Below are 243,793 nucleotides of genomic sequence, written 5' to 3' on the forward strand. Positions count from 1 at the left end.
TTTTTATTTTTTTTTTTTTTTAAAAGGATACATTTTACCACATAAAAAGGTGAGGGGATTCCTACTTGCCACAATATAAAAAAACAAACTTTTTTTTTTACAAAATCTCCTTTATTAAGCCCTGCTTTTCTCCTATTCACTGTTACCATAGCAGTCTTAAAGGAGAAGGAAAGGCTAGTAAAGAGTTAATCTCAAGCTGCAGGCATACCTTCAGTTGTATCAATGGTGCCCTTAAGTCTCCCAATATTTCACCTGTTCAGATGATCACAAGCCAAACAGGAAGAAAAAACGCTGAGCTGTGTAAAGAAAGTTCCCATAATGCCTCACTCCTGCACAGACACCCAGACCAAGTGAACATGCTCAGTCAGTAAGACTATGGGGCATATTTACTAATCCACGAACGTCCGAAAAGCGTCCGAATGCGTTTTTTTCATAATGATCGGTATTTTGAGATTTTTTCGGAAATTGTTGCGACTTTTCCGTAGCCGTTACGACTTTTTCGCGAATTGTCGCAACTTTTTCGTAGCATTACGACTTGCGCGAATTGTCACAACTTTTTCGTAGCCATCGCGCCAAGTTCGAAAGTTTCGGATTCATTCAAGCTTCGGTATCGTGACTTTCCTTGGGCCAGGTTGGAGTGCCATTGAGTCCTATGGGAGGCTTCCAAAATCATGCAAAGTCTGAAAGTTTTGCCCGCCGTTTACGAGAGCTTAATACGAAAAAGTCGCGACAATATACAAGCAAATCGTAACGGCTACGAAAAAGTCCCGACAATTCGCACAAGTCGTAACGTCTACGGAAAAGTCGCAAGAATTTACGATAAAGTCGTAATGGCGACGAAAAAATCGCAAAAAATGCGGAAAAAGTCGCAAAATGTTGGTTTCCAATCCAAATTTTTCCCATTCGGATTCGTGGATTAGTAAATCAGCCCCTATGAGTCAGCTTCCTGCTGATTGGCTCAGATCCACATTCCTAAGGGGGGGAGCAGGAGAGAGCAGAAAGCTGTGTGTCTGTGGCACAGGAATTACAGACTCTAGAAATCTTTTTTTCAGAGAAGTCAGTGCAGCGTTTCTGTGAGTGCTTATGGCTGTATTTACATAGACCTTTCTGATAAAGCTTACTTAGTTTTTACCTTTCTTTCTCCTTTAAAGAGCTTAGTTTAGCTTTTGCTAGGCTGCTTTTCTAAATACTTGGGTGTTTTCCATCACCACTGCAGAGCGGCTCCTGAATAAAAGAACTGATTTAGCACATTTGCTGTTCCTTGCAATCAAAGTATTTCAATTATTTACTCTCAAACTTTTTTATTATTGATATATTTTACTGAACATGTGATATTTGTCTTTGCAAGTGAAACAATCAGTTTCATCATTTTCTATGTTTTTCCATCTTAATTGTTGCTTTACAATGCTTCATGTAGTATTTACATGCTCTAAAAAGTGTCAGAAGTGTTGGTTTGAAATGCTATCCCCTTCATTCCTATCACCTTCCTTACATCTGAGTTTAGCCACATAGGGTTGCACTCAACACTTTTACATTTCCTTCAGGAAAACAGCAATGATTTAATATAAGACAACCATTCTGTTGTTTTTTATCTGAAAACCTCATGTCCCAAAACAGTAATGATATTAGGGGCTAATGTTTGCTATTTCTGAGTCTTTGTTGCAAAAACCAAACATAGCTTCAGCAACAAACATTAAAGGCAAATAATATTATGGTCACTATTACCAAGGTCTTCTAATACCAGCATATCTGCTCTGTTTTGGATTGTTTAAGATCACTAGATAGTCTATACCTATACGATGCCTAGTTTAGTGCTGTTTTATGATATGCATGACATTCTGCTAGGTTACTGACAGAATCCCAGCCAAAAACTACTAGAATTGCTCATTTTTGCTATAAAGAAGAGATACAACCATATAGAAAATATATTGCACAATCATTGCTGGAGTGTAATTTTTCCATTTTAATTCAGCTGTGCCTGGAAGTTTGGGGTCTCTAATACTGAGCATTTCAAAAAGCATCCTTGGATACTGACAAATTCTGTATTGTTCATTCGCCCATTGGTCAGAGAATTTTTCATTTTTTCAAGATACACACAGAATGTGTTGCCTTGGAATCTAGCAGAATGCATTCAATAGGCCTGACGCACAGAAGGCCCAGAGCGTGCTGGTATTGTAGCCAATAGTCCACGTGGGTAGAGCGGAAATTGCCATTTCATGAATTTTTAGATGGCTTGTGAATTTTTCGGTCAAGCAAAACAGGCTTATCTCAGAATATTTATATCATGCCTTATTGTTAACAACAGATTAAATAAAATAACAATACATCACAATTCCTTTGTAACTGCTTCACAGTTTTGCTTTGCTGTTAAAATGATACCATGCTGTAAATACACTCTGTCAATTACATACCATCCCAATAACGGTTTATACCATTTATATTGCGGCAACCACTGACCTTCTCCTTGCCCAAAGCCCAAGCTCCCAGTCAATGGGGCAGTAAGTCATAGCAACCAATCAACAAAAGGTGCGAGTTTGCCCAGCGTTTATAAATGTAACCCATTATCTGTTTTATGGTTTGCCCCTAACATAAGGGGATAATGTTATCTGTTTCATAACTGAAACATCATTGCCTACTTTTTGTACCAGCTTAGGTGTATACAGTCCCATTAACCCTATATATACATATATATTAGGAAAAAAGTGAAGCACCTTAATTTCATACCAATTGCCTTGTTACACACAGGTTACAGAGTTCCATTTTAGTATTAACCAGAACTAGAAACTGCATCAGACACTTTATGGGCTTGGTAAGAAACAGTGATAGAATTATTTGTGCTTAGCTGTGCAAAGCTTAGACTTGGGTATTGAACTGGTGCCTTGAGAGCAAGCTTAAGATCAGAGTCTATTCTTTTTTTCCCCCCATAGCATTTGATTATCAACAGTCTTTGGGAATCCAGCAGTCCGTATACACATGAAATACCTCATCAAGAGGAACAATAGTCAGAACTGCTAATATGATTGGTATCTGAGGACTCCCACAAATGTTCTATGTCCCTAAGGTTATCAAAATAAATTCCAAGCGCCCTCTGTCAAACTAAAGAAACTTTCCAGAAAATTCTCTTTTAAAGCCACAGCGTTTAGTAACCAATACTATTGTCAGTTTAGCCCAAGTAGTTTTGTATCTCATTCAGTTCCTGAAGAAGAAAGCAACAGACCTAATGGTTTTACTGACAGCAAACCTTAATCCTAGGAGATTATGCCAAAAACATTTCACACGCTGTAACCTGCTGATTGAACAACCTGCTGACTCCTGTCTTTATTTCTAGCCATAGACAAAGATTGTATGTTCTCAACAATAGGGAGATTTGTTATGTTTTCAAGGCACTTGAGATGGAAAGTTTGTCACTGCCGACAATGAATTTTATAGCATTTGTGTCTTTAGCACATTTCCAAGAGAAGCTGACATGCTAGTTTAGGGAAAAAAATAAATCCTACATTTCCATGGTCTTTTTCTTGAAAGCAACTACCTAAATTATATGGATTGTGCTGCCAACAGGTAAAAATATCTGTCCAAGCACCAATTATATACACAATCCATCTGCATTGAAAGTTGAAATCAGCAGTATACTTGGATACTGTTGGATTTCATCTTGTTCAGCTTGGAAATTACCTCCGGTCAGAAATAATTAAACTGGCAACATAATACTTATCAATGTGAAGGAAGATCATTTGTCAGGTTAAACTGGCTCATCATGCCGCTCTTCTAGTCAATAGATTATTTCGAATATGTTCATTTGTCAGCTTATAGCGTCATGTTCGTATTTTACTAGTACGATTAGCCACTAGCCGTTCTAGTAGCCAAGGCTTAATATCTTTGTTCTACCCTGTAAACTGATCCTGATGGTAGCATGATGGGACATAGATGTACTCCCCTAATTATATTACTGCACTAGCCGCAGGGCTTTACAAAGTCACCTAACATCTAGTTTTCTAGTGAGAGACCATTAGTTGGAGCCAGGCACTAGCATTTTGAATGCATGCTGTTTTATATTATAGCCATCTGTGTTGGAATGAAATTCAACTCCAACTTTTACAAAACATTTAACAAGTTGACCTGTATGAAGAAAAACAATAGGAGTCGCCAGTGGAAAAGGTTCCTCCTGAAGGCAAATTTGTGCGACTTCAGAAAACTGAAGCAATGCAAAGGCCTTTCTAACAGACTCCTTTTGTTGCCAGCAGAAAGGCATTTCGCAGAGGTTAGTTGCCTGCGATACACTCTCTGTGAAATATCAACCTAAGGGATGAATCGTTCTTAATGGAGAGAGGGAGAGAAGTTTGGACAAACAATTGTATTATAGTGTAAAAATCAAAAAAACCTTCAGGGTATGGCACGAGTCTGCTCAGTTTTCTTCCCTCTCCCTTCTACTTCTCCCCTTCCCATCAACTCTCACTCCCACTCCTAACTGTGCTATGTATACTGAGCTATCAGCAGCCAGAGCTGCAGCATGAAAGCTACTGGGGCCAAACTAAAATGGCAGCTGATATCTTAAACAAACAGAGGGAGCTTCTATTGCTGTTTACTCAGGTACGGTAAATCTTTCTGCAGAATAAATATAGTGTTCTAGCTTGTACTATTGTGACTAATCTATTGGCTGTAAAATGCCAAAATGCCTTTACTTCTCCTTTAATAACAGAATCGATTCTGTGCTACGGTTCTTTAAAGGGCATTGGACATATTGCCTTTGTAGGTCTCAACACTTTTTGGGTTATAAAGGACTCTAGGGTGTATAAGTAAACTTAGGTACACTCCTTTTTTGTAGGATATGTTGTTATTGCCATGTTCAGAAAATATTGAGTGACAAAATATTGGGTTTACGCAAGGTGTATCTCCTGTTTTAAAGGGGAGCGTATATCTTGGTAGCTTAATGTGCGGAATGTTTTAATGGCCTAAATGTTTTAAAATGAGTGAGCGCAGAGGATTTCTTGTTATTGTCTATATGAATGTGGTCACAGCCTCACTGCACCCCCGCATAATGGTTTAAAATGTAGTGGTTGAGCACAACTTTCCCTTTTTTGCTATAGTTTATACAGGAGCAGTGGCCAGCTCCATGTGGCAGCTCCCACTCTTCCCAGTTACAGTCAGGTGATCCCAGTGGAGCCAATAAAAGGGCACCATTTGGGGGTTTTAACCTTGAACGCAAGAAAGTTGCAGGTGAAACTTAGTCCCTTTGTTAAATGTATATTGAAGCAGTAGAATTCTTAATCAGATAAAAGTAAGTGTAGGACTGGCCAGACAAGGGATAATTGAGGTGGTTGGCCAGCTTGAAGTATATTGCAATATATGGACAAACAATCCCTGTTTTGCTTAAAGGGAAGGGCATTTCTTAGTAGCTTAATGCACAGAATGTCTTAATGCCCTATATATACTGATAATGGGTGAGTGCAGAGGATCTCTTGTTGTCTATATAATGCTGGAATGTCTCATTAACCTCAGAAAAACACCAAGTTTTTATCTACATGTTAACTTTTGACTTCATTAAGCACCATCTGCGTTTTGTGGATAATTGGACTGAAGTGCCACAGATTATAGATAGTACTGTGCATTCTGCAGCCTTTCCAGGCAAGAAGTGTAGAAGTGGCTTTTAAAGCTACTACTTCATTCTCTGCTCATTAGCCTTAAGGCAAAGACATCCTGTACCCCTCTGTGTCACTCAAGCACTGGATCCTACACTGATAATGGCCTCTTTCTGCATCACTTTTGCCCCTTTCACTGGATCTGCAGCCTGTGTACTCCAGGTTAGTGTCACACAAATACACAAACACACACTTTTTACATATATACACACATCTACATTTACACATATACACATACATTTGGGGGGGGGGGTCACACTTTCACAGGGCTTACATACAATGCACAGTTTACAAGATGTACACACATGCATACACACAATTTTGTGACTTTTTTTGTACCGAATTGTGTGGGTTTTTTTATTTGCTAATTGCACTATACCTTTTGTATCTTATTTCAGTGGCTGTATTCTATTTTTGGTGATTTTGTTCTATCTTTAGCCATTTGACTGCATTTTCAGTCCTGAAAGGTGGTCTTTGGCTGTTTTTGTCCATAAAACTTATTTGGCCAAGCAAAACTATTTATGCAAGTGTTGAGAGGATTTTCAGAAATGACATTTAAACTGCTATGTTTCTGGGGTCCATTTAAAAAACACAAAAAACTGCACATACATATTTCATGGCTGCCTGTGTAAATTTTGTGGTCTCTACATGCCACATACTTAGATAATCCTATGCACAATGGCCATACAATTGTTTGGTGGATCCCTGGCGGTCATATTTAGGGTGTTTACCATTGGCACCTAATGACATGAGGGAGAAAAGATGCTGGAAAGTGAATGCTTCAAGGTGATCTTCAGATTTTCATTAAATTCGCTAACTTTAGGAGAGCTTTGAGACTCAGTACTTTACAGTAGAAAGACAAGGTTTCTCCCTAATGTCTAATTTCCAAACATATATAGTTTTCTGGGGTAAACATATATTTTGTGGCTTTATCCCCTTAAAATCCAGTAAATGTGTTGGTTTTTCAATAGCTGAAATGACCCCCAGGACAATATGTATGCACTAACTTCATTTTTGGGGCCCCTTCGTGCCACATACTTATGTAAACTCTACAATGGGATCTAAAGTATGCTGATTTCTGCTGTAGTGCTGAAAATTCGATCTCCCTAAAACTAAACATATTTGGTACTGGCACATTCAAATGACATGATGCTTTCCAAATCAGTTGGATCTTAGAGAAATAGGGGAAAAGGTTTTATTTATGCACTAAGTCCAGAAGGGAAAATACACAATGTCCCTACAGTAAAGTGAGAGAGCTCAAAATGTTCAATAAACCTCCGTGCAACTGAAATGTAAAATTCTGCTGGCACTTAAAGGGTTAAAATTTAGTGGTGCGCACAACTTTCCCTTTTGTGCTATAGAATATTATATGTTGCTGTCTAGCAGCAGTGGTAGGTTCTCTCATTTCCAAAGAATGTTAGTTCTCCATGGCAAGCTCAAAATCACAGGTAGTAATAAAAATGCTGCCAAACTGTGGAACATGCATTGGAGTCTATGGCTGTTTTTTTCTCCAGTTTTTCTCGTATCAAATGCAGGCAATTTTTCCAATGTTATTTTTTATTTGTGAATCTGCACTAGAATTTTACCGTGTTTTGTTCATAATAACAAACATTTTCGGCACTTGTAAATACGCACATTTTTTCACAAAGTATCAGGTGAAAATATTCACTCAGCCCTAACCACAAGTTCTGGAGCTAGGGAGCTTGAAAATTTACCATGTAATGTAATTTATACTTAAGGTGGCCACACACGTGGCGATTGTAGATCTTTCGTGCGACCATCAGTCGCACTAATCCGCCACTAACCGTTCAGGACTGAAACAGCAGATAAGGAGGTAGAAGCAATAGGATTTCTACCTCCTTCTGCTGATTCAGCCCTGACGGCAGATTTTGCTCAAGCGCCTTCTATGGCGCCCGATCAAAATCTTTAAACCTGGCCGATCAGTGAGTCGTCCGATATCAGCAGCCTCCTGCGATATCAGTCGTCTCGCCGACATGCCATACACGCACCGAATATCGTACGAAATGAGGACCTGGTACGATATTATCGGTGCGTGTATGGCCAGCTTTAGGGGCAGATCTTGTAAGATTAGAGTTTACTAAAGAAAAACTCACCCACGTCCTGTTCATTCCAATGGGATTTTTAAAAGTGTTTTATCAAATTGTGAACTCTAACTTTCGCCCATTCATAAATACGCTTCTAAAAATCCTGTAGGAATGAAAAGAAAATGGTGATTTTTTTTGTGACGTGCTCTAATCTCACATTTTAATAAATCTGCCCCTTAGTCAACATTTTCACTCTTTTTTTAACGATAATAGTCCATGTCTATGAGGTGTTAATCGAAATTCATAGTGTAACATAACATGTGCTACAGCATTGGCAAGGAAATTGGGGTGAGTGTTCTTTGGCCTGTGTGCAACATCTTCCCAGCTGTTAGTAATACATTTCTCAAGATAAAATCGTCATCACACACAAGCATTGGATATAGTAGACTATCTTGTTTCACTAGATGTACTGTTTGTATAAAGAACTCACTAGGGCTCATTTATCAACACTTGGCAAATGTGCATCTGGGCAGTTACCCATGACAACCAGGTAGCTGGAAAAAAAAATCTAATCACTGATTGGTTGCATTGGTTAGTGCAAATGTTGCTAAACAGGCACCACTAACTACATTTTAGAAACAGTTACATACACAGGGTTTTATGTTCATTTTTCTGGACTAGATCCTGTAGGCTTTGAAAGACTTTAGGGATGGAATTAGTAGCTAATTTTCTGGAGCTCATTATAACAGAGAGATAAGCTGCAGTGGCCTCTTTTCAAAACAAAAAGAAATTGTCATTTGTCACAAGCAAAGAATGCTTCATGACTTCTACAAATATCAATAACTGTTCATGCCCAAGGTTGAATATTGATGTATGTCATACAAATGTGTATCTGGGGCTGTTTCTATTGTTCACCTAAATGCCCCTCAAAGAAATATTGATTTTCCTGCTCCTGACCAGCCTGAACTGGCCATGTGGAACAAAATGTCACAGTATCTGAACTTTCTATTTCTGGTTCAGAGTAATAGGTGAGAGGGTTTTTATTAAATATTATTTGTATGCATGAAGAACATATAAGATAATCTGAATGATAACAGATTGCCTTTATAACATTGCGTGTTGTTGAACCTTAAAAGTTTTTCTTTGTTTTTTTTTAAACTGCAGTGCATCAGCTCAAAGATGTTTCCCTTGGTGTTAAATGAGTCGTGACAAAATGGGCACAACTAAAGCTTGCATCTTATACGTTACTTGTACCCTCTATATTGGAATATAAAGATATTAGAGTAATAACCCAAACCAAAGTATATGGTCATAGAAATTCATGGTGCCTTCTATTATCTTTATATTTTACAGTAGTGGTACATTATTCTAGGTGGTACTCATAGAATAAAATTGTTCAACAAAACAAAAATATTGCAATGCACCAGAATGACAGAAGACAAAAAGGAAAATGTTATTAAAATGTCAATGAGTAGAGCACACCATGAAACCATGTTTTGAATCATTTAGACCTCATGGCATTAGCAGGTGGACAGGAAGTAACTATGCTCTCTTTTAAGAGCTGTGGCTGTGTCCTTGCCAAAAAAAAACCCAAAGTAAATGTAGGGACCCATAGGGTTAAGCTCCCTATGGCTTTATCCCCTACCTCTTCACACCTCTACTGTTATTGGGTAATAGCCCCTGTACTTAAGTTACAGTTCTAGCACTATTCCTTATAGGTTTAGTCAGGTTGGCCACTCCCCCTGCAGACTGATATAGTGTCTAGCAAGGAGGAGTGGCTTCCTCTTTTGGCTGCATGCTGTTTCCCAAGCAGAGCTCCATCTGAGCCTGGGAGCAGACTGTAGGCCCCAGAAGCCATTTGTACCCTAGAGGATATTCTACCTCTAGTGAAAGCCAGGGATAGGGCCCCATGAATGAGGATAAGTAAGCACAGCAGAATATTTAAGAGCACCCTCTAGGAGAGTGAGTATAGTCAGATCTATCTAGCACAAGCAGCTGTAGCTCCAAGATAGGAGACATTAAGGGTTCAGCTTCCCCAGGCTCTGTATGCCTTGCTGTAGGGACCACAGTTAAGACATAGGATTTAGGCTAGTATTAACTCCTGAACCACCGTTGGCTGTAGGGATCCGTTCCAGTAAAGGGCATCCATCTTGGGATTCCTGGCTACTACTCCTACCTATCTCCACTGTGTGCTGCACTGTCTATAGGTCACAACTGCTTCTAACCACTGTGACATGCTATATCAACTGCTTGTGAGTATATGATTACCCTGATCTCACCATCTGTGTCTTGGACAATAAATCTGTATTATAGTTCACCATAAGAATCCTCTGGCGTCCATTTATACCATCCGCACCACACCTCAGCAAGTTGTAGTTTAACTACACCCTCCGCTCCATAGTACTTCTCCCACTTAGCGGAGGCCCATACCTAAGAATTAAGGGTCGGATGTAACACATGCTCTACACACGCTACTAGCCTGGATTTGCCTAATTTAAGTCAAAATAGTGTTACATAAATAATTTACTTCTTTTAACTTATTGCATTTTCACCTGATCATTCAGACAGCAGAGGCCACAGGCCCCAATGTGGCCCTGTCTAAACCACCTGTTATGGGCGGCTAGGCTGTGCCCTTCGACTGTGCGCTACACCATGTAGCAGGTTTTTTTGTTATCCAGCACAAGGTGCAGAACACATCCATTCCCTGGGGAAGAAGTACATAAGCACTAGAAGTAATAAGCACACTGTTATACCCCTTAGAGCTCCCGCACTTCTGCCCAGGCAGATAGTAAATGCCCCCAGTGTTTTTTATTACATAACCCTATTAGTGCAAGACATAAAAAGATCCAGTAACTGGGATACCACTAGTAATTCTACACCTTGAACATCCCCAGATGCAAACATAATCTTCCTGATGATCAGTTTTAACTTATCAGGTCTCTACAACTCCCTTTATATATGAATTTCCTTTGGCCAGAAAACTTGCCTTTTTTTTTTTATCTCCTCTTAAATTTTTCTTACTTTAAAATACTCTTTTGCAAAGACATGAGATCTAAATATCATGGTTAACTGTCAGGCAATAGTAAACTGTAAAACTGTGCATTTTTTTTCAGCTTTAATGGCTGCCCCCATGGCTACGAAGCAGATTATTTATATAAACTATAGTAGCGTTTCTGTAGCAAACACACCAGTTTTACCAGCATAGAGCAACAGTGCATTATATTTTAGTACTTTTAAACACTTTAATTTTTTGGTGTTACTGTTACGTTTAAGATTCAGGTCCTAGTTCCCCCAAGAGACTTGTTTATATTATTAGTTACAATTATATCTAAGCGCAGGCACTGAGTATTCTGGCCTCTATGCCAAAAGCCTACTTATCTAATTAAGTTTGAGAAACTTTGTATCTTATTTGGTGTTCAGTGCAGGAGATCAAAAGGAAACAAAGGACTTTTCAATAAGAATCCAGGACTACGGGCTGAGCTGCCCCTTCTCCGGACATTTGGGAGGTAAAATTAAATCTAATATGTAATTATAAAACAATGTAATGTTTTATTATTACATATTTAAAAGGAGATATGATAAAATTTGGAACCTTCTAGATAACAGGTTTCCGGATAATGGATCCCATACCTGTATTTTTTATATTTTACACAGTGATCCAACTTTTTTTGTAAACTGACTTGTAGATATTGGTACAGTGCTTATTCAATAATACGGTATTCAATATAGGAGATAAATACCACAATAAGGGTAAAAAAAAATATCTCAACGTACAGTTGCAAGAAAAAGTATGTGAACCCTTTGGAATTATATGGATTTCTGCACAAATTGGTCATAAAATGTGATCTGATCTTCATCTAAGTCACAACAATAGACAATCACAGTCTGCTTAAACTGATACCAAACAAATAATTAAATGTTTCCATGTTTTTATTGAACACACCATGTAAACATTCACAGTGCAGGTGGAAAAAGTATGTGAACCCTTGGATTTGAACCTCCTTGGCAGCAGCAATAACTTCAACCAAACGTTTCCTGTAGTTGCAGATGCGCACAACGGTCAGGATCAATTCTTGACCATTCCTCTTTACAGAACTGTTTCAGTTCAGCAATATTCTTGGGATGTCTGGTGTAAATCGCTTTCTTGAGGTCATGCCACAGCATCTCAATCGGGTTGAGGTCAGGACTCTGACTGGGCCATTTCAAAAGGTGTATTTTCTTCTGTTTAAACCATTCTGTTGTTGATTTACTTCTAAGCTTTGGGTTGCAACACCCATCTTCTGCTAAGCTTCAGCTGGTGGACAGATGGCCTTAAGTTCTCCTGCAAAATGTCTTGATAAACTTGGGAATTCATTTTTCCTTCAATGATACTAATCCGTCCAGGCCCTGACGCAGCAAAGCAGCCCCAAACCATGATGCGCCCACCACCATACTTCACAGTTGGGATGAGGTTTTGATGTTGGTGTGCTGTGCCTCTTTTTCTCCACACATAGGGGCACATTTACTAAGACACGAATCTGAACCGAATTGGAAAAATTCTGATTTGAAAACGAACATTTTGCGACTTTTTCGTATTTTTTGCGATTTTTTCGGCGTCTTTACGACTTTTTCGTTACCAATACGATTTGCGCAAAAAAACGCGAGTTTTTCGTAGCCATTCCGAAAGTTGCGCAAAATCTGCCGATTTTTTCGTAGCGTTAAAACTTGCGTGAAAAGTTGCGCCTTTTTCGTAGCGTTAAAACTTAAAAGGTGCGACGTTTCGCGCAAGTTTTAACGCTACGAAAAAAGCACAATTTTGCGCAAGTTTTAACGCTACGAAAAATCGCCAGATTTTGCGCAACTTTCGGAATGGCTACGAAAAACTTGCGTTTTTTCGCACAAATCGTATTAGTAACGAAAAAGTCGCGACATTTTTCCGAAGAAATCGCAAAATACCGATCATTACGAAAAAAACGCAATCGGACGCATTCGGCCCGTTCGTGGGTTAGTAAATGTGCCCCATAGTTTTGTGTGTTTCTTCCAAACAACTCAACTTTGGTTTCATCTGTCCACAGAATATTTTGCCAGTACTGTTGTGGAACATCCAGGTGCTCTTTTGCAAACTTTAAACGTGCAGCAATGTTTTTTTTGGACAGCAGTGGCTTCCTCTGTTGTATCCTCCCATGAAATTCATTCTTGTTTAGTGTTTTACATATCGTAGATTCGCTATCAGGGATGTTAGCAGATGCCAGACACTTTTGTAAGTCTTTAGCTGACACTCTAGGATTCATCTTCGCCTCATTGAGCATTCTGTGCTGTGCTCTTGCAGTCATCTTTACAGGACGGCCGCTTCTAGGGAGAGTAGCAGCAGTGCTGAACTTTCTCCATTTATAGACAATTTGTCTTATCGTGGACTGATGAACAGCAAGGCTTTTGGAGATACTTTTATAACCTTTTCCAGCTTTATGCAAGTCAACAATTCTTAATCGTAGGTCTTCTGAGAGCTCTTTTGTGCGAGGCATCATTCACATCAGGCAATGCTTCTTGGGAAAAGCAAACCCAAAACTGGTGTGTGTTTTTTATAGGGCAGGGCAGCTGTAACCAACACCTCCAATCTCATCTCATTCATTAGACTCCAGTTGGCCGACACCTCACTCCAATTAGCTCTTGGAGATTTCATTAGTCTAGGGGTTCACATACTTTTTCCACCTGCACTGTGAATGTTTACATGGTGTGTTCAATAATAACATGGAAACATTTAATTATTTGTGTGGTATTAGTTTAAGCAGACTGTGATTGTCTATTGTTGTGACTTAGATGAAGATCACATCACATTTTATGACCATTTGTGCAGAAATCCATATAATTACAAAGGGTTCACATACTTTTCCTTGCAACTGTAACTATAAATGGATAGTCCAAAAAGCTGTTCATGTGTATGTGCTATGGAATTTGATATGACTCAGTTCCATTAGTAATATCCTACCAATATATTAAATACATAAATATGAGAGAAAGAAAAAGAAGGAAAATGTGTTTCTTATTAATAGGTCATATGGTGTACTGTGATCAAAGCTTGCTAATGGTCATGGCAACCAATCAGCAGGCAGTTGGCTAATTGGTCAGCTCTTGTTAAAAAAAAAAATATCTGATTGGTTGTATTCTTAATGGACCAGGGCTAACATTGAGACTTTTGTTACATTACCCTGATAGGGTAGATCTAAATATTAAGAATATTAAATGTTTTGTATCCATGCACTTAAAACATTTAAAATGTGGCATCTCAAATAATGATTAGCTATAAACTGCAGCATACTTAACCAATACAAGCAGTAGCAGAGCCTCAAAGAACACTGTTGTTTTCCAAAACCCTTTCAATCAAATTTCATATATATTTGGCCTTAAATACATTGGAATTCTCCCAAAAGACATGTATTAATAGTTCTAGTTTCACATTTGTGAAAAATAAATGTATTTTCTGCTTTTAATAAACAGTGAAAAAATATCATATATGAATTCTTATATGTGTATATATTCTGGTTATAACTAAGAAGTTGCAAATAAATATTGCTTGTTATATTTCACTATTACAAGAGGTGCCGACAAGCTGTGGCACAAAATAACCAGCAGGTAAGATTAAAGATACGCTCCTTTCTTTTATACTGAGCTTAAATGTAATCATTTTGGAAAAAACGCCACTGAAGTTAAAGTGTTCATATATAAGATAAAAATTTGATTCTCAGAGTTAACCTTGGGGACTCATTTAACTTTATTTAGCACTGAGTTGCCCTGATAAGCCGTAAAGCACAGTAAACACAATGCTTACAAAGTGCTCAAACAATAGCTTCTGTGAGGGATTGCAAACCTCCTACACTCTGTCCTTCATCTTGTTTCTATTGCCTTTGAATTTTCTTATCAGCAGGTTAGCAGGTTTTCACGCATTTCACATATGTACAGCCATTGGGGATACCAAGGAGCTTTCATTTGAGAAAGACTAAGATTTCTGTGTTCAAAAAGTCAAACATATAACAAAAAAGAAACTGCAAGGGACAACACATTCACATGTGCACCTCAGGTTTACCTGTGATAATATGCATCTGCACTGGTAATTCACTTGTAAATGTCATTTACATTTTCCTTGCATTTCTGGCACAGAAATGCTTATGGTGCTAGGAACTGTGCTGTTGTACAATGCGTTTAGACACAAGCTGTGTAGGCAAATCACACAAAGGGAGCCCTGGAAGTAACACTACCTTTTGCACCTTATTGAGCAATACAGATGGAGCATGATTTGACACTGGTATTCCTGAAGCACATTGGCAGTGATGAGCAAAACTAGCATTTGTTGTATTGTTGAAAAATTCATGAAACTGCTGCTTTCACAAAATGCATTGGTGTCAATGGGAAGTTAAGGTGTTTGTTCACTCTGCAGTCGCATATACATTGCCTCTTGTTGGATAGGCTCCTTCCCAGCAGGCTACAGCTGTTCTTTATAGAAAAGAAAAAGCTCCATGTTGCCAATTTCTTCCAAATATGGACAGCTCTCTAGATAGACAGGAAGAGCTCCAATCCTATAGTGGTTAGTACGTGTCTAAGATAATCTGTTTTTGACTGGATAACTGGGTGGGTCATATTTACCAAGGGTTAGACTTCTAATTTGGGTGTGGTCTAATTTTAGCTTTTTTCTTTTAACCAAGGGGTTTATTTCTACCAATAAACTTTAAAAAGTATTTAGGTGCAGCCCTAGAGGGACATTTCTTTTTATTTTCCTGATAAATATGTGTATCGAAGGCGGGAAAAACCTATTTAGCTATTTTTTCAATATGCTAATACATAGTAACACACAAACTGAATTACAGAAGATCAAAATTCTGGCCCTAGAGTCAGTTGATAGTAAGGCTGATGTCAGACGTGGCGTATTCTTGGCAAGCGTTTTTCAGCTTGCCGAGAATACACCACGTCTGACAAAATAACCACCATATATAGGGATGCCTGATTTCTCTGGCCCACAAACGTGCAATGTCCGAAATTCTGTGTCTTAATGGGGATTATATACTCAAGACCCCTCTGAGCTGGCAGGGGTAACTGTAATTCCAGCAGTTGTTAAACAATACATAGCAGCACCTAACCCCATGTTTATCTAGTTGGAAATTGTATGAGGCTCCCGTAGCTGGAGTGCACATGATGACCATTCCAACTATGTAAATAGACACTAACCCATAGCACGTGGCTGATTCCAATGTGAGCTGAGTTGGGGGGGTGGGGGGGGCTACTGAAAAAGATCTAACTTTTCATTTGCTTTTACCAGTCATATTTTTCTGTGCACCACATAGATCATTTTCTCAAACTCTTACAGAACCGAAATGATAAAACTCTGACATCTAATAAAATGGAATTTTTTTTTCCTTCCCCAGAAGAGATTTTAAAATATCAGACAAACAACTTCGTTTACAAATGTGTGTCTAATTAGTTGCAGAATTAGTGAAGCTGAGTTTCTCTCCCCTCCATCCTTCTACTATAGATGGGATAAAGCCCCGAGGGAGAGTGGCAGAACAAGCAGAATCGCATTTCCAATTATATTGCTGAATTGCTAATTTAGTTATTGTGCCTAGTCTAATTGTGATGGGTATTGGGTGTGCAATTCAATTTGTTTTTAAATATTTGTGGTGAGATTGATCTGTTATTCAGCTGACCTGTTTTGTGGCTCTGATCGGGAGAATAACACACAACACAAACAGCTACAAAGCTGTAGTTTGTTCTCTCATCCCTCTTTGGACTGTACATGCAACAAAAGGCTTAAATTAAAAGCGTCCACTTTGATCTTTAGCTTTTTGAAAGCTTTAAAGCTTAATTTGTCCTTTCTACACATTAGAACAAGAGCATTGCATAAAATGAAACTAGTTGGTGCATTCTGAGTGGTTTTTCCCCTCCCACTTCTGCTTTGTGTATTAATTCTGAGTGTTTCCTGTTTGGAACCAACATCTAGTCAGATGTGCCATTTATACCCCCCTTATTTATGCTCTTTTACTTTTGTTTTCAGGCACTTCAATGGCAATTACTAATTAAATAAGTACTGATAATTAGGCTTCTGGGTTTTCAGAGCATTTCTTACACTTCACTAAAATGGATCAGTAAATGGGGTTTGAAGCTATTGGAACTGGCTAAATCCATTACTTCCTGGGTAAAACAACCCTGTGCAATTCTGGAGAGTAAAGGCCAAAATTACAGCACAATGCCTCCAGCAAATGCTTTATATATTAACAGAATAGAAAAGTCACATCAGTGACGGATAAAAAATCCTTTATATTTTGGTGGTGGTGGTGGTGGTGGTGGGGGGGGGGTTAATTCTATGTAATTTCTGAATATATATTAATATAACATATTAATTGGTTCTCAATTATCATTTATAAATGTAATTGCCACTAAAAGCAGTATCTGCCTGAATCTGCACTGCTGGTTCTGGCTCCTGGAACTGATGTCTGACATTGTTTTAAGGGCTCCTTTACAAAAATGGGAGCAATTGTTGTTCATTAAAGCTACTTCTGCCTAAATATGTTAGATGCATGTATTTGCACCATAGCACTTGCCCAGTCTGTGTGCCTATTGACACAGGTAAAATAGCTGTTTGTGCTTATTTGAAATTTGTGCCTATGACTAAAATTTTTTTGAATACGAAACACGTCAGGACTTCTTTGTTTTAAGATCGCTACAAAAAGTTTTAGTGGACTAAGGGGGCCAAATCATGAAATCCGATCATTTCTGATGATCGCAAATGTCATGAAAATTCTTTTTGTTTGAATACGAAAATTTTGTACTTACGATCCGAAAGTTCTGAAATTTTTGTATTGAAATGATCATTTGCGAATGGCTATCTGATAGTCGTGAAATTTTCGTATCCGAATGATCGTAAACAACACGAAAACCTTTCTGACTTTGATCCTTCAGTGCATGATTTTGGAAGCCTCCCACAGGACTCAATGGAACTCTGCAGCTCCAACCTGGCCCAAGGAAAGTCACAATACCGAAGCTTGAATGAATCCAAAACTTTCGTACTCGTTGCGACAAATACGATGCGCAAATTGTCGCAAAGTACGAAAAAGTTGCTGAAATTAGCAAAAAATACGCACAGTTCTAAAACTTAGAAAAAATACGATTTTTTTTGTATTCGGACTCAATCGTACATTGATAAATGGGTCCCTAAGGAATGCGTGCTATTTCTCCTTCTACTGACACAGGTAAACCTTGGAGCTACCACCACACCAAAGGTAGCTATAACTCCACGACTGACACTGCAGGCTGCGTTAATAAGTGCAATATATTTGCATCTAAAGAATCCCTTTTTAAATTTTGAGTCCCAGAATTTCGAGCACAATTGCATCGGGTTTGTCAAAATGCACAAGTAGTATTGTGTGTTGTACGTAATGTAGTAGATTCCATTGTGCTGAGCATATGTGCTTGTAATTATGCTGGAATGTGTGGAAAATACTGAATTATGGGTAAGCATGGCCCATTGTGAAATCAAAGATAGAAAATGGTTTCCTAGTCATGATGGACCCTTCTCAAATGAGTCAAATATGTCCCCTTCTGGCACCTTCCCCACTGAGCATTCTGTATGTCTTGCTGCTTTTCCATTTCCTTGGCAGTTGAATATATGTTTTCCAGTATCCTTAAATAAAGCTCACGTATCACATACTGTGTTTAAGACATTTTGGGAAGTCAGGAAAGACAAACCTATGATATTCCAAATCTTGGTGTTGGATATCTATGTAATCACTAGATAAAGTCTCTCTCTAGTTATCCTCTTGTTAAAAATTGTATTATACAGACAAATTAGCTATTATTTTGAATGCTCTGGACCTGATATTTAGGTGGTAGGGACCATTCTGTAATTTGGAAGTCCATACTTTTATCATTTAAACGGAAATGGACCCAATAGGATTATTTGCCACCGATATGGATCCATGAGGTTTAGTTACCATCAAAGACAAGGTATTATTTTATTATTGATAAAGGAAATCATTATTTATTTATTTTTTTTTTTTTTTTAATCATTTTTTGGAAGATGGCCTTCCTGTAATTCAGAGCTTTCTAGATAATGGGTTTCCCGATTATAGATGCCATATCTGTATTGTATGTGTGGTATGGAAGACAAAGGTCACTGGCAAAAAATGGGCAGCCCCTTGCTGTGGGAGGCAGGCAATATTATTCTGGCAGTATTTATTTCAGCAAATTCACAACTTAACTTCACACAATAGACAACAACATTTTTGTTGATATATGGGTTGATTTATTGTTTCTTGAGGGTCAGGACTGGGTATACCAATGTAAAAAATGTAGATGTGTTCCTTATCACAATAACATTTGTTTTTTCTTTCCACGTTTGTTTTTTTATTGTTTTCGTTTCATGTTTGTTTTTTCCCACAATCATGTAATTAAAAAAAATAAAAAGCTTGCCAGATTTTAAATAGTGAATACACCCATATTTTTTTACATCTATATACCCACTCCTGACCCTTGAGTAATAATAAATCTGTTTTTTTTACATTTACATTACAATAAACTAATAAAATTATGTATGTAAAACAATATGGTGGTGCTTAAAAATATTAACTAAACAAACAGTAGTTCTGGCAAAAGTAAGAGAAAACTAAAAAAAACAAAACTATACCTCCAGAATGAATAACCAACAGTTATTATATTAAATTACCTATTAAAGAAACTCACCAAACTGCAACATACACTGTATACTATACCAGTAAGTATTGTCCTTGAGCCACCATTTTGTGATGGGCTGTGTGCTCACACCTGACAGGAAATATTGCAGCTCTAACTGTAACAGGAAGAAGTGTGGGAGTGAAAGACAGAACTTTGTTCATTCATTGGCTGATGTGACCTAACATGTATGTGTGCCCTTTGTTCATTTGTGTGCAGGGTGACTCGTATGATCCCAGGGGATGGCCCCTAATACTTAAAATGGCAATTTCTACTAAGGGTTACCCACTGTATATTTTTATGAAAAATGGGTTATTTAGAGGAAGCGGGGTTTTACATATGAGCTGTTTTGGGGGTATAGTTTATCTTTTAGGTATAGCCAATGCAGAAAAGCTGCATCATTTAATATAATGTATACAAATAAATGAGGACACAGGAAGCAGTATTGGTACAACAATAGTCTATGACAATCTAAAAGTCTCTCTTCTGTCTTTTTCTGGAATGATCCATATTCACGGGCTGATAATTAGTAACAAGTAATGATGGAGTCAGCCATTATTAATGTAGTCACAGTGAATTCCTGGGATCGCGCATTACAAATGGTCTATTATTGAATTACATATTTTGCTAATTAGCAAGAGTAATGATACATTTAACTAAACCTAGTAATAGGTTTGAACAATTTTTCCAACACAACACCATTCCGCCTCCCTACCCGATATTTAGATTTGCAATTGTTTTCATTTAACTAAACCAAGTAATAGGTTTGAACTATTTTTCCGACACAATACCATTTTGCCCGCCCCTTGATATTTAGACATGTAATTGTTTTTTTGTTTTTTTATTTCCAGACCAGGTGAATTTATGTACTGAGTGCCTGACTTTCACTAAAAAGACACCACAAAAAGACACACAGATCTAAATGATATTTAATCCTGTTTTGCTAGTTATGCAGTTTTCCTGTTTTGCAAATTATTTCTAAGCATACAGATTTTATTAACTGCTATAAAATCACATTTGTTCTGCACTGCTGCTCAAATTTTCCATACAGCATAATTAGTGCAAAAATATCAGTCCCTCAATGGAAGAAAGTTGCCCCCATTTGTAATAAAAGGCACAAAGTTTAGTCATGTGCAGTATCCCAATATCCCACAGTAACCTACCAGTAAAAGCTACCTGCTGATTGGTTACTATAGGTGATAAGAAATGTAGCAAACATTGGACCTTATATTACATAACCCTCCTAAAGTCTTGCGGGAAAGGAAAGCCCAAATCTCCAGCTACTCCAAACTCTAGCCTTCCCTACCCCTTCCTATTTACTATATATTATATTTTTTTTGTTAAAAAAATCCATACTTGAGCTTCAAGAAAATCCTTTGCGTTGTATAGCATGCTGCCGCCATATTGATCCCAGGTTTTCCTTCATGTCAGTTCTGCGCATGCATGCTGAGCTCTACCTTTAATGTGAACATTATGTTTGCATCAGAATTTTAGAAGGACATTTATGTGCACTGGGTTTTGGTCTGGGAGCATTTCCTTAGCTGGATGTCACATCAGTATAGTCTTTAAAAACAACTAGATTGCAACTAAGCTGAAAAGTTGTATATTATGGTGATTGGTAACTGGCTGTAGATTATTATTTGCACACAGATGTTGCTGAGGGTTTCCTTGTCCTTTAAAGGAAGTTCTATAACTGTTTCTAAAGATGGGTACGCTGGAGAGCTCAGTTAGCTAAAGGGGACTTGTCATCCAGACATAAGAAGCTGTATAACAAAATCCAATTTTTAATTAAATATGAAACCCAAATAGCTTTTCCTTTAAACATTCCATACCAGCTATCAACGTATTTAAAGATCTCTGCTGTCAGTCATATACTGCCTTTCCCACCTCTATGTCATTGGAATAGCAATGATTCACGCTGCACCTTCCTTCCCTCTGTCTATAATCTCACATACACTGAGCTTTGCCGCATGTGTATCAGGTCCTTCGTGGCACGTCATTTCCATTAAGCACATTGCCTCCACAAAATGGCACCTACTTGCTTGCAATGATCATGGAACCCACAAGAATAAAGGCAACCAGGTTTGAATCATTTGTTTAGTACAAGTAAAGATTATTTTGCTTCATTAAGGAGACAGAAGAAGCTTTGGAATTATTTCACAAGGTGACTGGCCCCCTATAAAATACACTTTTCTGGAAATGCATTTTTTAGAAGTTATTGAAGCTAAAAATGATGAATAAATTGATGAACGATTGAAAGTTGGTTAAAAGACTAACACCATAAAATTACTGCTAGATGAAGCATCCAACCAGCTTTTGCATACAACAGAAATAGAACAGCACCTACAGTGTTTTAACTTTTTAAATGGTAGCCCATTTTGAGGGGGTGAGGGGATACTGTTTTGCTGGGCCTGGCCACATCGTGAAAGTTATGCAAAACATAAGCAATTTACATTATGACCGTAAAAGCTGCCTAGAAATGTATGTAACTTGCCCAGAAACTTACAGAACGTTCATATCAAGCTTAAGACAATACAGAGAAGCTTGACAGGGGCAAACTCCACTGCCCACCAATGAATTAAACATGTTAAGGTAAATTGCACTATATTATCACATTATTCAACTATTTTATAAACTATTTACTGTATATTATAGAGTTTATGCCAGCTTTTTGACTATAATACATTCTAAACTCTTAGAACTTAAAATACATGTAACCCCCCAAAAAAAATTTCATAAGTGAACAGCCTCTTTGAAATCTTTAAATACTTGCCACTCCTGTTGTTCAAAGGTTAATAGTAAGGTTGCAGTGTTACCTTAATCACTTGGGGTTCCTTCTTCTTCTCTAACCCACTTGGCCCCCACCCTTAGGAACTGACTTTGGCTCTTGGCTTACTGAGCATGCTCAGTTCTTATCAACTCAGGTTACTACCTCCCCCCTTCAGTCTGGCAGCCAATGAAGTGATGGCACTGCTGGTTTCAATATAATATCTGCTCTAGCTGTGCACACTGCTGGAAAAACTTTTTTTTTTCCTAACCTCCTCTCCTGAGCCCAGTTTAATTGTTACAGGACACAATACAAGCAGTTTTTATCAAAGTAAGTTCTGCTTGTGTAAGATTGCATTCTTTATTGTGTGAAATTTACAGTACACGTATGAGAAAAAATGGCAGCCGGGTGAACGGTTGGGAAAATATGCAATAGAAATGGTGCGGTTTGGGTGAGTGAAATGTACCCAACCTATATACATGGTTCTGGTGAACAGAGGGGATATATGCAATAGAAATGGTGTGGTTTGGGTGGGTGAAATGTACCCAACCTATTTGCATGGTAGTAAAATGTAGGGTTTACAAGTCCATTAAGGCTCTTATGGAGAGACAGGGTAACATCCTTAAGCTTGACCTTCTTTCTGGCCAAGGTGCTGCTTGTCTGAAAGCATTTCTCCAGCTCTAATTATAGATTTCTTTACAGTGATGATCAAATCACAGTCAATACATCGCTTACACTATTTGTGCCTCAGTAACTTTGTCTCTGTTTAATATGCGGAGTTCTATGTACAAAATGTAAATTCCCCCCCCCCCCCCCCCCCTACTTCTCTGTTACCTCCATGATTATCTCTCTTCTTAATGTCTCCTTACCTCCATTACATTTACAAAATGGTAGCTCAGTGGTTAGCACATTACTGGGAGAAAAAAACCTTCACATTCCATTTAAAAATGCCTTTTAAAATATCAGTGATAAATGCTGGTAGGTGAATATGTGCATGAAGTAATACATCTCTCTTCCCTCTCCAGGCTATTAGATGAATTTTTATTTCCCTGTTGCTGGGGTTACCAATGCTTGTGAGTGGCAGCAAGGCACAAAACCACCGGTGAGAGAGGCATTCACCTGAGCAAATGAAAATAAATTGTGTTTAATACTCCGTGGAGAGATGGATTTGATATATTTCAAACATGTGAAGTGTCCTTTAATTTAGTGCTGACATGGCAGAGACAAGAAACAACACATGGAAAAATTCATGTATGTATGTATTTGTCATTTCATATGTACTTATTAAATGAAATTTCAGGAACATTAAATAAGTATTATTATAATGAAATGCTGTAATTTCTTCTATTTTCTGAAAAAAAACCCATTAAATTACATGGCAACGTTACACAGTTAAGAACAAAGAATAATATTATGAGAACAGCAGGAAAGATTAAAAACACAGCATTGTTTTCAGCAGCACATTTTGATTACTGATATTGAGGTACATTTACTACAAGTAACATTGGCAATATTAACAGTTGGTTTGGTCAGTGTTCTTCTCCCCAGCCCGGATTAACAGGCAAATCACATATTAGCAGAGGCAAGTTGTCTTTTGGCCCACGTTTTTTGCAGATTCAGCTGCAATTTTATTGTCTGCCTTTTGTCTCTATCTGATTTGAGAAGCAGCTTACAGATGCAGAGGTAGTTTTAAAAATGCACTAGTACCTAGTACACTGTTACATCAAAGTGCAATTTTTATATTGCTTTTCTAGTATTTTCCAGCCAAATCTGTATTAGAATCATAAAACAGTGTAAAAAAGGCTGCTATGACTTAGTTAAATCTACCCCATTATCTATAACCACTGCCATATTGTGATGCCTGTGTTTTCTCCAGTGACCCAGGGCATTAACAGTCAATAATTAATAACATAGACTTAAGACGAAAGTAAACCATAAGACATGATGCAAAGGTATAGATCAACCTAGACTATCTTCTAGTAGACCTAGGTTTCATATCTATAGTGGGCAAGATATGGTAAGGTTTTTGACATATTATTTTCAGTAACATATTTTAGAGAATCACATAATTCCTTTTTCAATCTATAGAAGAAACACTTCAAAGCTACATCTCTGGTTTTGTGGATGGGGGAAACCTGTAACAGAATCAATAAAAACCTCCTTACAAGGTAACTTGAGGTTACTTTTTTCTCCATAGAAAAATGTACTCATAGTATGTTGCACAAATCCTTGATGGAGAAGAATCTATAAGTACCTGTAAATTGAAGCTTAGCGACCAGTGTAAGTCACTGGCAATAATAGCAAAATATTTTTTCTGCAGTAAAGGATCGAATTCTAGGGCGGAAATGATTCTGCGTTTGCCTACAAAGTTATAGTAAGATCTTACTTTAAAAATGCTGTGAAATGTGGGGTTCCAGATTACAGAAAGTATATTGCAAAACTACAGAATGGCTCAACTGGGGTGAAGATTTCGGCTATGAAGGCATTCAGTCTAGGCCGGGTTTATTTATAATGAAGAACTGAATCCTAAATGGCATAAAAATCCATTAGAAATGTCATTAATAAAGGGTATGAAGATTCATTAATGTATCAGCAATTGAGATTTGCAACAATTCGTTAAGTCTCCCGCAGACTTGCACTGTGCTAAATGTAATAAAATGCTCATTTATGTGAAACATTTAATAGGTAGGATGTTATGATTCAATTCTGACCCACAGGAAAGGAAAAATATATTTTGACAACCCGGCCCATTTGTAAAGGTGTCGATTGATTAAAGACTTTTTCTACCAGAAACATTATCTGGACAATCAGAAAGGTTAAATAACTGATTGGAAAACCCTTAGATAAATTGATTTCGACCAAGGGGTAGATCTGCCAACTTTTACCACTCTGGGGCTTCAAGATGGCTTTTTTTTTTTATTTTCTTATCTTTTTTCCCTCCATAACTTAATATGGGGGAAATGTAACATGCAGTATCCTCCCTAACAAGCTAGCCAAAGATTTATGATTCCACTAAAAGTCCCCCTCTGTTCTACCTGCATTTGCAGCTTCTATTATATTATAAGGTATTCTATTATGTTCTATTATAAGGTAAAATAAAAAAAACGTGTTTCAAACTGCGCAATCTCTGAATAACATTGCTTCCTATGTAGCTGAAAAAAGACAATTTCAAAAGATCCCCATCTTGGAGTATCAGTTTTGATGTACAGCTATACTACAATTCCATAGCTGAAAGACACCCCCACTAACCTGCCAATGTGTGATCCTCAAGAGTAAGTGCAAGTAGAACAGTTTTATTCAAAATGGCTTCCTTACGTCTATATTTGTAAACCTAGCTCACCAGCTAAAAAGGTGACTGTGTACCTTTTGAACAAAGTGAAAGAACTGTGTAATACTGCAGAAATGTTTTTCTTAAAAAAAAAAGTTGGAAGTCTATTAAAAAATATTAACAAAGATGATATAGAGAATTACATTTAACCAAGCTCTCAATCATTCTCAAGGCTATCAGGCATGCAAAGTGTCTTGCCGAGTTTGAGTCAACATATAAAGTGCTACATAACTACTACAGTACAGTTTTATCATTTACGAATCATGGAAATGCAGATGTTTTCCTTGTGCGTTAACATGATACTGGCGTTTTTGCTAAAGAGACACCAAGGCTGAGCCCCTCCAGAAAGAGCCTTTAGGAGGAAGTTGGGGAATCCATAGTTGATAAAATGCGTACAATTTCAGCTCTTTGGGTGGGCGAAATATGTTGAGTCATATGCACAATGGAATCCATAGCGACTTCAGGGTTTTCTTGCACCAAGCTGTAAAGATTATGACAAAAATGGGGTTATTAAGCATCAACCTAACATTAAAAAGTACTGGAGGATATTGGCAACCCTGTTCAACCCACCAAGTGTTGAATAAAACCATTTTATATGCCAAAAAAAGCCATTTTATATGCCATGGATATCCTGAAAATTATATCCTTATAAACGGTGCTTAGTGATGTAATATCTGTCACATGACTCACTGAAACCTGTGTATTATAATAAATAATGCACACCCTGTTGTGAAATATGAGGATATTATAAGAAACCTCAAAGTTCCTTCATCTTTATAAAAGCACTCAGCCTTCAGCCTTGTGTCTTTATATGGTCATAATACTCCTCGGTCACTTTAATATCCTTATTTTTCAATAGGGGTACATTATTCCTTATATATAGAGATGGATCAATGTTTATATTGTCAGTTGGCTCATGCAGCACATATTTCACAAAGAAATAGGGTGTGGCATTAATTAGAGGTGTATATTATACATCATTTCAACAAAGCAGCATTGTTCTAATGTTGCCACCATTACATTAGTCAAGAAGGCTCCGTACATAATAATTCAATAGATCAGTGTCATCAGCTTTAGATGTACATTTCTTTAACTGCAGGCTTTATGTTATGCAATTGTAGTGGTATCCACTAATATTAATGTGTAATATAGTATAAAATCTATGGGGGAAAAAAATATATAAAATCAAAGAATAACCTTTGTATCTGCAGTAACTAAGTTTGACATATATTCTCTGAAACAGCAGGTAAAGCAAAAATGTTATGCGTACATCATTGCCAAATATAAAATACAAAACTGTCACTGCCAGTGCTTTTGCTTCTTTCCCCTGCAGCCAAAACAGTGTGTGTGATGACATCCTCAATTGCAACCTAATAACTGTGCAGTATCTCTGTGTAGCTTGGGGGTATTGAAAGTTGATCGCAGACAGCAGCAACATATTTCAGCTGCCCCACACAATGTCCTTCAGGCTGGGCGGATGGAGCGCTCACAGCAACTGTGCTTTGTGAAGGACAAACTATTGTCATATTATACGCTGCTTCCACTGCTTATTGTTCATGCACATTTGATGCAGACCTGCGGCTTAAGACCCTCTGAAACAGCTGAAGTCAATCAATATTTAATGTTTATGCTTTTTGTTCTTGGGTGTCACTAATACCTGAGCTTATCCAAGGTAAATTGCTAGGATTTAACCCTAGGAATAAATAAATTCATATAAAAATGTATTCGGAATCATGAGTCTGTAATCAGTACCATCTCTAAACTGTGTGGGTACAGTGGTCTAAAAAATCAGACACACAAAAAATATTAAACATGTATTTTTATGACTTTGGACCGAAATCTGCATAAAACTAGTAAACATTTATGGGGCACTTTTCCTAGAAATGATGCAGAAGTAATAGTTGGCCTAAATAATAATTTTCTATCACTAACATGGGATTTCAAGCCAAAGATCCTGGTTCAATTCCCAGTGGATACTGCCTGTGACCTTGTATAAGTAACTAGACTGATAATTAAACTGCACACATAACAAAATATTTTTTAAAGGTCATGTCAACCCCAAAAATAAGTTCCTGTCTAAAAAAAGAAGACATAATTGTAACTTTCCAATATCAATTTATTAACATTTTTCAATGCTTTAAAAGTTATTTGTAAATGTAATTGCTATAGAAAGCAGCATTTGCTGAACTCCTGGTTGTTACTTTTTAAAAAATGTTGCAAATGTCAGGCAGACAAACACTACTTTTAATAGCAGATATACATACAAATAACCATCACAAATTTGTAATGAATGTATACTGCAAAGTTGCTTAGAATCGTGTTTTCTTTTATTAAGCAAAAAATTATATTCTGGGTTGACTTGTTAGAATAACTAAACCCTGAGCTTACTGCACCAGCCTAACGTTTCAGCATCTCAATAGCAGTAATGATCCAGGCCTTTCAAGTTGGGCACAGGAGCTCCCCATCTTGGATTCTGTCAGTGTCAGTGACACTCACATGCTCAGTAGGCTCTGAGCAGCTGTTGAGAAGCTAAGCTTAGGGGTTGTTGCAAAATCATCAAGCAGAAATGATGTTCCCCTGTCACATAATCTGATTCTACAGGGCTGATTATTAACTTCTGATGATAATTGCACTGGTTTCTGAGCTGCCATGTAATGAGAATCTGAACTGATTACTAATCAGCCTTGTATAATGACAATTATATTGCATTTATACAGTATATGGTGAGTTAGTTCTGGTAAGTAACAGCAACACAGAGCATGTGCAGTGAATCAGCATAAAAGAAGATGGGGAGCTACTGGGGGCACAAATCTGCCCTGCTAAAGGGCTGTGCTTGCCTTGGGCTGGTACAGGAGCCCAAAACATAATGTGCAACATTTCTGCCATACTGTAGCATTTATTTAAATATTATACATATGTCAACATCATAAGTCTGATAGAAATGGTAATAAAGCTCCTTCAAATGTAATCATGTGGGGCTTGCAGTCTATCTAGCAGTCTAGCAGTCAGTCAATCTATCCAGTGTCTAAAGCATGTGCATGGTAAAAGGAATATATGTTAATATGGCTCAAGCTTGATTTATGCAACCGTTATGCAACCACTGCTACTCAAAACAATGAGCATTTCACAGCGACTGCAATGTTAAAGGACCTCTATACCCTATATTACTGCAGAACTGATCTTATTGCAGAGGAGATTTAGGAGCCTTTAGAAGGTGATAAGAGGTTGTGGCCAGAAAACCAGACTGTGGCTGAATAGGTAAATGTGAAACTGCAAGCCAAACCTGTAATAAATTCACAGAGGCTTGGAGCAAGAAGGAACATACATAAATACATTCAGCTTTTGATATATTTATATCTATATAATAAGGGTGCAGTGTGCAGTGTGCATCTGAAACCCTGGTCTGCTAGCACATGTAGAAATATGCAGAAATATAGGATCTCTGTATTTTTGAAAACAATAGTAGTTCATCATAAAATTGCCCTGTATGTAACAAAAATGATGCACAAATCTTTTGATTTGCCAGCTGCTATGATTTAACAGAAAGGCTTATATGGATTAAAGAATTAAACAAAATGGTATGTTCCCTAACATGACGAGATTGACATTATCCCAACTATGCACCCTTGTCGTTATCCATTATGGTGAAAGCTATCTATCAAATATTGCGCCAGTCCCAAGTATTTCCTCGGGTTGTGCAGTGTTTGTGATAACAGCTGTACGCATAATATTACCTGCGGATTTGTTTAAGGATATAATCTCTGGAGATGTACTTGATGTTTTCATCGACCACAGAACGAGTACCTTCCTCTTCTGCCATCTGCTTCTCCAGCCACTCAACCACATCCTTATTATTGTCCCACAGGTAGGCCTGGAACACAAGGAATATTTCTTTATAGATATACTAAGGATTAATACTGAATGTCTGACAGCTCGGAAATTGTTTCTAGGCTCTGTGGTTTAGCTTCCCCCTATCTGTGCAGACATAATTGATATCCCTTCTGTATGCCAATACTGAATAAACTCTCTCTAATCAAGTCAACTACTTACTGTTGGAAGGGATCTTTTTATGAAAATAACCAAAAAATCCCCATGTATACATGAGCTATCAAACGCCCAATTCGTCAGATAGATACAAATTATAGTATGTGAAAATATGAGCAGGTACATTTTTTTTTTAATTTTCTATTTTTTTCTCACCACTTTTTACATTGACATTTTACTAAATTACATAATTCTGATACAACATTAAAGTATGTTGTTTTTATACTACGATTTCTATATTTTTTAGATATCTAGCTGAATATATGTAGCTTATACAGTATGTGGCTCATCAAACACCATGATAACAAAGGCTAAAATAATGAGAACTTTCTTTGCTATTTACATTTGTATCAGTTCATCCAGCACCTGGCAAAAAATGCCCTTTTTTTCGTTCTGTAGTCTATTCCATTTGAATGCTATTTATTATTTTCTGTATAAGTACTAAAACTATTCTAATAGACTTGTGCCCTACAGCCAGAGCCAGATTTAAAGACATGGCGGCCCCTAGGCTGCTCACAACCCACGTACACACCTCCCTGCTTGTAACCCTGCCCCCTCACACAACCTGCTTTTACTGATCGCGGGCACTTGGGACTGGGTGGGAGATTCAAACAACTGTCAAAATCTCCTGACCAGCCCCCAGTTTAGATGCAGCCAGCGGCCGGCATGCCCCCAGATCTTTGCCGCCCTAGGCCTGGGCCTTTGTGGCCTGCCCACAAATCCGGGCCTGCCTATAGCAGTGTGAAATGCTGCCCCTTGGCTACACAGCATTTTATTTATATAAACTGTAGTAGTGCATTTTTTGCCAGTGCAGGTTGACGCTATATTCAAAAAATATATATATTTTGGTTTTACTGGTTCTGGGAAGTAGTATGGTGCCATGAACAGCTGCAGTGTGCAAATAAAAGCTTCTACGTTTAAAACAAGGTATGTACTATCTGACCAGTGGCCTTATCTTGTCCATTATAGGTTTAGTTGCATATAAATGACATACAGTATCAATCATCTAAATAAGCTCTTATGAGCAGAGCCCCCAAATGCTACTTTTATTCTGTAACGCTTGTTTATTATAAAATATTGTATAGTTCTGTGTACCTTGCTGGCGCGATATAAAAAACTGATGACAATTAATTCATTTACTATATCCTGTAAGTTCCCAACACATAAGTTAGCCATAACACGCTTCCATGCATCTATCTATCTGTAAAGGGAGTTCCAGAACTTCACATGGGGCTGACGCCTTTCCCCATTAGTCACGTCACGGGGTGGGGTGGCCAAAGTAAAGGGGGTAAACAGATTATGTAAAGGGGAGGTACTATGATCAGGAAGTGGTACAGTTAAATGCTACATGCTGATGGGTTCGAGTGGTAGAGTTTTGTCTAGTTTATTAAGAATTCTGGAACCTGCACTTCTGAACCATATAAAGCAAGCAAAACAGGACAAGTTAGATACTCCACACAAAAGTGAATGAAAGTGAGATCTTATAATGACAATATGTCTATTTGTGTAAACATTTTTGATATTACTGAGCTACATAGAATTAATGATAAATCAAAATAATAATTTATTTGAAATGAAGGCTTTTTCTTTTCATTTTTTTTACTTTGATCATTTAAGCCTTTTTTTTATACTTTAGATGGATCAAACCCATTAGTTGAGCAAAATACACTTTATTTACACTATACATAAATTACTTAAATGATGTTCCCTTGAGTCTTGGAATTCACAATCACAGCAAGCTGGAAGGATTTTATTGCCATTTTATGAACACATTTTTCAAGTTTTGTATCAGTCCAAAATCTTGTTTATGTGCCAGAATAAGGGACCTAATACCCATGCTACACAATTATAGACCATGAGGAGGGAGGGGTAATGATAAGAGTGCAGTGACATCTTGGAAGTGCTGAATGGAAAGAGAAAGTGATTTACTGGATGTTTTCATTTTAAAAAAAGAATTTGGGTTTCATGTTTAATTTGCAAAAGAATTTGAATATACACATTTTTATGTGTGGGTTACAGGACCCCTTTTAAGGAGCATAGGTCTTTTGGTAAAAAAAAGGGATATATAGAAAAAAAGATGAGTATCCAGCATGGAACTCCTCCACTGCACCCCCCCTCCACTGAGGCATACAGTATAAGTAAAAAAAGATGTGATGAATTAAGTCACAGATATAGTGATCTATACCAGCCAATCATTGGGTAGTGTTCATTGGTTACCTTTCTGAAAGCAAATATCTTATTGCCTTCTGTGGGTGAATAGAGCTTTCACTAAACCTTGTATCAGTTTTGTTTTAAAGGCAAGATTAATCAACAGCAACACAAAGAGAAAAGAGATCAATTAGAAGAATGGTTAGAAAATGTCTGTTTTGACAAAGGTAAAATTAGTCTTCATGTGTATGCTTCTATGGGCTTTACCAATGACCATCTTCTACATATTGTTCATACGAATAAAATGACATTCTTGCCTTCATGACAAAATGGCACACTAGATAGCTTCCCTCATCAATATCAGTCTGAGCTCAAAATGAAAGTCAATATCATGTATGTTATTATTTGATTTATCAACCCTTTTTTTAAGTCCCAGCCCCCACACATGATTACTCCCACTGTAATACCAGGATGGAGATCCATACCCCAACCCCAAACAGTATTACTTCCACTGTCATGGAAATCCATCCCCAGCCCCGCAAGGGTTACTCCTACTGTAATACCAGGCAGGAGATCTCTGCGCCAGACTCACAAAGGATTACTCCCACTGTAATACCAGGCAGGAGATCTCTGCCCCAGACTCACAAAGGATTACTCCCACTGTAATACCAGGCAGGAGATCTCTGACCCAGACTCACAAAGGATTACTCCCACTGTAATACCAGGCAGGAGATCTCTGACCCAGACTCACAAAGGATTACTCCCACTGTAATACCAGGCAGGAGTTCTCTGCCCCAGACTCACAAAGGATTACTCCCACTGTAATACCAGGCAGGAGATCTCTGCCCCAGACTCACAAAGAATAACTCCTACTGTAATACCAGGCAGGAGATCTCTGCCCCAGCCCTGCAAGGGTTACTCCCACTGTAATACCAGGCAGGAGATCTCTGCCCCAGAATCACAAAGGATTACTCCCACTGTAATACCAGGATGGAGGTCTCTGCCCCAGACTCACAAAGGATTACTCCCACTGTAATACCAGGCAGGAGATCTCTGCCCCAGACTCACAAAGGATTACTCCCACTGTAATACCAGGCAGGAGATCTCTGCCCCAGACTCACAAAGGATTACTCCCACTGTAATACCAGGCAGGAGATCTCTGCCCCAGACTCACAAAGGATTACTCCCACTGTAATACCAGGCAGGAGATCTCTGCCCCAGACTCACAAAGGATTACTCCCACTGTAATACCAGGATGGAGGTCTCTGCCCCAGACTCACAAAGGATTACTCCCACTGTAATACCAGGCAGGAGATCTCTGCCCCAGACTCACAAAGGATTACTCCCACTGTAATACCAGGCAGGAGATCTCTGCCCCAGACTCACAAAGGATTACTCCCACTGTAATACCAGGATGGAGGTCTCTGCCCCAGCCCCACGAAGGACTACTCCCACTGTAATATCGGGATGGAGATCCCTTCCCTAGCCCCACAAAGGATTACTCCCACTGTAATATAAGGATGGAAATTCCTGCCCCAGCCCCAGCCCCACAAAGGATTACTCCCACTTTAATACCAGAATAGGGATCCAAAAAATAAGTACATTTCTATTTTTGGGGGTTGGATGCCCTAAGGCCCTTATGACGTTTATCATATTATGGCAGTGGGAACTAAATTCCTCTGCTCCACCCGTTACTTCTTCCTTCCACCGCCCCAAAACTAACACCTGCCAGTTCTGGATTAAACAGAAACCCCTTAGAAAATTTTAAAATGTAAAATGTCTAACCTACAGGAAGAAAAACATTCTTTTTTCCCACAACTATTTCACCCATGTAGGGTATGGGTTAACAATACCTACACTATGCAAACAGTAGACTGCTTTAAAGTCTTTAAAGTTATTCTACAAATAGGAGTTGTATAAAGCAAAATTATAATATAGCAAACTACACAATTACAACTGCACTTTTGCCATTCCTGATAGCGGATTCTGAGCTTTTATCTTGCCGGATGGATGAATGCATTATGAGTTAAGAGTGTTTAAAACCTAATAGTTCCTCTCACTCCTCATTTTCTTTACAAATCATTTAGAAATCAGTTTGTGTTTGTCTCCCACAAAGCCAGGTTACACCATTAGTGTTCATTCATATTTATGTAATTTGGTCTGGGTAATTAAACACAAAGCTTGTCATTTAACTGCACTATCCTTCTCTGTTATAGCTTAAAAACAGATCCAAGCAACACTGACTTTATTGCATATAACAATAGCTGGGCGCATACAAGCAAATACCTTAGTAAATTTGGTACTGCAGCAAAATATAGGTAATGAAAAACAAGTGCATGTGTGGTTATAGACACATAAGAACACACAAATGCATTTAAAAAAATCTTATTAAATATGAAGCTATAAATCGGGGAATATTACTTTTGTTTGGTGAGTAGAGAACCTACAAACCATTTTTTGTAACAGGGAAAAATATGCATTTAGTCATGATTTGCTGATGTTTTCCTGAAATGGTTAAAAGCAATTAATATTGTAGAAGCATGTATATATTAAGTATAAAAAGAAAATATTGGTTGTACTATCCAAGATAGAGTCTATAGTAAAGTTAACTTGGAGTGCGTATTCCTAAAAGCCGTGGCTTCCAGCTATAGGCATATTAAGTGCAAAATACAAAAAAAGGAATTCAAAGGGATTCAGAAGTTGCAAAAAACTGCCTCCATGAAGGTTTATTGGAGTAATCAGTGAGAAGGATACAGGCGATTCGGGAACCCCTCGTTCCCTTTTTCGATGTAGCATGCTACACTGAACTAGCGGTTCCCGAAATGTCTGTATCCTTCTCACTGATTACGCCAATAAACCTTCATGGAGGCAGTTTTTTGCACCTACTGAATCGTGAGTGACTTCCTTTTTTGTATTTTGCACATTATATATTAAGTATATATACATCCACATGTCACTGCTCCCTATATATTGAAGCACATTGATCCTTCCAGACAGAGGAGTTACTCACAGCTAAACTTTGAATAATTTCTTTTATATTTGCCAGTAATTTTAGCATGCAGAAACTTGGTATTGTACTGTATATCTGAACCTAGATTACAGGTCAGTATAGTTATTTTCTATAGTAGCTTGTAGCTTTTGCCTCTTTACCATTATCTCCTATTTGTGTATTTTGGAGCATATCTAAGGCCTCTTATTTTAGTTTTTGCTTGAAAATGCAGCACGCTATTATTGTATTAATATTATATTATTATTCTATATTTATGTAATAGTTGACATTTTTCACAAAGATTTTACATCATTTACATCAGTCCCTGCCCCTTAATTTAAGGTCTCTATTAGATTCACACACACTAAAACCATTTATATCAGGAGCTCCGCCTGTTATATTTTTTGGAGTGTGGGAGGAAACAAGAGTACCCAGAGGAAACCAACACAAACACATATATAACATGCAAAATTCTTCCAGCTTGTGCCCTAGCTGGAATTGAACCTATGAACCTCAGCGCTGTAAGAAAGCAGTGCTAATCATTGCACTAAGTTGCTCAGTAGAGATGGTCATGCATGGCTATATGCCTTCTCTGCGCAATATCTGACTGAGGCTTGGAACAATGTTCAAATCACAGGCATGGACAACCACCATGACCCAATAGTCTTGCCATTTTCTGCCCTGATAAATCTATATATGACTGAGCTCAAATCAGAAAGTAATTGTGGAGGGTCATCAGTTTGGAACCCTATAAAAATCAACAGGCTATCCCCCTTGGCCAGGCAGTAATGGAAGAGTTAGCAGTGTGGTAACAAAGAAAAAAAGATAATTTATTTCCCTTTCATCAAGCCAATAGCACTTGTTCAGTCAAATCTAATCCCTGATTATTTACTAGGGGATACTGCGCTGATGCCAACTTGTACCTACGTTACTCAATGATCCCGAATATGTGTAAAAATTAAATAAAGATCTAAGGCAGAATGCAATAATACACTTATTGAAAGCATTGCAAATGCTGTTATTCATGATTTAACTGCATTACTACTGTAATTAACCTTTATCGTTAGTGGCATATTTCTATATTTGTATTACTTGATTTCAGGTTTGTAAACATAATTTAAATCTATCTTACATATCAGAAGGAACAATAGTGGCGAACTGAAACACTGCATTGATTAGCTGATATGATTTGTACAGGCTTTCGTGAAAGGAGGTATCAATTATGAGCAGGAATTTTGTTATACTGCATGTACCAACAGAATGGAATGGAAACAAATCTATGGGAAAGAATTAGCAAGTGAAAATGCAATATTTTAAGGTTAACCGCTTTCTACTCCTCTAAATGTGCTTTTCAGTTTAAAGGGTATTCTCTGTATACATGTCATAATGAGAGCGCTGGTGCGCTGCTGCACACTCTGATTTCTGCCTGTCAATAATAGTCATGGATCCCCTGCTGATACCCAGGAACCAAATGGTGCTGTTCCCAGCAATGAAGCTGCCACTCAATAAAATGACAATTAAATATACAGTAACCAGGGACTCGGCAAGGGACAGAGCCTCATTTGCTTTCATAACAGCATTTAAATAATTACTATTATTAATTTAGGGGCTCTTGTGCAGTTTTGTGGAATACATTACTGGCAAAAACAGTTTTACTAAACGCTATAAAAGATACAGTGAGACAATGCTGAGTTCATTAAAGGCCCTAATTAAATATTGTAGAAATTAGAAAAAATTATTAAAATTTCTCCAAACTCAAAACATTTAGTTTTAAAACTCATATATAATCTAAATTTTCATACCTACTGATTATTTTGCTTAGGTAATGAAGTAAAATGATGGCATCTAAAGAAAAAGAGCACTGCAACCCCCAATCTAAGAGAGAAAAAGAACTAGTGGCATTAACTATGGCCACACGGAAAGGAATCAATGTTCTCATATTATTTTTTAATCCAGTGTTTTTATTTTTCTATAGTAAAAGACAAGCACTTTACATTCAATGTACAAAAAGTAAAGTTTCCAGGTTTGCTAAGCTCCCCAAATATCTGCTAGTTGGCAACAGTTGATCTTAGGCTGATGCCAGACGTGGCGTAGGGCTGATATTTTGGGCAAGCGGAAAAACGCTTGGCGAAAATACAGCCCTACTCCTGAGATACACTCGGGTGCAGGCACATGTAGCCGATGTACGCAAGACTTTGCATTCTCTCGCGTTTTCATGCGTATATCGGCTACATTTGCCTGCACCCCAGCATATCTCATTCATTCGGGTGCAGGCACAAGTAGCAGGCGTAGGGTGGCATCGGCCTTAGACATAACAGCAGGACTGCAATGAGCAGCAATATGTAGAGATGAGGTTCTATATCACATTTCAGGAGATTTTAATCCCAGCTGTACCATCAGCCTTTAAACACCCACAGACCCCTTTTGATTGGACAATATTATGGCTTTATCTATACAGCTCCAACATATTTTGTAGTACTTTACAGAGATTATACTTCAAAATTGACCCACTATGGTCAATTTTAAAAGGAGGAAATGAATCTGCCAGTACAGGTATGGGACCTGTTATCCAGAATGCTCGGGACCTGGGGTTTTCCGGATAAGGGGTCCTTCCGTAATTCGGATCTCCTACCTTAAGTCTGCTAATAAAATTATTTAAACAGTAATAAAACCCAACAGGATTGTTTTGCCTCCAATAAGGATTAATTATATCTTAGTTGGGATCAAGTACAAGGAACTGTTTAATTATTACAGAGAAAAAGGTAATCATTTTTAAAGATGTGAATTATTTGATTAAAATAGAATCTATGGGAGATGGTCTCTCCGTAATTCGGAACTTTCTGGATAATGGGTCTCCAGATAAGGGGTCCGATACCTGTATGTTGTTGGTGTATGAGGAAAATTTCCAGAAAAAAACCCACACAGAGCACAGAAATTCCTTGTAGATAATGCCCTGTCTGGAATCAAACCTAGGTCCCTAGTGCTCCAAGGCAGCAGTGCTACCCATTGCACCTCAATGCTGCCCATTCTTTCTGAAAGAGGCAGGACACTAGAATCTCCTTTTATCATTTGGTTAATTTGCATGGTGGCCACATACACAAACCACCTGAATCAAAGAGCAAGACATCGCCTAAAGCCACTAGTATATTTGTACTTGTACCAACAAACTCCTAGGGGCCTGTTGCATTTGGGAGGTAATACAAAACACAATAAAATAAAATAAAAAAAAGATAGATATTTGCTGTCTAACTACAAACCAGTAAACTCCACCAATGCAACAGGGTACAAGACCTGGAGGAACCACTGCACATCGTTTTATATACCCCACTTTCCAACCACACTTGTCTATTTAAAATACACTTACCTTCACAAAACAACCATGGCAATTTGGAAGTTACTCAGTGTTTAAAAACCAACCTAATTACGCCTTTTAAAAAAAAGTAATAGTTGAGAGTGAGGAAGAAAGACAATTTTAGTAAGACATGGTATATGGAGAAGGAAACATCAGGCAGGTACAAAGAGGAGTATCACTGGAGGTAATTTCTCTACCCAAACATCAGTGTTTGGTTCTAATTTGCAAAATATGTGTGACTTCTGAGTTTTCCTTCACTATATTTTATTCTCAGCACTTGCAAGAATGGATAAGCAAGATAGTCTCAAATTCTCAGGGAAGCCGAAGCGAACAGCACAGAAGCATTATAACTGATGATGCGGCAGAAACCTTTTAGGAAAGCTCAGCTATCTCTCCCTAAGTGTATTCATTTTATTAATGCCAGAGGAAACCAATGTTTATACCAACTAGCAAATCCTCCTCAACTAGGAAAATATTTGTGCCTAGATTTGCATGCAGTGTCTAGCCATTCATACAGTACAATTCCGTAGTGAGCTGTTATGATTAACTACATCATAAAGCTATTGCAATGCAGAAAAGTGTAGTCTGGGGAGCTTTGCATACATTATCTCGCTTTGCCAATATGTGATAGAAACCAGGGACACTAGTTTAGAGAAGAATGGATAGAGTGATTCTGCAACACAGATGGCAAGAAACACTGAATGCCTATCTTTAAGGTCCGTAATTTTGTCATCATTTTTGAGTACAGTGAAAGACTATATTTAAAAATGTATAAAAGCAAGCTTTTTATTTTGTGCAACTTATTTTTTATTATGTAGTTTTAAAATCTAAAATAAATGTTAAGTTGCAAAGGATAGGTTGCATATAATTAAACAGAACAAATAAAGTTGTCCCTGGACATGAGAGGTTGGAAGCTACGGAACCTTGCTATAAGAGGTTTTCTCCCATTGGGAACACTCACTGCAATACAAAATGCAGCAGAGTAACAATGGCCTCACCTGCATTTATCTCCATGTATTTATTTATTACAGTATCAAATCATAGAAACAATGGTTTGATTAAAACAAAATGACAGAGACTAATGTAATTGAAATTAAGCATTAGGCCTCCAGCTAGTTTTAGGGATGCAGGATCACCTGCAATAAAGCCAAAAGTTTTCTCCAAAAACATGGGCTTTCTTACCACTTGAGTATGTTTGGTGAAGCTACAAAAACCAATAGAGGATACTTCTTTTATGCTGATATGAATTCCATCATTTTATCTTTAAGTGGCTTGCTTGGAAAGCACAAAAAGCAGCAATTTGGGGCATAACTGCCCTGTGCATAACAAATCTCCATAACCATTTCTTTGAAACGCTTTTTAAGCACTAGGTCCATTCACTGTTCAGTAAAGGCAGTCATGTAATTTAAAGGTACTTTTCATTACCATTTACTCTTACTGCACTAGTAGTGTGAAAACAAACCCCAATAATCACTAATAAAGGTCTATAAGGATCGAAGAACCCAGTATACCAGAAAAGTAAAGCCTCTATTCACTAAACAGTATCAACTGGCTAGGTGTATAAATACTTGTACTGTATTCACTAAGCCAACAGATACAATAGACTTCTACATTTCAGCAAGGATTTATATAGTCTTCCCTTTATTTGAGTGGGTTTGCTCTGGGTGTCTCGATTTCTTTCAACACATGGAGATTAACTGGCTCCTAATGAAACTGACCCTAGTGTGTGAATAATTTTAAGCTCTACTGGGGCAGGAACTGATGTGAGCAATAATCACTCACTGATAAACACCGTTTAATATGTTGGAGCTTTATAAAGAAAGAATAACAACCAATATGGAACCAAGGTTTGTAAAAACAGTTGCCCTTTTATGTCTTGGCTCTGCTTCTGATAGTCTGATTAAAGCTGATCACTCATTGGTTAATATAGATTACAGCCAAAAGCCCCATTGGCCCAGTGTTAGTAAATTAGTATTAGTGAGATACAGAAGATTGTACAGGAATTTAGAAAGCTTAATGTGGCAAAAATATTACTGCTGATCAAAAAGAAAGATAGATAATAGTATCTATTTTTCTTTTTGATTAGCAGTAATATTTTTTCACTGAATTTATACTACTTGTCAGTACGAGTAGGAACTTTTTAGTTTTAGAAGCAGTGGTTCAACTGATCTCACATACAAAACCACAGATATGCATGAAATCTAAGTTAAAAATGACCTGCTCTAGATTATTGTCTCACTGATGACACTGATGTCTGTAAATCCAACAATTATAATTGTTCTAGACCAGTGATCCCCAACCAGTGGCTCATAAGCAACAAATTGCTCACCAACTCCTTGGATGTTGATCTCAGTGGCCTTAAAAGAGGTGCTTATTTTTAAATTCCTGGCTTGGAAGCAAGTTTTGGTTGCATAAAAACAAAGTGTCTTGCCAAACAGTGTGTCCTTTAGGCTGCCAGTCAACAAAGGGGCTACCAAAAAAACAATCGTAGCCCTTTTTTGGCATACTCCAGGAACTGTTTGCATGCTAGTGTTGCTCAGAACAGCACCATTTGTATTTCTTATTTTAAATGCCTTTATTGCATATATCTTGGGGCAATCCAGCCAGCTGGATATATGCAATAAAGACATTTTAAAATAAGAAATACAAACAGCATTGTTCTAAAGTATTTTTTGTCTGGATATGCCGATGGGAAATGGTCATTGGAAGAACCTGCACTGATCTAAAATAAATCCACGGTATTGTGCTGACTAATACCTGCAAATGCTAGTGTTGCTCCCCAACTCTTTTTACATTTAAATGTGGCTCATGGGTCCAAAAGGTTTGGGATCCCTGTCTAGACAGAATGTTGAATTGGGCAGTGATTATAGAATGGTTTTATTTCTGTGATTCACTCTTTACTGTGACCTATTATGTTCGGTTTCAAGGGGTTTGTATTATGACTTTGTATACTATTTGAGTCAAACATTTACAGGAGTGGTTATTTGCAACTGCATTATCTTGGGTTTAATCCAAGGCAATAGCTTAGTGTTCATAGAAGAACTAGCGGGTGAGAGCACTCCTGTCCTACAGAATAACACAAAATGAATATATGTTAAGAATGTTGATTTATTTAAAACCCATTTCTTATATTTTTCTTTTCCGTTATTTACAAGCTTAATAAATATGTATTAGTTACAGTCTCGTCATGGAAACTGACATGTGACTCTGATAAGTAATGCATATTATATTATGAAAACTAGAAAAGCATTTTGCCTTATCAGCCCAGTGACAGACCAGTCATCCACTAATATATAAACAAGGTGTATTAAAAAAAAATCTCATGTAAGTGTTTAAAATGAACTAATCACAAAAAGGAGAAATATTCAAGCAAAACTACTCTTGCTTTAAAATCCTGAACAAAGTAAGATTTATCCAGGAATCCCAATGCTTTTAGTTTGGGTGAATATTTAATACTGTTATTAATCATTTTTAATCCGTTTGCTTTTAATTAAGAAACAGCATGATGCTTTCCTATCAACATATGCCAGGGAGCAGATTAATTGTAGCTTAAGATAACTTGCCCTGATTGGTGTAATGTATTAGCTAACAAGACACAAGCTCCTAAACACATGCAGGCAGTACTAAAAAGGAAAAAAAAAAATCTCACTCTCACTCGCATACCCTGCTATTTCCCACTATTTCCACCTAATGCAGAATATTTTGAGCCTGTATTTTAAGACTGAGTTTCAGATTGTCTGGTAAAAACAAACTGAAGCTGAACAGGTGTGAAAAGGATTAAAACAAATATTTGTTGCATAAAAGAGGCAAAAACATTTCTTTTATAAGGGTGCCAACATATTTGGAATAGTGGCTATATTGCTTAAAGGGACATCATTGTATAAACAGACTTGCATAGGCAGGTGGGCCAAGCCTGAAGGAAAGTTGGATGACATTTACAATAAATGCTATTTGGTATCGAAGATTGTCCTTGAATGAAGGACACTTGAGAAGGAAGTTGGAGTGCATAATAATTTTCTGTCCTAGATATTCCTGGAATTATGGCAGAATGGTTGCTATTACAATGTTCTCAGAAATGCTGTCCTATATGTACTATTATCCAGAATGCCCAGGACCCGTGTTTTTCTGGTTAAAGTTACTAAAAACATTTAAGCATCTAAACTCTTGAATTATTTATAGAAAAAGCAGCCAGAAAATTAAGAATTGTTTGTTAAAGTAGGATTCTATGGGAACTGTCATGGAAGATTTCTGGATGATTGGTTTCTACATAATTGATCACATACCTTTCCTTTCATGCTAGTGGTCCCTTGACCCAATACTGGGTTACAAAAGGGAACTTGAAAACCTAAAAATTCTAAAAGTCTAAAAATTGCTGACCTAAGGTCACATGGAAAGATAGCTAGATTAGTAGACAGCATTAGTAGGTTGTTAGAAACAGGTATCATTATTGCTATGCGGCATAACAGATTCCTTAACAATGAATGCTCTTTTGGACCATATAAAAAAAGCTACTAGTCTTCACATGTGTGATGACGTAAAGGAAAACTATATCCAAAAAACAATGTAGGTCTCTAAAAAATATATTGCATAAACAATCTCATATGTAAAACCTAGTTTCATCTAAATAAACCATTTTCATAAAAATATACATTTTTAGTAGTACAGGTATGGGACCTGTTATCCAGAATGCTCAGGACTTGGGGTTTTCCAGATAATGGATCTTTCCGTAATTTGGATCTCCATAACTTAAATCTGCTAAAAATCATTTAAATATTGAATATACCCAATAGGCTTATTTTGCCTCCAATAAGGATAAATCATATCTTAGTTGGGATCAAGTACCAGGTACTGTTTTATCAACACAGAAAAAAAGGAAATAATTTTTTTAAAATTAGAATTATTTGCTTATAATGGAGTCTACAGGAGATGGCCCTTCCGTAATACGGAACTTTTTGGATAATGGGTTTCCAGATAAGGCATCCCATACCTGTATGTCCTATTGGGTACTCCTAAAAGAAAACTAATTTTAGGAATTAAAAAATGGCTAGGCCACATCAGCCAATAAATGGAAAGTTCTGCCTTTTGCTTCCACACTTTTTCCTGTTACAGTTAGAGCTGCATTATTTCTGTCTATGTGATCTCTGAGGGAGCACACAGCCCATCTCTAAATGGTGGCTCAAGGGAAAGGATGTAAAAGGGCAATATTTACCGATATATATATATTACAGTTTGGGGAGATTCTTTAACAGGTCACTTAAGATAATACAAACTATCTGTTGGTTTAGTATTCATTCTTGGGCTATAGTTTACCTTTACATTTAGGTACAGAAACAGCAGATAACAAAATAACTTATAGCTGCCAATTTTATTAGAAACATAAGTTTTTAGTTAATTTCACGTTAGACTTGTCAATTTTGTTTCTTTATTATGATTTTTTGGGGGGTAGGGGGGAAGCAGCAGCAAACAAAGTGTGTAGAATTGTTGCTTATTAATTTATCCTGAACACAACTGCCTCAAGCATGGCCCACCTGAACAATTGTTGCCTAAACTCTTGCTCATCCAGGCTTTAGGTTAACAATTATACAGGTGTATCAAACTGGAGATTACTGCTAACCAACAGACAGCAATTCCATATCATTTGTGTTAGCTGGTTTTTTAACAGAGGATAACGAATGTTTTGGCATGACATTAGCATAAGAAGCATATTTGTTAAAGGTCACATTTTTCTGTTCCCTGTTGAAACTGTTTTTTCCTAGGGACTGAATTTTCAAAATATTTTATTAAATCTTTTTATTTTGTCAAAAAATATGTGTTGAAAAGAAGAAAAAATATTTTGTAGTTAAAAAATGCATTTTTGTTTGTATACTCTATACTCTAATTCATGTTAAGTGAATTAAATAAAACAAGGTAGGCTTTCAGATCTGGTGGACCTTTAGCAATACAAGCTCCTACATTATGTATGATATGCACATAGCACTGAAAAAGCTGTAGGCAAGAAAGACTTGAAAGCAAAGGAACATAATACTGATCAGTTATGGATATACAAAAGCATAAGTGTTTTGCATGGCTTCTGAGTAAAGCAATGCTTCCACATCTTAGTGCAAACTGTATTGTATAAGTCCAACATTCTACCATTTTCTAATCATTTGCATTAGCGTGTCTAAATGATGCCTCTTTGCAGCAAACATTGACAGTTCTGCACACAAGTAAAAAGATGGCCCTGTTGTTTATAATTTATGCTATTATCACTATAGAATAAATGCAAATCATATTTATGTATATATGAATATAATTTCCCATTACTGCAAAACAGATCAGTATACAGAGCTTGTCCACTGTTGGGACGCACAGAATTGGTAAAAAAAATTATCTGCATATAGAAAGGGAATCCAGGATTCCCGAGGTACCATCATGACTTTGGTGGGTAGATAATTGATAATTGTTGATGGGTGATTGTGTGGACAAGATATATCATTCTGTCAACCAAACAGTGATTGTCCACTTATCTCTGTTACAATTCCTTGCTGACACAGCAAATGGCAATTTTAGGACTATGGCTCTAGATAAAAACTAGCCTAAAAAATACATTAAATACAATAGATTACTACTCATAATCCTTCCATACTCAACCCAATAGTCCACAGATAAAGAACATAAGCATCTTTATGGACAGTAGAGTTTCCAAACCCAAATCCATCCAAACCCATAACTACAACTAAAAACAAATTCTAATTTATGTTCTGAAGGCTATTTTAATACATCATTCATGTCAACATGAAAAGGAGGCACATTAGAGCCTGGGGTCTCAGTATTTGTAAAGAAAACATATCAACATAAAATACTGCACATTCATTGGAAATAAAGTTTACCCTTCAGTCATTAAATATATGTCAAGGAAGCCTGCAAACAGCAGAGGGTAAACAATGATGTTATTTGAATATACATCTGTGAGAATGTGTACCAGTGCACTTCTGCAGCAATTTCCCTTTTCAATTGTACATAGTCATGCTGTGGGAAACATGCAGGGAATTATATTATGCTGATTTTAAAATAGTTAATCAGTTAAGACCTGGCAAGCAGGGAGTGTTAAGGAAAGCTATAGACTGTGTTTAATATTAAGACGCAGGCTTTCTTTGCTACTTTCTTTAAGCTAATGGTACACACAACACTTTCTCTACTGAGAACATGCCAAGACCTCCCCAAACTGCCTGTGATTGCTGATAATGGCATTCACCACTGTACACATGGAAAGAATTCAGCCATAAAATCCACACAAATATTTTTGAGCTAAAATCTGCCCTGTGTATGCATTTATAGGGAATAGAGAGCAGTATAGGCATCAAGAATGTATCATGTGACATAAGACATGCTTCTAGATGAGCAACATTCTTTATCATGCAATAAAATGTTTAGCTTCCTGGTCCATGTACTAAAAGCATTAAAGTGTACTATACCTATTATCATCCTATTATATGTAGCGTATTCACCAGGCTAGCATAAAATACACAAAAGAAATGTCCCTTGGGCAGAAAAATAAATATGCTTCCTGTTTATCTAGTGTGGGTTGTGAGTTGCTTGCCAACTCAGGATGCTGCTTGCAGGGAAATAAACAGCATTTAAAGGGCACAGACATCTGACAGACTCTATACACTGGTACTGTCTATTTAGTTAGCTCCAAATACTGCATTCTATCACAGTACCATTGTAAAAATGAGGCGTTTTTAGTTCAAAAGATACAACGGTCCTTACCTTTACAGTTCCTTCTACTTCCACGAACCATCGCCTAAGCATAGCTTGTATCTGACCGTCTGTAAGTTCAGGATTTGCACTGTGAATCTTCTTTTTTGCTACATTTTCCAAAAGCAGCCTCCTTAGTCTCCAGTAGAAAAATGTGCGTGACGTCTTCCACTCAATAACATCCTGAATAAAGAAAAAGACTGATGAAACAAAACATGTCATAAATGACCCCTTTCTGTTTTCTAGTTTCAATAGAATGTGCCTACTATCCTCAGGCAATGTTTCTAAGAACTACCTTTCCAAATGCTCATTTTCTAGTGACGAACAAACGTCAATAAATAGAAAAAAACGTACTCTTATAACTTAAAGAGGTAGTTTACCTTTATAATTAACTTTTAGTATGATGTAGACAAAGGGAATAGAGGTACTTAATCTGCTGCTATTAGAATAATAAAAGAAAACTTCGAATTGGTTGTTGTGGCAACCTTTATGTTTCTGTCTAATCTAGACTAGCCTGTATTTCATGGGATTGCCCAGATAGTTGGGTCTTCTCTAACATGGAAAGGGAAATAATGTTGCAGGACATTGCTAGATAAATGAGGACATGGTCAGGGCTGGCATGTAAAACTTACTGTAATAACTCCCTTTTCCTGCATTCTGCCTGGGGTGTCATGCAAGTCTGCAAACTGCACAGCCACTTGGTGGTAGATAGGTAGCAGAAACTCCTCCCGCTCCTTCAGCTTGGTCTCAAGTTCTTTACAGTCAGCAGCACCTAATTCTGGTGTGCCTGAAATAAGTAATATGGAACATACTTCATCTCTCCATTAGACACATAATTAAACACACAAAATTAGTTAGCAATAAAAACTTGTACACATGCGATTTCATTCTTTTCTCATTTTTTATAAATGCATTTTTCAAAATAGATTTTTGTCCCTTTAATGAGGACTTACAAAAAAGAAATGTTGGAGGCCAAAACCTGAGCACTACAGTACGTAAGTATAATATATAATGATCTGAAAAAAGGGCTAAAGATGTCACTTTAAACAATACACATTTCAAATAATATGGCCTGAAAACCATTCAACTCGATCATTGGGTTTGAAGATATTAACAAATATGTCAATGCCGGTTTTCTGCTTAATTTAAAAACAGCGCTTATAAAGATTTCTGACTTCTGCACTCTATTGCCGTTAAGTGTGGATGGAGAAGAGGAGATCAGAAGTGATTATCCACTCATTGATTGTTTGTCAGGAGTACTTGGCCCTCCCTGCTCTATTGGAAGTAGAAAGCTCAAGATCAATCGTTAATCTCTGTGCAATTAAGCACCTAAGAAAGGCTTTTTTTTCCCTGTTTGTTGATTCTGACAAGATCTTTCAGGAAAGCAAAATCATTCTTTATCAGCTGACAGAACTCACATTTTTTTCAAAAACTAAAAGTTGATTATGTTGGGTATCTTTGACAAGGGTATATACACATACATACTCAACAGCTTTTAGCAGCAACTACTACTATTAAAGGTAAAGTGGCTATTTTAATTTACTCTCATCAGAGCAAGACTCATGATTTTTTACATTTATGTAAAAGCAGCAAGACTTCCAAAGTAAAGTCATAATGAGGAATCTATAGAGAAATAAGTCACTTATCTTGCTGGCGTGCTTCAAAAATATCCTGTCAACCTCCACACTGCATGTATAAGAAGACAATGAGTGTGGCTTACAGGGATATTTATCCAACATGTTAAAGGAAGAGCATATAGACACAAACTCCTTAAGTGCATGGCACTATAACTAGAACAATTCTGTGCTCAAATTTGCCCCCACACTGAAGCTATTGAGTGCGAATGAGCCCTACAGTCAAACATGACTGCCATAATACATTTGTAATACTATTAATTTATGCCATATGTACATAACTTTCAAATTCTGTAACCCTTATTTGTAAAATTATCTTAAGACCCCTGTTTGTTATAAATGATAGTAAAGCACTTGCATAACTTTCTGGCGATATGTAAATATATGATGATGATAATGATGGTGATGAAGTCAGAAACCCCTGAAGCCTGCGCATGCGAGACAAATAAGAATCTATTAATCTGTGGGAAGGAAAAATGCTGTATATCTGATATATGATTTAGAGAAACAAGAATTCGCCTTCATTTTAAAATCTATTTTAAAGCTTGTCACCATTTAATACCATTTCAGCTAGTGTCTGTAAAAACCTGTCTGTGTAGTGTGAAAAAATGTAGGTAGGTGAGGGTTCATTACAAAAATGGCCTAGGGTGGCACAGAATGTAAATTCAGACCTGATAGTGTCTACAGATGTACCAGCTTTCATGTGTCACCTTATAAACATATTTATGAATTTAAATGAGCATCTAGGCCCATACTCATTTCTCTGTTGCAAGCAGAAATATATCAAATAATGAAATGTTGTCAGCAAAATGTAATTTCTTGATTGCATTATTATTACATCTAAGTGTAAATTTTCCTTTATGTGTCAAGTAATTTGTACCTCTAGCGATCCAGGAAAAAAAGGGGATCTTCCCAAGGTCACAAAGAAATTGTGCTCGTTTTGACTCCTGCCTAACAAACTCTTAGCAGAAAAGTCTATGAAATGTGTTCATCACAATAATATATTATGATTTTCGCTCAATGTCGGCAGCTTAATTTTATATATATACCAGAGGGGAGGATTCACTTCTAGGCTAATAGGAAAAAAAGCAAATGTAATAAATCTAGAGAAGGGCCCATCCTGCACCATGCTCTTATCTCAAATATCAATTTATGTTCTCTCCAAAGCTAAAAATAATGGCTGTGGAGGAACAGGAAAAAAATAGAATTGTCTTAGTCCTATTGATTTGTGCGCCGTTAAAAAGGGAACATGGTGGTACGCCAGTGACAGCCCGGATCTGCACTCTTCTACAAGCCTGCCAGAGATGCAGTAATATTCTCTGTGCCCTTCTCTGATTACAACTTGCAAGCATGTCAGGGTTCAGGCAGGGTTTAATAAAGTTTCTGCCGTTGGAAATGGCCCAATGCCGGCATGAATCATATGTTCTCATAACATTTAGTAGTAAACGGCTTTTTCTTAAATATGGCTAGCTTAACAGTTTAGACAAAATGACTGAGGCATTTTATCACAGGTCTCCTTCGCAATTGCATAAAAATGAACAGTTGCTGAACATACTGCCTTAGATTAAACACTGCAGCTAGACTGTACAAGAATACCGAATTAACACTTTCAGCCACTTGTGTGCCTGCAAGTTTAACTTTCACTGGGGTAAAAACACCCTTGCTTGGTTTTCCCCCTACAGTATATTAAACTACATACATGTTGGTAAGATAGAGCGGTGCAGGGTGGGCTGCTTGAAGTATCTGCAATTATATATAGTTACTGAACCACTGGTTTGTGGTTTGAATGCATACTGTTAAGCAGAACAAATAACCAATAAAATTCCTGAAACTAATCTTTAAAGTTGTTTAATAGATATGCTTCACAAATGCTCAATTGATTGTTATTATAGTTATAAAGAGATTTAAATATATGGAGATGTAGTAATTTAAGTGCAAAGTTAAAACTTCATATTTTAAGATACAGAGCTATTAAACGTGTTTCTTTTCACACTCATGCACCAGGTTTTACTCTATTTTTATTCATCTCAAATTGCACATAAGGTAGTGGTGGACCCCCATGCCTACTCTTCTGCTGTAGAGGTCCACTAGTGTGGGGATGGCCAAGCTCATGCTTTTCTATTGGCAACCCCTGTTAGTTGTCAGTAGTTACCTAGCAAATAACCAAGCACCAATCCCAAGGCTGAAGGAAGTTGCAAGACTTGGGAGCCACCAGGAGTAGACAGAAACTGGAAAGTCAGCACGAATAAGCCACAAAGGAGCTTATGGTCTTCAGAATATCAGAGCATATAAACGCTACAGCATTATTTCACAGACAGGAAGCAATGGCATTTGTCTAGTGTGTTAGTAAGGAGCAGGGCCCTTATCAGTTAAGGGGTGTCTAATATTCCTTTTAAAGGGAAACATGCTTAACTAGGGATGCACAAAATCCAGGATTTGGTTTGGGATTCGGCCAAGATTCTGTGTCCTTAAAATCTCTTTAACCCTTCCACAACCTTATCTGCACATGCAAATTAGGATTTGGCTCAGTATCCAACCAAATCTTTTATGAAGGATTCAGGGGTTCAGCCGAATCCTAAACTAGTGGATTCAGTGTATCCCTATGTTTATCATTAATCCATTATCTAAAGCTTTAATATTAAATTATTATTATAAACTTAATTTATATAGTCAACAAAGTCATTTACAGAAATTTTAAATCATTTACATCTGTACATTTTTACTCTCCCTGCCTTGCTGCAAGTTCAGGTCCCAAAGAAATCCATCACGTGTTATAATGTGTCTAGTGCAGTAAAAGGTGCACTCAAAGCAAGTAAAAAAGTACTTTTGATCTTTCAAATATATATATTACCCTTTTAATAATACTACAGTTGAATGCATTGTGTTTCCTTTTCTAATCCACGCCTTGATTCTTATATGTGGATTGTATGAGTTTTCAAGTATAACACCAGCAGGTTTAAAAACTGTGTGTGTAGCATGCAGCTTGATAGGGAGATTGAATTGCAAGTTCTGCTAGGGCAGAGAGATGTAACTGACTGAACATATTTTGAAAGTGCTGCGATATGCCTAATCTTAACATGTCCACAAGCATTGACCTAACTTTCTTCTTTCTACATGTAAAGCCTTTTTAGAAGAAGATATTTTTTTCTCAAAGGAGAAACTGTATAAATGTATGCTCTATACTTATTTATTTTAGACCAGGGATCTTTGAACTGTAGGGCTGGTCTCAATTGAGGGCCTGGATCAGTAGCTGGGGCTGCCCAGTTTAAGGGCCAGTTACAATGGTATTTGGGGGAAATTTGTATTCCTGGAAGCCCAGCCTGAGTGACAATTAAGGGAAAAATATGGGATGTACATTTATTCGCTTTCCAAGTTATCCTTGGAACTACTGAACTTAAGATTTCTGGCCTCAAAGGGAGTTTGAAATGCAATATCTGTATAAGCAGCAGTATGCCCTTGATTTCATTATACATAAAGGGATTCCTGCCTGTGTTCTTGATGCTCAAACAAGTCTCTTTCTGTAAGAGAGTGGCTGGAGCAAAGTGTAATATATAGGTTTGTGTGCCTGCATTCATCTCCAATGCATATTTTTGGTAAGGACAGCACTCTTTTGTATTAGACAAAATGTCTTTACTTCTCATGCCCAAAATTGCGGTCCATATATATACATATATATATATATATATATATATATATATATATATATATATATATATATATATATATATATATATATATATATATATATATATATATATATATACACACACACACACACACACAGACATATACACACATACTAACACATACTTATTAAAGCTTATATTTTATTTCTGCAATTTAAGTTTTTTTTGTGCTAAAAATAATACAGTTGAATAATGGTTGAAATTTTTTTGATATTTATTAAGTGAAAAAACTTTAGTCAATTTGAGTTTTTCACATTTTTTTCAAATATAAATTTTTTACTTTCTAGTGTTATTTACAGTGAGGTAAAAGAAAGACAGAAGCACAGTTCTATATAAACCCAGGATAATGTTTGGGTGCATTAGTTAACATTCTATTTCTGTAATCTGTCTGTCTTAAATAAATGTTTATTAGATACGGGGGGGTATTTATGAACATAAGTTTTGCAGCTGAGAGGACAGTAGACAAACATGAAGACAAACAAAACACAGGTAAACAAAAAGCAAAAAATACAAAAGGTGAACAGAATGTGATTGAACAAAAGAAATAAAGGATTCATTTTCCTTTTCTTTGCTGAATATTGCCACTTATACCCGGAACCTATGAATAATTATTAACAGTGATTTTAAATTTAGTACAGGTATCGGACCCCTTATCCGGAAACCCATTATCCAGAAAGCTCCGAATTACGGAAAGCCTGTCTCCCATAGACTCCATTTTAATCAAATAATTCAGAATTTTAAAACTGATTTCCTTTTTCGATGTAGAAATAAAACAGAACCTTGTAATTGATTCCAACTAAGATATAATTAATCCTTATTGGATGCAAAACAGTCCTATTGGGTTTAATTAATGTTTTATTGATTTTTTATTAGACTTAAGGTATTGAGATCCAAATTACGGAAAGACCCCTTATCCGGAATACCCTTGGTCCCGAGCATTCTGGATAATGGGTCCTATACCTGTATAATAAAATATTTGCTAGTTGGGATTCTCTTGTCTCTTTTAATAAAATTGAGCCCGGCATATTCATATTTTGTGGGAATATTTCTTAAAAAAAACCTAGGATGAATGTCTGGCTCCAGAACATGTCTGTTTTCCAGAAACATATGGAAAATGTAGTAGTGGTGCCACATCTGTAGCAGACAAGCCAAGATAAAACTGAAAGGCTGATTGCAGGTTATCTGACACATACTGAGTTTGCATTTTGAGCCAGAATAAAAATGACAGGCAAAACACCCCATATCAATACATGTCTTTTTTATAAGTTTACTTTAAGCATCTACATATAAAAATAAAGTAATCTTCTTTTGATTTTACCACATTATTCTACCAAAAAACAAGCCTAAAGTAAAAATATGTGAAAAAATGACCAAGGTTTACATCCCTCCAACTGTTGCTAAATACAGGCCCATGCTAATAATTAATCCTAAATGTTCTATAATGTTCAGCTTTCTTTTTTATACATTCTGGGCAGCAAGGTAATAAGTATATTAAACAAAGCTTTGTCACAAAGCTAACAACTTTTTTTTTTTTTTTTTATAAAAAAGAAAAAAAAAGCCCCAAAAATTGTGTTCTGTGATGCACATAATAGATGTTGATTAAAGATTCTGCTGCTGTATTTTGGCTGTAAGCAATAACTACAACTATCTCTGATTTCAAATGCCTTATGAAACCAGAAAAATGTATATCATTTGTCTAAATACAACCATTTCATTGCATTAAATATGAGATTTTTTTTTTTTTTACACTTGTAAATTTTAAGAAGGATCTTGACTGAAAATTATTATAAAAATATGAAAAAAATATCAAAATATAAAAGCTGCTCTATACTCTCCTTGGCTAAGTGCATGATAGACTCTTAGAGGGTTAAAAGAAGCAGTGAACCCCCCGGTTAATGAGCAGAAATTCAGCAGGCAGCGGAAGATAAATGGAGCTCTCCCTTTTTCTGCTGAAGTCAGCATGAACCTCGGCCCCGCGGCTTGTTTGTGGCAAATGGAGTGCGCGAAATATAAAAGGGCAGTGATCCAGAAGATGACCAACTTTGACAAATTTTAAATTGGCCAGAAAGAAACACCAGAAAAAAAAATATGCAAGTCTCTGTTTTGTGCGATCTCCCTTCCCGATACCTGCACTAACAGTGTCTCCACAGAACATAAGTGGAATAGATGAAGTGGTTAACAGTGCTGAACGGTCTAGGGGCCATGTTTATCAAAAACATAGCTCACATACACCCAGCTGCCCGGATGCAGGTTCTCCCATTGTTATCTTATTTCTTTTTCAGAGTTAAAACATATGAAACTAAAGAAGGCAGGGTAATGTGCTTGGGAACAAGGAAAATATATAAAATAAGTCACAAACATGTAAGGAAAAGAAAAGTTAAAGAAAGGTAGGAATTCTGAAACTGGAAAAAAGAATGACAAATAGTTGGAATGGAAAATAGTGAAATGCCGATTAGGCTATTTTTGAAAAACTGTGATTAACAAGTGTCAGGGGAGGAACAATTACCGTTAGGCCCCATAGCAAAACATTAACATGGAAGCAAAAAACCCACCTAATTTCTCTGCCAAGTGAATGTAGACTGGGTCAACACGACGCATAGTCTTAATCAAATCCTTTCTCCTAAATTTGATTTCTACTGTTCCTTCTGGCTCCAAGACACCTCCCCTGCAAGATCAAGCAATCATTGCTCAAAGTCATGTATCTTTAGCAGTTACAATTTTCAGAATTGTACTTTAAATATAGTATTATTGAAAGTGGATTTCAGTGACCATAAATTTCAGGGCATGTTTTTTTTTTTTTTTTTTTAAGATACAAAGATATTACAACAATAATTAAAGGTTACACTGCACCCTGTAAAATGTACTATTTCACATCCTTTAATGGGTACTGTAGTTTTTCACCCCAAATGGAGTTCCTCTGATAATAATAATAGTGCAAGGCATGACTATCATAAATAGGTGTTGATGGCAGTATGAACTGAAATGCATTTTAAAAACACAGAGCAAATAGATATTTGGAAATGCTGTACCTGCTTTCCTTGTCAGCATACATTTCCATGTGCCTTGGGTTTATTGTGGGATCAATTACTACCCATGAGCCTCCTCTGAGTTCAGCCTGAGGTGGAATGTATACCAACACTGGCTGGCGGTATTCACGCAAACCATCCACAATGTAGGCCCCAAACTTCAGCACTTGGTCATACATATCTGTAAATAAATGAAAGGGACTTCGTGTTTCATTATTAAATACATATTTTGACAGCACATATAATACAGTTACTGAAAAATAACTCCTAGCAAAGGTATTTGTCAGTTTTGATGTACCTTATAATTTAGGTTTACTGTAAGAAAATATGTAGTAACCCTAAACCTGGGAAAATCCATGATGTTGGAGATGTTGTCAATAGTTCCTCTATTTTTCTAATAATACATTTCTGCTGCAGAGGAAAGGTTACAGCTGTCAAAAAACTTTTAGTTCAGATTAATAAAGGGTCATTGTCCGAGTCATTCCTACTCTTGACTGTGAGATGAATCAGAAAGAGACCTATTTCTCCTGTCCATCAATTTAGAAGCACACAGCTATAATAGCACATGTTGTAGCATTGATAAATAATGAGCTCCAATACAGACTACTGACTGCACTTATTCCAATGCAGCCAAGCAATGGACATCTGAACTAACTTTTGCTACAATTTAATAGGTATGTAGTAGCAGTATGAGACCTGTTATAGAGAATACTTGGGACCAGGTGTTTTCCAGATAAGAGATCTTTCTGTAATTTGGCTCACCATACTTTAAATCTGCAAAAAAATCATTTAAACATTAAATAAACCAAATAGGATGGTTTTGCCTCCAACATGGATAAATTATATCTTTGTTGGGATCAAGTACAAGGTACTGTTTCATTACAGAGCTTGCTGGATAACAGGTTTCAGCATAATGGGTCCCATACCTGTATATTAATCTTACTGGTGTATTGTTTTAGCTATCCTTTTAATTTGGATAACATTCTTTTAAATATCATCATCTTTTTGTGCATTTTTAGCCAATGATTAAGTGTCTTAAGCACAAAATACATAAATATATAAACTTTTTTCTATATTTAATTGGCCAATGTGTATTCCTTGGGTGCCAATCATCTTTTTTGTTTTCTAACCTATGAATGTAAATTGTAACTCTTCAGAGAGGTGACACCCAGAACTCACAGAGGCTGAATGCTGCAGGGTTACTTTTTTTCAGGTGTCACTTCTCTAAAGAGTTATAATGTGCCATTGTGATTGGATTAGTGGAAGAGTTTATATGCTGAGGACTTCCCATACCAGTCAGTTGAACTGAAGAAACTGAAGAAAATGCTTTAGATTTACTTATACTAGATAATACAGAACTTGTATTTTAAAGCAATCATAAGTAATTTAAAGGAGACATATCCTATAAAAGTATTAATGTACCAGTAAATTATACTCCTCTAGATATAGAAGGATTGTGCTTAAAAAAGTTGTGTTTCCGACTGATTTATTGGAAATTCCACCAAAACCCCACTAGTCCCACCCATCTGTTCCACTTCCTGCTGGCTGAATTCTCTGGATGTGCAGGGGGGTTGGTGGCTCTCAGTACACTGCACTGTAGGATAGGAACCAATCAGCAGCTAGGCTGGCCTGATAGGGAACTGAAGCCTGTCTTTGCTTGTGTGAGTGGAAGGCTGTGATTGGCTTCCCCCCTCCTACTGTGCTTCTGCGTGGGACTGTTAGGACTCACCCACCCTTCATTTCAAACACAGGGAACTGAGAGGATCTATAGGGAGCTCCAATAAGGGGGCCATTTTTACAGATAGGATTAATTTTTAGCACAAAGTGAAACCAACACCATATATTGTTCATAATTGCCTACAACATTAGGGGTTTTCCCCATTTATCCAATATGTCACCTTTAATAAATAAAAAAATATACATATATGACCACTTATTCTGTACAGTACCTAGGTTTCTCTTACCAAGCAGTCACCAGTCTGATGTTACATAAGGCATTTTGACTACCACTGTACTTAGACAGAAAATATTTTCCTTTCAATGTGTTACAGCTTTTCATTCATCAAGAGCCTTGGTAGACCGCCTTTCAGAAACACCTAAGCTTTCAAGCAGTTGTTCTTAGGCAATGCAATTCCCATATGGCTCCATACAGGATGGCTTACTACTAGTTAGATGCACATTTCAGACACACCTTGTTCTATTCGGATGTGCAACACACAGCTAAAGTAATCACTAATTGGTCATAGCATGTTTTGAGAGGTCTGGTTATGGCATGATATAACAATTCTATTCCTTTAAAATCATTTATAAAATCCAGATGCTGCAAAGCTAGTACTAAGTCCAGATGTGCACACTGCATGGCTGCAGAGAGAAAGATCTGCCTCAGATCTGATTAGTAGTCAGTTCTGTAGTGCAGGAGTTTTTAAATGTTTACTTCTAAATAGATGAACAGCAGGAATAATCTCTAGTATGATCGAACAGATGAATTGGTCAAGCATTGTTGGGCTTATTCAACAGATGTAACCTTTGTTTCTGCTAATTCTTTTTGAAAGAATCCTGTAGCTTTGCTTATATACAACAGCCCCAAGCACATAGAAAGAATGCAGTTCCTCAGGCATCATGAATTTAGCAAAAAAGAAAAGAAAGATGGGGAGCTCAAGGGGCAATTTCAGAGTCATAGATCGTTCCTGTCAGATAGCTGTACCTCTTGGCTGCTACTGTATGTTCTGTGCTAATAAAATAGAATTTGTAGCCTAAGTCTTTGTAAGTCCTCTTTTAAGATTGGACTTATGTACAGTTGATAATATGCCATGTTTAACAAGTTCAGTCATTTTAAAACATCCAGAGCAAGGGAAATAGATGAGCCCCCCACTCATCTATTGCCAAAGCAGTAGTCCTCCAGCTGTTTAATCACAACTTATAACTGAATCTGTTAAATTTAGTTCAAAAACTGCTAAACATCAATATATAAAACATATATAACAATATACCTGTATGTTTTGTTGGCATAGCATATGATGGCACACTTTCCATAATTCATATCTATTGCGTTTCCCTTACCTGGCTTAGAATACATACTATATTGCACTACCATTTTTCTGGCTGTTGTTTCCCTATCAATTTTCGACAAGGAAGTGATATGTTAAAGTAGGATATGAACGCTGCCCAGAAAATGAATTGCCTCCTCAAGCTGCTAAATAAAAATCTCACACAGTCTCATGTGATGATATAGATACAAAATAACAAAACATCTAAAAGAAGCTGCATGTCAGTATTAAAGTTTCTTGAATTTGTTATAAGACATGCTATGGCATAGAGCACAAAGCAATAAATAAATAAATAACAGAAAATAATATATTCAGTTCTTGTGGCTGCGATGATGCGTGCCCCAATAAATCTTATTTTTAACGATGGCTTTCTCTTTGATACCCATAAATGAACAAAATGTCACAAACCAAGCAAGAAGAGTGCTGAAAACCCAAGTACTTGATATATGGTATCAGCCTTTAAATGAATCCTTTAACAGTTAGACAAGGACCACTTCAAAATGTACGGGTAGACAGCATGTTGAAGGTATACACAAATTCTAAATATTTAATTGGTTAAAATGTACTTGTACACTATATCAGTTCCCATAATCATACTTGTGAAAAGTTTTATGGAACAGTGATATACAAACGGTTAAAATGTTGTTTTAGCATGCATACTTTTGTATGTTTATTCTCTGTTGCGAATTTCTTTATTTTTGAGCAGCTTACAACTGACACTGGCCAGGATCTTGTTATTATTTTGTGTTGTCAAAATTCCAAGTTGTGTAATGTAATGTTCACAAAGTTTATAAAGCAGAGCATAACTTTGCATCCAAGATACAAGTGGTTTTTGCCATGTACATTTATTTTGGAATTCTGGGAAAAATACTTCATAGTGGGGAGAAACACAGGCATAAGTTTCCAAAAAATGGCAATATATATCTCCTAAATAGGCTAAACAGCAAGATAAAAGCAACAGAAATAAACGAAAAAGGGTTACACTGCAATAACAATTGCTGCTGCTAAAAGGATGACGATTACTGAACACGGTGGCGCTTAACTGCATATTTACGATGTGCCAAGGATTGTCCTGTTCTCATTTTAAAGAGGGCAAAGGTTAAATGTCACATGATGCAGGTCTGACTTCATTGGTCACTGCATGTCCGGTAAAGGTAAGAATGAAGGCACAACACCCACATCCATAATTCTTATTGGAATGCTTCTTTCAGTAACTATTACACTCACCTTAGATTTCCTTATAACTTTCTTAATAAATGTTCATAATGAATTTCAATTCTTCTACTAATTTTTGTCTTTTGTTCAAAGGCAATGTGTTTCTTTGTGTTGTATCTGCAATGTGCTCACAGGTATCATGTCTTAAATGTACTGAATCCAGAGAATCAGCGGCATTTAATGCTTGTGATACAATGACTCCAGGCAACTGTCATTGCAGGTGAAAGATGATCAGTTCATATATATATTTCAGGTGGTGCTGCAGGTTGCAAAGGCATAAGTATTGCCATGAAAAAGTTTTGAATCTGTGCACACAAAGGCATCACATGCTTACCTATACCTGGGCTTCTGTGTGCTAGCTGCAATCATGTAGCCATATGGCTTGGCAGGCATGGGGTTTAGGTAGGCAAAATATATCTTTAGTTAGGTTTTCAGCTTTCTACTTCTGTTCAACTGTGTCTCCACGTGCAAACCCCTATAAGGATTATTTGCCTTTTGATTTTTCTGCATGGCAATGAAATGCAAACAAAATAGATGACTGATCAATGCACATACCCTAGTCCCCTGTTACATTAGTAATATAGTATATGTGCAAGTGCATTTACAAAAAAAGTTGTCAAGTCACCATATATCTTTGAGGTAACAAGTTACCTCTGATCATATTTTTCATAAGCTGGTACCTTTCTGCTTGGTTGCATTTTTTGAGATGTATCCCATGATCGAACACTAGTTGCCCAGGCTGATCCTCCTGCTGTAGATTTTATAGGGGAGAGATCTCAAAGACCAATACCCATTTTTAAAGGCATAAGAGCACCATTAAACAGAGATATGCGAACCACATAATGACAATGCTTTGCCACATACCGGGCAGAAGAAAACCTAAGCACCTTTACATCAGTGGCACACTATTTAAGCCAGGGTATTTTGTTGCCCTGTCAATTAATAGCTACATACACTAGGAAGTGCTCCCCATTCATGTATAAGACTACAAGCTGTGTACACAGAAGGTTGTTGCTTAGAAATGCTTACTTAGGGAAACAGGGAGCAATTCTGAGTATTTTGTTGCTGTCCCACTTGACTAGATGATAAAATACCCAGAATCGCTATGGGTGCCAGTTCCCTAAAGAATTGATGTCTTACTGTTTCTATACAGTGGGGACTATAATACATGTTCGTGGGCCAGATTATAGTAAAGTGACAATGTCATCTAAAAAGGTAAATAGAAGTCTGGTGGCCATAAAAATGTGTTGGTGGGCCACATCTAGTTTTGTGCCTCCTGTTTGACAGTCTTGTCCTAAAGGATTAAATAATTGTGCGTCAGTGATAACAATATTTAACCTCCTTCAAAAAGAGTGCTGTGTACAGTTTTTTTGTTGGAGGGGCGGGGGGATCTTCTATTCTAGTAGTTCCTGCCTAGAATTTAACATGGTTTCTAGTGTACTTATCTTAGCTTCCAGGGCAAAACACAAAGATACATAATAAACACCTTTTGATTGGAGTTTGGGATTATGAGGAGTGGAAGAGTATAGCAAAAAGGCCACAGATTTTGTAATCTTAGATAGAAATTATGGTTGAAGGTAGTTTGGAAATAAAATACTTTTAGCAGACCTGTGGGCATGAAGTGAAAAAACTGAATTATACATACCTTACATGTACCTTACATGTACTACTATTTGATGTAACAAATATAAGTATATTTGTATGTATATCTTTACTGATATAGCACTATTTATGTAGCACTGTGCAGAATATATATTTGCAGCTCTTATTTATGTGTGTGCATGCATGCCTTAGAGCTGTAGTGCAATCACTATAATGCGTACATGCAGTGGAAAAAATGTCGGTTCCAAGACCTTCTTTGTGTCAGATAATGATATTTATTTTGTCATTTCACCTAAGAGCATTGCAAGGTATTACCACCAGCCTTAGGAAAAGATGAAGTAAAAAGTCCGATAATAATATTCATATGTTTATTTATTTTATACATATAAATATATACTGCATTCATATGAGCATACAATGACTTTAACTATAACTTCACTGCACTGGAATGTAAATGGTGTGTATGCATGCAATACAAACAAAATTGTGTTAAAAAGGTGCTACCTTTATGTCCCAAGAAGGGAAAGAGAGGAGGGTAAATAAAACTTCTGTTTCAGGTTCCTGTTATTAGGTTCAGGTTCCTATAATCACAAGGATTTCCAGGGTTTAGGTCTAGAGGATTTTTCTGTAACATATGGGTTAATTTCCCATGGATTTGCATTCTCTTAGCCTATTCATGCTGAGTCTGGGGCCCCACTGCTAATTTCTAGTAAATTTCACGCTTGATGTCTTACTGTTGTGGGTCATTGGCGCCTCGTCTAAATAAAATGCTTCCAAATGGTTCTTTCATCTAAATATTCACTTGCTTTTTATAATTTAATTTTACATTATGCGGAATAGCCTTCCGGCCACAGACAACTCATTGGAGAAACTCGCTGAACACAATCTTGATATGTTTTTTTTCCCTTCCAGAATTAGACCTCCCAGCCCGTGTAGTAAAGAGGTTTTTTTTCCCCTCCACTAATGTCAATTTTCAGCATAGCCAGAGCTGTCTCTAATCTTTTCCTACTCATTACACACAATTTTGGAATCATTTTACCCACAGTGCAATTGGCTCCTAGTGGTGTAATTGTTTATTTTGCCTTCCTGCATAATCCCTGTCCAGTATTGAAACCAAAACTGCTAAGCAACACCCAAAGGGCTTCCAAGACTGACAACCAACACTTAAACCATGCTATCATGCTTCTATACACAAGATAATGGATAACAAAATCCTGTCCTGCATGACAAACAAAATGCTTTTGTTCTGATATTTCCACTTAACGTTCTTCAAAAATATACATATATATTTTCACAGTGTTTTCACAGTGTGTTTGTGCCTCATGCAAGCAAGTACAAGCAATGACTGTAATATGAGGCTACAATGAATAAAATCTATTTCATGGCATTTCAAAGCTTGTTAAGTAACACATATACATCTTAAAGCATTCATCTTGCTTACTGCAAAAAGCCTGTCATGCTGGATATAAGAAGGACTATTGTGATTATAATGGAAAGTACACTACATTACATTCTTAATATTAAACCATGCTAAATATGGCTTGGGAGAGGAGATTAAGAGAAGTTCATGTACTTTGAGATTTTCTACCCATGGAAATATATATATAATGCCCTGTATAGCTGACCACACAAGGGTTGCATTGTGCAGAATATGTATGTATACTACATGAATATGCAACACTGCGCAATGTTACAACAAAATGATAGTACAGAAGATGGGGAACAACTATAGCAATAAATAAATACACAAAAACAGGTATGTGGTGCCTTATGCAGAAATCCATTATCCATAAAATTCCAAATTACTGGAAGCCCATCGCCCGAAGAGTTCATTTTAAGCAAAAAATTTTGATTTTTAATTTTTTTTTTTTAATATATTTATGTTTATTATTTGTAATAATAAAACAGTAACTTATGCTTGATCCTAACTAAGCAGACTTAAGGTATGGTAATCCAAACTACAGGAATTTCCTTTATCTAGAAAACCCCATGTCCAAAGCATGTAATAGATCCTATACTTGTATACATTTACACAGATTTAGGTGCAATGTGTTACTGGGGTAGTGTACCGCTTTGTTCAACATGATTTCAACAGTGGGGGCTGTGGGGAATATACTTTTTGCATACCGTTAGGTTAGGCAGCCCCCGGAGATTGTACCCTTCCTACTCCTTAGCAATTGCTTTTACGTATACTCTAAACAGAAATTCTTTATTTTTGTATTAATTGATTAACAATTACCTTTCATTCCACCAGAAAACCCTCTCCAGTTTGCAAACACCATAAGGGGAAGACCTTCCCTGTTGAAATCCTTGATGGCTTGAGCAGTTTTAAAGGCAGAATCTGGGAACCAAACTTGGCCAGCTTGCTGGATTATCTGTACAAAAGAATGAAGTTACTCATTTAGAATAAAACAGTTATGTAGCCTTTTATACAAAAATGTAATAACTAGTTTTCTAATAAAACAAATAAGTAGGAAATCTGTATTCAGATTGTACAAAGAAATCAGGTAACACATATCCATGTGAAATATCTATTCAGTTCCCACTTTGTTGTACACAATTTCTGAAATTCAAAAACTGTCCTGTCTTTATTCCCCTTCATAAGTGAGCACTACCAAAGATAAGATAAAAGTTATTTATTACTTATGCTTCTCGAGGTACACTGCCCTGTGACACTAACAGCTTTTCCTTCAAAATCCTACGTTAGCTAAAATAGAGCATCATGCAAGATGATCTATTCAGCTATCAGTAGCCAATTAATCTTCCTGTGTTTTTGGAGTGTAGGAGGAAACAGGACAACATGGAGGAAACCCATGCAAGCACATTGGGGAACATATCAACTTCTTGTTGATAATGCACTGGCTGGGATGGAACCTAGGACTCCAGCTGTATAAGGCAGCAAGGCTAACCACCATGCTGACCAAAATCAGAGGTAAAACAACAGGAACACACAGCACTGGCTGCCAAAGAGCCCAGACTGTGAAGTGCATGAATTAATGTGCAATTATAATATATACTCTTTATGCTGCTGACTGAGACTTCACATTACCAGAGACAGTACTAAAAGTGCCATAGCCAGCTTAAGACTGAAATTCACCCACAACTTCTGTATCAAGTAACCTTTATGTAGGATGAACCACCACCACCTTTAAAGTGAATTTCTGTGAACTAGGATGAAAGCATTTTAAAACCAATAAAGGAGTTTACTCTATTGTTAACAGTTAAGAGACATAAGGGGTCACTTATTATACAGAAGGCGCAAGGGCAAGAGCAGGGGTCCCCAACCTTCCTTATTTGTGAGCCACAGTCAAATGTAAAAAGACTCGGAGAGCAACACAAGCACCATAAAAGATCAGGGAGGTGCCAAAGAAGGGCTAAGATTGGCTATTAGGCAGTCACTATGCACACTATCAGCTTAAAGGAGGCTTTATTTGGTAGTAAATCTTGTTTTAATTCAACCAAAACTTGCCCCCAAGTCAGAAATTCAAAAATAATTACCTGGTTTGGGGGCAATGAGAGCAACATCCAAGGGCTTGCCCAGCAACATGTTGCTTCTGAGCCACTGGTTGGGGATCACTGGGCAAGAGTGTGCTCACCCCTTAGTGCACACTTACAAAGCACTTATGCCCACAGGGCTGCTGCTTTCTACACTGGATCAATATCCGGCACTTGGTGCAGAAGGCACAGCTCAGCCCTGGATGGACGTGTCAGAGAACCATTAGAATGCAACAGAAAAAAAATATCCACTGTAAGGCTTTTAAGGAACATTAACAATCATTAAAATTATAAATGGCTTTGGAAATATGCTTCATCTCTACGAAAATCTGATTCTTTAACAATTCCACTGCAACACAGAAATCTTTTGCCATTTTCATTTCCCCAGAAACAATAAATATTATATTCAACTGAATAGGTGATAAGAAAATTTCACTTCCAAGCCTCAAAATGGCAGCCTCTTTTCTTGAGGCTTTACCTAAACCTGACCTGTTGAGAAAGTGCAGAGTGTATAGGAACTTAAAGAAATCTATTTTGATCAATGAAATGTCTGCAAGCTCTAAGATCAATACAAATAAACCAAGCTGCTAGCCCAATAATTTCACTCGATTTACAGTTTAAACATGAATTAGTTAGCAATCCTATCTATAAATCAAGAAAATCAATAAATACAGCACAGTTCCCAAACACTACTACTGATAGCTTGCCAAGTGCTACCTACATTAAGATCGGCAGTTCCAAATGATTTTCCCATATGCATGATGCACTTATACCACATGGGCTATTTGGGCTTTTAGAACCATCCAAAGTATATGTAAAATAAAAGGCAAAAATTGTCCCTTCTGTGCGGTAACATCAAGGGAAAACCTATTTAGCTGAAATATTAAAAACTGTTATTGATTTTGAACACACAAGCACACAGACTATTTTGTACGTCACTGCAAAATGAAATGTAGCCCATAAATTACTTTTTCAAGGTCACAGTATTATGTTCATATCAACGAACCTTGGCTTCTGAGTCCAGGTTTGCAGGATCAGCAGGTACACTTAACTCTACAGTTCTTGTTTCCACGGCAACCACTCCTACAGGTATGCCTCCTAACCTGCATGCATGGAAAGATCAAAACACATTACATCCCATTTATGCTTACGTGTATTATCTCATCCCTGTAAAGATTTTTAAAAAAAAATGTAAAATGAATTTCTAATATATATATTATAACAGCCCTTAAAAAAGAACCTTGCAGGCTCCTTCCCTTGTATTCTGTGCCTGCAGTAATCTTCTCTCACATATCTCTTTATTTTGGTTCCTTTTTTTTTGTATTGCAGTGAGACATTTTTTGTCTTCCCTCTTATTTCATGGCATCTTATTCAGTCGAAGAAACCTGCCTGGTGTGATTGCTCCGCTGAGGAGAGGATGCGAGCCAGGAATAAAGAGGAAATAAAAAGTGCCTTCATATTTTCTTTTACACAGACTATACATTTAGGTGAGATGATACTCGCCTAGTGATGTATGCATCCAGTGTAAAACACCAGTGACTCATGAGCGGCTGAGGCCGTAGAGTGAAATAATTCCCTCATGCACACTCTCAGGGTAATAGCCTATTTATTCTTTGTCTAGAGTTAGTTACATTTTTATTGGACTTTTTTTTCTATTTAAATGTTTGTAATGAATTTACAAGAAATGAAAGGTGTGAGAGATGGATGGCCCTACAGGCTCCATCCATACGCAGTTTCAATTTGAGCTTTTCAGAACAGACGCCTCTGAGCTCGCTCACCTGCCTTTCCACTGCCACAGTGAAAAAAACAGAGAGTTAGAGAAAAAGAAATTGAAGAGTCAAAAAACGATAATAAAAAGAGCTGGATGTGTAGACAGGGAAGGAGCATTTTCAGATTCGGAAAACTTGAACTTGTGTTCTTACAGTTAGCATAGAATGTTCCAAAAAGTAAATTAGATACTGCTTTGAAAAAAAAAGAAGTTTTAAAGAAAAAGAGTGCGCTAAATCTAATCCTTTATTGCTGGTACCCTAAAGCTTGCATACCTAGCACGTGGATGCCCTGATAAGTTCGAGGCCATCTGAGGAGCATGGCTAGAGGCAAATGAACCATACTAATTGTGTCTCAGACACTAGAATGGAACCCTTAGTCAGTGACGTAACTGCTTTAATGTAATGCTGATAACCTTGACACTTCAACCCCCCCCCCTGCTCCCCCCTTTACCTTCTTTCCTCTCTATAGTCTTCCTCTAGGTTTCTACCCTTTTTTGTCCTTGTTGTGTTTTTTCTGATATGTTATTAAATGCAAAATAAAAACAAACAAAACATATTATTTTATTAATGTAAATTCATTAATACCTTGGGCCATCATGCTTCCTGTTTGTTTCTTTGCTTACCCAACTGGAAATCCTTTTTCCACACAATGCAGTGATGCTAACCCTTGGTGACTGTCCTTTTCATGTTAACTCACCTGGCTCAGGTACTTCTTGAAAAATGAATCTCTATCAAAGGCAGTGACATTGTGGAGGTTTTATTAGTCAAAGGGGTGTTGGAAGATTACCAACCAATGGAGGGGTTTCACTGGATAAAGGAAACTTTGTAGGCCAAAAACAAATGTTAGAATCACAAATCAATAGGTGATACCTCCCAAGTGTCTGTTTTTGTAAGGCACTTTAACAGACCTTAACATGGGTTGGACCAAGAACATGACTGAGCCACAGAACATGGATTGGGTAAATTAAGGACATTGTGCAATAAGGCACCGTAAAGACAAAACATACAACAGTCTTTTTAAAAGCAACAGGCAAGAAGCACTAATTACAGAGCATTAGTGAACAATAAATTCCTTTAGAAACTGAATTGAGTTAGTGGCCCATGATGACAGATATATAATACAACAATATAATGAAGGTCTAGGACATGTAAAAAATGCATTTGCAGCAGCTCTTTAAACAGGGCAATTAGAAGTTCTACCCAGGAACAGATCTATAATGTAGAAGAACGTCTGGCTAAGAAAGAGAGCATTCAACTGCAAACATTATTTTGAATGCTATTTAAGTGCTAATTTTTAAAAATACCATAGAAAATTATTCAAATACCAAACAAATTTGAAATTAGCACACAACAAAGATGTTAATTGTCACACTTGCTTCAAACACACAGCTTAAAACCTATGCACTGAGAGGCCTGCAAGCTAATGATGGATGGCTTATTATCAGAGGATTACAGTTATTTATGGAATGGGAAAAATGACTCAAAACAACTTCTGTTTTCCATTATACTTCATATAAATTTTATCAGTCTCTGCACATGAAGATGCTACATCTTGTTTTATGGCAAATCCCCGGACAAGATGCCAGAGTACAATAAAAGACAATTTACAGCCAAGAGCACATATATTCCAAACATACAGTGCACACAAAAGATGAGTTTTGGAGGCACTTACAGAAACCATCCCCCGAAGAATACATTTATGTCTATTATTATTTCTTTTCTCTTTTAGGAATGTCACTGACTTTGAAAGAGACTCATTTTTCAAGAAGTTTGCAGTACCTTTGAGCCAGGTGAGTTAACATGAAAAGGACAGTAACCAAGGGTTAGCATCACTGCATCGTGTGGAAAAAGGATATCCAGATGGATAAGCAAAGAAACAAATAGGAATTGTGATGGCACAAGGTATTAATGAAATTACATTTATATTTATTTTGCATTCAATATTTACATATCAGAAAAAACACAACAAGGACAAAAAAAAAAGGGTAGAAACCAAGAGGAAGATGGTAGAGAGGAAAGAAGGTAAAGGGGGAAGTGTCAAGGTTATCAGCATTACATTAAAGCAGTTACATCACTGACTAAGGGTTCCATACTAGTGTCTGAAACACAATTAGTATGGTTCATTTGCTTCTAGCCATGCTCCCCAGATGGCCTTACTTATCAGGGCATCCATGTGCTAGGTATGCAAGTTTCTGTTCGGGTAAAGAGTAATTTATAAGCTTTTTCCAAAAGTTCAGTGCAGGTGGCCCTGTAGCCTTCCAATGTAGCAATATCGCTTTCTTGGCATAGTAAAATAATTGTAAATAGCACAGTTTTGCTGGAGATCTCAGCATCAAGGTGTCTGTGATGCCCAAGAGGCATAGTCTGGGTGACAGTATATTGGGAAATGCAAGGGCGATTCAGCATTGTTGAGAAACCACCCACTTTGTGACACTTGGGACACTGTTCAGAAGCCCCAGGGTATATCCTAGCCAATCTTTGTGGAGTGAGATATACTCTGTTAAGGAATTTGATCTGTACTTATCTGTCTCTGCTTGAGATAGTTAATTGGGGTACTAGGGCTACAGCATCTTTCCACATTTCTTCCTCCAGTTCTGGAATATCTTCACACCACTGCTGTCTGATTTTGCTCAACTACATTGCATTAATATAATATACATGTATGTTAAAACCTTTGATAGCTCTGGTCAATGAAGGTATAACTCCAAAGTGGTTTCAGTAACCTCTATTGGCCTATGACGAAATTGTGACTGGAAAGAGTGTCTTAACTGGAGGTATTGGAACAGCATATTTGCTGAGAGCCAAAACTCGGCTTGGAGTGTATTAAAGGAACAGTAACACCAAAAAATTAAAGTGTTTTAAAGTAATTAAAATATAATGTACAGTTGCCATGCACTGGTAAAACTGGTAAGTTTGCAACAGAAACACTACTATAGTTTATATAAATGAGCTGCTGTGTCAACACGGGGGCAGCCATTGAAGCTGGGAAAAAGGAGAAAAGCCACAGGCACATAGCAGATAACAGATAAGCTTTGTAGAATATAATGGGGTTTTATCTGTTATCTGCTAAGTAACCTGTAACCCTGTAAATGGCTGCCCCCATGGCTACACAGAAGCTTTATTTATATAAACTATAGTAGTCTTTCTAAGGAAAACACACCAGTTGTACCAGTACAGGGCAGCATTACATTATATAGTAATTACTTTTATACACTTTAATTTTTTGGTGTTACTGTCCCTTTAAATTGTTTACATTCTCCACCAGCTGTAATATGTACTAACGTTTTATCCCGGCTGCTGCCCATCTGGCAATCTTGGGCACCGAATAAAAATGTGGGAACTGTTTTTTTGCCCCACAATGGGGCCCATTTAGACCAGACAGATTGTCTATTTTGGGATATTTTGAGCGCTGTCTGAAAAGACTCTACTACTGTTCTCATGGGGGGTGTTGTTCTGTAGTTTGGGGAAATACCCCTATAAGGTAATTCAGATATGGACTCTAGTGAACCTGAAATGGTGGCTTCTAGAATAAGCACTTTGTTGTCTAGCCTTGGGACTAGCCACCAGTGCACGTACACCAATTGGGTGGCGAGGAAGTATATCTGGAAGTTTGGTAAGGCCAATCCGCCACCTGATAGAGGGTCTTGCAGTGTTTGCAGGGCCATTCTGGGTCGCTCACCTCAAAACTCCTTATAACTGTATCTAGAGCCTTAAAAACGGTTCTAGGGGGTGCAAAGGGCGCATTATGAAACACGTAGAGAAATTTTGGCAAAAAGACCATTTTCAGAAGATTAACTTTCCCAGGGACTGATAGGGGGAGATTCGGCCAGACTGAGGTTCTTTCCCATAGCTGAGTGAGAACAGGTAAAATGTTTAATTGTTCATACCTTTTTATATCATTATGGATCTTTATTCCTAAGTATGTTAATTAAAAAACAACACTTAATTATGCAATAGTGCAGGGGCTTTTTGGTGGGAGGCCATCTATTGGAAAAATTAATGACTTTTCATAGTTGACTTTAAGTCCAGAATATTTTCCAAATTCTGTTAATAGTTGGATTAGGTTTTACAGTCTGCTAGGTATAAAAGCATGTCATCAGCATACAATGACACTTTCTCTATAAAGTCTCCTAATTGAAGCCCCACAATTTCTCGTTTCTCACAAATCTGGGTCACTAAGGGTTCAATTCCTAGGGCAAAGAGCATTGGTGATAGTGGGCAGCCCTGTCTGGTCCCTCGCTTAAGATGTATGACTTGCGGAAGCATGCCAGCCACTAGGACCTTGGCATGAGGTCGTGTGTAGAGGGCCTTAACCCATCCCATGAATCCAAAGCCGTAACAGGTAAGGACTTCCCAGAAGTAGGGCCAGTATACAGTGTCAAACGCTTTCTCTGTATCTAGAGCTACAGCTATTCTGGTCCCTGAATTTTGGTGTTGTACACACAGATTATTGTATAGTTGCCTACTGTTTATATCAGTTGCTCTGGTTGGCATGAATCCAGTCTGATCTGGGTGTATCAGATCTCATATCACTCCCTCCCTAGTCTCAGTGCTAGGATTATGGCAAAGATCTTAACATCACAATTAAGCAGTGATATAGGTCTGTACGATTCACACTTATATGGAGGTTTGCCTTCTTTTGGGATCAGAGTAATGTATGCCCCATAACAAGAGTCTGGAAGGTGTGTGTCCGATGTCATGCTATTGTATATAGAACATAGTATAGGTGCAATGAATTCTAAGTGTTGTTTATATCATTCAGGCGGGAGCCCATCAGGACCAGGGTTTTTTCCTCCTGACAGACTATTTACTGCATCCATAACCTCCTCTAATGAGATATCTCTATATAACTCTAAGGCTTAAAAAATATGTTTCATTTCTCTATAATATGAATAGCTGAATTAAAAAATACAAAAGGAAATTATTTCTGCAATCAGGGATGATGATATTTTCAATAATTAAGTTACTTAACTTTTATTTTTAAGTTGCTGAAAGGATGATTCGCAGAATTCTGAGTGTGGCCACTAGAATAATTTGTTTATTCCCCATTGTGAAATGAATAAAACTTCTATGTTATATGATGACTGTTACCAAAAGCCTTCTCAGTTCAGCCAACAGCGGTCTAGTAATAACTTTCTAGCTAATGATGTTCCCATCGGAGGGGAGCAACACCTAAGCAAAGATACAAATGACTAGGCTTGTGCAAATGCTACTACATTTAATTTGTTATGTCTTATTTCAGAATACTGATAATTGTGAATACTGACTGCAAGGTGAGTTGATTAGTCTACAGATACTGACTTAAATACAGTCTGTGGAAACTGTACCCCTAACTGTAATTTAAGTTGATATTTTCAGATACTTACTGTGATACATGTAAGAACAGTTTTAGAACCCCTGATCTACACAATTGAAGGTAAAATGGGCTGCTTAGACCACTGGGTTGATCTATATACTGGACATATGGTACTCTTAAAACTAATATGCAATTGGTCATTTTTTATGGTATTTTAGTTATTTAGCTTTTTGGTTAGCAGCTGTGTAGTTGGTATTTTAGCATGCAGTGGTTTAAATGAGAGAAGGGTATATGAATAGTAGAGGGCCTGCATAGAAAGATAAGTAATAAAAAGTAACAATAACAATAAGATTGTAGCCTTACAGAGCAATAGTTTTTGGCTGCTGGGGTCAGTGACCCCCATTTGAAAGCTGAAAAGAGACAGGGAGAGAAAGAAACTATAAAAAATAAACAATGAAAACCAATTGTAAAGTTTCTACGAATAGGGTATCCTATAACATACTAAAAGGTAACTTAAAGGTGAAGTTCAGTGTGACTGGTATGCACAGTATATTGGAAAATAAAGTCAGGATTTAGAAACCAGATGAAGTCTTCCATACCTCGTTTGTGAATATATATATATATATATATATATATATATATATAATATACACATATTAAATATAATAAAGATATGACACAAGCAAGTCTCCATAAGGTAAAAATAATAGTACATATTATATATATGTTAGCAATGTTAGAATTATTATAAGGGCTTATAATAATTTGTTCTGTTGCTGCAGGCACTACATTTGCCTTTTAACAATACCTTATTTTAGCACTGTCCCCAAAGTAAGGAATACGCACTGTGCAAACAGGCTCACCATTATAGCTTCTTGTTTATTTTAGCTAAATTACTAAACATTCAAATACTGCAGATAAGGGTGATGTCAAAGTCCTTAAAGAAATGTCAAACTTGTTATGCCCACAAATGGGCACCCATCTTTATTAATAAACATTAAATATCTTTTTTACTTACCTAGCCCTTCCAACAACTACAGTTTGTGCCCATGGCTGCATGATCTCCATGAAAGAACCATAGTCAAAGAAGCCACTCAGCCACTGCCCTTTCTGAGCTGCAAGAGAGAAAAACTAAATGTATTAATTTTCTGTTGACTGTTACATGTTGATTTATTTAAATATAGGACAAAAACAACTCATATACATTAATTTAAATACCCCACAACTCTTTGAGACGCAAATCTAGAAATAGTACTATATCTACACTTTGTATCTATGGCTTTTTTCAAGGATGGTCTAGATTTGTTGGAGATTCCTGCAGTAAATAATGGGAATAGATTAAACACTGAGCAAACATGGGAAACTATGGCTTGGGAATATTTTTACCAGTCTATGGCGTAAAAACTGTCCATAACTAATTGTGGTGAATTGTGACATTGTAGTTATGCCAATCTAAACACAAAAAAATTCACAACTGGGTCTTAGCAGAGAATAATGGATACTATTTATCAAATAAGTATTGTGTCCAAGGGAACAAAACTTTACAGACTGTAGGCATGATATTCCATAAAGTACAGTATTTATCAAGCAACTAATTGTCCCTTTATCTGCTTATCAGAACAAATTGTTCAAGTGTTAATAGGAGCAGATTGTAAGATTGCTTGACCCCTTTCTTTCCCAACACTGTGACTGGTGGGGAAGATGGAATAAAAACAAAAATATTCAACTTTTACCATTGTAATGTAACCACGACCTTACATTCTGCACTTTGGTGAACAGATAACATGTACATAAATTGTATTTATCTAATTGAACTGTCAGATAGGTGAAGTTTTTTTACCTTCATATATAAGTTCATATGTTATGTCATCATCATCACAATGGTTTGTCAGTTTCACCTGTATATTAGATATTCATAAGGAAGCTTGCGTGTATATAAATAACAGACCCTAAATCAACATCAAAATGTGGGAACAACCCCTAAATCAATGCTGCAATTCTGACAAAAAAAAAATCTGTTCCTTTACAAAAAACATATTTTATAGGTGGGAACACAGGCTACTCCTGGCAGCTAGAGGTATAAAGTATTAATTTCCCTAATCTGACATCATCACATCAATGTATTTGTGTAAATTGGGCACTGATGTGGCATAAATCTGCTTTAGGTATTTGCCAGTAAAATCTGTTAGTCTGTTCTTCTGGTGAACACGTCTATGGTGTATATATACTGCAGCAAACAATTTGATCCACAGGACTAACATATCTTAACACAGCTTATTCTGTAAAGAGCACAAATCAGAATATCCCTGCAATTATAAACAGTGTATTTTTAAAGCCATACAAAATGAATGCAATCAGAAAGACTGAACGGAAACGACTGTTAGTATGCACAATAACAAGAAGTAGAATAGGTGAAACATTTTTGAGTATTTCTGTTCTTTGTTGTTCTTTGTTATATGTATTCTAAAGAGGATGTACATGAGAACAATCATGAACTATGAATTGCAGAGTTTTTTCCTTTGTATCAAAAAGGCCTGATAAAGGCCTCACACTTCTCTTTTAAGTAACTAAATATTTATTGGTCTGAAAAATGGCTTGGAAAGATATTGTCAGACATTATAAGTAATATATAATTGTAAGTTGTAAGGCATAACAATAGTAGCAAGATCATTTTTTTCATTTGTTTAGTATCAGCCATGGGTTAATTCAGTTACAAGACTAATAGGTAAGAAACATGAAGTTGAGCAGGGGTCTGCAGCTGGTGGCTTCCCTGTGTGTCTAGCTGACCATGCAGTAATTCTTTCTTGAAGATGCAGCATCCCGTTGTGCAGGAGATATTGACTGAATATACTGCTTTATATTACTGACTGAAGGTATATATGGTGCAATAGCTAGAACCATAGTTTATATTCTGACTCATATAAGTACTGTATTCATTACCAGACAACAGCAGAGACCCAGCTGTGTATAACACTACAGTTTACTATGTGCTAACTATATGCAGTCAACGTGATCAACCTGCTAAGATCCCTGTAGCTACAGGCCTGTCCACCATCATAAAAGCCTCTGGTCTCTAGGGTAAAGTACAGTTGGACATTTGAGACCAAGAAGGTGGATCTATTCATTTGTAGCTTCTGTGCACCTCTGAAGACTGTCTTGCTGATAAATCCCTTGTGCTTAGTACAGACATCAGAATGAACAATGATGCCATCTAGGTTACTGTGTGGGGAAATTCTCACAGAACATCTGCAATGACATGTCTTTCAGCTACAAGTTGGAAGCAGCATCGCATAAGTAGCAAAGGATCAATAATTTTCCCAAATGTGGGACTGCAATTATCTCATTTAATGTAACCCTCTTTACTGGTCCAGCTATAAATAAGACTAGCCATTGACAAAGGAGAATAAACATGAATACCTCTGTACACTTGCACCCTTTAATTTCAATGTCTTTTACAACTGTGAGATACCGATTTAATGAACAAGGGCTTTATTAAAAAGTGTCATAAGTGACGTGTATAAGCACTCTCTCATGTAGATTATTAAAATAACCAGTTTTATCTATACAAGTGAAAGTATTTTTCTTTACATATGTTTTTACCTTTTGATATTGTTTATGATACATTTGAAGAAAACAAAGCTTACCTATATTATAATGAAATCAACTGCATACTGTGTAGGTAAAGAAACAGCCCTAATTACTTAAGCTTAGATGTTGTATTCCTAAAGGCACATTTCATTCAGCCAGCTAAAGTCACTGCCTACACCAAGGGTAATGGCTATTTTACAGCTCTACAGCTACATGTCTATAACTGCTGCAGAAATACAAAGCAAGCCAAAGCACTAAAGGAAACTTAAGCAAAGAACAGATTCATTTGAACCCCAACCTCTGAAATCATATGCCCAAAACCAATTAAAAGAGAGTCTCCGAGTGCGGTAACCTTTCCTGACTTAAAGTGGCAGGCAAGAGTGTTTTATCGTGGAAAAAAAAACTTGTAATTACTGTGTTCTACATTCCAGGCGTCTTGGCCCCAGTGTAAAGTACGAGCATCCATTCCAAACCTATCTTTGTATCATGTGTCTCAGCTGATGGCTTAGATTCTGGCCTAGCGTCTCGCGTCACATTGAAGAATCTCACAGCACTATCTTCTCTAATAAATGGCTTTAACTTTTCACCTAGGAGATATCTGCTCTAACTTATCACTGAGAATCATCTGCTTTTCTTAACGCCTCCACTAAATTAAAATTTGAAAGCCACTTGATTTGGAGCCTGGCTGGGGCTAGCACTTCAGACAGGAGGATGAATGGTCGCATAGGGAATGTAAAAATATTATCCAAATGCAGAAAATGGAGCTAACCACAAATCTCATTTCAGTTTTCTCATTCTGCTCTTTCTGGGTTTCAAGGCAATTTTTAGGTGGGGTTGTCATTTAGCTTTAGCAAGTGGTAAAGTGCAAATCAACTTATAGGCAGAAAAAAATTCATTTTTTTTTACTAATAGATATAAAAGTATGAAAAATTTTATGTAAGCTGGGCACAATATGCACATAAATACATAGTCAAAGCATACATTTGTGTAAAGAGAACAAAAGTATATGAAGTTAATTACAAGTTAGACTGTAAGAAGCTTACATAAGCTAAAACATACAGTACTGTAAAGTAATACCAAGAAACAAAAATGTTTTGCATGCTTGTAATAACAGGTGTAGTTTCAGATATCATAGTAACAATACAGACAACCAAGATGGCAGCATGTTTGTAGGCACAACAGAAGTGTTTAAAGGAAAAATATTCCCATGAACAATGTAGGTCTTTATAAAAAATATGTCTTATAAAACAGCTCATATGTAAAACTCTGCTTCATAAATAAACCATTATCATAAAAATATATTGTGCCATTATTTATTTCTAAATAGAAATTGTCATTTTAAATACAAAGTTCCACCCACTGGGATCAAACGATTCGCAATGCACACAAACAAACCAAGGGCACACATATATGTTAGGTCACCTCAGCCAATGAATGAATAAAGCTCTGTCTTTTGCTCCCACACTTCTTCCTGTTACAGTCAGAGGTGCATGATTTCCTGTCAGGTGATCTCTGAGGGAGCACACAGACCATTAAAAAATGGCGGCTCAAGGTAAAAAGATATAAAAGTGCTATATTTACCGATATATATTTTTTAGTTTGGTAAAATTATTTAATATGCCACTTAATATGATATAAACTCTCTGTTGGTTAAGTATTCATTATGGGGGTATAGTTTTCCTTTAAAAACTTACTGAAAGAATGTGGCCTTATTTTATTGCAGTATTTGCATCTAATTTAACATCTTCATCTAAAAACACAGTGATGGATTAAACACATTATGCCTTCTGGTCCCTGCCAAACCTCAGCAAGACAGTCTGCTATAAATACCATTATTAACGGAATTTCAGAATTCTAGGGAAATAATGCACATATGATATTGCCTGTTTAGAAAAATGCTAAAATGTTCCTCTCAACAAATGCCCATGAAATATGAGGTATAGCATTATTTTCAACAGAACATACCATGTATAAACCTGTAAACCAAAATATTCCAAAAAGCAGCAATACTATTCATTCGATTGTGTTACAGGTATAGTATCATATTAAATAAAAACATATTTCATTCATTCCTGATCCTCTGTTCTCAAATAAGATGGCTGTTATGCTAAAGCTAAAATTATTTGTGGCTATGTATGCCATCAAGTTCACAGAATTGTTGTACAGGTCCCAAAATCTATATAACAGTGCTATACAGTAAAAATGTATCTACTTATATCTTTAATACTGAAATTATCGCAAAGGGAAGAGATGTTTTAAATGTGATTTTTTGCGATATGGTAAAAAATGGATTACAATGTCCCTCTAAAGTTCTTGTTGCTTGTTATTGTTATTCTAGGCAAATATACAAATACATTTACACAAGCATTCAACATTTAAATACAGGTCTGGCCAAAAAGCAATAAGGTAGGCTGCTGTGGGGGTGAATAACAAAAACAGCATTATTTCTGCAGGAAGAAATGCACATGGAAAAACTTAATAATGCAACATATATAGTTGTTTAAAAAATATTGTTTCAAATGCTTTACTTTACCATGTTTTCATCTATTTTCTAAGCAACTTCCCAATATAGTTAAGTAAACAATGTAAATGGTTTGGTTTCTTTTTTTGTAGATATAATTGCAATTGTTGTATTTGTTTGTCATTTCTGTACTAGTTCTGAATCTTGAAACAATGTAACATATCATTCCGCTCCAGCCAAGACTCAGTTTCTCATAATGTCTCAGATCTCTATATTTGTTAACCTGCTTGTTCCTGCTACCTTATATTAAGAGTCAGAACCAGAAATTCAGTGAAAAGGAAGAGACAGATACTGCTTTCATTAGGGATTAGGATTGCAAATCACCTTTAAAACCACTGCTCATATGTAATAAACACAGAATGTAAAATTGCTCAATATGAGAATATTATCCTTCATTATGCAAAATTCGATTTTCAGGTTTACAACCTCTTTAAAGAAATCAAACCTCTAATAACTGATTAAAGAATACATACTGGGGTGGGGGCGTCCTGCCAGCATCCATCGTGGATCATAAGGAGCTTTGGTGTGAGTGAATTCTATAAGTCTTTCAATAGAATCCTTTGGTGTCAGAATAGGAACAGGACTGGCTACACACTGTAAAAAAAAAACAACAACAAAAAGGCAGACATTCATGAGCAGAATTTCTTAGTTTTCAGTATTCTAATGTTCATCTTTAAAGTGGACCTGTCACCCAGACATAAAAGTACTTTTCAAATTAAACAAGAAGCCCAAATTCATTTCTATATTAACACATCCAAACTCATTATAAAGGCATTTAAAAATCCCAGCTGTCAATCATATATTGCTTGCCCTGCCTCTATGCCTAAGGCATAGAGGCGGAGCAGAAAAGTATTTTAACTTTCAATTCAGCTCTCACGTTCCCCTTCCCTCCTAACCATCTAATTTTGTAGCCAGTGCATGGGCATGGGCATGGGCATCTGGTCCCCCATTCTGGCACACAAGATTTTGGGGTGATACAAAGTTTGCTTTAATAACAGTGTCCACAAAATGGCACCTGCCTATTTGCTGTGAGTGTGTAATTCCAGGATTGAAGAAAACAAGGTTTATATTACTTATATAGTGTGAGTGAAGTTTATTTTGCTTAACAAACACAATAGAAAAGAATTTTGAATTATTTCTTTGGATGACAGGTCCCCTTTAAGAGAGTATGCAATGGTGTGTTCATGATGAAGAAAGACCTTGGTAAATTCAGTTCATTATTGTGCATCATGGACAAATATAACTAAGCTTTCTTATCAAGGAGTTCAGTAAACTAAATTTATAGCCCTTTATAAAACAATACCTAAACATTCAATTTATTGCCGTGCTATCTGAATTGTGTATGATGAAAACCAAAAATTCAGTGTGAACTTGGTTGTGATTTATGTGCCAAACTGGACAGCTAAAGTTAAATAATTCAGAAGCTACAAATAAGGATGACCAGGAACTCCACAGTTTAATATCATTTAATCATGGGGGTAAATTAATTCTGCCCCTCAAATTTTTGGCATGCCATATAGTAGACCCACTACTACATTTACAGTTTACATACTTACCTTGGGCATATAAGAAAGCCACTGCAAAATTGTGTACACCCCTTCAAAATCATCATACACAGTGCTATGTGTTACTCCATTGTTGTGCATTATCTGGATGCCACCCAGCTGGTTGTTTGATGTGTATACCTCTCGGCCAAGGACCTTTCAAAACAAAGAAATAGATATTCTGTTGCTTACAAATAAGTATGAATGAGTAATAAGATGAATGAGTCTGCACACAAGTGAATACAATTAACCCACTTTTGCATATTTCTAATAAAATATCAACCAATGAGTCTAACTGAAATCTATTTTTATAAATGATACAATTTAATATTTCTTTAAATATATAAAATATTAAACTACATTTGGGTTAATAAGCAAGTACTGCTTTTAAAAAGTAAAGAAAGAAATTTGAACCACAAACTCCCTTATTATACTCTCTATATATTTATATATTGTTCAGTCATTTCCTGATAACTAGATTGTCAGTGGCACAGCTGTGCAGCTATTGCTATTACAGAGAGGAACTGGACAGTATGGATCAACAACTGTCACTTAATTTCCAGTGGTGAAAGTTTGTTTCATAGTTTGTGAAAGTTTGTTGCATATTTATTCTCTTCACTCCCCTGTATAATGTAATAAGTAATCACTCTCAAAGATCAATTTTATTTTGCAGGAAGATACATAACTAACTTATTAGTTTAGGAAGTAGGTCGTGTTTTGTTGTAAGGTCTGTGATTTATGCACATTTATACACACTGAACCATACCAACCAACCTGAATGTTCCATTAACTGAGTAAAGCAGTAGTTGAGGTTGAAAAAAGCAGTTCATCAGGTTCAACCGTTTTGTCCAAATGAAACCTGTCCAACTACTAGGCAATTGTTCAGGGACTTACCTTACCTAAATCCTGAGAAGAATGTGTAGCAGTGTATTTATAACAGTTACACAATTCATGCTCTTATTTCTACAGATTTCTGTTTTGTGCTCTTTCGCTGGGTTCAGCTAAATACACATTTTTACAACAATAAAAAGTTAGTGTTGATTTAAATACTGTATAAATGTCTCCCTTTTTAACTGTAATATCACTGATCTTCCCTTTGTTGCTGCTGCTACATGCCTTAAAAAAACAACTGTAATATTCCCTATAAACTCTTACATTTCCTAGCACACAAGAAAGTATTATTTTGATCAGCAGCATATATTACTAATATAGGCTACTTGCTTCACACCTTGTTAACAGCAATAGGTATAGAGTACTGCTGTTTAAGAAGGACATCAAAAGCAGTATGGTTTTATAGACATGCCCTAGATGTGCTAGTCAGTGCATATTTTGATACTGGTGCCATCTGAACCAAATTATACCAATACAGATGCTTGCATGGCTACAAATGGGACCAAAGGAACATAACCTTATTGTTGGGTCTACTGAAACCATGTTCCTCACCAGATCTGAAAGTGCAATGGCACATATTTATTTTGTTTATTGAGCTCTTTGTAAGAAAATAAGCTCAAATACGATCAGGGCTTCAGATTTACTAAAAATACAACTGAAATGTTTAGGGGAGCAAACGTCACAATGCATTCATATTTTAAGTTTGTGGACAGTGTTAGATTAGGTATAGAAACCTTTTTTGTTTTTCATTTCTTATTCACAGAGATGGCCAAATTTGGGTCCTCTCCCTACTCCCTTTGTGGTTGGAGTGTGATAACAAAACTGGCAGTGGGATGTAGGTTGAAATGTAAAAACTGGGTGGTTAAATGTAATAAAATATTACAAATATGAATCATAGATCTGTGATATGTCAGTCCTCTTTTAGTATGGGGCTTTAATTTAATATATCCAAACCGAGAACTGAAATCACTAAAAAAATTTTTTGCAATAACATACATGAAAATCTGAGAGCACAATAAATACTTAAGAGTCTTTGTTATTATACAGAACATTCCGACCTGGGCTATGTGCCTTTCACAGTTAATATGCATCACACAAAAAGGTAATAATGTTATAAACAAGCAATGGTCCTTGAAATACAGGACTGTAGCGTGGATTCGGCAAAGCATCTGATGTAAAAGACCCGAGTATGCGCATTTATTACTCTGCATCATCTGCACGGTATCCTGCAGCAGGCCCACTCCAGCAGTAAAAGGGTTTATATGCAAGCAACAGCTCTGCTCTTTTCTCATTCTCCTGCTGTCTCTTCCCATTTGCCCTCTTGCTGACTGATACACTGATCTCTCGGTCACTCTGCTTTCTGCTCCACTGAGTCCATATTACTAATAACACCTCCGCCACGGCCAGTTTACCTCATGAAAGCAGGAGCACATCATTACAAAATAAACTCATAACTTTGACACTCTAGCAAATACACGCCGTTTGTTATTTTTATGGCTCCAGTTTTCTCCAAGAGGCAGAGAGGGCATTACCTACCACTTCCATTTATATTTCCAAAAGGAAAGAAAAAAACAAAAACAATACTCTATATAACAAACAAGCAGTCTGTACTGGGAAAGGGTTTATTAGAGAGGGGATGTCTGAATGCTTTAAAACATGCCTAGTGCCATTAGCCACATTAACCTCTTTAATAATATAAATAGCATTTAGCATTTAGAAAAAAAAATGTATAACTTGCATCTCTGAATTTACATGTAATTTAAATAAAATGTGTGGGTGACAACTTATTTACCATAATCGGAATTAGTCTATAAAGGTAAAAGCTTGAGACAATATTTATTGCATATTTTTGGAGAATGCCCTACATGACACATGTAAGGGTTTTTTTTTTTTAAGTAGAGGTGAATATCAGCAAATTCGGTATGTAATGAAATAGGAAATAGACTATTTACAGAGCACAAATCACACAAATTACACTCAGCTGCAGGATTACACACAGGAAATGCCATATAAACGTGCATATTAGTATATTACAGAGACATCAACCTAGCACTTCTAGGAAGCATTATGGCCATACCTCATTTTGTTCTGACCCTGCCATTGATATGCCCCAGCAATGTGCCAATCACTCCCAGAGTTTAATGCAATCTTTACAATTTTGGGTGGGTTCAGCGCCTTTTAAGTTGCAGGGTTAACTTTAATTAAAGTGCAAATTACAGGAACCAAGGAACCAGGCTGTTACTGTGGGAGACTGGAGGTGACCCTCATTAGATTTTAAAGATTCACATTTTATTAGTATTGGCTTAGAGAAGAAAGTATAACTATTTTCCTATTTTTTGGTTTTATAAAAGTGGCCACAACCTTCCTTGACACTTCCGTGTGGAACTGACATATTTATCAAATCAATTCCCGCTGTGATCATTGTATCAGTTCATCAGAATGTGTTCTGTGCTACTGAGTGTTAGAGATCAGTTGCATTGCTCTCTTACACCCCACCCCACTGAGCCCCAGGAAATGTATGAGCATTAATGGAATGCCAGTTAACTGGGACATAAAGATTCAGCATAAATAAACTGCTCCAAACTTTATACACGAACACCATTTATGAACAAATATACAAAACAAACATAAAAACATAGCATTAATAAAAGTATTGTCATACTAGCAAAGATGTACAACTAGTATGAAAGTATGAACTACATCAGAGATGTAACAGGTGATAAAGGAGCTGCAAGTTTACCTTTGATGCCCTGCTCCATGGGTAAAAATAATTAGATATTTCCCCACAAAAATATAATTACTATAAAGAAGCCAAAGCACAAGACTACATGCAAGGATTGAAAGAAATGTGTGGACAGGGAAAATTATTTATGACTGGCAGTTTTATTGCTGTGTGAGAGACAGCCTTGTCTTTACAGTACAGGTTAAATGTACCTATAAAAAACCTTCTAACCAGAGCAGCTATAGAGTGGAAGCATATCTGATGCTATAACTATGTATTACTAAGTAGAATTGTGTTGATTTGCATATCTAGAAATAAGTAAGCACTAGTAAATATACTGCAGAAGAACAAATTGAAGCCATTGGCAGATTTCAGAGTACGCAAAAGAGAAAATGTCATTATTTCTTAGGTAAAATGGCATGTGTTTATTTTGAAACCAATGCCATGCCCATTAAAATCAGAACATAATCTCGGACAAGACAAGACCACAGCAAGGACGGGCAATAAAACAAGGCATTGCCTACAGGCAGTCAATAACCTGCAATCACAGTTCTCATTTGGTGTCGCAGCAGCAGATGGTGAGTCACAGGATGAACATCCTTGATAAAGCAGAACCCTGAACCCAGATGAGCTTTGTAATCGTGAAATGAACAGGTCTAGAGATGCATGGGGCACTAGCAGAGCACCACAGACAAGGCAGTGCAATGTTTTACCCTTTGGCTCTTCACCTTATATGTAAGCAAGGCAGAATATGCATCAGAAACTCCTGGCAACCACAATTTTAAGTCACATGCAGAACTCTTTTTGTACTTGCTTGCAAACTAAAATGCTAAAGCTTTGCACACTGCTCCATATAAAATAAATTAGCCCTTGACACAAAAATATGCTTCTATAGGGATACATAGAAACAGGACAGTTTTACGGGTTTGACTATAAAGTATGTATAGTAGGACTACAGCAAATGTTAGAAGGCAATTTTGAGAAAAAAATATGACTTTTACATCCCAGTAGCCACTCATCCAATTCATCCTATGGTTAGGTAAAGCGCTCTCCTTTTAGAAATGTTTTGGTACATTGTTCATATGTAGTGCATGGGACACTAAAGCTCATTTACAAACCCAGGAACATAGGTGTTGAAATGGTCCCTAACCCATGTATGTAATAAAAGGCACAAAATTTGTCCAGGTGCAGTAACCCATAGCAACCCATAAGATTTTAAACAGGTGACCTGTAAATGCTACTTGTTGATTGGTTGCTAGGTGATTAGACCAGTAGGAAATGTTGCACATTATATTATCTTTCCCTGAGTTTATTGGTTCTGTTGTTTTTGAAAACTATATGCTGCTAGTTGTTAGGTGTTCATTTAAAAAAAAAAAAAAAAATATTGATTTTTTACAGAAAAGTTGGTTATAAAGGAAAAATACAAGTGAAAAGATATATATTGGCTAAGAGAAAGCAGAGAAGGAAGCAGTATGCTTAAATCAGCCTTTCTGAATATATCTTGGGATAGTTGCATTTTTAAATCGCCTTAATTCGACAATATGCATATATGCCAGCGCATGTAGCAATTTTTATCAGTTTTATCATCCTTCTATTTATGCTTGTAATATTACCGTTTTGGAAGGCCGTGAAGATAAAAATATATATAATTTGAATTCCAAACCAAGTGCAGCAGAGAATAGGAATGCAAAGGTACCTCCATACAAACGTGACACTGCTTATCTCTTCCCTGACAGTTTTAAGTTAACACGGCTGACAGACAATGGACACAGTTTAATAAACCGCTGGCTTTTTTACCTTAAATCTTTCTTTTTTTTTTTTTTTTATAGAGATCAAGATAAATCTGCTCTTTCTTTTCTCAGAGCTCTGCACATATCTGGGTAGAGTGGCAGAGCATTGTAAGAGATTCGACAAATGAAATGGCTATGTAATACTAAAGGAGTGCCGTGTAGATTTGTCAGTGAATTCATAAGAGACGCATCATGGTCCTATGGTGCATTTACAGCATATTGATTTACGTCAGCTCACTTCTATTTTTCACATGTATTAAATGCAGATGTGACCACAAAAATGTATTTGCGGTATTTTAGAACAATGTTAAATAACTGGATAGAGCTATAGAGCAAATTATGCAAAGCAACCTGACAAGTATTACAGGAATTTAAAATTCAAAAAAGCCCCAGTTTCATGTATCTTTATCAGTAAAAGATTTCTTAATAGCAGAAATCCCAATGTTAGGTGCTAGCTACAGAGATGTCCGCCTACCTAAAGGTCAGAACTTTTATAAAGGTTATTGATCTGAATGGAAGCCCTGAGGGCCAACATCATACACTGTACACAGTGATGTGTCTCAGTAAATGTACCAAGTGCAGTGCATTGGTGTGTCTCAGGCTTGCCAGATCTGTTAGGTGTACCATTTTTGATATTATTTTATTTAATATGTATCATAGCAACAAATGAAAATGGCTTTATTGAACAGTATCTACAAAGGACTGGTTTTAGGACTTAATTATGGATTTTCAGGACTACTTAAATCTTTAACTTAACTTTTAGTATGATGTAGACAGTGATATTCTGAGATAGTTTAAAATAGGTATTTTTTTATTTTTGGTGGTTTTGTGAAGTACAGGTATGGACATAAGTTTTAAAGTACAAGTATGTTATGCAGAATGCTTAGGACCTGGGGTTTCCCAGATAAGGGGTCTTTCTGTAATTTGGATCTCCAGACCTTAAGTCTACTAAAAAGCGCTGTTTTGCCTCCAATAAGGATTAATCATATCTAAGTTGGATAAAGTACAAGGCACTGTTTTATTATTACAGAGAAAACAGAAATATGTTGCAAAATTTGAATTACTTATTTAAAATAAAGTCTATGGGAGTTGACCCTTTTGTTATTAAGAAGCTTTCTGTATAACAGGTTTCCAGATAACTAATCCTATACCTGTATTAAACATTGTGTTTATCCGCTCCTTGGTTTAGAATTTTAGCAGCTAACTGGTTGCTAGGGTCCAACTTACCCTAGCAACTAACAGTGGTTTGAATGAGAGACTGGAAGATGAATAGAATAGAAAGCTAAGCAATAAAAAGCAACAATAACAATATAATTGTAGCTTCATGGAGCAACAGTTTTTTGCCTGCCGTGGTCTGTGACCCCCATTCGAAAGTGTAGGAGGAAGGTAATTATTTCAAAAACTATAACAAGACCACTTGAAAAGTGGCTAAAAACAACACATTCTTTAACATACTAAAAGTAACTTAAAGGTGAAATACCAATTTAAGGGTTACTGTGCAGATTAACAGGTCTAGCAATTATCAGACAAACACACACCACACAACTGTGGAATGACAGTGCTTGCCAATGCAAAATGTGTCGACAAATGAATTGCAATACTGCAAAAACATAATGCTAATTATGAAATGGAGAAAAAAAACTAAATAAAAATTTAAAGACGTCAAAACTATACACATGTAGAAAACTAGCACTACATTAGCAACAAGCAAAAGCAATCTGATGGGTATAAAAAGGAAGAGAGAGTCATTAAATGGGAAATTTATTTCTAACTTTATTTAAAATAAGGCTGCATTTTAGTTAGTAATATATGGGACATACTGTATTTCCCTATGTGCACTACATAAAAGGAGAACTACCACAGACCAAGTCCACTGAAAATTCTTAGATGTGTGTCATAGTCCAATATACCTAGGCCTTTTCAGTAGTCTTTTGCCACTTTGCAGAAAACCATTGAAAACATTTTAGACCTTCTGTTGAATGTAAAGAATGTTCAGTTGACGGTGTGGCGGCCTTTCAGTCTTTGTTCCTGAAAATAATGTCCCAGGTTACAAAATTGGATGCTACATTATTCCCTCAGCTGCCCCCACCCTTCTGTCTTGTAGTATTCTGGGATTAGTAGCCCTTTTTTAGATGAAAAACCTGGTCATCCTTTCAAGCCAATTCAGTTTTATCTTTCACAATACTTTGCAGCAATGCCTCTACAAAACAATTTGTGTTGAGGAAACAATGCATCTTTTGACAGAATGACTGAACCAGAGGTTGTAATTACTGTTTCCAAACATATGACTCTTTTTCAGACCAAAGTGCATTTTTTTTTTCATCCAGGAAAGATAACTCTATTACCTGAAAGATGTAAGCTCCTCGGGACAACAAATACAAGTCATGTAATAACATAATAATTTAGCGAATATGACTGTAAAATAAATTGGAATAAAAATGTATGGATATAAAATAGTCCTCAGTAAGGGCATCTGCAAGAGGACTAATCCCTTTATGTAGAAGCACTATTCTGAAGCTATCATAATAATTATTCAGTATACTGAAATAAATGTGTTATATTTAGGGATGGGCAGACTCAATAGGCCTATCTTGTTACAATAATGGACACTCATGATGAGTGAACCAAGAGGATTATAACCTTGGTGAAACAGGCACAAGCACGGGTGCTAAGCTGTATTTTAGCTTCCTAGTTTCATCAAGCCTCTTTGATTAGCATTCTCAAACACGCCGCAACCATATTTATGCTTCAAATAGTCCTGCAGGGCCACTACATGAAGATTCATATCCAGCATTAATAATTATAATGCCTCTTTGAATGACAGGGATAGCACCTGCTGTTTTAAGATGGCTGATTGCTCTCGCAGGGTTATGTTGGTTAAAGACCTGAAATAGAGGCATCTTCAGTGAGCCAAAGAATTATTGCCTTTTAAACCCTTTCATGGCAGAGAGAGGACTTGAACAGTGTGCAAAGCATTTGGTCACACAACACTCTAGAGCTGAAGAGCTCATGTACTATAAAGGCAAACATTAATGCAAATGTATTATTGTCTAACTGATGCATATGTAGACTATGAAAGAATACAAATAACAAAATTAACAAGTTTAAGACTTTTCTAAGAAAAAATAATGTACAAACACAATGCAATATACAAATATTTCCATTGTTTAAAATAATTCTTATGAAGGTTTTCTTAGTAGCAGTAGTACAAATCTTTAGAAAATTACATCATCACATTCTTAATTCTCAGGTTTTTCTTTTTACATCAGATTTCTTTGTTATATTTGTCATCTTGTGGATGCAAATGTAATGCATACCATTATTAGAATATCTGCAATATGTGCTCTAAGCAATCCACAAGCCATTCCCTTACTTCACTGAGTAGACATCTATTCTTGCCAGCATTCCACCACATGCTATAATTGCAAGTAAAGTTTCAAGATATACCAAACGACAAGACTTGAGCATAAGTGCGAATCACTTTACAGTGTATATGAAATCAGTCAATTTATGATCCTCTGGATCTGTAGCATCCCAGCAGAAAATCATCACTAGAATGTGACAGTGGATATTATGTTTCCCCTCAGTAATAGTAATAGTAAATCAGTCAATAAATTAATATTTAAGTTTTATCCTGTGGATGTGTAGATGTGTATATCAGTGTTGCAATATAGAAACTGCAAAACGGTAACTGCTTCTGTGTTATAAAATAAGATACTGTGTTAATAATAATTTGAAACATATGTGTATTTTAATACTGTAGAAATATTGGAACCAAAAAGCCTGACCTTTATTTGTAATTGACTGAACACAGGGAAACAACTTTAGAATGATCTCAGATGTATGTTTATATCATTTTGGTAGAAAGGCTATAGTTAAAGGTAAAAAGCACCTTGCCCAAATTACATATTGTTGCAGTACACTGGTTCAGTTATCAGCAGAAGACCTAGGGGCTGATTCATTAAAACACGAGTTCAAATCCCGAATGGGAAATATTCGGATTGGATACGATAATTTCTGAAGATCGCAAATATCACTAAAATGCTTACGAAAAAATCATATTAGTCACAATAATATGGTACTGGCAATCCGAAAGTCACTAAATTTTAGTACCGAACAATTGTAAACTGCGGCAGAACCTTTCCGAATTTTTCGTGCAAGTGTACAAAAAAAGTCGCGCAAGCATACAAGCACAAAAAATCGGCAAAAATACGCTCGGACCGTTTGAATGAATGCTCCGAGCACGATTGTCTTAATAAATCTTCCCCTTAATGTTAAAGTGTCAAACTTATGCATTGAGATGTGGAGCTTTATAGTTTTATAGTTTAAAAATTTAGCTTGGAATGGAGTGCTGAATGATGATCATTATTGCATAAATGAAGGAAATATACATCTGAGAATATAAGTATTGTGTATACTGAAATGCAGGTAATAAAGGCTAAAATGGGCAACTGATTTGATGCAAGATGTACACTAAATTGTACTGTACTCTATACTTCCATAATGGAAAGGGATAAGAAAGAAAGAAAGCAAATAAAAGTACAGGTGCTGAAGTGACATGTGGAAGAAATGTGAGACAACAAAACAACTTAGCAGGGCATGCAGTGGATACCTAAGATGATCAAGCATAAGGAATGCTAAGTTTTACACAAGTAGAATAAAATGGATAAGAAATAACTGGATGACAAAGAAAATTAAAAAAAAATTGGGATATGCTAACTCGGTTTCAACTTGAGCAAGTAACTTTAACTTCCCTATACCAGTAATCTTTCACAAGAAAAGTCTGAAACATTGAGTAAAAATGTTGAATACTGGATATAGAGGGTTAAAAGGGCAACAATGTATAGCAAAATGATACATAACAATCTGTTTAACCTAGGTTGAGCCTTTAAGAATAAGTTTATAGAACCAGATAGATAAGCTATGCAAAATCACAATAGGTTCCTTTGATGGGTATAGTGATACTGCAGCATGTTTGAATACAGCAGAGTAACAATAACTTTAGAATCACAAAATCTATTTATTCCTTTAATAAATTTGTTTTCAACTACAAAAAAGTGCTAACATATAAAAGACATTTAATATTTTTAAAGGAGTTCTAAATTTATCCAAAGGAAATAACTGAAGCACTATCCACATTAACATTTGAAACCCATGCACATGTAGCATGTACTCATGTACATGCAGTATAAAAACTGGATAACACATGCATGAGATTCTTCCAAGTGATCTTGTGTGAATACCCTGTGTTGGCTTATCTGTATTTTTAGTAGGTTCATTGCCGTATTATAGGGAATAACTGCTTCACTGAGTACCCTACATTGCTTCATAAACTGTCAAGTTCTGCACAATGTAATTTTTCTGTACATCCCAGGATTGTTTGTTCCTACCTTTTGTCCTGTCTACAGGATTGTCATGTACAGATCTCCCTCTCTGCACATAGTAATCAAAGGTCAACTTCTATTTTCTATGTCCTATTGCATTTTGTACTTCTCAAATGATGCACTGAAGCAAAAACACAACTTGCAATAAGAAAAGATGATCTTATGTGAAAGGGACACACAGTAAAACAATATTGTGCTTCTCATTCATCAGTAAAATTAAACTACTAAAGAAATCCTCCAAACTGCAATTAGACGTATGTATTTGAACCGCTTGAACCCTTTTAAGCCACCACATTTAAATAGCATTATATAATATACTAAGGGGCTGATTTACTTACCCACGAACGGGTCGAATGGAGTCCGATTGCGTTTTTTTCGTAATGATCGGTATTTTGCGATTTTTTCGTATGTTTTGCGATTTTTTCGGATTCTTTACGAATTTTTCGTTACCAATATGATTTTTGCGTAAAAACGCGAGTTTTCCTATCCATTACGAAAGTTGCGTAAAAAGTTGCGCATTTTTCGTAGCGTTAAAACTTACGCGAAAAATGCGCAACTTTTCGCGTAAGTTTTAACGCTACGAAAAATGCGCAACTTTTTACGCAACTTTCGTAATGGATACGAAAAACTCGCGTTTTTACGCAAAAATCGTATTGGTAACGAAAAATTCGTAAAGAATCCGAAAAAATCGCAAAACATACGAAAAAGTCGCAAAATGTTCGTTTTCAAGTCGGAACTTTTCCAATTCGGGTCGGATTCGTGGGTTAGTAAATCAGCCCCTAAAAGTATGGGACCAGTTATCTAGAATGCTCGGGACCTGGGGTTTTCCAGATAAGGGATCTTTCCATAATTTGGATCTCCATACCTTTAATCTACCAAAAAAAAAAAATTTGAACATTAAACAAACCCAATAGGATTGTTTTGCCACCAATGTGGATTTAGGCAGCTTAGTCTGGATCAAGAGAAAAAGATCATTTTTAAAAATGGAGTCTATGGGAAATGGCCCTTTCGTAATTAAAAACTTTCTGGATAATGTCTTTCCAGATAAAGGATGCCATACCCCTATTACAAGTTCATCTTTTGGTTTCTAAAAGAGCAACAAAAACAAACAGAAACCCAAGCAAATGTATTATTAAGGGGGTGTTCATTCAACTTATTCAAGTCTTTGCTAAGCTATTTGTTAGCTCTGGGGTTTTATGCAGTGCCCATGCCACGATGGGATAAGAACTCATCAATAGTACTACTGCATTTCCAGTGGAAATCCAGAAAGTTGAATTATACAACACGCTAAGATACTTTTGCCTGAGACCAGTCTAGAAACAGTAGTTGCTATCTTTTCGATGATAACCTGTGATAATAACATTGGAAAGCCAACATATTGCTCTGTAGAGGCTAAACAAGCAATCCTTGGGTTTTCTGCTTATGTTTAATTTCAGCTTACCACTTTCTAATGCTTGCATGATTTATCAAATGCTTTCGTAGAATTTCACATTTTATGTCTGTTTATTTAATCATCTCTTTAGCCAAGCTCAAGGTCATGACATTTCTTCAGCTATGAAATTGTAGCCGAAAATAATCCAAAACCAGAAAACAAGTTAGTGGAAAAGGTATACAAGCTGAGACTAGTAAACCTAGTCTGCTGCAAGTTCTGAAAGGGGACTTGAAATTGTTCTAGACCAGTGCTGTCCAACTGGCGGCCCTCAACCCCCCTCTGTGTGGCCCCCCACCTGTCTGGCTGCTTTGATGTCTTAACTTTGTGTTACCTTTAAATGGTATCAGTACTGAGATTAACTGGCCCCCTGCATGGTTCTCACCTCAGATTCAGGTTGTAATCCCCCTGTATTGTTTAAACATGTAATCCCCTGTACTGTTCGCACCTTTTAAATCCTGCATTGTTCACCCCCTGCAGTGTTCACCCCTCAGGCTCAGGCTATAATCACCCACATTGTTCACCTCTTCACACCTCAGACATTGTATGTGCTGCCTGGCCTATGCTGTCTGTGTATAGGCAGCATAGGGTAGGCAGAGTATGGCACATAGGCAGCATAGGGCAGGGAGGGTATGGCATCCACAGGCAGCATAGGACAGGCAGAGTATGGCACACACAGGCAGCATAGGGCAGGGTGAGTATGGCACACACAGGCAGCATAGGGCAGGCAGAGCATGGCACACACAGGCAGGGTAGGGCTGAGTATTGCACACACAGGCAGCATAGGGTAGGGAGAGTATGGCGCACACACAGGCAGCATATGTCAGGCAGAGCATGGCACACACAGGCAGAGTAGGGCTGAGTATTGCACACACAGGCAGCATAGGGCAGAGTATGGCACACACAGGCAGCATAGGGCAGGCAGAGTATGGCACACACAGGCAGCATAGGAAAGGCAGAGTGCTGTCTGTGTGTGCCATACTCTGCCTACCCTATGCTGCCTGTGGGAGGTGAACCTGGCAGGGGTTTGTTCTGGGAGTTTGATAGCAGTTGGAAATAGCCATTAAATGGTCCCTAAGGTGTGTAATTATATGCTGGGGGTTGCTGTGATATCCACAGGGGAGGAGGAGGAGGCATATGGATTTAAGGGTGTGTCTTAATATGACATAATATAATTCTTTAACATACAGTGGTGTGAAAAACTATTTGCCCCCTTCCTGATTTCTTATTCTTTTGCATGTTTGTCACACAAAATGTTTCTGCTCATCAAACACATTTAACTGTTAGTCAAAGATAACACAAGTAAACACAAAATGCAGTTTTTAAATGAGGGTTTTTATTATTTAGGGAGAAAAAAATCCAAACCTACATGGCCCTGTGTGAAAAAGTAATTGCCCCCTGAACCTAATAACTGGTTGGGCCACCCTTAGCAGCAATAACTGCAATCAAGCGTTTGCAATAACTTGCAACGAGTCTTTTACAGCGCTCTGGAGGAATTTTGGCCCACTCATCTTTGCAGAATTGTTGTAATTCAGCTTTATTTGAGGGTTTTCTAGCATGAACCGCCTTTTTAAGGTCATGCCACAACATCTCAATAGGATTCAGGTCAGGACTTTGACTAGGCCACTCCAAAGTCTTCATTTTGTTTTTCTTCAGCCATTCAGAGGTGGATTTGCTGGTGTGTTTTGGGTCATTGTCCTGCTGTAGCACCCAAGATCGCTTCAGCTTGAGTTGACGAACAGATGGCCGGACATTCTCCTTCAGGATTTTTTGGTAGACAGTAGAATTCATGGTTCCATCTATCACAGCAAGCCTTCCAGGTCCTGAAGCAGCAAAACAACCCCAGACCATCACACTACCACCACCATATTTTACTGTTGGTATGATGTTCTTTTTCTGAAATGCTGTGTTACTTTTACGTCAGATGTAACAGGACACGCACCTTCCAAAAAGTTCAACTTTTGTCTCGTCGGTCCACAAGGTATTTTCCCAAAAGTCTTGGCAATCATTGAGATGTTTTTTAGCAAAATTGAGACGAGCCTTAATGTTCTTTTTGCTCAAAAGTGGTTTGCGCCTTGGAAATCTGCCATGCAGGCCGTTTTTGCCCAGTCTCTTTCTTATGGTGGAGTCGTGAACACTGACCTTAATTGAGGCAAGTGAGGCCTGCAGTTCTTTAGGTTGTCCTGGGGTCTTTTGTGGCCTCTCGGATGAGTTGTCTCTGCGCTCTTGGGGTAATTTTGGTCGGCCGGCCACTCCTGGGAAGGTTCACCACTGTTCCATGTTTTTGCCATTTGTGGATAATGGCTCTCACTGTGGTTCGCTGGAGTCCCAAAGCTTTAGAAATGGCTTTCTAACCTTTACCAGACTGATAGATCTCAATTACTTTTGTTCTCATTTGTTCCTCAATTTCTTTGGATCTTGGCATGATGTCTAGCTTTTGAGGTGCTTTTGGTCTACTTCTCTGTGTCAGGTAGCTCCTATTTAAGTGATTTCTTGATTGAAACAGGTGTGGCAGTAATCAGGCCTGGGGGTGACTACAGAAATTAAACTCAGGTGTGATAAACCACAGTTAAGTTATTTTTTAACAAGGGGTGCAATCACTTTTTCACACAGGGCCATGTAGATTTGGAGTTTTTTTTCTCCCTTAATAACGTAAACCTTCATTTAAAAACTGCATTTTGTGTTCAATTATGTTATCTTTGACTAATAGTTAACGGTTTTTGATGAGCAGAAACATTTAAGTGTGACAAACATGCAAAAGAATAAGAAATCAGGAAGGGGGCAAATAGTTTTTCACACCACTGTATGAATGATGGTTGATATCCCTGCAGCGACCATTGTGATAAAATGGGTGTGGTTTGAAGCGGGTGTGGTTTAAAATGGGGGCGTGGCCAAAACTGGCTTCCATTAGCGGCCCTCCACCATGTATGCGAGAGAAATTCCGGCCCTCGGCCCTGCAGAAGTTGGACAGCACTGTTCTAGACCATTGGAGCTATCGACTTGCTCTGAGTCCTGAAACTCCCTGGCCAACGCTCCTTTACAGTGATGTAGGACTGCACAATAGTTGTCTCTACTTGGAGGTGTAATAGTAGAGGGTATCATGTTATGGTTGCATAACAACTACTCTTGTCCTGCTCCTGTCTGAACCTTGCATACTTGAACATTGTACGCAAACCATAGAAAATGCAAAAAATAACACTTGTGGGCTAACTAATTGAATAGTTCTCTTTTAGAATGATCCCTTTAAGGCAGGGATCCCCAACCAGTGGCTCGGGGGCAACATGTTTCTCACCACCCCCTTTGATGTTGCTCCCAGTGGCCTCAAATTAGGTGCCCATTTTTTAATTTCTGGTTTGGAGGCAAGTTTTGGAAGCCCAGAGACACAGTTTTTCTCCAAGCAGAGTCTCCTGCAGGCCACCAGTCCACATGGGGCTACCAAATAACCAATCACAGCCCTTATTTGGCATCCCCAAAGAACTTTTTCCATGTGTCTGTGGCTTACCAACACTTTTTACAAATAAGTGTGGCTCAAGAGTAATAAAAGGTTGGGAATCCCTGTTTTAGGGCACCATTGACACTGTGTTATTCTGCAAAGTCCTTTGTTCTAATTTCTAAAAAAAAATCCTTATCCCAATATCAAAAGACTGTGTAAAGAACCTTACAATGGTCACTTAAAATTCTGCATATTTCTGTGTAATTGTTGGAGTATTTGTTTCAACCCCTGTACTGTTGCCGAAGTTCTAACTTTTTGTAATCTGGACTTACCAGATATTGATCTTCTGTTTTGAACATTACACTTTTGCAGTAAAATTAAATAAGTTTCTGAAAAACTAATTAATTTATTTTTGTGCAATGGGTATATGCAATGGGTCTGTGCATGAACATATGTGTGCATGTGTGTGTATGTGTTTGAGTCTGTGTGTATGAATGTTTGTGTCCAAATTACCTTTGCAACCAAAAATAACCAAAGTTTTTTGGCTGTTGGGTTCACTGATCCTCATTTGAAAGCTGGAAAGATGAGCAAATGATTAAAAAAAAAAAAATAAAAAAAAAAAAATAAATTAAGACCAACCAAAAAGTTGCAAGGGACTGGCCAATCTATAATCTTATCCAGTATATACTAATAATATCTCAAAATGTAGACTAATTACAGATAAATGGTTAGAGAGAACTATAAGAAGGGTAACAAATAATGGTTGCGCTTAGCATTTCCCAACATAAACTAACTTACCGCTAAAGTAAATGTGTATTTTGTGGCCACAGTGGTCTTAGTGACTGCAAGTGTAGAAAGGAGGGACTGTACATTTTCTTTTTGCAAAGCGCACTTGGATGAAAACCTTGAATACACAAAGCATGCTACAATGATGTAGTAGAGAGTAAAGAACCAGAGTAGATGAGTATTTCAAGACCAGATGTTACACTGCAGCCACTCACAAGAGACACCAACAAATATGAAGATTTACTCTGCAGTTAAGACTATATAACTAATCAGGATAACTGAACAAAGGAATAAATATACCAGTTTAATGGTTATGTTTATTGTCACAACCATTTGCTGATTTGAACTAAAAGGTCAATGTGCAAAAATGGAAATCACTGAGATTGTGGAAACTAAGGTCAGCAAATGGCTTTTTAATTGATGTTGCTGACTCTTAACAGTAAAAGTTCACTGAAGTCTATTAGATCCTAATGGTAAATATCAGTAACACTTGCACAGGATAGAGTTGATAGTTTTGCATTATTAATCCTTCCCTTTCAAAAGTACAGGCCTTTAAGTTCAAACATTTCTTTAGGGATTCTCAGTCATTTACAATAACATCATGATGAAAGTTATTGCCTTGTATTACAATGGCCTTTCAGTTTAACAGACAGCTGGTTTTACATATTAGAACATTTAACAACCTAGATGCCAAATAATCTATAATCCCGCTTAATCTGACACAGAGGTGGGGAAAGGACAGAAGCATATTGCCAATTGTAAAATGTGGAAAATGGATGGTAAAGACTGACAAAGGCATTATGTGATATTTAACCCACTCATCTCTTAATAAAAGTCATGTTGTGGGGTGAGGGGAGCAAAGTATGTGCTATTTTTTTTCTTTGTTTGTTTTTAATCTGTCTCAACAAAAGTTTTCATTAGGCAGGCCATCTCCATATCATTTTTTTTTCCTGCCTGGGGCCCCATGCTATTTCTATGCAAATAACAACCTTGTGGTTTATATTTTATTATTTCTACAGGAGCTGCAGTGACATGACCTAAGATGTGTGTGCGGTGTATTGAGAGCAGGAGAGAGAGAGCAAAAGAGAGAGGGAGAAACAGAGCGAGTGCTCAGTGAGGTGTAAAAAAATATTGTCAGGAGTGAAAGAATAAAAAAAAATGTGCAGGGATAATGTGTTTATTTCAACCCCCCCTCCCCTTGTCCTCTCTCCACCCCCTCCTCCTTCCTTTCCATGCTAGGAAGCACCTTTTAAAATTCATTGGACGTCAGGCGATCATGCACAATCCATATGCTTTCACTTTATCATTTGCATTTTATGCCTCCTGGCTTTTGATGTGCTGATACGTTTGATGCAGCCAGTAGAGGTGCATTATTATTATTTCCGTTTTTAAGGGGGTCAGCAGGTTCACCACAAAAAAAAACAAACAAAAGGGGGAAGATGGGAGAACAAAATCTGGATGTGTTCCAGCCCCTACGTTTATTGAGGGGTAGTGCATTGTAAACCAGTATAGCTAAAGTAAAGATTAAGTCCAAATAACACAAGAATCAACAGAAAAGTATGAAAATACACATTTACTCTAGGCCATATACTTATGTATACTATACATATAAGCAGAACACAGAGATCTTGTGCTTTTCCCATTCCACTTCATAGCCTAAAGTGCACATTTTCTTTCCTTATGTAAACCAATATGTGATGTTGCCTAAGGTTTTTAGAGAAAAAACTATTCTAGTAACTAGGGAAATGATAATAGAGAGAATCCTTTGGCAAAAAATCACTGCTAATCACTGGAGTTCATATAGCCATAAGGTCATTGTACCTATGTAACAATTACCACACAATATAAAATCACATAAGTAATCCTGCAATGTACGCAAAAGAGACAAATGAACACACGGTTACTCTCAGAGGACAGTTAATTGCATCACGTAATAGCCAAGTGTGTAGAATTCAAAGAATATATACGAAGAACTGAAACCAGACAAAGCAAAACCGTTTTCATACTAATGAAACCTATAAATCCTTTCACAGGGCATAAAACTGGACTTGGACCTGAAATGCACGCAACTGAGTGGCGGCTTAATGACAGCATAAAAAATATTCTCATCTCTGATCAACTTGCATCATAGAAATGTACATTGCTGTGAATAAGTTGGGTGTCTCTCTCTCTCTCCCAGAACAGTAACAAATAGCAAATTCATTTTCCTGTGGTTAGGGTTTGCAGCCACAAAAATTACATTTAAAAAATAACCATTTATGTTGGGATAGCTAATGTTTTTTTTTCAAATACATACAGGTTTTACTTGGTGCCACTGCACCAATAAAATTAGTCGTAATTATGAATACCAAAAGTAAAGCAAGTTTACAGACTGAAACACAAAAGAAATATAATTCCTTTCTAAAAGGGCTTATAAACTAGATGGGATATTTCTACTACATGGTATCTCTTTTACAGGCTCAGCATTGAGTTTACAGGTCCTCATGCTATTATTATGGCTTTTGAGAGGTCATTTTTTGCATTTGTTACATACATTTTATTTGTTATTAATGTCTAGGTACCCCTGCTGATAGGTTTTGAAGGGTAGAATCTGAGATCCAATTCTGATACAGTGTACCAATTTAATAAAAAGGTTCAGAAGTGCCATCTCCTCCAGATTTTAATGTATTCACTTTCACTTCCAAGGATGTTTGCTTTCTGATTTTAAACAGTACAGTGAAAGCGCAGAGCTGGTTTGTTACCTTAAGCTACTAAACTAAACTATAATAGAAAGTCCAAGGCTTGCCTTAGAATTAAAAACATTGATTGACTAAGCCACATATGTCAAACACAAGGCCGGCGGTCCGAATTCGGTCCGCCTGGCTGCTTTATGTGGCCCTTGGTGAGTGTGTCTGACCATCCAGCGTGATCCACTTCCATCTCAATAAAAAATTCGGCCCAGAGCATAGCCTGTGTTAGATTTTGGCCACCTTATGTGATTGAGTTTGACACCCCTGGAAGTTAATATTCTACTTTCATACTTCTCGATAAACAAAGTTTCCTGCCTCCTTCCAGTCTAGCTGGGGCTTGCCAAATAAGATACAGCAGTCTAAAATTCCTTTCTACTTTTGTCACAATACAGCCACCATGTGATATGGAAAATTAAGGGAATATAGAGTATAATATACCCTCCTTCTGTAATTTTAAAGTTAACAAGGAGTTCTGTGACCACATAATATGCACTGTGCTTTTGGTAGACATATTATTTACATAACCTGTATTAGTGCACTGCTATGGGCATTAACGTGGGAAAGCACCTATAGTAATACAGATATGGGATCCTTTATCCAGAAACTGATTATCTAGAAATCTCCGAATTATGGGAAGGCCATGTCCAATAGAGTCCATTATGGGAAACAATTCATTATTTTTTTATTTTTTTTGGACGATTCCTTTTTTTCTCTGTAATAATAAAAGAGTACCATGTACTCGATGGCAGCTGAACTGCATGAATCCATATTTGTAGCAAAACGATCATATTGGGTTAAAGGACTTAAGGAATGGAGGTCCAAATTATGGAACAATCCCTTATGCAGAAAGCATATATTTGTACTGTGTGACTGCCCCTTTCATTTACAATGATTTAAGTTACAGTGTGATTAATTGTATTGTAGAGATTATAAAATAAAACATTACTGTATCCATTTACCTTTTATAATCTTCCCAAAAAACTACTAATAACCTGGGAGGAAAACTCTATAGCTGCAATGTATTATTTCTAAAACGGCAACAGAGGTGTAAAAGTGTAGCCATTAGTGTTCCTTTACACAGCATTGCTGTGCTCTGCACTTCCCATTGGATTAAAGATTGCGCCAATTGGTTGCCAGGGCTGGTTATATTTGGGTACAGGTATAGGATCCCTTGTCTGGAATGCACGGGACCTGGTCTATTCCGGATAAGGGTTTTTTCCGTAATTCAGAGCACTTTTACCAGTTTGTTTAAAAGTTGGGAAAAAAACACAGTATTTTGACAACAACAGCTTTTATTTGAATAATGTATAGCCCCTTCTGCAACACTCCTATTGCAAATGGCCAGGGGTTTGGGCATAGTGATTGCAGAGTAGTTTCAGAATATCCTAAATTTTTCAGTGCCACCAAAAACACATTGAGAAACTAAACATTTTGACATAAGAATAATTAAGTCATGGATGGTACTGCTGCCATTTCTGCACCAATATAAATGGGTATGTTTAACAACAGGGAAAAATATCTTTGTCAGGCTGAGGAATTGGGGCAACAATTAAACATGGTAAGTGGGGGTGTTTCAGTTTTCAGTGCATAACCAGGGTCCTTTGCACCTACATGCCTCCATCCCTGCAAGCCCTTAGCTTGATTGAAAAGGTACCGGTACTCAGCTATGTTGTGTAAGGCTGGGTCACACACTTAAATTATCAGGGGGGGAGAAGCAGAGACCAAAAGTCAGTCAACTAACAGTAAATTAAAAGCATCTTACAGGTGAGCGAGTGGGAGGCTGTAACCCTTGACCTGCAGCTCCAACGCACAGCTAGGAAGACAGCTTCTTGTGGCAGCGGGGAACCGGAAGTCAGCGCATACCACAAGAAACTGGGGGAGTTTAACATCGGTAAAAGTTCTCTGCTTGTTCGCATGTTAAAAGGTTACTGAACATGCGATGGCTTTACTCATTAAAGGATTAAATGTCCGGATTTTGGAGCGGATTGCCGGATCTTTTTTTTTTGAGAGACCAGATGCCGGATTTTGGAGCGGGCCCCCCAGAATGCCGGTTTTTGGAGCGTGCCGGATATTGGGACGCCGGATAAAGGGTCCAATACCTGTATTTCAAAATATTAAATTCAATCATATTTTCAACAATTCCAGCACTTCCAGCACAAGCCACAATCAACGCAGAAAAGCCCAATAACTAGCTTACTGATATTTACATATTCAGGTGGCTTCATTTACACTGCATCTACTGCATTCCCTTTCAGTTGCCTCAGTTATATTATTATTATATTAGCTGTTTATAAATTACTATTGTTAAGGTTGACATAAACAGCCAACCTTTTGTTTTTGCTGTTACTTATTGTAAAATAAAAGGCAAGTGCCATATTTTTAGCTTATGTGTACCTTGGCCTAAAATGGTCTACTTCACCTTCACTGCTTCTCTGAAAATCAATGGAGGCAAAATGTGCTGTGACAAAAATATTTCCAATTATAAGCTCAGGGAAGAAGCCTACTACTTAGCTGGCAATGCATAACATGGAATTCAGAAAAATCAAAACTTGTATATTCTTAAATTTGCAGTCAGTAAGTGCCTATTTTCTACTTTTATTGATATGCTACAGACAGGCAAATGGCATTTACACTTCAGAACTCTGGTATGCGTTGCGTTTTAGTTCTTTATTTCTGTCTCATCTTGGGTATTCAAATATGCACACTTTCAGAGGTGTTTTGTGCTGCTACAAGTGAACTGTTTTGCCATCAAAGAGATAATGTGAGCAATTTGAAAAACAACATAGGGCTTTTCATGCCTAACACATTAACCTAAAACAACCCAAACAGCTATAAAATATGAAGGAACACATTCTCAGATGTAAAAACACAATGATATCATTCTCCATTTTCTCACCACTCTTCACATAATTACAAACCTAGAAAGAAGCCAGCGCTTCAGGTTTTGTAGAACCAACAAGGGAACCATCTGAAAATTTTTTTAAACAATGATTATATGGAATACTTAAGCACTAGGACATCCCGAAACATTCTGTAAATCTATAAAGATTAGTGCAAAGTGCAGACTTTATTATAATTAGTTCCAGGAGCCTTATTTCTGCTGCCTGTTTATGACACTTGGTCTCAAGTTATTTTGCTGTGTTATCAGGTGCCCAATTCTATAAACAGTTTTCTTTAACCCCCTCTAAAGTTAACTTTCTCTGCGACCAGTTTTATGGCTCTGTGAAAGGTTACTTTGCTCAGATCAAATGTAATCACTGAGGACCTAGTTAAACTGTGACATTGCTACGTGACAGACTGGTACCAAAATTCAGTGCTAAATTGCATTGCTTTGCAATCTGTTATAATGAGATGTGAACATATTGCTCCCTAGTTAGGTACATTAATATGCTGCATTACAATGCTTCTATTCCAACACATTAACACATAAGTTTATATTCCAAAGCTCTAACACATAGGAATCAGGGGCTAAAACCACTGAGAAACTAGACTAAAAACAAGTATGTTGTATTACTAACAAAAGCTTAGTCTAAAACATTACATTCTTCCAAATGCTCATTAACAGTGTGTGGTTCTGAATATCCACAGAAAGAAGAGCTTTGAGACCCAAATACTTAAAGGAACAGTAACACCAAAAAATGAAAGTGTATAAAAATAATTAATATATTATGTACTATTACCCTGCACTGGTAAAAGTTGTGTGTTTGCTTCATAAACACTACTACAGTTTATTTAAATACCCTGCTGTGTGGCCATGGGTGCAGCCATTTAAATTGAAAAAAAGGAGAAAAGGCACAGGTTACTAAACAGATAACAGATAAGTAGCATAGATTCCCATTGTATTCTACACAGTTATCTGTTATCTTCTTATGTAACCTGTGCCTTTTCTCCTTTTTTCAATTTAAATGGCTGCCCCCGGGGCTACACAGCAGCTATTTCTATTAACTATAGTAGTCTTTCTGTAGCAAACACACAACTTTTACCAGTGCAGGGCAACAGTACATTATATTTTAATTATTTTAAAACATTTTTATTTTTTAGTGTTACTGTTCCTTTAACTACAGTTTTCATCACATGGGCTACCATTAAACAAAAAGACTGTAGCAATCTGAATAGCCAACCTTTACCAAACACTACACTAGAAAATGCAAATGCTACCTCATTACAACAAATATTTGACTATAACTCATTTCAAACTATAGGAAGGCTGCCTACAACCTAGGGTCATTTATCCAAGCTTGTCTCCAAGTTGTCCATAGAGATCTTGTTCTGTCTGAACGGATTAAAGAATCAGGAGCAGAATTAGATGCCAAAATTGTTCTAAAAGATTCTTAATGGCATACATGCTTTTCTGTCTGTCTGTGATTTTAAAGTGTAAAAAATGCTAAAAACTGACCAGCTCAAGACAATCACCCGTTTCCGGTAAGTAATAAAAACAGGAACAAATTACAGAATATTGTCGTAATTACCATTAACTGTTTTCTCTGGTGATATCAGGTGACACTCTAACACAAAGGACACAGTCAGTACTGAACAAAAATCCAAAGAGTGAAATCTAGTTTGAAGGTGCTATATTAACTTACTTTGTTAAGAGCCCCTGCTCCTGTCAGGATGATATGTGAATTTTCTACCTGGATTGTTCGTTGACCCAGTCGAACTAAATAGGCTCCAATGCCAATTGCACGACATGTGACCTGGACAAGACAAAAATAATAAAAGTGCTTATCTTAATTCTTTATTGCCAAACCCTTTTCAACATGGACAAATGTTACATGTACAATACAACCCAAAGGTATGCATTTTGTTTATCTTTTTCCAGCATACAGTCCACAGTATGTAGTGTGCCAATTGACAGCTGCAGACAAACAACACAAGGAGAAAAATATCAGCATTTTGCAATCTAAATGGATCCTATGAAATCATGATAGAAGGAGCAATTATGAATGAATAATATATAATCATACTGTGCTTTGAAGTAAGGCGCTGCTGGTTTGGATGTAATTGGTGTAATGGAGACATATTAGATATATTTAGTTTGGTTTACATTTAGCACTGCATCAATCCCATCATTTAAATTAAACTGGACATTTTTCCATTATGATGCATAGCAAAAAGAAAGCAGCGACATGTTTGCTCTGAAGACCTGCAAAGCATCGGTAATGGAAGACAGGATATAAATGCACGCAGCATTTTATTATTATTATTCAAATATGTATGGAAAGATTTTTTAAAGTAGCTGTGAATAACAGGTTTTACTTGTGATTAGCAAATCTCTCCCATTTTGCTTCGTGAAAAAAATTGCACAACGGCGGAAAATTTGCGATATGCAACATTTTTGTTGACAATTGTTTTTGGCGCTCGTGCCAACTGTTTTTGACGTGAGTCTTTTTTTTTTTTTTGTGAATCCATGCCTGCTGAAAAATTTCACTCATCACTAGTTTTTACTCCTCCCTGCAATATGTTTTATAATAGAATTAACACTTAAAAGTTAATATTAACACAGGCTTTCCAGGTTATTCTTGTGCAACCCTCCTTTTCAACCAGGATGAAGTGCCCTGCAGTTGTTTTAGTCTAACCCACATTTCCATAGTCTTAAAACTGGCTACAAGCACCTGCAACAGTGCTCCTATTTTGTTTATTATTCAATTAGAACAAAACCTATAGGGGGTGTAGCGTGAGAGTCTTTCATACCAGAGAAAAATTCCTGTATTTTCTTGATACAAGTACAGTACACAAAAGTCTAAGCATATGTAAGAATGTGCCTATGCTAAGCATAATTCTTCTACTGGGCAAAGAGGCCTTTTATAACTATGTGCCTATATGATTACAACACCCCCCCCCCCTTTTCATTAGTTTCCCTTTTGAAGATTTACCAGATTGATGGTGATGATTTCTTCATAGGCTAAAGAGGACTCCCCAGCAATCATGCCAGATCCTCTGAGGTTTTCCACTCCAAGGCCTTCTTCTTTGCCAATAATGTCTGTTATCTTATATCTGATAGAAAAAAATAAATGTTTTAAATACAATTTGATTTTGGAAATCCATGAAGTTTTTTGTTGATATTTTAGTGACATTATATTTCTGAGGCAAGTCTCTAGCACTAACATTTGGAAGAGGGCCTAGAAATATCCAACAAGTTTCAGTCACTGTAATCCAACATCGAGCATGACCACCTGGGTTTATAAATGAATCAGTGGAAACATTAAATGTTATATTAGTACTATTGTGATTTAAATTTTTACAGTCAACATGATAACAAATTACTTTTGTAAAGTTACATATGGTGGTTTTAAGGTAGAAAGGATTGAGCGGCACAGAGCGCCATTGAATATACAATGAGTGCATTTTGATGCAGGTACCTTTATTAAAAGTGATTTAATGCACAACTCACTGCAGGGAAAAGTGTGCTTGCAGATGTAAGTAAGCCCTTATATATTTAGTAACTCTTCAATGAGATGACCTAGTTGACAACAGTGTAAAATTCCCAGACATTGTAAACATTTAAGAAAATACACATTTCAGAAAGACAGCTCTGGAAATTAGAATACAACATTATTTTAAGGTAAAAGTGATTTCTTCATCCATATTCGAATTTGGCAGAACACTTATTAATGAGTCACGCAGCTAAATACAACTAAAGTCATGAAGGTGTAGCTATACTTCATAATAAAGAATTTACCCTTTTGATGTCATTGATCCTCTTACATTAAAATTGCACCTCTGGCATTACACTGGGTTAAAGTGTCTACAAATCATTGTTTTAATCTGTAGTTAATTTCTACTGACACCAATTTGAATATGTTTCAACAGCTACTCTTTCTGAGATAATAAAGAAATTTACAGAGAGGTGATGAGACATGAAAAAGAAGAGAGGAAAGGACTACAAACCCAGCACAAATTACTCTCATTTCATAAAGACCTTGCTTCCTGTGTCTTCAGAAAATCTAGGCCCTCAGGGATAAATATGATTGTATCAAAAAGGGGTTTATAGTCAACAAAGGCCATGAAAGTGGCTATATCAAATGGCTATACTTAAATAATAATATTGCTAATGGTATTATTTTTTTTTCTGTGTGTAATGAGTGCAAACCCCATGGTATACACAACAGAATGAACTGGCTACTTTTTAACTGCACCAGGGCCAGAGGAGATAAAAGTCTGGCAATAATGTTGATCTGCACAATTGGTTTTAATGAAATATTTTTATTTATGAATTTAATGGCTCCAGTTCCTGGTCCCCCTTTTGACTTTTTTTTTAGGAAAATCAAGTGTACATATACCAGGTGGCTACTGCAAAACACTGTGAGAGGATTTGTGTCTTGTTGTAAAGTAGCCACTTATATGAAGATCTGATGAGGTTATACACACATCCACAAATACATGTATGTATATAAAGGGAACTTGTCATTTAGAAAAGTCCCTCCCCTTAGCACTTGTTTAATAAGTATCTGGGGTCTTGCTGTACTCTGAACCTCACATAGATTAAATATCCATCATGACGCAAAGGGCTCTTTGCAACATGTTCCGCACAAGTATGGGGACAGGTAAGGGGTGGGTGGGGACATCTACGTGCCTCCCCAACCCATCTATCATAGCACTAATAAATGCAGGCATCACTGCATTAATGCCAAAAGAGCAGGTTCTTGCACTCAGACCTGCGCCTCTGGCTAGTTACCTGCTTTTACCGACTGTTTCTTTTTTAACTTTGCACCAAGCCCTGTTCAATTACCCCTTTTTAACCCATTGAGACCTTAAAGGAGAAATAAACCTTAAAAATGAGTATGGCTAGCAATGCCATTTTTTAGATATACTGAACTTATTGCACCAGCCTAAAGGCTATGCATCTCTTTAGTAGTAATTATCCAGGCCTTGAAGTATGACATTCTCATGCTCAGTGTGCTCTGATCAGCTGTTGAGAAGCTAAGTTTAGGGGTTGTTGCAAATTATCAAGCAGAAAATGAAATCTGCCTGTCATAGAAGCTAGTGCTACAGGGCTGATTATTAAATTTTGATGCAAACTGCACTGGTTTCAAAGCTGTCATTTCCTAGCCATCTGTATTATTTACTATTCAGCCTTTTATTGTGCCTTTTATATTGTGTACATACAGTATATTGTGCATATGTCCATAAGCTTAGTAACTGACAGCAGCACAGAGCATGTGCAGTGAAACAGCAGAAAAGAAGATGGGGAGCTTCTGGGGGCACAGATCTTCCCTGCTAAAGGGCTGCGGTTGCTTAGGCTGGTACAGAACCCCAAAACATAATGCACAACATTTCTGCCCTATTTATTTAGTTATGCTTTAGTTCTCCTTTAAGTTAATGAATGGGCAGCTGTATAGAACCAACAAATTTTAATTACAATTACATTATTACTTGTTTGTCCACTGCTGCCTTTCAACAATTACATAAAAAAAATATATATATATGTGCCATATGCATATACCATGCTTGTACCCAGATATGTTTATAATGTTACAAGGAAATCGCACTGAGATTTCAGCCTTGCATCTTCTTGCCTAAAATCTTGGAAAATGAAAGCTAAAGAATCCTAGTAGAAACATTACCCTACATTTAGTTGGAGTAATCAATTAGTCCGGACAGACCACTAATATGAAATAGCTCAAGCTCACGTATGTATAAAGTCATACAAGTATTATATAGTATCATAGGTTTGACTAGAACAGATATATATTTTCATTAATTTGCACAACTTTTTTGTACATTGCGCGACAAAATCATATTTGTCACAACAAGAACGAAAGTTACAGAATTTATTCAAGCTTCAGTATCGTGACTTTCTTTTGGCCAGGTTGGAGCTGCAGAGTGCCATTGAGTCATTTGGAAAGCTTCCCACATCATGCATTGAAGTGTCAAAGTCAGAAAGCAGTTTGCACCGTTTACGATTGCAAACGATCGTTTCAATACGAAAATTTCGGAACTTCCGGATCGTAAGTAAGAAATTTTTGTATTCGAACAAAAAGAATTTTCATGACATTTGCGATCATCAGAAATTATCGATTTCGTGATTCGGATTCATACATTAGTGAATCGGCCCCATAGTGTCAAATTTGTAACAGAAAAGTAACAGCAAAAAAGATACCAGATAAATTAGTGGCAATCCTGCTCCTTTCAAAGTTTATGACCTCATACACTAAACCATTATTTGGACTCTGAACCCTCAAGCACAATTGTTTCAATATATTAAACAACAGAGGCACAAGGAATACTTTTAAATCTCATCCCCTTTGCCTTTGTTTACACTTGGCTATGGCATTCAGAACTTTGTATAGAGACTAGTCTCTAGTGGAAAGGGAATATTAAGTTCTGACCTTTTTAGTTTAAAAAGGTTATTTACCTGGATTCACCTTCATCCTCCACATGTTCACAGTGTACAGAATTCAGAGCGCTCACCTTCTTGTAATCTTGGGGTGTCAAATATAAGTATTTAAAACCCTAAAAAAGGAACATACAGAAACTGAGAAAAGACACTGGAGGGGGAAAAAAGAAATCGGAAGAAAGGCTGACCTTTATTTAACATGACTTAAAACAGGATGTATTTTTGTACAAGTGGTACATCTCCCTCCACCAGCATCATATCCTACATGATCAAGTGGCACAGTCTGTCCCCAATCATCTTTTGCAGCACCATGCAGAACATCCAATACACCCGGTATCAAGCTACAGTCTATATCTTCCCGCCCTGCACTGAGTGTTATGGTCTCCATGGTATACTGTATTCCATGTGTCCTGTGGTGCAGTGTGTCTACTCCTCCTAGAGACGGGTGGCACAGTAACACAGTAAGTCAGGTTGCAACAGACACACGCCCACTGAGTTCAACCTTTTATGACTATATGAAACCTGCCTAGCTGCTAACTGATCCAGAGGAAAGTGAAAAACCCATCTAATGCCTCTCCGATTTGCCTCGGCGGGAAAAAAAACCCCTCCTAATTTACTCCAAGATGGCAATCACACCAGTCCCTGGATTAACTTTCTACTAAACCCTGTATTTTCTCAATTGCTGAAAAGCCATTCAACCCCTACTTGAAGAAATCTAATATATGTGCCAATATAACTGAATCAGTGTCATATCATACACTCAGAAGAGAGCAATGTATTGTGGGAGATATGGTTTTCTATTGCCAGAGGTGATGACTCGCTAGCAGAGGTTACTAAGTGTAACAATGATGTGACCCTATTCCAGTCCCTCCCACCCTGCTGAACATTCACACAGGCTCATCTGGAACATAGCCATGAATTGAATTAGGAAAAATAGCAATTTTCCATGAAATCATTCAGAATTTGTAATTGAAATATTGTGAAAAAAGTTGCTTAGACATCTTCTATTAGCAGGCTGATTTTTATATTCTTTGGTTGGAGACCCCATTAAATGCTGTTGGGAACAAAATCCTGCTGATATGGTTTTCAATTAGGATTCCTGACCATGTAGCTACATTTTTTTTTTTTTTTTTTTTTTTTACAAATTATACATTAAACATTGTTTTAGGCATAGGTACAATTGCTATTTATAATAACAGAATACTTTTAAATCCTCAAAAGAAAGACTTACTTTATAAGGGTCAGCGGGGTCTTCCCATGCGACATGAAACATATGGCGGATCTCTTCTGCTAGTCCTATTCTTGCACCACTGTTTGCCGCAACATATATTCTAGGAATCCCCTCCGATCGAGAGAGTTCTGATGCTCTTAAGTATAAAAGATCCTCTTGTGGACCAAATGAGCCAATCTTATAAGTGATGTCATTTCCAATAACTATGATGTCACGGCCATCTGGATACTCTGGACTCTTGAGGGTCATTTTCCAAGCCACCATACCAATCTATAAGAATTAGGAGTTCACATTCTTGTTAAAAAACCTTTGCTTACCTTGTACAATTTAAAAACCCTCCTTAAATTGCACGGGCACATAAATAAGCATTTTCTATGATATAAAGATTAAGCCATCTCTAAAATGCATTTTGCTCTTGTAATATATATTTTGAAAAAAACAGCTATATATACATGGTCATTCTCCTACATAAAAAATGATCATACCAGATGCATTCTATACTATGTTAAAACAGAAGAAAAATGTCTTCCTCAACATTTCTAAAAGAAATAAAAATTAAATACAGATCATCATAATAAAATTGAACATGCGCTTTGATGGAAATCCTATCACACACATTTTGGTTGCGGTACATCTAAAATCGAATCACATGTAATTAGAAACAGCAAATAAGAATTTGTGGTACAGGGTTTCAAGGCAATTCAACAACATAAATATAACAAAACAGATAATGCATATTCATTTAGGCAGAAATATTCCCTGCTTATTTGTGGCAAAGAAAGAACTTTCCAGGAATAGTTAAACAAACAATTAATTAAAAATGCCATTTCAAAATGGGGAATGTGCAGGTCGATCCCTGGATTCCATTTAATACAAAGGTATGATCACAACAGGAAAAAGAACCCCTTAATGTGCGGACAATAAAATTGCTTTAGAAAAATCTATACACAGTTGGGATTTTTTTTATATCACAATGAGGAAGGCATTCTAACATTCATTCCTGATGACTTTTAGGGTGGGCCACACAGGTTGGCACTTTTATACTAGAGGAAAGATTTGAAATAAACAGCCGGTGGATCAATAATAAGCTATAGCCTATGGCCTTGGAGTACTCTTCAGTGCAATTTATCTCTTTAAAGATCTGTTGTAACTCTGACCGTGGCACTGCAGAATGTAAATGCCTCACAACATAAGGGGCACATGACTATTATAAAACATCTTGACTTATTGCCCTTTACACCCTCAAGAGTCACATCTATGACAACTGGAACATGAGTATGATTGAAGTGAACACTTTTGAAAGTGCGGAGATGTCTTTTTTTGTACTCTAACTGGAATGAGTTGCTCAGGAGGGTTGGTTATCACTAAACCGAAGAAGGTTCATGCAGTCATTTTGGCACTGGAATTAGAAAACAACACAGGATTCAAAAGTTGAACACAAACCCACAGGAGCTCTCTAAAGCCTTTTTTTGGGGCGCAATTTAAGTTTGATTGAAGTTTTGAATTATAACCATTATCAATGGTTCATTTCTAAATGTGTTTCACATAATGAAATCAATTTGTGATAGAAAATCTATTGTTAATTTAAAAAGGCTTTCAATATAAATTTCATAACAGTATCATAAATAGAATGGTGGCATTAACAGGCTTAACAATCCCTAATGGCTTGCCCATATTTTTATCGGTTTTATTGCTCCTTGATTTGTTGGGGAGTCATACATTTTGTAAGGTTAAATAAAAGGGGCTCAATATTAAAGAGTCAGTTAAACACTGTATGTTTTTTTCTGTGGTATGCTAAATGTAATGCACACAGGATCTTTTTTTTTTTCATTTTTCACACACATACAGTATACCTTTATATAAGAAGGTTCTTAATTCTAAAAAACAAAAAAGCTGAAGACTTGGTGCTTCATGATGTTATCAGTTATAATTGGTGCTTGGTGATGTAATTTGTGTAACGACTCACTGAAACTTGTGTCTTATAGCAAATAATATAACCCCTGCTGTAAAATATGAATTAGAAATGTTTTATATGTTAACAGAACTCCTCAATGACTTATAATATCCTTATATTTTACAACAAGTGGTTCATTATTCGCTATATAACTATATAAAGCACAAACATGTTCTGCAGCAGTGCACAATAGTAGAGTGAGGTAAAGAGGCAAGATCAGGAGGCCCTTAACAGGTGCCAGTGGATTATACTGTATCATGAAGAAATGCTAGGCTAGTATAATTTTCTAAATGATTGTTTAAAGGAGAAGGAAATCATTTTGGCATTTTACTGCCAATAGATTAGCCACAATAGTGCAAGCTAGAATGTTTTATTTATTCTGCAGAATGCTTTACCATACCTGAGTAAACAGCCATAGAAGCTCCCTTCCTTTTGTTTAAGAGCTTCCTGCTGCAGCTTTAGCTGTTGGTAGTATAGATCACATATTCTGTTGAAAGGGGAAGTGCGTTCTTATGAATTCTTATGGGAGGGGGAAGCAGGAGAAGAGAGAGAGGAGAGAGCTCTTGCCCCGGGAATAAAGGATTTTTCTGAGAGAGGAAGTCAGATACCAAAGTACATGTATACACAAAAGACAAGAAATCCTGTCTTTCTTTTGATAGAGGACTCAGTGGAAGCTTTACCATGCCTGAGTAAACAGCCCTAGAAGCTCCCTATATTTGTTTAAGATAGCAGCTGCCATTTTAGCTTTGTCTCTGTAGCATCCTGCTGCTGACAGCATAGATCACACACTCTTATGGGAGGGGGAAGAAAGCTGAATAGATTCCAGCGCCAGGAATGAAGGATTTTTTTGAGAGAGGAAGTCTGATACCGAAGTACATGTGTACACACAAAAAAAACAAGACATCCTGTGTTTCTTTTGATAGAGGACTCAGTGCAGCTTTTCTGTGAGTGCTTATGGCTGTACATACATAGACCTCTAATAAAGTTTACGTAGTTTTTACCTTTCCTTCTCCTTTAAAAGCATAGGGTTTGGGAAATGTCTGTAGAAATATGGAAGGGAATTCCAGAGAAGGGGTGAAGCTCTAGTGAAGTCTTTAATGAAAGTAAAAGAAGAGGTAACGGGTGAGATGTTGAGGAGTAGATTATATGAAGAACTGAATGAGAAATTTGGTTAATAGTTGCAGAAAATTTGACAGATACAGGGTAGACCAGTGTTGCAAACTGCTTTGAAAATAAGGGTCAGCAGTTTAAAGTCACTGTATTAAATATATATTTTGTTTTCCCAAATAATTGATTAATTTTTACTCCACCCATGAAAATGAGAAACCAAGAGATGAAGACCTTAACAAGCATTAAAGTAAACATCCTTAATGTTCAGCTAAAATCTTTATTTAAAATTTGTGTTAACTACAGGGCTTCTTTTACACCATACATAATCACCACATACCTGATGTGCTTAGCCAAGGGTAAAGGACATATTATATCCATTACAAAAGTGGGGTAAGTGCAATTGCTAGGTTGACAGTGAATTTATAGGGGCAAGTTTCCAACCATTAATGGGTGTGCTAATCTGTCTGCGAACAAACATCCATATACCTACATAAACACATAAAACATAAATATATATGCATGTATTTTGAATGTGTGTCATGCCAGTCACAAGTGATCATTTGACTGATCTACTACAGTGTTGTAACTAATAAAAAAATTCATGTATTTTCTTTTAGTAAATAGCGCTTTAAAGATATTTTATAAAATACAATTCCTAGGTAGTTATTAAAAAGATAATTATTAGGCAGTGTGGTGTCTGCAACATCTTTATTTTAAATAGCACATTTCTTAGAAGGATACAGTGTGCAGCTGATACATAAAATTAAAGAAAAATTAATATGTTTTGGCCAAAAGGATTAAATATAGCCTGTGGCTTTTTGCCTCAAGAAAAAGAAGTCCCCTTTTTGATCCTATGAAATAAATTAAGAATATTGAGAAGAGAAATAATAATCATAAAAAGGGAGGTCTTCCAAAAGAAAAATTGTGACATCTAGTGAGAATTTAGAGAAAGGACATGCCACAGATATAAAAAAAAAAAACTATAAATACGGGGAAATATGCATTAACCTCTAATGCTGGCTACGGAAACCATCTGGTGTTAATAAAATATGTAAGCCAATATACAGTAGGTAAGATAAACAGACTATGTAGTATAATAAATACTTTGTTTCATTCAAGCAAAGAACTTGTGCAAATTGTCATGTTATTTCCAACAAGACACTATTATGTTGTATACAGTGTTACTGAATCTAGTGTTACTGTGCCTAAGGCAAACCAATGCACAATAATGATTTGCACTGGTAGTTCGTAGCATGCATCTTGGGATCAATTTAAACCAATTATGTAAGAAGCAAGAAGAAATTGGGACACTGATGACCACCTGCATGTGATTCAGTAGATCAAATCCAAACATTGCATGCTGCACCTGATGCGCCTTTTGTGCCTACTGCTTGTGCCTTGTTTTAGTAGATGGGCCCTTTTGTGCACACCATGCACACACCTTTATATCTATGCATTGATGTGGAAAAAATACTATAGATAAGTTGCTCTCATCAACTCCTACCATACTGTACAGTGTGAAAATATTTTATAACGCTTGCAAATTGCAAAGCAGCCCCACCTTTTCCAGTTAAGTTTTATGGGATCAATAGACAGATATTCTTCAGTTTTAATTCTATGTAGCTTACTTAACCCTATATGTATTTGAAAATGTGTCTATGCCCTGTTCTGATTTTCTGCGTCACCATTTGACCTTCAGGCGTAGCAGCATAACAATACTTGTCTTCAATATTACCAGCTAGTAGGACTTAAAACTTAAAACCTAATTGCCCAAACAAAGAACAAGTCAATGCTCATCTGGATTATATTAAAATGGAGTGGGTCATTGTCATTCCATTCTACAGGCATACTGAGGTCTTTGACATTTTGATAGTTCAGTCTGCCGCAAATAAAAACAAATAAGGTGAAAGATAAAGTAGGAGTTGTCTTTTATATGCAGATTCTAGGAATAGTTGAAAGTACTGAGTATGTCTAAACAAAAATCAAATGGCCATGTCTGTATAACCATATATTCCAAATTCACCCATTTAAGGCTGATGCCACACCAGGCGTAGGGCTGATTTTTTCGGCAAGCGGAAAGACGCTTGCCGAAAAAATCAGCCCTACGCCTGGTGTGGCATCAGCCTTAATAGTGACGCATGCCCTTCCAGTATCTTGCTAGCATATTTGAGTGCAGAATCTTTTTTTCACTTTTAAAACTTTTATTAAAGATTTCACAATATATACAGACATACAGTATATTGAAAAGATTGTATTACAACATGGTTTTGTAAAATAAACTGATGTTTGGTAACCAAATTTTGTGTCTTGCATCTCTTTATTGATAAAGTATTTACGGGTAGGCTGGGTTCTTTCCTTTTTAGATCCCAGACCTATCATGTTTCTTGTTACTTTTTAGTATGTAAAGTAGAAACTATTTTGTTTGGTAACATTTGTAACCATTAATTTCAATTATAGATTTGTATCAATAGAAATCTTCCCAGACGGTAGATGTGATTTTGTTTGTTTTGTTTGCTAAAAAAAAAAGCACCAACCATGGATCAGGAGTAAGTTCTGGCTCTGAAGTATCATTATTTATTCTAAAAAATATCTTCCCTTGATAGGGGAGCTTAACCACATATGTAGTTCATCTAAAGGTTTAAAAAAAACCTATTCATTATTTGTTTTATTTTTACAGACACTATAGACACATATCTTCTTCAACAAACATGGCACCCAAAGAGACTATACAGAGAAACAGTAACAGTACAATATAAACCATGCTAAATATAAAAGTAAATGTTACTGAAAGTAAGAGGGGGCAAAGCTTTCATATGCCACATACTTACAAAACATATTTACCAAATGCAGGGCACTTGTGCTGTGTTCTCAATGGTCACAGGTCTCTGAACTTTAGAGCGCAGAGAACTTCTTCTGTCCCATTAGTACAGCGCTGCTTGTTAGGAATAAGGGGGTGGGTGGGTATACAGGATGCTCAAGTTTGTTTTCTAAAGTAAGCGTATTGGCTTTTCAATTGTCTAATTGTTGCACAGTTCATTTACAGTAATGCTATTTTTACGTTTTTAAACAAACTACGGCATAAAAGTATACTGCTGCTTGATTGAAATCTAGATGAATTATATTTCTGGGAAAATAAAGTAGAAACATGCCATTAAATAAACAGTAGTATTTGCATCTTTCAAGGCTGGGTGGCATGTACTAATGGGCCAGCAACTGTCAATTGCCTCTGTTTGTGCCTCTTGTACTGACTTCAAGAGCTGCAATTGACAGAAATTGACAGAAAACTGGTTGCTCACAAATGGGCCATGAACGTGTGTGTCACATTGTCAAACACAAGCATGACCCAAATACATTCCTTACTTGTGTGTCATTCATGAAAGTGAAAGCCCTGCGCTTATCAGCTGCTTAACAGTTTGTATTCTAAGAAAATGTACAGCTTAACATTTGGTTATACAGTTGTCTAGTTTGGAATTTACTTTTTGCTAGGGTTTACTTATCCTATTAATTAGGCTACTTGAAAGTCAGAGAAGATAGATAGAAGAAGAATAAATAATACGATAAGCAATAGAAATGAAATAGAAATTAAAATAAAACTTAATAGTGACCTGCACCTTTGAAGTAATTTCATAAATAACCATTCCCTAGCTTTAATTCAGGCAAAATTACACACTACTGTATTTTTCTCTGTTTTGATGGTGTTTTCAGAATATGCCCAGTGCAAAAATGAAAGAAGAAAGAGTAAATGTAAAAGCATTAAACTAACATGCCACAGCAACATTTTTTAGTTATTTGTGACCTATTTCTACCAAAACATATGCCACACTATAGTAAAAAGATTAGTTTATTTACATCATTGTTTTAGTTATAAAAGCATGATTATAAAATACAATCTTAAATACTTTACTTGTGACTTGACACCAAACCAGCTTGCCAAGGTGACAAATTGCTTAGGCAGTGCATTGCGTTTTGGCTTGGCATGATAGCATGATTTGATGAATAGCTATATGTACAAAGCTTCTGAATGGATTCACAGATATGATACACTGGTTATTTAATTAATACCCCCTTTTTCTTACAATTTGTTATGTTATTATGTCTTATACTTGGTATAAATGTTTTAATTAAGAAAATGACCTTGCCCAAGTGTGTTCCATGACTACCAAGATCACAACTTGCAAACCCAAATGAGGTCACAAGCTACTGACTGAGCAGTACTGGTTTGGCCAGCTTGGGAAAATATTTATATGCAGAATTCCACAGTTAACATTTTTTTACTGGAACATTGCAGCAAGCTGTCATTTAAAAAAAAAAAAAATCAAACTGTAGTTTTGTTTAGTTCATTTTCAGCTATTCAATCCATAACCCTGCGAAAGTCAAATGCCAAATAGATTCTTATTGTATGAATTTCATTTCCATGTCTTACTCAAGGGTACTCTACATAATTACAAGTTTACTCATTTAAAAATATTTTAAACAATGTAAATTTCTGTAAGCCTCAAGAGAAGGCACAATCATAACAGTCAATAAAGCTAGCCTTAGGGGCTGATTTACTTACCCACGAACGGGTCGAATGGAGTCCGATTGCGTTTTTTTCGTAATGATCGGTACTTTGCGATTTTTTCGTATGTTTTGCGATTTTTTCGGATTCTTTACGAATTTTTCGGATCCAATACGATTTTTGCGTAAAAACGCGAGTTTTCCTATCCATTACGAAAGTTGCGTAAAAAGTTGCGCATTTTGCGTAGCGTTAAAACTTACGCGAAAAGTTGCGCATTTTTCGTAGCGTTAAGTTTTAACGCTACGAAAAATGCGCAACTTTTCGCGTAAGTTTTAACGCTACGAAAAATGCGCAACTTTTTACGCAACTTTCGTAATGGATACGAAAAACTCGCGTTTTTACGCAAAAATCGTATTGGTAACGAAAAATTCGTACAGAATCCGAAAAAATCGCAAAACATACGAAAAAGTCGCAAAATGTTCGTTTTCAAGTCGGAACTTTTCCAATTCGGGTTGGATTCGTGGGTTAGTAAATCAGCCCCTTAGACTTCAATGTTTACTTCCCAAAATTCAGTGTTTAAAGATGTCCCTTGATAAACTATTTTAGTAAGGTAAATTAAACACATGTAAACCTAATTTTGATTTTATTAAATAAATGTAAGAGCATTGACATCTTACAGGATTTGTTTCTCTAAATTTTAATGCTATTCAAAATATATTTATATGATATTTATATCATACACCAATGTCACCATGGGCAAGCTGTTTGCTTGATTGACAGTATTTCTTCTAAGTACTGAAGGGCTTTACCAATAACCTTCAATTTGTTATTTAGCAAACAGAGCTTGTTCTCTGAGCCTGTTACCAATCCTGTACTAATTTTTCAATTGTTTTCCCCAGGGAGACCAAACCAGTGTCGATATTTTTTGAACCAAAAGATGAGCAAAGTTATTGTCTTAAATCAGAGAAAGAAGATGTTTTAAAAAGTTACTATGCCTGTTTCTGTTTTTAAGGAGAAGGAACGTCATTTTGGCATTTTACTGGCAATAGAATTGCCACATAAGTGCAAGCTAGAAGGCTATATTTATTCTGCAAAATGCTTTACCACACCTGAGTAAACAGCCCTAGAAGCTCCCTACGTTTGCTTAAGATTGCAGCTGCCTTTAGCTTTGTCTCCTTAGCTTCCTGCAGCTGGTAGCATAGATCACACATTCTGATGGGATGGGGAGTAAATTCTTACGGGAGGGGGAAGCAGGAGAAGGAAGAGAGGAGAGAGCTACACAGACTGCAGTCCCAGAAATGAAGGATTTTTCTGAGAGAGGAAGTCTGATACTGAAGTACATGTGTACACAAAAAAAAGACTAGGCATCCTGTGTTTCTTTTGATCGAGGACTTGATCAAGTGCTTATAGCTGTATTTACATCGACCTTTCTGATAAAGCTTACTGAGTTTTTAACCTTTCCTTCTCCTTTAATCTGCTTTTATTACTTTGCCATCCAAGTAATGTTAAGCCTATATTTTTTTATATTCAGATTAATTTAAGAACAAAGTTAAACAAATTTACTTTGTAGAAAATTCCTCTAGCACAAATATTAGATACATTTTGTCCAGGTCGATAACACATAAGAAGGGTTGCTAAAGGCATTATTAGGCTTTCGGATCTATTGACTATAATTTTGCTTGAATTTTTCAAGTATTTTTCTTGAAATTCCTCTCTTAATTAAGAGCATTGGCACATGGGCTATTTGGAATGCCTTAAATTGCTACTAGACATACATTGACTCCCACTGAAAAGTAGTACATAAAATAGCCTGTACACCACACTACTAGAGTTTTTAAGGTGTTGTCAGCATTTTTTCATAAACAGACACTTTATACAGTACAAATATTTATTTTGCCTTCTGTACCTCTAAAGACTAGAAATATTTTTTTTACAATTCTCCTTCAAAATGTTGTGGATGTATTCCATGTAAAATCCATTTTACCCAGCTGACATGGATTTTTCCAAATCTGGCATAAAGCAGCCAGTCTTAAATTTCCTGACCAAAAACACAGGAAACAGCATCAAAAATACAAAAATGTAAACTATGTTCTGGTATTAGTGGTGCTATCCTACTCTCCAGTTATTCTATTAAGATAAATGTTTTACAATAAATACAAATTAACAGATTAAAACTGATGACGATTTTATGAGCACTTCTATAAGTAGAGTATATCTCTGGTATCTGCCATTTAAAAGTTGAAAGCACTGCTGAAAAACAAACTAAAAAGTTTAGTAGTGGATACCAATAAATAGTTGACAAAAGAATATATTTTAACATATAAAGAGACAGAAAACATTCTGCTGTGCCTCTAGATTAAAATGACTTTTTCCTAGAGGTGTTTGGAAATCATACCCCTGCTCATCTTAAACACAATAGTTTTCATACAGTAAGAAGAACTGTACTGAAACTATTAGTAAATGGAAGTTGACCAATTACCTGCGAGAGACTGATGACTAGAGGGGGTCATTATTTTATGTGCGGGGCAGGGTGTAATTGCATTTGTAAAATGTAGAGGCAGTCTTCCATATTGTTAGATGATTATACTGTACTGTATCTGATTTTTACCTAATCAGATACAGTTTACCTAATACTGTACTTTATTTGTATACAGAAAAAAGAGGTTTCAACATTTTTTAAATCCTGAAACAAAGACATTCATCAGAATTAGGAATATATACTGCTGTCTATGTGGCAATAAAAACATAAATACCTCATTTCCACCAGGAAGCCTATTCATATGTACTAACTGCCCTTGGTCATCCAGTACCAGTTCTGTATAAGTGAGAACATCTGAAGGCAAAGGGCTCTTGGGCAGAAATGCATGAGCTTCCATAGATTCCCATAGTTTAATAAGTGCCTGAGAAGAAAGAGGTCAGGTGTTACTGGCAGGTGATAAAGTATCACAGTGCTGCAGGCTGCCAATTCATGGGTGAGATGGAAGAGCCAACAAATACCAAAAATACACATAGCAATATTATGTACATCCTAACAAAGGTTCTTAGTGACATCATCAGTAATTATCATCAATGTTTTTAACTCATTAAAGATTGTCTATTACGAGCCTGCTTTTTACAAAGCATTTTAGACCTCTTACTGCACCAAAAATTCACCTAAATTTTGTTTCTTGACTGCCAAAACTTAGGTGGTATAAAATAATGTGTTATTTTTAGCTTAGTCTACTAAAATAAAATTATAACATTTATACACACCTTTATAAATTAGCCAATTATCTCTGTGATTATTTGTGCAACTGTAAGACATTAATTCATGTGTAAGGACTAGAACAGAAATATATTACACAGTTTTATAAATATGCTAAAATGAGTTCTAATATCCTTATTTTGTATCAGAAGGTATACTCTTCTTGCACCTCCGCAATAAACTTTTAAAGGGTTTTTCCCTTGTTTGTAGCCCTGAGTGCCATTTGCATTTTTTGTGGTTATACTCTTCTTTATACACACCCCTGTTAAGACACATTCATTACACCAGCATACAGTCATTCAGCAAAAGAACACTAAACAGTATAATTTGTATCCAGTAATACTTCTTAAAGCTTGCATTACCCTAACTACTTGTTATATAAACAAGAAGCAAGTAGAGTACATATTCTCCCAGGGAATATAAGAATCAGTCAGGTCAAATGGAATGTATATCAGAACAGGAATTTGTTTACACACACACTGGTTCTATATAAATAAAAGACTGTGATTAATTAGAAAGATGGAAATGTATTACCTGTCGAAACATTTCTGGAATATCATAAACATAGGTTGTTCCCAAAGACTGTGCCTGAAACCTTTTGGACTGCAATAGATCTTTTGTCACATAAGGAGTATTAATTAGCATGCCATGAAGTGGACCTTGTTTGTCACCATACGCTTGGAACATGATCTGTTGAAAAACAAATGTAAATATAAATTATCAGTAACTTCACTAAACAAATTCTAGTAATATAAGATAAAACCCCATATCACACACTATGTTGAGCACAGTTTAGATTGTGGCATAAGTCAATAACATCAAAATACAATTAGCATGTTATGAAATTACAAATTAAGTTGTAGTTGGTTTAGAGAATAAGCTTTACATTTTCTATGCCATTCTTCTGCACCTGACTGATGAAGGGCCAGACAAAATATTAACATATCCTCATTTATGCTTTAATTTAAAAGTGTACTTGAATGTCATTTGGCTTATATTTTGACCATTACTGCATGGCAGCCACACCTCCAATACTCACAATGACTCTTGACCTTTGCCATATAAGAAATTAACTTGAAAGATAGCTACAGGAGTCTGGGTCAATAATAACAAATTATCCATTTGGATGTCATTTTCCAGATATAGGAAAACTATAACAAACAGCCTTAGGCATTGTGATTGCAGGTTGATGACTCAACCGGATTTGTGTCTTGGAAATAGCTAAGTGGAGATTTGCTGCAGGAGGGAAAGATCCATATTCATGGTCATCAGAGACTCAAAAAGAATGTTTCTGATAATCAAAACCTAATTTGGGGTAAATAGGCTTCAGAAGGCATACTACTGATGGAAAGCATATCAGGCAAAGAAACTATTACAAGGCAGCCACTTGGTTTTAGAAATGAAAGCCTGAGGCATCAAGTACACTTTAATTAAAAACAAGTCATCACTAAGTGCTTACTTTCAAAACATATTTAAAGAAGCCTTAAAAAAGATCCCTGGCCTCTAAACTAAAAAATAATTCATTATATTTGTGTATGTTTTTCTCATCAGGATGTTTTTACTCTGACCTCAACAAGGAAGCAAAGAAAAAGGAAGTCTTATATCAGTTTAGCAAATCAATCATTTAGAAGCAAAGGACAGTAAATGTAGCAGTCATCAGCAATACAGAATTCATTTGTATTTTTATATAATATCAGAAGTGTTATGTTGCTTGAATGGAGTGGATTGTAAAGAGTGTTAAATAAAAAAATATAAATGTCCATGTCTCCTTACTGAAGGAGAAGGAATGTAAAGAACAGTACAGTGGCTAACCTTTTACCTAAGACCACTACACCTCTTCTTTAAAACTGTGGTGTCTTGGGTACATGAACAATCAGTATGGCTTTCTCCTAGTACTTTAATATACATTTGTGCATAATGTACACCTCCCTAGCCCAAGCCACCACAAGAAAGATGGTGCCACCTCTCTCCATAGGCCTGGGGGAAAAGATTTGCAACCTCCAGTATTTTTTACTTTGCTTATTCTTTAATTCTTTTACCGACTATCCTTATTATCCACTTATTATAGAGACTTAAAGTGACAGTGTACCATTTTTATATGTAGGCTTTAAATACATTTTAAAACATTCTGCTGCACTATTGACCAAAGCCGTCTGCAATACTGCCTGCTCAGGAATCATACACATCATGCAGGTTCAAACGTATTAAACATCCATACATTTTCTAACTGACAAATAAGTTTTGCTTGTAATAAAACACATAATCAGTTCTAGACTGTAGCAGTTTCTAAAGATTCCCATTTGCTTCTGTTTTTTCCATTTTATAAATGTAAACTCAGAATCCTTTAGCTCCACCACAATACATTTTTTATGTATCTCACACAAGACACTATAAAAATTTTGAACCCCATTATATTCCATTTTAATTACTACACATTACTAACAAGCTGGTATTTCTATTGTTGAACTGTATAAGCTCAAAGTTATTGTTATTATTACGTAATGCAGCATGTAGACTTCTCTTTCTTACTAGTGAAAATCCCGGCACTTACATACTTACATTATGAAGACTCCATATACATTATATCTAATCTCCTGGCTCCAAATAATATGTTCCTATCTATTTCTGCTACTATGTTAACAACCCTTATTGGCACTTACTGTATAGTTTTTTGTTTTTATTTGTTTTTTTGCTGAACTTATTCACGATTCGTATTTTTTGCACCAAAATACGTTTTCTTTATGGAAAAACATGATTTTTTTCAAGATTTGTTATGCATCACAAACACAACAAATCGGAAAGCAAAAATACAGCATCTAAAAGCTGTCGAGCTAATGTAGAAGTCAATGGCAGGTGTCCTTTTTACAAATGGAAGATCTTCCTTTGTTTTGTGGTTTTAAGGTTAAGTTTTTGGGTTTTTTGGACACTTGCATTTGTGTAAAAATATGAAAAAGACAAGATTTTCCTGTTTTTTTCACATCTTTTTTCATTTTTGCTTTTGCAATTTGGATCTTTTAATACATTACTAGACATTCATGGTTTTAGAGAAAATTAGTTTAGTCATAGTTTCAAAAACCTCTAAAACCATGAAAAAAGTTTGAAATAGTGGAAGCAATTATTCTGCATAATTCTCTAGATTGTCCCAACAATATGCAGTTAGTAGCAAAACTGTGTTCTGCCAGAAGAAGGGAACTGTAGCTTGCACCTTCCATTCTGAAAGTAATTTTAAGTATTAATATGTCTTGAGTCTTAGTGCCAGCTGAAGTCTGGGATAATTTAACTTGTCTGGGACTTTTTGTGCAATCTGAAAACAAATAGCAGTGGAAGTGCCAGACATGACCCAGAACTTAGGAAGGAAAAATAAAGAAAAAAAAGGTTTTATTTAGACAAACAAGAAAAACAAAATATTGCAGCTTGTTATAGCATCACAAAAAAGCCTGTCAGAATTCTCACTATTCTTTGACAAAGTCTGTTTATCTGTTTTGGATGAAAAGTGCATACAACAGTGCAGCAGCAGTAGCCACAGTTGGCTAAGTAATTCACACCTCAGGCAGATATACTTTGGGCTGTGAAACAGATGGTGAGGAAAGTACTAGATTTAGGCAGCAAACATAGAGTAAGTCCACAGAAACTGTAAAAAAATATATTTGTTGCAGCCCAAAAAAATAATGTGCGCAGAAAATAGCTGGGGAAAGAGGGAAAAACGCATAACTTTTTTTCCATGATTGCTTTTTTTAATCCTCAATCACTAGCCTATTTAAGAAAAAAAATTGAGACAATATTCATAGTCGTGTTTCTATAAAAACTCTCCAGCTTTTACTTGCTGTGTTTCTCTGGTGACTTTTTTCGTGGTAAATGGCAACTATTCAAGATTTTAGAAAATATTCTTGAGTACATTTGTGTTCATATTTTATCATTACATTTGTCTTGATTTGAAACTCGAATCTTGATAAATCAGCCCTTTATTGTTCTGTGCTTATTATTTCTACTACATCAAGAGTACTTCTACTACATGAAGCATCAAGTATCTTTATTCAGTTTAGGACACCACACGCATAGTGGAAAATGAGGAAGACCAAAGAACAACTATAAAAAAAAAAAAATGTACTGACAAAAAACTCAAATTAAAAATGTCCATGGCTACAGAATTTGCTATAACTCTTTATTGATGTGATTTTTATTTAGACCCTCTCCTATGCATGTTCCATTCAAATCACTGCATGGTTGCTAAGGTAATTCGCAGCTTTGCAAACAGATAGCTGCTGAAATTCCAAACTGGAGATCTGCTTAACAAAAAGCTTAAAGGAGAAGGAAAGGCTAATAAAGAGTTCATCTCAAGCTGCAGGCATACCTTCAGTTCACTCAATAGTGCCCTTAAGTCTCCCTCATAGGAAAAAAAAACGCTCTGTAAAGAAAGTTCCCATAATGCCTCGCTCCTGCACCAAAACCGGTGTACATGCTCAGTGTGTAAGACTATGGGGAAGCTTCCCGCTGATTGACACAGAGCCACATTCCCAAGGGGGAAGGGGGGAGCAGGAGAGGGGAGAGGAGAGAGAGCTGCGTGTCTCTGGCACAGGAAAACAAAGAGACAACATATCCTGTTTCTTTTGACAGAGAACTCAGTGCAGCGTTTCTGTGAGTGCTTATGGCTGTATTTACATAGACCTTTCTGATAAAGCTTACTTAGTTTTTACCTTTTCTTCTTCTTTAATTATTAAAAAACCACAAAAATTAAAAAAAGGAGACCAATTGCAAATTATCTCATGCAGGGAATATATAACAATTTCCATCACTGCACTCACATGACATCTGAATCTAGGAAGTGTTTTATTGACAAAGATGACATTTCATTCACAACTTTGGAGAAGGCTGCAACTTTGTCAATAAATCAATTTATGAATTACATCCCAAATCCTGTGAGTGTGGCTCTTCACTTGCTTCACTTTATGATAGTTATGCTATATGTTGATTCAATTATTCAATAAATGCTAAAGGAATGCCAATTCAAATATCTGTCCTTTACTCTCAACTTATTAGGCCTACTGGGTGTGTGTCTGTGAGGGAGGGGAGTGGTTGGGGGAGGTATGTAGCTGTTCCTGGACAAAGAAAAGCGCCACCTTGTTTGGGTATGGCTGCAGAAAATCACAAAAAGAAAGTTGGTTAAAGTTTGTTTTTACTTATATTATTATGCCCTATTGTGAACTTCCACAAAGCAAGGGGATGCTTTATAACTATAATTCCATTTGTTTCTTGTTCACATGGTAAAACAAAAAAGGTCTTAATCTTTTATGGGTTTTAAGAATATGAATTCTACTCACTTGAGCAGTCCTTGAGTCAGTCACCTCTTTGTAAAGACTGATGTCCAAGTAGTAGCCAGATTCATTGGTTAAAAAGAGTCGTATTGGTATCTGCTTCCCTGTGGGTGTCAGGCGGATATTAATCTTCAGTTCAGCTTGTAAGACACGGAGTTTCCACAAACGACTTCCATAGCGCATCACCATACTACGAACAGACTCTTCAATCTACCAACATGGAAAGCAAATATTACTCTACACTAATCTTTACACAATTAAGAACAGTCTGTAAACATATGTATATTTTATGACTTCAGATTTAGCTATACATAGTGGCCAGAATACAGTTAACTATTCACTTTTTACTGTACTTTTTATATTAAATAACAAAGGCCGATAACATTAAAAAGATACAACATTCAAAATTCAAGGACTAGGAAACATATTAAAGAGTAAAGAAAATTGTCTCCAATTATAGTAACAAGAAGCCCCTGTTCTCGTTTGTCAATTTAAACCCAGACTAGGATTAGATGCAAAAAGAGGATTTGTGCTACTCACCGATAAAGCCTTTTCTCAGAGTCCCGTCACGGCAGCACAGGCACCAGTGGGTTAATGCACTCTTTCCTTTAGGAGGCAGGATAGAAAAAGAAAAAAAGGCAAGGTCCTGTCCCCCTGTTTCCCCTCCCTCATCCCTGCATTAACCCCACCTCCAGTAGTTCCGGCTAGCACAGCTGAAGATAAAGATATAGGGGTGGGACTCCCTGTGCTGCCTAGGGACAAAAACTGTGGGTGCTCTAACATGGCAACTGAGGTAAAGTGGTAATTACATCACTGCTGATTGAAGAACTTTTTGGGCGAAAGAGGCTTCCGCAGAGGAAAACACATGGAACTTGTAAAACTTCGTGAAGGTGTGTATTGAAGACCACGTGGCTGCTATAAATATCTGCTCTGAAGATGCTGTGTTGGCCATGGCCCAAGAGGTGCTGAGGGCTCTGGTAGTGTGCGCAGAGGTCTAGAATGGGATAGGTAGACCCTTGTTATGGTAGGTTGAGGTGATCAGACTCTTGATCCAGCGAGCAATGGATGTTTTGGAAGCTTTATCGCCCTTGCGCTGGGGACCATACAAGACAAAAAATGAATTTGACTTGCAGATGTCGTCCTATAAATGTAGAACTTCAGGGCTCTTACCACATCCAAGTTGTGGAGAAGTCGTTCTTGTGGGGATGATGGTTTGGGGCAGAGTGTAGGTAGAACAATCTCCTGATTAAGGTGAAAGGCTGAGGTAACACCTTAGGTAGAAAAGTGGGGAGAGTCCGGAGTACCACTTTATCCTTATGGAAGATACAGTAAGGAGGTCTATGGGATAAGGCTCCCAATTCTGACACTCTTCTGGCTGAAGCAATTGCTATCAAGAAAGCTACCATCCAGGTTAGGAGCTTCAGATCTATCGTAGCTAACTGTTCGAATGGGGGGTTCTGCAGAGCCCGGAGAACTAGGTTCAAATCCCATGGGGGGGAGTGGGTTTTTGTAGGGGGGCTTAATGCGTGTTGCTGCTTGAAGGAATGTCCTGACGTCTGGGTGCATCGCGAGCTGGTGCTGAAAAAGTAGTGAGAGGGCGGAAACTTGTACCTTTAAGGAGTTAACTCCTAGACCCTTGTCCAAGCCGTCCTGAAGGAAGTTCAGTAATTTGGGGATGTGGACGTATTGCGCTGAGCATTTCGTGAGGAAAGTATTCCAGATCCGGTGATAGACAGCTACGGTTACAGGTTTACGGGCTTTCATGAGTGTGGATGTCACCTTGGTGGAGAAGCCCTTCCATGACCAGATGGCGGTCTCAATAGCCATGCCGTGAGTGCTAAGTTTTCCAGCCCAGGGTGGAGGAACTCGCCCTGGTGCAGGAGGTCTGGTCTCAGAGGAAGCCTCCACGGTGGTGTTATTGCTAGTGTTTGGAGGTCGGAGAACCACGGCCGTCATGGCCAGTATGGGGTGAGGACAATGGCTGTCGTCTGGAACTGAAGTCTGCGGATGACTGGGTGGATCATGGGTATGGGGGGGAAAATGTACACCAAGTTGAAATGCCACGTGGTGGTCATTGCGTCTATCGCGAATGCTCGTGGATCTTGGTATCTGTTGCAATAGCGGGGGACCTGATGATTGAATCGGGACACCTGTGGTGTCCCCCAGAGTTGCGCAATCTGTCGGAACACGTCTTTATGTAGTGACCATTCTCCGTGGTCTATGAAGTTGTATCATGTACCCCGAAGAAACGAGTTGATGAACCCACTTGTCTGTTGCCATACCTCCCTGAAGAGTAAGAGGCGGCCCCCTACTGCCTCTGAACTCTCAGGGGTGGCTTGTCCTTCATGACTCTTGAGATTTGTCTGAGGTTCCCTTAAAGGGGCGCCTCTGTGTGTTCCAAGTTGGCTTCCTGTTGGGTAGGTAGCCCTTAGTGGGTCCTGAATATGTGTTCTGCAGTCTCGAGCCTTGGGGGGGAGTGTCTCGTATAGTTTGTGGGACGAAAGGACCATTTAGGTTGTGCACTGCCTGGGCGTGTCTTCTTATCTTGTGGGAGAAAATTACTTTTTCCTCCTGTGATCTTATTGATGATTAGTGAGTCTAACTCGGGTCCAAATAGTGAAGCCCCCGTAAACGGAAGGGCTACCAGTTTTTTCTTAGAGGCCGGATCTGCGTTCCAAGTTTTCATCCAGAGGGCCCGTCTGGCTCCGATTGCCATGGCCGATCTCTTGGCTAGCAGCTGTAGAGTGTCCATGGAGGAATCACAGAGAAAATGCACTGCGTTGAGGATTTTGGATAACTGGCCATGCATGTCGAAGGTATCATCTGTAACCGCAGTGATGGCTTCCTCAAGCCACAAAACCGATGTTCGTGATACACAAGCTGTGGCTACTGTAGGTTTAAAGTTTGTGTTAACCGAGGAAAAGAGATTCTTGAGTAAGCCCTCAGCTTTTCTGTCCATGGGGTCTCTAAAGGACGTTCCGTCTTCCAGGGGAATGGTGTAATCTAGCTACTGGAGCATCCACCTTTGGGATACTGTCCCACAAGTCCTTGTGTGATTGGTCAGTGGGATACAGGGTGTCAAGCCTCTTATCCTTAGAAAGTCTCCGATCTGGAGTTTTTCACTCTTTCTTAATGAGCTCTTGTACCGTGTCATGTACAGGGAAGTGTTTTTGGTGTTTTGGAGTGGAGCCAAAGAGCTTGTCTAAGGTCCTTTGTTCTTTAACTTCTTCTTGTATGCCTAGCGTCTGGAACATGTCTGTTAGTAAAACGTTAACGGCTTCTGATCTATGCGATGATTCAGCTGAGTGTGTTATTGGGTCTGTGCAGTCAGAATCGCTGAATGCTGGGTTTTCCTCATCCGAGGTATAGCCCTCTGTTTCTGGTTGTGTAGGCTCGGTCACGATAGTGGTGGCTGGGCCCCGTGTGCCTGACTTGTCTGATGAGGTAACTTGGTGCGGGAGCTGCATTGTGGAAATTTTCTCTAGGGAAGAGGAAATGCCTAGTAACGTGGTTTGAAAAGGTCTAAACCAATCAGGGATCTCAACTGGATTTTCTGTATGCTGTGGAGAGAGTCTGCTCTTTTTGCTCTCTTGATTCTTCTCCTTGGGCCTAGTGCGCTTGTTTTGCCACTTGCCCGTTCCCTGAGCTGGGTCTGTGGGCCTTGGTGGGTCTGCTATGTCTGGTCTAGGAGAGTTGCCTAGCTCAGAAGCCATGTTAGGCTAAGTGAAGTGCAGTAATACCCAGGTAGGAAAAGCAGAAAAAAAAAACCAGAGTGGGGAAGAAAGGGCTGGGCCTGCCGTACCTGTGGCGTCTGAGAAAATTGCCTTAAATCGCCTTTGCAGTACTCTCCCGCACATTTAGGAGCCCCCCCCGGGAGTTCCCGTACGTGCCTGCTCCCTCCGTGAGACAAAAAGCTGCCAGGGGAAGTGCGCGATCCGCTGGTGACCGGGACTTCCGGTTGGCGCGTCTGTGTGCGTAAAGAAAATGGCGCCGCATTTGAAAACTGCACAGACTGACTGTGGGGGGAAAGGCTGGCCGTTGTGTACAAGCGCAGATCACCAGTTAACCCGCCAATGGACCCTTTGGTAGCGACATGGCTTGCCTTTTTTGCTGCTGGGATTGGGAGGCCTAGGCAGCGCTACCGCATACCTCTAAGGCCGGGTCCCCAGGTAGGAGGGCCGGGAGCAGCGCTGAAGCATGCCCTTTTCGGTTCCCCCTTTTTTGAGCCTGGCAGCGCTGAAGCATGCCGTATGAGCTCATTTGTGTGTCTCCTTAGGCAGCGTAGTAGCTTGCCTAGTGGGAGTCCTCAGGAGCAGGAAGAAAAAAATAATAAAAGTGATAGAATAAAGTTATAAAAGTAATAAAGGTAATAAAAGTGATAACCTGATCAAAAATAAATAAATAAAATAAAGTGAAGTGAAGGGAGCAGAGCTCCCAGGCTTCCTGCCTCCTGGGAGCAGGATAGCAAAAAACTACTGGAGGTGGGGTTAATGCAGGGATGAGGGAGGGGAAACAGGGGGACAGGACCTAGCCTTTTTTTCTTTTGCTATCCTGCCTCCTAAAGGGAAGAGCGCATTAACCCACTGGTGCCTGTGCTGCCTAGGGACGACAGAGAAATTAAAATTATTTGAAGTATATTTGCATCAAACTCTTACATACACATACAGTATTTTAGTACCCAATTTGCCTCTGTTGTGTAATCAGGATTATTGGCATTGTCTGATGTTGGGAGATGTTATTGTCAGTTTATATTATTTTTAACATCCTATACTAATGAAAAACATTTTACAGCACATGAATGCACTATGAATACTGACATCATACCCCACCTGAAATAAGGTAATGGGAAAAGTGGGGTATTTGAGTTTCCCTTTAAAAGACACCAATGACAAGTTACAGCTTTGGTTGACACACAAGGACTTTCCCCAAAACACAGAATTATCTCACCATGCTGCTCAAAATGTTCCACCACTGAGAGCACACTTACACTGTTAGCATCATCTTAAAGTGGAAAGAGCACAGGCCATCGCAGTTCTTTGCTGCAAATGACTATTTTTTAACAAGACATGTTTTAGGCCACAAGAGACCCTTTCTCAAATACATTTACATACAGTCATGTTAACACGTAACAGTCAGTGATGGGGGAAAAGAATGTACAAGCCATACTTCCATTTGCTAAATTGACCCTTAGCTTAACAATAGTTTGGGGAGGAGATTAGAGCATTAAATGAATAGTTCAGTGTAAAAATGAAACTGGGTAAATAGATAGACTGCACAAAAAAATGTTTGTAATATAGTTAGACAAAAATGTAATCTATAAAGGCTGAAGCGGGCAGATGTCTAGCATAATGGCCAGAACACTACTTCCTGCTTTCAGCTCCCTAAGCTGTTATCAGTCAGCAACCAATCAGTGACTTGAGGGGGGGCCATATGGAACATAACTGTTCAGTTAGTTTGCATTTGAATCCAATCTACTTGCTCACAAACTAACTGAACAGTTATATCCCAGGTGCCCCCTAAAGTCACTGCCTAACAAAGATGTTACTGACTAACTAAGAAGTAGAGCTGAAAGCAGGAAGTTGAGTTCTTGCTATTATGTTAGACATCTGCTCACTCCAGCCTTTGAACATTACGATTTTGCCTAACTGTATTGCAAATATTTTTTGTTTTGCGCAGTCTGTTTTACCCAGTTTCATTTTTACACTAAAATGTTCCTTTAAGTTGTTTAAACTTGTTTTAAACTTTAAATTGAACATGCATCAATTTTGTTAAGAGCGCACTCCAATCCAGTTTTCTGGTGCTCTGAAAGGAACACAACATTGATTCACACACTTTGAAAGAAAAAAACAGCAGCACTACAGGTATGGGATCAGTTATCTGATCATGCCCTTTTCGGTTCCCCCTTTTTTGAGCCTGGCAGCGCTGAAGCATGCCGTATGAGCTCATTTGTGTGTCTCCTTAGGCAGCGTAGTAGCTTGCCTAGTGGGAGTCCTCAGGAGCAGGAAGAAAAAAATAATAAAAGTGATAGAATAAAGTTATAAAAGTAATAAAGGTAATAAAAGTGATAACCTGATCAAAAATAAATAAATAAAATAAAGTGAAGTGAAGGGAGCAGAGCTCCCAGGCTTCCTGCCTCCTGGGAGCAGGATAGCAAAAAACTACTGGAGGTGGGGTTAATGCAGGGATGAGGGAGGGGAAACAGGGGGACAGGACCTAGCCTTTTTTTCTTTTGCTATCCTGCCTCCTAAAGGGAAGAGCGCATTAACCCACTGGTGCCTGTGCTGCCTAGGGACGACAGAGAAATTAAAATTATTTGAAGTATATTTGCATCAAACTCTTACATACACATACAGTATTTTAGTACCCAATTTGCCTCTGTTGTGTAATCAGGATTATTGGCATTGTCTGATGTTGGGAGATGTTATTGTCAGTTTATATTATTTTTAACATCCTATACTAATGAAAAACATTTTACAGCACATGAATGCACTATGAATACTGACATCATACCCCACCTGAAATAAGGTAATGGGAAAAGTGGGGTATTTGAGTTTCCCTTTAAAAGACACCAATGACAAGTTACAGCTTTGGTTGACACACAAGGACTTTCCCCAAAACACAGAATTATCTCACCACGCTGCTCAAAATGTTCCACCACTGAGAGCACACTTACACTGTTAGCATCATCTTAAAGTGGAAAGAGCACAGGCCATCGCAGTTCTTTGCTGCAAATGACTATTTTTTAACAAGACATGTTTTAGGCCACAAGAGACCCTTTCTCAAATACATTTACATACAGTCATGTTAACACGTAACAGTCAGTGATGGGGGAAAAGAATGTACAAGCCATACTTCCATTTGCTAAATTGACCCTTAGCTTAACAATAGTTTGGGGAGGAGATTAGAGCATTAAATGAATAGTTCAGTGTAAAAATGAAACTGGGTAAATAGATAGACTGCACAAAAAAATGTTTGTAATATAGTTAGACAAAAATGTAATCTATAAAGGCTGAAGCGGGCAGATGTCTAGCATAATGGCCAGAACACTACTTCCTGCTTTCAGCTCCCTAAGCTGTTATCAGTCAGCAACCAATCAGTGACTTGAGGGGGGGCCATATGGAACATAACTGTTCAGTTAGTTTGCATTTGAATCCAATCTACTTGCTCACAAACTAACTGAACAGTTATATCCCAGGTGCCCCCTAAAGTCACTGCCTAACTAAGATGTTACTGACTAACTAAGAAGTAGAGCTGAAAGCAGGAAGTTGAGTTCTTGCTATTATGTTAGACATCTGCTCACTCCAGCCTTTGAACATTACGATTTTGCCTAACTGTATTGCAAATATTTTTTGTTTTGCGCAGTCTGTTTTACCCAGTTTCATTTTTACACTAAAATGTTCCTTTAAGTTGTTTAAACTTGTTTTAAACTTTAAATTGAACATGCATCAATTTTGTTAAGAGCGCACTCCAATCCAGTTTTCTGGTGCTCTGAAAGGAACACAACATTGATTCACACACTTTGAAAGAAAAAAACAGCAGCACTACAGGTATGGGATCAGTTATCTGGAAACTTTTTACCCAGAAAGCTCAGAACTACGGGAAGGCCATCTCCCATAGAGTCCATTTTAACCAATAAGTCTAATTTTTAAATGAGATTTTTGTTTCCTCTGCAATAATAAAATGGTACCTTGTACTTGATGTTAACTAAGCTGCATGAATCCATTCAGATATGGTTTTCGCTGTTTGTGAAAAATAAAACCTTCTGCAACAGGATCACTAAGTCAATTGGCTATTGTAAAGCAGATTTTATTTTTTATTCTTGAAAAAATATCAATGTCATACCTTTGAGGGGTCCATAATAACAGTAGGTACAAAGTTAAGAAAGATGTGATTGCAGTCAGTGCGTACATTAGTGTTATTAAAAGCCACCTCCAGCTCATCCATTGCTTCAAGAAGCAATCTCTCCCCTTCATTCTGCAGGTACTCAAATGAGGCTTCCTGTAAAACATCATAGAATCTAGTTATATTCTGTTTCAGATTTTCATTTTGAGGGTACCATGTTCTTCAGTATACACTGCATTTATGCCTTTCATGCCTTCTTATAACAAGGTCACCACTATTGAAAAATATTTAAGGTCCTGGCAAAATCTTCCCAAACTTTACAACTGTCATTTGTACTTAATGACTAAATTCTAAGGACTATGGCTATTTGTTCATCAATAAGCAAGTGTTGATGTAACACATAAGACTTGTAGAGATGAAAAAAAAAAATATTTATACCTTTGTAACCAAGTCAGAGTGCCTGATGATAGCCCGGACAAAGAAACGGTAATCAGTTACTTCAGTGCCTACTTCAACCTTTGCGGCTCCCAGATACAAATGCATTTTGTGATTTGCACATGGTATTGCTGTCAGATCGAAATTCCGCATTCGATTCAGCTCCAGTTGAAAGGCAAGAGCAGGTTCCAAATGCCTGTAGATTCTGTCTTCTTCAAACTTAGAAAAAAAACATATGACATGAAAAAAGCTGCAACCAATCCAAAACCTGTTTTCATGTTTCATAATTAAGACAATAAGCCTTACTATATAACTATATAACATAAAAAAAAATACAAAATGGAATAAAGAATTCACTTTCTTTATTAACAAAGGTTAAAACTGAAGATACTAGCTCTATAAAAAAAAAAATATGAGACAATGACATGAAAAAAGCTGAAACCAATCAAAAACTTGTTTTCATGTTTCATAATGCAGACAATAAGACAGACATTGAAAATAATCTCCTTACTATCTAACTATATAACATAAAAAATACAAAATGGAAGAAAGAATTCACTTTCTTTATTAACAAAGATTAAAACTGAAGATACCAGCTCTATATAACTTTTGGAAAAATGTTTAAAGCACTGTAATTGTAGATGCACCCATATTCTGGTCAATCCTCCATGATATCTGACCAGCCAAATGTATAGATACAATACAAGTGCCTTACATGCCCATAGTCTCCTTTCATTATTTTGTTTGTTGAGGCGGCCATATTTAATAAGTATGGTCAAAACTAAATTTAACCAAACCATGGCAGGTATAGCCTGCTTCACTTCACTTCAACCTTAATTAAGGGTCCATTCTTTTGAGCCTAAATTTAGAAATGCCTTCTTTTAAAAATGATGGCTCTGTAATGATAGGAAATGTGATTACCTCTGTATCAAAGGGTCAAATGGCAAAGAGATTAGAGCACACCATTCTATATATAGTTATGCTAAAAGCCTGTGATGTTTATTTTTTTCTTAGTTCTTAAATGGTTGTGAGCTTTGCTTCAATTCTAAAATCCATATCAACTAATTAGATACTTGCTTTCATTATTTTAATGGAATTTCACCTTCAACGTACCTTATTTCTTGCACGGAAAGTAAAAAACTTGGGAAATTCTCTCTGAAAAAAAAAACATTGAAAAAAGACAGCATAATTTCTTAAATGTTTCCTATCCACCATCAATTTGCAATCCTGAGTATAGGACCTTACTTGGTTGTGCTTACTTTATTGTTATTTTAGGTGTTTGTTTTTATTTTGATGCTGAAAAAGTAACACTTTCCCCTTTAAAATTATAATTTTGCATCAAAAAAAGCTTTTACACCATAATCATAATGCTGATTCATACAAAATAAACGGCACAAGAAAACTCCAGTATGGATGAGCCCTTAACATTAAGAAGAGCTTTTCATATAATAGATGGATGACATTCTCCTTCAGGCTACAAGGAGTCATTACAGCAGATTCACGTTATATCTTTAATGAAGTTATTTTAAAGGAATAACACTGATGCTATGGGCAAATATCACAATTTGAAAACATCTAATTGTGTTTCAACAATAACAAGAAAAAGAATGCAAATTGTGCTCCTGCTGCGATCAAATCAGCCAACCATCATCAAGAAGATCAAAACAATTTACTTAAATTAGCCAATCAAGGTATCCCGCATATCAGAGAATGTGGAAACCAGAGACAAAAATCATCATAGCTGATTATTATACTAATAATCATGTTAAAAACCTAATGAGATGAGAAAATTGGAAGTTAGCTGGAGCAGGGCTCCACCACCTATACATGCTGGGAACTAATTATGCAGACTGTAATTAAAACAAAAAGAAACCCAAAGTCCTTAGAAAAGTTTATTAGCAGGTCTGAATACATGGTAGTTTTATTTTCAAGACTGGTGATTTTCAATTATTGCATATGGGTGGATATCATGCTGATGTAAGATTTTTTTTAAAATAATTAATATGGGAGGAAACCATAGCAATATAATAGAATAGAGACAACTTTATTTCATAAGCATTCTATCAACTGAGGGTTGCTTTATATAACAGTAATAACTTAACTTTAAAATCCTGCTTGTTTTATGCAATGATGCACACAGAGGGCCCCTGACTTAGAGAACACATATTTTCATTGAATGAGAGATGAAAGAACATTAAGATGCACTATATGCATACAGATTTTTGGTTAATCTTATTCTGATCTGTTCAACTGTCTAGCATGTGGCTCCTCCGAACAAACATTTGGCACTTTTGGATTTACCATACCATATGTGATCAAAAAATGTGCCAACTGGTGGGAAAGTTTAGCAGAATGATCATGAGTGAGACAAACATCTGTGTGTCACACATGCAAAAGTTGAAAAGACTTAAAAACGATTCAGTTCAGCATTTTATTTAATTGACTATGAAATCACAAAGCTAAATGTTTCAGATGCAGTCCTTTAATCGGGAAATATACCTCCAAAATTTACAGACTTAAGGGGTTATTTGAAAACACAGCAAAAAATGTTACAAAAGTGGAAATTAATTTTACAAAGTAAACTATTTTTTGTATGATCGTAAAATATAATTGAGAGGAATAATTGCACAGAGAGCAAACTAACAGAATATATGTGAGGCTGAACGCCACTTAACACCAACTAGTAGTTAGGCAGGTTATATATAGGCATTATGGTTGAACTTGATGGACGTATGTCTTTTTTCAACCCAACTTACTATGTTACTATGTTACCACAAAAAAGCTGAACAAATTTGCTGGGAGGCAGTGGATTCTCAAAATGAACTATAATTTGTTTTCTGAACAAGTATAGAGGGCCTTACAAACCTATAATCCTCAAAAACCTGTCTAAGAGTTTTTAAAACCCTTTCGTTCTCGACCTGCATATTTATGTATTGTGTTGACTTGAAATGTTGTTCTCAACCCTCACACCCCCCAAAAACAAACTGGAGACTAAACTGTTGTTAATCTCTCTCTGCTAATCCAACAGAATCAAAAAATCATTTCTTTTAAAAAGTAGATACTGAAACCTCTTTTAAAAGCATATATCAGAATGGACTGATTCTGCAGCTTTTCTGTTCTAAGAACAACCCATTATTGAAGCTGAGAATTCAGGAAATATTTAGGAAATATTCATATTTTGAAGGAGTAACCATTACGTTTAACCCATCCTACTGTAATTTGCAGTTTTTTTTTTTACGAATATGTAATTTTATCCTTGCTTTCTTATTGCTTTCACACGTACCAGAGTTACATGTTCTTGTTTTTTATACGATAAAAAGTAAAAGTGCAACACTATTACAAAAGGGAGGCAATTCTCAAAACAAGTTCAAGAAAAAGTCCTATAGACAAAATTATACAATATTCTGAATAAAAAAGAAGCTCATGAACAAAAATGGAAGATTTATTTTTTTGGCATTTGGAAACATTGTTGAATAAATCCTAAGGCTTAACCCTTTAAAGGGGATCTAAACAAAATCACAAGTTACTTACAGTACTTCATTTCTAATAACAGGCTTTTGGCTCAACTGGGACCCTATGGTTAACTGAATCCAGAAAGTGCATAGCCAGTTGCATATTTATTTTATTTATAGTATGTAAGCCTACATCACCGCGATGTTACCCATCAGCAATTAGGTTTGAATGGTCACCTACAAGTTAGAAAACAAAAGCAAAGGTCTGATTGGTTGCTATGGGCATTATCACCAGTGATGTTGGCTTACACACTGTAATAGATATGCCCCTAACTATCACTGACACCACAGGCTTCAAAGAGAGCTGTTGAGCCATGCCTGCCTAGCAATATAAAACGGTCTAAAGCTGCTAATTTCTCAGAAACCACTTCAAATATAAAACAAATGTAAATAGCAAAAGTGCTTAGCAATTTATTGTTTGGAGTTTAGATACCCTTTAAGATCTGGATATCAGTTTTTAAATAAAGGTTGTATTTGATTAATGATACTTACTTGAAATCGTTGATCTACCTCACAGTTGACCTGTTTCCTGAAATCCTTATGTAGGAACAGAAAAGCCAAACATAGAAACAAACAGCAGGGGAAAAAAGCTGACAATTAGCATTGAATTAACCTAATTAAAATGTGTGTTAAGTAATTATGATTCGTGTTACATACAAATTATCCCAAGTTAAATTGATCATACCATCACTATTAAATTAAGGAAAGCTTATCATACATTATTTGTGAAAAATTAAAATGTGTGGTATTGAAAAACCTATCAAACATGCAATAGACCATAAAGAACACAAGTGCAAACATATATGCATACTGTATTATTAAACTTACTCAAAATGCTTTTTGAGAACTTTTACAATTTACATTAATTTTCTATTTTGAGATTGTAATCACTTTTTAAAATGTATTTAAAAAATAATTATTGAAATTATATTATCTTCCCTCCATTCAATAGGCATTATACCTGATGAAAGTGGCCTAGCTAAAGCTAAACTAAGTTCTCTAAGGGGCACATTTACTAATCCATGAATCCGAATGGGAAAAAATTGGATTGGAAACGAAAATTTTTCGACTTTTTCGTCGCCGTCATGTTTTTTCTCGTATTTTGCACAATTTTTTCGTCGCCGTCACAACTTTATCGTATTTTTCGTTGCCGACACGATTTTTTCATATTCAGCAATTGTAAACGGCCGAAAAACCAATTTGATTTTTTTGCGACGGCGGCAAAAAAGTCACGGAAAATATACGATAAAGTTGTAACGGCGACGAAAAAGTCGCGCAAAATACGAAACATCGCAACGGCAGCGAAAAAGTCGCAAAAATACCAATCATTACGGAAAAAACGCATTCAGACGCTTTCGGTCCGTTCGTGGATTAGTAAATGTGCCCCTAAGTGTCCAAGGGTATATTCTATCAGAATCAGGGCCCTTGTTAACAGTAACTTTGCTTAAACATTTAAGTGTCAAGAAAATTACTGACAGTCATAAAACTGTGTATTGAGTGTTTATCTATGTGAAGGCGGTTGTAAATATCTGATGTAAAAAGGTGCCATTTTTCTATTATTCTTTGGTGGCTGTCTGCGACCCACTGATGTGAATGGATTACACCAGATGCGGGGTTGTGTAAAATAATTGCGTTAATTATGGCATTAGTCTGGTGTGAAATTAAATATAGCAAAAAAAATGTAAGGAGTGCACATTAGTCATTTAGATTCAAAGCAGATATTGGTGCAAAGAATACATCAGTTTTGTTTAAGCATTCCAATATATATAAAGCAATGCACCACAATGAGCAAACCAGCACAAAATAAGGCCATTTGGTAGGTTTGTTGAGTGATCTTTTATATAGCACCATGGACATCATGTGCAATTACATACAGGCATTTTAAAGCAATACATTGTAATATACATACCAAATATAAGTATAGAAAGATCAAAAGCAGACATGTATAGCAATGGGAAAGCCTAACATTTAGGATCCTCTACCAGGGGACCCAGTTGATTAAATATATTAATATATCATATATATCAATATAAGATGAATGTGCTCTTTACATTTTGCCCTTGCACCCATTGCAATAGAGAAAAGGCATACTAACAACTTAAGTAGAATGTTGTGCAGGGATTTCCTAATATCTGAATCTTAAATGAAGACAAAAGGGTTCAGAAGACTGAAAAGTTACCTTTTGTGCTACCAGAAATGTCAGCCGACGAATACCATGATCCATTAACACAGCTTTCTGTTACCATAAAGACACAAATTAAATAACAGAACAATTTAAAAAAGAAACAGAAATAACATTTAATTTCACAAAGCTGTAAATATATGTCTTTTGTCCAAAGTTTCAATAAAAAATCATTAATAAAGCATTACATACATTTGGTTCGTTGCTTCAATTTGTATGTGGCTGATCAAAGCTAAATACTAATTGCTATAAGTTACTGTGGATTGCTAAATGGATGTGTTAGCAAATCAGCCTCATGTTTGAGCTATATTAAGGCTGATGTTCTAGGGCAGTGCTGTCCAACTTCTGTTGTACCGAGGGCCGGAATTTTTCCGACCTACGTGGTGGAGGGCCGATAATGGAAGCCAGTTTTGACCACTCCCCTTTTTGAAACCACACCCACTTGAAACCACACCCATGTTATCACATGATCATACCCATATTAATGGTTGTAGTACAGCAAAAACCTGCCATACTCTGCCTGCCCTACCCTGCCTGTGTGTGCCATACTCTGCCTGCCCTACCCTGCCAGCGTGCCATACTTTCACTGTGTGTGCCATTCTTGGCTGGTTTGTGCCATACTTGGCCTGTGTGTGCTATACTCTGCCTGCCCTACCCTGTCTGTGTGTTCCATACTCTGCCTTCCCTACCCTGCCTTTGTGTGCCATACTCTGCTTGCCCTATGCTGCCTGTGTGTATGGCACACACAGGCAGCCTACAGTGACACAATGCTGGCACTGCTCCTACAGTCTGCACAATAACTATATATTAAAAAACGTTTTAATTGCAGTACCACCTCAGTATATGTTCTTTTTGTAGTATGCAGGGATTATTTGTGGGTTTCTACTGCTCCTGAGGTGTGAACAGGGGAACAATGGGGGTGATTACAGCCTGAGCCTGAGGTGTGAACACTGCAGGGGGTGAACAATGCAGAGATTAAAAGGTGTGAACAACACAGGGGATTACATATTTAAACAATACAGCCTGATTACATCTTGAATCTGAGGTGAGAACCATGCAGGGGGGCAGTTAATCACAGTACTGATACCATTTAAAGCTTACACAAGAGTAAGCCATCAAAGCAGCCAGACAGGTCGGGGGCCACACAGAGGGAGGTCACGGGCCGCATGCGGCCCGCGGGCCGCCAGTTGGACAGCACTGTTCTAGGGTTATCAACAGGGCAGTGGGTTGGTCATGCCCAGTGTAGATAGTCCTCTATTCCAGAACACAGATGTCTACAAAGATCGAATCTGCCATAAAATGCACCATATTGACAATTCTGGCTTTACTCAGTCATGAATGAAAAGGGCAGTAAAGATTTTTGGTAAAAAAAAACTGCATTGCATGTGATTTAGCATTTTCACCTTTTTTGCTCTTTTACATTCATATGCACAATGCACAAAGTGCGGGCATTGCATTACCATACAAAGAAGATGAACACGTCAGCTGCATATATTCAGCTCTGGGAATATAAGTAGCTATATGAACTCTGTCAGTGTCCTATCTGTATTTGCAGGTGACTGTGTACAAAAGAAAAGTCTAAACCCATGAGAATATGGATCAGTTCAATTCTTGTACCCTTAGGGATCATTCCTTTCCATTCACATTTAGATGCTTTACCATGGAGCACTGACTGAAGGCCTATGGCTCCACAACGGTCCTTCATCTTTAATTCCCGCCATTCTCTGACAGTTAGATGTTGTGCATTGCATTTCTCCTCTAACAATGAACACCAACAAATACATATTCTTCATATATTGGAACACTGATACATTTGTTTAGCGACATCAAGTCTTTCCCATGGACAATGGTAGGGCTAGGACTACTATTTAGTCATTACATTCTTTTAGAATGTAAGCTCTTGCAAGCAGGGCCCTCCCCCTAGTGTCTCCGATCCTCATCCAATGTAACCGCAAACCATTTTTGTTAATTTTTTTTTTAACCTCGGGTACATAGCTAGTGTTGGACTACAACTCTATGCTTTAACTCTTGATTATATGTTAAAGAATCAGGGCCTTAAGACCTAATGCATGTTCCACAATATGGAAAAGCCCCTTATCTGGAAAACACCAGTTCTCATATCTTTTGTATAATAGATCGTGAACATATACCCGTGAAATTAATTATTTATGCATATCCAAAGGGTAAAAATAAGATCTCTACCCAAAATCTGCATGCTAAGTCAGTCTAATTTCTTTCTAGTAAGGTATAATATAGGGGCGATCCTCATAAAATATTCTTTATTGTGTCAATTGTACAATTTTAAATGATCACTGAAAACAATTGGACATTTAGGAAGACGGTTCCTCTGTTTTTAGGTGGATTAAACATTTCAGGAGAAAGACTTTGATCTGAGGCTATTTCATATAAATGTATTAAAAGATGTGTATAAAAAATACATTTGTTAGAGCTTTCTTCAAATATGTACTTTTAGATCAGCAACAAGTAATCATCATACTGTAGACACATATAGTGCTTAATGTCCCTCAAAATCACAAGAACTGAAAGAACAATCTACTCAGCCTCTGAGGAGGGAAAAAATGGGGTAAAAAAAGCTGTGTGCAATTAAGGCCAAAAACCCTTATAGCAAGCATCTGCAATAATATTACTGTTCGGGAGAGAAAATAACTTTAATACTCAGGGTTTTAAAATCAAAATTGTTATTGCTTTTAAAATTCCACAAGTGGCAGATAATAACAGCATAGCAACAGGATTCTGATTACATTGTAATAATGTAGGGTTCCCAGCCAGTCTACAGTTATAACCAGGCGATTAGGCAGCAGCACCTGGAGAAACTCCATTAACGCTGACTGCTTCCATCTCCTCGGCAAGTCATTTACAAGTATATGATCCTAATTTCTATAAACATGCTGGGGCCGAGAGATTATTTAGACAATTTGGATCATTCTAGTAGATGTTTAAATGTTTTTTTTCCCTCCCACTGCCTGGAGGTTGATGCAAATGAAAATCAGAAAACTAGTCTTTTTTCTGCTTCTGGTTTTTTTTTTTTTGTCAAAAAGAAATACAGATTTTTTTTTCTCTACTTGAAAAACAGGAAAGAAAGGTACATAGATATTATCTCAGGTATAAGTAAGGAGCAGCAAGAACCGAGCTACGAAGTCAAAATGGCAATCAAGCCTCAGTATGTACTGAAGGCCAAAGGGTAATTATGATGTATGTATTGTGTCTGCAAACAGAGCTGAAGGCTATAATAAAGCCTGCTGCCTGGAGAAGTTCTCTCTGAGCAAGGAAAAAGCTTATTTTTGATCCTTGGCTGAGTGGGAAGGTTGGAATAGTGTACAGCATGATATGGACTGAAAGTGCAAAATAATAAACAAGAAAACTATTCCAGCATATGTAATGTCCTCTCTCTTACCCTGCCTACTTCTGCTATTTGACAAGCATTATAAAAATACAGGTTTGGTTTAATTAAGTAACACAATAAATATATTTTACGAATGCAGCACATGCAGTTTTCTGCATCACGTTTTTTTTTTATTCTAGCACATAGTTGTATCCAATGCATTTGCATGCAATGCACCAAAATGCACCCGAACTACCATGTGCCAGTTGAGGCTAGCCGTTGTCAACGGGTATAGCTGTTTAATTTATCCTGTTATCCTGAATGCTCTGAGTTTTCTGCATAAGAGGTCTTTCTGTAATTTTAAAGGGGAACTATACCCCCTGTTGCAAAATGCACCCTTAAAGGAGAATGCAAGTCAAAATTTAAAAAGCATACTGTCCAATAGTCCTCCTATTGTTTAGTAACAACGCCACACTTTTGGCCCACCTAATCAAATATTTACTCAGTCACAATTACTTCACATTTTCTAGAACAGGCAGCCAGCTCTAAAAAGGTATTCTCCCTTCCTTTCCCTCTTTGCTTCATACTGCACATGTGTTTCATTCCCTCCCCCCCTCCCCTCTGCCAGATCCGCTTCTGATTGGCTGGTGGGCATGTAAAGCTCAGAACAGGAGACAGGATCAAGTTACACACATGCTCAGAGAATAGGAAGGCTGCTGCTGGCAGCCTACAGGAAGGACAGAGATATTTCAGTGATGTCTTAGAGTGCTTTTTGCACCCGGGGGTATAGTTCTCCTTTAAACTCTATACCTTAAGTCTACTAAAAATTCATTTAAACATTAATTAAACCCAATAGGATTGTTGTGCATCCAATAAGGATTAATTATATCTTAGTTGGGATCACATGTACAAGGCACTGTTTTATTATTACAGAGAAAAAGTAAATCATTTTTAAAAAGTTAAATTTCATTAAAATGGATTCTATAGGAGATGGCCTTCCTATAATTAGAAGATTTCTGGATAATAATGGGTTCCTGGATATATTAGGTACTGTGGAACAAGAGTGCCCAATACTATATTTTGCTGCAGTGAACAGATTTTGAAATGTATATAAAATGGGTAGTTTTAATATATTTTTAGCATGTTTTAGTATATATTTGGTCTTTATTTTTTTATAGTTTTTCTTCTACTTATAACTCTTTCCAGCTTTCATCTAGGCAGCAGTGACCCTAGAAAAAATTATTGCTCTGTGCAGCTACAAATTTATTGTTACTTTTTATTACTTAGCCTACTTTGCATTCCCTCTCCTATTTATTGTCCAGTCTCTGATTCAAACCTGGTTACTTAGGTATACACTAGAAACCAGATAGAAAATGAAATTCCAAACTTTAAAGTGACTGGCCTGAACTAAAATGTAAAATTTAAAAAACCACAAGATATAAAACAACAATGAACGTTTGCAAAGAGTCTAAGAATATCAGTCTACTTCATACTAAAAGTTAATTTAAAGGTGAACTAAAAATCCAGCATTTCAGTCACTAGCTTGTAACCTTCATTAGTGAAATATATACAAACAAACAAATATAGAGACTAATAATAGCTGTGTTTAAATTAATCCTTTCTACATGACCAAATACATTATATTGCATCTTCCTGTGACACTAAGGGGTAGTGCAACATATATAATTTTTGCTAGCCAATCATATTTATTAGGAATTAAAGATGTATTGATCTGAGCCGTCAGCACACTCTTTTACCCCCCTTCTACATTTTAAGTGTAAATGGGGATGGAGGTACTTTGTGGCTACTTAACACAGATACTGACATTATACCTAATTCTTTGATGAGTGCAAGGGGGATTTCTATGGCCTTATTACATGATCATTGCAAAGGCATTGATACAGACAAAACTACAGCCTGCTCAACTAATACCTGTCTATAGGTCAGACAAGTTTGAAAATCAGGTTCCTGTTAAGATCCATCTATTGGTACAGGGGCCAAGCAACCAGATCAACCCTTTACCTGAGTGACTTGATTTTTTAACAAACGGATCGGTTTTCCTTAATATCGTGTTTATCAGATTTCTCCATTATTTAAATAGGTATGTATAAATGAACAAGTATACATGCACATATAATCTGCTAATACTGTACTATGCATCAATTGTATGTTCATTCCAAAGTTTTTTCACAAACATCTTTTAATAAAAATATGGTTGTTTCACTTTCATTTTCCTACATAGAGTATAGAAGTTTTCTTTTTATTAAAGCAGTATGCTTACTTTGCTCTGTGTAAATTCCCGAAACATGGCTGCCAGTCCATCATCATCAATATCACAATCTGTTTTAATGGCAACATTCAGGATGTGAATAGGTTCATCTCTGGAGCTCTGCAAATGAAAAGATAGCTATTATATAGAAAAGGAAAAGCCAGAAGGCAAAACCAGAAGATATTACCATCTTATCTCAATATTTCCAATTTATTTGCTCTGTATTCAAATTGAATAAGAAGCTAAAGCTATTTTTCTATCATTTTATTAGTTTGCCCTTTATCCCCAACTGATGACAAAAGGTAAAAAGAGGGAAAAGTTGTGATCCTTAGCGTCTAATCACTTCCCATAGTTTAAGCTGCTGAAATCTGCACATAGTGCTAGACTAAAAATCAGGCACAAGGTGCACAGTACATCAGGTATAAAGCAACCTTGCCACTTGCATCCCTTGGTTTTCCTGCCTTGCACATCCTTTATAAGGGTCTTGTGGAGAATTCACACAGTCAGCAGAAGTGATGCAAAATTGCCACATATTGAGGCAACTGCAATATGAGGGCTCAGATAGAACTGCCTTTGGGCACTGGCCGAATTTCAGGGAAAGGAGGTACAATGTGCAAATTTTTACTTTGTCTTACCAGCTGTAAATTTGCTAGGGTGACTTACCTAAGCAGTGTGTATAATTCTCTGGGGGCTACAAAAATATATGTTTGCAATCTACATTCCATGCTAATGTGTATTAGGCTGCATGTGCATGTGTGTGCAACTGGTTTGTAGATATAAATATGAGCATTTGTGCAGAATAGTGCAGGCATTGTTGTGTGTACAAAGGTGCAAGTATGGGAATAAGTACATGAATATATGCCTGTTTGCATGTGTAAATATTTAGGAGAAGGAATATTAGTTGTAAAACAGATAAGACTCAGTTTACCCATAAAGGTTTCTAAGAAACTACAGTTAACTGATAGGTACCTTATTATCATCTTCGTCATAAAGCGAAGGATGACCAGCTTCAGGAAATACAGGACTTTGAGGGGGAGAATCTGAGAAGCAACTCATCACATCGTCAAATAATCTGGGGAAAAAATGACAGACTATTTTTTGTATGTAATTTATTCAGTTTGGTAAAAACAGAACATTTGTGAGGCTATTTGCTTAAATGAAAATAAAAATACATAAAGTAAAGGTTTGCAGTTTCTCTGTTCATTAGGACGAGTAATTTGCAGATTTCATAGGCCCACAAAGATTCTGGTTTAAAAAGTTATACTGCTCTAATGGTCTCTCATTAGGCAACTAAAAGAAAAGACTATGACGTGAGCAATGAGTGCTGGGTAATCACCTCTCCTCCCAGGAGACGTTCATCCACACACATGCAAAGCCAGATGGCACACCCATTGAATCAAGAGAAGAAGGTCCCTGCTGGGTAGTACTATATGGCTATGCCTAATTCTTCCTGACATTTCATTCCTCACTGTGCAAGCAGATTCTTGTATTTCCTACACTCCCCAAAGAGACACCATTTACCATTCCCAAAATGCGTGTGATGAGTAATGTAGGAAAAATAAATAATGAAGAACATTAGGGGTGCTTATTCAAGGCTTTAAGATTCAGTACTTGAAACTGTTATAAGGGAAAATGGGCAGGGGAGTCACGGTGACAAGCTTGAATATGTTAGTTTTCACCCTTTTATTCCTAAGGGCAGGAGCAGCCTAGGGGAACAGCATATAACATGTGTGGGAAACAATCTGTCTAGAAATGATAGGGATGAACATTATTAATAGTCGTATACACCCAGTGGAACCATTGAATCTCCCACAAAGCCAATCAGATAGACTTCACTCCATTTCTGATTATCACTAGTTAATAGATGCTGAGAATCCCTGCCATCTGGTTAAAATGCATGCCATGTTCATGGAGATAATTTTGCTTAAGGGGAAAGAAAACACTCCAGATTTGTACAATGCAAACAAAACAGAAGAGCTTCACAGAATATTGAGGAAAGGAAAAATAAATATATTCAGGTATCCAGTTCATTGCATATCTCTGCTCTATTGTTTCATTTCATATGGCGGTTTAAAAAAAAGAAAAATCTTAGCAAAGACGTGAAGGGATTAAAAAGAGGATATTATTCATGAAAAGAGGATTTTTGCACACAGTCCTGCAGCACTAAAAATAACTTCAAGAGCCTCAAATGACTGCAGTCGAGCCTTGGCTAATGTTCTTTTAACAGTGAAAGATGGAAACAAAAGATTAAATTGTTAATAAGTAAACATGTAGATGCAATATTCCTGCCACATATTCTTCCAACAATTACCAAATACTGGATCAGTAATTTAATATTTAAAAGAATTTTAATGTTTAAAAGAAACAAACAGTTAATTTTTTTGTTGTCATTTCTTTTTTTACCACACTGGACATGGGAAAGTCTCAGCAATGAAAGGACTACTATATCATAATTTATTATTACAATATATATTTTTGTCTGAGACAGAGATAAGAGATGAATGTACAATTATTCTCTGTTTTGTCTAGCTGTAGACAACTCTGTTATGAGTTTGGCTGTCATTGGACATGGCCTAGCAGCCAATGAGCATGCTTTGATGACAATAGAGGGCTAATAATAGCAGTAAGTACTTACGGCACACCAGAAACAGGAAAAACCCCTAGACCAGTGATCCCCAACCAGTGGCTCATGAGCAAAATGTTGCTCACCAACCCCTTGGAAGTTGCTCTCAGTGGCCTCAAAGTTGGTGTTTGTTTTTGAATTAACCAATCCTTATTAGTCACCTACTAGGAAAGTTTTTGTGCTTGTGTTGCACCGCAGCTTTTCTTTTTTATTGAAATATTGCTAACGAGTCAAATAGGTTGGGGATCCCTGCCCTAGACTATATTTAGAGTATCTACAGATACATATAAAACATTTATATTGTGGCCTACTTCATTTTTATAAAGGAAATTCACAGTTTAGAGTTCCCATTGAAGCTGCCCAGTATAATTACCCATTGCTTTAAACACTGATAGATTTAGTATTATTGTATACCCTACAATAACTTTAAATGCATAAAGCTATAAACTCAAATCAAACTAAAATTCTGAGGATAAATCCTTGAAACTGCCATTAAAATTTAAAGAGAATGGACATACCTCACAAAATCTTCAAATGTCCGAAAGGCAACCATGCCCCCCATCCTTTGGCAGGGTGGAGTAAATGAAGTATCCAATAGTACATCACTGACGACATGAACCATTCCATAGTGGTTAAGGTTCGAAGAGAAAGACATTCTTAAAGGCAAAAGGAAATAGATCTTGTTATGAAATTATGTCGGCAGCAATCTCCATCTATGCTCTAAAAACACATATATATTTTTTTTTGCTACAAATAATTGAACTGCTTTTTTTAACAGAAGAGTAACATTATTTAGGATTTTGTTATAATATGCGATACACTAAGCACAGTAAAAAAAAATACAAACGTATAGGGCCAGAAATAGGGGTAGGCAGAAGAGGCAAATACCAGGGTGCAACAGAAGGGGGCAGTAGGCATGTACCTCAGCTACCTACATACCTTTGGTTTGCTCCCTGTTGCATTGCTGCTTATCAAACTTTCTTTCCATCACATTTGGTCTACATAACAGCACCTCAAAACCCACGGAATGTGCCTTGGGCGCACCTCACAGTTGACCTGGCTCTAAATAAGAATATTTCTACAAGTGACTGTAAATGTAGTGATCTAATTTTTACATCAACATTGCATTAAATTTGGATAAAGTATGTACATTTTCCCAGGATTATCACTGACATCAGTACTATAATAGTTTCTTACTCAGCAGACCATTAGGCCATGAGTATGGAAAAATCCACGCATACAGTACTTGCACTGTGAAACAGGCAGACGTCAATAAAAGAAATCAGCATTTGAGAAATAACAAATATTTAAACATTATAATTTGTACAGTTTGCTGTTGTGAATCCTAGATTGTTTCTGTGCTCACATCAAAGAGGACTCTAATTGGAGCCATTAAATTATTTTTATGGTATTTTTTATTTTCACCGCATGTATCATATATCATAAAAATTGGCAGGGAAGTGTTTATAATAAACTGAAGTTATTTTCGTTTTTAATTAAGTTCAAAATATTGGTTACAGAAAACTGGCAATTAAATAATATGAAGGCAGAAGAAACATAAAGAAATATTTGTTGTGCATGTGTTAAGGTGCGGATGTACCTTGGAAATCAATAAAAGCTGCAGCCACAGTGCCCTCTAAAGACAAATTAATTTCTACAAGATTCTATTTCTGCTCCCTTTAAACATCTATTAATACTGGCCAGGGCCCTTTAGGTTTCATAAACACTAAACAGAATTTGGTTGCTACATAAGGAAATATTAAAGGGTGCAAAAACCCTTATGGAAAGCATATTTGACATAATGAAAAATGAGTCAGCATGGTTTCACTTGTATATTGCATATAATTGAAGAAACAATTACAAATACTTTTCTGAGGGGTTGGTTCAGAGTGTAAACAATACTTACAAGTAGGTAAAACATTACTGGAACTCTAGAATTTAACAATGTATTTTCTGCTCTGTAATCATTCCTTCTAGTTTTCTAGTTTCCTTGTGCCACTGGGGGGGATATACACACTATCCTTTGGAGCTTAATGTACTGCGCCTGTTCTTAGCTTGAATCCACAAAAGGGATACTTGGGAGTGGGGGAAAAATTGCATATCACTCTGAAGAAAAGAAACCCTGAGCCAAAGCATTTTTAAAGAAGAGTTGCATCGCTCCAGTGAAAAAAAAAAAAAGTAGACAACTGGCAATAGACTTGTTTTAGCCTTTTCCTGACTGTGAGGAAAGTTTTGCTAAATGGTTAAATACACTGAACTGTTGGGAATCCTTCTGAATTAATTGCCCCTATGTAAGCAAGCTTTGTTACAGTAACAATTCAACATACCCTTAAACAAAGGATATCAATCACACTCCTTAAGCATACTGGAAGAATCAGATTTACCCTGCTTCCTTATTCTTGGGTCTAACAAAAACATAGATGGCAAGAATTGTATTGTGTTAGTATATTAGTTGTGTAGCAGATTCAATTTCCAGTATTGTGATGGAGTGAATTTAGCTAAAAAAAATTGTTTGTTTGTTGGTCTTTGAATGTTGATTTTACTGGCCAGTAATTTAGTAATTCAGAATTTAGTAATTCAGTAATTTAATAATTCAGTAAAATATTATTCAGTATTTCTGCGTGTATATGTGTATGTGGTATATATGTGTTAAAGGAACAGTAACACCAAAAAATGAAAGAACTTTAAAGTAATAAAAATATAATGCACTGTTGCCCTGCACTGGTAAAACTGGTGTGTTTGCTACAGTAACACTACTATAATTTATATAATAAGCTGCTGTGTAGCCACGGGGGCAGCCATTCAAGCTGGAAAAAAGGAGAAAAGGCACAGGTTACATAGCAGATAACAGATAAATCCTGTAGAATACAATAGTGTTTTATCTGTTATCTGCTATGTGCCTGTGCCTTTTCTCCTTTGAATGGCTGCCCCCGGGGCTACATAGCAGCTTATTTATATAAATTATAGTAGACTTTCTGAAGTAAACACACAACTTTTGCCAGTGCAGGGCAGCAGCACATTATATTTTAGTTACTTTTATACACTTTCATTTTTTGGTGTTACTGTTCCTTTAAAGGTGGAAACAGTGTTGGCTTTGGTTGGCAGACTGGGGCCTGCTTTGTTTGGGGCGTGTGCCTCAGCTGTGCTGGAGGTATGTTTTGGATGGTGCTGGAGCTACTGCTTGTGGAGGGCTATGTTTGCCACGGGTGTATATAAAAGTGTGTGCATGGGGCTGCATTGTTTCTGTACAGAGCGTTGCCGTTGCTTGTATGGAGTGGAATTTGGTAGAGCACTTGCCTGGAGCTCTCAGAGAGGCCACTTCCTAAAGGGGTGGGCAGCCTCTCTGAATGAATATTGATAGAGTAGATGCTAACCACCGGGGGCAGCATAGAGCAGTTTTGAGGCTATAAAAGCTGGTTTCTTTTGGGAGTCTGTGTCAAGCCTTTGTAAGAGGCAGTTCTAGAGCTCCAGAAGTGTGCTTGCAGGGTTACTGTTGACCCTGCTGGTAAAAGTCTGTACTGCACCATTGCAAAAACTGTTTTCTTCTGCATTTGATAACAATAAAGCACAATATTTCCACTGAAGATCTGTCTGGCTAATGAACCTGCACGCGTCCAGTGACAAGTATCTTCAGTATGTCTCAGAAAACAGTGGGGTTGACCATGTATAGTAAATATAAGGACAGTTAGTTTTGGGACAGTATATAAAATGTATAAACTGAATATAGCAATTGTATTAATTTTGTGCTGTGAAAACAAAAAGTGTTTTGTTTTTTTTACATATATATATATATATACATATATGATAATGCAGAGAATATATTCCAGTTACCATATAAAGCATTCTTTTGGCTGGTCTAAGATAACAAATCCTTAAGACGTGGACAATAAAAACTGATTCCTATTGATCAAATTGATCTAATTAATCAGCCAGTTGAATCAATTTCATCAAAGTTAAAATGTCTGCTTTCCTGCAGGATTTCCAGACCCTGATATATCTGCCTCAAGGTGCAAAATTGGAGTAGCTATGAAACTTTCTTTCTGAAGCAACTGTACTGGCAAGTAAGAAAACATAAGGCCAGGATAATTTTGGTCCAAAAATTGGTGAGATTGCTATATTTAATTTGGGGGTTTTTTTTTCTTCTTCTTCTGAAACAATCTGGGGATGGCACATTTTTGTTGCTTTCCTTTAGCCCAACAAGAATCAAGATGGCTGAACTTGATGGATGGATGTCTTTTTTCTGTCTTAACTGCTATATAATAATGTCACTCTGTAAATGTGATTTTTGTATGTAAGTACTGTAAACGATTGACTGCATAGCAGGTTATGATCATTCATGTCTTCTCTGGTCTTTGTAAACTAGGCTACAAATAACAATGTTTTGAAAGAGTAAAAGGTTTGGCTTCTGAACACTGTATGGCATTCTCTATTTGTTGCAGTGCTGACCTGTGCAATTTTGTTGTTCTTTAAAAGAAGCAATGAATATGAATAGTATTGGTTCACTTTAGCACTTGAATTGGGAGTCCCCTGTACAGACAGCAAAGTTTGGCAGTCTGTGGCATAATTGAAATGATCAGAAAAAAGGAAGGGAAAGCCTACAGCATACCACGTGTAATAATAAACAAGCCCTAGTATCACAAATCTACTGTTGGCTGAAAATACTGGAAGTTGCATCTCTAAACAGCTTGAAGGTGTGCAAATTTGATAAACCTATTGTATGGAGCTGGTATAGCTATGCTCTTTAGTATCTGAGTAAAAACATAATGGTTCATATTTAATGCAACCGTGCTTGAATTTGTTACAACATGTTATAAAGTAGTTCCAAAACACAAGAGAGAGAGAGAGAAAGAGTAATTGAAAAGAAGCTGAATGCCATACCTGTTAAGCGTGGGGATGTTCCCTCTGTAATCAAACAACCACAGTTAATTATTTGCTGGTTAGATTAGTGAAAGCCTCATTAACGAAAAGTGAAGTTAAAACCAAAAGCTGGGTGTTTACATTCGCTTTCATAATAAATAATAATTATCAATCAATTCATGTAAAATTAATCATACTTTGTGTTTAAAGAAGAGTTTTAAAGAAAAAATTAAAGCATCAGGAAAAATTCAAGATACATTGTCAAATCCAAGAATTATTTAAATGTGATCATAATTTTCTATGGCTTTTAGCTGATCTTTCTATTTTTCATCTCTCCAACCTGGAGACATCACGTGTACCAATAGTGCTAGATCAAGTCACAGTTGTAAAGCCTCATGGGAACAATCCCACATACAGTGGAGCAAGGATCATGTACCCAAGAAACATTGAGACAGATCACGGTTTACCTGAAAACTCATTTACAAGAAAACGGTTTACCTGAAAACTCATGCACGAGATTCAATATGAGATGCAATAAATTCAGAAAGTCTCAAAGTTTATCATGTGAAAACTCTATTGAAGTCTATGGAAAAAAGGTTTCTTTCCTCAAACTGAATCATGTCCATGAGTTTTCACGTCATAGACCATGACACATTTTTTCTCAATGAATTGAATCTGGCTCATTGTGTGGACTGGTGTCTTAATTAAATCAAACATGAATTGGTTAGGCATCATTAATTGATGTACTGTGTCCAGCTCTCCATATGTTACTGTATATGATGAAGGAGCCAGGTAGTTTATATGCACCACTATAAGGCAAACTCCAAATTCTTAGCCTTGTTATTTATGTATGAATACACTTTGTCATAGCCATATGCCCATATGTTGATTAGTGATTAAATATTTTAATATAATTATTTTTTATATCTGCATACCTGGATCAATACAGAATAGCCCCATGCAGTTCACAGATTGGACAATGACTTCAAACACCCTATTGGAAGTAGTTTGCTAGCTTGTTTTTAATTTTGGCTGATAAGCTCTGCTGCCATTGTTTATTAAAAAAAAAAAAATACAAATGGATTGATAATCACACAATAATGAGAGAATAACAAGACCCTATTGGTCAATGTGCAGTTAGAATTAGATTACTGGCAACAAAATGCAGTATGAAACGCCATTTTATTTGAACATTTCCTTTCATTAACATTTGGAGTACAGGTATAAGACCTGTTATCCAGAATGCTCAGGAACCAGGGCTTTTCGCATAAGGGATCTTTCTGTAATTTGGATTTCCATAACTTAAGGGCAGTGACACATGGGGAGATTAATCGCCACGCGACATATCTTCCCGCAATGCCATCCCACCAGCTAGAATGTTAATCGCCACTGGGATTCCATCCCACCGGCGATTTACATTCTAGCTGGTGGGATGGCATTGCTGGGAGATTAGTCACCAGTGACAACAGAGATTTGTCGTGGCGCGACTAATCTCCCCGTATACCCCTGCCCTTAGTCTACCAAAAAAATCATTTAAACTCAATATGATTGTTTTGCCTCCAATAAGGATTCATTATATCTTAGAGTTGGGATCTAGTACAAGGTACTGTTTTATTATTACAAAGAAAAAGGAAATCCTTTTTAAAAATTTTAATTATTTTCTTATAATGATCTATGGGAGATGGCCTTTCCGTAATTCGGAACTTTCTGGATAATGGGTCTCTGGATAACAGATCCCATACCTGTACTTATAATATCATAATACATTTCTTGTAGTAGTAAAAGTAGTAAAGTCTTCATGTTGCTGGAAAATGTTGTAAGTTCTAACCCAAGGGGGAAGATTTATTAAGACACGAACGCTCTGAGCGTATTTTCGATGATTTTTACGCGCTTGCGCTTTTTTTTTTTTTTTCCACTGTTTACAAAAAAAATTTTGTGTGACTTTTGGATCGCCAATACGATATTATCATGACTAATACGATTTTTTCACAAGCATTTTCATGATATTTGCGATCTTCAGAAATAATCCAATCTGAATTTTTCCCATTCGGTATTCGAACTCATGTTTTAATGAATTGGCCCCTAAGACCAGCTTTCATTTTTGTGAAAGAAACAGACTATATATTTATATATATATATATATATATATATATATATATATATATATATATATATATATTGAAATGTTAAATATATATTTTCATAATATTAAATGTCAGAAAATAATGTCTATAACTCCAGGAAGACAACGACTATACATGAAACAAGTAAAGTTGTTCATGAAACACATGCAAAATCACGTTCAAGCAAATTCAAATCTAATCAAGGAAACACAAACGAATATTAGAAATCCTATTATATAGCGATGGCAGTTATTTCTACTACATATGCATATATTTAACACAGACTACTAGAGAGATTAACTGCAACCCGCTCTCCCCACCAGCTTTTTACTTAACTTGCAGTCGTATACAAAAAAACGTAAAAGCACATTTCTCTTGTGAATTTTACTTGACTTCTTTTTGGATAAACCTCGTCTTTAATTTTTTAAGTTGGCTAGAGGAAAGAATTAATACCATCATATTACTTTGACACTGCATTATTGAATATTGAAAATATAAAAGGGTAACATATCATAATGAAAGAGTTGACCTGGGCCACATAACTCAGATGCTTGATTTCTTCATTCTAATAGCCCTAGACCAGTAACCAACTAAACCTAGTAAATCTCACTGCTGATACACTGCTATTGTTTCCTGGATATATTCAGGCCTTATATCAAGGTTCTAAAGCAGGCAGTTCCTGACACACATTTAAAAAAGCATGACAAACCCTAGAACCTTTTATATCTACCACTATATTAAAGCTGTTTATAAGTGATATTTATGAAGTCTGCCATAGGGATAGATGCATTAATTAAATGTAAATATCTGTTGGGGTTCCCTTAAACTGTTAATCATAACATACAAATAGGGCATAACACATGGTTTAGAACAGGCACCCCCAACCTTTTATATGTGAAAGCCACATTCAAATGGAAAAAGTGTTGGGAGCAACACAAGCATGAAAAAAGTTCACAGGGTGCCAAATAAAAGCAATGATTGGCTATTTGCTAGCCAATATGTGGACTGGCAGCCTAAATGAGGCTCTGTTTGACAGTACACCAGGTTTTTATGCAACCAAAACTTGCCTCTAATCCAGAATTTTAAAAATAAGCATTTGGTCTGAGGCCACAGGGAGAAACACTTAAGGTATTGGTGAGCAACATGTTGCTCGAAAGCCACTTGTTGGGGATCACTGGTTTAGAAAATAGTTATAAATGGAGAAATTACCTATTCATTTAAAGTGAATAACATATGGTAAATGCTTGTGATGATATTAACTTAGTTAATAATCTAATTCAAGCTCTGAAGCTTTTTTTTCCTCTAATTTATCTGAATAACAATATGTCTGAACAGAAGCTCAAAAATGTCTTTTATGTATTCAATTGGAAATTATTATGTTCAAGCCCCACACTTGAATATGTTGTAGAACCACCAATGCTACTTTAGCCCTGTGTTTGACATCATTGTTGTGCTAAAAGAGGTTTTTCTTCTATCTATTTTAACAGTGTAGTCATTGCTTAAGAAAAGCAACACCACAGCATGAGGCTACCACCATATTTCACAGTGGTTTGGGCAGGGTTGGACTGGGGGGTGCAGGGTCCACCAGGCTGCCGCCCCAGGGGTCCTGCAGGTGCCCCCACCAGCCGCATCCCCTACTGAACCTCCCTTACCATGCGCAGGGGCCCCCGCTGAACCTCCTTAACCCTCAGCAGGGGCCCCCATCTGACGTCCTCCCCTGAGCACATATAAGTTTAACGCTTCAGGGGAGGAACCACATGCCGGGTGAACACCAGCAAGGGTCGGGTCTGGGCCGCTGGGGAACTGAAGTGTACGTGCCATCCAATCAGTAGTGTAACTAAGTATTACTGGAACCGCATAACTAGATATTACTGGACCCCACAGAAAATTCAATTTGGGGCTCCAAATATTGGTAAACTGATTTTTCCTAATATGATATATTGAAATTGCTCATTAAATAGGAACTTTTTGGGCCCTCTACCCTCCTGAGCCCCTTGCAACAGCAGGGACTGAAGTAGTTACACCCCTGCATCCAGTTAAGCTGAACAACCTGGTTCAACTCTGGTAGACATATATATAAATTCAGTATCTGCCATTAAATTAAAGACATGATTAAGAATAGTTTTGCAAAGCTTTGTATATTTGTCATCTTAAGTTTATGGAGAGTGATTAGTTGATTTTATTAATTCCTCTGTTTGTGCATGACCTCTAAGCATTTTGAGAAAGATTAAAATGTCTACAGACTGCAAGCACTGTAAGTCTATTCTATAGAAGAATAAAGGTGAAATGTTCTGTACATACAAGTTAGATATGAATACAGGAAAAACCCACCTTGACAGCACCTCAGGCTTTTTCCATAAATAGTCATCAAATGCTGATGTAGTACAATATTGGTTTAGATTCTATCGTTTGACAGTTTCTGTCAAATCTCATCTGAATATGCAGAAAAAGTGTGGCAGACATCTGTAGTAATTTTAACTATGCCCCACATAACTGTCTCATTCTTGTATGTACAATGTTGTATATAATTATGTACAAGATTGGAAAAGGGAATACATAGATATGCAAACTAAGGGCTGTAAGTGGATGATTACACTACACTATGCATTCCGCCAAATTGATTTTTGCACAGAATTGGTTTTTGCACAGAAAGCAGAGACTAATGGGGTGTAGAGGAGACTAGGGAGAGGTACACCAATAACCTATTCCCTTACTGAGAATTTAATGATGTAGACTCAGCTGTATGTATAAATAAAAGTCTATGACATATTAAAGCATGCAAGCTGTGAAATATATGTGATTTGGAGATCTTACAATAAAACAAAGTTCAGCAAATAGATGGGATGCTTTTAGCTGGCTATTAGATTAGAAAGTAATTGGAGAATTTTTTTTGGCATTTCAAAATTGGTTTATTTCTATCACATCAAATAAATCAAAATATTGGTTAAAATAGGCATATATCCACCCCCAATAAAACAAAGTAAATGTACGCTTTTGTTCACTGGCTCAGGCAGCAATTCAACTATGGCCTGACTTTTTCCATCAGGTGAGGAGCCTCTGAATTTTTTATTTACTTGGCCTTTTGTTTTATTTATAAAGAGGGTTTTGTTTGATTTTGTCAAGAGCAACAAACTGACTGCAGCAATATACAATTAAAATGCTGACCTATTGAAAATAATCAGCTTCTCCAGATGGTGTAAATACCTTTTTGCAGACTCATGTATTCAGTTCACTGAAAGAATACAGACTGCCCACAGTGACTGGGTATATTTTATACAAGAATATACAAGGAAGAAGTGTCAGAAATTATGTTTGCATTATTAATACAGAGACTTGAGAAAATACACATAGGGCCTATTTATCACACAGTGTAAAATGATTAACATCACAAAAATAGAGTATTTTGTATTAGTCATGAAACTCAGCAGTGATCAGTGGCGTAACAATTGAGGAAGCAGACCACGCGCACGTGGGCGGGGGGGTCTGGACCGCAGGGTCTGCTTCCTCCATTTTTCATGTAAATCCCAGCTCAACAGCTACCAGGTATGAGAGCGGGGATTTACAGGTAAGTGCCCGGGGGGGTGGGGAACATGTCAGAGCAGAGGGAGGACATGTCAGGGTGGGGGGGCTGGGTGAGTTTGCTAATCAGTGGCAGGACCCTTCGAAGATTTTTTTTTTTTTAAAGTTTATATTTATGCAGCATGCATTAGTGAAGAATAACAGGCTCCCATTAAAATAATTAAAAGGAGTAATACAACCATATATAACCATATTTGGTTATATTTTCTAGGAAGAACACTTTTTTCTTAATAAAGGCGGCCATGTTCCCCATTTGTCCATTACAGTACAAAATAACTGTATTTGTTGGGATTGCTTTCTTTCCAGTTTGTTGCTTTTACACTACAGTGCAAATTCTGCTTTTCATTACTCGTCCCCCATTAACTGGAAATGTTAGTTTATGCTTTGCTTCCATTGCAAGGATGGAATGTGCTCACCTTCTAGTTTGTATGACACAAAATAATACTCAGTGATCATATACAAGGAGGCAGACTCACACTGTACAGCATCCTTGAATTTTGAATACAGTCTATGTGCTCCTGGAATAAACCTATCCACAAAAATTACAGGAAGATTAAAATCATTAACAGGCTATAAACACTGCAGAGTCTATATCAGGGGTCTCAAACTCGCGGCCCGCGGGCCATTTGCGGCCCTCGGTACAATATTTTGTGGCCCGCACCAACGCCTTCTCAAAAGCAATGAATGGATCGCGATTTTATTGCGATTCAAGGGATAATGCAAGGCACGGCGGGCGGGAGCTGCTGATTGCGGAAATGATGTTATGCCATCATAACAGTTATTATGGGAAGACGTTCTGTGTGCACAATTAGCTGCTAAGGAGCTAATTGTGCACACAGAACATCTTCCCATAATAACTGTTATGATGGCATAACGTCATTTCCACAATCAACAGCTCTCGCCCGCCGTGCCTTGCATCATCCCTTGAAAGCCAATTTTTTGTGAAATCCCTTATGCGGCCCAGCCTCATCCTGACTTTGCCTCCTGCGGCCCCCAGGTAAATTGAGTTTGAGCCCCCTGGTCTATATGGAGAAAAGCAGTGCATGACTGTAACGAGGAGAGATGTAGGCTGTGAATACTGCAAGTTCAAAGAAACAAACTTGCTAGAAAGTTAAAAAAACAAATTTTATTTGATATCAAGAAGGAACTTTTGTAATTACAGCCTAGACAGACAGAAGATGTATTTTCTGTTAATCATGTTTTATTCTTGCTTTGTTTAAGGAGAAATAGTATTTAGAGCATAAATAATCGGCTGACCTCTTCTGTAATTGAGTGTCTACTATCACTGTATAAAATTTTCTGTGGTAGCCCTTTAGACTAAGAACGAAATATGCTGTTTAAACATACTAGAAAAACAGGACAGTTGTCCAATTGGCACACTGTTGTCCAATTGGTTTTGTATTGACCACGTGTATTATGATTTTATATGTATTTCCTGTTATTTATACAGCGCCGACATATTTTCACAACTCTTTACAAAGATTATTTAACATTCACATCAGTCCCTGCACATTTACTCACTTTGGCATCAGCAAAACAGGGATATTTAATAAAAAAAAAAAAATATCCGATATGCAAAATGATATATAAATGTACACACCTAATCAGATTTTGCTTCTTATATATTACACATTTGTATTATAGTATACATTTTCATCACTACTTTTGTTTAAAACACAAAGATTTAAACATTGGAATAACAGTACTGGAAAGCACCTATTTAGAATTTATTTTTCCTTCTTGCAACACAATGTACATAGGTCCCCAATAAAGACAAACCGATTTAAGGGATAGATGGTATAAAAGAACAGAAAGCTGGGGAACAAAGACTGAAGATCATTATGCCGAAATTGTATAAAAATGGGACTGCATTATTTTAAAGTGTGCAAAGAGTGGGGAAAGCAGATGGGCCCAGCTGTGTGTCCTATTCCTATCCTGATTACTTTCCTTGTGTGAGCAGCTCATTTATTCATAGCAAGCTCACCCCATACTAAAAACACTGCACTAAAATTAATGGACTGCTGCTCGGCTGATAAAACTACGCTGCAAGATTGGGCCTGATGAGAATTAACCAAAAGAGGAAGCATGGCAAAGAGAATACCTTAAAAAATAACTTTGACATTAAAAAGCTGCATTTTTAAAAATAGTGAAAATGTAATAAACATCTCAGTGAAAATCAAGAAGATCAAATAAATCGATGTTTGCCATTTTTTTTTTTGGAATGATTATAGGGCTCATTTTGAAAACTGAAACGCAGTATGCAAAAAAAAGTCCTAATTTGCTTCTTTTTGCACTTTGCTTGCTATGTTTCAATGCTGCAAATAGCCATAGGCCTCTCAGAGACCTGCAGACTGTGCTTTGAATGGAATGCTGCCTTGCATTAGGAAGCACTCCATTTAAGAGAAATAGGCGGAGAGAGGCAGGTAGGCATAGACACCCCCACATCACAAAAGGAGAGCTTGAATATGGGTCTTCCAGTCCTAGACCAAGGGGCAGATTTATCAAAATGTGAGTTTAGAGCTTAATACATAAAAACTAACCCATGTTCTATTCATTCCTATGGGATTTTAGGAAGCGTACTTCTAACTTTATTAAGTTCTAACTTTCCACCAAATGATAAGCAATGATAACCCCTCAGTGACAGAAATCCCTTACCTTTTACCCTGGGGTAGCACTCCAATTAGGAGAAAAACGCACCAGCCCGGAGTAGGTGCGAAGGAGCTTCCGTCTTCATGCTTGTGCTTGGCATGCACAGTAGAGTGAAAAGCAGAATTAACAAGAAACTCATCATTTTTACCCTACTGCACATGCGCCGGCCCCGGGATTCAGAAGAGTGAAGAGAGACGGAATAGGATCACTCCCGGGTGAAAGGTAAGTGGTTACAATCATTGGGGGGTGCCCAGTAACTTTTACCCTTCCTTCTTATTTAAGCTCTAAACTCACATTATGATAAATCTGTCTGATGGGTCTCTCATGAGTAGATTGTTAAGCTTTTAGTTATTTTAATTATTCCTATATTGGTTACACCCAGAGAGAACCAGTGAGAGCATTTGTCTTCATGTGGTTTGTGTAGAGTATGCAAAAGCAGAAGAGTCACACACTACAGAAACCTAATGCAGAAGGGGTTCATTACTACTGTAGCCCCACAGAAAACAAATCCACGTGGCTATCTCACACTACAGAAAACACTGGCTATAGATGGCGGCACTATCTTTGGGAATATTAAAGTGTTACACATTTGTCCTTGCAGGAATTCTACCCTATAACAGACTACTGCATAGTGAATGGCAAATTGACATACCTCAACCTCCCTAACTCTCTCCCTTATATATGTGTATATAGAGCCCATGCATCTGTTTTTCTATGTAGCATATTGTGTGTTATTGGCCCATAAGGCTTATAACCACTTTCTGCACACTGTAATATATGTTAACCAGGGGCTGGATCTTTCTCTTTGGCCATCATCTGTTCAACCAGGTGGATGTTCCCACTAAGCCTGGGTGCAACAAAGGACCCATTAAAGCTATTCTGGCCCAGAGGGACCTTTTAGTGCAGGATATCTTTTGTTATATAGGAAAGTGAGTCAGATCTGAAATAGCTAGCAAGTGCAGCTTCTTGGCTACAGCCAGGATAGATAGCTGGAAGTATTCTCCTCTACAGCCTTAGTTAAGGGACCGCAGTAGTGACAAGGATATCAGGCTTAGATAGATTCTCCCTGACAGGCCTAGATTTGTGGCGAGGCCATAAAGAACCAGGCCTAGGGCGGCACAAACTTTTCACAAATGCCAGAAGCAAAATTTGTAAATTTTGCTCCCATACAGAGGAATGGGGACTTCTCGCCACTGCTCTGTGTGGGAGTTTAAACGTTTGCGCATGCATGCTCATGAGGGGCTGCTCCCTGATCCAGGTCTGCTTTATGTCCATTTGCTCTAACATCTGCATTGTGAGTATTTTGTGCTTATCTCTGTGGGCCAATTGCCGTGGACAATAAATCAGTTCTGTTTGAGTTTGCTTCTGGAGTCCTTTCTTTACTATTTCTGCACACAGCATAAGTGAGTTGTAGTTGCACTACCCCCCCTTGATCCTTTCACATAGTAAAGGCTCATCCTGTGTGTACCCCATGCTCTATTCCATTGTAGCTGATCAATTGTCTGTTTTACAGCCAAAAAAGGGGTTACACATATAACACTATACTACATCAATATTACTACTTTCTTTTAAAGTGCGTGTTAAAATTATAATGATGAAACAAACTAGCTGTTTCCCAAACTGTGAGGCTGGTCCCACTAGCGAGACTCAAATTAGTAAATGGGGGGGGCATAAATGACAATTAGAATGGGATTTGGGTTGAATGAGTATTTGCTGTCCTAGATATTTCTGGAGGCACAATCTGAAAGCCAGTTAGAGTAAGAACTGGGTTACACGTTTGCTGTCCTAGATATTCTTGGATATATATGAGGATAACTGATATATAAAAAGTTGTCATATTTCTGTAACCTTGTTAAGTGGTAGTGGCAGTGGCCCTAACCGATGAGTTTATCTCATCTCATTTTTTTGGTATTTGAATTCTTTAACTGTTTGTTTTGCACCTCAGCAGTTTGTGGCATGAATGACTGATAAGCCCTGAAGTGGCTGAAGTGAAATTTAAAAAATATGAGAATGTTTAAACAGACGTTTAGATAAGTGACCATAGCTTACCGTGTACTGAGAAATCTCTAAATGTGTACAAAGCTGTACACCTACAAGGTCAAGTGTTTTGGGGAAATGTGGTGCGCTGCGTCACACTTTTGGAAGTAACATCACGCACAAAATCACCACTAAAACAAAATAATTATATGTGTGCCTAGAATTCACCACAGAACTTTGTTAGAATTTGGAAAAATCAGGAGAATGCAGCAGGGGGGGCAGGAGACCGGGGAAAAGTAATTAAAATTAGGTAACTTACAAACAAACTGGGGGTTTGGCAGTTCTGTGTATGCACAAGTAAAGGGGGCCATACATGGGCAGATTAGCTGTTAAGCTCCCGAATTGGACTCAAATTATCTGCCAGTGTATGGGGACCCCCAATGGGCCGCCCTGAGATCTGCTGAAAATCGACCAGGTATCAATCAGGTAGGTTTGATTTTTCCATCTGATCGGGGACTGCATCAGCACACTAGTCTTTCCTTGTTTTACCTCCATATATCTGGCATTCCCCAGAAACAATATGAACACAAGGCAGACAACTGTTAAAACAACAGCATAAATATAGATTGTAAGCTCTACGGGGCAGGGACCTCCATCCTCTTGTGTCTTTGACATTTAACTTATTGCAAATATCTTGTATTTATTTATTTATTTATTTGTATTTATTGTTATACTTTGTATTTATCTATTATTATCTTAATAACCCCCTGTTTGTATTAATGTATTAATTCTACTGTACAGCGCTGCGTACATAAGGAGCGCTTTATAAATTAAGATATACATACAAACATACATAAATGTCTTAAGGTAGTGTTCTGCCTGTTAGTCACCAAAATTGTGGGGGGGGGGGGTTTGCACTGATTTTTGATTAGATAGATTAGGTATTAAGTATAAAATAAGCATATATATATAGTGTAAAAGGTTAGAGAGTGGGAATAAATACTAAAAAGAGAGGGTAATTATGTGTTTTCGGTTTTTGTTTTTTCTTGCTAAGGGTGGCGCTTCAAAGTTCCAAAAACACAATTTAAGAAAAACAAAAGTAAAGGTTTTTCTCTGTGCCTTTACCAAGCTGAATTATTTTGTCTCCTAGAAAATATGAGAAAGAAGGTACACAATAATAGATCAGCTTCCAAGCACAGAAAAACACTGCCATCTAGTGCCCTGACAAATCTATGCACATCTGAATAGCATTTGCCAAAAACACAAAATAATCAATATGTGTAAGAGACATCAATGTGTCTGGAACAGACCATGGGACTGTGAGGATGAGAGCATCCCAATATAATATGAAGTAGAGTCATATTCAATATGTTGTACATACAGATCATAGAACACATTATTTTGTTCATCATAAAAAAAATTACAACAGCCAGCTTTTAATGGGCAGCTTGTTCCTGGCATGCATTTTTGACAAGTGCTTAAATATATATTGTATGAAAAAGCCTTCTGCAAAAAAAGACCCCCACGCTCTTATTTGTTGTTGCACCAAACTGTTTCGCAGCCCTGTTCATGTGATGAGATATAATAACTGTAATCTTGCTCTTATGAAACAATTCTGATCCACCAGCAATATACTAGACATTATTTATTATGCAGTCAGTAGACAGCCCTAACTGAATAATTTCATTGTGAATGCAACAGTCTTTTCTCTTTTTATTGCCCATGTCTGTAAATGAGCTAACCCACTGAAAAAATACAGCAGAGGACACGTAACCATTATACTAAATACAATGGCTACATTACATGTTTACTATTATCTACAACAGAGCTGAGCAATGCTTCCATGGTCAAGACCCTTCTTAAGAGGCTATATAGCATTTCCTTTTAAGAATCATCTTCCTGGTCACTGCACTGGTCTTATAGGTTGGCTCAATAAATAATGAAACCCACATTTAAGTGGGTTCGTTTTCATGACATTGCTCCAAGGAATTTTATACATATATATATTCCTGCAACAAAACTCTAACAGGCCACGTCTCGTCTTACCCAGTTATGATTTTTCCATTATTTACATTTGCATAAACCCAACCCCTTTTGGAAACCATAAATCTGAATTGCCCCAGCTTAACCCGATTCATAAAGAATTTTTCTGCTCCATTATACATTTCTCACCTGCAACTTGCTTTCCAAGGTTAAAATTTCCTAATCATTTTTAATTCAACACTGGGATCACCGTCTGTAGTTGGGGGTGATGGAAGCTACAGTCAGCTGATTCAGTAAGGCATAGCAAGCACTCACAGATCCCATGGACAGGCCAAGTAAAAAAACCGTCAGACTTTATTAAGCAATCATAAGACTAAAACAGCCTTATGCATTTTGTATACAAGGGCACTTTATCATAGGCTGTTTTAAGTGCCCTTATGCACAAAACGCACAAGACCATTTTAATCTTACTTTTGCTTAATAAAGTCTGCCATTTCTCTTACTTGGCCTGTCCATGGGATCTGTGAGCGCCTGCTAAAAATGTTCCCTCTAAGGTGTGCATTTGTGCACATGCAAACAAATTTTGGGGGCAGTGCACACAACAAAATGTAGTGCGCACAAAGAATTTTGTGCGCACTACATTTTGCATCTATTTTGCATCTATTCTGACTTGAGCACACGATTTTCAAAAATGCACACATAAGCCTAAAATGTGCACACAAAGAATATTTTTTGTGCCCATAGCCGAGAAGGAATTAGAGGGAATACTGCCTGCTACTGTGCTTTGGTCTGATCCTTCATCTCAAGCTGTTGGTCTGGGACATGTTGTCAGGGCCTGCTCTACTCCTGCAGAGGTCAGAGTAAGGACCAAGGAGGAATTCTGGGTACAGGCAGTACAAAATGTCCAAAGTGTGGTATCCAAAGGGTTAACAAAAGTCTCAGTCTATATTCATGCACAGGTCAGTTTAGGCAGGCAGAATCAGGATCAGGCAAAAAAGGTCAAAACCAGAAAATCAGTCCAAATAAACAATTTACAGTGCACCCAGGAGCTCAAGGAAGAAATCCTATATTCGGGCATTGAACATGGGACTAGATGTCACTGTGCGGCCATGGGTGTCCCCATCTTGACTACAAAGTGGAGCCATTTGCAAAGGAGCGCTCCTGACACATGTGCACCCAGACCATGTGGTTACTGGTGAGCTAACCCACCCATAGTTGCTTCACAATTAAAAGTCTGGTGGCCAATAAAAAGGGAAACCATTCTGGTAGTTTTAACATTGAAAGCAAGAAAGCTACAGGTAAAACTTCGTTTTGAAATGAGAAAGCCAGTCGGACAACTAGTGACACGTCTTCAAGAGAAAAAAATACAGCAAGTCCAGTTAATTTGACTTATTGCTATTGATATACCATGACATGGATAAATGAGAACCTTTACATACATATGCCTCCATATTTTACTCACAAATGAAATCTGGCTGCTTTTACCCATAGTTCTGCTTAAGATTTTATATTGTTATAGAAGATTAACCCTGAAGTTAGTTGTAAAAATGTCTGTACCATTGCTTCTCCATACCTCTTTCTCTACTCTGGCTAACTTGCTTACTTCTTGCTCTATTAGTATTTGTGCTCCATGTCTCTTGCTCAAATGGAAACCTTACTTGGTTCTCCCAGTGAATTATTCTGCCTGAGTACCAGAAAGGATTAATGTGTCTTTCAAAATCAATTAGGAGAAGGAACTGTTTATGCAATGTAATGTAAGCTAATAACTGTGTATGTATGTGTGTTTGTGCATTTGTTGTATTTATTCAGGAATATTATTTATATATCTGTAATGGGTATTCAAGCATTTCCCATAATGAAGGGCAACCCCATGTAAATTACCACCGCTAAAGATATTTAATAAATTTCTCAGGCCATGTAAGCAAATAAATGAAGAGCATACATCTATCTCAGTAGAAAGAAGTGGAAAGATTCTCCATACCGAAAAAGCTTACAATCAGTTTAACCACTGAAATGTTAATGTGCATTCTAGATAATAAAAAAAGGAGGGGTTACTATTGATCTGTTAAAAATGGCAGCACTAAAACCATATTTATATGGTTTGTTTTGTGCTTAAACAGAATGATATACATTATAAATATCACAGCATGATGAGTGCTGAATTCCCCTGCCTGCATACATAACATTCTAACTAACACTGTTACCATGCAACCATAGTCACGTTAGCATTTTCATCACAGTGTCTGACCAGCACAATCAAAACACTTTCTCTAAACTGTGCAGATCCCAACAAAAAAAATCCCATTACCTGTACAAGTAAATAAGACCATGTTTCAAGTAATACTGTTGCTGCCTGAATGGATTTTGTAGTAAAATGGGCAAAGATTGCCTAAATCAAGTAAAGCAGAATAGATTTTGCTTTTGTTATCCTCATTACTCTCTAAGTAGTGGAAAATAACTTTTGACTGGGAGTCATAGATAACTGGTTGACAGCAAATTTTGTCCTTGTTACTACATAAGCAATATTATCCAAAAGTTATGTTTGAAATATCCCACAGCCTTGACTTTATTTTTATTAAAGGCTAGGAAGATGTGGATGAAGATCTCACATTATACAAGCATGCTAAAAACTAAATCCTGCCTCTTCTTAAAGAAAAAGTAACACTAAAAATTTGTAAGTAAAAAATCTATTCTACCCTCCCTCAATAATTGCCTTATCCTGCAAACCATTTAGTATTTTGAATGCTTTATTACAAAATACCTGTTTATTAATTATTACACTCATTTTTAGTGTTACTTTTCCTTTAAAAATCTGCTGTTTCACAACCATGGTTCAGCTTCCCTTGCATATTATTAGCATATATTGTGTTACGTTAACAATAGCATAATCCTCATCAAGAATCTATATATCCAGATTTAAATGTAAAAAAATAACCAAAAGAAACACTAAGAAGTTTTCAGAACATTTCAGGCTTTAGCATTTAGGTGTAACAAGTACTCACCTGTTTGGGTGCGATGTTGGCAACATAAACTGGAACTCAACCACACACGTGTTGTCCTTAAGCTGCCGGTGTTGAACACTGTTGAGTTCATAGGCAATGTAAGCCCTCCGAACATATACCTAGAAGAATAAATGTCCTAGAATAAAAGTCTCTTCGCTGGATCTGCAATTTGCATCAGTGAAGAAACCTGTTCAGTCTTAAGCATGGCTACTAACCTCAGATATTAACCGGTATAAAAGTACACTTATTAACAAAGATAATGATATATAATGTAGTGATTTAAATACCAACACTGGCATTGGGCAATGTAAGTGATAGAATAAAGGGAAGCACACTAAAATATCATCGGGCAATTTAATTCCTTCTAACTAAAATATGTTGTTATATATAGTACACAGTATATTTATACTATATATATATACACATATACACACTGTGTAAACAGTTTATGCCATTGGGTAATCTAAGAACATTCAATATTTTTAACTTACATGGAAAAGCACTAGTGTACTATAAACACTACACACTCTACTATATAATTTATGTAGGATTAAGTTCCAAGAAATGATCTCCCTTAAAGGACATGTCAAGCCAAAAAGTAATAATAAAAGGAAACATAATTCTAAGCATCTTTCCAATATGAATTTGTTAAAAATATTGAGTGCTTTAAAAGTTATTTGAAAATGTAATTGATATTGAAAACAGCATTTGCTTAACTCCTTGTTATGACTAGTCAAACAATGTTGCAAAAAGCTGGTCTCCTCCAGCAAGACAGGTCTTTCAATCTGCTGGCTTGTGTTACATTGTTTCAAAAGTGAGGGTTTCCCCCCAAAGGCAAAGAATAGAAAAGGATAGACACTGCTTTTAATAGCAATAATATATAAAAATACATAACAAATTTGTAATGAATGTATATTGTAAAGTGGCTAAGAATTATGTTATCTTTTATTAAACTAAAAATGTTTTTCTTGGGTTGACATGTCCTTTACCTCAATTGGTCAAACTGCCTAGGTACAAATCAAAGTAATTAGATTTAAAAAACAGCATTAAACTTTACAGGTCAAAAACAGAGAAAAAATTTATTGGAGAAAAATGAGTGGTCCATTGCTTTGGTCACAAATCTGTAACCTTCCACAGGAACAGCTGTGGTCCCTGAGAAATGTCACAGATTCATAACCAAAACCTTGACCCACTAATTTTTTAAAGGAAAAAATTCAACCAAACAGTCAAGTTTGCATTTTCTAGCAGAAGAAAAATTCAGGGCTGTGGAGTCGGAGTCGGAGGCAATTTTGGGTACCTGGAGTCGGCAAAAAATGAACCGACTCCTACTAAATTTAAATGGGAATAAAAAAAAAAAATAAAGCAAGTTTAAATGTCCCAATTCATGAACAGTAATAATTAATTACTTCTCTGCTATAAAAATAAAGCCCAATGCACGCAGTGCATAAACGAACACGTTGAGTGACCATGAAGCATGCTTTTCATTGACTGTATGCTTCACTAATTGGGACGTAACGCACAGTTAAGGTGCAGCAGCTCCACTGCGTCGTGTTCCTCTGTTACAGGGAACACAATGCCCACTGTGAACCTAGCCTAGCTCTCACTGATAACTAAGTAAAAAAAAATTCCATTTCTAGAAATACTTGTATACTTGAAGGGAATGGATAGTCAATACTTTAAGACTGAAGCTTTAAAACATTTGAAAAACTGCTGTAATTCAGCTGTAATGTTAGCTTAAACTTTAAACATGACTATGGGATTCTAGGGAAATCATTAGGAGTAGGAGTATAGATAAAATTGTCTATCAGTTTATTATCAGTTCAGTTGTGTTTTAAGTGAATGTATAAAATATATTAGCATATTAAAAACAGAGGAGTCGGAAGTATCAGAAACTGAGGAGTCGGAGAATTTATCTACCGACTCCACAGCTCTGGAAAAATTGCACACTTGTGAAAATCCAACAATCCAAACTTTTTTAAAAGGGGAAAATTAATACAGTTACATGATATAATACACATAATTCACCAGCGTTTACTTGCCAATTTTTAACCTTTTACAACTCAATTTTTGCTAAAACTACCAGAAGGATTTCTTTTTATGTAAAAGTACCAAGACATATAATAAAAAGCAACAGAAGGAACACATCTTTGTACAGCGTACTGATACAAATACATAATCATTAAACATGGCCTTTTCTTAAAGTTCTTCCACTAATTTATCTCTCAACAATCAAAATTTCAAGAGACTACAGTATCAAGTCTGCAGAATCCAATGCTTCTCAAAAAGTTATTTGTGCCTACACTGGCAATTTTTTCCTATATTTTTACTTGCTAAAAAAATGTTAGCTTTCTCATACTTTAGCAAAGGTAAGTTAATTTTAAATGCCTATATAATTTCCATACCTCCAATGCTGCCATCCTCACCACCTGGTTACTATGGTAAAAGAAGTTTGGTAGAACGTCAAATATGGAGGTCTCTGATAGAATGAGTTTCTGAAGGAAAATAAAATAAATAGAATTAATAAAATTTTAAAAACTCTTTTTAAATAAAAGGAGAATTGTCAGATAAAACAACATTAAAAAGTAATATAGCTGATACCACTTCTAATGGCAAATGTTCTTTGAAGAAATTAGCATCAGTCAAGATTTTAAACCCCCTATGGAACCCCTACCCCTGAATGGCCCCAAAACAGCAGCTTAAGAGTAACTTGTATACCCATATGGGTGGCTAAATGTTTAACCCAAAGAAGTGTGTGAATCAAAAACATTTGAAAACTGATAATTTTTCTGATCAAGGAAGGGCATGTTGTTGGGTTCTTATATACTTCAATCATTTAACAAGTTGAATGGGATATTTAAATTACAACCATACAATAAAGTACAATCATTGATTTCAGTGTTTGTAATTCAACAAAAATTGGAGAACTCTTCTTCAGGATGAACTTATTTGCATTGCTTCTTTTTTTAATTTAGAGGCCCTGATTTGTTCAATTATTAGGATCCTCTATTATCTAACTCTCACCTGGAGTATGATCTTTGTCCATGGGTACAAAGTCATTTGGACCTTACTTTCATTCATCATCTTGATCATCCCCATCATCAAAGGTAATCATCAAAGATAAAAATGAGCAAAACTAGTCCTTTTTATAGCATACCGGCTACAGATTATCCACAGCCTTAATACAGCTCCCAGATCATATACCATAATCAGTAATTTAAGCAATACAAACATAGCAAGTAAGTCAACCCCTCAATCATAAAATTTGCAGCTTTGTCTGATTTCAACATATTGGTATACTATAAATATTTATGTCATTCATCCAGGTTATTACAGTTTCTGGTACTGAATGTGGAAATTACATACAGTGATCCTATGGAAAAGGCATTACTAGCCCTTTATACAAAATCCACAGATATTTGAAACTTAGAAATTAAATATAAATAATGCCAGGTCAAACCATTAAGTAAATTATCCCAAACAAATAACAGACCTGGCTGTGCTGCAAATTAATTGGTGTATGTTTAAAGAAATGTAGGCTGATAATGCCAAATAGGTGAACTTGTCAGATTCTAATCTAGCATGTCCTGTTAATTGGTATTCTAAAGGAATAATGATCTATCAGGTATATATGCACTACAGAAAAGAAGCTTTTAACTGTCCTCCTTAACCTGTTCCTTGGGGTCCAGCATAACCACCAATAAATCATTAAAATGAATAATGATTATTGATTGCAATTTGCCAGGACATTCTAACACAATGCTGCAGCTGTCTTTACTTCTTAATTGAAAATAAATATTATTTTTGAGTTATAGTTTGTTGTAGAAAGCAACATTTCTTAAAAAGAAAAAAACAACAGAACATCCACGTTTAAAGCAATATATCATCCAAAAAACAGGTTCTCACATCTTTTTATTTTTAATGCTATCTATATATATATATGTATAGATGTGTCAGCACTACATAAATGAAGGATAACAAATAAAATGCAACAAGGCTGCTTACTATGTAGGCGTGGGGTTTCACACGGACAATTGCAGTCTTTTTGCTGCCCACACAATTTCTTAGCTTGAAGGGTGGCAAAACAATTGGAACTGCCCCTTTATTCCATGCTTTGACCTTGCCAACGCAGGTACAACTACTGCTCAGAAATATGTCACTGTTTCCTAATGTTAATGGCTTCATCTGTGACTGTACTACAAGGGTCTAGGGCAGACAACCCCAACCTTTTATACGCGAGAACCACATTCAAATGGAAAAAGTGTTGGGGAGCACACATGAGAAATGTTTCAGGGATGCCAAATAATAGCAATGATTGGCTATTTGCTAGCCCCTCTGTGGACTGGCAGCCCACAGAAGGCTCTGTCTGGGTTTTTATGCAACCAAAACTTGCCTTTAATCCAGGATTTTAAAAGGGACCTGTCAACCACACATAAAAAGCTGTATAATAAAAATCCGTTAAAAATTAAACATGAAATCCAAAGTAATTTAATTAAATAATCCATATCTGTTATAAGTGTATTTAAAAATCTTAGCTGTCACTCATATATTGCCTGCCTTGCCTAATTACAACTACTTTAGCACTTCCTAGATATCACCTAGAAGGCAAATGCATAAGAATTTAGGGTTAAACAAAGCTTGCTTACATTAGAACGATTTCACCAAGTAAATACGATATTTAAAATGCAATGGACAGCCTTAAAAATACATTTAAAAGAAAAAAAATGTTTTTTTTTTCTTTGGATCTAAATGAGTGTATGCATGAAAGAATAAAGTATAGTATTTTCAGCTCTCAACAAATTCAACATTCACCCTTCTATTTTTCATATAGACACTCCATCACATTTGAAAAAACCCTGACATATTTGAGGAGGCTCAGCAAAACTAATATATCAACCTGCACACTGCAGCACAGTATTATACCCCTACTAGAGTGCTTATTTATTCCCAGGATATAACAATAACAGTTAAGCAAGTGTAATTTGAAGAATGGAACTACTTTTATCCACACAGATGCACTTTAGTAGCCCCAGCATCACAGCCGTGTGTTAACATGGGTATATCATGCATCTTCAAGACCTGGCTAGGGTACATTTAGTGGTCAGAAAATAACTGGAGTGGTGATGCTTCACATATAGCAGCTTCTGAAACTTGTGGGCTCATTTACTAGCATAGGTGAAGATTTGGTAGTTTGCTGTATTGTTGCATAAGTGAATAACTGCAACTGTGTTAATAAATGAGCCCATGAAAGTTTAGCCTGAACAGATAACAGAAGAGAGGAAGAATAACTAAAAAAAAAAAGTATTCTTACAGTAACCCCTTTATGTCGACTATATTACTAAACAATACCTTTTAGCTTCAGTGCTTATGAGGCCTGGAAAATTTCCCACACTCTTGGGGGACCCCAAGGTTCCATACACGGTTGCCTGTGTATGGAACCTCTTACAGACAGCTCTGAAAACCTAGGGAATTCTGACTTGTTTAGCATTGTTAAGCACAAAAACACAGAAAAGCTTCTGTTCTTCTGTAAATGAACTTAATTTGCTTACAATAAATGATACTGCGTGTTCCTTTTAAGCCTCAGTGCCCCTCTCTATTTGTAAGAAAGGAGTAGACAATTAGTAGAAACGTATTTCACTATTACATTCCATCAATGACAGAGGGGTTTCATTATTTCCTGCAGCATACAGAACTGTAAGTGGGGGAAATGCCAGCTTTAATGATTCCAAAACTATTTAATCGAGACACACATTTGGCATTAAGGCCAGTGTTTCAACAAAGTAATCCATCTACTAACAGGGTTGTTGGAGAGTAAACATGCTGCTTTCTGTGGCAGACGCAATGATAAATCCTGCTGAGGAAATGTTTTGGCAGGAGGCAGGTCAAAAAATTGGCCCCAAACTAGATTTCATGTTTCTTTAATGTATGTTGAATGTTTCATGAGTGGCAGGGGGAGCATCATTTAGCCTTATTGTCACACTGCATTGTAATGTCTGCCATTAAAAGGAAAACAAACCACTGTGATTGCTAATATCCATTTTTTCTTGTTCAATTGCATTTAAAACAGGAATGCCAGAATTAAAACCCCTCTATGTATAATTTATATTACACAGAATGTATTTCAAAAACAAGCTAAAACACTGTGGCTCAGGGTTTTAAACACCTACTCAGCAGAAAGCATATGGTATAATAGGGGGAAAGTCATTCAGCTGTCAATTCAGTTAAAGAAGGAGTTGAACCATAGAATGTGTGGGCAGAAAAGAACCAAACAGCCCACTCGGTCTGTTCATGTAAATCTATATTTGAGTTACCCATATCTAAAATGAACATACTTGTTCTTCTTCTCAATCATTTTAATTTGATTTTTATAAAAAAATTTACAAAAAAAACCCATAAAAAGTTGAGTATACCAAACATCTCATTATGAATAAGGTATATTAAGCAAAAACACCATAATTATCGCTACTTGTTTGATGGTGTTGAAAAAAATGTAATGTAGATTTACTTCCCTTAACGCTCTTTTGCTTTGTTTACCTGTGCTTTACATGGATCCTTTTGCAGTATACTTGCCGAACATTATCCATCATGTTAAAGGCCCTTCCTCATAGAATTTTCTCAATTGGACAGTCCCACAAAATATTGACCATTGACCTTTGGGACCTACAGCTTCTGAATTAGTATGGCAAGAGGTCAAGATACCATTAAATAGGGAGAATTTTGTTTCCGTTTATATGTGAAGTTTTTCACATTAATGGTTTTCCCATTTGGTCCTGTTTAGCTGTAGAGCCTTTAATACAGGTTTTATGACTCTCCCATAAAAAAGTGTTCCTTGAGTTCTCAGTAAGATACCAAGTACATCCTATAAATATTTTTTCAGTTTTTATAGATTACCTAATTCACTAGTGCAACCCTTACCCTGCTTAAGTTAATCAACTGTCAATAGTACAGACATGAGAATTGTTGTCTTCTCAAAAAAAAAAAAACTTCTAGAAGGTGTACTGTGAATGTCAGGCAATACGCCAATTCTAGTTCCATTCCATTTGTGCTTTTCAACCCTCCACCTTTAGAACGGTGGGTATATGTGCTGTTGGTTCAGGGACCGAATCAACAAGACGATGCAGTCCCTAATCAGACGGAAAAATCAAACCTGACAATCGAGATCTGCAGATTTCAGGCCAGATGTCGGTCGGGCGGGTCCGTTGTTCTGCCCATACACGCGTAGATAAGCTGCTGAATCGATCTAAAGGAGCGATATTGGCAGCTAGAATGGACCAGTGTATGGCCACATTTATACTACCCTGGCTTAATTAGGACAAGCAGTTGCACATCATCTTCTTTGTGAGAACACATTTTCAGAAGGCTACAGAAGGACGGCACCTTGAAATAATCTAATGAAATATTTCCCTCTCCCAACCTAGTTCCTATCCACTAATTTAGAGAACAAACCTACTACCTATCACAACGAGTGAAAAAATGAAAAGAGTTCTGTAGATGTTACAACATACTCCTGTAGTTTACTTGTAACCTGTATTCCAACATGAGTCCCTTTATTTATTTTTTGCCAAAACAGAACATTTTGTGACATGGTAATACAACTGCTTCAATATGCAGTTGCAGTGAGCATTATTTATACTGTACGGGTATGGGACCCATTATCTAGAATGCTTGGGACCTTGGGTTTTCTTTTTTTGGATCTCGTAGCTTAAGTCGGATAATAAATTTATTTAAACAGTAATTAAACCCAATAGGATTGCTTTGGCTCCAATAAGGATAAATTATATCTTAGTTGGGATCAAATACAAGGTACTGTTTTATTCCTACAGAGAAAAAGGAAATCGTTTTTAAAATGTGAATGTGAATTATTTGATTACAATGGAGTCTATGGGAGATGGCCTTTCTGTAATTCGGAACTTTCTGGATAATGGGTTTCCAGATAAGGGGTCCGATACCTGTACTAGTTAGTAAAGCCTGGCTTGTGTGTAATTTACCTGCAAATTCTCAATGCAAAACTGGTGCCCATACATGTCAATGGCAGACAAAAATATAGATTCCACTTGGTTATGCCGAAGTTCATAAGAAGGCAAATGTGAAGCGATGAGGACCTAAAAATGTAAACAGATTGCAAAGAATTACATTGTCTGCAAATAAAAGATTTCAGATTTGTTTGCCTATGGCACCGTTACTGGTTAAAAATAAAGGCAGTTGGCCAAAAGGTGAAAAATATCAAAACATTGAAGTTAATAGAGAAAAACCCATGCACATTTTTAACCTTCATTTCTAATATGTTTTCTGCACATTGTTTTTCCTAGTGGAATAAAAAAAATAAATAAAAGATAAGTCAAAAATGTCAGAGAGCTGACCGCGGTGAACTTTACAACTGCAATAACATTTGGAGTCCAAGGCTAACAGGTTATTTTTCAGACTAATAAAAAAGTCATTTATCAGTTTGCATGAAGGAGTTAGAGGGTCAGCGGTGGACTTAACAGGCTTACTGGGTGCTAGGTTTCAAACACTATATCCTCATATGATTACTTGGAATTTCTTCCATTTTACTCAATGTTTAACTGAGAAGCTCAGTTTTCCTGTTTAAGCTATGAGCTGGCGTCAAACACAAATATTACACGTACATGGTAAATCTTTTGTAGGTTTACAGCATGAAAGATGTTGCCTGCACAACTTGTTAAAAACAAATTACTTTGTCTTTTGCAAGCATGTGAGCATTTGCTCTTAAAAGGGAACTAATGTCCATAAGTTCGGTTTATCATTCATTTATTTTGCTTAGACTTTTGAATATGTATCACATAATGTAATCCCATTTCTGTTACATATATATGTAATTTTATATTATAAGTCACTGAGGCATTCATGACCATATAAAAGAACAAAGCCAAAGGGCAAGCACCGATTATAACTGACGACATCAGTAAGCATTATTTATAAGGATATAATTTACAGTATATTCATTGCTCTTGTGTATTGCTTTGTGTTAATGCAGGTATAGACTGGCTGGTAGTGACTAAAAACATCGGTAAAATATATCCTTATATTTGGTGCTGTTAAACAGCAGATAATGGCAAATATACCAATATATTATACTGCATATCTAATCTATATCTGTCTAAGTATATTAGAGGTCTTCCAGCAGTTCCATGACCATAAAAATTTACAATGCAACAGGCTGACTTCTTAAATACAAGTGACAGCACTGACGGACTGGTCCTAATAGCTGGGGGCTGTGCAGGCCCAATTTCAATGTTTACATGGAACTATGTAGTAAATGTATAGTATTTGCACCAAAAGAGTTAGAATGTCATAATATCAGTTTAAGGAAATATAAATACATATCAACCACTTTATTTTAAACATTGTATCATGTAACTGATGCATACCTGCCGGGCCCGCAGTGCAACTTTAGCATTTGTTGTTTTGCTTAGCTGGGTAAGTTCCATAAGTATGTTCAACAACTCATCTGTTAATGTGGGATCTCGGCCACACAACTGGTCCTAAGGAAGGTAATATGAGATGTTATTAAAATTCTTCTTTTTTTTTTTTTTTTTTTTTATAAAGCACTAGATTTTTTATAAAGCTCCACTGTTGGTAACATAAAATACAGAATACCAAATATTACATATCATTTAGAAATCTTTTCTTTGCCTAAACTTCATTTCTATTTCAAATAATATTACCACTCATAGTCAACTTTATGGTAAATACTGGAAGATGCATTTGCCAGATCATTTGATATATTAATTCATAATTAATAAAGTGGGCTATTAATGAACACAGCAGGAAGAGTTATTTGCACTCAGCTTTGCCTAACTACTGTATCAATGTGCTTGGATGTGTTACGGACATACACATACATGAACAGAGAAGCTGACAAACGTGGGCATGCATCAGAGCTGTGTAAAACTGCATGCTCTTCATAACCTGGTTCCTTTCTTTATGTTCCCATTGTCAACACACCAAGAAACAAGTGATGCAGATAGCAGACTTATAACTACAGTCCAAGGCTCATCCACATCTTACAAGAACAATGATACAAAAAATAGAGATTTTGTGTATGAGTGCACAGGACAATATGAGGCCCAGGGCAAAAAAAAAAAAAAAAAAAAGCCTGGAACCATCAACTAGAGAAAGGTGAAGTATACCCTTTCTGTGTCCTTTACTAAAAACAGCCCTCCATAGGTTAGAAAATGTACAAAATAAACTGCTGGGAAATCATACTGACTGAGACTGAACTAAAGCCCAGCTAAAAGCTAATTACATTGCAGGACATTAGCAGCGTTGCAGCACATCATCTCCACTCTTTAAGGTGAGCAGTTAATTAAAGAGAAATTATAACAATACATTTCCTATTAGAATTATACCTAGGGAAAAACACAGGCAAGTGACAACTGCATGACAATTTCCCTCCAACCTGAGATATTATTAAACTTAAAATTAAAAGTTTCATTAAGTGGAAAAAAAAGTATTTTCAAAGGGTAACCAAACCATTAGACTGATAATTTAGCCATGTATGTCAAGTTCAGCTCTCTACACCCTGGTCATTTACTCATAATATAACAAGCAGTAAGAGAAGGGGCATAGCTAAGAAGAAGATGCAATGTCACCATTGTCTGTAGTGAGACGGCCAGCTTTTCAGCTGCATCATATTTGGGTTTAAATCTAGCAGCCCAAGGGCAGGAACATTTGTATCTAAGAGTTTTAGGTTTATTTCACAAAGCTAACACTTAAGTGACTGCCATTTATTTGCTCCAGCTGAATGTACAATTTACAATGACAAGAGCACACTCTTGCTTGTGAGTATGGTCACACACACAAAAAACAAAACTAATAAAAGCACCCTCTCTGGCCCCATGCTATAGCAACTCATTCTTTGCATACACTTTCAGACTCTACACTGATTAAAATGAAACATTGTTTCCTTTTAACTCTTCCAGCTTAAAGGGGAAACAAAGTCAGAATTATATTGTATAATACTTTATTTATTTCTGTAGTAATTTTTAAAATACAAGTGTTCAGTCTTTGCCATTGGGTTAAAAGAAGAGGGCACTCCAATAATCCTGTAGCTTGTCTATCCACAGAGCATAGCACCATAATGCTGTGTGGTTCAAGCTTCAAGCACACACATAAAATATAGGGGTTATATACTGTAATAAAAAACACTAGATTTGCCAACCAGCAGGTAGAGTTTAATTTTCACCTGTTTAAAAGCAAGCATCTTACTGGTCGCTATGGTTTACTACTACTGGGCAAACTGGGCATATTTATTATTGTGTTTAAGCTAGCAGCACCAGTGATGTTGCCCATAGCAACCAAAAGAAAAGATCTAATTGGTGATGTTGGCTTACACACTATAAAAAATATGCCCCTTAGCGGTTTATTTATCATGCTGTGTAAAAAGTGGAGTTAAGCATTACCAGCGATGTTGTCCAGGGCAACCAATCAGCAATTAGGTTTCAACAGTTAGAAAACCAAAGCAAAGCATCTGATTGGCTGCTATGAGCAACATCTCAGGTAATGTTTTACTACGCTTTTTACACAGCATGATTAATATATCCCCAATGTGGGGTATAGAGCCTAAAAATGTCAGCCATCAACCTAAATTTTAAATAAACCTTTTATCTTCAATATATGCTATTATGTTTTTTTTATCATTCATAACATGGACAAAGATAAAAGCAGGGGAGAAATAAGACTGTCAAATTATCTGTACTAAGATATTTTTTATTTTCTACACATAGAGATTTAATTCACAGCAAAACAGAAAAAAGTGTTTTAAACTATTCCAGGTGTTTTTCTGACTCTTGCAAAGCAAAACAGCAAAAAATGGATGAAAACACATATTTTTTTAAGCAGCAATATAATGCTAGACTTCCAATCTGCTGTATAACTAATACAAAGGAAGACCCAATGTTCTGGAATTATTTTAAAACAAATTCTATAGCTATTGCCACAAACAGTAAAAACACTTGGCAAATGTGCGGAAAAGAATAGGAGAAATGATATCTAAAACCTCAGCTAAAGCAGCGTACAATAATCACCATACAAGGTGCACATAAAAAATGCAGGTGGTTTCACTGAATTTTGCTTGTCCTCACTCTCAAAGTCAGTGAGCAAAAGCCTGCAACCAGTTCTCTGACAAGGCCTGACGCTTCCCCGTCATCGCTGTGTAATTACACACTTGAGTGGCTGGACTCTGAAGAAAATTGAAGGCCTGAGCTGGGAACAGCTGCCATTTTCTCTCTCCATCACGCAGCTATGATTGCTTGAGAAATGAACAGGCCCAGCTCAAAGCTACTCCAGAATTCTCAGAGGAAATGTGGTCCTGTGTTCGAATAATGAGATTCTTAAGGCAAGCGTTACTTAGAATCACACTGCCAAGCGGTGAGCAGGGCCCCCTTCATGTCACAAATTAAAAACATAAAAAAAATCAAGGCCAAGATCACAGCCTTCATTACTATTTTAATGTTTACATTTTGGCAATTTTGTTGGGTTTTGATTGTGCAGCCCAGCATTGCAACATAAATTGGATATGTAATACAGTGGAGCCACTCAGCCATATTAGTGCTTTGCTGCAGTTTGTATTGTTGCTCTTGCGGGGAATAATATTATAATATACAGTATGTGTTAATCTGCAGATACGTAGCTCTTGTCTAATGGTTCCTACAACTTAAAGTTCCTATCAGTCAGGACATGTACATTAAAGAACAGCAATATACAAACTCTCTATAGCTGTGTCGGTAAAAACGTTTTAGCCTTGCAATTTTTTAGACATAAGCTCAAATTTTATTTTATCCCATTTTGGTACTATTACATCAAGAAACCACTCTAGTCTTTATATATCTGCATCTGGTGCAAACAGAATATTACCATATCCAAAGGGAAAAAAGCTACAAAGAAAAGGATGAAAATAGCATATGATTTTCAGGCTGTTTAAAAAGGTGCACAAGGTCATGCAGCAGCATTTCTAATGACGGAAACAGAAGCTGCCAGTACATGAATGGTGATTAACCCCATAGAATGAAGTATGTTAGATTTTCTCCACTTATAAAAAATGAATGAAACAATGCTAAGAGCCCTATCAGAATATACAAAGGAGATTTAAAAATCTCACTAACCATATAACCAACCTTCAATCAGCACAGAAAACAGAATCTGAGATTTAACAAGGTATAAAACTATGCATACACTGTATATTAGAATGGGATGCTCTAAACGCACATATAATCTAAATGGGAAAAAAATAAGCATGTCTAGAAAACACCTTAGATGGGGAATCAAATGTTACATCTTGAACAGAGGGCAAAATGCTGCTAAAGGAACAAACAGACGTGCATTAGAATTTGTAGAACAATACCACAGTGTCATCTACTGGCAGAATTCAGAGCAGCAGTCAACTGGAACTAAAGCAACATATAAAATTGGAAAAGCTAAATGTGTCCTCCATTATTCAAACAGACAAATAACACATTTGCATGAGTGTACTATTTTCCATCCTAGGGTTCATTCAGGTGCCAGTACACACCCACATTTTGTTTCCATGTGTCTAACATACAATATTTACTGTTTGGAGAAAAACTGCCAGTACTCTGACACTTCATATATTTTTATGGCAGGACAGTACATCTATTTTTATTACATTAAGTTACTATAGACTACATAGACAATTAAGAAGGTAATTGCAACATAGATGTTTGGAGTTAAAATACTCCTAACAGCATATTTCATTAATCTAAACTTGAATTTAAAAGAAACAATGCAAAAATGTTTTTTTCTATTGATGGCTGTTACTTACTGTAGTACTTCAACTGTTTTTGCATGTAGATGTAATCCACAACAAAAACCTCACTGTCCTAAACCATATACAGACCCCAAACAATAGAACAGTAATAGCTGCAATGCAGAGAGGTCATGTTTTAAAGGTGTGATGAGATAGATTGTCTATATATAATAGTATTTATAGTACTTATTATTTTGTTTAGCACTTCTTTATTTAATAAAGGGTCTGCTTTGTAAAATGCCTCTGGGATTGGATTTTTCCAGTTGCACGTGCTGTGATTTGTGCTCAGCTCTGTCTGGTAGGTGCATCCTCCTATATGTTAAAGATCTTAGCCTGTTCATCAGGGAAAGTTTTACCCTCCTGCTAAAAAACAACTTCAAAAAGTTCACTGAAGTAACTTACAATGAGCATGGTGATTAACAGATTCTTCTTGGTGACTTGCGCATGAGAAAATATAGAATTCAGCACCATTGTCAGGTCACTTTTGTTCTCTTCACGGAGAGCAAAGACACACTTATCATAGTGACCTGAAATTAGACAACGGATATAGTTAAGAACAGACATCAATTACTGTCTGATGCTGAGCAACAAAATAAAAAATGATCTGACAGGTTTTTGACAGATTCAACTTTACAAAACAATTTTAAAAGACAAGGAAATCTTAATTCACTGTGGAGGTACAGTGATTTTTTTATCTGGACTAGTGCTCCTCTTTGAAAATTTTAATATACTGCACATGTCTAGCAAGTTAAAAATGAATTATAGGGCATTGTATGCTTTCCACTTAGGTGCAGATTTTTTTATCCAATTCCAGTTCACCAAAATACAGTCAACTGCTTATAGCAGAAGTGTGCTACCCAGATGCAGGACGTTAGTTGCTTAACCTGGCACTGCTCCCACCTTTCTGTCATTTCACTTGCCCCCTGAAGTGGCACTAGTGTTATCTTGATATTCTGATTCTCCCGGTTATAGTGGCTTCAAGAAGTGGTATGCTCGCATGATTATCCAAACATAATTTTTTCCCCCTTTCCACCAGGCAACATTTTCTAGGGAGCATACTATGCAGTCTAGAGACATTGTGGCTTTTGGTTGGTGAAAATTCATTCTTTTAGGTCCTCTTTATGTACCTACTCTGTGACATTCTCAGTGTGAAGTATCACACTGTACACTATCAGGGTCACATTTAGTATTTGTTTGGTATGTACACTCTTCTATTATTTAATGCTGCAAAATATGTTGGTATTTTATAAACAAATATATATTAAATGTATATTATAACTATATCATCATAATTATTATTATTATTGTCAAACTGGATCTGTGTAGGATATAAGAATTTTTAAACACAGGGTTAATATATGCACGGCACATGTTATTTCCTAGGCATGAAGGTTCAACTGTACCTGTTAATATATAATTAGTATTATTTGACAGCTGTATTCATAATTGATTTGTTTAGTTTCGCTTCTCATCACCCTTCACTAAAATCTCTAAGGCCCTAATTTGTTACAGAGCCATAAGCAGCACATTCCCTTGGTCCTTTTCAGAAAGTGGAATCTGAGAATCAATGGGCTCTAATTAAACATGAGCAGATTGCTATTTTCTTTTTTATTAAGGAAGAACAACAAATTATATAAACACCAAAACAAGAATAAGAAAATAAATTTTAAACATAAAAAAAACAAATAAAACACATTCTTAAAACTACTTTAGCCAGTGCTGCTCTACAAACAAGAAAACATTTCAGGAAATAGAACAGCTGCTCATTGAATTCCTTTTGTATCCAGTGCACTACTGCTGCCCTGTGGTTTATCTGGGAAATGTGGTTACAATGAGGTAAGCTGGAAAACAAGGTAGAATTAAGAAACAAGACAGAAACCTGGATTTTCAATCATCACGTTTTTTTTTTAATTTTTTTCCCTTTGTTATTTTCAAAATCTTTCTAAATTAATCCTGCGGACACTTTGAGATAGCCAAAAGTTAATATACCAAAGCCAGTTGAGAGTATGCACAATACTGGATCAGTAACAAAGAGAAATATTTTTAATTTCATAGGAATATGAGAGTAACAATGACAGAAGTCATTTGGTAGATCATTTAAGAAAGAGCACACATACGCAAAGGATACAGTGGGATTTTTGAAGGAAAGGCAAAGTCATTTGGGGGTGCCAAAATGTTAGGCACCCCCAAGTGATTTTAATCGCTTACCTTGTACCCCGGGCTGGTGCCCCTGTACAGAGAAAACAGCACCAGCCCGGGGTACGCGCTTCCTCCTTCCTGCTTCCCTTTCCGAAAATGCCAGAGGTCAGCGCATGTGCAGTAGAGTGAAAAGCCGACTTTTCTGTTAAAGTTCGGCTTTTCACTCTACTGCACATGCGCGCGCAGGGAAACAGGAAGGAGGAAGCGATCGCTGCTACCCTGGGCTGGTGCTGTTCTCTCCAAGCAGGGGCACCAGCCCGGGGTAAAAGGTAGGCGATTAAAGTCACTTGGGGGTGCCTTACATTTTGGCACCCCCAAGTGAGTTTTCCTTTCTTTCTCCTTTAAGTCCCTTTAACTAAAATAACCAAGCAGAAGACTGCATGTATCCAGATTTATCAAAAACACACACAACAAAATTTGTCTTAAAACATACCATGTTGGAACTGTGTCTCCACCTTCAAATACTGACGCAGCAGATCCATAACTACTGCTTTCATATGCCCCCTTATACCACTTCGGTACCTGCAAAGATATGATCCCATTAACACACATTAATACACATCAATAAAAAGGCTGCCTTAACAGATTTTTTTTATTCCTACATTACTTCAATTCAGCAACATCTGATTAAAACTGATGTAAGAATATTATTATTTTTCTTACCTTTGAACCAGCTGCACTATACTCTGTGTGTTCATGAAGAAAACCTCTCGGTCAGATTTACGATTAAGGGTTGCAGCATGGCTGTCTAGTATATTAGCAATCTGGATAAAAGTTAGAAAGCATGTTTCACTACCAGTTTTTGTATTATTTCAAAAGAACTGTAATATTTTGAAAGATATGTCCTAGGTCTTTTATTTATATAAAAGATTTAGATGGCCCATATCCTGTTTCCTGTTTAAGCATGTATATGTGTGTGATATGTCCCCTTTAATTATGGGCAGACTCAGAAAGCAAGAAGACAATGGCAGCACAAGGTGGGCACAGGACAGACTAACAAGATGGCATCAGTTATCTGATGACGATTCTGGAATGACCCTAATCATTGATAATTTCCCATTCTCAGACCAATTCTGTGTAGAATGATCTAGGCACAATTAAGCAAAAAACTTTAGTATATAAAAAGATGCAGAATTATTATATAATAATTATTATATAATTATTAAACACCTTTACCATTTTATAATGGTTATTAATAATCATTCCAGTGCCTCTACTGTCTAGCAATTTTTTATTAGATAAATGTGCCAGCCTTCATAACTGGGTCCACAACAAGCAAAAAAGGTTATCATATAATGTACTGTATGTAATGTGACCTGTAGAAGTTATTGTATGTGTATCTTATTTCCCTCAGTGGACCAGCAGAGTATATGTTAGTCTGCCACAACATATCCCTCTTTCAAAAGAAATGGATGAGCAGTAATGATCTGCAGCAGAGTGAAACATTATTATAATGAACCACTGGAAGGGAAAGGCTTTAAACTAAAAACTGTTCAAATATGAGATAAACAAGGGTCAAACTATGACCCTTTAACATGGGAGTAGAAAAGAAATTTTGAAGGGAATATAATTACAATGAAAAACACACACACCACATTATATTGGGTCAAACATGCAGTAGCCAATGTTTTCTTTCGTACCTGTTGGCTGGGAAACTGGCACAACACAGAAGTAATGTTACTGGCATATTGGGCCATTTCCTTTTTGATTGATTTTTCTACATTTGGAGGAATGCGACCAGACACACTGGTCATGATGTCCTGAAGCTCCAACAGAGGTAAGGATGGGTCTCTTAGGGTCTTCATCAGTCTTTCAACCCAGTCTTTTAACTAAAAAAACAGTAGGGAAAATACTGGATATTGCTTGTGTTTGGGTCCTTTTCTCTTATCATGTAAGGTCTGGGCAGATTCATGAATCAGTACAATTAGGTTATCCATGTGTGGCCATATTGCACATATATCTAGCAACAATTCAGAGGGATGGCCAGTTCAATATCCCTCCCCATATCCTATATGAGGCTAAGTTTCTGTGCTTTTAAAGGGCAAAAGTTACAAGTGCCTTAAACCCTTATTATGTGAATGTTAAATAAGACTGAGTGCTTAAAAATGTTTTTCATTTGTTCATCTTATACAAAAAAATTTGCATCTTTCCAATCAAAACTGAAATCCAGAGGTCCATGAAATGTATCCTAATCTACCACGCAGCAAGAGAATACTCCACAAGTTTGTCTTATGTATAATAGGATTGGCCAGCCTTAGGACCCTCACAGGCCAGGTATATATTTGCCCTATTTTAAATACTCACTTAAAGTTAGAGCAATGATATATAAATATAAATTTGGTCTCTTACAAAGCACAACTGAAGTAAGAGGCAGATTTAATAATATTAGGAAACATTCTGATTTTTCAAATTAGCTAGAAATCCTAAGTACCATTTCTCCAATATTTACTATTCATTACATCAATTTGCACAAGAATTCCACTGATTTTATTGAAATGGTTTCCTGACCCAACTCAAAAGTTCACAAGTAAGTTAACAGTACCTGAGCACTGGAAATGTGACCTGCTTGGCTGAACAAAAATGTTGGTTTAAACTATACAAAATTATTTGGTAATCGAGCCAATGGCCTCTTAACCAGGGGTACCCATTTAATGAAGGTATTCAGAACTTTTAGAGATTCAGTACTCAAGAAGACACATTTGCCAGAACTCTGGAATATTAAATCTTGTCTAATGCTTTGGTCCTATATGCTCATCAGTAGATGGTCAGTGGCAGTCACAATCTCCAGACATAAAGCCAGCTTTAAACCCCCATATTTGGATCAGTATAACATTATGTTTTCACATGTAAAACAGCATACAGAATGATAAATCATGCATTTCAAAGTAGTTTGTGACTGTCACAACAAGCTATTGACAGACTAGCAAATGAAACAGTGGTTGTGTATTCAAGAACATAAGGGGGACGTAGCCAGTTTCAGAGAAGAGAGAATAAAAGCATAAAGTGACCAAAGCAACAACAGAGTAAAAACAACTGTGAAAAGCAATGTATGACTGCCTTATACAGCATTCAAGAAAAATATAACACAGTACTACTGTGAATTTAGCTATATACTATACATACACTACAATCATTCAACATGAACATCCAGCAAAAAAGTAAAGAAAATAAAACAAATCTTAGACTGCCTTGAGTGCTAGTTTCACACCCCAAGGGCAATTTTATGTAGGCTTCACACCATCTGGTGTTTGAGCAAATGCCAAGCTTGATACCAGCTGTGCAGACTGAGAAGCAAGTTCTGTGCCAGCTGCACTGACAAAGTAATGGAAGTGTAGATAGAATGTGCCTGTGCTGCTAAGAGAAAGCTGACACGAGAAAGAATTCCTATCTAGGCATTTGCTTTTTGACAGCTCAGGAGCATCAGTGGCTGAAAAGCCAACTCACGCCATTGGTGAGACTTTATCTGCAGTTCAAGAAAAACAGCTGAGCAGCAAATAGTAAAATGTTAAAATATAAGAATAAATACTCAAGCTCAGAAATAAATAAGTGATTATTTTTTGTGATCTACTAATACAAACTGAACAGATAGACACTAAAAGAGTTCGCTGTACAGGTATAGGACCCATAATCCAGAATGCTCGGGACCAAGGGTATTCCGGATAAGGGGTCTTTCCGTAATTTGGATCTCAATACCTTAAGTCTGCTAAAAAATCAATAAAACATTAATTAAACCCAATAGGATTGTTTTGCATCCAATAAGGATGAATTATATCTTAGTTGGAATCAATTACAAGGTTCTGTTTTATTTCTACATAGAAAAAGGAAATCAGTTTTAAAATTCTGAATTATTTGATTAAAATGGAGTCTATGGGAGACGGGCATTCCGTAATTCGGAGCTTTCTGGATAACGGGTTTCCGGATAAGGGGTCCGATACCTGTATATAGATATGGTAACTATTATCCTGAATGCTTGGGACTTCTGATTTTTCAAATAAAGGATCTTTCAATAATTTTGGATCAAAGATAGAGGCAATGGAGTTTGGCCCATATCTGCCATGGTTTATGTTTCTATGGCTCTGGAAAACGCAAAAGTCTGTGTTATGGTATTTTACAGGAGGAGAACTTATTTCTTCTATATTGTTAAAAGATTTAGAACCAGAATACAGAAGGGATAAACAAATACAGGTATGGGACCCATTATCCAGAATGCTCTGGACCTGGTGTTTTCTGGATAAGGGGTCTTTCTGAAATTTGGATCTACTACCTTAAGTTTACTAATAAAATTATTTAAACAGTAATTAAACCCAATATGAATGTTTTGGCTCCAATAAGGATTAATTATATTTTAGCTGGGGTCAAGTACAAGGTACTGTTTTATTATTACAGAGAAAAAGGAAATTTTTTAAAAATGTGAATTATTTGATTAAAATGGAGTCTATGGGAGAAGGCCTTTCCATAACTAGGAACTTGGTTTCCGGATAAGGGGTCAGATACCTGTACTACATTCAGTTGCATTTACGCTAACTTAAAACTAAAGATTCTTGGTTATTGTATATTATTATATTTCCTATGGGATCGACAATGATTCTGATTATCTGTTGAAAGCAAGTGTGCGTATAGGTAGACCTACTGCAACTTATAGAAAATATATCCTATAGTCATCCAGAAAGACTTTGTCTTTCAATTAAACATTTAAGGTGTAGTTCAATAAGGGCAAAGAACAGATGCCTTCTTAATTCTTCAGATGGTAAACCATTTATTGGCTTAACTGGTATAAACTTTAACTTTGAGTACTTTGAACACTGGATGTTATCATTCAGAAAAGAGAGCTTTAGGCAGGGCTGGAATTACCTTCTATGATGTTGTAAGGCCACTGGCATTTTAACCACCACAGAAAGGTGTCAAAATGACCTAAAATCACCTTATGTTTAATTGGCCATGGGACAGTACAAAATGCCTTTAAAGCACCAGAGTTGGTGCTTTCAAGCAACTGACTTTAAACAGAATGGAAGGCAGCAGGTAGAATGTGAGAATGTTTTTTACTAGACAAAACAGCAGAAAATAATCACCCCTTGTGCCATTTCCTTAGGCCACTTTTCTCCACCATAGGGACCTCTATAGTCCTTCTAGCCTAATTCTAACTCTGTAAAATAAAGTAAATATTGAATTACAATGCCACATGAAATCAATACAACAGCATATATAGAAACATTATAAAAATGAGTGATTTCACCATTCATTTAAAAGCAGACAATATCACATTTAAATCTGCATGGCCAATGATCATATTTGTATAGAAGTAAATACTAATTTGCCACTGGACTTTGTGTTTTTATGCAAGTCAAGGAACAAGGCAGCAAGTATATCTACTTTAATTGTTTTTACATTAAAAAAATGATTTTACTTTTATTCCCACAGCCTGGGAAAATGTAAAACAATCATAACTGTAAACATTTTTTATCAGAACATTACTTTCTTAAAATTGACTTATCACAGTAGAGTCCAAAATATGCTTCAAAGGGCCATTTCTGGCCCTCAAGCCTCCAGTTTGAGTGTCTTGGTCTAGAAAACAACATATTAAGATTAATCAGAATTTTTTTTCAAGAGCTGAATTCCGGTACCTTGCTGCTAAAGTAGGGTTCTGGAAGACAATATCCATTCATCACATTGACCAGGTTATCTAGAACACAGTGAAACACCCGATGAAGTTTCTCTCCTCGAAGGGCTGTGCTGTGAATCAGAGGAAGGGGTCCCCTATGAAGTTCAGCCTTTTAAGAAAATTAATAATTAATTTTATTCACAGTGCTTTTTAGCAAAACAAACAAAACTATAAATACTGAAATATAAGGTTAGTGTTGCTGGTACCATCAAGCAACTCAAAACAGTAGACATACTTTTTTTGTGGTGGTTGTGTTGAAGCACTAATGTTTACATAAGTTTTTACATTTGCTCCACTTAAAAAATTGATATCCAAAACAACCAGAAGGCAATGCCTAATTCAGAATTCTTTTTGGTGCTCTAAAAAGAAGATGCTACTATAGGCACACACACAGCTGTCTGCAAAATTGCAATGAAACCTCAAAACTCTGCTCAGCAGAATGCTTTGCAGCACCAAGGTCCTTGGGTCAACTGCAGCCAGGGCTGCCATAGGAGGAGAAGAGGGGGCAATGTTGTCCTGGGCCTAGTAAAATCTTTCTCCAAAAGGTGGGCCTAGCTATATTGCTAACCTGCACATATTGCACAACATAAAAAATTTGTGCAATTACGTAACTTCCACAAAAACTGACCTGATTAGCCTAGAGAGTAATATAACTTGCATAAGGATGAAGACACACTCAGCTATTAGTAGCAGCTAATTGTTGTGGCTGTTTATGGCAGGGTATTTTCTGGTGTTTAGTAGCCATGAAAAAATAGCTGCAACGAGTAGTTCAATGTATCTTAACACCCTAAAGGCTTACTTAAGGTACTTAGCAAGCTATGACTGCAGAGAAGCTTAACAAGGGAAGGCAGGGGCAAACTTCACTGACCACCAAAGAATTTCCCACTGACCCCCGAACTGACTGACTTATTAGCATATTAATTAATCATTTAACTATTAGTTTGAACTACTTATTAAAGAGTAATATCAGCTGTGTACATTGGGATCTATTTACTGAATTATGTATCTCCTACATTAACTTTTCTGCAGTGGAATGACTGGTTATTGGCCTAACAACAAGATCATTGGGCTCCCTAACCACACACAAATGTTGGTGCTGCATGCTTGTTATAAATAACTTGTACAGTGCCCCAAAGTTTCTGATGGCAGCCCTGATTGCAGCGAGGGAATTATTTGCAAGCAGCTTACATTTTCTCCCCTCTGCTTGCATGGGCTTCCTTCCTCACTTCCCCCCCCTCCCCCAAAAAAGGAAGGTTGACTGGTTCTTCATAAAATTGACCATAGTCTGGGTGTATGATTGTGATAGAGACCTTAGATTATTAGCTACACTGGGACAGGGACCGATTACATATGCATTCTTAACAACTCCGTCCATGAGAAATGATTTTTAACGAGAAAGAACTATTTTATATACCTGTTGTACACGGCTGGGGTCATCAAGCTGAAGCTTAGCTATCACACATCCTGGTTCCAGGGCTGCCCCAGGTCTTTTTACGTAGTGTATACACCCTGATTCCACTGCTGTCAGTGTCATCACCATCTTCATTACCTATAGGAGAAGAAATACATTTTTTGGCAACTAAGAAAAAGAAGCAGCTGCTCCTTTACCATAGACAAAACCAGAGTTGGAAAAAGTCAGAAGCAGGCAGAACATACTTCATAAAATTATTAAAAATAAATAAGACTAAATAATGAAGAATAATGAACTACTGTTTAGAATTGCCCTATATTCTATATATTTATTTTATTATTTATTAAGCTGTGTAAAACTAATTTGCTGAAAAAACGGCGAAAACTGTGTAAAATGAACAGAGAAGCTCGCCTTCCGAACACCAGATTTTACGCTGTTATTTTACGTAAGTTCAGGTGGGCGAAAAACACGTAAAATTTCGCCAATTTTGCGCCGTTTTTTTACACAGCAAAGCCTGGCGACGTGTGGCGAATTTTCTCGCCGTTTTTTTACACAGCATAATAAATATGCCCCGAAATGTTAACTTAATAGTGAACCACCCTTTTAAAATACTTAACTGTTAATTAATTGTTAATTAACTAAACTACATATAAATTGTAAGTGGTCACTTAAATTTTAACTGATAAGAAAGGGATAGATATTTTTTTTCTATTTGTATAGTAAAAGGAATATCACTCTGCTCCAAACTTATATTCACAATACAAAATATTAATAAGCAAAGAATATAATCAAACCTAATGCTAATGAGTTTTGTGGCATCGTGCCACTTTCTCAGAAGGAAACTAAAAAAAGTAGTTTTGATGTTTTTTACTGAAAATAAAAGTTAACTTTACAGCAGAAATTCTGGTGTTCAGTAATATTCCTTTTGCTCTTGGCTTTGAGTGCTGTGTGGGGGTGTGATATACAAGTGAAGCACAGAGTGGAACTGCTTAGTGATTGTTTCAGTGCTCCTGCTTCTATTCAATTGCTATATACATAATTGTATAGTAGGCTGGATACAATGAAATTCATAGTAATAAAAATTGTGATAAATCTTGCCCTTCTTGTAAATAATACAGCTCATATAAATAAATAATCTAGTCTCATAGAGCTAAATTGTAATAGCGTAGCAGGTCTATGTACATGGAAAAAAAGCTTCAGCTTGAAACAGTTGGTTGAACTTATCAAAGTTGTATTATTATAGCAGGTTACTGCATTATTATAGATCCAATCACAATGCCTCCATATTTATGGTTGGTAGCTTTCACGTCTTGAATTGGGCAACTAACAAACTGGATTCAGGGCTGGAGCTATCACACTGTGGGTCATGATATGATACTATATCCCCAAGAGTAGAAGATACAGCTAATAATAACTGAAATACACACTTCTTCTCCACATAATTTCCCTGTTTACTGGGCATTTTTTTTTTTAATTCAGGCAAGTTTATTGAGAAGATTTTACAGCAGTTTCAGCATATATAGATCACATTATGAGGCAGAGTTACACAATGTAGTAAGGTTCTAGTATATGACATGTTTTGCAGTAACAAAAGTTGCGAGTTATGTTGCGAGTTATGTTGCATTTGAAAATACATTGTAACCTTTTCTTTTGTATGCATTTTCCTTTCCCCTGTCATTTCTGACTGTTTCCCTCTGGATGTTGGCACATATTACAGTTTACAAACATATTATCTTAAAATGCTTTAAGAAAATACCGCCTGTAGCTCTCTTAAGTGGATTTTTCTAGCCATTTTCCCCATATTTTTTCGTGTTTTTTGGGATCTCCTCTAGTTTTATATATTAGACTTTCCAATGTGCATAGGTGTTTGACTTCATAGGTGTTTGACATTCTCTGGTGAATACACTAAGATGTTGTGTGAGTAGTTCTTTGAGTCCTATGCCTAGCAGACACACCTGGGGGGTTCTTGGGAGTTTCACCTCTAGGATCAGGTCCAGCTTATTCAAAATCTTGGTCCAATATTTACCCAGGACTGAGCATTCCCACACCATATGCATTAGTGTGGCATTTTCTACATGGAATCTAGGGCATTCCGATGTTGTATTTGGGAATATTTGATGCAGCTTAGCTGGAGTGTAATACGCTCTATGTACAAAATATAGTTGTATCATCCTATCTCTATAGTTCCCAGGTCTGTTTCCCATTTTCCCCTTAGTATCTCTAGTGGTTTGTTAAACACTTTGCTATGCAGATTAGCATACAGTGAAGAGATTAGCCCTTTTGTGGAGCCTCGCATTATTAGGTCTACTGTTGAGTTTTTTCGATATTTGGATAATTGCTTTATTGTTTTGCAGTGATATCTTTTTTTGTATTTGCATGTATTGTAGCCACTGATTGGAGGGGAGCTGAAAGGTTTCTTTAAGATGATTAAAAGTAACCATTGTCCCGTTTTGCCATACGTCCCCTATCCTGAGGATTCCGCAATTCATCCATATTGGCATTTCGCCTAGTTTAGCAACATGCGGAAACCAGTAGTTACACCATAGGGGGGTTTATGGAAGGAAGCCTGTGAATTTAAGAATTTGAGTCACCTTAGTCCAAATTAATCGAGCGTGTTGCATTACTACATTCTGGTATACTGTGTTGGAGGGTTTTTTAATAGACAACCATTGGAAGGGTGTGCATTTATTCCCCACCAGCAAAGCTTGCATGTGGAAAAGATGATGCGCCCCTTCCACCCAAGTAGCAAAGTGACTCATTTGAGCCGCTAAGTAGTATAACTAAATATTGGGGAGCGCAACTGCTCCCTTATCTTTATCTTTGGTGAGGGTAATTTACTGGGCATTTTTACTTTGATCAAGTGTAATTAAATAGAACAGGATCTGTCTGTGCATCTGCCTGTGTCAAAGTTTTTTTAATTTAAAGGAGAACTATACACCAGGGCGCTAAATGCCCCCCTTAAATATCACTGCCTAGACACCCCTCACCTCTCCCTTATCGCATAGTTTTGAAGTTTAAACGCTAACCACTAGCTAAAAATGGCGAAAAGCACATCCGCGTACCTCGCCGACATCTTCTTACCGGCCGAAGACACTGTGGGTCTCTCCGCCAATACGCATGCGCAGTTGGAGGTAGCAGGAAATCCGCTTCAACTGCTCAAGCAGGTTAAGTGTCGGTGGTGAGACCCGAAGAGTCTTCAGTCGGTATGAAGATGTCGGTGAGGTACGCGGCTGTGCTTCTCTGCATTTTTAGGTAGCGGTTAGCGATAGGGATAGATCGTTTAAACTTCATCAAAATTCAAAACAAAAAATTGTTGCAGTTATGCATTCAAATGGGAAATGTCATACTGGCAAAACCATGAGTTAAATAGTTGTCACTAAAATTAATTAAGGTTGTCAGGGCAGCTTTAATCTGTGTAACTTTTGTGTATGCTCAGTTGCGGTCCTCACCTCTATTTCAGCATAGCACTGACCAGCAAACACATGGCCACCATCCTCCACCACATACTGAATTAACTTGCCAGCAGATGGTGAGCGCAGGATTGAGGGATCATTCTCTTTCTCAAAGACACATGTTTTATTCCCAATAGTTATGCGGTACCTATGAAAAGTAGATTTTTTTAGGTTAGCGCAGAATTCAAAAGGCTACATGTAGTACCGCAAGTACCACAATTTAGTATCATAGAGGCCAAAAAATAGCAATTTAATCTGCCTTTGTTAAATGTTTATAATGCCTGAGAATATCATATGTTGTCATACACAAACATATGTATTTTTCTAAATTTCAAAGATATTCTACACTGTACTGGTTTACCAGCATCAGTTGTTACGTTTTAACTTACCAGTACACTAACATAAACCAACTATTAAAGGAGAACTATACCCCCAGAATGAATATTTAACCACAGATAGTTTATATTATGTTAAGTGACCTATTAAAGAATCTCGCCAAACTGGAATATATATCAGTAAATATTGCCCTTTTACATCTTTTCCCTTGATCCACCATTTAGTGATGGGCTGTGTGCTCCCTCAGAGATCACATGACCAGAAATAATGCAGCTTTAACTGTAACAGGAAGAAGTGTGGAGGCAAAAGACAGAACTCTGTCCATTAATTGGCTGATGTGACCTAGTATGTATGTGTGCCTTGGCTTGTTTGTGTGCACTATGAATCCTATGATCCCAGGAGGCGGCCCTTAATTCTTAAAACACCAAACAACATTATATTATAGAGTTTACACAAATAAAAATCTGTGTCATAAAAGTAACTAAGAAATGAAAATTGTCACTAAATAAAACAATACCAAACCTGGCCAACAAATATCATCGAATATTTTAAAACAATGTAGAAAGGAAACAAAAGCATAAATCCAGTACCAGGCATGAGACAAGAGGAAAAAAATTGCAGCTGCGTATTATCAGCTTTATTCAAATATTCCCATTAAAGCTTTGGAACCCAGTGTATGTGCTGAAATTATAACATATCAGTGATGTTTCTTACATGAATGGACATAAACAATTTTCTTGCATTGCACTGTTCAGTGAGTTAAAAGAGGAATATAAGACATATAAAATATTTAAAGGACATGTAAAGCCTTCATTTGCCTACAATGTATATCAGTTGGGCAGGTCTCCCCCACCCAAATGGCATCATCTGTACTGCATATATCCCCTCCATTTGCTAGCAACATCACATTTTCCTAAAGCAAATAGCAGCTTTCACCGGGTGGCCATTTTTCCTCAGATACACTTAAATCTGCAAACAGCATACACACACACAAAGACCCTTATTCAGCATACATTTCATCAAGAATGCAGGCTTACACAGGCACTGTCTCTGATTTTTTGCTTTGAGCTGAGCTCAGGAGAGAAAGTTAGGAGAAAAAAATTGAAGCAGGCAGCTAGAGATGAGTTTCCATGGGAACCACCACTGCCATCTCTTTACTGGCTGCTAGACTGAAGGGCATGTTTAGTAATCTGAGTTTAGAACAACTGAGCATGTCTGATAAGCCAGAAATCAAGGCAAATTTCTGGGGGGGGGGGGCGAGTGAGTTACAGGAGGAGAAGGAAATCTAAGTGATTAAGGAGAAGTTGCAGCCTTACTATAAACCTCTGGACAACCAGAGCGGCAGGTATTGAAAGATTTCAAAGAGGCTGTTCACTGATTAAATTTTTGTGTGTGGAGTTTAAAGCAAATGCATTAAGATCATTATATATCATTAATGGAAATAAGTGAACACAATGTAATTCTAAGTTTTGATTACATTTCAAAGTAAAAGAGTGTCAGTTTAAGTAAAGCCTTCCAAACTTTGTAGTGGGCCGTGGGTCAGGGGTCTTTTCAGACACAAGCTACACCCTCTCCCAGATACACAACACACACATATAAAAGCTATACCTGTCGACTTCTTCTTTCATATAAGTGGTATAGCTGCTGCCATCATAGGACAAAAGAAGGCCACCATCGCTCAGCCTGTGAACATCTACTTCTACACAGGAGTTATTCATTATCACCACATACGAATTAGGAGATTGACGTGTCACCTAATTTAGAGTGAGACCATGACCATGTTATTTTAATAACATGCACACAATGTAAATATAATTTCTGTATATGAAAAGACAGCAAAAATAAAAACTGATTTAAGACCAGAAACAGGTCAGTGGCACACAAGCTGTTTTCAGTCACAAAGAAGCAGTGGTCAAAACACCAGTCACTGGATGGCAACAGTGGACAAAACACCCCATGTGCACCTTAAGGTTGCAGTTACCAAATACTGATAATAAATATTCTGCTGAAATAAATGTATGCTATATCAAACATTGGCAGTAGGTGTCACTGTATCATAAGTTCATTTATCAAAACCACATTTTAGCGTATAGTTTTTAAAGACTGACATCTAATGATGAGCAGTCCAACCAGTTGGCTGGGTGCGGGATATATCTGCCCTCCTGCAGTACACATAACTTTTTTTGTGTGTTGTGGTTGGTCTCCTTCAGTCTTGGAGGGACAGTGAAACATCCTAGAGCCTGTCCCCATTAGTGATGTGCATGCCAGCCAGAAACCCACGGGTAAGCCGCACATCACTAGACCCCATATCGTCATCTATGGCATCAGCTAAGGGGGTGGGGCTTTGAATTCCATTCTCAACCAGGGCCAGGTCGGCCCAGGCATTAAGACAGCATAAATCATTAACATGCATATAGGGTAAAAACCCCAGGGGAATCCTCTCTTAGATATTAGTTGGGATTAGCCAGCCTGTGCTATAGTGAATTGGCACCCACTTAGTGCCAGGCATACCCTGACTGGCATCCCAAATGTCCAACAGAAAGTTAGTGGGATAGCACCCTGGCTGCAGACAGGTAGATGCCTGGCAACCCAGAATAGAGGCCTCAGTAATAAGGAGGGTGTTTCTCTATAGATTGTTACCCTACAGGTATTGTTACCTTCTTTCTGCATTAAAATATTTTTAGTGCAAACATGTCCATTTATACAGTTGATTGCACATGGCAAATCTACTTGTTGAATACAGACATAGACAAAAGAGCAGAGCACTTAACTATTTTTCAATCACTATCATTTAAACAGATAAAGAGCTGTACATTTGTACTAAGCCATTACTCTCTGTTTAATCTGTTTCCTCCTCCTTCATCTGTGCAATTACATATGAGAATAAATTTCCATTCATTTACCCAATTATAAGCAATCATTGAGTTTGCAGGCTTGCTTTTCTACAAATATATTTATAGAAATGGTACAATGTTGTCAAAGAGAGAATTTTTACCTTTAGAACATATTTCTCTCCTTCGTAGATGAGTTCCACATCTACTGTGTTCAGCAGTGTATGTGCTGGCAGAACCTGCCCTCTGTATGAGGTACAAATAAATATAGAAATGTTTTATTTTCAGAATCAACACATTTTATAATATCCTGTAATAAGTGACGAAATAGGTTACGATTTCCCCATGTGGTGCTTTATTGAATCAATTTCCATGTTGTCATTAACATTTTTAACACAGTAAGCAAATATGAAAAAGTGTTGAACTGAAGCACAATCTAACAGCCTCTACATGTTGTATTTAGATTCCATATTGTAGTGGGGATAATCAAAACTTCCAGGTAAGAAGGCAGTGGGCCTGAAAGTGTCACTCAAAATAGTGTTCATAAGCTGAATTCATATAAAAGACTCAGGGGATTATGTAATAAAAGGCCCTAAATTTGGCCAGGAGCAGTAATCAATTGCTACCAATCAGCATGAAGAATTTACTGGTCACCTGTTTAAAAGCAAACATCTTATTGGCTCCTATGAGGTACTGCACCTAGGCATCTTAATGCCTTCTTTTATATTTAGGGATGTGGGACATCCATATCAAAAATGTATTTTACATGGACACCTATAAAATAAGTACTGAACAAAATTACATTTTCCGGACTTTGTCTGCAGTACAAACCAAACAATATAATAATAGCAGTCCCTTAAACCCTATATCTATAGATAGCTAGATAGATTAATTGATAGATGATATAGTATATTATATATATATATATATATATATATATATATATATATATATATATGTATATTATATATATATGTATATTATATATATATGTATATTATATATATATATACACACATACACACACCATCACATTTTAGTAGGTGGAACTATTCTAACCAGCTTTTCATTTAAAGGAAAAGGAAAGCCTAAGTCACTTGGGGGTGCCAAAATGTTAGGCACCCCCAAGTGACTTTAATCGCTTACCTTGTACCCCAGGCTGGTGCCCCTGTTAAGAGAGAACAGCACCAGCCCGGGGTAGCTGCGAGCGCTTCCTTTACCGGGTTAGCAAGCTTGCACATTAGAGTAAAAAGTCGAACTTTAACAAGAAAGTCGACTTAATCTTTCCATCTCCTTTAATCCTATTCGTCTTACAATTAAGCCCTAGCAACTCACAAAAAAGCACACACAAAAAAAGCAATTCTTCTTTAATTTACATGAGCTACTTCTTTAATATAGATATTAGTATATGTAATAAGCAAATAATATATCTGTTAGTTTAATTTTACCTCTCAAGTGAGTGAAGAAAATTGGAGACACTGTTGCGGAAGGTAACATCTGCTACATGCAAGGCTCCACAAACGACTCCAAGCATGGCATCTGGGCGTTCAGCCTGTCAAAGAAAGGAGAAGGCTCAGTTCTCTTTGTTTCATACCTATCTCTATACTGCCAGACAGAAAGACATTGGAGTAGTGATAGTCAACATTTTGAGACCTGATCCACTTTATCAAATTTTGGGGGACAAAATTATACTAGATAGTAATCAATAAAACTTTCCAGAGAGACTACACAGTAAAGTAATGATAGGACAAAAGTAGACTACAAAAAATGGCCTACACCGACTGGATAAAGTATGGCAAACATCTGCTAACATCTATTCTTTTTCTCTTTGCAAATCTGTTAGTAATTTGTGCTTGCCACGGCTATAGATGGCTGCTAGCTCCTTGCTCTCTTAGTACTTTTGCCTCATAATTCATTTGCAGTCTTGATGTGAATTCTAACAAACTTTCCTCATGTTTTAGAACCTTATAGGGCATTTTATACCATTAAAAATAAAGCATTACCCTAAACAGTTATTTACATGTGTAAGAAATATATATTATTTGGGGATGTGTTATCAAAACAAACAAAAAAAAAACTTTATAGTATTTTATCTCATGATTTGGCATCATGACTTGACTGTTACAACTTGAATGAACTTTTACTCGAGCTGCTATTACCTGTACTTTCTCAGAGATCAGCCTATCCAGCCAGCCAGTATCAATGCGATTGTTCTGAAAACTTTCGGTCTCCAAAAGTTTTATCAGATACTCTACTGTAGTTCGAAAATCGCCTCGTATCGACAATTCTTTTAAAGCTACCACCATATTTCTAAGAAAAAAACGATTTATTAGCACAGCAAACTAATGAATTAACAAAGGGTGAAAATTCCCAGTAACGTCCATCTGCTAAGTACACAAACCCCTCCCATTCAAAAATTGTTTTGGCTGACTCATTTTTCTATTGTAAGTTTACATATAGTTTTCATGATCTGAAAGTAGAATCCCTAAGGTGTAAAAAGGTATTTGTCAAAACCATGAATATGGATGGATTATGCTGTTAATAAACACAGCTATACAACACTACTATATATATGTAACAGTAATCATAATTAGTAGTAATAAAATCTCAAGAAAGAAGATTCAATTCTCTATTAGTATCTACTTAGCTGCCAGTTACTACAGACAGATCCCCCTACCATAAAGCAGTGTGTAAGTAGTTTTTGAATCAAGGCATAAAAAAAAAAATACTACTCCTTGCTTGACCTGTGTTGTAGATAGAGGTACAATTCTACACATTCCTCTGATATAAACCACTAAAAAATTATTATAACAGGCAGTCATCTATAAAAAGAGTAAATACAGGTACTCACATTATATATTACACAACAAAAATATGCCCTTATTACCAGGGATGCACTGGTTTTGGTTTGGGGTTTAGTCAAGATTTGGCTTTTTTCTGCAGGGTTCAGATTCGGCTGAATCCATGTGCCTGGCAGAACTGAATCCAAATCCTTAAAATCAGTGACTTTTCTTCATATAAACACAGAAGTTACCACTCTAACACTTCACTAACCTAATTTGCATACGCAGATTTGGATTCTTTTCGGGATTCAGACAATTTTTTTTTTACAAAGGTGTAGGGACCCATAGGGTTAAGCTTCCCTATGGCTTTAAACCCTACCTCTTCACATATTCTACCGTTACTGGGCAGAGTCCCCTGTATCTAGTTTGCACTATACAATTATACCTATTGGTTAGTTTGGTTGTTCACACCCCTTGCAGACTGATATAGTGTCTGGCAAGGAGGTGTGACTTCCTCTTTGGCTGCCTCTGCTTCTCAGGTGAAGGACCACTGAGCTTTGGAGCAGAACATAGGCCCCAGTCAAGCCATCTACCCCAGAGGATACTATCCCCTCTGGAGAAGTCGGGGACAGGCCCTGTGAACGAGGTTACGCAAGCATAGCAGGTCTGTCACAGCACTTTCTAGGAAAAGTGATATAGCAAGCTCTAGTAAGCAAGGGCAGTTTAATAGCCCCACCAAAGGAGAGTTAGTTATTTACCTAGCCTAGACTCTATCAAGAGGTGGGATAAAACAGAGTACACCATCTCTTGTCCTCAGAGTGTACTATCAAGTAACATCTACATGCTTGCATTGTGAGTATATGATAACTCTGCCTTCAATTGCCACTATCCAAAATAGTGGATTTGGTGCATCCCTACTTATTACTTACGAGATGGCTTCCTCTCGGTTTTCTCCCCATGAGAAACAATGACCAAACTGTGAATCCGCAAATTCATGAAGACCACCTGCTGCTGCCACACTAAAATAGCCCCAGACATTTTTGTTGCTGCGGAAATTGAGTTCTTGAACAGTTCCTGAGCTTGGCTTAAATCCCTAGACAAACAAACAATATATATATATATATATATAAAGTATGTATATGTAAACAAAATAATGTAAATTAGTCTATTATACCCGAAACCAAAGGGCCTATATATTTACTGTATTTATATCTTTAAATGAAGGTAGGCCGATAAGAATACCATAAACCTTACCTCATCTGGATTCTCACTGGTAATACGAGCAGCAATGACATGACCTCTAGGGCATGGGGCATTTAGTGAATTGTCAAAATCAATGGGTGAATCCCCCCAAGCAGGGAGTCCATACAGCATTCGTATATCCTTAATTCTATGGAGTGGTACCCCCATCGCAATCTGTGGAACAATTGCAAAAATTGTACAAAGAAACCAGGTTTATTATTGCAAACTAATATTTTTTTTTCACAAAAAACTTTATTAATCATGGCTAATGCCATGGTACAGCATTACTAAAGAAGCAATAGATCGCTATTATATGATACCAGCATGGACACCATTGCACCAATAAGCAAATATTTATCACCCCTAAAATCCAAGCAAAGTAACCTTGCTATCATCTGGTGTAAGTTTTAGAGAATAATGGCCCCTTCTGATAAGCAGGATTTAGAGGCCAACTAGAAAAATGCAACATGCAACTGCATAATACTTGGATCTTACCACTTGATTAAACCTAGGTTGTGTTAACATTATTTTCTATTATATCTATAATCCAAAACATAACTAAGTTTCAAGGATCTTAATCATGACAACACAAACTATTTTCTATAAAGTTTTTGTGCATACCTGCAATTGTGCTGCTGGTAGGTTGACATCAGCTACCATCTCAGTGCAGGGATGCTCCACTTGGAGCCGTGGGTTTAACTCTAAGAAGTAAAAGCTACCATCCTGGCTATAAAGATATTCCACAGTGCCAGCACTCACATACCCAACCATTTTTGCAAGTTTCACAGCACACTGCAAGAAGCAAAAGTAGACAAGTCAAGTATAAAAAACTAAAACATCACTTGAAATGCCACAATAAATGAGGTTTACACTGTTATTTTGGAGGTACTAGTAAAGTACCTGCTAGTACCTTAAGAATGCCTGCAACCCCTGTATAGCGAACCTTACCCCCTCACCATCAGGTAAATCCCCTTGGAAAAATACATGCTAAAAATGATATGGCTTTTCTACTATTCTTTTTTTCTGACATAATGGATATCAATAAATAGATAATTACAAAACAAGAGCTTCTGTATTTGGTGCTATGCATGATCTCAGCTAAAAGAAATCCTAACTCAGAGTGAGATAGAATTCTTGGAATGTATCCTTCATCACTTTCTACACAACACATCCTGTAGTAATATTGAGTTCAGTTTACCTGCTCCATCTGCTCAAAAATTGTGGCAGTAGCAATTGATGCAGGTGCCTCTTCAATAATTTTCTGGTGGCGTCGCTGTACAGAGCAGTCACGGCCAAAAAGTGAGATGGCATTTCCATACTGATCAGAGAGAATCTGTACCTCAAGATGACGTGACTGCTTGGCCAGTCTCATTACAAATATAGGGGAGCCAGGAACTTCTGCCTGAACCTTTAAATAAGACAAAGCCAAAATAGAAAATGTCACACACTGGAAATCTGTTCCTTAATTGCTTTATGTACGCCATTATTGCAACCAACAGCAAGCTAGGATGAGGAAGCCAAAACACACACCAGTGACAGGCTGGGAATGAATTATTGTTTTCTATACATGGTGTTCTCAACCAACTCGACCTGTACTCTATATCTCCCTGCTTTATTTTATTTTTGTACTCCTTCCTTCACTCAATTTTGTGCTCAGCAACTTGTTATCTGCTGGCATCTCTCTGACATCAGCAACTTTCCATCTTTCGCTCAATCTGTGGTCAGCAACTTGTCATCTCTGTTGTCATCCTCATCTCTCAGATAATATCCGGAGGTTTCCACAATACTGAAAATTATTATGTGCACATTAGCTATGGAAAATAAAGTGTATAATTTTAGGCATAGTCAAGTGCTTTCCACTGCCTTCTCTGCCACTTCTTCTCAAAAGCCTAATTTGCTTACCCACAGTGCTTTCAAATCATCTACAATGAAGAGTGAATCTATAAACTCATATCATATACGGATCACATTACAACTGCAAGCAACCTAACATCACAACTGTAATTCAATTAATCTGTAAAAAGGAGTTTATGAGCTATATAACCACATGTGCACTTAAGTCAGAACCTGGTGTTTTAAGCCCTCCTCAGTCTTACCTGGCGGAAGAGGTTGGGAAAATCTTCTGCATTGTTCACTTTCCTGATTCCTTTGCCTCCACCACCTTCAGAAGCCTTAATCATGACAGGATATCCAACGACTTCCGCTGCCTTTTAAGACAAAATAAACATAGGTTATACAACAGTGTCTTATCAGTAAATTGCTGATAACACTCAGGCGTGGGGATTCCTAACTTTGAAAGAGCACGTTGCAAAATATGGCAGGCCAGTATAAAGCCTGGATAAGTGATAAGACTTGATAAGACTTGATAAGAAAGGCATACCAAAGAGCATCTACAAGTATGTAAACTGCAGTTTATATAGGTTTGTACAGTAGAAGTTCCTAAGTATTCCCACCTTCACAACAATGTTATTTTTATTTATATTTTAGATTAAGGTACTGCTTTTTAATTGTGTATAACATTTTTTATCTCTATATTTTCACAATATAACAAGAAATAGGTGTATGCCAATTACGTGGAAATCTGACCAACCTTCAAACCGTCGTCAACATCTTTCACATATCCTTTTCCATATACTTCCGGAGGTACAATTAAAGTGCTCTTCTTTAGATCACTCTCCTGCCAATCTACTTTTAATCCTAGAATATAAAGATATCTTTGAAGTACATATTAATGCAAAGAAGCATTAAAAGAAATATTTTGTGTGTCGTAAAACCATAGGAGTCATTTACAACTACAAGGACAGTTGTGTGGGTGCTAATTTCCCCACAGCCAGTTGTGTTAAAGGAACAGTAACACTAAAAAATAAAAATGTTTTAAAATAATTATAATATAATGTACTGTTGCCCTGCACTGGTAAAAGTTGTGTGTTTGCTTCAGAAAGACTACTGTAGTTAATAGAAATAGCTGCTGTGTAGCCATGGGGGCAGCCATTTAAATTGAAAGAAGGAGAAAAGGCACAGGTTACATAAGAAGATAACAGATAAACTGTGTAGAATACAATGGGAATCTATGCTACTTATCTGTTATCTGCTTAGTAACCTGTGCCTTTTCTCCTTTTTTCAATTTAAATGGCTGCCCCCATGGCTACACAGCAGGGTATTTATATAAACTGTAGTAGTGTTTATGAAGCAAACACACAACTTTTACCAGTGCAGGGCAATAGTACATAATATATTAATTATTTTTATACACTTTCATTTTTTGGTGTTACTGTTCCTTTAAAAACTTGCATTAACGTGTATGGAGTTAAGTCAGTTGCAACTCCCCCAACAACAAAAATGAATCTGGAATTATGGGACAAACCAATGCATTGTGGGCAAAAAACCCACACAAAAAAAAAATGATGGTGATTGTGTCTGAAATTGAACACTGAAAACAGCAGTGCACTATGTAAATAACTCCTAATGTATCCTAGAACAAATTAGAGTTAAAAACAAATATTACTTTCATTCTAAAAATGTTATAGTAATTTTCCTGCTGGAATGCAGCATGTTCCACTTTCAGGTGACTACTTTCTTACTAAAATAAATAAATAAACTCAACGCGAGAACATATGTGATATATACTGTAGGTGTTTTAGGGTGAAGAAACATGGGACGATTAGTAGCCGCGACTTTAAAAAAAAAGTTGTGTTGAAGTGACTTTCCCGCCATAGTCGCTGCGACTAATCACGTGTGGGTTTCGCTCCACGGATTAGTCGCCACAACTTTTTTAAAAAGCTGCGCCCACTAATTGCCGTATGTGTCCTTGTCCTTAATCACAGTGGTTTACCAACTACTGAACATAATGGGACAACATTGTGACTGAAAATGGACATTACCTGCAAGTTTTAGGTAGGTAAAAGTGGATGTGGTTAGGGTTTGTTCCTGTAAATGCTTGGCAAGCCTTCAGGTCAAACTTGATTAGGTGCTATTTATGTCTAAAATTGTGCACAACCACCATACAGTAGCACTAAACTCAGATAATTGAAAAATTATCTTAATATAAAGGGGCAGATATATAAAAATGTGAGATTAGACCTCACCACAGAAAATTCACCCACTTTCTATTCAGTTCACCATTTTATAAATACTCTTCTAAAAATCCCATAGGAATAAATAGAAAGTGGTGGAATTTTTATATGGTGAGCTCTAGTCTCACATTTTAATAAATATTAAATTATATTTTCAATTGTTTAAGAATATTTAAGAAAACAAAATAATAACATGCCAATTACGTTTTCCAAAGTACTGATCTGTTTGGAAAATACTAGTTATTTTAAATGATTCTTAAATTAGCCAGATACATACTATTACAAACAGCTAAGCACACAGTTATGCTGATCAATTTATCTCCATCTCTGTGTATAAGAACTTTAAGTATTCATATTAGTTGACATCTATGAAAGCCTGACAAATCAGGTGTTCGCCTAACCCTAATTGAAGAATTGTTCAGACAAATGGATACAAATTAAATTAATTTACTTATCATATTATCCAGTCGAATAACATCAGAACGATCAAATCATTCATTTATAATTATAAGTGCAAAAACACACACGCTCTTTGTGATTGTTGATTGCTGCCTTAATTGTCCTTGAAAGGTTTTGAAAATGTGACCCACTGCCTTCAGCCACATAGCATCGGCCTGGCAGTATACACACATACGAATTTAAGCGCAAAACTGCATGTGTTCATGTATTTGACTAACAGGCTGATGCCATGCCTGTCAGTACATTTGCAGACAAGACGCAGAAGGCAGAAGGTGGGCATTTCTCCCCTGTGTATTGACAGATACACTTTATAAGTACACCCTACATCTTCTTTTTTTTAACTTTGCTTTTACTAGTCTTCCAGAAAATGTAAGGGATGAATGGACAATTATAGACCCAAGCTGCGCTGCCCTTGCTTTACTAAAGGTTTTAATCACTGCCTGTTTTAGGCTCAGCATGACATATTTAAGCTATAATTCAATGTAAACAACCAAAAGTAGTCAAGTAGTGCAAAGAATAACCATAATCAATATTTGTATTTCTAGTTATTAACCATTGTTAAGCATGAAATACAAGAATTTTGCATCCTGTTCATAAGACAGGGTTTCCTCACCACTGCCACTCCATGGGAGCGTTGGAATTCCAGCTGTTTGGGCAACAATGGAAGATGCAATCTTGTCTCCTAATGCCCACATGGCTTGACTGGGAGGGCCTAGAAAACAAAAGAAGTCAAATTGGGTTGAAAATTTACGTATAATTGTTTTCCTTACTTACTCCTTTAAGCTAATACATTTTAGCAGGAATGTTTGAAAATGTTTGAAAAATAAGTTGTTTTGAAATATTTAGCCAAGCAAACAAAATATTCTTATTTTCCACAATCTTTTTTTACAATATACATAATAAGTTTCATTATTTTTTTTCTTACCGATTTTGACTCACAGGAATAGAAATTTTTTTCTGGAAACCAATTATCCAGAAAGCTTTGAATTATGGAAAGGCCTTCTCCCAGTTTTAAGAAAATATTTATAATTTTTAAAAACTATTTCCTTTTTCTTTTTAATAATAAAACAGCACCTGCTATATGAATCCATATCAATGGAAAACAAGACTACTAATTATTTATTGAATTATTTATAATGTTTAAATAATTTTTATCACACTTAAGGTATGCAGATACAAATTTCAGAAAGATTCCTTATGCTAAAAACCACAAGTACCAAGTATTTGTCTTTTAAACCGACAGTTTTCAGATTGTCATTTTACCGTTTTGTTTTTTTTTTTTGTGTTTGTTTTTTTTTATAAATTTGTCTTTAGCTCTTAGTAAATCTGTCAGTGTGCCATCGAACCTAGTCCCACATCTACAGCCTTGGGATAATGATTTTACCAGCAGGATTTAAAATTTCATATGCCATTTGTCATTTCACTTTGGGGCATTTCCTCAGGGGTAATTTAAGTTTGCCTAGAAAACTATACATCATTTTTTTCAGGACAAGCTGGGCTTTCAAATGTTTTCTATATTTCTATGTAATTCCACTTCTGTAACAAGATTTAAGGATCTAAATAGCTTTTTCTCTAGCCCCTACTCATTACTGGTCAACAGCAATCTGGCCCACACACCAACATGCCTGGTGAAAAGAGGTCCAGCAGGACTAGGGCCCACCGGGTCCTTTTCCAGTGCCCTGTTGGGCCAGTCCAACCCTGTACCCCAATATCCCAGTTTGGGTGCCAGTGTGCAAGTTATGTTTGCTATGGGGGCACAAATAAGTTGGGGCAAATGTCAGTGAAGTGATTAAAGAGGGGGCACTGCTGCTAAAACTAACAATTTGCCTGGGAGGCTTTACTTTTCCTTTAAATTAAAAATTAGCTAAACGACCATAATAATGCAAATGTGAGGCATAAACTTTTTATATATAAGATATAAACTGAATTTTTTTTTAATAAGTGTTTTACTCCAAAAAGGTGCTATCTCCACTTTTGTGAAGTCCCCCCATAGTGTTGTTTGCAGCCACAAAAACATTAGGTAAGGGAAATCAAAAATACATTTTTAAACATATAAACATCATACAAAAATCTGTTATACTAAGAAATATTTTCAAAATCTTTTCTATTGTGTTTGTCAAGCAAAATAAATGTCACTTACACTATGTAAATAATCTAAACCTTATTTCCTTCAGTCTTGGAATTACACAATCACAGCGAGCAGGCAGGTGCCATTTTGTGGACATTGTAATTAAGACAACTTTGTATCACCCCAAATTCTAGTTTATGTTCCAGAATAGATGACCTGATGCCAATACCCATGCACTGGCTACACATTTAGATGGTGAAGAGGAAGGTAGAAAGTGAGAGCTGAATAGAAAGTGAAGGTAATTGTCTGCCCCGCCTCTATGCCTAAGGCATAGGGGTGGGGATGGCAATATATGATTGACAGCTGGTATTTTTTAATGCTTTTATAATGGTGTTAATGAAAAAGGAATTTGGGTTTCATGTTTTATTTGAAAAGGGCTTTTTTTATACAGTTTTTTATGTCTGGGTGACAGGTACCCTTTAAATGTTCATAACAGATTAATACTTTAAGTTTTTGTTTCATGTTTAGTCCAACTGATTCTGAAAGGGGGGATATAATATCCCCTTAATCTCTATTTTGAATTAATTTAAAGATAATTCACATGATTTCTAATACATTTTAGTGGGCTGTAAGACATGTGGTATGGGAGAAAAACATTTAACAGTTAATTATTTAGGACTGGAGATAATGTTAACTCTCACGCTTATACATCCAGTACACATTAAGAGTGGGTTGTAAGTCCTGTACTGGTGAAACTTAAATGATTTATGCTCTGCTGGCTGCCTCATGTAATAACTGCCCCTCACAGCACATATGTTAAAAGCGCATAAGTGGAAATGATTCCTTCATCCAATTCCAGGAATAGATCCATATATAATAAAAACAAAACACATTGCAGGATATATGTAGAATCTGTTTCATACATGAAAGGATAAATACAGCTCCATATCCATATATAATGCACAGAATCCAGAACACATGGTTGTATAAATACAGTGCCATTCTGATGGCAAAACACATTTCTGCATTGGTAAAAATGTAGCCCTTTGTGAGTAAAATCAGCCTATATATCTTCAACACAGCACACTGCATATTGCAAGATGGTTTCTGTGCCACTTAGGGTAAACATTGTCATTTACATCACTTACACACTAATGAGGAGTTCTGGCTCCAGTGTCACTGGTTAGGATATATATATGGATTCACTATACACCTTTTTTGTTTGTGTACACAAATTTGCGAAGGAAACTTTTTTTAATAAAACCTTTTGTATAGTCACTATGAGAGCAGTACTAAAGTATATATACATATGTATATATAGATAATCGACCTTTATATGGAAAATATGAAATTAATATACACTGCCAAACTTTTATAATTAACATGCTATAAAGTAAGCAAAGTAATAATTGAGTGATTGTAAATGGGTGTAGTGGAAAAGCACATAAATAAACAAAAAACATTTTCATCTTACCCATAAAAGCTATTCCATTTTTGAGCAGGAGTTCTGGTAGTTTGGGATTTTCTGATGCATGGCCCCATCCAGCCCACACAGCCTGAAAATCGAAAATGAATGGTATTTTTCCTGGCATTCAGAAATATTTAAATGCAATCCATAAACAATTTAGCACTTTCTTAGCTCACTAAATCAAGAAGTGCTTTCCAGGACACAATCCTTTCCTACTGATGGTAGAGCTGCCATTTATGAAGCAAAGCAGGAATGATCAAATCTATAACACTCTAACCCTACATCCTGCAATACTGCTGGAAGTAAAGAACTCATTTTTATCAATATACAAAGATCATGCCTCAATACTTTGAAAATGTCGGGTCGAGACCCTAACCTGGCCGTTCCCAACCCGGCTTCCATCCTTTATTTATAGACCTGCACTGACCCACCCTGCAATGATGTCACAAAAGGGGCATGGCTTCCGGGCATGAGTCTACTGTATAAATAGAGAAGCCAGAAGAGAGCTGCCATTAGTGTAAAGTTGCGGGCGTGGGGGGGCGAGCGGAAGAGCTACCCCAGTCATGACATCAGACCCCCTCACCACGTACTGCACTTCTGTATTGCAGCTCAGGGGTGGGAGTTGAGGGGCACCTGCAGTTGGCTAAGGGAGCAGGCCTGGGACAGTGGGGGCCACAGGTCTCACCAGGTTTTTTCCTGGTGCCCCAAGGCCCAGTCACTGAAGCTTACAATCCAGTAATAGGAACCTTAAAAAAAGTTCTCTGTGACCATATCAGAGTAAGAAAAACTAAAAGCTAAAGAGAAATAAACGTAGCGTTTTTTTATACTATAATGTTTCTGATTGCACAAACGGCTTAAAAAAGAGTGGCCTTAAATGAAAGGATGACACCACTGGAGGCATGCCTTTTAAAGGAGATTAATTTATCTGTGTAAACCCCCCCCCAGAACACAGTTTAAAAAACGGCATCAAAATTCACCACACATCAGCAGGCTTCCGTCAGAACATATGTAAAATAAGGGTGTAAAATCTGGCATTCAGGCGGCAAACTTTTCCATTTATTTTACACAGATTTTTACACTGTTTTTTCAGCAAATTTCATTTTACACAGCTTCATAAATAGGCCCCTATGTCTTTATTGCACTTTCCATGTCCTATAAGTTAATCAAACTACTCAACGTTTGATCTTCACAAGGTAGATAATTAGATTAGCAGTATTCAAGCACCCTTTATTGTAAATGTTTTGTTTGCAAGAGTCCATTATTAAAACAGTAGGCAAAAAATATATTCAGCCCTGTTCATTGAACTCATGTTTAATGAGGGTGTATACTGCCCCTTTAACTATTATTTTAGTAATATTCACGCCTTTTGCCATTACCTGGACTGGAATCCTTTTTGCAATATCAAGGATGAGTTCAACATTTGCATAATTGTTGTTGTTTGGTCCACCAGGTACAGGTACATAATGATCTGCCATTTTGATATATTCTATATTTTAAAAAAAAATCATGTTATAAAGTTTCTGCGATACACTTAAACAAAATAGATACAAGCTATTTACTTTTCTTTAGTTGATGGGGACTATTTAAATTTACAAATAACACCTAAATGGAAAGAAAATGTTCCTTATTAGAAAACTATTCTGCTGAAGAAAGAACAGACTCATTTATTATTGGTTATTCCGATTTACAACTACAGTAAACAGCCAGTTGTTAGCTTGCCGTGTCATCACATCTAGCAACTACCAAAATCAACACATATTCACAATTTATACAAGCAGAGCTCAGAAATTATTTACATACAGGTTTTAGTAAATGTCATTCAATTTCCCTTGTTCCTCTAAATATTTTAGTATCCAACACTACTTATTAACATTAATAACTAACATGGGATTAAAGTTGGCTTCTATCTGATCAAGCATATTGCCACTGCAAGTAATGGCAAATAACTACATTTGGAACACTAAATATCTTAGACAGTTGAATGTATGCAGTTTTACGACCATATCAGCTACAGACCTGCATTGGCTTTTAGATCTTCTGGGGTAACCATAACAACAAACCGGATGGCTCTCTCGTTTCGGAACATCTCATAGGACCACCGTCTAATCGAACGCATGCATTTTACTGCTGCAATGCCATTATTGGCAATTAGTACCTGCGGATGGAAAACAAAATTAATATATTTATTATTATTAATAATTATTGTTAGAAGCATAATTAAAGTCCTCCTTATGTACTCACAATTTGACTTTGTTCTGGAAACTGATACTATGAATAATCAAACACATCTCACTGGAGTTAACTGCACGGTATTATTGCTTAGTTAATATTATTACCACACAATATTGCCCCATATACTGGTAAATCCTTCTAATAGAGACAGTCAAAAGAGAAATGGCCTATAGCATCCAAACAAGTCAATTTCTAAATCTGATGATGGCACATTTGCTCCATTACAAATTACCCCATACAGTGCCAGGCCAAGAGATACTTGCGCCCAACACGAGTACCTCTAGGCCCGCCCCCCTCCCTACACCTGCTGCTGCTGCTGCCCGCATTTAACTGCCGCAGCCGAAAAGAAGCACAGTACAATGCCAGCTGTAGCAGCAACACTCGCAGCAGACCGTTCCTGGTTGCCTGTCCGTGTATGAACTTAAAGCAATGAAGGGCAGGTGGGCAGGAGCGGAGAGTTTATAAAGATTTTATTTTTCCTTAACTGCTCCCCCCCCCCAGAAGCTGCACCCTAGGCAGCTGCCTTCCCCTAGTTCCAGCCCTGACTCCATATACATAAAAGGAGCTAAATAAAGGCCTTCATTTTAGTTCTTTAGAATGTGCAAGAATGTTTGAATTGTGCCTTTATTGTGTGTATTGCATGTATCAGTCCATTTATAAATTCAATATCTGGTAGTCATGGGCTAATGAATATGTGTTATTTAAAATTTTAATTCAAAGCCAACCAAGGACATGGAAACTGAATATGTAGGGTTTGCCTTTATAAATAAATAAATAAATTATATATATATATATATATATATTAGATATCTATGTAAATGAGTAATTTGATGCCTTTGTTTTTGGTGTTCACAGTCCTATAATCAAATGCGTCCTAGAATAACTGCAAAATGGTATAAAAATTTGCCATAGAGATAAAGATTCCTCAATGTACCAATGCTTTTTTTTTGTTTTTTGTTTTAAAGTCCTCTATGCTCCCATGATAATTGGACTTTCACTGACTTTGACTAGACACAAACATGATGAAATATTTTTCATAGCTGTGACACAGGCAAATAAAAAATGCCAAGCTCAGTATGATGAATTGCATGTTGATATATGTCTCATTAGAAAATATTATTCACAGGTCACTAAGTTTTGCTGCAAAATAAATTACTTAAAACAACAGCATCATAAATGACAATAACACAAGTTGAAATGATGGCAGTGAAAGTGTACAATAATAATAAAAATTGTTTATCTGCAAATGAATAAAAATTGAGGAATTAGAGTTATTATTTTTCCAAATTAGTTAGTACTTAGCCTTGGTAAAAATGAATGAGCTACTCTGCTAGCTTCCTGTTCAAGTGGTGTTTGTTATATGGTCTCCAAGTAGAAATTTTTATGGAAAAGTTAGTTTCAGTTCTGTTTGCGCCAGTGACATAACTAGAGACCAAGTAGTGTACCTTGGAAATGCCAGGCCACCCTATAAAAATTCTTTGGGGGGCTCCTCCCACACTCGGCCCACCCTCTACCTGCTTGCGCTGCTCCTCTAGTTTTCAGCAAAGTTTAAGGTAGGAGACAGGCTGAGGAGGGGGCACTTTGAGACATCTAGGAAGTGCAGAAATGAAAGTGAAAGTAATTGCTGGGCCTAGGGTATAGAGGTGGGGAAAGCAATGTGATTTACAGCTGAGATTTTTATATGGGTTTATAACAGGTATGGCTAATCTAATTATGCTTGAGTTGCATGTTCAATTTTAAAAGGACTTTTAATATATATATAAAGCTTATAAAACTTTAAAATATAAAATGACCTTTTCAATAACTTTATTTCCCCCAAAACGAGTGACAAATTCTGCTGGAGAGGCAACCGTAAAATCCCTTTGCAAGTCAATCTTCTTTCTATCCCGACCTTGTTTGACCAAGTGCAAACCTGACATGCTGGGCCTTTAGAAAAGTAAAGAGAAAAAAAGTTTGAATAAACTTATCATACAACAGAATGTGACATTTTAATGATAATTGTAGGAATGCATTATTATTCCGAAACCCATTCTTCAGAAAGCACTGAAATAATGATCACCGTTTACTATGTAATAATAAAACAGTTTAAAAATTGATAAACCAGCATAAATACATTTTTGTGACAAAACAACCCTTTTTATAATATAATGACTTTAGTAGCTGTAAAGGACAATGAAAGTTTAATATAAATTAAAAGTAAATCTAAAGACATTCTTTTTAAGTACTTACTGCATATCTAAATTCCCAGATCCCTGCTTGCTTCTCTGAGATATGGTGCGGGCAGCCTACAGCAGTGTGAAGACTACAGTGACATCACTGAAATATCTCTGTCCTTCCTGTAGGCTGCCAGCGGCAGCCTTCCTATTCTCTAAGCATGTGTGTAACTTGATCCTGTCTGCTGTTCTGAGCTACACATGCACACCAGCCAATCAGAAGCGGATCTTGCAGAGGGGAGGGAATGAAATACATGTGCAGTATGAAGCAAGGAGGGAAAGGAAGGGAGAATACCTTTTTAGAGATGGCTGCCTGTTCTAGAAAATGTGAAGTAAGTGTGACTGAGTAAATATTTGATTAGGTGAGCCAAAAGTGTGGTGTTTTTACTAAACAATAGGAGGACTATTGGGCAGTATGCTTTTTAAATTTTGACTTGCATTCTCCTTTAAGGTATGGTGCTCTAAAACTTGAATACCCCAAGTATTCTGGAAAATAGACTTCCTCCTTAATATTTCTTTAATTCCTGCTTAACGAACAGACACACCCCTCCTCCTTTTCTATTGCCCCTGTCCCTCGGAAACAATGTATAACCTCCAATGTTAACTGCCCAATCGTGAGACTTCCACTCCAATGCTAGTACCTCCAGCTCTCCCATTTTACCAGTCAGACTCCTTGCATTAGTAAACATACATTTAATACTAGCACCAACGTGAGCATTTTGCATAAACAACTTATGGGCTCCCTGCCATTAACAGTAACCCGAAGCAAGTCTCCTCCGCCGGTTTACCTTACTATGCCCACTACCTCATCTATCCTGTCTACCACAGAATTACTCACTGCAGCCCCACCCCCCCCCAACTTCAGGTTTAAAGTCTCCTCTTCTTTCATAAATGCAACAGCTCAATAAACTTTTCTGCCATATTTTTCCACTGCCTGCACATTCTCTGTGCTTGCACATGTGCAGTATAGAAATCAACTGATAAATATCACGGGAGCACTTACCGGTCAGCTCTGTCCTGCTCGACGTAATTGCTGATACCCAGACAGCACGAATCCTTCAGAAAAAATAATAAAGTATACGGAGCAGTTTCAACATCGCTGATTAAAAGCACTATTTATTGTAATCATTTAAAAGCATATGCGAGTGCCAAAACAATCCGGGTAATACGCTTAAGCGTATTACCCGGATTGTTTTGGCACTCGCATATGCTTTTAAATGATTACAATAAATAGTGCTTTTAATCAGCGATGTTGAAACTGCTCCGTATACTTTATTATTTTTTCTGCAGTATAGAAATCAGTCAGGAATTTCTGTACCATCGATATATATTACCGAAGGATATGCTGAGGGTACTGAGGCACTGAGAGTATGCTGGTGTGGTGCCGAGAAGAAAAATTATCAGGGGAGGTGTATTTTTGAAAGAAGGGGAGCTCTGGCCTTAAGCAAGTGATCAGAATCACTGTAGGGTTTCTAACAACTTAGGAGCCCTCAATGGTTCTACCTTTCCTTGTCACATTAATTTCATGACCTGTATTTGAGTAACATTTTAAGCACATTTAAGCACTATATGTTTATAAAAATCTTTGGAATTTGACTCTGTGATAGACAATTTAAGATTACCAAAGAAACAAAAGCACAAATAAAAAGATTGGATGCTTTATTTACTCTATTACCGTATATACTCGAGTATAAGCCGATCCGAGTATAAGCCGAGGTACCTAATTTTACCTAAGAAAACTGGAAAAACGTATTGACTCGAGTATAAGCCTAGGGTGGGAAATGCAGCCGCTACTGCTAAGTTTCAATAATCAAATTATTTAATAAAAGGACACTCACAAGTGCTTACATGACTACCATATTAATAGACACAAGGTGTGGGCTGGAAAATGAGGCCATCCAACATAAGATAACCACATGCAAGGTTGTATGGGTTAATATCTCATTTAATTTTACATACATATTGAAATTTTGATGTGTAAATTTGTTATTTAATTCTTATATAGTTCTGTATACTTTTTGGGGTGAGTGATGTAGAATCACAAGTTTAAGTTTATCTAGAAACTCCGGCTCTATTGCTACAGCTTGAAAGGGAAACAAAATGTAGGGAAATATATATATATATATATACACATTCACATGTATAGTTGTTATTCTAAAATTGTATGTGCAGTATTCTGAATGTCTCTAATGTGGCAGTAAAAGACATAGCACATAAAAGGATTAAACTGAACCTGTACTGGGCTCTGAAATGGCAGTGAAAGGGAAGGTGATAGGTTAAGATTGTAAGCTCCTTCCAACATGCATCATAACAATATAGCAACTGGAGCCCACTGTGCCTCAGGAGTCTATGAAAGAGAATAATAGTATGACAGCTCCCTTAACCATAAATAAACACAAACCTACAGACAAACAGATTTCTACAATTTAATAAATATAAGAGGGACCAGTAACCCCACCCCTAAGCAGTGATATCCAAATGCGAGCCAAAACAGCAACCATAGCACAACAACGAGCTCCTTATAGTTATTATGCTACCAATGTGTAACTTACTGTTTTCCTCTCCTGTGTCTTCGCCCAAAAAGGCACTTCCAGCTCGCTGCTTGACAGCTCCTTCGCTTCCTGCTCCCTGACACGCTAGACCCCATGTGCGCCGTAAGTTAAAGCGTCGCGTTACTATGGTTACCGCTGGCTCTAGTGTGTTACGCTGCTGAAAGCGCTCCCTGCGCTTTAGATTAGACAAAATGCACACGGGGCGGCGGAGGGGGTTGGCGCGCGTCTTCCAGAGTGAACGTCCACACACGTCCAGGAGCGCAGAACGTAAACTACCGTATATACTCGAGTATAAGTCGAGGGGCCCTTTTTCAGCACATTATTGGTACTGAAAATCTCGGCTTATACTCGAGTATATACGGTATTCCCTATTGCACTTAAATATTAGTAATAAAACACATAAATGACTTTCTAAAGCTGGTGAAGTTAAAGTAACGTTAAAGTTCAGTTTGCCTGAAGAAGTTCTTCATCTTATGAGTTAGTTAGCTACGGCCTTTCTTCATTTATAATAAGAGTACAATATATTTTAATGTGTATGGGGTATTTTTTATCTTTTTTTTTTTTAATTACTGGACCATTAAGCTATAATGTTAAATGTATTTGGTACTTCAATATTTAGGGGCAGATTTATCAAAATGTGCTCACCACAGAAAAATTCAGCTACTTTCTATTCATTCCTGTGAGATTTTTATAATTTGTATGTATCAGATGGTCTAATTTTATGGTTTGATAAATCTGCCCCCAAGAGTTAGGGGAATATATTTTAGGGGTGAAAAGGAAAGTCTGTGAAAAATGTAGCAATATTAAGAGGAAAGAAATGCTTTAGATGATGTACAGTTGTGTTTTAAACACTTTGTATATTCTAAGTACAATCTAATCCGCACATTTTGCATTTTGAATTATTTGGCCCAAAATACTGCATTGCAGTGTAGTGTAAAATTTTCAAACACAACCAACCTTGTTCCTTTTCCCCCACCAGAAAGTGAGAGCTCATACAACACCAACAAAACCCCAGCAGAAAGGAACACCAGTCCTTTGCTTAATGCCATCATTGCTAGAGGTTTCTGTTGGGCTCTTGAGTACTTGAGGAAATCTATGTGAAAACACTATAAAGCAGAGTCTAAATTTTAAATTCACATTTTGTGTTTTTAGCCAATTTTTGTTGACCTACGTGGTGTAACCTAACTCCATTTATGTTTTACTGTAAAAGATGTCCTTATTGTTTAAAGGTTATAAACAAAGGCTTGGTAAAATCCCTACCACCAGTTAAATAAAATGTCTGCAAAGTTTTCCTCCCAAGATTTTGAAAATGGAAAGAGGGACAAAAAGAAATGCAGTGCAGCAAAAAAATTTGACCACGACCATTTTTGCAAACACACCCCCTAAATACCACTCCCATTTGATTAAATTTGGCACGTAATTTAAAGCTTTAACACATTTCTGGGGGTTTGGGGGGTCTTGTTTTATGTGTTATTACAGTTTTGCTAAGTCTCAGTTCCCCTAAGGGACCTGTTTAGCTTATACGTTACAATTGTATCTAGGTGTAGGTGTGGCTTTTTCTTTCTGGGTTCTCTGGCAAAAGCAACTTTTTAATTATATGTGAGAAACAATGTATCTAAGTGCAGTTGAAGCCTGTTAACTTTCTGGGCTCTCTGCCAAAAACTACTTTTTAATTGTGTTGGGTTAAAAGCCCCAACATACTGTTCTTCGACTTTTATTTATTCTTCCGCTTCTTCTTCTTCTTCTTAGCGCCCCCCATTTTCTAAACGCTATTCCTCATACAGTTTTAGGGGTACAACACCCAAACTCCCCACACTTCTTCGCCCTATAGCGGAGCAGGTTGCTTGTGCTTCTCTAAGTGATCCCACTCACCGTCTTTTTGTGGCGCTGCTCCGAACCCCCCAATTTTCCCATTGACTTTGACAGGGAAGATTTTCAAACTGCTGCCAATCTTACAGCTTTGAAGCTACACCCCCCAAAGTTGAATAACATAATCATGGGGTCAGCCTGAATGAAACAGCGATATTTTTTGGATGACCCCAAATTGGGAGGGGCCAACAACAGCCAATCAAATTTCACCTGTTGACTTTAATGGGGAAATTTAAACTGCTGCCAATCTTGCAGCTTTGAGGCTACACTCCCCAAACTTGAATCACATACTCATGGGGTCAGCCTGAATGAAAATATGATGATTGCTGGATGCCCAAAAGTGGGCGGAGCTGTGAACAGCCAATCAGAAATCCAAACTGCTGCCAGTCTCACAGTAATAACACCAGGGTCCCCAAACTTTTTATACTTGGTCACTAGGGGACAGCAGTTTTAGATTTGAAAAGTGGGCGTAGCCACCAACAGCCAATCAAATTTCACCTATTGATTGTTATTGGCTTGATGCCAGAGGTCCCAAACTTTGCAAGTTTTTTTTTTTTTTTTTTTTTTAAACGCAAAGTGGGAGGGGCCAACAACAGCCAATCAAATTTTACCCATTGACTTTTATGGGAAAATTTAAACGGATGCCAATCTTACAGCTTTGAGTCTACACTTGAATCACACAGCTATGGGCTCAGCCTGAATGAAAATATTATGATTGTTGGATGCCCAAAAGTGGGTGGAGCTGTGAACAGCCAATCAGAGTTTACCTATTGACTTTCAATGGGGAAATTCAATCTGCTGCCATTCTCACAGAATTAACACCAAGGTCCCCAAACTTTTCACAGTTGGTCACTAGGGGACTGCAGTTTTAGTTTTGAAAAGTGGGCGGAGCCACCAACAACCAATTTCACATATTGATTTTTATTGGTTTGTTGCCAGGGTTCCCAAACTTTGCATAGTCAGACACTGGGTGACTACGCATTTAAGATCTTTTGTATTTTTGTAAGTGGGTGGAGCCACCAACAGCCAATCAGATTTTACCTATTGACTTTAAATGGGGAAATTCAACCTGCTGCCATTCTCACAGTATTAACACCAGGGTCCCCAAACTTTTCACAGTTGGTCACTAGAGGACTGCAGTTTTAGTTTTGAAAAAGTGGGCGGGCCACCAACAGCCAATCAGATTTCACCTATTGAATTTTATTGGTTAGGTGTCAGGGTTCGCTAACTTTGCACAGTCAGTCACTGGGTGACTTCGTACTCAAGGTTAGAAAAAGTGGGCGGAGCCGACCAAAAGCCAATCAGATTTCTTTCATAGACTTCAAATGTTTAAATTTAAACTGCTGCCATTCTTTAAATATTAATACTAAGGTCTCCAAACTTTGCAGAGCTAGTCACCAGGTAACTGCGATTCAGAGTTAGAAAAAGTGGTTGGAGCCACCAACAGCCAATCAGATTTTAACTATTGATTTTCAATGGGGAAATTCAACCTGCTGCCATTCTCACAGTATTAACACCAGGGTCACTAGGGGACTGCATTTTTAGGTTTAAAAAGTGGGTGGAGCCACCAACAGCCAATCAGACTTCCCAAACTTTGCACAGTCAGTGACTGGATGACTACATATTCAGGGTTAGAACAAGTGGGAGGAGCCACCAACAGCAAATCCATTTCCACCAATTAGATTTCATTGGTTTATATTTAAACTGATGCCATTATTTAAGTATTAATTCCAGGGTTGTTAAAGTTTCCAGAGTTAGTCACTGGGTATTTGTCATTCAAAGTTAGAAAAAAAGTGGGCGGAGGCAATAAACAGCCAATAACATCTCACCTATTTACTTTCAATGGTGAAGTGTAAAATGCTGCCAGTCTCACAATTTTTATGCCTGGGTCCCCAAAATTTTCAAAGTTGGTCACTGGGGGACTGCAGTTCAAAAATAGGAAAAGTGGGTTGGACCACTAATAGCCAATCAGATTTCATCCATTGAATTTTACTGGTTTAAATTTAAAATGCTGCCATTCTCACACTATTTATGCCAGGGTGCCCACTTTTTGTCACTGGGTGACTTCGACTCAAGGTTAGAAAAAGTGGGCACACCCACCAACCACAATTCACCTATTGACTTTTATTGGTTTAAATTTAAACTGCTGCCGTTCTTTAACTATTAATCCTAGGGTCCCTAAACTTTGCAGAGTTAGTCACTGGGTAACTGCAGTTCCAGGTTAGAAAAAGGGGGTGGAGCCACCAACCGCCAATCAGATGTCACTCGTTGACTTTCGGTGGGGAAATTTAAGTTGCTGCCATTCAGACACTATTAAAACCAGGGTCCCCAAACTTTGCACAGTGGTTTTTACTATATAACTGTGGCCCAAGGTCAGAGAAAGTGGGCAGAGCCCATTCAGTGACTTCATGTTTTTCAACCCAACATGAGGTTTGTTCTCAAACTTCCCTTTCTAGTTAAATTTGTATCTTTTTTAGTGTTCAGTGCAGGCGATCAAAGGGAAATGAGGGACTTTTCAGTAAGAATCCAGGACTGCCAGCTGAGCAGTCAAAACAGGGACTGTCCCAAGAAAATCGAGACAGTTGGGAGGTATGTGATAGGGACCTTAGATTGTAAACTCTACCGGGTCACGGACTGCTGTGAATAATGCATAATCTCTGTAAAGCGCTGCTGAAAATGTTGGCATTGCAAACATAATAATAAGTATGATGCACGATTCAGTGCTTGCTCAGAACCACCCACCACTCCTAAAATGTTACACAAAAGAAAAGACACAATATGAAAATTAAAGGGAACACTGCATGCAAAAGTTTACAACAAATTTCTGCAAATAAACACACATTATTGTTTCAAAATCACTGTTTAGAAGCCCTTTTCTTTAAAAAAGGTGGGGTTGAACAGAACAAGAAATTTTAGGCTTTCTTTGACAAGGTTCAGCTGCTTTTGAAGCAACTGGTATTTTTAGATTTGATTGGAGTATTTTAAAACCTTTAAAAGACATGTCAACACCAAAAATAATGTTTAGCTTAATAAAAGAAAAGATAATTCTAAGCAACTTTGCAATATACATTCATTACAATATACATTCATTTTTAATGGTTATTTTTTTAATAGTAATTTTTAGTTATTTGTATATATAACTGCTATTAAAGTGGTACTGGCACAAAAAACTACTTTTTTAATTATGAATCTACATAAAAAGTTGTTGATGTTTATTATTTTTTGCTGATAGGGCTGCTTTTATAAGCAATTGCTACTTAAAGTTCTTAAACCTGAATGTTTTACCAACCTGACTGTTCCTCCACAGCCTGTCAGTTATAGCTTCTAATTCTAACGGCCTACTGCTGCACAAATATGGCAGCCCCCTCATAGAGGAACATGGGGGATCAGATAGGGAATGTAAAAGCATCAAGAAATACTTTTGATGGCAAAATTATAAAGCTCATGCAAAGACAATGCTAGGTTTCATTTTTAGTGTCAGTATCTCTATAAAGGCAGTGTCTGCCTGCCTTCTCTGCTCTGCTGGCTCAGACTGTTGAAACAATGTAACAAACGCCAGCAGATTTTACAGACTTGACTTGCTGGAGGAGCTTGGTATTTGCAACATTGTTTAAAAAGTAACTACCAGGAGTTCAGCAAAATGTTGCTTTCTATAGCAATTACATTTACAAATAACTTTTAAAGCACTAATCATTTTTAATAAATTGATACTGGAAAGTTGCTTATAATTAGGTTCTCTTTTATTTTGGGATTGACATGTCTTATAAATGTATCTATGTGAGCACTAGCTGAAGCAGGTAAATAAATATTACTTTATGTATCTTTGCTTTAAAGGAGACATATAGCATAAGTGAAAATAAAGTTTCAATAAACCAGCCTGAAACACATCTTCCATATTTAAGAGAGTATAATGCACTAGCACTTTTTTTTAACCTCCTTTAATTGTTTGGCTTCTGTAAATATAATTTTTTATCTTATTCAGATAAAGTCCTTTTCGGATATTGCATGTTCTGTTTCTTTCTTTTTTTGTACCTTTGCACCATAAAATGTGCATACAGAATGGACTGAAACATGCCATTGCAATAAGGTTGTATGAAAAAATTAGGGTTGGCCTGAACACTGTCTCTGGCCAACTCCAATAGCCATTGATATATAAACATTGATCAAGGTACCCTAAACAATAAAAGATGAAAGCCCCACCCACTCCCTTCCAATATCATGGCAAATGGAGGCTATACTTATGCAGTTCAGCACCCAATAAAGTTTCAATTGCAAATGGATATCTTGCCGCAAGCTCCTCTGACATAAGCCAAGTTGTAAATCTAAATATTTAAAAATAAATTTATTTTTGTCACATGGAGGATAGTGTTTGCACATTAAAAACAAAATTAAATTAGATTAAGATCCCATTTAGAATATATACACAGAGTAATTTTTACATGCAGCACACAGCACTGTATTTTCACTGTGTTCCCATCACTGTTTTCTATGATGCTGCATGTAGACAGATCTGTAAATGCAGAATGGCACAGTTATGTTTCATGCATATGATTGAAAAACAAAGAATATTGCCACCTTTACAGTGGAACTATATCTGGATGACGTTATTGCAACATATTCTGTATATAAGAATGAATAGAACATGGATGAGTTTTTAGATATTAAGCTCTACACTCACATTTTGATAAATCTGCCCTAAAGGACTAGATTTATCAAAGTGTGAGATTAAAACATTCACCCACTCTCTATTCATTCCTATGGGTTTTTTAGAAGTGTATTTATCAATAGGTGAAAGTTACAGTTCACCATTTGATAAATACACTTCTAAATATGCCATAGTAATGAACAGAGAGTGGGTGAATTTTTCTGCAGTAAAAATCTTAGACTTTGATAAATCTGGACCTACATTTGCCAAACCTGCTGTCTTTTCTATTATCAACAAAACCTACAAAAATTAATAAAAACAAACATTTGAGCACAAAAATGTCTACCAAAATATACACTACCAAAACGAACAAAGCTACTAGCAGCCTACCTTAGAAATAAGTGGTAGTTGATTCCAGTATGTTCATTAACAGAATCGTCCATGCTCTTTCGTGTGAGAACTTCTCAAAATGTACACAAATGTTTTTGGTGGTTTGCACCTCTTTTACAAAACTCTACAGTTAATGCACCAAAATAAATGTCTCAAACTGTGTGAAAAGGCAGTAATGCATACAGACAGAAAACAAAGATTGCTTAAGCTTTTCACCTTTGGCACTAGGCCTCATGCCCAAAAGCGGTATCTTTTTTAAGCAGTGCTGGTCTGCCATCTTCTGGATAAACTTTTCCCAGAAAAGTTTATTTAGGTAACAGCTAACTTCAAACTATCAGAAAGCTGAAAATATACTCTTTCAAGTTTATGCCTGCATCTTTTTAGCAAACTTATATTTAAACATTTTATTCAGTTATTTAAAGTAGGTTGGCTAAAAAGGTAAGATAGTCATCTGATCTGGTCATTTTGCCATGCAATATAAATGTTTCTGCATGTTGGAAAATCTGTTAATGACTACATAAACCCCAGGGTACTTAGGGGGCAGATTTATCAAAATGTGAGTTTGGAGCTTAATACATATTAATTTGATAAACACACTAAAAATCCCAGAGGAATGAAAAGAACTTGAGTAAGCTCACATTTTGATAAATCTGCCCCTTATGGTTATGCTCATTTAATGAATTGCTGAAAAGCTGGATCAGTATTTACTGATAAAAGGTAGAATTTTTGATACAGGTCTGGTCACCTAAAACAACCAATCAGCAGGTAGTATTCACCTGGTTAAAGGCAAACATCATACTGGTATATTGGTTGCTATAGGTTACTCCACCTTTTACTGCATAAGGGGGACAAAGTTTAGTTTGGGACTCCACATGTAGCCCCAGTTGCATTAGGTGTGGTCTTTTGGCAGTTAAATTTAATGGAGGGATCTGTGTTTATTTCTCATAATTACTGCAATATGGCAATTATAAGAAATAAGAACATTTGTTTGAAACTGCACAGCATATGCCTTTTAAACATCCAGTTGTCTTCCACAGAGTGAAATGTTCTATAGTTTAACAAGATACCCACACCTGCCTGGTACGTCTTAGTCTAAAACCTGTAAGGCTCTATTTAAGGTTGAGCAGTTGAGTGCTTTAGGCAGGTGTTTCACATTTAACTGTGGAAAGTGACAAAGGACGATTTGGGACAAAAGTCTCCTGTGGACCATTAGTCCTACAATATGCCATGCCTTCTGGGGACATAAAACCTACACAGACTACAACTCTGCTTCAGGGTCCCATGGACAACAAAATCCGATAGTTAGAATTTTTTTGTACTGTATGGGGATCCATTATCTAGAAACCTTTATCCAAAGCCAGCTTCCAGAGACTCCATTTAAGTCAAATAATTCAAGTTGTTTTACTTTTTCTTTGTAATAATAAAACAGAATCTTTTAACTGATCAAATATAATTGATCCTTACTGGAGGAGAACCAATACTATTGGTTCATTTAATGTTTAAATAATTTTTTAGCACACTTTAGGTATAGCGATCCCTTAGGGAGATACCACTTATTTGGAAAACCTTAGGTCCCGAGCATTCTGAATAACAGGTACCATACCTGTATAAGCATTTATATACAAATGGGTGTCCCTTAAAGTGGACCTGTCACCCAGACATGAAAAGCTGTATAATAAAAGCCCTTTTCAAATTAAACATGAAACCCAAAATCATTTTTTTATTACCACATCCATACCCATTATAAAAGCATTTAAAAATCCCAGCTGTCAATCATATATTGCCTGCCCCGCCTCTATGCCTTAGGCCAGTGCTGTCCAACTTCTGTGGTACCGAGGGCCGGAATTTTTCTTGCCTACATGGTGGAGGGCCGATAATGGAAGCCAGTTTTGACCACTTCCCTTTTTTAAACCACACCCACTTCAAACTACACCCATGCTATCACAAGAGCTTTTAAGACCATCCCCACATTAATGGTGGCAACACAGCAAAAACCCAATGGTTGGTGCTCACTGAAGGGATATCACCCTTCATTTATATATGAAAGAATTATATTATGTCATACACTTAAATCGATATGCCTCCTCCTCTTCTGTGGATAGCACAGCAACCCCCTAGCATATAATTACACCCTTTGGGGACGACATAATGACTATTTCCAAATGCCAAACTTCAGGAACAAACCCCTGCCAGGTTCACCTTCCACAGGCAGCATAGGGCAGGGAGAGTATGGCACACACAGGCAGCATAGGAAAGGCAGAGTATGGCACACACAGGCAGCATAGGGCAGGGAGAGTATGGCACACACAGGCAGCATAGGAAAGGCAGAGTATGGCACACACAGGCAGCATAGGGAAGACAGAGTATGGCACACACAGGCAGCATAGGGGAGGCATAGAGCAGGCAGAGTACTGCTTGCCCTACCCCTCCTATGTGTGCCATACTCTGCCTGCCCTCCCCTGCCTATGTGTGCCATACTATGCTTGCCCTCCCCTTCCTATGTGTGCCATACTATGCTTGCCCTCCCCTGCCTATGTGTGCCATACTATGCTTGCCCTCCCCTGCCTATGTGTGCCATACTATGCCTGCCCCCCCCGCCTATGTGTGCCATACTATGCTTGCCCTCCCCTGCCTATATGTGCCATACTATGCCTGCCCCCCCTGCCTATGTGTGCCATACTATTCCTGCCCACCCCTGCCTATGTGTGCCATACTATTCCTGCCCACCCCTGCCTATGTGTGCCATACTATGCCTACCCTATTGCACACACAGGCAGCATACAGTGACACAATGCTGGATGTGTCAGAGGGAATGTCTGAGGTGTGAACAGGGGAATAATGTGGGTGATTACAGCCAGAGCCTGAGGTGTGAACACTGCAGGGGGAAACAATGAAGGCATTAAAAGGTATGAACAGTACAGGGGATTACATGATTAAACAATACAGGGGGATTACAGCCTGAATCTGAGGTGTGAGCAATGCAGGGGGGCAGTTAATCTCAGTACTGATACCATTTAAAGGTAATACACAAAGGTAAGCCATCAAAGCAGCCAGACAGGTGGGGGGCCACACAGAGGGGGATCGCCAGTTGGACAGCCCTGCCTTAGGCATAGAGTCGGGGCAGACAGTTACTTTGAATTCAGGACTTCTTAGATGTTGCTGCAGTCCTCACATTCCCCCTCCCTCCTAACCATGTAATTTTGTAACCAGTGCATGGATATGGGCATCGGGTCCCCCCATACTGGCACAGAAGCAAGATTTTAGCAGGATGCAATGCCTGCTTTCATAACAAAACACCACAAAATGGTGCCTGCCTGCTTGCTGCAATTGTAAATTCCAATGCTGAAGATTTGAATAATTTATATAGTGTAAGTAAAGTTTATTTTGCTTGACAAACACAATAGAAAACAATTTAGAATTATTTCTTAAGGTGACAGGTCCCGCATTGCCATCTGAGAGACAGCGGGAAGCTGAGGCATTATACAAGTTTGCTGTCAGGGTCCTTACTGCATTTTTATGTTTTGTTTCTTTTTTTTTTTTAACAGCCCACTGACCCAACAGCATAGAAGGCTCAGTAGCACCAGCACAGCTACTTATAACAGCCAATCACAAATCTGTCTTGATCAGTTTTATGAAAATTAGAAAAAAAAATACAATATTGTATTTATGGGTAACTGCATTAGTGCAATGTAATACCTAAGTTATTAAACCAGTTCCTGTGATTCTGTGCCATATTTCATGTTATATGAAATATATTATTTTGAATGCTTGGAACAATGGTTTCTAAGATAAGGGGGTCTTTCCGTAATTTAGATCACCAAGTCTACTAAATAAAAATCTAATAATTTCACATTTATTTTGCCACCAACTTAGATTATGGGAAATAGCATTTATGTATTCCAGAGCTTTCTGGATAAGGGGTTTTTGAAAAATAGATTTCATATATAACTTGTAATATTTGTAACCATCTGTGTACATACAGGTTAAAAAAACAAAATATAAAAAGGCATACAGTATTTGGTAGTGTAACTAGAAGCTAGTTTCTGTATTGCCCCTAAATATCTCGTTCTCAATATCACCAGCTCATTATCCTACAATCTATGCTACTACTCATTAACATTATTTATCAGTAACACTTTTTGCCACATGCAGATCTGACCTGAGCCAAACAATTAAGTGCAACTGCGATTGCCTTTAGGCAAAAGCCAAAGAAACTGCAGCCTGCCAGCATTGCACAGCATCTTTCTTAACCCTCTAGCAAATTTTGAATTGTTTTGGAATTAAATTCTGCTAGGAATCGTTAGGCAGAATTTCAGGGCTTCATTTTGATGTGAATCAATGAAAATTGCTAATTGAAATGACGAAAAATGCATTTAGCAATGAGAAATTTGGAAGGGATCAGACGTCTTACTACATCCCTTTTAGCTGCCAAACTCAGTTCAGTTAAAACCCCGCCTACCAACTAGCGTGATCAGGATAACTACTGTGTTTGGCTGCACCATACATGGGGTGAGCATGCATCATGGTTTATTCAAGGCAAGACTGCTGGCATATGTGAGTTTTCTATACCACTGGTGGAAGCTGTAGCTGGGAGAGGAAAGTAGCGTGTGCATTTGAACTTTAATAACCCTGACCTGACTGCTGTATTCATGTGAAAGAATCCCTTGTAGCCTGGGAGGCATAGAAGGCCCTGTGCTACAACTCTGCTGTGTTTGCATGAATGGCCCTACACTGCCTGCCTCTGCGCATAGCTGGAACAGACCATTTTTGTATCATTAGTCCATAAACATTCTAGAATTTAATATAACCCCCTTAAAAACAGCTTTTCTTTCTTTCTTATCTGTCAAATATTACAGTTTTTACAAATTTATTAGTATGAATGAGGGAGAGGCCTGCTCTTCCCACCTTCTCTTTGCCCTGTATGTATGTATGTATGTATGTATGTATGTATGTATAACTTTATTTATAAAGCGCCACAAGGGTACGCAGCGCTGTACAATCTTACAGAATACAAAATTACAGGGAGGACAAGTGATATAATAAATAAATACAGTAATTATAAATATATATAAGTGCCATGTGGTATGAGACACAGTGGGAAGGAGGTCCCTGCCCTGTAGAGCTTACAATCTAAGTGGTTGGGTAACATACAGGCACAAATTGGAAGGTAAGAGTGCACCAGGTATGGGCATTTGCCCTTAAGCGCAGGACTGGGCAAAATAATGTTTTAGTGCTCCAGAAGGTAACAGCTGAGCTTTTTCTTAAAGAGAGTTAGTGAGTGTTCCCTACGGAGGGATTCAGGGATAGAGTTCCAGAGGTAAGGAGCAGCAAGATAGAAAGGTTTAAGACGAGAGAGCGCAGTGGGTGTGGATGGTGTAAAAAGACGGAGGCTCTGAGAGGAGCGGAGGAGATGACCAGGAACATGCAGAGAGACCAGTGAAGAAATGTAGTGAGGAGCAGAGGAGTGAAGGACTTTGAATGTTAGCAGAAGGATTTTGTAAGCTATCCTTTGCTTAACAGGTAACCATCCAAGAGAGCTTAATTGAGGCTGAACAGGTTCCCTCTTAAGGTGGCCATACACGCACCGATAATATCGTACGAAACCTCATTTCGTACGATATTCGGTGCATGTATGGTATGTTGGCGAGTCGACCGATATCACAGGAAGCTGCTGATATCGGCCGACTCGCCGATCGGACCAGTTTGAAAATTTTGATCGGGCGCCATAGAAGGCGCCTGACCAAAATCTCCCTTCAACGCTGAATCGGCAGAAGGAGGTAGAAATCCTATTGTTTCTACCTCCTTACCTGCCGATTCAGCCCTGAATGGTGTGTGGCGGATCTGACGATGTTTCGTGCGACCATCGTCAGATCGCCACGTGTATGGCCAGCTTTAGGAGAGAGCAGGAGTATCCTGGCAGCAGAGTTTAAAATTGATTGCAGGGGAGAGAGGTGGGAGTCTGGGAGGCCGGTTAGTAGGAGATTGCAGTAATCTAAGGGGGAAAGGATAAGGGATTAGTGTTTTAGCTGTTACTTGTGAAAGAAAGGGGCGTATATTGGCAATATTGCGTAGGAAGAAACGGCAGGTTTTGGCAGTGTTATTAATATGGTTAGAGAAGGAGAGTGACTGGTCAAAGATTACCCCAAGGCAGCGTGCAGAATTTACAGGGTTGATGGTCATGCCATCAATAGTAATGGTGAAAGGAGGAGGGGGGGCCAGGTTTGGGCGGGAAGACCATGAGCTCTGTTTTAGCTAGGTTAAGTTTGAGCTGGCATCGGTTCATCCAGGAGGAGATAGCCAGGAGGCAGTTACCAATCTGGGTTTGAACATCAGCAGTTAGTGCAGGGGTGTCTAAATATATCTGGACGTCATCTGCATATAAGTGATATTTAAGACCAAAAGAAGAAATAAGGTCTCCTAAAGAGAGAGTGTACAGGGAGAACAGCAAAGGACCAAGCACAGAGCCCTGAGGCACTCCCACACTAAGCGGAACCGGGGTAGAGGATTTGTTAGCAAGAGCAACAGAGAAGGAGCGGTTAGAGAGATAGGAAGAGAACCAGGATGCAGCCTGATCCCGGATACCCAGAGAAAAGAGAATTTGCATAAGGACAGAATGGTCGACAGTATCAAAAGCAGAGGAAAGGTCTAAGAGAATGAGAACCGAGTAGTGTCCTTTGGTCTTGGCAGTCTGGAGATCATTTGCCACTCTACATAAGGCTGTCTCAGTGGAGCCCTGTGGTTTCATAGAACATATCAATGGGGTTGTAGTGAGTTTCCTGTATAGGTAGGATAAGCCAATCATATATTTTTCCAACAGACATGAAGGGCATTAGGAGCATGAGGCTAGCAAATGTCTGAAACTGCACTTCATTTAGGATCCTGTTGAACCCCCCTTTGAATAATTTTTTGTGAAACAAGTAGTCTTCCTGGTTACACCAATGGAGGGCATAGCACAACAAGGAGAATACTTCTGTTGTACTAAGCAATATAGCTGATTCAAACAGCTATATTGCTTAGTACAACAGAAGTATTCTCCACAGAGTACATGAGAAAATGCCTCACTTATCTTAAATAGATCCTGACTTAATTGAATCCAACTCAACTTCGGATTTGGGGTACTGAATACATCTAAATATCAACTACACCAACCTTAATTAACTGTATGCTTGTATATTTGAAAAACATTTAAAAGAAACACTAAATTCTTTGAGGTTTAAGGTTATAGTAGATGGTCTTTTGTCAACAATACAAACCAGCTGAAAAATGTCTCCAAGCATAATCTATGAGAAACAAGATACTAGATACATGAAAATAAATCCTCCTGTTTTGTATGATCACCTTTCTATTGTTTCATTTATCTAAAAAACAGCTCAAACAACCAGAACAGTGCGTTTATGGCAAGGGCACAAGCCTTTCTCAGCCCTGCATTTTTCAGTCAGGCTGAGAGAAGCAAAACCACTTGCCAACGCTGCACTATGTACCTGCACTAAAAACTGCAATAACTGCGAGGACACAGAGCAGAGCGGATCAGAAGTCGGCCTGAAAAACATCTACTTTCATCTCTGTGCCCGCACTTATGTGGTTACTGTATTTTTTGGTGCAGGCACACGGTGCAGCGTAGGGAAGCTGACTGAAAGATGCAAAGCTGAGAGAAGAGGACATACACACCGTGTGCCCTTGCCCTTAGAAGCTGAGGCTCCTCCCACTTTCTCTTCTGCCAGTACCCAGTCAACAAATTGTACACAGATATCAGCATCTTACATTAAACAAATACATTACCAGAGTTGGTACAAATATTGTTAGCTTAGCAGACACACAAGCATTGGGCCACCTTGCTCCTGCGTCCTCCCAACCCCCCTGCATGCCTATGAGTGAGCAATAAAGCGTGCATGCACACTGACATCGTGGGGGGGGTAAAGTATGTTGTGCAATGACAATGGTACAATGGTAGGGAGGAAAGGTACCTGCTTGGGCCTCCCCCACCAGCGTTACACCCTTGGCAGATGCCTGGTCAGCCTACCCTTCATTCTGGTCCTGCGTTTCACCATGGCCCAATCATAGGATCATGATGTTGGCCAATGCATGCCCATCAGGAAAGGACCGCATCAACACGCAGATGCAGTCACCACCTGACAGGATTTTGAAACTCGCCAATATCTGTCGGGGAAGGCTCATACACAGATAGATAAGCTACTGGCTGGGTCCTGAAGGTGCCAAATCAGCAGCTTTAAAGCTGCTGTGTATGCCAATTTTTAGGCACAGAAAGTAGCCTTTACTTCTTTCATAGAATTACACAAGGGACCATGCTAGGTACAATCCATGACCAGCCTAGCCGCTTCTGTGATAAGATAAGAGGATCCAGACAGCCATGCAAACAATTGTGCAAACCATCTGACACCCATACATTGCATCAGGTCAATCCTCTGTCACTCTGAAAGGGTCAGATTTGTAATGTCATTTATCTATAAGCTTTCCGTGACATTTTGTCAGAGAGACTTTTTCTAGGGTAAAATTTATAAAAGTGTAAGTGATAAAAAGAAATGTAAGCCCAGTCATTTGGTTTTAGGAGATGGGATGTACAATAAGATTGATAATTAATAAATGGACACATGGACACACGCACACAACCCCATAAGTAGGAGCTGACTAATGCTAATAAGATCTAGAAATACCCAAAAGAAGAAAAAAGCAGCAACAGAGAATAAAAAGGTAAAAAGAATATAGTGAATTGTAAAATGCTAAAAGTAAGTCATATATTACTTTAATGCCATTGTAAGTGACACATTGTTTTCTCTTCCTTTATTTCTCTTCTATCAGGTATTTCAACTTTAAGAGCTTATTAGCACTGCTTCACTACTACTGGATAAATATAACAACTATGATGGGGGAGACCCAATATTAATAATTCCCATTGAAGGTCATGTAGGGCTTTTCTTTTATGCAAATTTTTGTCTTGTTAAGCTCCATCATAGTTTTATTTTAGCCTAGGAAAGGCAAACAAGGTTGTTTCATACAGCCATGGCACAGTTACCTAGTAACTACATTCTTGTGTAAAAACATCTTAAACCTAAGGCATAGCTAAACAACATTCTAACATTATTTCTACAAATATTATTAAGGTAACACAATGAATGGGGTTATGTAACAAAAGGCACTAACTTTGCCCAGGTGAAGTAACCTATAGCAACCAATTAGCATTTAGCATTTACTGGGTACCTGTTTATATATGTTTAAGCAAATATATAGTTACTATGGGTTACTGCACCTGGGCAAACTTTGCCTGACAGTTTTTCAGAGGAGCAATACTTGCCAAGGGACATAGCAATACCTACTAAAAACTACATATTGGTTTTGAGAGCAGCATGACAGTCTATGGTCATTCAAGAAAAAATTGTAAATTGCCCATGTAAAAATTTGTATGAGTAAATAACAAAGAGGAAAATGAATATTTTGCTACTTCATTAGCAATTTGGTATTAATGTGTATTTATAAAGCGCCACTATAAATAAACTATAATAATTTGCTACAAATACAATGTACAGAACTGCACGAGTCTGTGCTGTACCCAGGGCGGAGGAAAAATTCAATGGAGTAAATGTCACAGTAGATTGAAAGATGCCCCACTTTTTGCTAACATATGAACACTGGAATTGAGAAACCACTGCAGATATGTAAAAAATGATAAAAGTAACATACAGCGCAATTTTATGTTTTTTACAGATTAACACAAGGGCATTTAACTGTCACAGTAATTTAGATACATCAGAACAGTAAAGGCATATTCCCCATATAATCAGTGGACTTGTACACATGACCAGGCACAAACTGACAATATATAGATTCTGGCAAATACCAGAAGGGCTGCGGTAAGCTGCCATATACACTGTTTACTGGGCCTGTAAGAGGCTGCTTGGGCCTCTTTGTAATGGAAATTTAAATCTTAGCCCGAAACTGCACATGACCATCCATACATGTGTTTTGCAGTGTTCTGCAACCAAATGAGGCACCATGCTGCATGTCTGGGTCATGATGTTGCTAGACAAAAGCAGTGGGATTTATGGAGTCACATATTTATCAAGGACAGCTTTCTAAAAACCTCAGAAAAAGGCAAAAGCTTGAAATTCTTTTGTGAAACCTACAGAAAGTAATGTATCATAAAAAGACATACCTCATTTGCAGAGCAAGGTTGTCCTGATAGTTTGAGAGCCCCATATCAGAAAGGGTATCTGAGGCTGTGGAGGCTATGGATGCTGGAGATGAAGATCTCTCTTTATCCTCTAGGTCCACTCTAACCATTGAGCTAAATTCATCCTCGGAATTGTCCTCTGACACCGAGCCAATGATGAAACGGGAATGCTGATCGAGCAACTTAGACTGAGGCAAAGACTCCTCCATTTTGTGCTTTAAAACATAAAGATAAAATATAATGGTTATAATAAAAGCATTCCACTCTGAAGTTTGCATATACAGTATTGGTAACATTCTTTATTTTCTTTACAAGAAGCCTCCAGTACAGAATATTAACCTCAAGGCTGCTGGCAGAAGTAGTTAGAGAATAACTTTTAACTTTTTAGATTTCAATAAAATTCTGGGTGCACTTTGAAAATATGTCCACAGAATAATCAGAGTAAATGCAAAACTAGCTCTTGTAAACCACATCCTTTTTTGACAGTGTTGGGGGGCATAAAAGAACCAGTACAGATGGTAAAACCTGTTCCACCAGCTTCAGAACATATGACTATTTAGTCAAATTCAGTACCACTAAAGGTTTTAAAAAAAGACACCATAAATATATATGCATTTATGTGGGGGTGAGGTGCCATAACATACAATCCTGTTTAGTGCCTTGTGGGGTATGGGAAAGGGTAAAAACCCTGGCACTAAAGCTGGCCATACATGCACCGATATTATCGTACGAAACAAGTGTATGGTGGGTTTACGAGGTGATCGATACTGCAAAAGCCTTGAATATCGGTCCTCTTGTAGATCGGGTGGGACAAAAGGTTTTTATCAGGGGTCGTTGAAGGTGCCCAAGCAAAGGCATGTGTTTAGGGCTGAATCGTCAGATAGGGGTAGAATTTCTATTGTTTCTACCTCCATATCTGATGATTCAGCTGTGAAAGTTAATGAAGGGTACAAACGATCTTTTCTGCAACCAATGGTGGATCGGGTGGGAAAAAATGTCCCATGTGACATTACCTTTAAGTGTCCTGCATAAAAATAAGTGTCTACTAGCGCTTTCACCCCAAGATATTAATTGCAAGTGGGGTGAGGAGGACCAGGGTCCCCAGATTTATCTCCCCTCCCACCAATAGTAATTAAAAATCTAAAAGTTTTTTTACCGTGTTAGGCATCTTTTTTACATACAGAAGAGAAAATAAACATAGATAAAATATATTACTGTGAGCAGCAAACAGATAATGTACAACATATAGTTGCAGGCCTACAGGAGGAAAAGAGCTTCCTTTTGATTGGCTTCAAGTCCATCTGAATTTTCATCAATCACCAATACGGGAATGGCTCAGTTTCTATATGTGCCCCTAGTCCCTAAGTAGGCACCGGTTCAGAGCGCGGAACTGTGGTTATAATTATACATTGTTATTATTATTGTTATTATTGTTATTATCCTTTTTTATTAATATAGCACTTTTACAGAGATTGTTTATCATTTAAAGATTAAACTTTTGAAATGAAGGTGGCGTAAAAGTTGATACAGTTATCGGTTAACTAAGATGATAACCAAAGCAAGCTTTCAGAACATTGCTTTACACCACTTTTGTTATATTCATATCCTATAACTTTTTTACTGGCTAATACCATGGTACATCATCTTTACCTGAATTCATCATTTACTTTAGTCGCTGCCCAAGTTCAGAGACACAGAGACCATACAAATTTCTTTTAGATAGTGCCCAGGCAGGAATCAAACTGAGGGCCCCAGAATTGCAAGTAAGCAGTGCTAATCACTGGGCTACTGTGCTTATTTTAATTTGTCTCCAACCCCACCTAGATCATGGTGGTTTGACTCATAGGATAGGCTGGGGGCATCTCACCACTCCCCCCACCTCAGGCTAAGAAGTAGGGGCTGGAGGTTTGACCTGACATTTATTACATATTCCACTTACCCAATTGGCCGTGACATAGGTGAAAGGGTAGGGTCCAATTGTCCCCACTAGTGGAATGGACTTTAAGGGCAGGCCCAGACTTTGGATCCTGGCAATTGTATGGGGTTGTTGTAAGATGCCATAGGCAGTCACTATTTAGTTGGCCGGTGGAGGGCTGGTGGGGTCTATGCGCACTTGCAATGCCAGGGCCTATTTTGAATGCCAGTCCAAAGATGCACAAGGGTTAAACTGTACTGATGCCTCAGAGGTGAATTATATGTTACATATATTAAACAGAAGTGTGAGGCTGTAGCTATAGTTTTGCAAACTGTAGCCTGTTTTTAAGAAATATTGATTGGAGTGCCTATTTTAAAATGCCAGCCAAAGGATGAAAGATAATTTACACTTTAGTACAAATGGCAAATTTGTCTTTTTGCAGTTTTGTTTTTTTTTACAACTCAGCTTATCAGCCAGTAACCAGAAGCCCAAGCATACCTGACAAGGTGCAGCAAATAAATATGAGTCCTTTCAGATGTTGCTGAACTACAACAGACAACATTCCCAAACATTCTTTGCTTGTAGAGGATGTTGTGGTTTAATAGAGAAAAAGCCTAGTTGGCCATACTTGGAGTAGCTAAATGGTATAAAACTACAGCTGTGTGCCAAAATAAAGAGGAATATCCACCTTCCGTTGTGGTTAGACTGTAACTATCCTGTGAAAGCACCTGCCATTATTTAGCTAAGTACAAGTTATTCCAGCAATGAGCAATCCAGGAAGTTCAGAACATGTTTTTGTGTTATGTGCTTTATACATGTCACTGAAGAAACAGCCAATCCATGATAAAACTTTTTAACTTCATTCATTCAAATAAAATTCTCTGATCGTTTTATTTGTTGAGCGATAAAGGGATGGGGCAAAGGTATTTATTTGCCACTGGTATATGCAGAACTTAGGCACCTGGAAGCTTCCTGTGTATCCAAGGAAGCAAACACAGGCTAAAAGCAGACTGACCTGTTCTGATACAGAAAGCCACACCACTTTAGCACGGGACTTTTATAAAATACACATGTTGCCTGGGAGTATTAACATGCATCCTGAACCCTGGTTTCTATGCAACTGAACTAATGACTGATCAGCTCTTATATACACAAAAATAACATGGAAATCTCTAAGAGGATTAAGTTGCGTTCCAATTTTTTTTTAAAATGCATAGATTCTGGCTAACAATTCTTTCCTGTTGTCAGATTATATTGTAGGGAAATTCTTCCGCTGTACACCAATGCCAACAAACAAACCATGCCCCATATTAAATCATGTACTCGAACATCAGCTACTCACCTGCGTAAGGAAGATCAGAGAAAACCTCCCCCAGCAACTTGGATGGCTGGAATGAATGAGAGGTGCCCTACAGCAAGATGATGGTGCTGCCCAGCCTCTGTTTACAGGTGAATACACGTTGCCCAGCCTTAAGCCTATACCCCACACGCCCCCTCAGAATCTGACAGAGGGGTGGTGTGATCAGGGTTACCTCAGTGCATGTGGTACAGGCTACAATGGATTGGCTTGGACGAGATCGTGACGTCAAAGCCATGTGACCAAGCTGTGGGAGGGAGGGGTTGATGTAATGTGGGAAGAGTCTAGCTGGCTGCAGAGATGAATGTAGGATTGTGTTGCTGCAGGGTTAAACTGCTAGAAAGTTGTAGCGGGGCGTAAGGAAAGGTTTCGTTAGGCAGGAAACCTCGTAAGGCGAGGCGAGGGTTGATGTGAGAGCTGTAATGGGCCGCAATGGGAGCTGCGCTTGAGGCAAATGCGAGAGGGTAGAAGTGCTTTGGGTGTAATATGGAAATGCATTGTGCCCTATATATGAGTGCTGGAGAAGCGGAGCCGCATGGTGAGCTGCACAGTAGGGGGACAAGATCAGTTGAACATTTAGGGACACGTCTAAAAAAAATCCAGCTAGCAGGGTGTAACTTATTGTATTTTATTTTAAATGCAATCAGTGTTGCCCTTCAACATGTGTTAATTAGAGGTGTCCCTGAATTTTCAAGTGATCTGGTCACCCTACTAGAAAGGCAGTGTATGGGGGATTTACAGGGGAAAAGCCCAGGCCCAGGCATGGTGTGATGTACACATATATGCTGGAGGAGGAGACTCCAGAGTGTGATATGCAGAGGGCTGCTGGGGGAGCGCAGTGTGATATCCAGAGGGCTGCTGGGGGAGCTCAGTGTGATATCCAGAGGGCTGCTGGGGGAGCTCAGTGTGATATGCAGAGGGCTGCTGGGGGAGCTCAGTGGGATATCCAGAGGGCTGCTGGGGGAGTGCAGTGTGATATGCAGAGGGCTGCTGGGGGAGCTCAGTGTGATATCCAGAGGGCTGCTGGGGGAGCGCAGTGTGATATGCAGAGGGCTGCTGGGGGAGCTCAGTGTGATATGCAGAGGGCTGCTGGGGGAGCTCAGTGTGATATCCAGAGGGCTGCTGGGGGAGCACAGTGTGATATGCAGAAGGCTGCTGGGGGAGCTCAGTGGGATATCCAGAGGGCTGCTGGGGGAGCACAGTGTGATATGCAGAGGGCTGCTGGGGGAGCGCAGTGTGATATGCAGAGGGCTGCTGGGGGAGCGCAGTGTGATATGCAGAGGGCTGCTGGGGGAGCGCAGTGTGATATGCAGGGGAGTGCAGTGTGATATGCAGAGGGCTGCTGAGGGAGCGCAGTGTGATATGCAGAGGGCTGCTGGGGGAGCGCAGTGTGATATGCAGGGGGCTGCTCATATGTAGAGGGCAGGAGCTGAAGGAGCGCACAGTATTATATGTAGAGGGCTGCTGGGGGCACTGTCGTACTGGGATGCTAGGGGCCCTAGCACTTGTGCATCCCTGGCTTCATCACGGTCCACCAGTGATCCACGGAGGATTGACTGGTGGACCGCGATCGACGTATTGGTCACCCCTGCATTAGACCATAGGACCGCAGTCCAATATCTTTTTACTCCTCACTCATCCTCTTTATTCTCCTAGTCTATTTCCTTTAAATGTATTCCCATACAGAAATAGAGATGTCCATGAAATAGGTCAAATGGTTAGGATCAGGAGCGCCCACTGACATAGGAGCACCAGAATTTTTCCATGTCAAACACTGAAGGAGCACAGCGTTATATGTACAATGCTGCAGGGAGAGCACAGTGTGTTGTATACAGAATTGCTGCAACAGCACACTTCCTGCTGAACAGTGCTATGGTGCATGCAGACTTCCCTCTATCCTTATTTATCCACCTTTCCTAGCTCCCGTACAGTGTGCAGTCCATTGCTTTCCCTTTCCGCCAATGTGTTCACTCCCTGGAACCCTGACATGGGAAAGTTTGCTTCCTGAGCATCTGAGGAACTTGTGGTGTTGGGGGAAGAACCAGTAGAATGTGGCTCTGCCAGGACAGATGGTTGGAGAGGCGTACACATATCCTCCAGTAGCTGCTCAGGAGGAGGAGGTGGGAGGAGCTGTCATATCATGCTCAGTACCACTGGCATTAAGTAAACTCACACTGCCAGTTCTCGGTGCACTGAAATGATTTTGACATTCACATACAAGTCTGATGATATTTTGCAATTTCTTGGCTGTTAAATATCATTGCAACAAACTAAGTTTTCAGCTATTTCTTAGTTGTAAAGGAATTAAGTTTTTCAGGATTTACTGATGTAATTGCTAGGGTAAATAAAGGGGTTGTTCACCTTTCAAACTTTATGTTAGTTTAGTTGGTTTTGTATAGTACGCCAGAAATAAATACTTTTTTCAATTGATTTCTAGTTTTTTCTCAGTTTTTCTAAACTTGACATTTACAGTTTAATGTTGCTGTATCTGGTGTTTCAGTCTGGCACTTTAGTAATCTGTAAAGCAGTGATCCCCAACTAGTGGTTGGTGAGCAACAACGCACTGAATGTTACTCCCAGTGGCCTCAAAGCAGGTGCTCATTTTTTAATTCCTGGCTTAAAGGCAAACTTTAGTTGTATAAAAACCATAAGTTAATAGAGCTTCTCCAGCAGAATTTTGTATGTTTAATTTTGAAATTTCACATGGGGCTAGCCATATTCTTCATTTCCCAGGGTGCTACAGCCATGTGACCTGTGCTCTGATAAACCTCAGTCACACATTACTTTGAGCTGCAAGTTAAAGTGATATCACACCCCCGGCAGCCAATCAGCAGAACAGTAGCAAGATAGCAGCTTTCAGTAGATAACAGAATAGGGCTCAATAGTAAGAAATCCAAGTCTGGCTTAGGACTCCTCCAGTTACATGGGAGCAGAAAAAACAATAGGTTATCTGAAAGCAGTTATAATGCGTAGCACTGGCTATGTCTGAAAGCTCAGACTCAGGCACAATGCACTAAGATGGCTGCTAACACACCAATATTACAATTAAAAAAATGCATTTGTTGGTTCAACAATAGAATTTTAAATGGTAGAATAAATTATTTGCTATGTAAACAGTGTAATTTAGAAATAAAAAGTACACCATAAAAATCATGACAAACATTTAATGAAACTCTTGGCAGGGCTCAAGATAAAAAATGTATCAACTATTATTACATGCAGGGCCAGATTTTCAAACTGGCTGCCCCTAGGCAGCCCACTACATGATTACATGTAGTAATCATGTAGTGGGCTGCGGTCCCTCAAACTGTTGGGGGGCCGGACTATAGTTTTAAAAAAAAAAAGCGAGCAATTGTGCTGTAGTTTGCACGCATCACGTTGTTTGCTATTTTGAAGCATCTCAGGGCTGATGTGCCCTTAAAATTAAATGTACAACCTGAACCTTTACACCCCCACCAGATATTAAGATAGCCATGGTAATACGAAGAAAGCACAATGTACACCTTGTTTGTGCAGTAACAGCTGTACTGTTACAGGATAGCACCCATGTGAGATAGCCCTTTAACTGAATGTAGTGGGAATTACAGATTTATACCACTAACTAGAACCCCAACAATACTCCACAACACCTAGTAATGCTGGGATTGTAGTTCACAAATCTTTACAGGCCCTTACACCTTACTACTCTACATCTGAATACACCACTCCTAGGTGCAGTTTTGTTTTTGTTTTGTTCCTCTACTTTCTCCAACCCTTTACCCCTTCTGACCCCCCCCACTACTGCCCCCCCAAATTTCTGAACAACTGAACTGAAAAAAATGTTAGGAAGGTAAACAGCCCATTTAAATTACTACACAATGTGACAGATGTGTGCATACTTATTATACAGCATCGCCATGGAATATGTATAATAAGTATTTATAAATAAATGTTAATAATAATAATGTTTTTATCTATGTAACCATGATCTAAGCTCGTGTAGGCAGGTTATTGATTGCTTTATATGTTACTCTGTATGTCCAACGTATGAAACCCACTTATTGTACAGCGCTGCGGAATATGTTGGCGCTTTATAAATAAATGTTAATAATAATCTTTTTCTGCCTACCCTAAACTTGGATTTTGCTATATGTTCTGCCTGCCTGTGTGTGCCATACTATGCCTGCCATATGCTGCCTGTGTGTGCCATACTTGTGTGCCATACTGTGCCTACCCTACCCTGCCTGTGTGTGCCATACAATGCATGCCCTACCCTGCCTGTGTGTGCCATAGTATGCCTGCCCTATGCTGCCTGTGTGTGCAATACTCTGTCTGCCCTATGCTGCCTGTGTGTGCTATACTTGTGTGCCATACTCTGCCTGCCCTATGCTGCCTGTATGTGCCATACTCTGCTTGCCCTATGCTCTCTGTGTGTGTGCCATACTCTGCCTGTCCTGTGCTGCCTGTGTGTGCCATACTCTGCCGCCTTATGCTGCTTGTGTGTGCCATACTCTGCCTATCCTATGTTCCCTGTGTGTGCCATACTCTGCCTGCCCTATGCTCTCTGTGTGTGCCATACTCTGCTTGTCCTATGCTGCCTGTGTGTGCCATACTCTGCCTGCCCTATGCTGCTTATGTGTGCCATACTTTGCCTGCCCTATGCTCTCTGTGTATGCCATATTCTACTTGCCCTATGCTCTCTGTATGTGCCATACTCTGCCAGCCCTATGCTCCCTGTGTGTGCCATACTCTGCCTGTTCTATGCTCCCTGTGTGTGCCATACTCTGCCTGCCATATGCTGCCTGTGTGTGCCATACTGTGCCTACCCTACCCTGCCTGTGTGTGCCATACAATGCATGCCCTACCCTGCCTGTGTGTGCCATAGTATGCCTGCCCTATGCTGCCTGTGTGTGCTATACTTGTGTGCCATACTCTGCCTGCCCTATGCTGCCTGTATGTGCCATACTCTGCCTGCCCTATGCTCTCTGTGTATGCCATATTCTATTTGCCCTATGCTCTCTGTATGTGCCATACTCTGCCAGCCCTATGCTCCCTGTGTGTGCCATACTCTGCCTGTTCTATGCTCCCTGTGTGTGCCATACTCTGCCTGTCCTATGCTTCCTGTGTGTGCCATGCTCTGCCTGCCCTATACTGCCTGTGTGTGCCATGCTCTGCCTGCGTGTGCCATACTCTGTCTGCTCAGTGCTCTCTGTGTGTGCCATACTCTGCCTGCCCTATGCTGCCTGTGTGTGCTATACTCTGCCTGCCCTATGCTCCCTGTGTTTGCCATACTCTGCCTGCTCTATGCTTCCTGTGTGTGCCATACTTTGCTTGCCATACGCTGCCTGCGTGTGCCATACTCTGCCTGCCCTATGCTGCCTGTGTGCGCCATATGCTGCTCTGTGTGTGCCATACTCTGCCTGTCCTATGCTGCCTATGAGTGCCATACTCTGCCTGCCCTATGCTGCTTATGTGTGCCATACTTTGCCTGCCCTATGCTCTCTGTGTATGCCATATTCTACTTGCCCTATGCTCTCTGTGTGTGCCATACTCTGCCAGCCCTATGCTCCCTGTGTGTGCCATACTCTGCCTGTTCTATGCTCCCTGTGTGTGCCATACTCTGCCTGCCCTATGCTGCCTGTGTGTGCCATGCTCTGCCTGCGTGTGCCATACTCTGCCCGCCTTATGCTCCCTGTGTGTGCCATACTCTGCCTGCCATATGCTGCCTGTGTGTGCCATACTTGTGTGCCATACTGTGCCTACCCTACCCTGCCTGTGTGTGCCATACAATGCATGCCCTACCCTGCCTGTGTGTGCCATAGTATGCCTGCCCTATGCTGCCTGTGTGTGCAATACTCTGTCTGCCCTATGCTGCCTGTGTGTGCTATACTTGTGTGCCATACTCTGCCTGCCCTATGCTGCCTGTATGTGCCATACTCTGCTTGCCCTATGCTCTCTGTGTGTGTGCCATACTCTGCCTGTCCTGTGCTGCCTGTGTGTGCCATACTCTGCCGCCTTATGCTGCTTGTGTGTGCCATACTCTGCCTATCCTATGTTCCCTGTGTGTGCCATACTCTGCCTGCCCTATGCTCTCTGTGTGTGCCATACTCTGCTTGTCCTATGCTGCCTGTGTGTGCCATACTCTGCCTGCCCTATGCTGCTTATGTGTGCCATACTTTGCCTGCCCTATGCTCTCTGTGTATGCCATATTCTACTTGCCCTATGCTCTCTGTATGTGCCATACTCTGCCAGCCCTATGCTCCCTGTGTGTGCCATACTCTGCCTGTTCTATGCTCCCTGTGTGTGCCATACTCTGCCTGTCCTATGCTTCCTGTGTGTGCCATGCTCTGCCTGCCCTATACTGCCTGTGTGTGCCATGCTCTGCCTGCGTGTGCCATACTCTGTCTGCTCAGTGCTCTCTGTGTGTGCCATACTCTGCCAGCCCTATGCTCCCTGTGTGTGCCATACTCTGCCTGTTCTATGCTCCCTGTGTGTGCCATACTCTGCCTGTCCTATGCTGCCTGTGTGTGCTATACTCTGCCTGCCCTATGCTCCCTGTGTTTGCCATACTCTGCCTGCTCTATGCTTCCTGTGTGTGCCATACTTTGCCTGCCATACGCTGCCTGCGTGTGCCATACTCTGCCTGCCCTATGCTGCCTGTGTGCGCCATATGCTGCTCTGTGTGTGCCATACTCTGCCTGTCCTATGCTGCCTGTGTGTGCCATACTCTGCCTGCCCTATGCTGCTTATGTGTGCCATACTTTGCCTGCCCTATGCTCTCTGTGTATGCCATATTCTACTTGCCCTATGCTCTCTGTGTGTGCCATACTCTGCCAGCCCTATGCTCCCTGTGTGTGCCATACTCTGTCTGTTCTATGCTCCCTGTGTGTGCCATACTCTGCCTGCCCTATACTGCCTGTGTGTGCCATGCTCTGCCTGCGTGTGCCATACTCTGTCTGCTCAATGCTCTCTGTGTGTGCCATGCTCTGCCTGCCCTATGCTCCCTGTGTGTGCCATACTCTGCCTGCTCTATGCTTCCTGTGTGTGCCATGCTCTGCCTGCCCTATGCTCCCTGTGTGTGCCATACTCTGCCTGCTCTATGCTTCCTGTGTGCGCCATACTTTGCCTGCCATACGCTGCCTGCGTGTGCCATACTCTGCCTGCCCTATGCTGCCTGCGTGTGCCATATGCTGCCTGCGTGTGCCATACTCTGCCTGCCTTATGCTGCCTGTGTGTGCCATACTCTGCCTGCCCTATGCTCTCTCTGTGTGCCATACTCTGCCTGCCCTATGCTGTCTGTGTGTGCCATACTCTTACTATTTAAACATTTACTAGTGCACAAAAAATAATGAAGAACCAGTAACTGGGTCAGGAGTTTTATAGTGATCACTAATGCAAAAATCCAAATACAACATATATTTAGAGACTTACATAAATTAAGTAGCAAGCAGTGGCAATTCAGAGAAGCTTAACAGGCAGGGGCAAACAAATGAACCACCAATGACATCCAATGAATTAAACAACTTAAAGTAAGTTCCATTGCCCCACAATGAAATGATTGACAAATTAGCGCACTAAATGACTATTGACTTTTTATATGAACTTATTATAGAGTAAGGACCAATTATTGGGCCCCACAGCAAGATTATTTGACCCCTAAACTCTACAAACAGGACATTTTCCATGAGCATATATTGCAGCAATTTATCAATCCCATGAGGCCCCTTATAGTTCTTGGGCCCCCAGCAGTTGATTTCCTCTATAGTTACCCCTCTGATTTTCAGTAAAATGATTGGTCATAGTAGCTGTAATTAAAAAAAATACATCCAACAAGTTCAAACTTTTTTATATAGACCTGGCTATCTACATATTTAATGGCAAGTTCATTGATAAGGTTTGCTAAAGTAAGAGTGTACATCAAGCTTCCTATTTCTGGACTAGGATTCTCACCACTTGCCCTAACCTCCTGCCTGTATGTACATTGTGCTGCCTGCCTTGATCTTTTTTTGCCTATATATTTTCTGTATATATGATATATGATAAAAAGACCAAACTTCATTAAGTTCAACCCCTCCAAATGGACACCCCAGAGACGTTGCCATGTTCAACATTGGTGGACACTGGTCTGGGGGAAGTGAATTTTATAAACCATCCAGGCCTTTTCAGAGATAAGACAATCTGGCTGTGTCATAGGGATGCTTGACAAAGGGGCATGCCCATGAATAGATGCACATAAAGGAGAACAAACCCTCCCATGTACAACAGCCCCCCTTAACTGCCCTTCATCGCCCCTCTTCACCACTCG

The 243,793-nt window shown here is 37.5% G+C and overlaps 1 protein-coding gene across 5 annotated transcripts; it reads right to left on the minus strand.

Moving 5' to 3' along the window:
- Positions 1 to 23,381: 23,381 nt before the first annotated feature.
- acaca (acetyl-CoA carboxylase alpha) lies at positions 23,382 to 235,751 on the minus strand. Of its 5 annotated transcripts, XM_004911899.4 has the most exons (55): positions 235,495 to 235,751; positions 232,220 to 232,452; positions 212,176 to 212,308; positions 210,167 to 210,305; positions 209,527 to 209,636; positions 208,157 to 208,238; positions 205,228 to 205,326; positions 202,673 to 202,779; positions 202,179 to 202,289; positions 201,281 to 201,490; positions 200,704 to 200,874; positions 200,095 to 200,256; positions 199,770 to 199,933; positions 198,217 to 198,367; positions 197,506 to 197,609; positions 196,222 to 196,303; positions 194,835 to 194,980; positions 192,888 to 193,038; positions 189,442 to 189,576; positions 187,990 to 188,136; positions 184,009 to 184,197; positions 183,032 to 183,132; positions 182,802 to 182,890; positions 180,572 to 180,696; positions 175,773 to 175,886; positions 174,372 to 174,485; positions 168,789 to 168,878; positions 166,387 to 166,505; positions 151,095 to 151,118; positions 146,735 to 146,872; positions 144,563 to 144,665; positions 143,606 to 143,713; positions 137,979 to 138,035; positions 136,292 to 136,336; positions 133,401 to 133,442; positions 132,291 to 132,506; positions 131,853 to 132,008; positions 124,017 to 124,220; positions 119,233 to 119,388; positions 118,208 to 118,354; positions 107,893 to 108,162; positions 106,680 to 106,777; positions 103,198 to 103,318; positions 101,908 to 102,018; positions 78,173 to 78,316; positions 77,090 to 77,210; positions 71,526 to 71,622; positions 64,449 to 64,545; positions 62,187 to 62,322; positions 54,087 to 54,264; positions 53,610 to 53,722; positions 46,370 to 46,524; positions 45,750 to 45,920; positions 29,202 to 29,338; positions 23,382 to 25,948 (listed from the first exon to the last, which is right to left on the minus strand). In XM_004911899.4, the coding sequence occupies exons 2-55, from the start codon at positions 232,444 to 232,446 to the stop codon at positions 25,822 to 25,824; spliced, it is 7,044 nt and encodes a 2,347-aa protein (XP_004911956.2). In that variant the 5' UTR covers positions 232,447 to 232,452; positions 235,495 to 235,751; the 3' UTR covers positions 23,382 to 25,821. The 5 variants fall into 5 exon arrangements, with proteins under 5 accessions (XP_004911956.2, XP_012813279.2, XP_012813280.2 ...); XM_012957825.3 differs by lacking the exon at positions 151,095 to 151,118; XM_012957826.3 differs by lacking the exon at positions 136,292 to 136,336.
- Positions 235,752 to 243,793: the final 8,042 nt, after the last annotated feature.

Source organism: Xenopus tropicalis, chromosome 2, assembly GCF_000004195.4.
Source record: "Xenopus tropicalis strain Nigerian chromosome 2, UCB_Xtro_10.0, whole genome shotgun sequence".
Classification (NCBI taxonomy): Eukaryota; Metazoa; Chordata; class Amphibia; order Anura; family Pipidae; genus Xenopus; species Xenopus tropicalis.

Excerpts from the sequence above, each read along its gene's own strand:
- acaca (XM_004911899.4), bottom strand. The coding sequence starts at position 232,446 with ATGGAGGAGTCTTTGCCTCAGTCTAAGTTGCTCGATCAGCATTCCCGT. Across the intron at positions 138,036-143,605 it reads GGGAATTTACACAGAGCAAA|AAAGCTGTGTTAATGGATCA; the intron begins GTAAGCATACTG and ends TTATGGTAACAG. Across the intron at positions 132,009-132,290 it reads ACTCTGACTTGGTTACAAAG|GAAGCCTCATTTGAGTACCT; the intron begins GTATAAATATTT and ends GATGTTTTACAG.